This window comes from Catharus ustulatus, chromosome 1, assembly GCF_009819885.2.
Source record: "Catharus ustulatus isolate bCatUst1 chromosome 1, bCatUst1.pri.v2, whole genome shotgun sequence".
Lineage (NCBI taxonomy): Eukaryota > Metazoa > Chordata > Aves > Passeriformes > Turdidae > Catharus > Catharus ustulatus.
The window spans coordinates 73,652,022-73,940,379 of record NC_046221.1 but is presented as its reverse complement, the minus strand read 5'-3'; the positions used below and the strand labels follow the sequence as shown (position 1 = coordinate 73,940,379).

General features: G+C 42.2%; 3 protein-coding genes across 3 annotated transcripts; 2 read left to right on the top strand and 1 right to left on the bottom strand.

The window, feature by feature from the left end:
- The first annotated feature begins 10,031 nt into the window (after positions 1-10,031).
- Positions 10,032-54,881, top strand: ZCCHC2 (zinc finger CCHC-type containing 2). Its single transcript, XM_042779264.1, is given in 15 exon segments — positions 10,032-10,779; positions 10,782-11,021; positions 24,785-24,896; positions 28,999-29,075; positions 31,259-31,330; positions 35,478-35,590; positions 37,550-37,644; positions 41,559-41,642; positions 43,527-43,584; positions 45,607-45,745; positions 47,837-47,901; positions 48,760-48,854; positions 51,212-51,340; positions 52,009-53,517; positions 54,512-54,881. Coding segments are annotated over 15 exon segments (3,543 nt in total). The 5' UTR covers positions 10,032-10,092; the 3' UTR covers positions 54,580-54,881.
- Positions 54,882-94,189: 39,308 nt separating this feature from the next.
- Positions 94,190-235,785, top strand: PHLPP1 (PH domain and leucine rich repeat protein phosphatase 1). The gene is made up of 17 exons (XM_033061031.1): positions 94,190-95,537; positions 170,035-170,231; positions 172,199-172,324; positions 188,945-189,111; positions 198,698-198,844; positions 199,368-199,598; positions 201,594-201,796; positions 203,383-203,443; positions 205,259-205,354; positions 209,138-209,293; positions 219,000-219,200; positions 220,178-220,340; positions 224,592-224,722; positions 228,360-228,464; positions 229,366-229,560; positions 231,600-231,828; positions 233,712-235,785. The coding sequence occupies exons 1-17, from the start codon at positions 94,190-94,192 to the stop codon at positions 234,834-234,836; spliced, it is 4,881 nt and encodes a 1,626-aa protein (XP_032916922.1). The 3' UTR covers positions 234,837-235,785.
- Positions 235,786-248,715: 12,930 nt separating this feature from the next.
- Positions 248,716-267,684, bottom strand: LOC117003074 (MARVEL domain-containing protein 3-like). Its single transcript, XM_033072746.1, has 4 exons — positions 267,637-267,684; positions 266,354-266,509; positions 262,827-262,996; positions 248,716-249,592 (listed from the first exon to the last, which is right to left on the bottom strand). Exons 2-4 carry the CDS (start codon positions 266,467-266,469, stop codon positions 248,898-248,900), a joined length of 981 nt encoding a protein of 326 aa, XP_032928637.1. The 5' UTR covers positions 266,470-266,509; positions 267,637-267,684; the 3' UTR covers positions 248,716-248,897.
- Positions 267,685-288,358: the final 20,674 nt, after the last annotated feature.

Sequence of the window (288,358 nt, the reverse complement as noted above, 5' to 3'; positions counted from 1 at the left end):
TTCTCTGGGAAGTGATAAAGCAGGTTGTAAAGGCAGATAAGAGTGTGGCATTGTGGACTGTGTGCTCACAACATTTTCCAATTTGAGCTTTCTATCATCAGAGCTTTCTCATCTTCAGGCAAACTAAAAGCATTACAGATTGCAATTCTTTCAGTGTCTCAAAGTGCATCAGGCATATTAAAGATAGAGACAGCAATGTGTCCCAAAGAGAGGATTTCTTAATTACTATTTTATTATGTATCTTATTACTCTCGAGAGGCTTTGATCAATGGTTTGGCCACTGCACAAATACAGGGTAGACTCTGTCATGGCCAGGTGAGTTTATCACCAAAATTGAATGTGGAAGTATAGCATAGAAGAAAAGGAAGGTCTTGAATGGCTATTGGAGGCAGTCTGATTTCTATACATGATGTCTTCCCTTGGAACCTCTGCAGGAAAAACACCAGGCAACCTTGTTTGGTGAATGTTGCAAGAGCAGAAGGGATGGCTGGAACAGGAGGGACCAAGAGATTTGGAGCAAGTCACAGCAAAAAAGCATCATTTGGACCAAGAACAGGTTTATTAAGGGAATGGATTTCAAAGCCCATCAAAAGACTTTTGAAGCTCATTGATACCCTGTGGCAAGTATTTTAGAAAGAAGAGTAGTTGTGAATAAAATGGCCCAGAGAAAAGAAAACATGGGATAAATGGCAGAAAAATCTTGAAATTGCTCAAATGAGAAGAAAATGCTAAGAAGTTTTTTGACAGAAAAGTTTTTAAATTTATTACAGTAGTTTCACGAATACAAGCCGCACGGATTATAAGCCCGCACCCCCAGGTGCCTCGACAATGTTGCTGTCTTTGTCAATAGATAAGCCGCACCCCGAATATTAGCCGCACTTTCGTTCGTCGAGAATCCGTGCGCAGCTTTTCACAAATTGGCCAATTAGTAACAGGATCGCGGCATAGCGGGCTTTACTGGCTCGGGCGGGGCCAGGCAGGCTCGGCCCGCTCATGGTTGCCGACGGGGCCCGGGTGGCCCAGCTCAGCGCCACGGCTCGGCGGGGCTGGCCGGGTGGTGCTGCCGCCGCCGCCCGGGCTCAGCTGGCCCCCCTCTCCCCGTCAGCACCGCCCCGCTGCCGCGTTCGCTCGCCCGGCTGGCAGGGCTGCCGCCGCCGCTGCCAGGCTCGCCGGCCACCCCGCGCCGCGTTCACTCGCGCCGCTTTCGCTCGCCCTGCGCCGCGCCTCGCGAGCGCCGCTTTCGCGAGCGCCGCGCCTCGCTCGCCCTGCGCCGCGCCTCGCGAGCGCTGCTTTCGCGAGCGCCGCGCCTCGCTCGCCCCGCGCCGCTTTCGCAAGCGCCGCTTTCGCGAGCGCCGGCGTTCGCGAGCGCCGCGCCGCGTTTGCTCGCCCCGCCGGCAGGGCTGCCACCGCCGCCAGGCTCGCCGGCCCGCCCCCTCCCGTCTGCACCGCCGCCGCGTTTCCTCGCCCTGACCGGCACTGCAGGCCCCCGCACCGCCGGGCTCCCCCACGCTGCTGGCCCCGATTCTGCTGGGCTTCCCCCGCTGCCAGGCAGCCCCACCCGCCGGCCTTCCTGCTTCTGCCATGCTCCCCTGCACTGCTAGCCCCAGTTCTCCCGGGCTCCCCCGCCCTGCTGGCCCAGGCTCTGCCGCCCCCCTGCCCTGCCCTGCTGGCTCAGGCTCTGCCGCCCGCCCCCCACACTGCTGGCCCCGCCTCTGCCAGGCTTTCCCACCTCTGCGGGGCCGGCCGGGCTCCAGCTTGGCTTGGGGCTGCCGCGGGCTCTCACTTCCGTGTTGGCAGCTTTTAGAATTTTGTTAATGTATTAGCCGCCCCGGAATATTGGCCGCACTTGCGGGTTTCCACCAAAATTTTGGTCAAATTGGTGCGGCTTGTATTCGTGAAATTACTGTAATTAAATTCAGCCTATTGCAAATGATTCCTCAAGTAGGACTTTTGTTCTTCAGAGCCTGCAATACTTCACAGATTTCTGGGAAAGAAAGGATATTCCTCTTTTAAACTCTGATTGCTCTTTCAATACATGCTAGAGAAAGTTAGGCATGACTAAATAATTATTTTGAGAATTAGTAGATTATTGTGGATGATAATTATATCCTGTTGGAAACAGCCCTTGAGGTAGGAATGGAATAAGGTAATTTGTGACCCTTCCCTTGTCTTCAGTTACTAATGACAGCCAGAACTGATGGAGGGAAAAAAAAAAAAAAAGAGTAAGGCTTTGGGTTTCAGCCACGAGAAAAACACCTCTCTTTGCTAAACAAATCACAAGCATCACCACTTTTACATTCAAGTTCCAGCTAAGCATGTGCTGGAGTGCCCTTGCTGAACCAGAGTGGGAATGAGGCGAGCACCCACTCACCCCATGAGCACAGAAGATATCCTGTATTCTCCACTTAGAATTTACTCTTCTTCCTTATGGAAAAGAAACACAGCTGCTCCTGAGCCTGAGCACCACCGCCGAAACAGCCAAACCACCCAAACCACCAAGTCAGGGGAGGGCCTTGTGGTGGGAGTCTGTGATGTCCCTGGGGGTGAGGCTGAAGCCTGGCTGAGCTGAGGGCAATGCACTGGTAACTCCGGGCACTCAAGCTGCTGTTCAGTGCCCAGACATGCTTCAGATATTTTATGTACCACAGTCCCCTACTTCATCTTTACTCAGGATTTGAGATGTTGACACTAAGCAGCAAACCTGATGCCTTGGACTGTTAAAAACCACTGAAGCAGGGCTATTAATTTCAGTAGGAACCAGAGCTTCTGTAGGAGGTATCCACTCAGCTATTAATTGAATTATTTCTTTTTTCCAGAGTAAATTTTATGATGCTTTTCTGCATAGACCCCAGATTGTAAGACATCCTGCTTATATGCTATAGCCCTAATAAATACAGACTTAAAGAGCTTCTGTAAATGTCATTATTTTGAGGCAACCTACTCATTCTTCAGAAGTGGAAAGCCAGAAACACCTCCAGAATGAAACACCTACACATGGAGAGATTTCCAATTCCTTCTTTTATTCCCAAGATGTTGCCAAATGGAGAACTCCTGTTTTACAAGCAGGGATTCACAGCCAAACTGAATAGTGGACATCCCCAAAGAGCAAACAGGAAAATTCTTAAGTACAATTGAACTATGTGCACATCAAAATAAATACATGTATTGTGGGAGAGAGCATGACGAAAGTGAAATTGCTTCTTCGTTTTTTCTTATTTTCACAACCTACTTTACCATAACTGAATGTCAGTGTGTAACACCTCCTCTGGTGAGCACTCCTGCACTGTTTTCTGGTTAATGCATGCTGTAGGTACAATCAAACAGCAGCAGCATACCGAGGTGTGCTGAGGCTTGAGGATTTTTTAACAGTGATGTTGTGTTCCCTGAGAAAAAAAAAAGTGGTGAAGAGCTGGAGACAAACAAGAATCAGCAGAACAACCACCTCACACCTCCACAAGCACTTCACTGTGCAGCTGAGGTGGTCATTTTTCCACCAGACCCACTCTCATCCATAGGCTCATGACAGCACCTCCTACCCCATAGGAAGATCTCTCCTTTGCCCTTGAGCTAGGTTGCCTGTCAAAGACCTACAGGGTCCCAGGTCTGTCTCTGGCAGTTGCAGCTACAATTCCTCTTTCGAGGGCTTCAGTGGGACATAAGCCGTTCCTGGTATGAGGGGGTTCCCTATCTGCAGGTGAGATGCTAAGCAAGGTTTGAGCTACGTAGAGCACCACACTCTGAACGCTGTCAGTGATGGCTTTGCACAGCTCCGGCGAGAGCTGCGTGTCTAATTTGGGCAGCAGCAGATGGATCGTTTAAGACAGAAAGAGACTGGCACTACCAGCAGAGCAAAGGGATAACGTGTTCCTTCTGCAGCACAAATCTCACAAGTGACTCATGACTCTTCTACAGCTCACGCTGGCATCCCTTGGTCTTTGTGACTGTAACTGCACACTTTAAAGGTCAGGATATAGTGCTTTCTCCCCAGTACCTTGGAATCCGTACAGGTGAGGGTTTTGCTCTGAAGAACCTCCAGTGCACATAGTGGTTTCCATATGGTTTGATCAGCAGGTTGCTCTTCTCCTCCTTCTGGCCCAAATGTAGAGATTATGAAATAATCTAGCCAATAAACCTCTCAGTTTGATTCCCTGGTGCTCGTTGCATACATAATTATCATGTACATGACTAATATCAGGCAGGCCCAGTGCCTGAGCCACACCCACATTCCTTCTGTGAGCCCTCATTTCAGAACAGATTTCAATTAACTTTCATCAGATGTTTAAGGTGGCCTAAGTCTTTTCTTCTTTGTGTAGGTGTTCATATTTCAGTGCTTTATACTTAAGGACGTACTTCACTGATAACTGGAACAGACTGGTTTGGGCATGCGCTTAAATGGTCTTCTGTCTACTGGTCTTATTCAGGTGGTATTTCCTCTGTCAGCAAAGCCCTGGCATTAACTGAGCTGTGTGTGCGGGCTGCTCACGTTCATGAGTTAGTGTGCTGTACTTTGTGAAAGCAGACACTGATGGTTCACCTGTAACAACCTGGAATCACAGGCATTTCACCACTGTCCCTGCTGAAACATTAGAAAGCCTGAAGCTGAACGGTGTTGAAAAGCCCATTGCTTTCTTACCTGAAATGGAATTGTCATCTAGATTGGGTAGTAGCTTTCTGTGCAAATTTCAGTTCTGGGAATAAGGTACCCTGGTAGCGCACAACTTATACCAGCCTTTAATCACAGGGGCCTGGATCAGTGCAGCCTGTGCCCAGTGATAGTAAAATCCCATAGAGAATTTCAGTCAGTGCAAGGAAACCACTGGCCAGAAAGAAGATCCAAAGGATATGAATATACCAGTGCTTCCGCACATTTAACTTTCCTCAAGTTCTCTTGATAACTTTACAAGGAGGAAAACAAACCAATTCAGATGGCCATGTGTTTCACAGGCTGGAACGCTGCACTGAAGTTTAACTAGGCCCCCCTGTTTTAGCAGCTTGGTAATGTTTCCATCTTTCACAGGTTTCTGAGCTGGATCCAGCTGAAAATAGTAATAACTCACCTTTGACAGTTATATAAAAGATAGACTGCAGCCTCAGTTCAGCTTCCCTTGAACAGGGAGCTGAAATTTGCAACCCTGTTTCATAACAGTACCTTTATTGGCAAGCTTGCCAAAGAGGCCTGGGATAGGTGACCTTTGCAAATGAATAACCAACAACTTTGACTTTAGAAATAGTCTTTCATAATGAAGCTGATCCTTGGAACACACCCTTTGCCTACACTGAACTGTTTTCAGTAACTTTAAATTCAAAATTATGTTTAAACCATTTAAACTGTGCTTAAAATTGTATGTTTATTCCTACACTGGATGCTAACATAATTAGGGCTATGGGTCATCTTCTGCATTTAACTACTCATATTGAATATTAAGATGTCTCTAATATGCACATCTTCATTGCAGACATGCATATTTTAAAAAGTGTGTTTTAACACATATTTTCAGTTTTCAAATATAAGCTTGCTCAACTCCTTCTGAAAAAGAGTTTCAAAGTATAAAATATTCAAAATCCACCACAGCAATAAGAATTAAAAAACAAGTAATAACAACCTATCAACTTGACAGGTTTTATTTTTAGTGAATTTTGAATTGTCACATTCTCAAGGTTTTTCCTTCCAGATCCCAGGGCTAAAAGGTAACTACCTCCTATTTAACAAAAGGTAAGTTACACAAAACATGCCAACTGTCATGAGATAAAGGACAAATCATGAGTTAGCAAATCATTCCAGAGCTTTATCAAGGAACTTATCTTTTCTTCCAGGTTGTTTTCTTTTGTGTGACATTTGTCTGACATTGCCTGAAATGATTTCCTTACACCTTGGGAGTTTGGCTGGGAGATCTGACAATATTACTGACAGTGGATTAAACATATTTGCAAACTTTGTATAAAGAAGCAATTGATCATTCTACAGTCTGGGAAAGGAGAAGAAAGGGAATAAGTGGGGGAAAAGGAAGAAAGGGCATAAAGCAAGAAAGCAGGATAAGATTTGTTTCCTTGTTTATGTATCTTCTACCCTGTAGTATGGGCATCCATGCAAAGATCCTCACTGAGGATTTGTTACAGCCTTTGTTAAAAGTGAAAATACTTAGTAGCAGAGACAGCACCTGGGGAACAGTATCAACATAAAAAAATATCCTGATATATATGAAATATATACTACTCTACATGAAATGTATATCTACATATCCCACAATGTCCTTATCTGAATTTTAAATGGACCACAGATCAACTTTATTCCTGTTCTTACAAAACAATTTTATCAGATCCTTAGTAGCAGTAAAAGAATAAACAAACAGAGACTGTGAAACTGATTTTATATGTTGCTGAAAGAGAAGTCAATATTAAAAAAGAAAAGGATTTAAAACAAAAAAACAAAAAACAAAAAGAAGTGTATATTGGTAGAGCTGAAGGTTGCTTTGTTGGTTCCTCCCTTGGCTTCAGCACTCCGTCCAGTGTCCCAGTGTTGTAGTTTTTATTTTCCTTAATGGTTCTCCCCCTCCTCCCCATCTAAAAGCATTGCTGGGGAAGTTTTAGGCCTGCTGAACAAAATACTGCAACCTGCAACGTCGATGAACTCTGGAAGAATTTAGTGAGGGAGGAGGTGTCACTCAAAAGACACATTGTGGCTGCCTCTACTCGGTGTGGTGGCACACAAAGTATGGGAAACCACGTCTCCAGGGCTTGTGTGTCTCCTGGTGCATCCAAGCAGTGATGGTCACAACCAGGTGGAAAAACTGAGCCAGAAGGCTCACAGAAGAACCTGTCTGTAAGGACATTTCTAGACTGGCAATGTAGCCTCTGTGCACTCAGGAAGCTCCAGGACTTTGGTAAACAGGGGTCATGATGTACAAGAGAGCAGGTGGGGAAGACCCAGAAAAGTCACTATTCCTTTTGCTGCAAATCCAGTAGTGGCAACCATGGCTCGCTTGGACACGGCTTCTTGCCCTTTGTCCTGGGATGTCAGACCAGATGCCTTCTGTCCTCTAAAGAAAGCCACTTCCCACAGAAGTGGCTGCTCCTGAATCAGCAGCACTGTCCTGCTGTTCCTCTGCCTGTTCTGTGTTGCATCAGAGTTCATCTGGCTTTCAGCTCAGACAGATTACACACATACTTTTCCCTCTAAGGCTCTGTACAGTTGCTTACCCTAAGTCAGCATGACCGTGGGCCCAAGTCATTAAGGACCTATGCAAGCTATACACTTTTTTTAAAGAAAACCAGGTTAGAAAATCTCCAGGACACTTGCCCTAGACAAGATCATTTTATAGTAGCTTTTCCCATTGTACTAGCTTGTCAGCGTTTGAGCACTTCCCCTCTGTGTCCTCATTCCATTCACAGTCTGGAGTTTCACTTTCATTTCTCTTGGGCACTTAAGTTTCAGTTCTCTTTCAGCACTACCCTCTCTTGCTGACACCTCCCTCAGCTACTGAATTACTTGTAAGCCCCCTTGGAATAGCTCTGTGTTCTTTTTACTTTCATGTATCATTCCTTTTTTCTTTCTTTCCTGACTTCAGATCTTTCTCGTCTGTTTTCCTCAAGTATCATAGTTCAAGCCATTTAGAAGGGGAAATTAAGAAGAGCTGAGTTAATCAGGTTCTTAAGCCTATTTGTGAAACTAAGAATCAACTTGGGAACTGCTACAAATAGGGATGGGCTTCAAGTGTTTTCTGGATGAGGAGAGTGTACGTTTAACCACTACCCTCATGAATTTGTGATTTACCTTATATTTGTGGATTTTTGAATGGACCACCATACCTTCTCTTTCTGCTATCCCTTTCTGCTCATTCCCACAAAAATAAATTCCTCTTTCACTCTCTGTGGTGTTATCTGTTAAAATTATTAAGCAGAAACCTCAAGTCTTATTCCTGTGCTTCCACAATTCCAGCTTGGCGCATCCCCCAAGACAGTCACAGTAATTTTTCTTCGGGAAAAAAATATAACAATAATACAACAAGAATTGCTGTAATTCTAGAATTACCGCTTCATAATGACAGCATAAGAAAATATTCTACTGTGGCATTATGATAGCTATTTTGACTAATGACTGCAGGGATCTGGAGTGATTCACAGGTCCAGCCCAGCCATAACCAGCAAACAGAATAAAATAATAACAAGTTTATGAGACTTCATAACATTTTTCTTCGCCTCCCTAGTCCTCCCAGCAAAGAATTGTTGGCAGTCTGGGATGGAAGGGTAAAGTCTGACCACTTCCCACTCCCCACTCCCATCCTGAAGATTGAGGACAGTGACAGTGCTCCTGTGATGCCAATGAATGAGGAGAGATGCACTGAGTGAGAGTCAAGTCCATTTGTGTCACTAGAAGCAGATTGAGCAGCCACCAGGAACTTTTAAACCCAACATGAGCTACCTTCAGGTTAGTAATTTAATTTTTGGAAATAAAATACTGTACATACATAAAAATGCAGGAAATGGTATAGTCTGTAACCACCTCTCAAGACTGCTCTGTGGCAAATCCAAATAATGCATACACGACTATTATAATCTGCAAGGCAGTTTTTTAGTTGTTTGATAAAGCTCTTCATCGTAACACCATCTGCTTCTGGACAAAGAGATAAGGGGCAGTCAGCTCTGGCAGTTTATACTTTGTGGCTGTAAGCAGTTCAGGGATGCTGCTCTGCCTAATTGTAATTAAAATTAATTTTATTCTTCACTGTGCTGTTAAACAAGCCACAGGCTTGGTTCTCCTTTTAAATACATTTCCTTTACGTAACTGTGGGGGAATCAAAGTGAGGAGAACTGTAACTTTCTGACTACTCAAGAGCACTGCTTAATCTTGTAATTGTGGGCTCTTCATCGTGGAACACAACAGTTGGGAACACAACTGGGGGAATGAGAGTGCAGTAAACCTGCTATTTCCTAACAGAATATCCCTAAGCCATTTTGCTGTGCTATATTTTTTTCTGCAATTTTTCCTTTATTTATCTATTGTAAAAAAAGAAACTGGGTGGAAAGCCATGATACTGTAACAATAGTAATTTTAGAAAAGGAAACATTTTACAATAGCATAAGTTTCAACTGCATTAGAATTTAGAAAACAAAAATTACAAAGGCCTGTAGCAGCCATGTTCCCACACTCGGCATTGTTCCACCACCGGCTCGACACGGCACGGCACAGCTCCGGGCCCGCTCCCACCGGCTCCGGGCAAACCCACGTGGCTCTGCACACCAGAGCCACCAGCCAGTGCACGACCTCATCGCAGGGAAATCTTTTATCCGGGAGATAGGGAGGCTCGGACTGGCCCCAGGCAGGCGAACTACTGGCCGGTTCCCATCGGCGTGACCAATGGAAGCCACCGGGCGCCCGCGGGCCCCGGCCCGTTCCCAAAGCGGGCGCCGGTCCCTGCGCCGCGCGCCGGGCGGGCCGCGGTCGGGGGGGGCCGGGCCGGCCGCGCGTGCCCGGGGCGCGCCGCGCGCGCAGCCCCGCGCACACCGCGCCGCCCCGCCTCGCGCCCCCGCGCGGCCCCCGGCGGGCGCGCGCGCCTGACGCGGGCGGCGCCCATAGGCGGAGGGCGCGCGCGCGCGCCGCCCCCCCGCCCCGCCTCGCGCCCCCCCCCCCGGCGGCGCGCGCGCTCGCGGCGGCGCCCCCGCGCGCGCGCTCCGCCCGCCACCCCCCCCCTTCTCCTCCCCCCCTCCCCGCCGCTCCCCTGCCGGGAGCTCGGGGCCTCAGCCGGTCCCGCCGCCGAGCCGGGCCAGGGCCGCGAGCGCTCCACCGCCCGCGCCTACCGGCTCTGCGCGGGCGCCGGGCACAGGCGGGGACAGGGGGAACCGCCGCGGGAACGCGCCGGGGAGGGGCGGAGACGGGGAACGGCCGCCGCGCGAGCGAGCCCCGCCCCGCCCGCCCACTCCCCGCTCCCCGCCCGCCGGGACCGTTTCGGCCGCCTTTCGCCCCGCTCCGCGTGCGCCGCTCCCGCGCCGGCCGGGCCGCATGAGCGGCATGAGCGGCTCCGCCTGAGCGCCGCCACATCCCCGCTGCCGCCGGGTCCCGGCGGGCGTCGCGTCCCCCCCGCGCCGCCGCCGAGGATGCTGAAGATGAAGCTGCCCCTGAAGCAGACGAGCCATAAGGCAGCGGCGGCGGAAGATGCGACGACGGCGGGGTTGAAGGAACCCGGCGGTGCTCTGGACTGTCACCTCCCGCTGCAGCAGCAGGTGCCCCGGGCCCGCGGGGGCGCCGCGGCGGCGGCGGGGAGGGGGTGTGGGCTGGAGAGGCCGAGCCGGCTGCACGGGCTGGGGCCGGGGCCTGGGCCCGGCCCGCCGCCCCCCCCCGCCTCGCTGGGCGCTCCGGGCGGCGGCGGTCCCGGCTCGGCGGCCGCCCGCACCGACAAGGAGACGGTGTACGAGTGGTTCGGGCTGGTGCTGGGCTCGGCGCAGCGCCTGGAGTTCATGGTGGGGCTGCTGGACCTGTGCAATCCGCTGGAGCTGCGATTCCTGGGCTCCTGCCTGGAGGACCTGGCCCGCAAGGACTACCACTGTCTCCGCGACTCGGAGGCCAAGGCCAACGGGCTCAGCGACCCCGGGCAGCTCGGCGACTTCCGCGACCCCGCCGTGCGCTCCAAGCTCATCGTCTACCTGGCCCTGCTGGGCTCCGAGAACCGCGAGGCCGCCGGCCGCCTGCACCGCCTCCTGCCCCAGGTGGACTCCATCCTGCAGAGCTGTCCGGCGGCGCGGCGGGCCCCGGCCGAGGAGGAGGAAGAGGAGGAGGAGGAGGAGGGGACGTGGTGGTGGTGATGGACGGGGCCGCGGAGAACGGGCAGGCCGGGCTCCCCGCCGCCCAGGGCCTGGGCTGCGGCGCGCAGGAGGAGCTGCTCCTGCTCTTCACCATGGCCTCGCTGCACCCGGCCTTCTCCTTCCACCAGCGGGTCACCCTGCGGGAGCACCTGGAGCGGCTGCGGAGGGCCCTGTGCGGGGACCAGGAGGAGGAGGAGGAGGGCTTCGGCCGCCACCCAGCCCAGGTAACGCCGCGTCCTGCGCTCTTCCTGCTGCGCCATCTCAGCGGGTGCTTTCGTCCTTCTTCCATCGCTCCCTCCCGTTTTCTTCGGAGTGGATGCTTGCTTTCCCCGAATCCCCCCCATTGGGATGTGGTCCCTTCCTGTCCTCCCCTGCCACGGCAGTGTCAGCCCCGGCCGCCCCCACAGCCTGCTGCGGAGTGTCTACTACGAATTTCTTGGTGGGGGGAAGGGCTGATTTTCCTAGCCTGCCATGCTTTCTGGAACGCTAGGTTTTTTTTTGGAACTCTGCCGTGCTGGAGTGCAGGGTGCACAGTACTGAACTGGCTGCCTCGTACGCTGTAGGCCACTGTACGAAGCAGGAGTACAAGCAACAGCTTGACTAAACTTGTAAAAATAGAAATAATAATAATAATAATGCTAGATGGAGACCAGATTGCCTAAGAGAGCATTCTCTAGGGGCTTCAAACCAATAGAACACATTGAATTTTTTTTTTTAATATGGAGCCTGCCTCCTTTCCCCTTCCCAAAATGATACACAGGCTTGAACTTGGCAAGAATCAGGGCAGCAGTTGGGTCACCAGCTCTAAAGCTGGTTCTCTAAAACACCAGGTTCAGTGAGATCTTTGGGGAAGGGGTGGTAATGATTTCACTAAAAAAAAACAACAATGAAAATGTCACAACTGGAGCTTCTGTGCAGAGAAAAACTGATTTTTTGGGTGGCTGTCAGGAAACGGCAAAGCTCATCCTGAAAGCAGATGTGCCACTTGTTGCTAGGATGTGGCTGTCACCAGGGATGAGGACTTGCAGTGAGTGACAACAGAAGCATTCTCCTGTGCAGTAGCTCTGTTTAAGCAGAGGTTTTTCCCCCAGTGCCATTCACTGCTGCCCTCTGGATGAGTGTTGGCTTTAAAAATTGCCCCATATTTATGCAACCAAGCCATCCTCATGGAGCTCTACAGTTTTTGGTCTATAGATGGCCTCTTGTGCAAAGGGGAAGGAAGGGCTGGAAGATGGGTGTTTATAGTACTGTTCCACTGAAGCCATCAGGTTTTTATGAGTTACTTGACAGAAAAGGGTACAAGGCAGTAAGGGTTGGGGTTGTTTCTAAGTTTGCTTGCAGTGCAATCCATTTCAGCCACTTGTAGAAAACTTCTACATTGCCTGTCATATGAAAGGAATGGCTCCTTCTGTTTGCTAAAGATGGGATATGCTCTTGAGGAGTACTCAGAGGAGACGGGGATCAATTTCTAAGCCTTCAGTTACATTAACTAAATGCTTGTATCATTTAAAGGGCAAAACACATTTGGCATGCCATAAACTAATGGGCAGATTTTCCAGGACTGAAATCACAATGAATTCGGAGCATCGCTCCAAAAAGAGTTTATTTTGGTTCACTGGCATGCATCAAGTCTAGTTCTACCCCAGAATTAATTCAGAAAATCCATCTTTCCGGGGAAAAGATTGAATTGCAGGAAGTGGTAAGAGTGGACACTGTCCCTTCTGGGTTTAAAGTGCTAGTAACCGGAAACATACTTCCTGCCTGGAACTGGCACAGCAGTTGCAGCTGCTCAGTGTGTCCCACCAAGTGCAGTTGGGAGAGCAGCTCCCGTGAACTACTTGAAACGGAATTGAAATCCGTTTTGTGCAGTGTTCTGGCTTCTGCAAAAAAGCAGCTGTCCAAGTTGTGGTGGTTTTGTTAACTCGGGGAACACTGAGCGACCCGAGTCAGCTTGGCTGAACATGCACATCACATACTCCGTAGTCGACACAGCAGTGAAACGGCACCGCTTCCGTAGGCTTTCCTCCCCATCCCCCCTTTCTTAATGGATAATTGTAAATACAGCACAGCCTTTCTGGGAAGTAATGGCTGACAGCGAACCCAGGGATCAGTGGGTTTCTGCTGAGTATTTTCAGTCATCGTTCCACGGGGACGGCAGGACCCCCGCAGATAAAACACTGGAGGAGATGGAGCCAGTAGCAGGGTTAAAGACTTCCCTGGCAAAATGCTGCCGTAGCATTACACTGAACTTGATTTAAAATCCTGTCGGGTGTCCACAGGGCTTTCCTTCTCCTTTAATCTCTGCAGTTTGAGTGCCTTCAGGGCTCTGCGTCTGTGAACTAGATCGGTTCATAAAGACCTCTCTGAAATTTTACTCGGCTGGGCTCGTGTCGGAAGGGCTGGGCTCCATCTCCGGGAAAAACCCGCTCCGTGCCGGGCAGCCCAAGCAGCTCCACTCGGGAGCGGTGCTCCCCGTGCAGCCCTCGGCCGCACGGGAAGTGCTCGGGCAGGCGGTGCCGGCAGGGGGACGGGGACAGCCGGGCGCGGCGAGGGCAGAAGGACCGGCGGGAGAGGGAGCGGGGGTGGACACGGTGCCCCAACCACCGAGCACCGTCATGGCCGGGGAAGGGGGATGCCCCCTCTCTTTGTTTGCGGGGAGGGCGGGTGGGTCACGGATCGCCCGCGCCGTGAGCGCACAGCCCCGCTGCCCCTCCGGGGGCGGAGAGCCCCTCGGCCAGCTCCTGCGCGGGCAGGGACGCGCTGACTGACGGCGACCGCCGCTTCCCGCCGCGTCCAACATGGCGGTGCTGGCTCCCGGTCACGTGGCCTTGGGGCGGTGCCGCCGTTGCATAACGGGGCGGGCTCGGCCCCGCGCCCGTGGGAGCGCCCGGAGCCCCGCGCCCAGGGCGGGCACCGCGCGTGCGGGCACCGCGGCGTGCCCTTCGCGCGGGGGCTGCGAGCTCGGCTCTGGGGCTCCGGCTGCTGACCCTCGGAAGGTGGTCACTGAGCTGTTGTTCACGTGGGCCCCGAAACACCAATGTATTCCTGCGGCTGGCAACAGCGATGCGAAGTCAGCCTGCAAACGTGAGGGAGTTCAGGGCTGGAGCCGGATCAGGTGGTTTGTCGGAATTCTTCAGGGCAAAGGACTGTGCTATTGCACGTGGTGTCTAAGAAAATGGCTCGGCTTGAGGTTTCAAGGAGCCGTAACACCTAGCTTTGGTGAAACCAAGGCTTGAGAGGCTCGCCTGCAAAGAATTTGTGGGTGATTTACTAGAACATAGGGCAGTTTACTTTTTCCCATGCTTGGGTTATGTTTTCTACGTTGGCTGATGAAATTGAGCTCACTATAAAGTTGCTTCTTGACAACGGGTTAATAAGATTGTGCTACTTATAGTGTCTTATTTTATGAGCTTGAAAAATGTAACATTTCTTAGTGATACGTTTTAACAAATTCAACTCAAAATGGAGCATTCAAAAGTTGTGGGAGGTAGGACTGTTGGAGTGGGATGGGCAGAGCTAGGATTGCCTTACAGTTGACAAATTTTGGTTTTTTATGGAGTGTTCTGAAATAAGGTTTGGGAGGTTTTATACTTAAAGTAGAAAGACTTGATACTATTTTCAAATTCTTAATGTAAGGTGAGGTTTATGACATCTTTTGGAAAAAAGTCATTGTTGCATTAAGCTGCAGAATATTAACTTTGAATCTAAAGTGGCTGGATAAGAATAAATCAGCACCACTCACTGCTGAATGTAAGAAGCGCTAATGTGCAAAGATCCTGTTGATACCACTGTATATTGGTTTAAGTAACAGGACGCATTAACTCTTGCATTGATTATTTTTGTTTAATAAGTGCATAATTATCAAAGCAGTTTGACTTTATTGTTTATCTTTTTCCATCCCATTGCACGTCTGGGATCAAAATGCTGAAATATCAAAATGCTCTGAATATCAACGAGCACAATAAATGTGGCTTGCATTAGGCGCTGAAACATTTAATCAGGCATACTTGACAGGAATAGAACCAAGGTTCTGTTGAAATAAGCAATCTCCTGGACATAATGGTTTGTTGAATAGTATTATAATTAGCTGGCTGCAGGATTCTTCACAGAAAAAAAGTCTCTACTTATAAACAAAGGGGAAGTTTCTATTTACAGAGTATTTTTCTTAGTACACTTCTATTTATAGAATACTTTGTGTGCAAATCAGAAGAGTGCTTTTATAATTGATCTTCAGTCACTTGCAGCAGAATAAGGTAGTAGAATTTAATTTTAGAATTTAGGAGCTCTGTCTGCAGTGCACTGTTTTTAGTATCATAGAGTTAAGTACAAGGAAAAGCCTGTGTTCAGAGTCCGGTTTAAATAAGAGAGATAAAGATAAAAAATGTCATTTTATTCTTGGCAAAGATCTTTTAAATGGTGGTACACTCCAGAGAAATACAAATGTTTTACAAGTTTTACATACTGAGATGAAAAGTATTCCAGCTGCCTTGGAGAACCTAACAGCCTTGTCTCTGAATAGGAATTTCTCTGCCTTCAAACAGGAGTTAAGAATTTCCAGAAACATTACTGGAAGTCTTCTGGAAAGGAAGTCATAACTAGATAAAAGACAATGCCTAAAATGAATGAGTTCTATCTAAATATGCATGCTGGTGCTCTAGGAAATAGCAGAGTAAAAACTTTTGCTACTTTGAGCTATTTTAGCTGTTTAATTCTAAATATGACGTGTTAGTACAAGTTTGTAGCCTCTGCTAGTCCCATTGTACCAGAGTTAATCAACCTCTCACTGTTGTCTCTGGCAGTTTGTTCTCCAGTATAGTAAATGAGTACTGAAGGTGTTGAAAATATACCCCTGACTTCCTAATGCTTGTGCTTAGATTGCTGAAGTTGAGCTGTGGTCCAGTTTTCACGGTTGTCCAATGCTGACTTATTTATGGGTAACTGGATCTCACTGGGCTTGGAGTGTAGAGGACTTTTGGCTTTTTCTAGAGAGCTGCTGAAAAGGGTGCAGACAGCAGGAGCGAGGTGTTTGTGTCTCTGAAACACTCTGAAGTCTGTAGCATTCTGCCTGCTTAAATCTGTAGTATTGTTTGCTTGCCATTATCATTCTCTAGCCATAGCTGTCCTAGAAGACACTACAGCAGATTCTTTGTTAGTGTAATTAAAACAAAATACCTACTTTTCCTTCAAGAGTTGGTGAATTTCTGTAGTATCTTCCATGTCTAAAGGTTTATACTCCTGGAGACCAAAACTGGCAGAGATCTGGCTAGAAACTGCATTCCTTTGTGAGTTTCTTGCCTTTCCTTAGCCTCTTAATCTTGTCTTTTTGGGAGAAGAAAGTAAAAATACTTTGGATAGCTAAAGAAAATTTAGTGTTTTGGGGAGTGTCTTAGGAACAAGATAACCAGAAGACAGAGATTTTCTGTTATTTGGACATGCTGTACATAAAAGAATACTTTCAAACTATGCTGGGGTTCAAGGATTGGACAAAATGACATATTGCCCTCTGATGGTAATTAAACATAGCAATGAAGGCATCGTCCCTTCTCAGTACTGACTGTACTTCAGTGGACTACTCTTCAGGCGCAAGCGTTTTTTAAATCTTCCTGTCACTCTGGACTGTTATGAGAATATTTTTTTTTATTAGTCAGAACTGCTTTTTATTCACTCGACTGACAATAGCAGGAGTACTGAAGTTGCACCATTGTTGGATGAACAACCACCTGGGGATACAGTAACACCTGAACTGGTGCTTGGGCTTGCTATAGCTTCAAGTTCTCTAGTTTGTCATGGGCTAGCTAGGTTGGACTGAAACTGTGGTTTAGGTCCTGTTAGAAGCTCAGGTTGAGGTGAGACTTAGAACACACTGTGTTTCTAGCAAACACAAGTTGCATTGTTCCCTCAGCACTGTGAATCAGAGGTGTAGCTGCCATGTCTGGTACTTCAAATGTAGTTGCCACAGGCTGAATTTGTTCATGTGATGTAAGAAGGTTGGTATGCCCTTTGTCTCAAAATTATTATGATTTGGCAGTGCTGTAAGTTAGTTGGTGATGTTTTGTCAGGTTTCTGTCTTCATCACGGTGTTTTGTTGTTGCCTCTTATGGATGGGCACTTAACATAGTTTCATTGAACAAATGTGGTTTAAAGTACTTTTAGGCACCTGTGCATACCCTCTATGTAGTCCAGCTTACTAGATATGAGTTAATAGGGCAGTTGCACGTAATCCATTTGAACCGTATGTTCAGGCAGTCAGGCTTTTATTGCACATATTATGGGGGTTTATGTCTGGTTGCAAAACCATGAAGGGACTGAGGTTGGCTGTGACCTGTGGAGGTCATCTTGCTTAAGCAGGGCCACCTACAGCTCCTTCCCTAGAAGCGTGTCCAGATGACTTTTGAGTGTCTTCAAGGCCATAGACTCCACGGCCTCTCTGGGCAGCCTGTGCTCTGTCACCCTGACAATGAAAAATGTTTCCAGATGTCCACAGGAAATCTCCTGTGTTTCGTTTTTTGCCTGTTGCTTTTGTCACTGGTCACTGTTAAAAAGAGCCTTGCTCCATCCTCTTTGCACTCTGCCTTCAGATGCGTGTACACGCACGCGCACACACACACACACACACACACATTTTTATATATATAGGTCTTTGTTTTCAAAGCTGCTCTATAGTCTGTTAGGTCCGAGAGTGTGTGGTGCCTGTAGTTATTCCTGACCAGGTGTAGGATTTTGCGCTTTCCTGTGGTGAATCTTCTGAGATTCCTGTCAGCCCATTTCTCCAGCTGTGGTTTTATGTGGAATAAGCATTATTGTTCTGGAGGTTGATTCTGCATGTTAAAAGATAAGTTATCATGGAAACATCTAAATTGTTAGCTGGTTTGGCCAAAATGGAGATAATTTGGTGGGTCTCTGTGGTCCTAGATCTTGAGGCTGATTCTTCTCTAGTCTCATAGCACAACCAGTTCCCTGCATCCTAGAACAATTGGATGGTGCCTTTGCATAGTTGAAAGCTTGGAGATTGGACCATGGCTTAGCAGCAGTGTTTGGGCATTTGTCTGCAGTCTTGATCTTGCATTTGCCTAGCAGCTTGTCTGAGACAGTAGTGGATTTTTTTGGTTGTATCTGTTGTATCAAAAGTGGTCAGCATTAAACAGGTTTTGAAGCATTGCTGCTCTATATGATTGCATTTGTGACTATTAAATGTGTATGCTGGATTTCCCTTTTAAAATGGCAAGAATGTTCACCCCTGTATCCAAGACATAGTGGTGGGCGCAGATACAGTTGCTCAGAGTGTTGAGTGTTGAGTAAGGCTGCTGCTGTTGTTGTCAGGAGAGGGTTCGGAAGCACGCAACAGGCAGTTTCACCCAGTCACTGTTGCTTCTGGAGAGGTGGTGCTGAACCTTTATGCTACCACAGCTATGTAGCGATGCATCTGCGTATCACAGCTGTGAAGCAATGAGGGCAGGGGCTTGCAAGGTTTGTTGTAAGCAAATCATGGCTTTGGTCATGTAATTGGGACCACATCTGTTAATGATTATTCTGACGTCACTCAATTTTCTTGAAGGTGCAGATGGTGTAGTTGATAACTCACAATCATGAGTTAGACCTTGATTTTTTTCAAAATGCCTTCTTTCATCTGGCTTTGTCAGTTTCCACTTGTAGATGAATGAAAGAGCTGTGCCAGTTTACATCTGCACAGCCTGCAAGGCTGAATAGTGCTGTCCCTCACAGCACATTGCTGTAGTCTTGCAGAAAAATAATATTTCATATTTGAGCATGTAGAACTAATCAAACTGTCCAGCTGCTGCAAGTGTTTCCCTTGTTAGTGCTCATCAGAGCTGATGAATGAATAGTTATTTTATGAAAGTGCAATGCAAGCATCAGAAGACTTATGTGCATCAATCGCTTGCTCGTGATGATTAGTAGGCTATCCAATAACAGATTTCACTACATATTGCCAAAGCAATGCCAGCATAACATTGTTTGATCAGTCATCTACATTGATAGAAGGCAGAGTTTGGACATCTGTCATGTGTCGGCTAGCTGAGATCTCTGCTCAGCTCACATGGCACTAGACAGAGCAACATCCTCCTCGACAGAATGGCTTGCCACTTCAGTTATTTGGTGTTCATGATACAGACAAGCACCCCTGGACCTTGGGACACAAACACTCCTGGACTCCTCTTCAAGAGGCTGATTGGTAGAGTAGCATGGAATAGGCCCCAGAGGGAAGAGGGGCCCCAGAAAACTGATTGATATTACAGAATCACCTCCTCTAAGCTCATTAGTGATGCATGCCAGCAAGGAGGAAGTCAGGCAAAAATACTTGGAGGCCTGTGTGGATAACTAAGTTGTTGAAAAGGAAGCCTACAGTAAATGGTGGAAGGCAGTGACAGATACCCTGTGAGGAATAGGGACAAGCTGTTAGAGCAGCTGGGTTAGGAAAGCTAAAGCCATGATAGAACTAAATCTAGCCAGGGATGTCAATGGCAGCAGCAAAATCTTCTGTAGGTACATTGGTGGTAAAAGGAAGACTCAAGAAATTGTGAGCCCTTTTCAAAAGCAAACAGCATATTTGGTCACTTTGGGATATGGAGAAGGCCGAGATACTCAATAACTTTTTTTACCTCGGTCTTCACCAAGTGTTTCAGCCCACACCATTGAAGTCACAGCAGCAAAGGTGGGATCTGGGACAATGAGGAGCCACCAACTGTAGGAGAACATGTTCAGGACCGTCTAAGGAATGTGAAGGTGCTCAAGACAATGGGACCTGATGAGATGCATCTGTGGGTCCTGGGGCAACTGACAGTTCAAGTCTCAGCCTCTATCTGTCATATTTCAGAAGTCGTGGCAGTCCAGTGATGTTTCCACTGACCAGAAAAGGGGAAACATAAGGCCCATTTTAAAAAAGAGAAATAAAGAAGGCCCAGGGAACTAGAAGTTGGTCAGTCTCACCTCTACCAGGCAAGATCATGAAACAGATCTTCCTGGAAACAATGCTAAGACACATGGAAAATAAGGAGGCATTTGGTGGCAAACATGGGTTTGCTAAGAGCAGATCATACCTGAAAAGTTTGGTGGTTTTCTGTGTTGGGGTGGTAGTGTTGCTAGATAAGGGAGGAGCAACTAATGGCATCTCCCTGGACTTGTGCAAAGCATGGCACTGTCGCACATGAGACTTATCTCTAAACTGGAGAGACATGGATCCACTACTCAGTGGATAAGGAAATTGGCTGGATGGTTATACTCAAGAAGTTGTTTTCAAGGGCTCTGGTCCAAGTAGAGGCCTGTGACAACCACAGTTCCTTGGGATTGGTGCTGGGACCTGTGCTGTTCAATGTCTGTCAGTGACACGGACAGTGGGATCAGGAGCCTCCTCAGCAAGTTTGCCAATGACAGCAAGCTGTGTTTTGCAGTTGTCACACTGGAGAGGAAGATCCATGGAGACCTTGACAGGCTGAAGAGAGGAATTTCAGGGAACCTCATGAAGTTGAACTAGCCAAGTACAGGATCCTGCTAGTGGCTTGGGACAATCCCAAGCACGAATACAGGCTTGGCAGAGAATGGATTGAGAGCAGCTCTGAGGAGAAGATCTTGAGAGTGTGGTTTGATTAGAATCTCAGTGTGACCTGGCAGTGTGTGCTTGCAGGCTAGAAATCCAACCACATCCTAGATATTAGGAAGAAATTCTTAACTGTGAGGGAGGTACGCCACTGGAACAGGTTGCCTGAAGAAATTGTGGATGCCTCATCTCAGATGTTCAAGACCAGGTTGGATGGGGCTCTGAGTAACTGTGTCTAGTGGAAGGTGTCCCTGCAGAGGGGTTGGAACTAGGTGATCATTAAGGTCACTTCCAACCTAAAACACTCTATGATTGTGTGATAAAGTCTTGGGAAACGTCTCAAGTGATAAGGTTTTTTAACATAGTACTTGCTTTCAACTATATGAGGACAGATCTGTTTCATACAAAACTCTGGTCTAGGTTGTAAAAGCAGATAATTTTAGGGTGCTCTCTTAGCTAGCTTCACTTTCAAGAAGAAATGTCATTAATCCTCTAGCCCATCATGAAGATCTGTGTGATTATCAAATAAACTATCTGGCAGCTGATTTGTTGCCACCCACATTTCCTGCTTCACTATATTTTAATCATTAGCAGCAGCACTGTGAGCTGCAGTGAAGTTTCACAGTGACAAAGGCTTATGTAAGAGTTAACCTTACTGTCATGTGTGTTGTGTGAACGTAGAATATGTTGTATTCATTGACAGGAAAGGATGAGCACAGCTAGTTCTGTACAGCATGACCTTCCTCAGCAGCGTACCGGGCTTTAAAGTGCTTGCGTTCCTGGTGTGACTGGCACCAGGTAGCAGCACATGATGCCACTCTTAATATTCTTTGGCCCTTCAAACTGCCTAGACTTCACAGTCACTTATGCCCTAGAGTTGTCTGCTTTGACAGTGAAACCTGTATTTCAGTTACTTGTGAGTTTGATGTAGAACTGTCACAGCAGGTAACACCAGAAGTGAAGAGTTGTAATGCAGCTTAAGACAGGATCTGGAGCTTTGCAGGCTGTAAGGTAAAGCTGTGACTGCTCTGGATTTCCCACTGTCTACCTCTTGCATTGTACTAGCTATTGTGAAAGCAGTCACAGAATACACATAGTGCTTATTACTGGTTAAATTTGGAGGTGAAGAATTCTTCAAGTGAATAAATTATGAATTTTTTATAGCTATAATTATTTTATAACCATCAAGATAATTATTTAAATAAGGTTTGAAGCATAATAAGGTTTGCAGTTTAGAGGGGGTCTTCAAATGCAGTTGTAGTTTGCCTGTCACAGACTGCTGCCATGGTTAGAAAAATAACCATTTTAGAATAATTCACTGCAAAAGTACTTGAATCCTGTTGCAAAGATGAGGTATGCCCTATGTAAAAAGCAATTTTCTAGTATTAGGAGGTGTAGCAGCAGAATTTAATGCTTCTTTGATGTGAGCTGAACAGAATACTTTTTTGAAGTGCATCCTATTTCTATACATCTCCTAAAAACTGCTCACAGTTTGACTTTTTAACTAGCAATTACTTTTTAGAATAGACTGTAAGTTGTTTTCCATTGATCAAAACAAATATCCTGAATTTGAATGCAAAAGGTCTGACTTCAAATTTGGTTTTTTTTAGATCAGGAGTTAACACTTAACCAAACCAAAATACTTCCACTTTCCTGGCCACAGTTGTTACGAAATGTCTGCTGAAACAGTACAAGTGCGTTTTTAAGAGTTTTGAAAGTGGTTCTCTCCAGAGTGTGCTTGTGTGTTGGCTTGTTGGTTTTTTTTTTTTTAAGGAACTAAATTTGAAAATGTGCTAAAGCTGTTAAAAATTGCAGCTGTTTTCCTTTCTTACTTCATATCTGACATTGCACTCAAAATTTATTAGATGTTCGCTGAGATTGTTTACTGGGTGACTGGGAACTGGTGTGAGTTTTATCTTGAAGAAACAAAGCAGGCTTTATATTTTAAATCTGATGGCTTTGGAACCTGAAATTACGACACTCGGTTCAGAGCTCAAACCATACACTGGTTTGATGAAACAGCTGAAATGTCCTGCAGTGCAGTCTAAAGGCACTTGCTAACTGTGCTGCTATTGTGTCACTGATCAAAATTAGGTTACCAGCATGCCCAGGGCAGGCTTGATGCCTGGACGCTTCCTGGGTCTGCGTATGTTGGATATGATGTATATGAAGTAAAGATGGTTTAATAAGATGAAGCCACTTTAGGTGATACATCTCTCACATCTGAAGAAGTTTGTTGAAGAATTGGCAGGGGATTCAGATGTCTTTTGCCACCTCTGTGCTTCCTCATTCTGGTCTTTCTGTTGTGACAGTCTTGGGGTCCTCTTCAACAAATACAGTAACTAATCTTGGCTGATGATTTGTCTGATCACATTGCACAAGTCCTTAAAAAACCCAACAAACCACATGTATTCTGGCACTTATTATTATACTTCCTGCATTTAAAAATAAAGAGTGCTCTCTGGAGATTTTTTTTTTTCCCTACCCACCTTTTATGAAGGTCTTTCAGTGTTCTTCATCCTGAATGAAAAAAATCTAGTTTTCATGCAGACCAGTTTCTAAATGTTTCTGGTGCATTCGGTTTTCCAAAACTTGCTATTTAATCAACTCATATTATACTACTTGTTACAGATAAACAAAGGTGCTTTACTTAAAACAGGTAACAGTAATTTTACAACCATAAGGCGCACGGGATTATAAGGCATACCTCCAGGAGTCAGCAAATTTCGCAACTTTGTACATTATATAAGGTGCACTGGACTATAAGGTGCACTTTTTTTTTCAGCGAAGATCTATGCTGTGCGCAACAAAGTAACGAATTAGTAACGGAATCCCACAATTGTGGAGTTTACTGGCAGGTGCTCAATTTGCAAACATTTTTCACAGATAGGTGTAGCCTTTAAACGCAGCCCCAAGCCTCCTTCCTGTGCGGGCCCCGGCACTCCTACCTGACCCGGCTGGCGAGGTGGGGCTCAGGGCAGCCGCGGTTCGGGGTGGCTCGCGGCTACCGCGGCTCGGGGCAGCCACGGCTCACACCTCAGGGTTGCTGCAGCTGGGCGGCGCGGGGCCACCCGTGGCCGCCCGCTCCCTCCTTCCCATGCGGCTCCTGCTGGCCGGGGGCTGCCCGGCCCCCCCCCTCCGCACACAGCTCCTGCTGGCGCGCCCTGCCCCCCCCCCCCTCGCGGCTCAGTGCTCCGTGGCGCTGCCCCCCTCGGGCTCGGCTCACGGCTTGCACTTCCGGGTTGGCAAATTTCGCAACTTTGTACATTATATAAGGCACATCGGACTATAAGGCGCACTTCCGGGTTTGGACCAAAATTTTAGTCAAAAGGGTGCACCTTATAGTGGTGAAATTACTGTAATCCAAAACTTACTAGTAACTTCCTGTATTTCCTAGTTTTTTGTGGATGTGCCTTTCTAAGGCAATGTGTAGTTTCCTTGAGCATGGAATTAAGCAGCTGCATTTAATGTCACTGGATGTTTAAAATATTTCTGAGTTTTAACTTGACTGGTCAGTTTGTTTGTTTGCTTGCTTTGTTTTAGCAAGATCTGGTCATTGGAGAATGTGTAAATTGATACATTAATGTTTCATCTTAATTTGGAAAAAAATATATAGACTCTTGTTACCCTAGGGAAACCACTTATGGTCTGTGCTCTTCTAATGCTTTTTTTTTTTTTCTTATTTATCACCATTAGCCTAGATTGTTCTTTCCTCTCTTACTTATCTGTCCATGTTATCTATCTTCTATGATTTCTTGCTGTGTCCCTTCTTGTGCCTTGCATTAAACCAGTAATACATATGGTATATAATTTTGAAGTCTGCATGTAAATGTGGGGAGAGATGAGCTATCAGTCTGCCCTTTTCTCTATGAAAGTGAGGGTGTTGGTGGCAACTGCTTGTTCTGAATGTTAAGTTGGTCAATGGTGCATGGATTTAGTTGGTTGGAGATGCATGGACCACATGTCCTCATAGGCTGTCCAAGCAGTTACTCACAATTCCCTGTATAGAAGAGGTGCCAGGCTGAAGGTACAGGGCATGAATATAATTGAGGAGAATATATTTAGAATGTAGTGAGGAGGTGGCTTGACATGTTATTACTTGAGAGAGTTCATACTAATAGTAAATTATCACTGAAGTTCTGAGCTTAATGGTCTTGAATTGTCCAGCTTGAGAGACACTTTCCTACCCTATTCTGTTTTTAAAATAAGGGCAGTGAAATATTGGAGGTTATAGGTGACATTTGAGAAACACATAAAGTAAGAACTGAAATAGCTCATGATCACCTTTTTGCCACTGTCAAGAGCTTCAGGTTTTTGTCCTGTGGAATAACAGATAAAGAGTTTGTGGGTTTTTTTGTAATACCTGCTGTTTAGAGCAAGCTTTGGTAACAGATCTTCTACTAAGACATTTATTTTTTGTCTTCCTCAATTTAGAATGACTTTTCCCATGGTGACTGCATGTCAAGTAATGAGACCAGTTTGCTAGAACGAGCCACAGCACCTCATGATGGACTCCCCATGGCTTCCCATAGACCTCAGCGAGAAGGTATGTTGTCTGAGCTTCCTTTTGAGGAAGGCTTTAAGGGTTTCCTTGAACATTAAACTCTGCTTGGAGTTGTAGACATCTTGTATCTCTCTTGCTGTTCATCTAAACAAGAAACTGCAGTGATTGGTAAGTAAATTAGCTTCTCTGCTGCCTACTTGGTCTTTTCTTTATTATAACAAGTTGTCATTTATAGTTGCTAACTACTAGTGAATGTATGCATGAAAATTAGCTGCAAATGGGCTTCCCCCGCTGAAAAAAGGGATAGGACTTGGAAGAAAACAAGAACATTTAATGCAATTGTATTAATGTATTCAGATTTTTAAAGCAAAACTAAATACAAAAATATTGGGGAGCAGTCAATAGGTTTTGCTGCTTGATTCAGTTGTATTTGATAAAATTAAAAAAAAAAAGAAAAACCACATATTAGCACGTTTTATGGAAATGGCAGTTTGGAGAAGTGAAAGGCTTCATAGGAGTCAGTGTTTTGGCTCTGTTGAGGAGAATAAGAACAAGGCCTCTCAGCACAAAAAAAACTCTGATCTGCAATTGCCAACACAATTTCTTCTCTTTGAAGAAATGAGCATTATTGAAAACAGATTTATTCTTGCCCTTTATTCTTCAAGAAGATTAGCAAGTCACTTGTCTACTCAAAATTAGTCAGCAGATAGTCTGCAGATAGCAAGGAGCCAACAATATAGAAAAAGGTATGCTATTCATTTTGTCCTCATAAATGTCCTTTGTCTCTAGTGTGGAGATTTAACTTCACTTTGAAGGCAGGCAATTTGAGAGTTTTTGATTCCTTGAAAAAAAAAAACACAGAGAAAGATTATGGCAGATTACAGACAAAAACCAGTTTCAAATCCTTTTATGGAGTTCAAAGTGTTTGTATTCATGAATTAGAAACCTAAAAGGGAGAATCTCTTTAGTAACACTCTCAAATTAAGTAAGAGAAGCATAGAAAAGTTAAATAATTTAATCTAGCAAAGAGCTTAAATATTTTTCTGCATTTTATTATCACAGTAAGAAACCACAGTGAGTGATCAGAATAACCTTGTGATATTTGCTGCACAGTTATGTGGTGCAGACTCCCTACTACAGAAGTCTCCTAACTGAGTTAGAAATACCACTGATAGAAGAACTTGGGCTTTATTCTCAGCTGTGATGAATATAAATATTTAAAATCTTGACTTAGAATGGAAGCAGTGTCATGTATACATGCTTTGCTTAATCATCCTGGATGCATGTGTTGTGTCCAGAACAGATGTAGAGATGTAATACGTCTCATTGGCTTGTATATTCAAACTTTTCTTCCAGTCTAACCATTTAGAATATTTAAAATGTCATACTGGAGACAGAATTATAAAGGAATCTGTTGAAACTGTAGAACTAAAACTGTGCAGCAAGAAAAATATAATTACCTGTTGTATCATGTATTAAGATGAAACATGCAGCATAAAGATGTTAAGGAAGTTGAAGGTACCCATTGTGAAATAAATTTTTTTTGTACCTGAAGACAAATTTTTAGCATTGAGATCACTCAATAGTTTAAAATAAACACAATCTCATTAGGGAAAAAAAAGCTTGTCTGTGAATGTTAATGGTCTTGGTATCCTAATTCTGTATGCTAAATATATGCATGTAGTGGAATGCAATTTAAACCACTATTCTCAGTTCTAGTCATGGGAATCAACTTTTTAATTAACTTATGAATATGAATTCCAGTATCAATTTGAATGTTAACCATAAGAAATTTTACTGCACCAAAACATTTGTTGTGCCATGGTCCTTCTTCTAACAGCACTTTAATCTATACCAAACAGGTAAAAATTAAGGTCACTAAACATTCATCTTTTCATAAAATACTGATATTGTCTGGCATCCTTAGCTCATCTCAGATTTCTTTGTAACAATAAATCTTCATTAACTGTAAAATGAAGTGCTTGTCTATCTTCCTAACTCCCAGCTAGAGGATTACAACCAGTGTACAACCAGCACAGTCAGTATTTGTCTCTCTACTAAGAATATTGGAAGTTGTAGTGCTATCACTAGACTTATTTGCTGGCTTATTGTTCCTTAATCGAAATCGCCATTACTTAATTATCTTAGAAATGGCATGTTTGATGGGGATGAGAATGAATTGTAACTGTAACAAAATTAATTTTAAAACCTTTATGTTACATTATATTGTAATTAGCTAATATCCGTTAATAAGTTTTGTAAGATACAATTGCAGGAGGTTTAATTTTTTTTAGGAAAAAAATACTGTTGTTATGAGTAGTTCCCAATATATCCCATGTGAAGATGCAGTTAAAAATTGAAAGGAAAACATTAACTGTTAACACCACCTACCTCTTTCCAAATAAAGAAGGAATTTCTAAAGCATTGAAAGGAAACATTGATGATGTAGGGTGGGTTGAGTTTGTTTTAAACAATTTTTTTTACATGTAAAGATGTGTTCAAGTTTGCTCTGGAATAAAATTCTGTTGAATTCTTAGACCATTGTAGCAGCAAAAGTGAAAGTCCTATCTTGACTACATAAGGGTTTTTATATGGAGTATTACCTGAACAGTGCTGTGTGTTCTTAAGAAAATCTCCAGTTCATGAAAGCCATATGGTGCTGCTGTTTTGCCTGATCACAGCCAGAACTCTCCTATTGCTGCACGCAGTAGGCTGTAGGGAAGAAATGTTGAAGTAACAAGTACAGTAGTTTCACGATTACAAGCCACACCGTTTTGACTGAAATTTTCCTCCCATACCGGAAATGCGGCTTACACTCAGGAGCGGCTAATATGTGAATAATTTTCTGACATTTTCAACCCTGGAAGTGAAAACCAAGGTGCCGAGTCGAGCAACCTGCCAGTAAAACCCAGCTTTACCCGATTGTTGCAAATTGATTACTCTGTTGCGCCGCGGGTGGAGCCTGACTCCCTGCAGGCAGCACGGGGGTGGGGAAGGCAGGGGACTCCCTCCTTCAGGCAGAGCAACCTGGGGGAGAGATGGGGGGGCCCCTCCTGCTGGCCCCCCGGCCCGGGGGGAGGCAGGGGCTCTCTCCTGCTGGTCCGCGGCTTGGGGGGAGGCGGGAGGCTCCTGTCCCCTCCTGCCGCCGTGGCCATGGGTGCCAGTGGGCTCCATCCCCGCCTCCCACCACCGCCGTGGGTGCTGGTGGGCTCCGTCCCCCCTGCCACCGCGGTGCAGCGCCTGGGCGGGGCGAGCGAGCCCAGCAGCGGCCGGCCCGAGCAGCCCCGCGGAGGGGCAGCGCTGAGCTGGGCCACCTGGCCCCATCAGCCAGCCCTCAAGGCCCGAGCTGAACCAGTAAACCCCGCCCTGCCGCGATTCTGTTACTATTTGGCAACTTTGTTGCACGCGGGTCCTCGCTGCGAACGACAGAGCGGCTTATAATTGGATGCGCTTGTGTATGGACAAAGAACGAAATGTTTGCCAACACCCAGAGATGCGGCTTATACTCAGTGCGGCTTGTATTCGTGAAATTACTGTACTTACAGGGCCTTTCTTCTTTCTCAGTTCAGTTCAATGACACTCTTTACAGTACAATTGTAATAGCTTTCTGCTGCCTCTCTTTGTTTTCTGTTTGCTGATACTCATTTCTGTCTCCTTCAGCCCTTCCCTAACTATTTTTTTTCACCTAAGTACGCTTCAGAAATGTGATTATTTGGTCTTAGTTTGCCCTCATTTACTACTTGATCTTTCTGACACATTGGTGTAGAAGGCGCTTGTCTTGTTATTATCAGCACTGGTCACTTCTTGGAGTAAAGATACAATTTGACTTCCTTTTATTGTCTTTTCAGTTATAGTGGTTATATTGTTGTAGTTATGTGACATTTGGTCTAAAAAAGCTCCTGGGTAATACACGGATTCCCATGATGTGCACTGAAGAGGTCATTGAATTTGGCCAGAGAAATACTTGGAGATAGCAAGGTCTTACCTGCTCCTGGCAGTTTGTTGTAATGAAACAGCTCCTAGGAAGAGTCGTTCTGCGTGCATCAGGATTTAGCCTACTGGCATGCTCAGAGAGCCTGGGAAATTAGGGAATGGTTTGCAAACTGTCAGTTTTGGAGTGCCCAATAAGGTGTTTTTCTTTCAGCTGTACACATTGAGAAGATAACCCTGAAAGACGTATCAAGAAAAAGGGCTGACAAACATTTGGAGTACACATTCAAAGTAAGCGAATAACCTCCAGAATGTTAAAATTATTGTCTATGTAATGCAGATACATACAGCTTGTTTCAAAAACCTGCACAGGAGGCAATTTTGAGATTCTTTGGATTATCCTGTAATTCTTTTGAATTATGTGTGCAAATCAGGTGTTTCACGTAATTGTGGGCATAAAGTGTGAAGGGTATAAGGTGGGAAGGTGTAAAGCATCAGCCACAGCTGGGTGTGTGACATTTCAGGAAAATTTGCTTTTGCTAATTCTTAAGAATTCTGAAACTGCTCAGTTGTTTGCTCAAGTGGCACAGGAGCACAGTTGTGTCTGCAGCTGTAGATTGCTAGGAGTCACATGGATATCTTGGATCTTGTTTCTCAGTGTTTACCATATAAGGGTGAATCCTGTGCTTTTTGAGAAAACTGAAGGTTGTTACTTTTGTTTTGGATTTTGTTTTTTAAGGCAAAACCAAGCAAGCTGGAAAATGGCCACAAACTGGAAGGCCTACCTAGTGAAGTGTTCATCCATTGTAGTAGCTAAAGGCAACTTGTATTAAATAATAGTTGCTAAGGCTGTTGGTGGTGATGTTCTAATTGAATCAAAGTAGTAATTTTCTTAGCAAGGGCTGCTAACACTATGAGTCATTGTGCCAATAGATGTGAATCTGGTAGTATACCAAGTTTGAAAATAAAGTTAAATGTTCCCCTTTTTCACCCAAAAAAGAATGGTTTGCATCAAGCATTCTAACTGGCCATTTGACATGGGTCACAGGAGGTCTTTGAAGAAGCAAACTTTAAAAAACCTATTTTGAGCTGAAAGTTCATGTGTTGATCCCAGAGTTTGGTATTGTATTTTGTGATACTGTATTTTCTAAATGGATTCACTCTTCTTTTGTTGAGGAGAATAATATGTGGAATGTACCTTCAAAGTCTTTAAGGTTAACCGGCTAATAATTTCAACCACGTCATCGATTTTTTTTTCCAAATAGTCTGTGAGGTGAGTACAAAGTAAAATGCAGCAGGAGATTGGGAAAGTTTGTACAGAATGCCTATATGGATTATCAATATTTAAAGTCAGAAAATCGTTCTAAAGATTCAGACAGCTTTGACCGTGGTTTTGAATTTCTTTGTTAAAGGAGGAATGCAGAGATATTCTGGCAAGCACTTCAGTAATCTTGAAACTCCACCTCAGTTCTTTTAGGAAAGAGTTTCCTTTCCTTATCTGTGCAGGTATATACTGTGCTCTTCACTGTGATAATTTTGTGCTTGCCCAGGCACTGCTTTATTAAGGTTGTAATAGCAATTGCAGTCATGGCTTCCCGGCTGAAGGCACCGAGGGTAGTTGGCATTTCTGGGGACTAGGTTGAAGGCAGTTGGTGGTCGACATTATCAACTCTTGAGAGTAAATGAATGTTTATAATTGTCAGGTCCACTCCAATTACCCTGAATTTTCCCAGGTAACTAATTATCATCTTTGGCCCAGAAGTAGGCTTAAAACTGGGCAGCACTCATCTAACCAAGCTTACTTATTTTTCACTCAAAACATGCATGTGAAGGTGGTGTTTTACTACTTGCATGTCGTGTCAGAACAACAAGTTACTGAAATTTTATACAGGTATATGCCAAAATGTTGTCTGATTCTTGAGTGCCTTCTTTAGAAACCTGCAGTACTTTTTATGACTTGTAACCTAAAACAGCTTCTATGTGACTGTGTAAGGTTTGAGTCTGAGGCAGATAAAATTATTTTATAGTTAATATAAACAGAGATGGATTTTTTGTTTTATTTTGATTCCTGGTAAGATAATGAGAGCTCAATCCAGTATATCTGACCAACGGTCCTTTTCTCTGGTACCTGCTTTTTGTGGATAATAATTTCAGTTTGATACAAATTCCATAATTACAGAGCCTTCTGCCTGGCTTCTTTCTGAGTCAGTAATCTTCAGGGACTTCATTGTATTTCCCTGAATATGCCCATGTTCCCTTTAGCCACAAATAACATTAAGGTGGTCCTAAAATACACACTCAAAGTTAGTATGTCTTTGAAAAAGTACAGACTTATCCCTGTTTTGCCTGGTGTTTGCCTAATTGTTGAGTGTTAACTCTGAGATTGCTGAATTTATGGAAACATTCCTGACAAGCTAATTGCTATGAAAATTTGGAAAAAGAAAAATTCCTCATTCTTTTTTCCTTCATTCTAGGTAACCTGGTCCGATTTTTCAGTAACATGTGTAACAAAAACACATCAGGAGCTTCAGGAATTCCTGCTAAAAGTATGTATTTCAGATATGAAAGTAGTGTTTTACACATCAGGTTTATAACTTCAGAAGTAGTCTAGGAGAGCTGTGATTTCTGGGATGTAATTATAGAAACAAAAGCATGCTAACAGATTTTTGTACTTCACAATTGTACTAACCATTTAATTATGGATATTGGAATGAAGGATCTTGACAGAAGAAGCAGCCCTGCAGAATGTTTGGGGAATTTCCCAGGAGGTGATTGTTTATCTCATCCAAATGGTGCTTAGAGTTTTAATTGAACTATCATACAACTACCAGATGAGTTTTTAATATTCCCCACAGAGCTCTGGTATAAGTACAACCACTGGTCGTTTGCTTGTGTTCCCATTAGAAAGACCTTAAAGAGTATCATTCTTTATGTTTAAATTAGTGAGACACAGCCATGATAGTTTTTAATTTAACTGTTGTATTCTTCAGTAGAACAAAGGCAGGCCTATTCATCATCACAAGGAGTTCAACTTGAGGAAAATCTAGCAACTATATATGCATGTGTGTCCGTGTCTAAAAAAACTAAAAGTTCTCTCAGTTTGTTTTCTCTCCCACTCCAAGCAGACAATACATTTCTGTGCATAGGTGATGTGCAGACCCCATCAGTGTGATGACCTTGAACTGTGTGTTCATTGCCAGTGTCTAATATTTGGGTTCCACCTATTCTGGGAAATTTTTCTATATTTAAACTCTTCAGGGCAGTAATGAGACTTACCGTTTTGGACTGTTTTGATGGCATCTGGTGTTCTTAACTGCAGTGTTAATTGCAAGCGGAAAGCCAGTCACTGTACAAAGGTCATTGTCTTGGTCACTGTTTAAATTATCGACATTGTTTTCCGGTATTCCAAAAATGAAACAGTGAATATTCACAGCTGCTTTAATCTAGCTGAATATCTGGTTCTAAGAGTTCTCAGAGCTTGGCTTGTGAGGATTTGAATTATGGATGGCATGTCTGGTTGCAGGTGGGTTATCCCACAGCATATGGTACATGCATCTGCACCTGAAGAGAACCCTAAACAGCATTTCATGCAGGGTCCTGGGCAGCTCTGGGATGAGCATTCAGATGCATGCCTCCTGTTCTCTCACTTGTGTAGGACAAACATCAACGTCTGTAATGGACCTCCTAGATCCTACTGGCTTCCTGGAGGAGCCTGGAAAACAGACAGGATCCAGAGTGTTGAAGGGTTGTGCTGTTTGACTGATGTAGGGTGTTCCAGAGGTGGCTGACTGCTCAAGCAGTCAAGCTTGACTGCCTAGGACATGACAGAACAAGAGGAAGACAAACTGCTATGAGCTTCCTGAGGTGTTCTGTGGAAAATGTGCACAGCTGAAAAATGTATTTGGTTTGTGTTGGTTTGGTAGCCGTAAGTATAGATATAAGAGAGAATTGTTAAATAAAACAGGGCAGAACTCATACCTTACTTTAAAAAACGTAAAGTATAAATGTTCACTTTACATGCCGTTGCATTTTGGCCTTTTGTTGTTCTTGTTTTAATCTACATGGCATTGTTAAATGCTCAGATTCCTTGGGACAGAAAAGAATGGGCAAAATACTTGATAGAAAATTTCCAATGCTGCATGTGATAGAAACAAGATAATGGTAAAAATTGTTTCAGAATCAAAGCATTGGTGGGAAAACTAAGGTAGTAAATGGCATAAATTGTATGCTTTGTATTAAAGACTGGCTTCTCTTAGGTGATAAGCATGAAAAATTCTTTGCAGATAGGCAATTACCCAGGTATGTGGAAAGACTAATAAGCTTGTAAGTAACAAGGCTATCCAATTACCTTAAGCTAAGCACCTAATCTTGGGTTTGTATAACTGAATCTTTAACTACAGAAGGAATTGCATTCCTTTTTGATGAAAGTTTTAAAGATGAGAAGTTGACTGTTTCCAGGGACGAATCTACATACAAAATACTAGGATAGACATTTTGCTCATTCCCACTCTTCTGCAGTAACTTTCTGGTACCTTTTGGCTAACACTGACTAATTCTTCAGTCAGAATTCCTCATATTAAGGCAAAAGGGTCTTTTAAGAACAGCTGCTTTCAGCCGTTTGTGGTTTTATACCTAAGACATTTCAGGTGCTACAGCACTGTGCTATCAATACTACCAGCACCCGTCTGTCTGGATTCCAGTAGTTTCTCTTATGTATGTTACGAAGCAATTATCTGCATAATGTGCAGTGTCCCTCTGTTAGTAGCACTTCATTCAGTGAAAGGATTACTATGTCCTAGGCTGTTGTTCCAGTAGCAGGATGCAATATCCAGCTGGCACTCTGGGTCAGGTGTATTCTAGATATACAAGAGGAAGATACTGCTCTAGTGTAAATTACTTAATGCTGTTGATCGTAACTGCAGGCAGATGTTAATCACATTAGCAATAGCTTTGACTTTAATTTTTAAAAAAAGTGTTTTTCAGTAGTAGTTTGCTCTTAATTACCCCATATTAAAATAGTTTTTTTAAATGTCGATGAAAAAATTTGATCTGGAAGTTGTGAAGGTGAAAAAAAGCTTTTGTTCTGGGGAATATTCTTTATTTAAAACAGGCATGCTCTTTAATAGCAAGAATTTTACTTTCTCAATTAGGGCATCAGAAGACCTCATTTCATGGTATTGATTATTGGAAAGTTATAATGAATTTTGATAAGAAGTTTCAGTGTTAATAGCAACTGGGGAGGCACTTGCTATTGATTGATCTCAGTGTTGCTCATTGAAGTCTAGTGTATTAAATAACTGAAATGGTTTCCTTTCTACTCCTGTTTATTTAAAATAGTTTAATCTTGCTAAGTGATGATAGTAAGTACAGAGCATTCAGTCATGTATGGTTATTTTTTTCATGTTGTTTTCAGAATTACAGTAATTTCACGATTATAAGCCGCACTGATTATAAGCCGCACTTCTGGGTTTCAGCAACTTTTTGGTTTTTGTCCATACATAAGCCGCACCTGATTATAAGCCGCATGTTACAATACAGAGTGTGATAAAAGGTATCTGTTCTATCACCATCTGTTGAGGGTGGGGACAGTGATCCTTATCTCAATGGCAGATAATTTGCTAATGGGCCATCCATTGAAACCAGGCAAGGCATTGTTCTTTATCTTTTCACACCCCATCCTTCCTCCAGCCAGTCATTGTCTGCTAATGGCCCATTGAGTCCCACTGCGTGACTGATAAAATTACCTGCATCCCATTGAAAGTTGCTCCAGCCAGGGGGAAGAGCCCAACATTTCTTACCAAGATAAAACAGAGGTTTTGGGACAATAGGTAGCCCCTTTCTCCACTGGACTCCAGAGGAAAACCGGATTTCTCCACATCACCACTGGACCTCCAGAGTGAAACTGCACCTTCTACAGGAGCACTGCTCCAACTGAGCCACATCTGTCACTGCAAGGGGACTGCAATCACCATTTAATGGGACTGCTACCAACACCCTGCCTGACAGGGTGTCAGGTTGTACTCTGACTGTGTCAGGGTTTGGAGTTTGTTTCTTTGTAGTACTGTATTTCTATTTTAATTTCCCTAGAAAAGAACTGTTATTCCTAATTCCCATATTTTTGCCTGAAAGCCCCTTGATTTCAAAATTATAATAATTTGGAGAGAGGGGGTTTGCATTCTCCATTTCAAAGAGAAACTCCTGCCTTTCTCAGCAGACACCTGTCCTCCAAACTAAAACAGCAACTTTTTGTTCTTTGTCCATATATAAGCCGCACCTGATTATAAGCCGCACTTTGGGTTCGGACCAAAATTTTAGTCAAAATGGTGCGGCTTATAATCGTGAAATTACTGTAATTTCTATGTGTGAAAGATTTAAAGAAGGAAATGTAAAAAAAAAAAAAGTCTGTAAGCTGTCCTGAAAAAGACCATAGTATTGGTAGAGTTCCAAAGGTAATTCTTTCAAATAGAGCTTTAAACAGTTTTATGCCTGGATTTGCTGTGAGGATTTACAACAAAGTGTTTCTCTTGCAAAACTAATGATGTTGATTTGTTGTACCTTTGGTCTGTAAAATACATCACTCAAACTGGTACAATTGAGTTTCTTGTTGATACCATTAAGTATAAAGACTCTTAATGAACAAATATAGTCTTTAAAATGTCAACTACTCATTTTTCACATTAACCTTTTTCTCAGCTCCCAAAGGAACTGTCTTCTGAAGCATTTGACAAGACTATTTTAAGAGCACTAAATCAGGGTTTTCAGAAGAGGGAAGAACGAAGGCATGCTGATCTTGAGCCCATAATCAGGTAAATGTTTTGGCAAATAGCCTGAAATGCATCACTGGAAAAGTGATTGAAGTCAAGCTAGATGACTCCTATGAACAGTGAAAATTCTGCTACCTAAACGCAGTCTGCAAAGAAAATGGGAAGGCAGTGATGAAATAGATACTCTAACTCTTATAGATTTTCTTTAAATTAGGACTGTGCTGGCGTCAGTCCAAATCTCCCAAATTTGCCCTAAACTGGGACAAATACTTTTACTAAACTTGGTAGAATTACTTCTTTGGAAGTAATTGTACAATTATGAAAATATGTCCTAAGTAGCATTATATAGTAATGATTGGCACTTGTGGAAGGATACTACAACTATCCTTAACACAAGGGTATATTTAGAAATACTAGAAACAGTAACTCAGAACACATATGTTCTACTTTTTATGACAGGATTGAGTGAGAGACAGAAGAGAATTTAAAAGCAATAAACAGTAATAGTGAAGCATATATATAAGATTAAAAGTAGCTCGTGTATTTTTAAGAAAATGGTCCATACCTCCTTACCTGCTATTTAGTGATGAGAGAGCTTGATGGTCAAATTCTGTAACTCAGAACAGTATGAATTTTGGTTTGCCTACTTGATTTTGGTTTTTTGTTTGGTACAGATACCTTGTTATGTTTGTCCTTTTCAGTCAGGATTGTTCTACCTTGTTGAAAGCAAATTATTCATCGTGTTAGGTAGTGTCTCTTGAGTTGGGTTGTTGAGGAATCAGGCACAGCTTTTCAACCTCCTACACATAACTATCTGTTGGTTCTGTCCGGATATTTTAGTTAAATAAGATGTGGAGCCACTCTGAGTCTCAACCACCTCCTTGCCAATTTTTTAATAAAGCTTGGTCTGTAATATTTGTCTTTAATGGCTTGATTTTTCAAGAAATTAAATCTGTGTGAATAATTTTGGCTAATAAGCATAGTGGTTTTAAATCAATAAACCTGTTAAACAGAGGTTGAGTGAAGGGAATGGATTATAATACAGAAAGGTTGTGAAGCATCACTGCACAGTAGTTACAAATCCAAGAGGCTCACTTTGAAGATAAGACTTTGAACATACCCAACTCTGTTAGAGAAAGCAACTGTAATTACAATTTGCAGGTTGTGTTGTGACTATAGAGGAATGCTACAAATGCTACATGAATAATCTCAAGAGAATTGCATTACTGTATTCAAATTCCTTTTTCTTTCAGTGTCAGTTTTAGCATAAATATATACTTATTTGGGTGTTTCAATATGTGCCCTGTTGCCAAAAATTGCTCTCCCCCACCCCTTCTCCAAAGAAATAGAACTGAGTAGTGCCTCCTGGCAAGTAATATCTGAAACCTTGGTGTGTAGGAAGTGAAAGCCATTCATTGTTGGCCTATTTTCTTATTTGAAGCTAATAGAATTTGTCACTGACCTCTTGGTAACCAAGACCAGAGCAGCGCAGAGGAATGTTGAGAATCCCACCCTTTGCTCTTGGAGATAGTTATAAAATTCAAATGCTGACCTTAGAGGTGAATTCAACTTTGTATTTAACCATACAAATTTATTTAAGATAGAGATGTGTTGTTTTGGGTAAATAAATGTGTACTCAGTTTAAAAAAAAGTTTCAATGTAGAGTCCAGTGCTTTTGGACTCAGTCCAAACTCATCTTTAATAAAATGTGGCAATTGGCTAAAATGTTTGAATTGGGATGCCTCAAAAGCACCTACCTTTTTAAATTAAAAAAAATCATTGTACCAATTCCTTAATATTGACTATGCTCTAACCTTATACTAGCACTTAACAGCAAAGCTCAAAAGTAGCTTTTAACATTGCTTATGCTGAATGCGCAATTTGAAGGGTTTGGACTTCTTAAGAATTGCCTATTTTGCTTTTAAATGGTACTGTAGTAAATTTTTGTGTTCTTCCTATGACTCTTTTACTTAGTTTAACAAACTCTCATTTAAATTTCAGGCAGCTATTTTCAAATACATCACAAGCTTTTCTGCAGAATCAGAGAGTATACAACTTCTTCCAATCGATTTCATCAGAATCTTTGCACACTCACAGTAAGAAATATCCTAATACTGTTTTATATAATGAGAAGTCTATAAGAAGTTATTCTTGCTGTGCCTAAGTACAGTTTTATAATTTTGTGTTTGTGTGAACTGGCGAATGAATAATTTCTTGAGCAGATACTCATGGTTTTGACAGTGGGAACTTCATATATAGCATTAGCCATCCTGGCTGCCTGCCTTCCTTCTTTCCTCTCTCTCTCCCTCCTTCTCTCCCTCCCTCTACCATCATGCTTTTCAAATAGGCTGTTATGAATTGAATATGTTCAACAGTTTGGCATTTCTTCTTTTCACAAAATCTTAAATTTTGGAACAAAAAGATTGAACCAACCCAAAAAATCACATCTGCTTTTTGTTTGTTTTGTAGATCAACCATCTGTCTTGATATTCAAACTAAGATTTGTTTTGAATACATAAATGATGGAATGTCCCTAATTTAAGAATGTACAGAATTGTGTTCCAGCATTTGGATTGCAGAGATTTCTTTGGTGGCCCCTTAACCTATTTGTGTAGTAAAGTTGTTTGTGTGACCAAAGCTTGGCTTCTCTGTATGGATGCCTTAGGATGTGATCTTTGTTTCCATTGAATCCTTTCTTCTTTCAGTGCGTGTTAAACACCATGACAGTTGAGGCACTGGCTGTGAGGCCACTACCTCGGAAGTTGTCAAAGATCTTAGTAAGGAATTGAATAGATTGGAGGTTCTAAACAGACTGCTCATTTTTGTTTGGAAAAAAAATAGGGGAATGACAGCTGACTTTAGTTTGAAATGATCTGTGTGATCTGTGACTGATGTATTTTTTCCATGATGAGATAGAAGTGCTGTGGTTAGGGTAGAAACTGTAGGTCACTTTGTGACATTTTTTAGTAGCACTTAGTATGTTCTTACATGGCAATTTTGTGAAAATGTTTAATTAAAAACAGTCAGGGTGATTGTGGAACTGACTGGAATTTACTGCTGTAAAAATTGACACCTCTGTTGTACTGAAAGGCTAACTGGAGAGGAAAGAGTTTCCAAAGTCCAGAAAGATTCATGTTAATGACTGGCACACTGGACAGGTTGTGCATATTTTAGACTGTAGACTACATCTGGTTGGGAAGAACTTGCAAATGCATTGTTGTAAATGGTGGTAATTTGAAAGGGTTTCAAAAAAGAACCAGTGCCAAGTTCTGTCAAGTTGGAGTTGACTGGGCAGAAGTGATCTACAGATCAGAGGGAGAATAGACAAATGCCAATTCTGTCAGAAGTCTTACAGATTACTAAGTGATCTTAAATGTGAGAACTCTTATTATAATAAATAATTGAGTACAGTAATTTCACGATTATAAGCTGCACCATTTTGACTAAAGTTTTGGTCCGTACTCGGAAGCGCGGCTTGTATTCTGGAGCGACTTATATATGAATGATGTTCAGAAATTTTCCAACCCGGAAGTGTGAGCCTGCAGCAGCCCTGAGCCGAGCTGGAGCCCGCGCGGCCCTGGCAGTGGGGCGGTGCCGCCGATCCGAGCCCATGATAGTTCTCTGTGTTTTTTCAGTGTTTTCTGTCTTGTGCAGCTGCGCAGCTCCCCACCCGCCCGCATGGCTGTGCAGCTGCCCAGCTGAGTGGCTATTTAAAGGCAACGCAGATTCGTTGGAAATGCTTGTAAAATGACCACACTGTTGTTCGAATCTTTTTCTGCTTGTTAATAAAACTTGCAGGGTAGGCTGCCGCAGCTATTGTCTGTATCTTTTTTTGCTTGGAAATAATGTTTCCAAGGTCAGCACCTGCCAGTAAACCCCGGGATCCTGCGATTCTGTTACTAATTGGCAACTTTGTGAAAGTTTACTGGGAACGAAAGTGTGGCTTATAATCGGGTGCGGCTTATATATTGACGAAGACCTAAATGTTGCTGACACCCGGACATGCGGCTTATAATCGTGAAATTACTGTACATGAAAGTTCATGAGGATTTGTCAGATGTAGAATGTATGACAGGATGAGGAGTTTAATTGTTTAGCAGAGAGGAGGAAAGACTGAAATGGAAGATGATTTAAGTCTTCAAATACCAAAGAGTCCAAATGTAAAGAGGATGATCTGTTCTCTCTGATGGATAAGACAGAAAGCACTAGGCTTAACTTCTTACGAGGAAAATGAAGACCAGGGGCAGGCAAGAACCTTGTGCTGACCAGACAAGTCCAGAGTAGTGAGGCAGATCTGAGGTCAAGGCAGAAAAACAAGTCAGTAGGTCAGGGTTAAGAACAGGATCAGCAAGATTCATGACCAGGCTCAGGTGTGCCAGCAGTGCTCAGGTAAGGGCCTGAGCTCAAATGCGGCTCCGTAGCCAAAGGATGAGGCCCTGGGCATCTGCCAGTTTTTTTTCCCTAGCAGTCACGCCCCGAATTGCAAAACTGCAGTGCACCAGTTTGGATCTTCACTGTGGGCAGGTGAAGCCCTTGCGAGAGCAGGGAAGAGTTGCAAAGCCCATTGGCATGATTCAGGCCCTGACATTGAGTTAGATATTAAGGAAACATTTGGTGAAGAGAATTAGTGTGATAAATTTAAGCATAGTTGTTTTTCTTTTGAGAAGGGGGACTGGATGACTTACAGCTCACAGTCACATTTCCTCTGGTGCAGACTAATAGAAGCTGTACTAAGACAAAAGTACTCACCTCACCTGTTGCCAAAATCACTCCATTTAAGTGGCTCATGAGGGGGTATTTTATTGTTGGCTTCTGTGTTTTTCTAGGTTTCCTGTTTGGGATTCCTGTAATCCTTCTACTTGTTACTGCAAGTTAGTCGTAGTGGCACTTTTTGCATGTGGTGACAGTGTTGGGAAAGGAAACATATTTTATAAAAATCATCTAGTTCTCACATAGAACATGCAGAATTAATTGACAGACAAAGCATTTGTGTCATAAATTGGTCTTCAGTTGCTATATAGAGTCAGGGATAAAAATGTATTTTCACAGAAATAGAAAGTTATTTAGCAAAACCCATGTGGAAGTAAATTCTATGTTTGGTGAAAGGTCTTTATGCCTTAAATAATAGTTGGGCTCTCACACTGGATATTCAATAAGCAAAATTATGCTGCTATGGTTCCATTAAGGGGGAAATCAATTAGCTCCCTCCTGGTTCATAAATTCGGTTGTTTAGACAATTTTTCAGGTTGGAGTTGACTTTTAATTCCAACATGAGAGCACAATTTCGGGGAAATTAGTATCTTCAATGCAGATGATATGCAGAAGGACCTTCTTATCAATGTTTCAAGCTCCTAAGCAACAGCTTTCAAATGCTTTTACCTGCACTAACTTGGAACTTTTTGACAGGGGAAGAGTAGACTCTTAGTTAGATTCTTTAAGAAACTAAGTCCTTTTTCAGAGCATGGAAGTGGTATTTTTGCAACAAAACTGCTAATATTATTCCTACTTTTTTTTTCATCCTGTCTGGCATAAAAAGGCAAAAATGGTGTGTGAAGACTGTGCTAAGGACACTAGAAGACTTTAGCCCAAATTAGGTCTCTTTTGGCAGATGAATGATTTGACAGTGGAGGAGTGTAATTTGTTGCAGAAGAATGCTAGTAACTATCATTACTCTCCTCCCATTTCCTGTTGTAACAAAATAATTGTAAAGAAAAGTCTGAAGTGCAACATAGTAGGAATATCTCTAATAATTATCACAATCAGAGCCTTTTGAAATTGTACCATAGCATTAAAATTATTTTTTACGCTATTTTCTTCAAAATAAAAGTATTAAGAACTTTTACTCTTGGAGATGGCCTGCTTTGAAGGAGGCAATGTTCCAATTGCTGCCACGTGCAAACCAGTAAGTTCAGTCTTCCATTTCCCTAGCTTCCAGTTTAGTGCAAACGTTCAGGAACTGTCTAGTTGTTCAAGATCTATAAAGTTACTACGTGAACTTTATTCTCTGCAGGTAACTTACAACCCTCTTTGAAGACGGTTAAGACAGCAGAACACTTCAAGGAGGACAGTTCAGAAGCTTCAAGTCAGGAGGAAGGTAGTTGTGTACTCAAAGGTGGTTCTTTGAGATATTTTACCACACTCAGTTCTGGAAATCATAACACTTATTTTTTCATTGGTATAAAGTGGTACAAAAATTGAATGAAATCTGCTATGCAAATGAAGAATTTTTGTGTACTTTCTGCAGTTTCCTTAAGAGGTTGTTTCTATAACTCAAGAAGTGGCAGTGTTTATAGACAGCTCAAAAGCAGGAGTTCGCAGCTGTGTTGAACAACCAGGAATATATACTTCAGAATTTACTTGAGCCAAGATTACTTATAGACTTTAATGTCTTTACCTATTTATTCTTCAGTTACTAGGGTTTGGAGTTAAGTGCAGTATTTCAAGGGCTGCAGATTGTTTTACATTAAATATGCAAAATTTGTTTAGCTTCTAGTTTTACACAGAAAGGATTTTCAAGTTTTCCTCTCTTATTCTTAACCTGTGCTGATGTGATACTCTGGACTGTTACTAAGTTTGGGACTGTAGTGAGTATTGATTACAATCTGAAATCTGTTTTTTAAATGCCTCAGAAACAGTTCACATGTGGAAGCAGCAGTGGCTGGTCAGTAGTTTCATTCTGAAAGGAACAGCAAGCCAGTTTTGTATTGTTTTTGGAAGGAAACAAATATAATCTGGTAGGTGGAAAGGATGGGAAAGGGGACTGATGGGTAAACAAGGACTGCTGGACGCTTATGCTGGCTTTGAAGTAATGACAGCACTCTTACCCTCTTTCACATTAGTAACTCGTAAGAAGTCTGCTGTTGAACTTCTGTGGATTCAGTAATCTACATACGCAGTTTGAACAGCTTTTTCTCATGAAAATAATCATTGCCATATTCTTAAGAGTTCAGAACACACCAAGTAAATTTGCAGTATGTTTGCTCAAATAGTGTTTTATATACTTTTTATATACTTTTTTAATATACTTTTTTATATACTTTGGTTAAAAATACATAAATCTCTTCACCTGGTGAAGCTACAAATGCATTTCAGAACACCTTCTGTGCCATTTTAGTTAAGTGTTTATCAGAAGTTTAAAAATAATGATTTTTTTTTTCTCAAATTTTTAAACCATAATTTGGACTTAGGTGTAGCATTGAAAGGAGTTCAGGCAAAATCATAAGTACCAAGAATACTAAGATCATGAATAGTTGGAATTAAGGAAAGTTGCTTTTCTTAAAATTTAACAGTTGTCTTAAGGAAAAGGGTAGGCTGTGTCTCTAAAGTTCATAGTTTTTCTTCATAGACTCTTAGAATGGTTTGGGCTGGAAGCTACCTTATAGTTCTAAACAATCTGCAGAAAACCTTCCACTATATGGGGTTACTTGGAGCGCCCCCCCCAGCCTGGCCTTGAGGCAGTATCTCTTTCTGTCAGATGTAATTTGTGAAGCTTTACTTGCATAATGAATTTTCAGGCTCAGAACACAGTACTTTAGTGGAGGACTTGTCTTTGTTGGCTAGTCAGAATGTGTGACATAGTTTTGAGATTAATTTCAGTAATTCAGAAGAAATTACCAAATGTTGCATTTTTTTCTGACTCATTCCTTTCTTCTCTCTCTGTTCTTTCATACTGGGTGATACTCAGTCATGCATTCAGTGCTTAGAATTAGATATAGAGGTGAGCAAACATTAACATTAACATTGTCGTAGTTCCTCTCTTTCTGTTTCATTCTTCTGTGAAATGGAAGGTGAAGAGTCTTGTTTATATCATCTGTACAAACTGATTTGTCTTCTATGCAACACTTGCTAATTTCAGCACTGTAAATTAAGCCTGACCTGTTTAATGAAGATGTGTTCTGCTATGAAAGATGAATTTGCTGGCTTGATTTAAAAGATAAAATGGAATTGCTGTTAAAATTATGCTTTGTTTTTTTTCCAGATGTAATGCAACACACAGCAGTTCACAAGAAACATAATGGAAAAACTCCTGTTGCCAAGTAGGTACTAGGATGTAATGTGGCCATGTTACATGTCTGAATTTCCACTTGTTAGTGCTTTGAGAGTATGTGTCCTTCTAGATGAAAGCTTTTTTTGTTTGTGAAGTTTTTGTTTGTTTGTGGTGGGGTGTTCTAGTCTTACTTTTATTGTTTGGGAGGTTGTTATTAACTTAATCTCTATTAGAAAGAAGTTCAGAAGACCCTGTTTCTAAATCTGTAGGTCTGGGTCATTTAGATAGCTCTACTTTCCCAAATTTTGTGAATCTTCACTATTTGAATTGATGTTTTGATTTGTGTTGAGTAGCATCAATCTGTATGGCATGTATTTTTCCTATGTGCACATACCCCCGTGCTTGTACTGAAAATTTCCAGTGCTATTGATTTAAAGCTTAAGTAACCTCCAAGAGGAGCTTACAGGAGAAGATAGTCTGTTCTTGCCCTTGCTTACTAGCAAATGTATGCACACCTTACTGGTTTGTGTCCATTGTAAGTGGAAGCAGTTCCTAAACATATTAAACTAGTTTATATATGCCTTCAGATCCCTGGAGTACCTAATGTAAATTCACTTAGTAATGTATTTTGATTAAAAACTTCAGATATGTTTGCACATAGTTCTGCAATAATTCAACTAAATTAAGGGAAATAAACAGATACAGAATTTATTGTGATTTACAATTTTGTTCAGTGTTGATTTATCTGTAAAACATTTATCTTGTGGTGAAAATTTACCTGGAATTCCATTAATTAGAACATAAACATAGCACAGAACTGTGTTGGTTAAGGTCCACAGATTCTTTAACAGACAAAATTCTTGTGAACTCAGCGAAGACAACTTAGTGGTTTGTGGCTATTTTGGTTTTTAACTGTCTTACTTTCAACTTACATTTCTTCAAAAAGAAAGTGTTAACTTGACAAAATCCATTATTATGTTAGTGGATATACAGTCTACTACAAAGTCATCAGAGCAGGATCCAAATTTAGTAGCTTATAGTTATTAACAAAGAAGTTGTCTTTTTTTATTCATTGTATAATGAATTACACTAAGGCTGACTGTAGTTTAGGGTCTATCTTTCAGGTAGGAAAGAGAGGGACAGATCTTTCTCAGAACTCTGTGGAAATAAATTCCTTTAACTATTATTTTCTGTTTATCTAAAAGGGGGAAATGTGTTTACTAGTGGTCTGTTAGTCCTCTCCTGTTTGGTTTATGTGTCTGTCTCCTTAAAGTCTGTGCCTGTTGTGTATGGGTTGTAAAGAAATGCCAGTGAATGAAACTTTTCTGTTTTGAATATGCATAAAGCTGTTTGGAGTCACAAGCAGTTCATCGCAAACAGCATTGGTACATTGTGCACCTATCTACCTCTTGTTTTCATTCAATATTGCAACCTTACTCTTGAAAAGTCTAAAAATGTACTGGTAGGAATGAGATCACACATACAAAACAAAAATTTGAGTAATATTACATTTCCATGAAATGACTGTAAATTTGGCAGTGAAATCATTTGCCTCCACTTGGCAGAAGTTTCTAAAGTGACCTTGCTTCTATCTTTGCAATCAGGGGCTTATGTCTGTCTTTTGGGACTTTCTTGGGTTCTTGCCATTTTCTTAATTTTTTTTTAATATTCTGTTGTGTATCTTTTAAATAGTTTGAGCCCTTACTCACAAAGGTACTTGGTAAGTAGCTACTAGAACTTCAGTGAGCTGGATTTTTGCCATCATGGGAGCTGAGTAGCATTTCATATTGCAGTAACCTTCATGAAGCAGCTTGCCAACAGCCCTGAATTAAAAGGCACTTTCTATTACCACCATAAGTAGATATGAGTGAAAAAGGAGCTCAGATTATGGTCAGATCATAACTTTAGAGCACAAGAACTGCTGTAATTTACATCTTTTACATCTCTTGAAAATTCCTAGGGTTTTCTGAAAGCAAAATTTCCCAACATGATGTGAAACATTTATGTTGGAAGAAAAGCCTGCAAGTTTGTTTATATCAGCATAACTTTTGGGCCTTTTTTTCCTTTTCAGCAGCACTAGCAGTACAAAATGTTCTTCACTGGATAGCCTTAACATACAGCACTCAGAGCAGAATGGGGTAATGGACTGGAGAAGGAAAAACTGTATTGTCCAGCAGCACCCAGAGCACTGTACTAACCTACTTGACCAGGTGTGTTGCTGTTTATTCTTTAAAGCCGTATATATTCCAAGAGACTTGAGAGGACTGTGCACTACACATGGTGAGGTTTAGCTTTAAAAGATGAAAAGTGCTTCTAAACCTGTACAAAATAAGTGTTGAAGTTGCTACACTTACCTTGATTAGAATACCCTTCATAATTCCTTATCACTCAGCTGAGAATATTTTGTTTATGAATTTGCAAATAAAATTTCCTAGTAGAGTGTGAGAAAATTGTAATGTTAGTTTCTAATCAGGCTCTTTCCTGTTACTGTAGCATTGTCATCAGAGAGGATTCCAGAATTCTTGGGCGATTTCTGTTATTGCAAGGAACAAACTAGAAAATGTTTTAGTAGCTAAACTATATGCTACAGGAGGTGCAACAGTTTAAACATTTTCTATCTTACTTTCATTATTTAAGTAATAATCTTTGAAAAAAGTTAAGAGATGGATGCATATGCATATACACTTCTGAGATTTGTCTCTTAAATGCTTCATCTCATTGTGAATATAGGTAAGCAGAATAATTACAGTAATTTCACGATTACAAGTGCACCTGATTATAAGCTGCACTGTCATTTGCAGCGAGAACCCGCGTGCAACAAAGTTGCCAATTAGTAACAGAATCGCGGGATCGCGGGGTTTACTGGCTCGGCCCGGGGCTGGGCAGGCTTGGCCTGCTCGGGGCTGCTGACGGGGCCGGGTGGCCCAGCTCGGCGCTACAGCTCGGCAGGGCTGCTTGGGGCTGGCCGCCACTGCCACCAGGCTCGCTCACCCCGGCCCAGCGGTGGCAGGTGGGGACAGAGCCCCCCCACCCGATCCCGCGGCACCAGTGGGAGGTGGGGACGGAGCCCCCCGCCTACCTCCCGGGCCACAGGGCCGGCAGGAGGGAGCCCCCCGCCTCCCCCCCTCGCACTGCCAGCACAGAGCCCGCCTCTACCCGCCACGCAACAGAGTAACCAATTTGTAACAATTGTGCAATCCTGGGTTTTACTGTCAGGTGCTCGGGTCAGCACCCTGGCTGGCACTTCTGGGGTTGGAAATTTCAGAACTTTTTTCATGTATTAGCCACTCCTGAGTGTAAGCCGCATTTCTGGGTAGGGATCAAACTTTTAGTCAAATTGGTGCGGCTTATAATCATGAAATTATTTATAAATAAATAAAATTATCTACTACTGAAATTGGGGGAAGGAAGCTTGCTAACTGCTTATGTATGAAAAACCCAGAATGTTAGATTTCTTAATACTATTTTTATTTATGTTTGGAATTTGGCTATTGATTGTTATGTGCATAATAGCAAACCAAACAAAAATAGTTTGCGTATTTCATAAAGCCGGGTAATGAATTGAGGTTGGCTTCTAAATATGAAATGGTAGGCTGCAGCAAAGCTTGAAATACTGCAAGCTTGAAGAAAGAAAAAGGTTAATTTACTAAAGCAGATGAAAAACTATTTAAAAGAAGTCCAGGCACAGTGATTTGGACAGAGATTATTTCAGAATTTTCATAAATTTTGCTTCCTTGCCAAATATGAGTTGCTAATAACAGTTAGCAATAGGTTACTTAAAAGATTGAATAGATCCTATGTTTTTCCTTATGTGTTTTTCCTTATGTGCTTGTATGTTGTATTTAGTTCAGCAGCTAAAACTTCCAGTTTAAGGCTAGGTACCTGCTTGCCACTATGTATAAATAATTTGTCACATGTATTTCCCACCCTCAACTCTCAAATAATTCGATTTTCTAGAAATTTTGTAGCTCCTTAATCTTGATAATCAGCCATTTTAGCAGGTATGTGATGAAACACATTTGTTTTTATCCTCTGGAGGAAGAGCAACATGCAAACAATAATTTGATTGATATCTCTGGCATATTTGCAAGTAGTAATTTGCTGAGTGTTTTGTTGATTCTCATGTAAACACAAGACATGATGCATTATTTTACAGGCTAAGGCGCACTGGTTGTTAGGGTGATTATAGCACCTGTGAGCACACTATTGGTCTTGTGGACCTGTTGGTCTAGAAGGGGTGTTTTCTTGACTTTCATAACCAATTCTGTTGTTTGAGTGGTGTCTTTATATTTTCTGTCTAGCACACAGTGGAAAAACGAAGTCTGTCTACAGTAAGCAAGAAGAAAGGAAAGCCACAGCTGGAAAAGTAGGTTTCCAATGTAACCAGTAATCGAGAAATTAAGTGTAAATGCATTCACTCTGATAAACAGAGTCTGCAGTCAATTAGGTGCTTTTATTTGCTGTGGTGGCACAAGAACTGGCATAGTGTGAGACTAGACTACATAAAAATTCTTATTTTGTAATCTGTAAAGAAGTAACTTGAAAAATAGAATTTTAAGTGAATGCATTCATTTCTCAAAATATTGCTTAGCATTTAATAAAAATATGAAGGAGTAGAAGTATGTTTTTAACCAATACTAAATTGCCTTTTTCCCTTTATATTTATTTGAAACTTAAAAGGTGTAAAGCTGTTCAGAATAGACTGCAAATCAAATGCGGGTTGATGGCAACCTTTAACGTTATGAAGTGGGTGGTAACTGGCTGAAACATCTTATTGAAGATAATTTGCACATCAGAGGGCTTCAGAACTTCCTGCAGGCTACGCAACTTTGCACTGTGAGAAGTGAAAGCACTTCCACCCTTACTTACTACTCTGCCTACTTCCAAGTTTCCAGATGCTGTTGTGCTAGACTGGTGTAGGGCTGCATCACACACATCAGCTTTCAAAAATTACTCTCTGCTGCACCATTTCCTTTTTGGTGCCTTTTCTTATATAGATCTTTATTCATAGTGTTTAGTGACTCTGCTTGCAGCTTAGTTCCTGGTATATTGCACCAGCATCCTCTATTTAATTGTTTATTATTTAAATTTGTTGTTATATCTGTTTAATACACATTTCTGGCCTGGAATCACTGCCTTTGTTGCCAGTGTCATTCCATGTTCATTCATGGTTGGTTATTTGTGCTCATGCATTTGCAAAAAAGCCATGAAATTATTTACACAGGGAGAAAACAAAGAAAACTGACTGCAGGTTGACTAACAGGAGCAATGGAGTTCGAGTTGCAGCATCACAGCACATCCGTACTGGGACAGCAAAAGGTAAGATGCTTTTTCCAAAGCTGTTAGTAAGAAACAGAACTTGCAGCTGATTTATATGAGGCCTTCTGTAAAGGGGAAGGCACAAGACTGAAAAATGTTCTGGTGTAAGTCAGTGTATTGGCAGTCTAATTCATGCTTTGACTTGCTGTATAGGAGACACCAGACTCAGTCCTCTATATGCAGTTGCTTGGGGTGTGTCTGTTTATGATAGGTGACAAAATACTAGTGAAGTGTGCATAAGCTAGCTTATGGGGTGGAGTAATTGCAGAAACAGCTGCTGTTGGGCTTCCATATGAAATTTAGCAGTCAGTGTGTGATCATGGACCACCTTGCCATTAGTGTGCTCTTTGCAGCCAACTAGAGTCTTCTGTTGTGTAATGGTCCGCAATAAACCTGTATAAAACCTGTGGTGTGAACCATTGATGAAATGTAGTGTTTAAACCAAGTGACCACTGATCTACACCACAGAACTGTGTATGCTGCCCTAGCAGGATTTTCATTTTAGGGTAATCATAAATTTAATGTCTAGGCCAAGACTTGTGTACATCAGTCAGTTGTAAGACAAAATTATATTTGTGTTCCTTTAGTAAACTGAGTCTTTAAGTTTTATTACAAATTTCTGAAGGTCTATGCTGCCCATTGACTTCGCCATCTTGATGTTTTCTAAATTCCTGATACCAGTGACAACCTCCTATGAGTAGTTTGAGATACTTATTGGAGACATAGTCTAAGGGAAAAGGTGACAGTCTGAATCTCTGCCTGGGTTACTATATCCCAGCTTGGTTTGAAATGCCCTATTTTGAGTCTGTAATTCTTAACAGCCTCATGTTTTCTTTCTTTTTTTTTCTCCCTATTTTGAGCTTGTCTGAAGCATTAATTAATAACAATGGTAACTTATAAGACTGGATACTTTGTGATTAGCACTTTAGGTTGGGGCTCTTAGTAACCCCAGTTTCACACTGAGGCTCCAGGTTATTATTAGATGTTCAAAGTACAGTAATTTCCCCCCGTGGAGGCGGGACGGCCCCTCCACAGGCACCCCCCGACCCCGTGCAGGGGGGACGGCCCCTCCAGAGGCACACCCCGGCCCCGTGGAGGGGGCACGGAGGGGCGGTGGCCATAGCCCAGCCCTAGAGAAGCGGCATGGAGGGGCGGCCGGCATGCCCCAGCCCTGGACAGGTGGCACGGAGCAGTGTCGGGCATGCCCCAGCCCCGCCGGGTGCAGGCGGGCCTGGGGCAGTGTCAGCACCACCCCTGTCGGGTACAGGCGGGTCCAGGGGCCCATGGCTGCCGGGTTGAGGTGGAGCCTTGGCCAGCAACTGCGCGGGGGAAGCTGGGGGCGGAACCTCGCTGCAAAAAATTGTGCGCCCTATAGTTCCGGTGCGCCTTATCTGATCTACAAAGTTGCGAATTTTGCCGACTCCCGGGGGATGCGCCTTATAGTCCGGTGTGCCTTATGGTCGTGAAATTACTGTACTTGTTAAAATAATTGAAACAATTATGGTTTAGTTCAGAGAATTATTTCAAGAATTGAAGCATTAAGGCAACTTCTGGACAAACCATCCCAGCCTGTTAAACTTACAGTAGCAATAAAAAATGGGGAAAAGTTATTTTATTTATAAGTTATTATTATTATTGGTGTTCTAATTTTTGTCCTTAAGTTTTGCTAACCAAGGTTTTGTGGACTGGGATTTCCAGCTGGTGTCTGTCATAGATTCTGAGAGAGGGTGAATTTGTCATTCTTCTTCCCCTCTGAAGCTGAACATGAAAGCCAAACAATAGTAGGTACCCATCCTGAAAGGTGGTTTCCAGCCAAAGGGTGTCCCGTGATTTATTCAGAATTTAGAAAATAATTCACCACTTTTTCAGTTCACCTTTTTCTTTTAACAGGATTTGTTGATAGAGTTTGGTTGAAGCCTGTTCGAGAAGAGTGAGTTGTGAAGTGGTGCATTGTTTTGCCTTGTCCTGCTGAGTTAGCTTTCTGCCTGTGCTGGTGTCACTGAGGACCGCTGCAGCTCTGCCAGCAGAAATTCTGGATCATTACTGTTCAGAGGAAATCAGTGTTATAGTGCAGTTTGGTATAAACATTACAGGAATCACTCAGGATCATCATTCTTTTCATTGTTTTGCATAAATATCAGTTTTCAATATCGCCTTCTTTAACACCAAGGGTTCTCTCATCACAAATTTAGGGACACCACCAGTGCTGGGAATGGAAGAGATAGGAATACAGGGGGACAGGTGCAATTAAGTAGGAACAGACAAAAATCTCAACTAGCATGAAATGTGAGAAAACCAAAATAACCTCACTTCCATACACTGAGATAAAAAATAAAACTAATAACTTTTATTTTTAGATCTGAATTTGGATGCTGGATCTGGTCATGATACGTGTGGAGAAACATCATCTGAAAGTTACAGCTCTCCCTCTAGTCCACAACATGATGGGCGGGAAAGCTTTGATAGTGAAGAAGAAAAAGACAGAGGTTGTATTTATGGAGAGTGTGCATGAATGCCTTTATTCCTAGACTAATCTCTTTCTTGTATTTATATTAGTTATTTTTTTCAGTTTGATTAGGTACTTTGTTTTCTGAACTAGCCACTGAATACATTTTTCTTAGTGGATTTCATGACTGGGTGGGTTGAAGGCTTCTAGCACAGTTTAAATACCCCTGAGTTTTAGTAACATATGTCATATTTTTTTTGCCTTAGTGATATAGCTCTCTTGAGAAATTTCCACAATACAATAATGTGGAAAACTTTGGCATGAAAGGGGCTGGGTTTATATGAAATTATGTGTGGCATGTCAGGGAGCTCCATCTTCTTGTACTGACAGTTTGCTGTGTTAATATCTTTCTAGAGACAGATGCAAATTCCTAATTCACTCTTTTTCCTACTCTTCACATCAACAGATATACACAAGTCAAAGACACAGTAGCTAGTTGGGCAGGTGGATATAGGCGGGTCATGAAGATGGACATAGCTTAATTTGGATGAATGAAAAGAATCTCAAAGTTGTCACAGTTTGGGAAGACATAACTATCATTCATGTCATCAAACTCAATAGGTTTTATATGAGTAAATGAGTCCAGGGCATGATTTTCTGTTGCTTGAGTTTCATTCTTCTGACTGATAAATGCTTTTGTCCCAACAGATACAGACAGCAATTCTGAAGACTCTGGGAATCAAAATACAACCAGGTTTTCAGGCTACAGTGCTGTCAGTTCGTCAAATATGAACAAATCATCTGCTCAGATCTCTTCAGTGAATAATGAAAATGGGAGCCTTTCAGAAGATCCTTTGAATGCAAAGTTTCAGCATATTTCCTTTATGCCTGCCTTACACTGTGTGATGCACAGCGCTGCCCAAAAGCCTGAAGCAGTTGTCCCACCACCCATATCTGCAGATGGTAAAACCATGGGAATGCTGGTTACCACACCTGTCGCTGTCTCGCCAGTGAGAGAGTCTGCGAATTCCCCTCCTGCGGGAATGGGCCCAGTGACCTCTGGTGAACCTGAGAAACGCCTTGAGCTCATGGCTTCCCCTTTGCCAGTCCCATCCTCTTTCCTTCCACATTCTGTCCAGCCTGGTAGCCCTGCTTTGCATTTGGCAATACATAGGTTGAAAATCCCCTCTCCGCAGGGATCATCAGAAAGTTGCACAGTTAATGGACCACAGCAGCCAACAGGAAACTTAAGTATTGGATCACCAAATACTGCCTTTATCCCAGTCCACAATCCAGGTAGTTTCCCAGGATCCCCAGTTCCTACTACAGATCCCATCACGAAACCTGCATCCCAGGTGGTAGGACTGAATCAAATGGTGCCTCACATTGAGGGAAACCCAGGAGCAATCCCTCAGCCTACCAATCTCAAGGTAGTTCTTCCAGCAGCTGGTCTCTCCACAGCAGCACCGCCACCTCCACCAGCTTCGTACGCTTTGCCAGGCAGCCCTCACGCTACCAGTGTGTTGCCCAACCAGAATACAAACGTGCTGAGCACTGGAGCAACTTCCTCACCACCTCAGTCCGCTGGCCTCGGTGTTGGTCAGGTCCAGTCCACTGTTCCTCCTGCAATCCCGACACACACGCCAGGCCCTGCCCCCAGCCCGAGTCCCGCTCTAACACACAGCACTGCACAGAGTGACAGCACATCCTACATAAATGCTGTTGGGAATAATAACACTAATGGGACAATGTTACCTCCGCAGCAGTTGGGAACTGGCCCTTGCGGTTCTTGTGGACGTAGGTGTAGCTGTGGGACCAATGGCAGCCTTCAGATTAATAGCTATTTTTATCATAACCCACTTCATGGACAAGTCTACAGAGTTCCATCTTTCTTCACTCTGCCATCACTTTGCAATGGCAGCTACCTCAATCAAGCACATCAAAGCAATGGAACACAACTTCCGTTCTTCCTGCCTCAGTCTCCGTATGCAAACGGGCTTATGCATGACCCAGTGATGGGAAGCCAAGCCAACTATGGTATGCAGCAGATGGCAGGATTTGGGAGGTTCTATCCTGTATATCCAGCACCTAACGTAGTTGCCAACACAAATGGGTCAGGACCCAAGAAGAATGGGAACGTTTCATGTTACAATTGTGGTGTAAGTGGACACTATGCGCAGGACTGTAAGCAGTCATCCATGGAGGCCAGTCAACAAGGTAATCATGATAACTCCCAGCGGACTTGCTTTTGAGTTTAGCAGTTTCTCTTTACCTTTCTGAATGTGCTGTTTCTGGTCTTGCAGAAAGGTGTGCGTGCGTGTGTATGTTTCGTGTAAATGGTTGTGCACTAGTGACCTGCTCTAAAACTGCAAAGTATCCTATCTCTGCCTGAAAGTCTTGTAGAACAGTGCGAGGGAACGGGGTGCACAGCATGAAGTTGAAAATGGGTTCAGAGCTGGAAAGTCAAATTATACCAGTCCTCAATTGTCATTCTTTTTTCACTGGTTTGGTTTTGGCATTATGTTGAGACTTGCATATTGTTTTAATTTTCCCATTCCCATTCAGTGGGGTGCTTTTTGAGAGAATTCATTGGCGAAAAGTGAAAGATAAAAATTATTGTCTATGATATGACCTTGGATTCCTAAAACTTCTAAGAATTTAAAGAAAAAACTATAGACTGGCCATTTGATATTTAACATTTTGTAGGCCTTACCTTTGCATAATCAGCCATCCTTCTGTACGCTGTCATTTAATGCATTTAACTTTTCAGACAAGTTGCAGCAAAAAGGCAGAAACCTATTGGAGCTAAATATAAAAGGAAGAGCTTGCATTTCTCTCTCTGTCCAGAAGAATGGGGAAAATGCAGGGTTTGCATCAAGCACAAGCTATTTTTGATTCCTGCCCTTGTTCCCATTCTGACTTGAGTAGTTTGATTGGACCGGAACAGGAAAGATGAACCTTGATGGGAACCATCTTTTCATTTTTCCGGTAAAGCTCAAATCCTATATCTACACTCTATATCTTTTTTAAAAACTTACAGTTCTAGCAAGAGGATGAAAGGAACATAGGATGAAGTCTGAGGACCTACTTTAAAAGGGCTGGAGGATGATAGTGCCTTTTTGAAGAGCATGTCCATTTTGATACCTTGTAGTGGTTTTGTAATCCATTTTAATTGTGAGCAGTGACTTAGTAGTTCTCTTTCCTGTTTTAGGCACTTACAGACTGAGATACGCACCTCCCCCTCCCCCTTCCAATGATACCTTGGATTCTGCAGACTGAAACAAGTAAACATTGCCTACTTAAACTGAAGCTTGGGAAGCTGGGGGAAGGTGTGTGTGGGAGGGGGAGGTTGGTCTTGTGTTTTGGGACATTCCCGGTTTTATATTCTTTTGGAATTTTCAATTGCTTTTGCACCTCTGTTCCGTACAAAAGAAGAAAGCTGAGTCCCTGGTCTCCTCCTGGTTCTACAAGAGGCTTGCGTAATGCATGTAATTCACACACACAGCCAAACAATCAGACAGAGCATTTGAACCATGCTTTTGCACTGAAGACTTGAGACATGTGCAATGTTTACTGCAGTTTAAAAAAAAAAATTCCTCTGACCTCTGACATCACTGGTGGAGCAGTCATATGGTGAAAGAAGAAACTTGGTCATGTTCCCCACCACAATCTTCTTCCCTCCCTCCCTGTTCTCCTTATGCTGCTGTTTTCTTTTCTTTCCCTGGTTGTCCACGTGGATTCGTTGGATTTGCATGAGTGTTTAGCAGTTCATACAGACCCTGCCCGTACTCTAAATTTAACGCTCATGAATTGAGGGGAGATGTTCAAACATCCTATTAGCAGAGTCCAAAGGAAAACACAATACTGTATGTGTACTATAACTGATAATAATACAGATACGCAGCTCTTGAGAGGCCCGAGCAAATGAAAATGCATAGAGCAGGAAGGGGCTGAAACTGTGTGGACTGGAACAGATTTAGAAAAATGAACGAGCTTAAATTGACAGATTTTTCTTCCCTTGTAGCTTCTTAGCCTGTATGTTCAGCAACAAAGGTGAAAAAAATGGTATGAATGTTGTACTCAGTGTGTTTGCATTTGTAATGAAAGTTGACAGCATTTTTTCCTTTTTTAAAGCTATTCTACATCGTGTCAACACAGAATGAACATTACTTGATTGAATATTTTTTCCTAAACTATTACAGTGTTGCATTGTACTTAGAATGTAAATGTTTTATTTCAAACTGAACAAAAGCTATGGTTTTCTACAAAATAGTCAGGTATTAGTATTAGAACCTGTCTACCAAATAGAAAAGTCACTATTTTATAACAATTTACCACTATGCGTAATTACGGTATAATGTGAAAGACTGAAATGAGTGTTAAGATGGTATTAAACATGTCAGTATCATGAGTAAGTAAGTTTAATGCTGCTGTATTTTTTATTTTATTTTTAAAAGCCAATATATGTACTAAATTGCTTCCAGGTAATATTTGATTTCCTAAAGTGCACTGAGGTTATCTGGAAGATGAGTGTGTTTTTTGACTGCTGCATTCAACACCGATAAACAACTACCACTGTATATCCATAGGGTTTGGCATTCCTCACAGTTCATGGCAGAAATGTTTTTTTTTCTTAAAATCAGACCCAGTGTCCGGTAGAGGGATGAAATAAAAATCAATCTTTGGTTCAGCCGTCTAATAAATTGCTAAACAAACAAAAAACTTGAAGAAAAAAAAAAAGCTTGATTACTACATTTCTTCATAGATAGCATTTATATTTATAGCACCAGTGTACATTTTGAAACTTTTTTCTTGGAGGGGGGGAAGGGGAGGGAGGTAGATGAAAGCTTTAATTTAAAAAAAAAAAAAAAAGTTAAAGTAGTAAATGAATTATTTTGATTAAAATTTTTATTTGATCTGGGTATTTTTGGACCACTTGAAATGACTGAACTGCGTTTGAGTTGAAGTGAGGGTGTTAAACCACCAATGGACTTGTATTGTGAATTACCTGCCAGTTGTACTTTATGGAACTTATTTTATGATTTAAAATACTGTACTGTAAATAGGAGGTATGTTACCTTCTCTTTATTTGTATGTTTACCATATACTTTGATATTTGAAATGTACTGGAAAGGTCACTTATATTTCTAGAAGAGATTGGATTTTATGCAACCTTTTTCCTTGAATTAACAGCAATAAAAAAAAAGAAAAAAAGTACCTGTGTGCATGTACTGTCCTTTATCACTGAGAATGATGAATCACTGCTGCTGGGTATAGGGATGGGATCATGAAGGGGTTTGGCAATCTACCATTTTGGTTGGAATTTGTCACTTTTGAGACCAAGCCAAGAGTATTTGACTTAAACTGAGGTCAGCCTTATGTCTGAAGTCAAGATACTGTATCTCAATTTAAACTTCTGTATGATATAGGAGATCTCTTGCTAGAAACAGGTTGTCCTTGTGTGATAGACTCAGGACTTGGACCTCAGCCCTTTCAGAACAGGTAAGCCTATCCTAACCTAATGGCTTCTGGATTTAAAATCCAGGTTAAACATGGTTTGTTTGTTTTTTATACTACCAGGCGAATAATGTGTCATGTAGTGATCAGAAAGTGAGATCTTCTATTTTTAAAATGGAAGGGCAACAGGAGTTGCTGGGAGTAGGAAAGAAGCTTAGAAAAATTTGCATGATTGTAGGGCAGTGAAGGGTCTGATAGGAATGCAGTGTCTGGATATGCTCGGGTTGTACTCAGGAAGGGAAGGGTAGTGAGAGAATCTCATCTCACTCTGCTGTAGAGAGTATTTCTAATTCCTACTACTTAGCTGCAGTTTTTCTGTGGAGCTAAGGGCCACAGACTATCTTGGATTTTTATCCCAGATAACTCCCCAGAACAGCCTACTTCTGGAGAAATCACTTCAGGTGATGAGGAGGCTGAAAGTTGCCCATTAACCCAACCTTCCTTTTTCAGGCAATTCCCATAATCGAGATGGGAATTGAACCTATGAGTCACACAGACACTGCCACACAGCGTCCATTGCTGCAAGTGCCCCATGTCTCTTCCCTGCACCCAAGGGAATGCAAACACCTGTCCGAGGAGTTTGTAAATTGTGATACGACTCTGAAAATGCCATCTACTACTTACAGTGCCATCTTGAGTTGCTGGTAAACTCGTTTGCCTCTGTGCTGCAATTCAGAAGTGTAAAATTCCATACCCTGTGGCACAGCAAACAGCAGAAACACCTCATGCTTCTGGTGCTTGATTTGCTGGAGAGCTGACAGCACTTGTACCTGTCTGTCCTCTCTGGCTGCACCACTGCTGTCTATGCAATCAGGTTTCACTCCAGCTGTAGTTCCAGATATTTTCTCTCCCACTGAGTGGCTTGGAAGCTGCTGAATGCCTGAAAGATAAATGAGAAAATCCCACTAGTTGGTTGGCCTGAGCAGCTATCCAGGCTGTCCAGGAGTGGCTCCTGTCCAGCAGTGGCTCCTGCACTACTCCTGGTTTGCAGTGCTGCACTGGATCAGAGCCATTTGTTCATAAAGCTGGAAGAAAAAAATGAATAATGAGGCAGGCATGGGGAGGATTGGAAGGAGGGAGCACAAGGGAATGTGATGATGCACACTGCTTTGCTGAGGCTGAACAAAGAGCCTCATCTGCCCAGCTAAGCGACCTTTAAGATGGCAGAGATGGCCTAATGCCTAGGTCCTGGCTTAGCTGGTACTATTGGAGAGGTGAAGGAACAGACCATCTCTGTGTTGCCATGGCAGAAGGGAAGTAAAAAGATGGGGAAAAGTACGTTGAGAACTGCAGAACTTGACCAGTGCCAAGCTACTTCAGTTTTGAAGAGATGGAAGTACTATCGTCATTTGTTTCAGCTTTGCTCATGGTGTGAGCTCTGGAGGTCTGCTGGCTTGGGCCTCCTGAGGCTGCTCTCCTGAAATGTTTGCTTAAATTCTCTGCACAGAAAAAAACAGCTTTGGGCAACAGAGCTTCCTCCTTGGGGCTGGCAACTGCAGCTGCTGGAGTTGGGCACATGGACTGTCCTTGTGCTTGGGGAGAAGAAGAGTTGTCCTAAAGGCACAGTCATGGGGTTTATACGATAGCTCAAGTGCTAGCTCAGTTTTGTGGAACTGACCTATAGTCCTGTGCTCCTCGCATGAGGGAGGAAGGAATAGCATATCTCAGAGCATTTTGCCAGGGAAGCACGTTGTCTCTCTACCAATGGCTGCATTCCTTGATCACTTATTGGAGTAGAGAAACATGGTTCTCATTTTGGACCAGCTTTTCAGCTGACAGCAGCAGATAGAGCCAAATTAAACTGTACATTGTGGTAAATTAGAGATCAGAATGTATGAACTCCTGTATTTGGTCTGGCTGAGAGGTCACCTGTGCCTGCAGGCTCTCACTGGCATTGAGCAGTAGCAGATTTTTCAGAACAAAGTACTTCTGATACAAAAAAAGAGGAAGACAAGTGGTAATTATTACAAACATTGCCTAGCAAAATAACAAGTGTCAGGTTCATCCTCACAGTAGGTGGCAGCATAACTCCACCAGTGGAATATATGGGAACTTCTGAGGAACCACTTAAGATCACAGAAATCACACAATTTTCTGAGCTGGAAGAATCATTGAGTCCAGCTCCTAAGTAATCAAACCCACGATCTTGGTGTTATTGGCACCATGCTTTAACAACTGAGGTAATCTCCGATGCTTCAGATTAATTTGGTTTTAGCATCTTCATGCCATCTAAGTAAGCTTTGATTTGTGATTTTGTAATGCTCATTTCTGCTGAGTTTTCTCATCTTTATACATATTCTCACATGATGAGCATACTACTTGTTACCTCTCAGAAAAATAAGCTTGGTAACTGTGTGGCCAGCAGATTGAGGGAGGCGATTCTCCCCCTCTTCTCCTCTATGGTGAGATCCCAGCTGGAGTACTGTGTCCAGCTCTGGGACAACTCCCTAACTTAAGAAGGATGTGGAGCTGCTAGAGTGAGTCCAGAGAAGCACCATGAAAGATGATCAGAGGGCTGGAGCACCCCTCCTGTGAGGAAAGGTTGGAAAAGCTGGGGATGTTCAGGAGAAAAGAAGGCTCTGGGGAGACCTTATTGTGACCTCTGATACTTAAAGGGTGCCTACCAAGAAGGTGGTTTTAAACTAAAAGAAGGATGATTTAAACTAGATATTAGGAAGAAATTCTTTACTCTGTGAGAGGTAAACACTGGCCTGCCCAGAGAGAAGGTAGGTGCCCCATCCCAGGAAACATTCAGAGTCAGGTTGGGTAGGGCTCTGAGCAATCTGATCTAGTGGAAGTGTTCCTGCTCATTGCAGGGAGATTGGACTATATGACCTTTAAATGTCCCTGCCAACCCAAACCAGAGCTAAAATAGCCCCAGTGTCATAACAAATATTGAAAACTCAAAGAATTGCAGCCAGATGTGAAAGCTGTGTTTAAAGAACTATTGAGGATTAGAATGGTTCTAGATACTTGCATTCATACAATGAGAATTGCTTTCTGAGCACTGTGAAGCTTTTTCTTTTCTTTTTTTTTTTTTTCCTGGGAGTAATTCCTGAGGCAGTCTGGTTATCTTTGAGGGTAATGTCTCTTACTTACCTCTCTCTACTTAGACTGAAGGTCCACAGATCAGACATTTATCTGGAATATCTCATGCTCGGGAACATTTTGCCCAAGAGACAGAACATAATAAAACTATTATTTTTAATATTGATATGTGTTCCCTGACTGGTGTACAGGGTCACTGTTATATGAATGAGTCAATAACACAAAGTACAAAAGCACAGGCTGAAAAAAAGTGCTGAACTTGCAAAAGGAAAGCTGTGTCTTAACCACTTGTGCATTCATCTTAGAACTTTCCTCTGATCTAAAATGTCCAGTTTTATTAACTTTTAAAGTGTGTTTTTTTCCTGAGGCAGAGGATGTTGAAGATGCATACAAAGATAAGAAATAACTCCTACCAATGCTGATTGGTGTGACTATGAAAAGATGGGAATTGTTGCATTAAAAACTTACTTGCCTCTTAGCTTTGGTATTAAAATACTGCTTAGGAACTTCTTAGGAAAAAATTACGCTATACATAATAAAATATAATTTTTGTAATATTACATTAAAATAGTCTTATTTTACATCATTTGTAGCTTGGTTCCATTTCAACATCTTTAGATTTTTTCTTGTTTTGACTAAAACTTAAGATTTGAAACTGAGTAAAATCTAGGCTGAGTAAATATCATGTATAAAAGTTATTGTGTTGCTATCAGAATGCTTCTTTCCTTTCTTTAAAATGTTTTTTAGAGGATAGGTACATGCCCCAGCAAAAGAGCAGACAGCTTAGCAGTTGCAAGACTTCTGGATGAAAACATCATGGGACTTTTTTAAATTGCTCCTTTAAGACCAGATTGGCTCTGAGGTACATCTTGACAAGGACTCGTGGGTATTTCAAACCAGACATATAAACCCTGGCCTCTGTCAGTGTAGAAAATAAAGATTACAGATGAAAAGAGCAGTAACATGAGGAGAGGAGGGCAGGGGAAGGCAACTGCAGCATCAGAAAAAAATAGGAGCAAGCATTGGGGTGAGACGATTTCCACACATCAATTGATTTCTTACCGCAGCTCAGATCAATTTCATAGCACAGAACTTAAAAGAGCAACTGCATCAATTTGGTATAAAACCAACTGAATTCTGCATGTCACCACAGTGCAGTTGTGGTGCAGAGAAGATTAGCCCTTCCAGCAATCTGCATAGGGCTGAGTTGTGTGGACATAGGACAGGCTAGAACAATATGTTCAAAACCTTACAGTGTTCATAATTATTATGGCTACACAGAGTCAGCTAAGACACTTTTCTGGGTGTTGTCTCCCTTTGATTTTTTTTTCCATTTCTCATTTATGTGTTTGCCAGGGTTTTTTCATCTCACTTTTGCCCTGGTTAGCTTTTCTAAGTCTCTTTCCCATGTGTGCTAAAACCATGCATATGATGAGGGTGACAGACTGTAATGTTATGGTTCATGGCTTAAACATCGTTATGAAGAATGTGGAGGGCCATTTGAAATACTTTAATCTGTGATATGGAAACTCCCAAATGATAGTACATCTTGCTAATTCAAAATAAAATGACCAGTGCAAGAGGGTAGCTATCAGAGTCTGAGCCTGAGCCTGTGCCAGTGCCTGCCATTACAAAGGAAGCTAAATGGGAGCTTGGACTTTGCACCACACATTGAAAACACATTTTCCTTCCTTTCTGAGGAAGGATATCTCATTTCTAGCGTGTTCTCAGTTGGAGGAGGCAAAGAACAGGATGTTAATTCAGAGTCAGACAGGAAAGCAAATGTGCTTGGATATTCTACAACTAAAGCTTGATTCCCAAAGGCTGTCATGCCTCCAGCACCACTGGGGAGAGCAGCTGCCCCGAGGTGACAAAGCTGTCACTTTATCCAAGCCAGAGATGTCTAGCCAAGTTACTGGAACTAACAACAGCACTTTCCTCAGTTTTGTTCTTGACTGTGGAAGGGAATATTATAATGCTTTTATTGCCATCTATTGCCAGCAGGTTCCTACAGCTGATGCCTGCATGGGACAACTGGTGGGAAAGTGCTGTGGTGCGCTGCTCAGTGCAGACCTGGCAGGAGCAGGGCACTCATGCCCTGATCAGCACTCTGCCTTCGGGCTCAGGATGCAGGAACTGCTGCCCAAGACTTGGCACAGGAGCTTGAAGAAAGAGAATGCTGATGTTCAGTTTCTGAAGCTTTTTCAGGCACCTGTGTGAGTCGTGTTTTCATTTGCACCATCAGCAAAGACAACAGGAGCAGGAGGTGTTTAGTTCACTTCAGCAGGGACCATCCTGTGGCTTGCAGGTTACATCTCAACCTGCATTTAGCTGGTGATCTGCCTTCACCTCCCTGCTCTTTTCAGAGCACCTGGGACCCCCTCGGGCAGGGGGATGCCACCTCCTGGCCAGTGGCAGGTGACATGCACAGCACTTCAGAGCAGGTTTTGATTTGGACATGGGTGGGGGTAAGCATCCTGCTTCTGCTGCTGGCAGAGGAGTGGGTGCTATGATCAGGAGTCATGGGAGGACCACAACTGCCTGCTGGTGGTCTGTGCTGCATAAGCTTCGTTTACAAACTTCAATTGTTTCTGCTTGTTGACCTATTTTAAAAGCACCTAGCCAGTGGTCTTCTTGCAAGCAAGCAGAACCTGGGTTGGGACACAGTAGGTCAAGCCAGCCTGACATTTCCAATGGTGTGTATAGCCAGCGTATGGGCTCCTAGAAAGTTTAACCATTTATTTGGACCCTTACTTTTTTAATTTCCAAAAATGCCTTCTTGATTAACACCCTAAAGTTTCATCTTTCAGTGCACATCTTTAACCAGTTTTAGACAACATCCATATTCAAAAGACTTTAGTGCTTCAGGCTTTCTCAGTCAGAGGGAAGGCAGTGGGAGCCCTCTCCCCTCCCCACTGGGCATTGTCACTCAGCCTGTATTTTTCAGCCTTTTTTTGTTTGGAAATGTATCTAGTTTCCTTCTGAACTCTTTAAAGCTCCTTACTTCAATGACAGACATGTGTAACACATTCCATATGCTCTCTTCCCTTTGGTCCGTGAGCTCTTCCCCTCTGTCTCTGATGGAGGGATACACCAGGCTCCTCCTGTTGCCACTTAAAAGCTGGGAAGCACCCTTTAATAAAATCAAACAAAATTAGTTTTGCTTCAAATGCTCTCTCTCTCGAGCAGCACACAGCCCTGCTTTGCTGTGCTTAGGTGTTTGCACATTGTGCCGTATCGTTCCATCCATGCCAGGATATTATTTTTACAGCTGGCCGTGCCTTTGATACAGGGAAACGTGAGAGTTTGAGGAGGGAGGGAGGGTGGATGGCGGGGGAGCTGCCTGGATCCCTGAGTGGGAGCTGCGCTGCACCGACCGCTGTGCAGAGCACGGCACCAGCGGGGCGGCTGCTCGGCAAAGCACGAGGGGAAAACAAGCCAAAGCTGATGCAGAATGAACAGCTGGACCTTGGGAGCACTGAAGGGTCTTAAGGGCCTGCCCAGACTCCTCTGGGCCCAGAAGCCCCAGTTTAACTCACCCAGGGGCTTTGGTGCTCTATCCATGTGCCTCATCCCAGCTAAGTGATGGCCATGTCTTCCCAGCTGGGTCCCAGGCCCATGTTTTGGGTGCTTCACTCTCCTGCTGCTCCTGCCTAGACCCCTGGGTGGTCCTTGGGCCTGCCCCTCTGCTGCTCTTGGTCTGGGGCTGATGATGGACCTGTGTCCAGCTGCTGGCTCTGCTGGGGGACTGTGGGGAAGCCAGGGTCCCTCTCCCTCATGGGGCAGCCTCACTGTCCTGCATCCCTCATCTCTTTGTCTAGAGGGCAGAACACATATGGGGAGAGGGAAGAAAATATAGAAAGACTAAAATGTAGCTGATAGAGTCACTCAATATTGTTTAAAGGTTAAGGTTCAAATTCAATCCCAGTACTCTGGAACTGATTTCTGTCAGACAACAAATGGAGAGCCAAAGGAGCCTGGTGCTGGTTGCGCCAGCTGGGGCCCTCCAGTGAAGCAAGCAGAGTTCTGCAGCCACACTTCCACAGGAGTGTTTGTGCAGCAGTGCGGAAGCCATCAAACTGTGTGGTTATGGATTTCACTGCTCACTGGAGACCTATTAAAATAAGGTATTACATCGTGTGCCTGAGGCAGCAGGGACAGGTGAAAGAGGGCAGATTTGGCATCAGACTGCAGTTGCCTTATCAAAGAAAGCAAAATGGATTTCTCTAATTTACAGATACTGTAGTCTCAGCTAAAAAACTCACTTGTCTGTGCTTGTCAGCATTCAGTGTCTAAAATGCTACTTTTCCCTCCTTGAGAAAAGGAGCAGCAATAATCCTGTGCTGCTGCCTCACAAATGTGAATGCAAATGCTTTGCATGGTGGTTTGTTTATTTCCAGAGACATGCCAATCCTTGTTGCCAGTCTAGGGCTTTGCCTGCCCTTTGTTTTATCTGTGGAGAGCAGAGTGGTTCTGGCTGGGCTCTCACCAGTGGGGTGTGCAATAGCACCTGTGAGAGGCAACCTGGGCTCAGCTGGGCGCACTTACCCAAACAAAAAAAAGGTCATGTCCCCCTTCATCTGCATTTCCATTGTGTGCTGCCTCTGTTTGGTCTCATCTAATTTTTGGCCACAAACCATACTGCGCTACCACTTCCCATATTCTTGCCTCACTTCTGTCACAGTGAACCAATGGGATCAGCCACAAAATCCCTGCTTCCAGGTCTGCTGCTGGGTGAATTGGAAATACTTTCTCTTCTGTGGTTATGCCATTTTCCTGTGGTTTCCCTCCATTTCATCTTCTTGTGAGTCTCATATGCTGCTGTTTTTCTGCCACAGTGTGTCCACAATGACCTTGCTCCATCCTTTTCTTTTGGGTTTTACTGGCTGTAAGTAATTTCACTTTTAATTAGTGTATGTATTTTCATTCTGTGTTGTTTATTATAGCATCATATTCTGTTTGGATAATGTCGTGTTTTGGCTCAAAGGACTTTAAAAGTTCAGAAAATGTAGCTGGAGACAAACTCTCTCTCCAGATCCAATTTCTTCTGAGCATCAAGCAGATTGCCCTTGTCTTCACATCAGTGGGGAGCATCAGGTGCAGTGGGGAGACAAGGCCTGCCTGTGTCCAGGACATGGGGATTTGGACAGGAGCATCGCTGTGGTTTCGGTCCCTTGTGGAATTTAAGAGGAAGCTCGGGCATAGGCAAGGTGGTCACTCCAGTGGTCACTGGAGCTAAGTGGGTGGCAGGAGGGTGGCTGAGCTCTACACTGGTGTGGCACATAGTGGAAGTGCATGAGTGTTCTGGATCCTTCTGCTGCCCAAGGGCCAGAGCAGGCCTAAGCTTGGCTGTGCTACAGCCCAGGAGAACCATGAGGCTTGGACATGAGCACTGGTGGAAATCTCACCCAGCATAACAGGCAGACCTCAGTGGCTCAGCAGTCCTCTTGTCCTGCTTCCTCTGCCTGGAAACTGCCTTCTTGTCCTTCCTGAGGTACTTGGGGCATCTGCTTGGGCTAAAGGACTTCTGAAACCACTACCTACACTGGGGGTTGAGCCTGTCCTTCCCTGCCAGGCTTACCTCTTTTTTCCATTTTAAACAAAACTACAACATGTGGTTTGAAGATAGGCTGAGAGTGCTTCTCCTTTCCTCTAAAATTTCACATCTTCATGCTGAAGTGACAGCTGAAAAGAGAACAGCAGCAAAAAGCTTCCAGATTAATGTACACAGACAAATCACATGCCACATTCATTCCTTCCCTGTCCCTACCTTCAAGGCTTTTGCTTGTGTGTCTCAATGACTTTTGTGGGTTCCTTCCAACTCAGAATATTCTGTGATTCTGTGTCTCCAGCAGCTCCCAGTGAATGCTGGTGAGGTGGGAATATGTCTCCACCTCCTGCCCTGAGCCAGCCAGTGCCACCAGGTCTTAGAGGCCCCACAGGACTGCGCTTCATTTCCGCCACTGATACAAATGTCCTCTTTAAGCAGGCAAAACAAGAACTATAAGACACCCACCTTTAAGATTCATAATTGCAATTCCTTGATAAGCTGCTATCTCCTCCTGTCCCATTTAATGCTCTTTTATTGTTGTAGACAGGGGGCTGGATTAAAGTAATCCAGGTATAGATAACTCGCATCATTTGAGGAACCTTGGTTCATCCCAGCAGGCCTTTACCTGCCTCTCCAGGCATGTGGATGTCTCCTATGTGTCTTGAAATCTTATTTTCTATCTCTGCATTGCTGCCACAAATAGCTGTGAATGGCTCTGGTGGCAGTGAGAGACCCAGGGGCAGGCAGCAGAAGGAGGCCCCTGCTGCACACCCTTTACAGGCGGACCAATGGGCAAAATGATCAACTATCCACTGATTACTGATTTTATCTATTTTCATCAATTTTTCCCTCAGTTGTACTACCTATAAATGGAATTGCATCCAAATGGAGGCACACCTGCTGGAATCTGATAGCTGAGCTTGACACCACTGCTGCTGATGGAGCTCCTCTCCGCCTCTAACGCTGTGCACTCCCAGTCTCTTTCTAGTGCTCTTGCCTTGCCTTGCCTTGCCTCGCCTCCTTTGTTCTTTTCCTGGAGAAAGGGTGATTGCAGCCATGCGCATCATTCCCTGTCCTGCTCAGAGGGAATGCTGTTATGTTGTCCCAGTATCCAGGTGTGGGGATGTTTGTGGCATGGGGTTTTTTTCCTTTTCTTTCTGAGTTTACAGACCATGACTCAAGGAGGTAACTACACTAAGTAGACAGGTCCTAAGATTCAAGTTATCTGAGCACTTAAGAATTCTCTTTATAATTACTTCCATGGCTTCATGAGACACAGAGATGCTTTTGTCCCCCATCGCACTGATTGTAAACAGCAGTGTGAAGCTGAAAGCATAAATCCTCTCATCTGCAGCAGGCATTTGCTCTGGGTGAAATGTGTCCAGCTGGTGTCAGGAACCTGGGGTTACATCCATGCTCCTGAATCCAGCCTGTTTGATGGCTGTGGGGTGAGGCTCACAACAGATCTCGGCCGCATGCAGCTGACCTCTCTGCCCCAAGGTGCATGAGAAAGACTCATGGGGAATGTGATGGTGGGCCACAGACATCATGAAATGCTTGACTTTGTTTCTCAGCGTAATGAGAAAAAAGGAGAGCAGAGTTGCTACCCCGGACTTCAGGAGAGCTAACTTTAAGCTATCTGGGAGCTATTTAGCAGGGTACTCTGGGAATCTGCTTCTGAGGGCCTCAGAGTTCACAAACACAGGTCAGTTTTTAAGAATCACTGTTCAAATGCACGGGATCAGGGAATTCCACTGTACATCACCACTGCAGAGAGTGGAGGGTGTAAGTGGGGATGGAGGCCCACCTGTGCTGAAACTTGCAGGTATTTTACCACTGTGACCTGTTCTTGCTCATCTTGGTGAGGCTTCTGCTTGTGTAACAAATCAGGTGCCCTTGTCCCTTAAGCTTAGTCTTGCCCTCTCTGAAACCTGGATAAATAAAAGCTCCTTTAAGGGTCAAAATAAAAATAGCTGTTTTGTAGGTAAAACTGATGGCTCTCTCTTATCATAAATTGGTGGTGGCTTCTGCAAAGTCTTCCAAAGTCTTTTCCTAAGAGGTGCTGGGTTGTGCCTATAGGACTTACAGGCAGCTTTGCCACATGCCTTGTCTGAGGCGTAGCGGTGCCTGTGCAGGCTCAGCTGGCCAGAAACAGAGGGCAGAGTTAGCCCTGACTTCCTGGACAGGGAAATGAGTACAACAGCAATTGGCTTTATTCCCTACTGCCTCTAGCCTGCCTTGCAGAGAGGTTTTAATGCTCTTACTCATGGCAATTGCTCCTGCAAACCCTGGGTTGGTGATTTTGTGAGTGGGAGCCTCAGCATTCATTGCTTCCCACTCAGGGTCCCTTTGCCAGTGTAACCCTCCACTGCCAGTGCTGCTTCCTTGGCTGTGTGTGGTCCTTTTGCTGAGTCCTGACATTTTTTATTTTTGGTTAACATCAGAATGGAGCTGCAGAATAATTGCTCTTTCACTCTGCTTTTAAATAGGCCATGCTGCTCGTCTGCATAAATGTTCTTTCTCTTCGTGCATGCTGTCCTCTGCCTCACAGGATTCTTGGAGGGGAAAAAAACCCAAACCACTTTATTTTTCACAAAAGATGCCTTTTCTTCTTCATGCATTACCCCTGCTCTGTATGACAGCCAGTGACTGGCCCTGAAGGATGAATACTAATCTGCTTTGCCAAGGTGCAATTCAGCCATAAGGCATCCCATATATCCGGGGCTGTCCTGTGAGACCTTTCAGGCAGGGGATTGAAGCCAGGCCACCTCGGCAGATCCACCCCGCTCAAGCGCTCGACCTTAAAGCCAAAGCCAGGTTTTAGCCCAGTGAGACGGGCGGACGAGCCCCAGATGCAAGTCAGTCCTCTCCAGGATGAAAGCTTCTGCTGTCAAGCTGTTCAAAGGGAAACATCCTGAGGCTGAAAACTGCTGGTGTGCACTGGCTCCTGCTCCAGAGGCTGGCCACGTGCCTTGGCTTGCCCTGGACCCGCAGGGAGTGAGGGATGGATGGGCGGATGGATGGAGGCACAGTCCCGGGGGAAGGGTACAGTGGAACAAGGCTGGCTTTGCAAAGCTGTCTGCAGAGCCCCAGCCCTGCTCGCCCCTGCCTCCCTGCCCAGAGGCCAGTAAATGTGTTTCCCTCAAATGCCATAGGGCTTGGCCAAGGAATGCACAAAGCTCTGGCTCTGCCGTGAAGCAGAGCACTGAAGGGTTTGCCCTCCTTGCTGAGGAACTTGCCGGCAGAGATCACGCAACTGATCACATCTAATGGCGTTTATGCAACCTGATTCCTTATCAGAATAAAAGCCAGCTCAGCATTCAATCCTGGTCAGCTTTTACTGCGATGTTTTCCCAGCGTACAGAGGCCACCCTGAGGGAAACGTGTGGGGAAAACTGCACCACACGCCTGGCTGGGCCTGTGTCGCTCCCGCAGAGCCAAGGTGGAGTGTGCTACAAAAGGCAAAAAAGGAGCTGTAAGTCAGGCCGCGGGGGAAAGGAACCGTGTGGGAGAGAGAGGATGCATGTGGGAGCGGCGCCTGTGCCTGGAGGGGCGAGGGAAGTGGGATGCGAGGAGCTGCCTGGCTGGCCTGGCGTGACTCCGCGTGTTTGGAGGAAAGGAGCGGCACCAAAGGAGAGGCCTCGGATCGCTGCCGCAGGCCGGGCCTCGCTGTGCAGGCACGGAGGGAAGAGCAAGCACAGGTTTTGCATTTCCAAAGAGGAATGTAGGGGCTCAAGAGGTACCATGAGACTCCTGTGAAACCTTTTCCATCACCCACAGCTCACTGTAGACCTCTGTTCCACACTGCCCGAGCTCTGCTGCAGTGGTAATTAGGCTGGGTTTTGTCCTACTTCTCTCAATAAAAGGTTGTTCGGGAGCCTCCCTGTTCTGACAATTAGAAACCTGCTAAGAAGGGAGCAGCTACGTGGGGTCAGCTGGAGGATCCTTCTGAGTATCATATGCCCAACATTAGTCAGTAGCATATTTTAGCAGAAAAAACAAGACCTCCTAAATTTAGAGAACCTAGATTATAACCAAACCAAACAAATCTTCACCCTGTCTGGAAGAAAACATTTGTGAGGCCACATCTAAATGTGTCATGTCCAGGGTCCTTGGTACCAGAGCAGGTCCAACATAAGGATGTGGCATACAAGGAGAGGACAAGAGAGCTAGGTTTGTCCAGCCTGAAGAAGAGAAGGCTGAAAGGAGACCTCAGTGCTGCCTGACACTACCTTGCAGGAAATACAGAGCCAGACTCACCTTGGAAGTGAAAGGATGAGAGGCGCCAAACAGAAGTTATGTACAAGGTAATCCCAGTTAAACATTAGCAAACATCTTTCACAGTGTTGGTGGTCAAACTGTCTCCTGCAGGGATGCACAAAGCTCTCCCAAAAAGGCTTACTCTGACTTTAAAGCTGGCTGTGCTTTGTGTAGGGATTGGGCCAGATGGTCCCTTCTGACCTTATTTATTGTGTGATTCTATATATTGTTTATAGGTATACCTGATTATTTTTTTGTTTCATTTATATGTATGCCTGTAGCCCAGGCAACTGTAAGTGTAATCACCCTTGTCCAACATCTCTTGTAATAAAACCCCATTTTGACTTCCTTGCAGTACTACCAGATACCACCTATTAATGCTGAAATTGCCAGTGAAGCTCTTTGTGCAGCATCTTTTCTTTCAGTATGTTAATCTCTCTCCCTTTGCTGTCCCAGTTTCTGTGCTGTATTTCCAAGAATGAGATTTCTGATAAAACCATGACCAAAAGCCAGGTGGTGGCTTGGAAGCCAGACAGCACCTCCAGCAGATGTGGCTGACAGGCTTATCAGGGTTGATGCTCCAGCTGTGCAGATGATCAAGATTCACTCTTGAGCTCAGCTCCTGGGTCTCCTTTCTGTGGTGGTCCTTTTTCCCAGACAGTGACACAGCCACATGTGGGTGTTTCTGAGTATAGCTAGTGTTGGTGGGAGCCCTGCTCTCACATCTGCAAAGCATGGCCCTGGCCCCAGCAGTTTGGTGCCCACAGGGTGCCTCTGGCTTGTGCAGTGGCTCTGTATCCACACGTTGGGTGACAGTGCGTCCTCTTGGTGTCAAGGCCAATCAGGCAATTACAAACCAAGGCAGGACAGCAAGTCCAAAAGGAAGTAGGTCCTTCCCCTCTGCCACCCACAGAAGGCCAATTGCTCTGGATTCGTCGTTCTCTGAAGCCAATAGCATCATGCTTGGTTAAAGTGTCTGCAACCTCCACACCATCCTCTGTGATGCTTTAACTATATCAAGTGAAAAGCATATCTCAATCGAACGAAGCTGGGGCTCTGGGCCATAAGCAAGCCCTTCAGCATTACTATCCACATTGCCCTTTTTGCAGCATGTCCTTTAATGCACAAAGTGGCACTTAAAATGGACAGTCATACTCGAAGGACCAACACTTTCATTCGTGAACCCTACATGAACCCAGGAAAAAAATCTATAAGGGGTTTAAAAATACCAGCAAAATAGCATTTAATCTCCTCTGTGTCAGCAGATCTGCAGAGCAGGTTTAGAGTTGTTTTGCATCTGGGACTGAAATAAAAAAATGCCATGTAGGATTGTCTTCAGGTGATTAGGTTTTGTTTTAAAACTTTAAACAAACATGAAAATCTTAGTGTAAGCTTCTCAAAGATTAAGCACTCCTGAACTTGGGAGGAAAGAGCACAGGGCTGGGATTCAGGAGATTTAGGATTGTTGTCTTCTCTACCACTGTGCTACTTGGGGTGTGACTATGTCCTGCTTCATTCAAGCCATATCTTCCACTGAAATCAAAAGGCATAAGTTAGCCTGGGAGCTGAGGACTTAAACACTGTCAGGAGACATTTTCTAGGGTTTCTGTCCTTTGCTGCTGCCTGTGAGGTGTTGCAAGAGCTCTTGGATGAGGACTGGTCCCTACATGTTAGTAAAATTATGAGCTCTGATATTAATTGCTCTTCTCTGAGGGTCCTTATAAGGAGTTGTGTTGCCACATGCTGGTGTCCACACTTTGTCTGTGTCTGGAGATACTGATCACAGCTTGAGGTCTGTGGCTGTAAAGAGAGACAGTAATGTCAGTGACCTGGGGTGGACCCTGGTGACGTGCAGCCAAGGGCTCCAATGAAGCTGAAATGCCATGTCAGGTTCTGTGACTGGTGCCAGAATCCCGAGCTGCTGGGAGCCGCTGGCAGCAGGATACACACAGCCCCACTCTATGCACAGCTCTTCATCCTTGTGTGCACATCCACAGCCTATGTGGAAGAAGGTGCATCAATTAGGTGTCACCTCCTTATTTTTTTGTTTTTTGGGGTTTGTTTTGTTTTGTTTTTTGTTTTGGTTTAGGGTTTTTTGGGGTTTGTTTTGTTTTGTTTTGTTTTGTTTTTTGTTTGTTTGGGGTTTTCGTTTTTTGTTTTTTTTGTTTTTGTTTTCCAAAGAAGAAAAAGTATTGACTTGATGAGAGTAAAAACTCTTCATATTATCAGACTGAACATTCCCACCCCCAGTGACGGTTGCAGCAGAGCTGGCACTCTCCCTGTCCCTCAGCCCCGGGCAGCACCAGTGACCCCACGTGCTCAGGACAGTGGCACCTGACTCGCTTCCTTCTCTGGGTGGAGCAAATCCTTGCACGGTGACACCTCTGCTCACTCCGGGTACAAAGGTTGGCCAGTGCTTACGTGTGGCCAGCAGGAGCAGGTTTTCTCCTCCTCTTTTCATGTGACATAAATGGGAATGACCCAGGGTTTGTGAATCCCAGATGGAAAATGTCAGGAGTGGAAAGCAAAGCTGGTCCAGAAGCCATGTTTCCATTTGCACAACTCATTTTGGGCAGGACACGTGTGGCCATTTGGTACTTTGGCGCAAGGGCTGGTAGTTTTTCCTGTGAGTAAAACAGCGTCCACCCATGCAGTTCAAATCAAAATCATCATTGTCACGAACCTGCTTCATCTTCTGACCTCAATTCCCTCACAGTCTGCGGGAAAAAGAGTATTGTTCCCTGTTTGCCCAAACAAGCAAGCAGTGTTTGATGTGTGTCTCTGCACACAGCCGGGCAGGAAGAGGGATGTGCGGCGCACAAACACAGCTTTGATTGCACAGTTGTATCATAGATAGGGTGATACCAACAATGTTGTGTAACAACAGAAGGTTTTTCCAGAGTTACACAACAGCTGGATCCCCTACTGTAGATCAAGAAACTGTAACTAATTTATTCCAGGTAACAGAGCACATCCTATACAGTGGAAGCTTGGTGCATTACACAGACACCCCTTGCCCTGCAAACGTCCCAGTATAGATGACAACATTTTAATTTGTTTTGCCTCAAGATTAATGTACTTGGCATAAGTGAGGGAACAAAGATAACCCTTCCGAAATAATATGTGGTGTCTGCTCCAGAGGAAGATGCAAGGTGCCTAATAGCTTTCCATGGAGATCCCATTTGTGAGCACAGGAAAAGAAGTCAAAGTGGCAGCAAAATTCAAGCGCATTGGATGATGATGACAACTCCAAAATGCACACTTCTACATGTGGTCACAGTAAAACCTAAATTTCCCACTTTGAAAGGGGAAAGGAATCTTTATCAAACCCGACTTCCTCAAGATACACCATACACCGGGCCACTCACGCTGCCACAGGAGCACATCCTAGAAAAAAACCAAACAACAAACAAGCTGTTAGCTGTTTCTGTTAATCTAATTTAGAGAGAGAGAAAGATGATCTAGAAAAGCCCTGGTGAGCTCTTTCTTAGAATCCTTTTCCAGTTGCTTCTAGAAAAATCCTGCTGTAAATCCCTTGCAGTTGCAGTACCTCAGGTCGCTCTGGGAGACAGATGGAGTTGCCATCTTCTGCCATGTCCCAAAGGACTCTTTTAGAGGACAACCACCTCCAGGCAGAGATACCTAAGTTCAGCTAGGAACCTCACAAGACCTGACTAGGAGAGCTGAAGACTTATCCCTGCGTTATACACATTGCAAGGCTCTTGACACAGTTGGTGTCGGCAGCCTCTCCCCTTGCTCCAGAAACCCCCTGCAAGGCAGCCTTGGCCACAAATACAGATCTGGTGGTGGCTCCAGGGAAAACAGAAATTTATTTCTGCTGTACATGGGAAGCCAGAAAGAACCTGGTACTGGAGTAGGTTGGGAAAAATGACCAAGAAAGAGGCCACACTCACGAATGAAGCATTCAGCCACTAAATGCCCTGCTAAGGAGTTGATGTAATGAGGATGGGGAAATCCACTGCTGTGATATGACATTTACTTCACTCTGGAGGTGTGGCATGAGACTTGTGCAGATGCTATGAATTAAAAGTGTTTGTCAGGACTTACACATTACTGCAGTGTAAACCAAAGTCAGGAGCTGTCCTCCATCACAAGAGTGGGTTCACACAAAGTCGTGAGATTTCATCTCTTGCTTTCAGTGTCTGCATTTTACATCAGCTCCCTGTGATTAAATGAAGAATACAGCATGATTTTATAGCACAGCCTGTGCTTCTCATAAAATCTCTTGGCAAGAAAGAATTTTTCTCAAGATACACAGTGAAAACAGCAAGGCTTTCTCTCTAACCACAAAATAATTGTTCTAGATCTACTACTGAACCAAGCAGAACCTCTTCTCTTTATATCTTTTATTTCTTGGCAAACAGTGATCACTGCAATGAAAAATGTTTGAAAGGGAAAATCTTGTGATAAAGTTTATCCAAGATATTTTTTGTTCATGGGGCACATTGCTGACAATTGCTTTGTGCTTCATGACAAGTTTAGAGAATAGGAAACTACTAGGAAAAATGTTTCCATTCCAAAAATGAGCATTTATGCCTCTCAGTCAGAACCTGGCTGTACTTACTAAATTTGGTCCAAAGAAATAGTTTTCTGTATATTTTGAAATAGCTTTGAATCCTTTTTATTTCCCTGCAGATTTTTAACTCTTCTTAAGAGAAAGTAAGTGTAAAGTTCCTTTCAAAATTCTGAGATCTTCTGGGGATTTTTTTGGGTTTTTTGTTTGTTTGTTTGTTTGTTTGTTCCCCAGAAGAAGCACCAAGTGCCAGAGGAGAACATTACCAAGATTCACAGCATCCCAGTCAAAATCTGCACCCTGTGTCAGCCAAGCCAAATTCCCATTAACACCTGAGGTTCAGCCAGCAATACAATTCCTGTTCCCCCTTTTTTTTGAGCTGATTCATCACCTTTGTCACCCCCGCACATTGGGTCAGCCTAAGCACTGTGGCCAAAGGAAAGCAGTAACCTCTGAGCTGGTACCCACAGGCATGGCTTGGGATCTTCTGCCGGGAGCAGAAGGCATTACTCCGACTGCAAAATAAGTTCTACAATTGCATGTGTTACAACTGGGATAGAGAAGTTAGAGAACCACCCTCACGTTATAATTCCTTGGCTTCCTCATTAGCTTATTTTCAAACCCTAAATGACCCAGGTGGAAAGAACACTGCTTGAGCTTTGCTCACCCGCAATAGGAAGGAAGCAAGTTTAAACTGTGTGTGTTCTGTCTGTTGCAAAGGGAAGACTCGTGCTCCCCAATCTGCCCCCGAAATTACTCCTAATAAGACTAAATAGTGTTTTGCAACCGGGCTCTGGGCAAGCAAAGAGCTGCCGTCGGGAGGCTCTGCTGCATGCTACCACCAAAACGCCAGCATGCTTTCGCATGTATCATGCTATTGTTATTATAATGGCAATTAACGAGCTGTAAACAAATTATATGTCTCGATACAGCCCTTTAAATGAGCTGAGGTGCATACCTAGTGGTAGGTGAAAGGTAAAACAACAGCGCTAGACAAGTCGTTTCTGGAGCCATTACAAGTAATTTGCAAGTGCAGGCATCTCAGTTTTGCAATCTCACTCATCTTCATTTCCTTCGAACCCTGCATCTTGCCAGCGACAGCAGGCTCTGGCTTTTCTTTTGGAAAGATTTGCCTTTACTCAGCGCTCTTGCTCTGGCTGTGCTTGTGCAAGTGCCGACAAATGTTTAACTCCATTGATATTTTTAGCCTGGAGTAAAAGAGAAAAGTCTTCTGTGGACAGGGATTAATATTTTCTCCTAAATTTTCCCTTTTAATTATTATGTGAAGAAATTAGGGTTATATTTGCCTAAGGGTGCTACTTTTGTTACATGCTTTGCAAGTGCCTGAAGTTGCTGCTGTAAGCTTCATTAGGTAATTTTAGCAAATCGGAGCACGTTCCTGAGCCCTTCCTGCTTATCCCGCAGCCTCATGTTTTTGTGATCTGCTCTACGCACAGGGAGCTGCCTGGCAGAGAGCTGCACTATAGAGGGACCCTGAGAAATAAAAACGAAAGCAAAGGGATACACCTGGCAGCTGCCTGCTAAGCAGGACACCTCGAGTCTGGGCTGTGGCAGGCAAAAATGTGTGTGGGGGTCCTGGCAGGCAGCTCAGTGAGGGGGGATAGGGACACACAAACTGCAGGAGCTGTTGGGAGCCCCAGCCTCGCTGCAAAGAAAGAGAAATCCACGTGCCAGCAAAGAGCTGCTGAGTAAAGCAGCACACCTGCACTAGGATGCTGGGGGAAAAGAGCCTGGCAGTGGAAAGGCACACTGTGGGATTTAAGGCATGAGGCAAGGCAGTTTGTCCCAGAGTCTACGGGCTCTGAACAAGCCCAGTTCCCTGCATTGTAATGCAGCCCAGTGTAAGGAGCAACCTGGCCCCACAAGTCGTGGGCACTGTGTGGAGCCAGAGGCACAACAGCTCCAGCACACTGGGGGTGGCAGGACAAACCCTGCTGTGGCACAGAGCTTGCTGGCTTCATCTCCCTAGGAATCTTAAAGCCCTTTTGAATTGATAAACCATTCCCATGACTTTATAGGATAAGAGCTTTTATCCTTAGTGTTTTTTGGGGGAAAAAATCCCCAGCACAAGACAAACCCAACCTTCCAGTGCTGTGGCTTAGAGAAATTATGTGAGCTCAGCTGATCTTACCAGGGGGAAATTCTGGCTTCTCCCACAACAGTGTCTGCTATAAGAAGAAAAAAGGCAGGATGAAAAAAAGGGTTGAATAAGAAAAGGGAAACACAGAGACCATTTTACAGCACGGGCTTAGGAATGTTTACCTACAACAGCAGCTCATGTCATGGCCAGGGTGAGCAGGGAACAGATGCTAGGTTTCTGCTTGTGCACGGCTGAAGGTGCCTTGAAATGGGAGCAAAACCCTCTTCCAAACCGGGCTTTGCCATTTGGGGAAAGATGGGAACACATGCTGTGCAAAATGTAGGTCAGGGCCACGGGAAGTGCCAGGGTGCTCTGCAGGGACCTGTGTGATGGACTAACCAAGTTGTACAAAGAGAAAACATATCAAGATCCCCTACAGCTGGCCTCAGCTTGTATCACTCACTAAATATTTGATGAATGCTAACTGCCTAACCTACTTTACTCCTCTCATCTACTGCCGCGTTGACTGGCTCCTCCATTTTTTCTGTATTATTGATGCATTTTAGAGGGAGACCCCGTCTCGTGACAAAACAGTGATCTTAGATGTGAGACAAAAAAAGAAACACAAAAAGGGAAGGTAAAACAGACAGCCCCAGGAAGAGGAAAGCAATATGCGGGCAAAGGAGAATATAGATTGAGTGGCAGGGCACTATCACCATTTTAGAGTAGAATGGAAACCAGCAAAGTCTGGTGATGAAAATGTGTGGAGAATCACATTAATCTTCTATCTCTTCCAAAAAAAAAAAAAAAAAGAAAAAGAAAATTTATTTCACCCTGGGAATTGCACAGGCATGAATGTTACTGATACAACTATATGGAAGAATTGCCAAGGAACGTCATTCTATATGAAATTGCTCATTGCATAATTTTGAAGTTCCATGCTAATTCATGCAATAGCTGATTTTGCCACCATAAATATTCATGAAGGAGAGAGAAAAGTGGGTGCAGGCAGGACTCCAGGTGACAGAAGGATTTTTACGTGACAGATACTTCAGTAAGGTCACTCAGTGCATGATTCTCCCCCTGCTGAGAGCAGAGATTGCTGAGCCAAGGTGCTCTCTGGCCTTATCAAAATCAGAGAAAACAGATGAGGAGCAATAAAAATAAAACATAGTTATATTGGATAAAGTCCTACAACAGCTCTTGCTCCAGTATTTTGGAAGCCAGGATTCAGTTTAATCAAGCATAGCTTTTTCTGAGCAGAGCTGCTCATGGAACTTCTGGGGATGCGTAGTGGCAGCTCCATCAACAAAGAGCCATTTTTCTTCATTATTAACAAAACATGGTTGGCTTGTGCTTTTTAGTCAGCCAAAGAGGAGAAATAAACAGTGAGTAGAGTGGCAGAGAGCAGCCACTGGCTTTTTTCACAGATTATGTCAAACACCTGCACCCTGGCATTCCTGTTACCCTCTCCTTGTCTCCCTGTGCTGCCTTGGGGATGTCCCTGCTCCCCAGTTCGAAACAGCACAATAGCTCTGGCATTAATGGTATGACTGAGCACTGAGTTTCTGTAGGGCTGATTTATGCTGCAGAAAAGTGGTTTTCACTCTGAACTGACTCCTTTTAATGAAACACCACTGTGAGAAATTGGCCTCCTCAATCCTGCCAGCTGGGGTGGGACACAGTGCACTAGGGATGGCCACGTATGTGTGGATCTGCGAATGCAAAAATCTCTTGTGCTGGCTCCACAAGCAAAGCCTGGACCATGCTGTTTCCATGAAATCTGATTTACTGTTTTATTTTGCTTACAGTGACACATACCAGGGCATGACTCACTTATTTGCTCTCTAAAATCTTTTATTCTTTAATTGTTGCAGTCTTCCATCCTCAGCACAGGAGGGAACTGCCTAGGAAGAGGACACCTGGCAAGCCAAGCATGTACAAAGCATTGCCCCAACGTGCAGGGGCAAGCAAGGGCCAAGGCGTAAGCGGGGAGGTGATTATCAAGGGACACCAGGAACCACATTTTAATGTGAATCACATCAGGAATCCCATTCTATGATTCTATGGTCTCTAATTCCTGAAATGGGAATGCTTTCCTCATGCTCCTTTCTGTAGAAGAAGTGTTTAGTGCCTTTAGTTTCTACTTCTCTTCCCCAAAACACCAGTTGCATGTGGGTGGGTAGGTAAAACAAACACAGGTAGCACCAGTGGGAAAGATGGGTGACTCCAACAGGAAAGAGTTCATGCAGAAGTTAATTATTTGCAAATTGGCAGTGATACTTTGACCTCAGATACTTGAAGACCTAGCTAATGGCACCTCTGGGCCATGAGAGTAAGACTTGATGGAGGATGAGTCAAACTGTGACTGGGTACAGAGATAGACAAATAGGGTGGCTGCCTTTAAAACTGAGGGCAAAGGAGAAAACTGGCCAACTTCATGTCAATGCCCTGGAAGTACTGGAGCAAACAATCAAATATGGACTAATTCACACTTGGTGATAAAAGGAATGAGCACTAAATGAGCTAAAGCACATTTATTTCCTTTTATGGGAATCATCAGTCTTACGGAAAGGAGAGGCAGTAGATGTCATGTATCCTGTCTTCCAAGTGCTTTTGACAGTGTCTCTGATGCCATTCTCATCATGAATAAGCTGAAAAGAGAGATTTACAAAAGGCTGACACAAGGCTTGTCAAATTGTAGCAGGAGGGTGAGTGACAGCAGGCAGTGACTGTACCAGGAACAGCAGGGCAGGCTTGTGCCAGGGCTGGCATTGTCACTGGTGTCATAGAGGGGCTGCTGTGCTGGAGTTGGGGGAAACACAGGATGCACTTCAGAACGCGGACAAGCTCATATGAGATGGTGCTATCAGGCAAGAGCAATGGACAGATCCAGTCAGGCAATAGCCTGGCTGGAAGATTGCTGAGCAGGAACTGGGCTTGTGAGCTAAAACCTGGGAGCGCTGTGTTTCTGAGGCAAAGGCTAACGCCACACTGGGATGTACCAAGGGCATGGCTCGTCAGGGGCAGGCACAAGCCCTTTTCCTCTACCCTGCTGCAAGTCAGGCTGGTTTTGGGGAATGGCTGTCCCAGAATAAGAGCACCCAGCTGGGCACAGTGGTAACCATGTGGCTGACAGGAGGCCTGGAGAACATCACCTATGAGGGAAATCCAAAGACACTGTCCTTGTTCTGCCTGAAGAAGGGAAGAAGGGTATTTCAACACATGGGGCTGCAAAGCGGAAGGCAATTATTCTGCTCCCTGACTGTGGGGCAGCAAGGCAGTTTCGGGTTAGTCATTGGGAAATAATTACAGCTGGTCAGGGCAGTGGGGCAGAGGACAGACAGAAACCAGACATGGAGGCGATGGAGCCTCCATCACTGCATATCTAAAAGACAACCTGTTGGAACAACATGGGTATGGTTTATATATTATTGTTGACATTATACTGCAAGTAATGTTTTTGTACAGCATCTATAACACTCTAAGCCAGTAAGAGACAGTAAATATCCCACTGGGATCCCTTCCAGCCTTCATTCTTCATTGAGCACAGCTCAGACTGAAATTCTACATGTTATACATCACTTGTAGGAGAAAAATCACCCATGCAGAGCTCAGCATGAATGCCAAGCAGGAAATGTCCCCCAACACGGTGCACTAGTCCATGTTCTTCAGGTCATAGGACACATCCAGCTTTGGGGTGTGTGCCAGAGGCTCCAGAGAGTCAAGATCTGTAGAGAGTTAACAGCACCAGGGAAAAATCTGAACCATCCCTACGTACTAAAACATCACAGACCAGGGACCGTGAAGAAAGATTTGCCTACAGATCAGGGAAGTAGCAAAACCAGTATCGTTTTGGGTTGGGGTCTCTTAGGGTAAGCTTTGCACATGCTTTCAACTTTCTGAACAAGCCAACACAGATTATAAATCCTTACCTTTAAGTGAAACAAAGTCATTTGTGACTTATGCCCTAGGACGTCTGTGGCTGTCTCTTCTCTTGGCCTTGTGCCTGAGTCTGACCAAATCTGAAACTTGATATGGAGGGGAGTGTCAGATGTTCCGGTTTGCTCCATAGGGACTGATGGTAAGAAGAAATACATTGAAGGTCTTTTTAGGTGTGGGTGCATAGCTGGCCTGTGCAGCACTGACTTGTATGTCCCCACAAACAGCAAACCACACTCTAGGAATTATTCTTTGAGCCTTAACATTTTCACCAGCTATTGGAAGGCATTTTGATAATTACGTCAAACATAAGGAAAACATCTCTATAGTTACTCAGTAACTAAGATACTTTGTCAACACAGAAGTGTCAGGGCTCTTATTGCCTTGTTAGTTACTTGAAAAAAAAATGGAATTATTTACTACAGAGGCATTCAACATACTGTACTTGCTAATGCTGCATCTCAGTGCTATGGCCATGGAAGTCAAGATGATTTCATAGCCTAGAGCTTGTCATGTTTGCATCATGGAGGAGCTTCTTTAGAAAAAAAAAAAAAAAATGCTTTCAGGGAATACTTTATATACATAAAGTGTATTTTATTCGATGGCAAATTAAATTGACACTCAATCAGAAGATACCAATACTGTAAAGTTACTTGTTACCATTTCCCAATTAATTTCCAAAGACATGCATCACTGTGCAGGAACTTGCATTACCAGGGGCATTTGAAGCCCCTTGAGTTTATTCAAGTCAGGTTAAAAAAGAAAATTCTGGTAAATATGGCAGAAGGAAAAATAAAGGGTATTCACAAAGGCTGCCTTCTGTCTGTGGGTCAGTGAAGTCGCCTCCTCCTAAGCATCAAGAAAACGAAAGCTGTGCTGTGAGAAAACAGCTGTTTAGGAAGATCCTTTTAAACATAGATGCCGGCATACTGCTGGGAGCTTGGCTCTTTTTAATGTTTTGCTACTGCCTTTTGATTTATTATGTGTTCCGTTCTCCCCTGGCCCCCTGCCCACCATTTCAAGATGAATGAAATAGGTTAGCTGTGACAACGGCATGGGGAATGTGTGCACCAAAGAGGTGAGCCTAGAAGAATGAAACAAACCGCAGTATTCAATACTCTGCAGTTGGTTTATTTAGGGTAATTAATTGTTGCTCTTTCACAAGTGGAATGAAGCGCGCAAAGCCAAAGATGAGGGGCAAGGAAAGCTGCTGTCCCTTCGGGGAACAGCATTAGGCTCCCTCGCTGCCTTTGCACACCTTGCCACAACCACACATTCCCAGGGCCAACCTGCAGCCCCAGGGCTCACCCACACCTCCCTCCACCCCACGGAGTCTCCAGGTGCCCACTCTGCCTCAGTGCCAGGAGCAGCTCAGCCTTTTGGAGGGGCATTCATGAAAACTCCCTTTAACTTCATGGAGCATTATGCAAACAAATTTCACTGAAAACCAGGAAAAGAGGAAGCCATAGGAAAAGAAATTACAAGATCCCCTGCTGCTCAGAAGCAACTCCCTTGCTTTCTAAAGTAGGCTGCATAAATATTGATCTAGCCGGGATATGCCCTACATTCATTTGCACAGACATTATAAATGTGCTTGAGAATGAGAAATCAATCTTGTTTTCCTGAGCAGTAACCATGTACAGGCAAGAATGTGTACAGATAATGCAAATCACAGTTCTCAGGCTTGCCATTTAAACATGGAGTTGGAAAAGGTGCTTTTGGGGAATGGAGGAGGAAAACATCTTCTTCCCCATTTGCTTATTTTCAGGTATTTCCATTAATCCCTATAAAGACCACTTAAAACACATGCCCACTCCAATTCTAACTATAATCTATCATCTAACTAGTTTTCTGTATTTTGCCTGCTGACTTTGTTTAGGTTGCTGTTTCATAACCTTCTCCAAGCAAGGTGAGGTACAACCTTAGGCATCCCTGTAACTTTACGTCTCCCTCTGTCATTAGCCTTCCATCTGGGTGAGCACTGCAACACCGCAGTTGGGAAAATCATATCATTAGGCTGCAAAAGCAGTAGAGTTCCTGCATTAGAGAGCCACGGGGTGGCTTCTGAAGCACTGGGTGATTAATAATTAATATGTAATTGTTGGATAATCTGTTCAGACAGTTCAAGCGCAGGAAATATATGAGTATTTTGTCTGGAGACTGCTGCTACTAAAACAATAAAATTTTAACAAGCCGCCTCTAGTTACACTACTTAATAACAGAAATAGTATGAAACTGCCACATCTTGCTATACATTGTAGTGAAAGATTCTGCCTTTTTAGTAAGCAAAGTGTATGTATTCATAAAGTAGAAGATGTGGCAAATGTTAGGTGACAGGGATAAGGAATTGCATATCTAGCTGGATTTTTAAAAGAAAATGATTCAACTGTTTTGAATATGTGATCTGCCTTCTTTGAGCTACCATTTGGCTGATTCCTCTTGCCAGCATTATTGGCTTGACTCATTATTTTCAGTTATTTTCATCTGAATTTACGCATTCTAAATAACATCACCTTTACAGAAAGCATTTTAAATGGTTTTATTGCTTCAAAGAGAAAAAACTTCAAATTAAAAGCGTAGAGTTTCTTTTCATCAACATAACTCCAGAACAATATGATGCAGTAAATAAATGGAATAGGTTTTAGATGGTGAAAATGGCATCTTTAAAGACCTGGCAAAGGCAGGAAGAAAAGATGAGTCAAGTGATCCCTATTTCTTCTAATTACTTGCCATGCTGACAGAGCTTATCACCATTGGCCTCAAAATGAAGTAATTGTCATGCTGCATTTCAAGCCTGTGATTCAGGAGCTGCGGGATGTGTCTTTCTGTTTCACAACATTGTTATAAATGGAGATACTCAACTATACTGTGAGGATGCTGAACTTAAGAATATTCCTACATTACACAAGTAGGGTTTTTTTGAACTCTGAAATATGCAGAACTTGATAACCTATCAATTTACTCTTGGTGACTAATGATCCTGTGTTAAAATGCTGGATATTCTTATAATGGGCAGATGCTCCACATTATAAAATGTGTTTTGTTCAGCAGTACATTCAATGTGATTTGTAGCTACAGTGCAGAAGCAATCCAAAATGATAAATTTGCTTACTGAAGGTAGCTGTCAGGCTATACTAAGTGGAGGAGCAGAAGCACTAGCTTTCAGAAAGCAGTGTCTTCCAACAAAACAATTTCAGCCAAAGATACGGAGCTTAGAGAATAATGCAATGTTACAGCTGAAGTACCAGGATAATTGAGCCTATAACATCTGCTCTAAACGTAGTGACACCAAAAATAAGCCCTTCTGTCTGTGTTGTTGTTCCTTGTTAAAGCAGAGTGCAAATATGCAACATGACCCCAGCACATCAGGGAATTTGGGAACAGAAGCAGCTTTCTATCACAATTACCCTTCCCCTGCCAAAGAAGGAACTTTCTCAGCAAAAACCTAACAAAGACATTGCTTGAGTTGTTTCCCAATAACCTTTACAAGAAAGAAAAAGGGATCATACTTAGTTAGCCCCTTTAATAGGGGATGTTCTAGTGATTGTTTTACAACTGGAGGTAAGCATTAGGGTTAAGGTGTTTGATTGATTTTGCCTTGATTTTTAGTCATAGAAGCACAGAATAGATTGGGTTGAAAGGGACCTTAAAGATCATCTATTTCCAATCTCCCTGCCATGAGCAGGGATACCTTCAACTAGCTTGCTCAGTTAGAAATTGGTAAATTTCTTGTGAAATATTGTATTGAATCATTCCTGAAAGAAAAAGGGGGAAAGGAGGCAGAGAAAAAATATAGGTGTGTTATAAGGACTAACTCCCCTAAGACTTTCTCTTTGTTCCAAATTACTGTTGAGTTTGATAACCAGAACCCTCAATTTGCGTATTCTGCTCTGTTGTGATTTCCCTTGGTTTGAAGCAGTGGGAAACCAATCCCAGCCCCTGTCCAGCAAATCCACTCACAAATTCATGCTTCCACAGTACAAACACAAAGGAATATTCAATTAAATTGAAAAAGGACACATTTAAAACTAACAAAAAGGAAATAAATTTTTTGCACAGCATGCAATTACTTGGCCAAATCCCTTCCCACCTAGTATCATCACAACCAAAATCTTAGCAGGAGTCAAAAGAAGACTGCTAATACATGCATAAAAATAAACAAGAGCTTTGGAAGGGATTTATACTCATGCTTCTGTGGTAAAGCCAGCTTCCAGTCACCGCCGTTTTGGGAATAGATTTTCTGAGACTAGCTATCCCACACCATCTACCATCACTGTCCTTTCATCTTTCCTTGAAGTGTGTGGTAACAACCCCTTTGCAACAGGATGCTATCTAGAAGGACCAGTAGTCTAATCCACTTATGCTGCTGAAAAGATGTAGGTAGGAAATCCTGCAAATGATTTACAAACCATTTCAGTATCTCAACTCTTGCCAAAAACTGTCCTTGTTTAGATATTTGACAACCTGTCGCTACACTTGTTCAACAGCGACCACATTGACAACTGATTCCTGGCTGAGTGACTCAGCCTGCTAATTCCAGCCTGCCAGAACTTCACTGAGGTTTTATGCACTGCGAGGCCCTGGCTGATGTGATCTCAGTTTGACATTCACCCTGTTCCTGGAAGCATGACCTGAGGAGGCCCAGGGGTCATCTACCGTAATACACATTTACTTACCAATACCTCCTGTCTGTAGTGAGATGTGTTCATTCATGTGTTCTGAAACAGAGGCATTCCAAATTCCTTGGCTTTCTTCAGCCAGCGCATCCCTTCAGGGATTGTCATGGAGCGGCCTGCATTTGTGCCTGCCTGACCTCTGTCACTCCATGGCAACTCCAGAGCAGTGTGACCACTCCTCTGACAGCTGGTCTCTACCACTGATGACAGAAGGAGAGTCAGTAGACCCTTTCCAGTAGCTGCTTTCTGCATGTTCCTACACGGCTTCCCTGAGAGCTCCTGCGTAGGGTTGCTGGTCTTGGAGACCTCCATGGTCCATCTGATCTGGAAGAGCATTCATTCTCCGAGTAAGTGAAGAGAAGCAGGCATGCCTGGCAGTAAATGCTCCTTTGAGACAGCAGAGATCTGGCTAAAGCACCTGAGAACATCACACACTGGGAATCAGGAGATAATTTTTGCAAGCAATGCCACCATGTGGGGGAATGATGTGATAAATGGGTTTCCAGCAGCCACCTAAAAATCCGCTGCAAGTTCCTTGTATACTGGGATCTGATATGAAGAATATATAAAAGGGCAGCCAAGAATGGTAGGACACAAAATACTTGGCTACCACCCAGAAACGCCTGCAGCCCAGCTGTGCTAAGCCGTGGCGGATGTGAACCCTGGCCAGCAGCCCGACTGCAATCACTGTGGAGAAAAGCTCTCTGGCTGGCTCTTGTGTGCTGGACTGTGGACCAACCTCATGGAAAACCCCATGGAAAATGCTGGGCTTCTTTCAAAAGTCTGACTGCTCACAGACACAGGTACCAAGGCAGCTCCATCTCTCTGCCTCTTCAATGCTGCAGGAGAACTCATCATGTGCACCACCACCTTTTTTTTTGTCAGAAAGTGGATATTGGAAAGCATTGGTTCCTGGCAGTATGGCATTCCAGATCCACTACGGGTGCAGGACATATCTGTTTGGTGTGGCAAAGAAGGGTGTCAGGTTGCTGGAAGGTGAAGTTTGTGCCATTATTATGAAAGCAGGTTATCAGTACCTGTTGGCAGAAACAATGTTCCTAAAAATCCGGCTGACTTTCAAACACAGCATTTGCCAACTGCGTGAGGGCCACCAATGGGTTTTCACAATGGGTTCGCTGCCTGTCTTATGAAGAGGCTGATGAAAATTTAACCCCAAGGCATGTCTTGATGTGCAGAGTGCTAAGGTCACAGGCACTGAGTATCTTGGAGAGCATGCTACCAGTGACAGTGCCTGGGCATGTATGCGTTTGGGAAAACTAAGAGCTTATTCTACTCTAGCAATGAGAATTCACATCAGTTTGGATAACCTGGTTTTTACCCTTGCTCTGGCCAGAACAGGTGGAGTCTCATAGAGCATTTAAATCTGTTCTTGGCACTTAGAAAGCAATGAAGGATACCTTTAGAAAGCCAAAAGCAGGATGATGCTGCCTCTGAAAGGGTTTGGTTGCCAATTATATACACAAAACTGTAGTTCAGTGTATCCTGTTAGATACATCTGCAAAGCTAAAATGTGTGCTTTCACCTCAAACCTGGATCCTAAAATATTAGTTGCTCTCCCATTCCTATGGTTTCCCTTCCTGACTGTCCCAGGTCAGCTTCTGCACATATTGACAGAGAGCAGGGAGCAGGGCATCACAGTGATCCCCATTGTGGGTTACTGTATGGGGAGCCACATCTGTCGGTGAAATGACAGACTCATTTTGCTGGAAGTTTTGTTTAGCCTCACCCATGAATACCGAGACCATTCCCATCGTTCCAGTCTATTGCAAAGAGCTCTCTTAATCTCATGCAACAGCATGTCACAGCCCTGTGACTACACAGTCATAGCTGGAATGGCTGAGTGAGTGTGCAAGGGAGGGGTGGAGCTCTGAAGCCAGGGCACCTTCGGTAGCCACATTCAGCAATTCTGCACACAAGTTCATGACTGCCAGCCTAGAAGTCAATGGGCATTTTGTCACTAGAAAAGCTAAGGAAGAAAAAGCCTCCTCCTAGATTTTACTCCTTATGGCCATTTTAATCAAGGATTAGATATGTTCCCTATAGATTTCCTCAAAGCCCCTCTGAAAGGGGTGCCTCGGGAGCCACAAAGTGACAGTGAGCTTTTTCAGTATTAACTGCTAAGTTGTTCCTGCCAATATTTTAATTGTATTAGGCTTTATTATGTTAATTTCCTTGGAGGATTTCTATGTTTACTCTTAACAAGAAGACACCTTTGGTGTTGAAGACACGAATTTAAAAAATCTCCTTCAAAGGGCATAATGTGCATCTTTGTTTATACTTCAAGTAAAGTACTCTAGATGCAGCTGTTGATAGCACTCTGTACTAGGATAAATCATCACTAACACATATTTTGAGGGTTTAGCTTCCCCTGTGCCAGTCTCACTTCAGTGCTTATGACATTCACAAATAAATAACTCGCATTTATGTGATAGTGTGTTAAAGGGATACCTGAGATTCTTCAGGCACAATCTGTTTTAATGTAGAACATTCCCATTACCCTGCTGGCAGTGCTGCTCTGGTCATCCTGGCCCACTGGAGTGGCAACACAGGGTGCAGAAGAGGCAAATACAAGTGAGTAGGGGCATGACCTTTCTACACCAACTTCGTTGCCAAACCTGCTGTACGGCAGAAACATATCCTCAGTCTCACATGAAAGGCCTTTATGTACAGCCTTTAAACAACAGACAGTATCCTTCCTCCAAGATATTTACAAGGGAATTAATGGGAGATGACTAACCTCGTGAAAAGCTGATACCAAAAATGCTGGAATCTCCTGGGTCACTTCAAATGCGCCAGTCATGCTATTTAGGGCATTATGTAAAACCATCACATTCAAGTCACTGTGTTGGCTGCAGCTTAATGAAGCCACGTTAATCCATCTCTATCAATAGTGATGAATACTGTACCTTGAGGAGTTGTAGAGCTCTGAAACAAAAAAGGCTTAAGACGCCATATGAAGAAGAAAGATAAAAAGAAATAATTATAAGGAAGGATTTATAAAGTTCTGGAAGAGAATATTTCAGTGAATTAATATCTAACAGGCAGCAAAGCTCTTTTTCTTTAAAAAAGCACCAAACAAAACAAATAGCTTAAAATGGAAGAGTCGAAGACACAGTAAGAGGATTAGTGTATGGGGTTGCTGCGTCTACTAGCAATTACAAAGTCTGGCTTTGCAAATAGCATCAACACAAATTAAAAGCCAAATCTGTAAAATACTTGTTTAATTTTAACACAGTATCTAATATAACACTAGAATGTATAACACAGACCTGTAATCGATCCAGGTATAACAAAGCTGAGCTCCTTTTCCTCAAGTTTGTTTCCTCTGCACGTGGCTTTCAGCCACACAGTTAACTCAGGATCAGCTGCTCATTGCCTTGAACTGCATTGGAGGTGCTACTGTTTCCTTTCTTTCTTCATGTGACAGGAACAAGAAGTATGTGCTGGAGAAGAAATTCCAAAATTTGCTAAGGAAGCTGCACCTTCCAACTGTTTAACTGCACTGCTAACAGAGCCCAGCCTGTGCATGTCACAACGGGAAACATTTTGTGTAATCAAAGGATCTTCACACCACGCCGCTGCTGATGGCTTAAGAAAACCCCACCTTGCTGAAAGCAATACTGGTTAGCTCTACAAGAAACTGAAATTCAAGTGGCCAAGTACTGCAAGTGAGAATCACTGTCACTTGAACAACCTCACAGCTGGATTCTGCACCCAGGTCCAGCCCCCTGCCCAGAGGGAGCTGGGACAGGACTCTAGCTTATCAAGAAGGAAGCTTCACAGCCTGAATTTTCAGAACACAGGGACCTGACTTGTGCCTATCACCTTGAGAGGGGTCTAATGTGCAACCAAGGAGGTACTTGCCTCTTTTCTCCTCTCTCTGTATTATGAAAATAGTTATACTTATTCTTGTTTGTAACGTGCTTTGAAGTGCACTGTTGAAGAACATGTAATAGTGTTGATATTACTTTTGTGGAAGCGGTTTTAGAATCAGAAATACAGATCAAACCTTGCTGAAAATTATGTAGGGAGCTGTAGGTACAAATAACCTCCCAGATCATAAGAATCCAGTATTACTGAATATATAAACAAAAGGGCAACTGTAAGATCACTTACAGCCTTTAAATTATATTTCAGCATTGAGTAATGGAAACGTCCCTGTTCAAGAATAGTTCTTAATCATATCCTCAATATAAGAACACTTTTAAAAGTAAACATTTGTCTGAATAAACACCATCCAAAATACCTTACGACACTGAAGGCCTTACACACCAAGATGAGTACAACTGCCACGGAACATACACACACTATCGTGCTCAAGTTCACAGCTGGAGCAGCAATCAGCATAAAATTTCAATTCCTTGTTATCTGTATATCCAATTTGTTCCTACAGCTATGGCAACTGCAAATATGAATGAGGGGCACAGGTGCATATCCAGCATTTTGAAAAATGAAGTTAATCCCTACTGATCAAATATTATTTTGAGAACAGTTTCCATATGACAACATTCAATTTCTCTTCAGAAAGAAGGTTATTCTTACTATATTGTTTAATTGGAAATGGTCCCTTTGCTCATCCATCTCCTGGTCTCTGAATTACACATCCAGTGGCAAATGTCTTTTGTTTCAGCATTTGACACTGAAATAAGTCTCTTGCTTTGTCATTGGTAGAAAAATTTTCTCTTACTACAAAAACAGGCTACTAAAGAAGAGAGCTGAGTAAGCTGCCTAACACTCTGCAGGGTTGAAGGACATTAAATTTTTTCTTTCTAAGCTCCCTTTCCACCTTCACATGTTAACTGGAATCACTTAAGTGATTCATACCTACTTGAAACACAGATGAACATTTAGCAGCATCATTGAAGATGACTTACAGCAGAGAAAGTATAAATATAATCTTTCCCACACTAGCGTTTCTCAGTACTCAGCTTTTGATCCAGAACTGACTTGTCAGTCAATTTTTCTGTAGTCAAGGACTGAGGATTAAGCAATTCCTGTTCAATGATGGCATATTGTTTTGCAACGATATCTTTGAAAACAAAACTGAAACTGGGTATTCACTGCATATTTGATATAACTAAAAAAAAAATCCCTTTGAGTATAGCTCATGGTAAAACTGGGTCTACAAAAGCTGTTTACTATCCCACTGCAGCAGACATTTCTGAAAAATTAGACAGAACAAATAAACCATCATTGAATTGTCTGGAAAAATATTAACTGTAGCTAAACCAAGATGTTACCAGAAATGAAGGGGTAGAAAGCTAACAAAGAACAGAAAAGAACAGCAGCAATATGAATCAAAGCTGGACCTGGTCCTCTCTTCTACATTCATAATGAAAGAGTAAGCAAAACCACAGACATCAGCTGATGACCATCATCTGTCCCTTCCCTTGTAGAAACATCTAATAACAGCACAGTGTATCCCTGAGGGCTTTAAAGGAATCTGTGAGAATTGGGGGAGGCAGATTTCAGAAGAGGCTGAGCAGGAATTAACACACTCTAAGCACCACTGCAGTCAGTCAGCTCCATGGATGTGTATGGAGCCTGATGCCTCCTGCTGTAGCCGTAATAGCTGCCAGCAGAAACATAGACACTGAAGATCACAACAGCTCCAGCCTCTGTGAGGGTTTCAGCAAAGGTCTGGTAACTCTGGATGTAACACTGTCCTCAAAAGTCTTCTTGTGGTTTCTTCTGGCATTTTCCTGCACCTGTGTGTGAGAGTGTATAATTTGTTCATTCAGTATCAAGAGTAATTTATAGTAATCTCCAATAAATTACTTTTTATTCCCTCCTTTTTCATTGCCAACTCCTGTAATCAGAACACTCCTCCTCAAGATTGCCTGAGTCTGGTTGGAAAACTGCAGATTGCAAACGACCGTTTCATTTTACCTGTCTCCCAAACAGCTGTCATCAATCCAATTTTAGTAAAGGGAAATGTGTATTTCACCCTTCCACCTCCTCCTGTCAAACATCAATTTCATAAACTCCACTCCCATGTCTGACAACACCAGCTAATCCTTATCAAAATTCACAACTTCAGGAGAGTTTTAGAGTATATACGAGATACTGGGAAAAGGTAAATAGCAGAGCTTCCTCATAAGCTGGGGAGTTCAATTTAAATATGTAGATACTTAGAGATTTCAAGCACATTTCCCTGCACAATGCAAAAATAACCAGGCTGGGTACTGCTAACATTTGGAGGTGCTAGGTCACTACAGAAACTGCTGCCTTCACATTCAGCAAAGTATGAAAATCGATCGCACACTCCTTTTTCTTCTCACAGCTCAACTCAGGGCTCCCAGGATGCCGGCAGCCTCACTGCAGCCTTCTGTTCCTGAACAAATTTCACGGGGCAGAGATAAATACAACTACCCCCACCTCAGGACTTTAGTACAGCTACTTTGTTTTTTAATTGCATAAAGCTGCTCATGAGGAGGGCTGCTGGCAGTGGTGAGTTAGCCTGGCAAGAGGGAGAGCGAGGTCAGCTCAGTCCCATGTCACTTCTCCGAGTTGTATCGCAAATGGCAGCTGCTCCGTGTGGACTTATGGAGAAAATCCAGAGCCATGGCTCTACCAGTCCACCCCATGGAGGATCTGGCCCAAGGCTGTCCAAATGACCTTAACTGCGTGTTCCTACACTATGGAAGCTATCTCCTCAGAAGACATAACAACAGTGTGTTTAAGTTTACCCAAGAGGGAAAACAAAGCCTGCCAGGGAATACTGTTGCTGCTTCTAAGCACCTTGGGGTAAAGGCTCTGGAGTTAAACAAAAAAACATGCCCACAGCTATTTGAGTTAAAGGGCATTGCAATGCTGGCATGTGAGCAAATGTGCATAGAGTACCCACGTGTAAAATTCAGGGCTGAGAATTGGAAGGAATTTCCCAACAGGGAGGACAGGGTGGCCCTGAGAAAGTTTTCCAGTTAGGGCAGAGGATAGATCAGCTGAGTTCAGTTCAAACTGATGTTCAGCTTTTTTATATGCTGTGTTAGGGGGACCTCAGTAAGATGTAGGATATGGTATCTCCAGCCACAAGGGAGAAAACTGGAAGCCCCTGTAGATGTCTCTTTAGTTCAACGGTCTGGACTTTTTCTGTGTGTAGATGAACATTCAGGTATTGGAACAGTTTGAGAAAGGTAGATCATCTCTCTTGCCACTTCCACCAAAGAAAAGAACGGCTGGAAACTGTTTACTAGAAACATTTCAAGCATCATCATTAACAATAATGTCCCTGGAACTTGCTGTCTCCTTCTGAGTGTGTGTGTCTTTGTGTGTGTTTGCACGTAGAAGAACATCTCTCACACATTTCAATCAGGGCACCTGGTGTAACCTCTGTGAAGTAGGCAGTGCAAGGGTGGTGCAAAGCAGTAGAAATAAATCAGAACGTATCAAACAGCCAGAACTGGAGCTCATCTACTCAGTTCTGGCTTCTGCTGTGTGTTGCTACTGTCAGTAGAGGTTTTGGGTGCCTGTTGAAGTCTTTAGTGGACAAGCGCTGTCATCATCTTCTGTGACTTTGTGCTCTTGAATTCCAAAGAAGTTCCTGCTGGTGATTGCAGCTCTAAATACGGCTGAGCATGAACTCCACAATCAGACCAGTTAATTTTCAGATTGTTCTGCTCAGAAAGTGGGTGGCTTTCACACACAGTAAACATCAGCTTTGTCATTACAGAAAAACTTTTAAAAGGCAGCTACATGATTCCATCGTCAGTGCTTTGGGGAATACCTGTTTTCTGTGCCCTGTTTCATCTGCTTCTACATGGTACGAACACAGTAATGCGAAAGTGTGGAGAAATGTTTTATTAGGAGAAGTAAACCTTAATTTTATTACAGCTCTGGCTTATTTCGGGGTTCATATATTACACAGATGCACTAAAAAGACCAACCAGCTAAAAATAATGTTTCGCTAGGAGTTTATCTCAGGGCTCTTAGCGATGATTTATCTCCCCTAATATTGACGTAACTGGTCAATTGCCCAGAACTCCAAATTTATTGCAGTCTACTGCATTCTTCATGAATCTCTGGCAAGATGCTTCGCTGTGATTTTACAAAATGCATTAAAAAGGAGAGATCTCAGGCAGTTACAGCCCCATCCGGCCAGCATTACTCAGCTAACATATCTCCAGGAACATAAAATATTTCTCTGAATTCCATAATATGGTGTCCTTGAAGTGTAAAGATTCACATGTTTACACTGCTAATTGAATGTATCTGATTTTCCTTTTTAGTAATTTATTTTAAATCACTCGACATGTTTTTTTTTTAAATGTTTCTATTAAATGGCTGCTTCTCAGCAATTTTCTTCAAGTAGGCATCTTAGGTAAGTTTAGTCCCAGAAATACAATAACAGACTAATGGCACTGAAACCTTCTGTGTCTACTCACAAAGCAGCTCTTCTTACATTATGTGCGCCTATATACACATATACGTTTCCACCCACATTTCCACGTCTCTCTCCATCTTGGATCTGGAGAAATCATCTCCCTCTTCAGGGAGGAAGACCGCCGGTGCTCAGCGCTCCCATTCTGCGCCGAGGCAGCCCACGGGGTCAGGCTGGGCAGAGCGCGGTGGGTGCTCACTGGACCTGCCAAACCCTCTGGCCACACCTGAGGAACACAGACATGGGGCGCGGGACAAAGTCCTGGAATCATTCTAACGCGGATTCAGCCCCGCGCCGTGAGGGGCAGCAGAGGCACGCTGCACCTCCCGGGGCAGCGCGGGGGCGTGCCGGTACAGCCGGCGTGCCCCGGCCTCCCTCCCTCCCACCCGCATTCCCGCCCCGGAGCCTGCGCGGCCCCCGAGAAACCGCGGCACCGCCGGCACTTGCTACGATCGCGGGACTACAGCTCCCAGCGGCCCCCGCGCGCCGCCCGGGCCGGCTGGGAGTCACGCTGTGTTTATGGGCGAGGCCCCGCCCCGCCGCGCGAGCGGTGGCGTCACCCTCGCGAGCCTCCCTCGCTCCCCGTGGGCTGGTTAATATTCATGAGCCGCGCGCGCGCGGGGAGCGGCGGACGGCGGCGGGATCGCTCGCTCCTCGCCTGCCTCCCTCCCTCCCTAATGGCGGTGGCGACAGCCGGGCAGCGGGACTGAGCCGGGCACCGGCGGAATGCTTCCCGCGGCTGCTACGTAATCCCCTCCACCCCCGGGACGCGGCGCCGCGCTCTGCTCGGCCCCCCCGCGCCGCGCCGAGCGGCGCTCCCAGCAGGGCGGCGGCGGCGGCATCCCCGGCCCCGCGGGCGATGGAGCCCGCGCAGCAGCGAGCGGCAGAAGCCCCGGCGGCGGGAAGCGGGCGGGGGGAGCCGGAGAGCGGCTCCCCGGGCAGGAGGAGTCAGGCGGAGAGCGGCGCGGAGCCGTCGGGCGGCGGCGGGCAGCTGGACGGCAAAGCAGCCGGCGGCCCGCGGCGGAGGCGAGGGGGAGCCGGCGGCTTCGCTCCTTCCGCGGCGCTGGCGGCCAGCGGGACTCCGGCGGCCCCCGGCGGGGCCGGCAGCGCTAACTCCCTGCTCCTGCGGCGGGGGAGGTTGAAGAGGAACCTCTCCGCCGCCTCCACCTCTGCCGGCGGCGCCCCGGCCCCCTCGCTGGGCACCCGCAGCTTGGACAGGAAGGCGCTGCTGTTGCTGAAGCCGCCCCGGCAGCTGCAGCCCCTGCAGCCCCCGGAGCGGGACTGGGTGCGGCGGGACCTGCAGCGGGGCTGCGTCCACGTCTATGAGCGGCACATGAACTGCTACCTGCGCCCGGTACTCTGCACCCTGGAGACCACGGCGGCCGAGGTGGCCGCCCGGCTGCAGCAGCTCGGCCACCGGGGCGGCAGCAGCGTGGTGCGAGTGCTGGGCAAGGCGGGCGCGCCGCCGCAACCCCCGCCCGAGCCGCCGGCGGGCCCCACCGAGGCGCCGCCCGAGCCCGCGGCCGAGGGGCTGCGGCCGCAGCCGGATGAGAAGCCGAGGAACCGGCGAGGGACGCGGAGCGGGCTGTCCGGAGGAGGTTGCGGGGAAGCGGCTCGGCCCGACCGCCTGCCGCTGTGCAGCGGCGCCGAAGAGAGCGACTTGGCTGGCGGCCGGCCGAGCCCGGCGCCCTCCGACTTCAGTCCCGGGGCACCGCCGGCCGAACTGTACCTTGCGGGGCCGCCGCTCTCGTGCCCCTCCCTGCTGGGGGAGCTGGGGCCGACCGGCTCCGACACCGAGAGCTTCAGCCCCAGCGCCGAGAGTGTCTCCGACCGGCTGGACCCTTACAGCAGCGGCGGCGGCGGTGGCTCGTCCTCTTCGGACGAGCTGGAGGTGGAGCCGGCGCCCCCCGACGGGGTGGAAGAAGCAGGTGCTGGGCCGGGCCGGGGCCCCCCCTGCCCGGGGGAGCTGCCCCCGGGGCGGGCAGTGGGGGTGCCGGCGGGCGCGGCCGGCGGGCGGGAGCAGCCAGCGGGGCCGCCAGCCCTGTATGTACAGCTGCACGGGGAGACCAGCCGGCGGCTGGAGGCCCACGAGAAGCCGCTGCAGATCCAGAACGACTACCTCTCCCAGCTGGGCTTCCGGGACCTGTGGCGGGTTCAGGAGGAGGGCATGGACTCGGAGACCGGCTGCCTCATCCGCTTCTACGCCGGTGAGCAGGGCTGGGGGGCGACCGTGGGGAAGGGGCGGGAGCCGCGCCCACCGCTCCGGCTGTTGGCGCGGCGGGCGCCGGGGTGTGCGGAGGGCGTGCGGGCGGCTGGGCGCTGCTCCTCCGCCGGGGCTGTCCCCTGGCGCGGGGAAGGTGGCCCGGGGCTGTCCCCTGGCGCGGGGAAGGTGGCCCGGGGCTGTCCCGTCACGGGGAAGGCGGCCCGCGGGTGTCTCCGCGCCGCGCCGGGGAGGGGCCGTGCCGGGAGGTCCCCGGCGGCGGCGGGAAGCGGTGTTCCGAGCCGGCTGCCGGAGAAAGAGCGGTGTCAGCGGCGCTCAGGCTGCTCCCGCGCTGTCCCTGGGGCAGCCTCCCCTTCTTTCACCGCCTGGTAATGGAGGTCGCACTTGTGTTGTTTTCCCGTTCCCAGCCGCGGCACTGGGCGTTCGAGGTTAAATCAGCCTTAATCTACTACTGCTTTCCCTAGTGACGAGGAATTGCATCGGTGCTGCTGCCGGGCACGGGAAGTCGAAGGCTGTTTGTTCCAAACGTTTGCGGGATGCCGGCAGCTCGCTCACGGTTTAGTGGAGCTGCGAGCTCGCCCCATCGCGGAGCCTCCCTGGGAGGGCACGGCCGGCTCTCTCCCACGGGGGAAGCCCCGCGCAGTTCTTGCTCCTGAAATGGGTGACAGCAGTTCAGGGCGCGCCTGATGCCTGGGCTGAGAGCAGTGCATTCCTGCAAACAAAACCCTGCGCTTGGCTTTCTGAGGTGTTGGCATCAGTTTTTCCCTTTAGAGTGGTGGGACTTCTCTGAGAGACTGAGGGCAGTACGCGAGGGAAGTAGGGAAGCACAGGTCGTGATCTTTGGAGGCAGGGTGGTCAAAACCTTTATAATGAAAGGGAGAAGCTTTGTAATACAGCTTTACTGCTACAACGTGCAGTACAGAATTTGGAGAGTGTTGGGTGGAAAAGTTAGCTCCCACGTTGTAATTATGCAACCTTCTGCAGTTTTAGGGAGGTTTAAAAATACCTTGTGTGTCAGTTGAGTTGGTTTGTGTAAAAGACTTACTGAGATCTTGTAACTTCTTGGCTTTTAACTATCCTGTACATCTCTTCAAAAAGAAGACATTGTTTAATGTCCAAGTATGCATTCAAATACCTTGTAAGTTTTCCTGTGAGACAGGTAAATGTGATATCCCGAGATGAGGTCATGCTAACAAAGTAGCACATGCTATCCATCCCCTTGCTGGGTTGGCTGAGCAGAATGGTCCTTCAATGAACCGTGAGAATTCAGCGCTTTAGCTTTGAAAAATACAGAGATTCCTTTCTCGAGTGAATTCCGCTGAATGTCAAATGGAGTCGTCGGTAATGGTGGGGTGGGAAGGAGAAGAATACGCTGGATAAGTGCCCTTCTTTATTCAGAAGAGAATGTGGGAGTGGTGGCAAGTGGTCAATTCAGCTTTTCTTCAGATTTTTCTGATTGTACAATGACCCTGGCATAACGAGTGCAAAAGTAGTATTTGTTAAAGGAATTGACATAAATAGGTTAGATGGATTGTGGTTATTAGAAAGTAGCTTTAAAGTACTTTTTTTTTCCCGGATGGTGATTGTGGTCTCTTGTGTTTCTCTGCCTGCTCTTGAGGATGGAAGTCAGCAGGTGATGCTAGGGGCGTTGTTGCTTCCTTTATTTCCAGTCCCACCCCACCACTAAATGGGGATGCACACACGTGTTTTAAATTGGGACAGCTGTGTGCCTCCTTTTCTAACAGGATGCGTTCTAAAGAAAACACAATCAGGAAACAGCGAAGTCTTACACACAGTTAAGCCTGTTTGCATGTTGTTTTAATGCATTAAATGATTAATTATACATGCTAAATGAGGATGTTCCAACTCTGTTTCATTTCAGTGTCTCAACTTGACTGCTAACGTAGCTTGTACATTTTAGACTTCCTTGTACAAAACTACTGGATAGAAGAAAGGGTATTTCTGTGAGCATACATAGGATTAAATTAATGCAAATTTCTTACGCAAGCTCATATGCTAACAAGTGTGCCTCTGTACTTCAAAAGTGCAGCGTTTTTTGAAATCCTTATCTCTTTGAGAGGATCTGTGATCAACATCTAAAACACCTGTGATCAGGTGCTTGTAACAGAAAGGTTGCAGCATCTGAGGTACCAGACCAGCCAAAAACAGCTAAGAAAATATTACTGACATGTAATCATACTGATTTTATGTAACTGTGTTGGCAAGTTATCTCTGCTTCCTTATTTTATACATACACAACCAGAAGATGAAAGGGAGGGAAGGAGAGACACTTAAAAAGAGTACACACCAAATTACACTGGAAAGGGGAGCAATTTTTTTTGGCCCCAAAGTTAAGTGTTTTGCTTAGGAGAAATACCTTCTTAATAATTGATCCTCCAGGATTATACCCTAAGGAAAGCTTTAAAACAGTGATTTCCTGTTTGCCTAGGACTTCGTTGATTTAAGTGGCCTTCCTTGTCCCAATGGATAGAGAACCACTAGCAGCTCTATCCCTGTAATTTCCTGCAAGCTGTCTCAGTAGGATTTGGTGATACTGGTCTTGTACTGATGTGAAATGGCATAAACCTAGGTTGGATTTATTGCATTGCTTCTAAAAAGAAATTCTTTCACCTAATCCCGTTGGAGTGAGGAGAGAAGAGAGCAAAGTGATGACTTTGGATTTTTTTTTTTTTTTTTATTTCTGGGGAAAGACAGTTTTAAGACTTGAAGATGACTGTACTGAAACGTACCATTACAAATTCCACATAAGACAATACAGCAAATAGTTTTAGTGATTGCTGTAGGCTGGTAATTTCTCCTGTTGTGGAATCTGGAAAACAGAGACAAAAAAAGTTAATGCTAGGACAACAGCGGAGAATCAGATTTTTCTACTGTGACAAAACAGTTTTCTTAATAAATGGCAGTCCAAAAATATTCTGTAAATGAAATATCTGGTCTTTTAAAAACCTTCACAACCAAGACTGGACACTAAGAAGGTGAAAGTGTGTCCTGTACATTGCCTTGGTTTGTTTCAGAATGTGGTTAGTGCATGTTTATTCTGGTGTCTCCTCTCATTTTCTTCCTTAAAAGTGTGAGTGTGGTTGATTCTGTCAGTGTCTTGACTCTTTAAGCATTAAATGGAAACACTGCTGCTAAAATAAAATCCCTTACAGCTTTAAGGAGGTGGTCCTGCTTCCTGTAACATCAATTTTGAGCAAGACTGGACATTAATGATTGGTCAGGGATGTTAATTTTTCTGTTGAAATCTGTCTTAAAAAATATAATGTCCTCAAAGTTTGAAATACTTGATTGCTATTTAAAAGGACATGGTTAAATAGCGTTCTGCTGAGATACTGTGTGACTGAGTTATGGAAGTAAGAATCCATAGTGCAGTTACAGTCATGATATTGTCGCTGGGAGACCGATTAGGTCAGACTTCCTAAACTGTTCCTAAAACCTCAAGAGTGGCTGTGATCCAGAAGACTTCTTACAAACAAGTTATAGTATTCCTTATTGATTCATAAAAATAATTGTTGTCCCAGTGACCTTGACGTCCTGATAATTTGCATGCAGAAGGAAAAACAGACTAATACAACAATCTCATTAAAAGCTGCAAAACTGCTTCTTTGTTTTAGATCAAAAATAAGAATGGCATTAGATGCAGTGCTGTGTTGTGGAGCTTCTGCATGGCAAGGAGTGTGAGTAATATGATCCTGGTCTTGAAGACTGGTTTAGTACAATGGATGTTTGAGGCTTTTTTGTTTTAGTGCTGAAAGGTAGGTGATGTTTTTGGTTCTGGCACTTGGCCACCATTAAATTCTCTGCCCCCTGATGTGACATAGGGCTTCTGCACCTGCCAGTGTCATCAAATATATCACTTTTTCAGTAGGTGAGTGCCTATAGGCAGAATACTAAGAAATGCCAGATGTAATTAAGGGTGTTAATTTTGCATCTGGCTGTCAGATGGTATTTAGGAAGAGATCCTTTTGGCTCGTGTGGCCTTTTAGAAAGCTGTGAAGAAAAATGAATGTATCTTGGTCTTGACGTACATTAAAGGGATGTTTTTCTGTCCAGTAAAGAAAAGCAGGGGAAGATCTTGTGTCAGGATCAGTTGCAGTGCTCTGAGCGATTGTGTTTGCTTGTCTTCTTTAACAAAAGTACGCCGTGTAGTTGGGGTCATACTAAGACTTCCACCTAGATGGATGGAAACACGGTTTTAGATAGTTTAGAAGGTGCCAGAGGGCTGGCAGTGCAGAGCTATGTGGAATGTATTGAATTGCTGGCTGCTTGTTGTGCTACTTGGTGAATAACTCAGTTCAGCTATTTAATGCATTGATAAACTCGATTTAAGGTGACTAAGTGCCGTTATGGAAAGGAAGCATTCTAGAGACACTCTTTTTATTACTGAGTGTGGGAGAACATCTGTGCCCTAAAGAGCTGCTTTTGGAGCACTTGACATAGTTCTGCCATCTCATATCTTTAACATGAAAGGAATTAATTCACATTCATGTGAATGGATGTCTTTTTGCAGGTGTGATTGGACAGGAGAGGTCTTCATGAACTTGTCTGAAACCGAAAGGAAAAACAGCCTCTGCCTAGGGCTGCTATGATCCCGATTTTTTTTTTTCTTCCTAACGTGACTCAGATGAACATTCTTTTACCTTGTAATCACTTATGTGTTGGCATCTCCTGCAGAGAGAAGTAATACCTAAAATTTTCCCCTTTGGGAAACACTCACATTTCAGCTACATAGCACTTTAAGTCTGGGCTTGGTCCATGTCGGTCCCAAGGTAATGACATTTCTAGTCCTGTTCTGCAGGAAAGTTTAAAATGGTTGCATTGCCTTTGGCTGGCTCCACCTATTCACGTGCATAGCCATTCGCTTATCTCCTGTTGGAATGGGGTCTTTCTGAGGTGGGCAGCTTTCAGGGGGGCTCTGGGGCTCCTGCACAGGAGGAGCCCTGCAGATAATGCTGGAATGCTGGTGCAGCCAGCAGCTGAGCTTTGGTATGTGACAGCTGTTAAGTACAATGGTCTTTGCAACTTTTAAATTCTGTTGTACTCCTGGCTAGCATCCATAACTTAAGTACGTGTTAAATACCAACACGGGAGATTTTAGTGTGATGTACATAGCAGTTACTATATATACTGAATATGTAGTACCTAATTTGGTACATCCAGGAGCTGAATTTCTTCTCTGCTGTACAGCACAGAACATGGCATTCTTTTTACTTTCTTTTCTCTTAATGTATTTTGATACTGTCCCTCTTGCAATTTTTAGCAATTATTCCCCCCTTTTTTTTAAACTGTACAAACATCCTCTTGATGTTGGAATTTCTGATACACATAAGAGCCCTTCTCTAATAAAAGCATTAATCTGTTCTATTAGGACACTGACAGACTGCTATGCATCTAAAGCCCTACATAATTCTTGGGAAGGTACTGCTTAATAGTACAAAATAAAAGGATTGATTCAATCCAGTGTTAGCAACTGGTGTGTACTTAACTATCAAAACCTGCTTTGATAGTTAAAAAAATCTCTTTACTAAACAATATAAAGAGATAGTTGTTATTTAAGTGGTCCTGTAAAAAAGAGGCATGTATAAGGTAACGTGCCTGAGCAGGTCAATTTGAAAAATATATGCATACAGAATTCCATAGAATAGAAGTTTAGAGATGGAAATCCTGTTACTTCTTATACTCAGCTTTCTAATTTGGAAGGAATCTGTGCCTCACATGCTTACACCTTCATTTCCCTCCGTGTTTAAAGGGAGATAATTTTGAACAACTATTTAAGCTATTAGTATATTAATTTAAGGGGGAAAAAAAGAAAAAGAAACTAAAGACTGACCTTCTGTTTGCCTTGGACAGAAGCAAAGATAATTTGACTTAGTCTTCAGTGTTTATTTCACTGCTTGTGGAATGGGGCACAGTGGCATTTTAGTTCAGATCAAAGTGCTCTTGTACTTGTTTTCAGCTTCCCTTGAGTCAGTTTCGTTGCTCTAGTTTAGAACTTTTGCTCAAATGAGGATTGGCACTCTAGGAAGCCGTTTGTCTGGAGTAGTTCTGTAATAGCTATATTCTTTAACCCAGAGAACTAGATGCTGTAGTTGCCTTTGAGGGTATTTTGGTAAAATATTTTGTGTGTGTGTATTCAAATGGAGTAGATTTGGATGCTTCAAGTCAGTTGCAGCTTGAACGGGGAAACTTTAACCAAGTTAAAAGGGTGGGGTGGGATGTACCAAAATATCTTCAGGTTTGTAAACTTTGCTGTCTTGGCCATTCCAGCTTAGTTTTTACTTCTCTGAGGTGTTTAAGATAAATGCAACGGACCTTCATAAACAACTAAAAAGTTTTAAACTTATAGAAAAATGAATGTGTCTTTTTCTATATTTGGCTCTAAGACAGGAATTCTGAAACACTAAGCCCTTCACAGGATATTTAAGAAACATCACAGGAGGACAATGGTCCTCATTTAAAAAAAAAAAAAAACAATATTTTTCTTATGAAAATAATTTGAGAGATTGGAGTTGTTAAAATTATAACTGCATGGTAGTGTCAGAGTTGAGTATAGATTTGAGGTAGTTAAAGTCTATACATTTTATGACAGAAAGTTTCTGAAAATTCGAGGTTTTTCAGTTTGTTCTTCATTCCAAAGTGCTATGTTTTATTCTTTGTGTAAGTTTTGTCCTTAAATAGCTTTTCTGGACAGTTGAATTACCTGTAGTGTTACCTTTTTTTGTGAGAATAATCTGTACGTTTTTCTCTAGAAAATAACCTCTATTCATTGTAGATTAGTTACTTTTTTCAATTAGTCTGGCATTTATCCACCGTGGTATCTTAACATAGATACCACTTTCTAAAAATAACTCGTGGCAAATTTGAATTGAACATTTTCCCACTGATTCCTGGTACATACTGAAGTCACCTTAGGTATATGAGAATTTTAAATTTAAGTATTGTTATTTATGATATGTTTTATTTAACTCTTAATTTGCTTTTTATCTTATGTGTTCTATATGATAAACTGTTAACATTAAGAAAAAACATTACTTGCTGTTTGGAATGCAGCAGCTGTTGTACCATCATGTAGGGATGTACGTGGGTTTTAAATGAATAACAATACTGTGTTTTGCTGAAGTTCCGTTCAGGATTTCAGGTTGGCGAAATGAATGGTAGAACTGGTTTTCTGTGGTGTCTGTGCTGGCTGGCACAAGCACTGTGGTGTTTGTTGATTTTTTTTTTTTAAAGAAGGCACTGCCAGTAATCACCCTTTGGGGTCTTGTCTGTTATTCACCATGGATGTGGTCACCAGGGTCCTCTGTACTCCCTGCCACTGTCACATAAAATCATGTAGCTATGTAAGTGGATAGTCCAAATTCTTTATGCCAGTTGCCCCAACCAGGATTCCTTTTGCTTCCCTGGTTAGCTAGCTAGTCAGTCCCGACTATCTGCTCCCCAGGATATGGTTAAATATGTGAAAGAATGGGAATAGTACATAATCTTTTGGGGATTTTGTACCCCCCTTCTTGCTCCATCCCCCAATTATTTAGGGGGCAAAAATTGTTCTTTGGAGGACATTGCATTTAAAAATGACAAATCAGGAAGAAAGACCTCCTGAAGTGAAGTCTTTTAATTTCACAACGTAGCATACTCTTATTTGAAGCTTTTTCTGTCAATAGGGAAGTAAAATTTCTTCCAGCTGGCTTTGACTTATTTGGAGGGATGCTGAAAATACTCATTGCTCAACTAACTGTGTGTTCCTCGATTTGACAGCTAAGAATAACTATTTACATATTGATGCAAAATACTGAGTTTCAGGGAATTTTTCTCTCCAGTTTTATCTAGTTTAGTTCTTGGTAGAAGGAAAATGAAAATTGTGTAAGTGGGCAAGATTTTTAGAGTTTAGCTCAATGTGGTTTTGTGGGCCAGAGGTAAAGTTAGTCCTCTGCAGGATATTAATTGTTCTTGGTCTTGTGCAGTGTCAATGGGAATCTTCAACTTTACTAGGCTCTGGATTGTAGTCATAATTCTCAAAACTCCATAATAGCCACTTGAACCAGTTCTTCTCATCTTTGATCACTCCAAATGTCATGCCAACTTTATTTAAATAAAGACAAAACAATGGGCCTTGGTCTGGGGGTAATGAGGAGCTGGAATGTCTTTGAAGTTCAGGACCCTGGGCTGTAGGTGCAATTTACATAAATCTCATTATGTAATCTGAATGCAATTTCTCTTCCTGTTTGTTTGATTTATGAAGCTTTGTGTCCAAAGAGAAATAGATAGTAAGACCTGTAATTACGATAAGTAGCAGGCCACTCCTTTTCTGAATGTGTGCTCTAGGGAGGAGAGAATGTAGATGCTGCATTAAGGGTAGAACAAAACCTGTGATTCAGGCATCTTCAGTTGATGCGAATAATTCTAACTCTTTCCCTTTGAAAAAGCTGCATGCTTCTTTAAACAATAACTATGCCTAGTTCAAACTATTATTGGCTCTAATATAAATGGTACAGAAAAGCTTGGAAGTCCTTACTAGCAACAATTTTGCTTTTATATACACCGTGGAGGAGCTCTAAGGAGCTCTCATCAGTTTGAAAGCTGCCTTGAAGGTTGCAAATATCTAAGTGGACAGTGAGTTTTCTGATCAGAATGGTGTGCAGTAATGTTTTGTTCTCATTAAGAGAATGCCAGATCCTCTTCTAACCTTTTTCTTACAACAGATTGCAAGTAGGAGCACTGTGTTTGTGCTTGTAGAGTCCTACCAGCAGCAAAGCTAACAATGTGCAATCTACTTGCTTATTAGATGATTGGTCAGCTGAACCAGTGAGTCCTTATCATGAGTTTTTATGATTATTGACTAAAATTCATAGAATTGTTGAGATTGTAAAAGACCTCCAAGGTCATTGAATCCAACCTTTGATTGAACACCTCCATGCCAGCTAAACACTAAGTGCCATGTCCTGTTGTTTCTTGAACGCTTCCACGGATGCTGACTTCACCACTTTCCTGGGCAGGCTGTACCAATGCCTGACCACCCTTTCAGTGAAGAAATTCTTCCTGATGTCCAACTTGAGTCTTACCTGGTGCTGCTTGAGGCCATTTCCTCTTGTCTTGTCACTTGTCTGGAAGAAGAGACCACCCCCCACCTGGCTACACCCTCCTTTCAGGCAGTTGTAGAATGATAAGAACCCCTGGAACCTTCTTCCAGCCTAAACAACCTGAGCTCTCTCAGCTGCTCCTCATCAGACTTATGCTGCAGACCCTTCCCCAGCTCCATTGCCTTTCTCTGGACTTGCTCCAGCACCTCAATGTCCTTCTTGTAGTGGGGGGCCCAGAACTGGACACAGGATTCAAGGTGCAGCCTCAGCAGTGCTGAGTACAGGGGAGCAATCACTGCCCTGCTGCTGCTGGCCACACTCTTGCTGATACAGGTCAGGATGCCATTGGCCTTTCTGGCCACCTGGGCATGCACTGGTTCATGTTCAGCTGCTGTCAGCCAGCACCCACAGGTCCTTTTCCACCTAGCAGCTTTCCAGCCTGTGCCCACAACCTGTAGCTCCGCATGGGTTTGTTGTGACTGAAGCGCAGCACTAAGTAAGTGCTGGAGGAAGGTATTTTTCCTTGTTCTGTGTGTTACTTAGTGGGACAGACCTCTAGGGGACATCAGTGAGCAATCATTTTATTTATGAAACTTATTAGATTGTCTCAGGCATAATTACTGTGTGTCACTCTTGACTTTCTGCATCTACATCTGTTTGCTTTCATGCTATGAAGCTTGTCTGTTGAAATAAAGTAGTTAATGACGAAGTGTTAAGAATGAAGCGGTGGAACACCTGGAAGATGGCTAGCATGTCTAATGAACTGAAGTTAACAGTCTAGGAGCTCTTGTTTTCTTCTGGTAGCAGTATTTTGTGGCCACAAGCACTAAAGTATGATAGTTTGGAGGTTGCAAACAGGATGTGTCTCAAAGAGAAGTTAATCATATATGTGTGGGAGATGCAATTTAACATTTCAGAAATACCGACAGGAGTTTGTTGAAAGCTGTGCAGTATGTAATTATACAAAATTATTCCTGAGTTGAGGACTTCTAATGTACTGTCTTGGTAGAAGCATGGTTGTGTGGATTAAAAGTTGATTATTTAGAAGTAGACCTGAATTTAAATCCTTTCTGAGCAAGCAGTTAACATTTTTGGGTGTCCTTGGGTGTCCTAATAAAAGAAAGGACTGACTGAAAATATTTGAAATGTCCAAGCACTGGGAAGTTGCTGGGGATGTATCTTTTTCTGTTTTTGTTTTTTGGGGGGTGTGGATGGGTTTGTTTGAATGGTATGAAAAACATGTCCCTTCTCTGTATCAATTAATTTAGAACCTATAGTCTGTATATTCCCTGTCAATAAACAGAAGATTTATGTGATATGTTTCAAACTATCAAATACAGAAAATGTTTCCATTTAATGACTTCCAGAACAATGGTATCATCTGTATAAGCATATTAATCCCTGCTAAGATTAGACTGTAGTATTGAGAACTGCTTGGTGTGTGTCTCTTTAATCTCCTTAATCAAATGACAACTTTGATTCCTGATAATACGAGAAGAGTATATTAAATTATTTTACTTATTTTGCTTTACAGGTTACATATTAAATGTGTCTCTTTATATTTGTGATAAAAGATCCTAGTTTATTTTGCAACTTGCAGCTGCTTGTAATTGAAACCTAGATTGAAAATATATTGATCAGTATCACTAGATACTGCAGTATACAGAGATTAAGACAACTTGTAGACTGTAGTAGTGGACTAGGCCGTATTCTTCTGTGAGTGTCTGAGAAAATATTTCTCTGGATAAAACAGTCTGTTAGAGCCCGAGGTATATTTGGTGTTTAATTTGCAACACGGGGTGGGATGTGATCCTTTGTACAGTGCTCCACTGGAGTGTGAGCAGTTTCAGCACCTCTTGCTGCTTCAGTTCTGTGTTAATAGGAGATGTATTTTGAGTTCCTGGCAAATAACTGATACTACTTACTTACACTGTGGAAATAGGGAATGCAGATTTGTCACCTTAGTTGTGAACAGCACTGTCTTGAGTGTGTCAGCAGATTGCAAAGCAGAGATCAACTGTAGATCCTTTTGGCCCAGAACAGGCGGATAGATACTTCTCACCCCTTTTGCCTTATTTTTTTCTTTCTTTCTTTTTTCCTACTTTTCTTTCTTTTGGTAGTGCTTTTATTTTTTTTTTTTCCCTTTTAGTCTATTTTCCCCTCCCCTCCTTTTTTTCCTTTTTCTCCCTCCTTTCCTCCTCCTTTTTCTGCTGGAAGTTTTTGGACATTTTTTGACTGCATTTACTGACTCGGCCATTTTGTACATTTTGAGTCTTCTCAGTGAAGATTTTGCATGGTTTCTTTTCAATATGCATGTATCAGCAGGCCTCTTTGTGTGTTCCTCATTCTTCTGCGCCTGTATCTGTAAAGCTGTGTATCAAACAGTACCACTGCATTACTTCTGGAGAAGTGCATTTGTTCTAGCATGGCTAACACAGGGCTGCAAAAATAAATAAGTAAAGTTCTCTCTAGAGAGTCACAGCATATGGCTGTAACAAATTCAACAAATTTCTGTCTGTATATGTCAACAATGTAGGGTCAGACAACAGTATAGTCGAGATAAAAAGAGAAGAGCCTTAAAGCAGTTTAAGGTGTACTGTACCTTTATATTACAGAAATAAGCATTTGAAAATTTTATAGGGTTTTTTTGTTAAATAAAAAAATCCTGTGTCACATGTATGTTCTTCATCCAGCAGAGCATCTCTAGCAAGTCTAGGATTTTAAAAGGCAAGGGTTGTGGCTTGGCTTGTCAGAAGAATTTGTAAACTGACTATGAAATAAAGGAAAAAAAGGCTGATTTTGCATAGTAAGAATTATGACTGATGGTAGAAGAGTTCATGCTGTTATAGCCTTTGAACCTAGAATTGGATGCGCTGATTCTTTAACATTAGACTACTTGTAAACAGTGATATTACATGCAGCACATCCTTAAAGCTTCTGCTTTTAAGGAATGTGTACAGCAGACATGGAGGAGATTTGGCATTTGGCACTGCTCTCATATTTGCTGTCACCAGCTGAACTAGGCATGATTGACTAGACAAGTTAAATAAAACATGCAGTTAACAATCATTGTCCTTTCTGAATTGTGAAGGAAAGTGCTACTAGAGAGTTATCGTACAGGTAAAGTCTAGTCTCCTCTTGCAGCCCCAAAAAAGGTAGGATTCCCGGTGGGCAGGTCCCAGGAAGTCAGTATTCAGATTTCTGTCCGGAAGAGGATTGCATACCAACCATATGAAGTTCAGTGGGGCAAATGCCAGATTGTGCAGCTGGAAGGTGGGAACCCTGGATACTCACACAATCTGGGGAATGACAGGTTGGAGAGAAGCCTCACAGAAAGAGATCTGGGGATCCTGGTCAATGGCAAGTAGAATATGAGTCAGCAGTGTGCCTTTGCAGCCAAAAGGGCTTAACAACATCCTGAGGTGCATCAGGTACAGCACCACCAGCCAGTTGAGTTGAGTGCTCTGCTCTGCACTGGTGCAGCCTCACCTTGAATACTGCCAGCAGTCTGGGCACTACGGTATAAGAAAGATTGGGAAGAGCCCAAAGGAGGGCTACAAAGATGGTGAAGGATCTAAAGGGGAAACCTTATGAGGGGCAGCTGAGGTCAGCTTGGTTTATTCAGCCTGGAGAAGGGGAGACCTCATTGCAGCCTACAACTTCCTCCCAAGGAGAAGTTGAGGGGCAGGCACTGATCTCTCTGGTGACAGGCAGAGCGGGAGAATGGCATGAAGCTATGTCAGGGGAGGTTTAGGCTGAATGTTAGGAAACCACCAGAATGTGGCTGGAGACTGAAACAGGCTCCTTAGGGAAGTGGTTATGGCACCAGGCCTGCTGGAGTTCAGGAAGTGTTTCAACAATGTTTTCAGACAGATGGTGTGATTCTTGGGACTGGCATGTGCCAGGTCGGGAGCTGGACTTAAGTGATCTTTGTGGGTCCCTTCCAGGTCAGAATGTTCTGTGATTCTATGTGTCGTTGTCTCTGGTGAACACAAGAACAGCTACAATTTTTGTAGAGGTGGACTGTTTTTGCATCTAGAGATGACTATTCAGTGAGACTCTTAACCATGTTGCACTTGGAGTTGGGGAATTGCCTTTCCAGATGTGGTATTAGTTCAAGTTTGTTCTGTTGTTGTCTGCATTGACTCTCCTTAATTAGAGAGGGTGTTTAACATGCTCTTCAGTAGGTTCTTTGGCCATTGTGCCTTGGCACTATGGATTTCTGGTTGCACTGGCATTTTTCTTCACATTTCCTTCACATTTTTCACATTCAGGTTTTGCTTTAGCTCATCCACTAATTTTCATGTACAGCATGTTCTCAGTTGAAAATCCTTTGGTCTATTCTCTGTAGACATGACCATACTGCTTTGCAATAAAATACGTAGTTGTCCACAGATGGTTGGAGTCTAATGTCTAACTTTGATACCTAATGTACATGCTGTCCATACCAAAATGAATGTTGTGCCCTGAAGTCTTTTATGCCCACTTTTTATTTTTATAAACCCACCAACCTTTTTGTAGCAGAAATGTCTGAATAAAACGATGTCTTCATCCGTAGCAGGGAAATAGTGCAATACCCTTATTTTCCTAGAAATGTTAGACAAACTTTGTCTTACCATTCATGCATAAACGTCCTGTTTTGTCTTTTTGGATTCTCTTGTGCATTTGCTTCTCCACACTGGAGTTACAGTTGTCCTTTCAGCAGCTGATGCTGAGGAACTGTGAAACTGTCTGCAGGCAGGTGCACCTGGCAGTTTTGCTCTGGATGGAATATTTGCTTCCCTTCTTGGTAGTGCAAATCGTGATGGTGGCTGGTTGCAGGTTTCATGAGGCCATGCCATTGTGGCCACTACCCTGAGTAAATCATAGATTTGATGAGAAGTAGGGCTGTCAGCTTTCTGGCAGGGCACAAGGGTGGGGTGCTACTGTCTCATGTGTACCAGTCTGGGTTCCCAAATTGCAGGTGTGGCCAGCTGAACTGTAAAAAGGAGTGCATGGTACTCTGGGTCATTTTGATCTTCCCCTCTGTGTGCTGTTCTTGCCCTCTTCATTTTCTCGTGTGTATGTGAGGCCGTTGAGAGATTTGATGATCAACAGAGTCCTCGGTTAGCGGAAGCTGTTCTGACTTTGTTTCCTAATGACACGTAAGGCAAATTGCTGAGTGCATTTGTTCCTTGGTAGTAATAAAGGGGAGGAAGGCGCATGACTGGGGAAGAAAAGAGTTTTGGCATCTTGCTGGTTACTGGTAGTTGTTACTCTTAATAATGTGTGTGCTTTGGTTTTTACTGAAGGCACTTGAAGTGAAAAGAGCGATTGAATGCTGACGTGTGAGTTCATCCAGTTAGGGGTTTAAGGTGCAGAGATAAATACAGTTGTAGCTCGCTCACAAGTGTCACGAGTCTCGTGGTGAATGAAGAGCAAAGGTAAAAACCCCATGTGGTGTAGAGAAGCACGGCTTGTCTCAGACTAGCTGGTGAGGACTCTTGCCTGCAGGTAGAGCAGTGCTCTGCCACCATCGGCAGCTCTGCTGGGTCTGGCAGCAGAGTGGTGGTGACATCACCCTGAGGAGAGGGAGAAGGTTAGGCAGAGTCACTGGGGCTGCTTGTTCTGCGCAGGCACTCGGGAAGGGGTTTCTTTCGTATGCTGTCTAATAGATTCAGCCTTTTATTTTATAATATAATTAAATAACCAAGCTTTTGTGAGGCTCCTGAATTCCTTTAATTTAGCGGCAGCACAGAAGCTGAATTCAGAGTATTCATGGGCCTGTACTATCTCCCTGACTACTTGCCAGGTCTATTCATGCTGTTCTGAGTGCAGGAAGTTCTCACATTCATTCAGGGTTGGGGGGTTGGGGATGGAAGGCGTTGTGTGGTTGGCTTTTTTTTTTTGTAAGCAAGAGAAATGGTTATAAGGAAAATCCTTCAGCAATTCCCTGGGACCAATTTACCAACTGTTAATCTGTGAGTAAATAATGGGAACAGTTTATACACTTGGCAGCTCTTGAGAAAGAGCAAAGAATCATGAGAAGTTCACAGTCCACAGCCCCAAGATAGCTGAATCCTTTGGTATGTTTGGATTTGTCTGAACAGGGACAGATTAGCACTTTTTTGCTAGCACATGTAATCTTGGATATTCTGAAGTGCTGAGTTTGATGAGGAAAGCTTTATGCTGGCATGTGGTAGCTGGCTGCTTACATTTTACTTGCTCAAATTAAATAATTATTTTTCTATTTGAGTTTTAAGGCTCTAACCAATACGTTTTTCATCCATAGACTCTTACTAATGTTCTCTCAGGGAGGGGATGAGGAAGTGTATTTATTGCCTGGTGAGAAGAAAGCTGGTAACAGTGGCTTTCCTTTGGTTTGGAGAGGGGGGAGACAGAGGGGACAAGAAGGTGAGAGAAAACTGAGATAACAATGACTAAATCAAAGCTAGTAGTCAAAACTACAAAATGCTCTGCAAACTTAAGCATTCATTTCACTTCTCAGGAGCTGTCTCACATCTCCGATCTGTGGTATCTAATCTTTATCGCTAGATACCACAGTGATAGACATTACTGACTCGTGTTAAGGACATTGGAAAAGGGAAAGTGACATATTGGTGTGGGTTTTCTGCTGCTACAGCTGAGGCATTGAGGAAAGCACACAGCTATCTGGGATGAATATAGCAGGATTTGGGCAAGTTGCCATTTTCACTGAAACAAACAGAATTGGGGCGGTATAGACTCCACTGCATTTGCTTTTTAACATTTCTCTGGAATGTTAAACATTGTCTATTGCAAAATGGAGAGAGAAGTGCTTGACGGAACAGTGGATATACACGATTTGGTACCTAAATGGCAAGAAAGTCCATAGATAAAACCTTTTTATGTAGGCAAGTTGGGCTACATGTCTCGTGTTTCATCTGGAAACTGAGTTGGAGATGGGCAACCCAAAGTTTGTGTGTCTGTCTCATAGCATGTGGTGAAGTATGAATTTTTATGCTGGGGTATAAAACCTGCAAGCCAATGTACCCTTAAAAAATAGTATTTTAAACTTGGATTGCCTTAAAGCTAAGTAAACTGAGAAAGTAATGCCAGGTGTCTGGATTGTTCTAGGAAAAACAAGGAAGCAAGGAGTGAAAAATTGTTGCTGGTACATAGCCTCTTCATATGGCTTTTTTTTTTACCCAACTTTCAAACTATGAGTTTTGAATTCTCTTTTCTATTATAAATACTGATGTTAAATATCCATGGCAGCTTTGCTTTTAAGCTCTAAAAGTTTTAACCTCTAAAAGTACTGTGGCAGTTTTACTTTTTACAGATTGATATTAAAAACCTTCTGCTTGCCTGTATGTATAAAATTTCATATTATGTATAAGGTTTTAATCTCTTCAAAGTTAGAAGGTTACTACTTAAAATTACAGTAATTTCACAATTATAAGTCGCACTGACTATAAGCCGCATCTCTGGGTGTCGGCAACTTTTCGTTCTTTGTCCGTATATAAGCCGCACCTGATTATAAACCGCACGTTACAATACAGAGTGTGATAAAAGGTATCTATTCTATCACCATCTGTTGAGGGTGGGGGCAGTGATCCTTATCTCCATGGGAGATATTCTGCTAATGGGCCATCCATTGAAACCAGGCGGGGCCTTGTTCTTTATCTTTTCACAACTCATGCTTCCTCCAGCGAGTCATTTTCTGCTAATGGCCCATTGAGTCCCACTGTGTGACTGATAAAATTACTTCATCCCATTGCAAGTTGCTCCAGCCAGGGGAAAGAGCCCAACATTTCTTACCAAGACAAAAACAGAGTTTTTGGGACACTAAGGTAGCCCCTTTCTCCACTGGACTCCAGAGGAAATCCAGATTTCTCCACATCACCACTGGACCTCTGGAGGGAAACTGCACCTTCTACAGGAGCACTGCTCCAACTGAATCACATCTGTCACTGCAAGAGGACTGCAACCATCATTTAATGGGACTGCTACCAACACCCTGCCTGACGGGAAGGTTGTACTCTGACTTTGTCAGGGTTTGGAGTTTGTTTCTTTGTAGTACTGTATTTCTATTTTAATTTCCCTAGAAAAGAACTGTTATTCCTAATTCCCGTATTTTTGCCTGAAAGCCCCTTGATTTCAAAATTATAATAATTTGGAGTGAGGGGGTTTACATTCTCCATTTCAAAGAGAAGCTCCTGCCTTTCTCAGCAGACACCTGTCCTCCAAACTAAAACAGCAACTTTTTGTTCTTTGTCCATATATAAGCCGCACCTGATTATAAGCCGCACTTTGGGTTCAGACCAAAATTTTAGTCAAAATAGTGCGGCTTATAATCATGAAATTACTATATACTTTGTGAACCCAATTTTATAACAAGGCTAAAAAGTGCATGCAAGCACAGATTTGCCTCAAGGTTGGTTTTCTGGTGTTTTTCAACACCTTGTGAAAGTCTTCAGCAAAATGAAGATAAATAGCTTCAGCTATTCCACACATTCTTGAGTACTGGAGGAGGGGGAGTGTGTCAGCTGGGGGGAGGTTAACAAGTAAAACTCCTGTTGCCAGGCAGCCTGAGAAGTGCGTTGGCATCACTTGGAAATTAGTGCAAATTATGGGTTGCTGTTGGAGCAGAGTGGACAATGGAGGTAAAAAGAGTGTGAAGAGAAACTTGACTGTTTTGAAATTAGCTTGTTTCACCATCCAGAATACAGGATATTAGAGTTAAGGTAACTATCTTTGAAAGTCTGACTAGTGTAAGAGGAGAGCTGGGCTATGTCACAGAAGATGTAATTCCTATCTTTTTAACATTATTATAACATGTTCTGGTGAGTTAATGATTGCTGTTACAAAATGGGCTGTTGGAATGTGCTATTGCTCCTCCTAGCTGGTAGTGTTGTGAGTAGATGAATGCTCAAGAGCTGCCTGTTCTGTTCTAGTGCCAAGTCTTTTTGTTTAGCTTCTGGCTTATGTAAGCAAATCGAGTACTTGTCACAAGATGCTTTGTGCAAGATACTATCACCTGAAAGTACCAGTTTCCAAAGGATTGTGTTGTTCCCTCTGCCTTTATAATCTAGTATTGGGGACCTATCACGCAGGTAAATTAGGAGTCAAAGGCTCATTACTGTGTGGGTGCGCTTTAAGTATGAAAACCGTCTTGGTTTTCATTGAAAACCAGTTCTTGTGTGTCTCCTTTCCCCCTGTTAGTGGTGTAGGATTTACTCTGTTGAAACATATGCCTTTGTGAGATTAAATTTGTCAGTGTGTGTGTTTAGCAGAGTGTTGTAAGATAGTAATTAATGCTGTAGCCATCATGTGAATGGAAAATATTTCTGCAAACATGTCTATATATCTAGATATTTAAGAGGATAAAATTAGGCTTTGGAATTTCCCTCTGGTCCTATTTAACTTAGCCAGCTTTTAGACATTTTATTATGGTGATAATAGTTATCTGTCATTGTTTCACTTTTAATGTCAACATTGCACTGTCTTTTGCAAGAGCATAACATGCAAACTAGTAGCAAACCTGGGGCAAATCAGGACAGTCAGGTGGAGGCTATGTTGTTACGTTCTGACACCTGGCAAGCTTCTGTCCTTTTTTTCAGTTTCTTTGTGAGTTTAAAAACTATTGTAGTCACTGTGTGGCTTTCTTGAAAATATTTTAATATTTCTGCTTTAAATCCTATAAGTTGGGAAGTGCAGGCATGTATTAATTCACAGGTCTTCAGTGTTTGAATTTTATGATGACTGTAAAAGACACTGATTTAGCTGAGACTCATAATTCCTCTAGGATTCTTATGTCCATATAAGATAAAATGGTATACAGTACTATGTTCTTCTTTTGGCTCACATATTTTTGTGAGAAAAAGAAACAACTTTGAAGGCAACTCTAGTAGATACACCATGTTATCTGCTTCTATTTTTAAAAAAATTATGTTTAACTTTTTCTTAAGTATTTTGAAATGAAAAAATTGTTTAGGAGGGCTTTGGGCAAGATGGCAAAATCTTTGTGGCACCTGGTCCTTTTCCCTCTGTGTTTCTGATAATGGTGAGAAACATTTTAGCATACACATTTCTTCCATAGTTGTGATCTTAAAACTACAGGGGGAAATGGTGAATTACTTTTTTCTTCTTCCCTTTCATTTTCGTGGCACACCCAGAAACCCCTGGATTTTTGTCCTTGTTTTGGGAGTTCTCTCTTAAAATCTGGATGCTTGCAAGGTAGAGATCTTTCTTCTGTGATATGACTCTAACACTGTGGAAGGTCACAAAGCAGCCTTTTGGTTTCTGCAGTGTGTGGTCAGGCACTTTCTTTTGAGGAAACCTTCCAACAAATTGGCTGGACAGGATGTTGCACTATCATACTGTTATCTGAAGTAGTCAAGCACTCTTCCATTTTAAGTGACTGGACATTCCTGGAGCTCCATTTGGGTTGTGAGTACCAAGACACATGTTTCATGTGGCTTATATTGGAACATATAATAGCTTGCATTAGCAAATTGCTGGGCTAAATAATCTAAAATTCAGTAACCACAAATCCCTTGTTTTCCTGTTAACTTGTAATCCAGTTGCAAGAAATTGTTGGACTGCTTTTCCAGACCTAATTTGTCTCCACTTTTCCATGAGGAAGAAAAAATGGCAGAATTTGAAGATTCTAAACATAAATTCTAGAAGAAAAAATAAGAGGGACTGGAAGGGGTTTGAAAGGCAGGAATTATTTTTTGTCTTTAATAAAACATAAAGAAAACAAGTTGTCTTTTAACATCTTTAGCTTTTAAACTTTTATTTCTGCCTGGCTTCATAACAGGGTAGGTAAACACTACCAATCAAGTGTGTTGCTCTATTTTTTTGTACGCTTTAAACCTTAATCAGACTTCATAATGTGGCTTTCAAGCTCAGATGCAGTTATCTAGATGACTGACATTAAATTTTTGTGATTTTTGGAGGTTTACCTCAGGTTTTTTTTTTTTTTGGCTGTATATACTTTCTACTGCAGGAAAAAAAAATGCAGTCATAGGCAAGAGTGTTGTTGTTGTCGTGGTTTTAGGGGCAGGCAGTGGGGCATGCAGAGAGCAAATACAGAATTTCCCGAGGGGGGAGGCAGTACAGAGTGCTCTGCCAACTCCATTGCCCTATTGCCTGTTAAAATGGCAAGCATTTGTGGAATTAAAAATTCCACATAATTATTAGTTAGTGTGGAAGTACGGATAATCCTTTTTTTAAATAAAGCTGATTGGTTTGCAGCAAGGGAAGGATTCTCGATTGGTGGCTTATAATGTGCTGTCCTGAGCCGCTGTTCTTGGAGGCTCTGGGGAGTTAGTCGCTGCTTTCACAGCTTCAAGCAGCTCTGACCCTTGAGTGCCAAAGGACTGGTCTGGGCTGAAAGAAAATGAAATCTGTTTCCTTTCAAGGGATTTCTGTATTGAAGAGAACACTCTATTACATTTCTTCTAAAAAACTTCCTGAAGCAGCCACTGTCAGAAGTTCTGGGTTTAGGTGGGGCTTTGTGCTCAGCTCTTCTGAATCTGCATTAAAAGAACACCCTGTCTTGTTCTTACTAGGCTGCTGGGCATGGTTATGTTGTCTGTGTAGTCTGTGCCTTGAAAGGATAGTTACTGTTTGCAGTATCTTCCAACCCATTGAAATGAGTGGGGATGGGATAAAACTTTTGACAGGGGAAACCTTGCTTTGGCTGAATGGGTGGGTGTATTTGTCCATGCTGGCTTGGTTTTTACGGTGGTGTGTTTAACCCTTCTGTGCTCTTTTAACATAGTCTCTTTCCTCCTCCCTGTGGAGTAATATGCAGTACTTTTTTTCAAGACTGACTAATTACTGTAATGGATTAATTTTGTTTTAATGAATCTTTTTTTGTTTATTTGTTTTTTCTTACCTTCAGTTGCAGTAACAAGGCCTTGCTTTGACATCACCCAGAAGCAGTGCTTTTTGAGCTTGGTACAGTTTGCATGGGCCTGATGCTGCTCACCAGGACATACCACTTTCAGGGTTGCCTTCCATAGGCAATTTCTTCCATCCTAAGGTCTGTAAGACACTGAAAAGCATGGTTTTGGGGGTCAGATCTATAGCTTTCAGGAGGCAGTGCTTCTTACCATCTCTTTTTTTGCCTTATTGGCACAGATACCATTTACCTGTGTCTCTGGGCGTCTTTTGTACATCTGATCAAGGAGTAGTGCTGTCTAACTGTGCACTCTTGTGTGTGGCATTTTGTTCTTAAAAACGTTTGATGTAATGGTCAGTGCAAAATCAGAAGGTACTGATGTGACATTGTTTTAATAACATCTTAAAAACCTAATTTTTGAAGTATCTAAAATAAGAAGTTTGCCTGTATCTCTAACATTTGTGGAATTCTCACAGACTTCTAACTTAAGCCTTCTTAAAAATAAATGTGCAAATATTTACATGATACCTTTTTCAGTGAGTGTCCTCCCACGACACTGGCTGCATACCATCCAATCCACCTATTACAGGAATATGTTGAACCTCTGTTGTTATTCTATGTTGAGTATGATAATAATGTAATTTTAGTACTAATAAGTCAAAAACTTGAAACTCTTGTCTCTTTCACCTTTGATCATTTTTGTGTCTGGATGAAGTTAAAGACAAGTTTTGTGCAGTTCAGTGACGGACTTTTGTAGGGATACAAAGTGGCAGAGTTAGAACACAAAATCTGCAGTGTCTTGTTATTTGAAGTTTGAGACCTTTCTGTCAATTAGACTTTTTTATATAGGAATCATAAAATGTGTATCAAGGCTGCACATCTTAAACTTCCAAAACAAAGGGAACTGCATCAGTGTGATAGGTAAAAGAAGCTTGTCTTCCTATTTTTAGGAAACTTAGGAGGGGAAAGTTGATCATCTCTTTCGTTTTCCCTATCCGGTGCTGGGCTGTCAGGTTGCAGAGGTTTGCTAATTGTGTAATTGGTGTTTTGAATTATGTTTAACTCTGCAGAAAGCTTTCTTGCTATTGGATATTCTGTGATGCATTACAGCTAAAGAAAACATTTTCAAAACTTAAAAATGGCTAGTAAAAATTGTCCACCAGTCATGTGGAAAAATTTGAAATCAAGAAGACTGCACTTCTGAACACAAAAATTGAAGGTTAAGCCTGGATGCCCTAACTTGCATAACTTTTAAAGACTTAAGCTCCAGGCATAAACAAAACAATCCGTCCAAAGTAGCACTTGGTGCAGATTAGAGAATTGCTTGAGGGCAACTTGCACAGTAGTGGTAGTATCATGTTGACATGTCACTGGCATCCCCTGAATCCAGAGGTCAGTAGGAAGGATTCAAAAGTAGGAGAAATTAGTGGCACAACACCATGAAAATGGTGTGATATTAGGAGGTTGATTAAAACTAGGTGTTTTGCAGTTTCTCCATTATGCAGGTGGCCAAAACGTTTGGAGGGAAATCCTTTTGCTTTGTGGAGCGTGTTCATTTTTCCTGGGACACCCTTAGAGAAAAAAGGTTCTTGTGGCCTGCCTGGCTGACAAAGCAAACAGAGCACCAGACAGAAAAACTGCAGTGGGAAGAAGTAAGATCTTTTGGAGTTTCGTATTTCTTCTAGGTGTCTGGATGGTATTTGTGGCATGAGGACTTTTTGGGGAGGGATTAAAAGGAGCCTTATTTTGGGCAGTACTGTCATGCTGAGGTTTGTCTAAACTTGATCAGATTGTGTAAACTGACTGGTTACTGAGTAAGCTGTCCAGTTACTAACTAGTGTTGCTGTATGAAATAGCTGTGTAACCTCTTTTGCAGCAGTTCTGTTGACACGCATGTGAAATGCTCACACAGAGTTGACTTCCAGAGTAGAACATGTTGACTGTAAAATATGGATTTTAAAACACAAATTAAAAATGGGTGGTTGTTATAGTAATCAGATGTGCTTGCTTATATTTAAGAGAGATGTATTATGAGAGATTCAAGAAGGTCTTTTCTCCATCTGCATTGTAGTGGTGCTTACACAAGCAGTGCTGGGTGTGTTCTCCCAGAATCATGGCTAGAGAACAGCCTACTTGGCTAACAGGGTAGCTTGGGCAGCTGTTTTTAAATAGGAGGATTGTGTGTTCAGACACTGTTTTGGAAGAAACTGTGTTTGTTTGTTTGAATTTCTGGAACAGTGCTTTATTGCCTTCCTTGAAATTCACCTTCATACTACAACCACAATGAATTGGTGGCTGTTACCTGTTCTTAGGCTGAGATTCTAACGCTAAGAGAGAAACATGTTTAAGCATAAAGATGAATTAGGGGAGGGGGAAAGAAAAAGGGGTGTATGTGTTTGTTACCCTGTCCCTTTTTCCTCACTGGTCTCCATGATGAGCTCTATTTCTAGAAGGAAGTGCTCTCCTAAGGTTATATTAAGGTATTCATGTATAATGGGAAAAGAAACGTGTTGTACTGATGCCCTCAAAAGTACGGCATATACTGGAGTTCCATGTTCTTCTCCTTGAATGTAGGTGCCTATCCTAGAAAAGGACTGCTTTAAGTAATTGAGAATAGAATTTACAGAGTTGGTGTTGAGGTGACTTTAGATGCTAGCAAAATGAAGTTTGGGAGGATTTGATCTACGCCTACATGCTTAGGGTTGAACACAGTCCAAAACTCAGTGCTTTCATCCTATCTAACACAAGATTGTTTCAACCATCTCTGAACTGAGAACTGAAATGTAAGGAAAATAAATGTGATTTGACTCTGAGATAGACATATCCCTAAAAAATGCTAATTTGCAAAGTTTCTCAACTACTTCTTGTAATGGGTTTTTCAGAATTTGCCTTGGAGTCAAATGAGCTGTGCAGGGAGAAAAGGAGACATTAGTTTGTGCATATTATACTCTTTCCTAGATGCTTAGCATTGCTCCTCAGTGCTGTACCACTTCTTAGCAGTTAAGATCTTTCTTATTTAAAACCATGGTTTTGAAGTTTTTTCTCCTAGAGAAGAAATGAATGTGACGTTTTTCTGCTGTCAGTGGGATGAGTTCTACCCCATTAAATATAGCTTCAGAGGTGTCTGCCAGGGTGTTCCTCCTACAGCCTTCTTGAATAAGCCAGAGTCTGCTTTCATGTATTTGAGTACCTACCCTGCTGCTCTGCTTCCTCACTCCTATCAGTATCTTGAGCTCGTGTCTCATGGTCACCACAAGCACAGTTGCTTTTGACTGCTGTAAGCCCAGACAGCTGCTTTTACAGATCAAGCTGTAAAGTACAGGAAAATGTGTATTAAAACTTCTCTGAAGTGACTGAACCTGGAAAGTCAGATTTTATATCTGAGTTTTGTGGGTGTTTCTGATATCCCTGCTTGAAGAAACAGCTCTGAAAGAATTTAAATATCAGATTGGCTTGCAGATTTTTCTCTTTAACATATAGCTACTGTCATAGATCTACCACCTCCATCTAAACAGCACTTCTGCTGTTTCTTTTTGCCATAATTACAGGAAGTAATTGGTGACTAATTTAATGTTTTACTTACTCTTCTCTCCCTTGTCCCTCAGTGTAGTTTTGGTTTCTTGTACAGTATCTAAGGCCATTGAAGTGTACTAGAACAGTGCTGGGAGGGAAGATTGTGTGACTTCCTGAAATGTGGTAATGGAGGGTGAAAATGTGTAGCCACTGTATCTAAGAATGGGTAAAATAATGCGTGTGTATATCTGTATCTATGGAGGAGCAAAAATACAGGTGTAAAACTGCAATGTTAAAATCAGGTAACTTTGGTTGCCTTACTAAAGCTTAGGTCTCTGACCTTTTTAAATCACCCAGGAATACGTAATTCTTCTATTGCTGCAGAGACAGCCTTTTATGATGTGAGTTATGTAGATAATGGGGAGCTTGAAATACTTGGGATGTTAGACTTCAGGGAGGGTATCTAGAGTCCTCTTCTGTAGGAAAAGAGGGAAAAGGTTCAGTTTCATAAATACTGCTATAGGTATTAATGAGACTTTATGTGGTTTCTGGATTTTGTTTTATTCCATGGTTTGTCTAATTTGGTTTATCTTTTTTAGCTAGGTGTCTTCTGTCTGTGGAGGAGAATGGCAGGTATCTCACAGTAAACCTGTCTCTAATGAGACTCTTGAACTTTTGTTCAAAGGTCCAATAAAGTGAAATATATTTTACTGTCTTTTTTCTGCTGGACTCTCTTGGAGCTTAAAATGGTATCCTTTGTTACCCATATGTGGAGTATGTCTTTGAGGTTATGGGCTCAGGAGGAGACTCATAAATGTTTCCAACTGGGTTCTAAATTTCTGTTATGTTCATGAAACATTGTTTTAAGTGGGATGAAACTAATTTGTGGGTGAGTGATGACTTTGGCCAGCTAAAGGGATGAGTCCACTCATGAGACTGCATGAAAAACTCAAGAGTTGAAAAGAAGTAAATTGTTCTAATCAAAGGTGGCATAGGAGGTGAAGGCACTCAAGCAAAAGTCAATGAGTATGGTACTTGGGTTTTTGAAGATAGACTTATTTCTCACAGGTGAGCTGTGTCTGTATGGAAGTTGGCTGAATATAGTGCAGGAAGAATTGGAGGCAGAATTAGACCAGAGTGTTGAGGCTTTTCCAAGCGTAGAAAGAATAGAATTTGCATGAGCTGGGAGAAAATGGGGTGCTGGATTAAACAGATCTAGCTCAGAGGTGTTGTTAGAGTTCTAAGAACTTGTCAGTAGTGGGTCTTTTACTCAGATTTGTATATGTAAAGGCTATCTAATAAGAAATAGTAAGCTCCTAACTTAGATTGTGAAAACTGCATGTTAGTGAGAAAAATATCTTTCCAGGTTTCTAATGTTTGTATTGCTGAACTGGAAATTAGGTCTCTTGTGAATTAGAAGTTAAGATTCATTAGCAACTCTGCATGGAAAGAGTTTTCCATATATTCTGTTGTCCAAGTTAGTACATTTGTGTGCAAAATTGCTTTCAAGCTGTTTTAAGCAAAACTTTCTATGTCAGTGGATTAATTTCTCGATATTTTTAGAATATGGTATTTTGCCTTTAAAAGATATTAACTGTTTCAGAGTTGAAGAATGAGGATCCCAAGGAGATTTGAAGTAACTTTGTGCAACATTGGCAAACCTTGTAAAAGCTGCTTTTGCAGCAATAAGTTGATCTGCAAGGCTCATTCTCTAGCTCATGACTGTTGTAGGTCTTCTCCTATTCTGCAGCTGTTTTATTGAAGTAAGGGAGTTGAGAGGTGTGTGCTGTGAGTCATTTGTATTAAAGTCCACTACACCTTATCCGTCGCAGCTTCTCCTGTAGACTTCTTTTTCTTCATTTTTACTGCTTAAAAATATAAAAATGGGAGATGGCATTTAATAGCAGAATCTTCAGCTGTATGAACTAGAAAAGTAACTTTGCATTCTTACAGAAAGCACTACATATTATATGATTTCTCTAGATGACCCTGTCCATGTAACTTTTAATACATAAGGTGAGTAGGGAAGTGCCTTTTATTTTGGTTTTCAATTATGTAAATAATATCCTTGCCAGAAATGGAGGCTAAATCCATGTGGTAGTTACTCCTTGTTTTATCTTAAAAATGTTGTGCATATTCTTTAAAACAGCTTACCCAACTTCTATTAAGAGGTTCTGTAATCTTTATAAGGAGATGTTTAAGATTTATTAGCATGAGTAAGCACACTGTCTTCTGTAAGTTTCGGTAAATGCATCTTAGATAAACCAGTTGTATTTTTTATTAGTTTGCAGAATTGAGTATGCAGAACTGTGATAGAAATGACACCGGCTTTATTTGATAGTTTTGATAGTAATTATATTTGATCTTATTACAGGTGAATTCAGTCTTTATGAAAAAACTCAAAACGTATCCAACAGTTTAATATGCATAGGCTGAAGTTCTTTTGTGCCTACTTTTTCTAGCTAAAAAGTTGTCAAAAAATATGCCTATCTGTATCCATTTGCACTATATGAAGCTTAATTCATATCTGTGGTATGGTGTCAGAAAACATTCTAAGATTGATGCTCACTGACTTCTGTGACTAAACAAAAGCCAATTTTGTGATGTATAACTGAGTGCAGAACTCTGTCTTTGGTAAGGCATTTTATTTTCTGAGTAAGGCAACCTGTGTATTCTGTTTGAAGAAGTACAGAAGGATTGTATCAATGCCCTATTGCAGTGGTTTTGTTCAATTTGTATCTGTATTCCAAAGCAATGAGCCAATATTACAGCAAACCTCTAAAATACTATAAATCCATTGACCATACAGAATTAATACTTTTCCTTATATATGTGATTGAAATCTTCCTTTTCAATGTGACTCTAATATCTGAGATGATGTTTGTTCCCTGCTAATTTCCTTAACGCCTTAGCAAAAGCTTAGATGGACAAGTTTATCTGATGCTACCCTTAACATATATTACTCCATTAGGAACTTAGTGTAAACATAAAAATAGGGAGTCTCAACTGCCAGGCCCTACTGGATTAAAACCTGAGTGCATTTCATGGGCTTGTAAGCTGAGGAGTTTTCAGGAGGAGCAGAAATTGGTGTTATTTATTTAAACAAGAAGAATAAACAGTATTTTGAAGGTGCCATTGCACAATTTTTTAAGTTCTTGAGAGAATGCTTAAGCTTTTGCGTTTAGTGGTGAACATAATTGATTCACCTTCTCATTGCACAAAACATAACTCAATTAGATAGGAGCAAACATTGTCTCCAGAGATGCAAGCTTGAGTGGATATGTGAGATCCTGGCCTCCATCCAGCAAATGATGCCATTACTTCTCTTTCTTCTGGTGCTTAAAATCTCATACCAGAGTCCCTTTGTAGGAATTAATGCAAACAGAGCAGAGGGTGAAGTTACCCATTCAGTTTTAGATACCTCAGTAAGGCATTGCTGTCCGTTTAAAATGCAAGATGGAAATTTGTTTTTATTTGTGCTCTTTCAGGATGCTTGCTTACTTCTGTTGGTTAAGCAGAGAGTTAAGGGTATTTTTTTTTTTGGTAGTGGCTTTTTCGTGTTTGTTTTGGTTTTTTGTTGGTTTTTTTTTTTTTTTTTTTTTCTGTATGAACTCTGTTTTGGGACCTTTTTTCCTAAATTATTCATGGTCTAAATGTATTTGACATATTTACCAGAATGGGTTTGTTGCAAGAAGGTAATGCAGTAATGAACGTGATATTCTCTCATCTTAGCACTTCAGCTGCAGCTCTGTGAGGGTTTTGTTTGGGTGTTTCATTGTTAAAGGGTTTTGTTTGGGTGTTTCGTTGTTAATTCCTAAAAGGAACCAGGTTTGAGATTCTTGACTTGAGAATACAGGTGTTGAAGCTTACTTCAGAAAGACTTCGAATCTTTTAAGCAGAGCACTTATGGTCCTTTTCCACAGTACTTCTGTTGTGGTCTTAGTCCATTTTATCTGCTGAAGCTAGCAGGGTGACAGAAGCATGACATGAATCAAACACAGGCTGCAACAGACATTTGGGGTTTTCTTTAATTAAAAACCCAAAGCAGAGATCATGGCATAACTTAGGTCAGAAGGGATCTCTGGGTCTCAGCTGATGTCACTTCCAACTCAGAGCATGTCAATGGTTAGATTAGCTTATTCAAGGTTTTAACTTGGTGAAGTTTGGAACTGTTTCCATGGAAATGGGGCAGCCTGCAGTTGAACTTCATTACAACTGATTACAAGCCTTGAACCTGGTGTTACTGTCCTCTTAGCTCATATCACTAAATGAGGATGCTACAGGAAACCAAGCAAAAGATGTTGCAAAAATGGCAGTGAGAAATATTCACTGTTTTTTCTTTGCTTGTACATGTGCCTTCTTGTGTTCCTTTGATACAGTCAGGTTGGTTGAGTGCAGTTCAAACTCATCCCAGTCACATCCTTGTTTTTCAGGTGCCCAGAAATGGCATCCAGGACTGGCTCTGTTGTGACTTTGCACTGACAGACCCCAGATCTTATTTCTTACAGAGGAACATGCTGTGTGCCACCCAAAGAGGATGGTGGGGCTAAAGGCCTCCAGACCTCTGCTGCAGCCGCTGTCTGTGATCTTAATCCAGTGTGATTGCAAGTGAACCTGGGACTGGCTATTGCAGTTTATGCTGCTGGCACCTGGAACTTCTGTACTTTCTAGCCTACGGATCTGAACATTATTTTGCATGTGTGGTTCCTTACTCAAACATTTTCTAGGCTCGGGTTTGGTTTTTTTCTGAGAAATTACTTCAGAGCAGCAGCAGTCTTGTCTTGAACATCTTGTTTTAATGTTGTTGTGGTTCACTGAGGAGATAAACCTTGTATGGATTTAGTAGGGAGCCACAGTTTTCTGGTGAAACTTCATGAGCCGAATTTTATTGTTAAGTGCAGAAGTAGTTTATGTTTTATTGCAGGTCCAAAACAGAGTGCACTTGATTAAAGATCTTATGTATCTATATACTGCTGCAAATGCTAGCTTCTATTAGAAATACAAAATGGAAATTGTACCTGTTTTTAGGAGGTTTTAGTAAGAGCTGTAGCTGCAGATCATTTAACTCTAAGTGTGGTTCTTCGTAGGGAGAGCCAAAATACAGACAATTGTCTCCTGAAGCTATGAGTGTTCTCTGGCAGGAAGTTGCTAAGCAAGAGAGTTCTTAGATCTTGGAATTTTTGGTTGAAGGAAAAGTTTGGGAAAGTCTGACTTCTACTTAAAAATATGTTTTTGGTGTTAAAAGTAAATAATCAACTGTTATTGGTGCAATTGTTATGGCCATCGATTGTAAAGTGTAAGCCCTGGAAAGGGAAATAGAATTTCTATTTCTGTGCCTGAGCTGAAACTTTTGAGATGAAGAAATTAGCCTTGACTAAGGGGGTACTGTGATTATTCAGGATTTGTAAGCTTGCTTAAACTTGTGTTTGTATTTCTGGCAGTTTGGAAAAATTAGTTTGCCTTTGTGAATGTACTTCTGGCTTCAGGGGTCAAACTTTCGAAACTGAGCATGAGTAACTTGAACAGTGCTTGTTTAGTCTATTTGTGCTGCTATGGTTGAGATTGTAATTACATGTTCAATCCAGTGTGCCCTTCTGGAAAAGTATGTGTTGCTGTTCTGCACGAGTCCAAACAAGTGTTTGTATTCAGCTAATTACATTCCTTCAGCCTATGTGCAGTCTTTAAAAATTAGATACTTAAATATACTTACCACAGTAAATTAAGTAGCACAGTTAGTCTCGTTTGGAACAGAATATATTTAGAAATAATGTTTATAAATGTTATACGCATGTTTCTGTAATAGAGGAAAGTGTGAAGTATGTACTGATGTTATTTGAATTTCTTTCTTTCACTTGGTGGGAGGTTACTCAGGGATGTACTAGAGTAGCTTTGGAAATCCTGTTATTTCTGTTATCCTCTGAAGATGGGACAGAAATCTTCCAAGTGTGGGTTAAATGCTGCTTTTATTTCCCATATATCAGTGTTGTCCTACTCTCCTCTGCAGAAGTTAAGGGCATACAAGGAAGGAACTGGGAGCTTACACCAGTCTAACTATGGCTTTTCAGTCTTTTTCTTAATGTAAACAAGGTACCTCTTAAAATGCTACATGTTGTTTTAGAAGATGGAGTCTGATTTTTGTAAAACCTGCCAGGCAGTGTGACAGTTTTCTCTGTCCTTATGTGGGTAAATTTGGTAGTGGTTATAAAATAAAGTGGACGTTGAGGCAGGATTTGTTGGAGTGTGTTAAAGTTTCTGGTTTACTAAAGTCTAAATCAACACTGCTGTGGCATATATGGGGAGGAAAGGAATCTGGACTTCTCACCTAGGTAAGATGTGGAAAATTAATAGCTTGTGCTTCTTAAAATTTTAGGTTGAGCTTCTATGTGGAGAAACCTGTGAGACCCTCCCCCCAACCAGAAAAAATATAAATGCAGGCATAAACACGTGAATTCTGTTGGTTGTGGACTTTGTGAGTTCATAACATTGTTTCTGATATTAAACACATATGGGTGGTCTTCCTCTTCACAAAACCTGTGCCGCTGCTGTGTAAGGTGCAACTTTCCTTTTACTGGCAGTAGACTATAATGATTTAAGTATTTTACTGCTTTTTATTTTCTGACCAGCTACACCAAATGCTTCTTAGATGAAACTTGGATAAATGTATGCTCAATTAATAGATTACTGGGTGGGTAAGTTATGGGCTGTGGGCCAAGTATTTGTCTGGGTGCTTGCTTGGATTTTCACCTGTGATTTCTTACAGTTAGTACTTTCGAGTTCTCTCAAGCATTTTTTGTACTGTCTGTTCTGTGTGTGATAGGCTTAGATAAATGCTAAATTGTAGTGCTGATGGTAACAAACAGCTATTGTACTCTTCTCTCCAGAATGAATGTCTGCTGTGTTCTGTAATTACTCTGGGGTAAAAGAGGACACTTGAGTTCTTAAAGTAAGCTATTTTCTGCTGCTTTCCTGGGTAGCAGTCATCTAGGCTGTAGAGAGTGCTTGTGCTGTCACTTCATGCAGAAGACTGTGATACTGGTTTATTCCAGTCTTCCCTTCCCACTTTGTCTAGCAGAGTCCTTCAGATAATGGGAGCTCATGCAAGTTTGTTTTATTATTGGTTTTGAGAAGGTGTATGAGGTGAAAAATGGTGTGTAACATGGCCAATAAGAAAGCTATATTTTAACTCCTTCTGTGGCTGGGACTGACTGAATATGTATTTGCCTGAATGATTCTGTCCTTATGTCCCTGATGTGTGGTTTCATGTGGAAAAGTGCTATATTGGGACAGTCAAGCATCCAGACTTCAGGCTCCCAATCATCAGTGGATATTGATAGTCACTTTTTTGCTCAGTAACTGGGCAACATCATGATGGATCTGTCTTCCCAGAAACAGTTGGAATGTTCAGTCCATACATTCCTTTGGTACCTTAAATCTTGGCCGTTCATTTATGTAGTACTTGGAGCTGCAAGATAGTGTGTGGTGTGGGGAAAGGGGAGAACGGTTCTTGATGGCATTTGCAACAGCAATATAAGAGGTGGGAATTTGGGTTTCTCTGCTTTGCTCCTGTAGTTTTCTTCCCGAGTTGTTACTCTGTGCAAGAGTTAATGGGCATCCATATGGTATGATGGATGTCCTACACAGACCAAAATGAATATTTTGTCACACCTCCCAAAAGATAATGTGTTGTCTACTAAGCAGGTTTTTACAGCAAGCAGCTCAGCTTCCTGAAAATATCACAGCTTCCAAGTATCTGTCTCTTTGAAGGAGAGAGGGCTCGGGCTTCAGATTGAAGCAGAGGAAGTGGTGTAGTCTAGTTCTTGCTCACCAATCTGGGTGGTCAAGGAGAAACTGTAGATCTGATTCTGTAATGATGTTTAGTTACTGGGGTCATCTAATTCTACTTTTTAGGATTTTGATGGTAGTTATTTGCAGGCTTTGGCAACCTAGCAGCTAACTTAGAGGTAAAGGAGATGCCTTGTGATGGAGTGCTGAATGGGAATTTTTATTAGTTTGCTTGGTTGTTAGGAGGTGTGGGTTTTTTGGTTTTGTTTGGTTTTTTCTCCCCATCCTGGAGTGTTCCTGGAGGTAGCATCTTCCCTGTCAGACTGCTTTGTGACAGGGTGAGATTACTGGGAGTGCACTCCCTGGCTGTGGTCCCTAATTGCAGTAGCACTGAAATGCTGATTAGTTATCCTGAGAAGCTACTGACCATTGTGTTGGAAATCCTGGTCCTTGAGAAATGGATGTGGTTTTAGCAAAGAAGGATTAAAAAGAACTTTTGATGTTCATTGGTGTATTTTCTTCTGCCCTCATTCTCCAAGAGACATGAGGTTTGACAGGAGCAGTGGCTGATTTTTCATACATGGGTCCCTGCTTTTTCCAGACATCCAAGTGCAGGGAAGCATCATTACTCTCATGAGGGTGTTGACAGGAACAGACAGGGTAGAATGTTCTCCATGCCACTGAGCCCTGTGAAAGAGCTGTGGTGGAGGTGTTGGTGACAGTGCTGGACAAGGTCTATTCCCTTTCCACGGGCTGGCACTGTGGAGTGGTTTGAAGTCCCTCCTGAGAGGAGGCTCGGGTATTATATTAGGGCAGTTCTGATGCCTCCTGTAGAGACTGTGCTACACAGCTTTTTGTGATCAGTGTTAGAGGCGGCTGAGGTGTCATAGTGGTGTATAAGAGCTGCAGTTGTTGTTTCTGAAGATGCTTCTACTTTTGTTTTAAGTAGTCAAAGGCTGACTCTCTCTTTTAAGGTGTATGATTCATACCTAGTTTTTTCTGGTTTGATTGATTTTGTCCTCTGAGTTAAAAAATGAAATGGAGAAGGCTTTGTAATAAAACACAGACCGTGATGTCTGGATTTACATCCTCTGCAGCAAATAGCTAAGGTGGCAAAGAAAAGAAGGTGGGGATCTTCAAAGCAATTAAAGGACTAAAATTTTTCCATTTTATGGCTTTTACAGTGCAGTCGAAACTGGTAGTGATCCTGCACTTGTTTGCTTTGTCAGACAGCTTTCCTCTTTAAGAGATAGCAATGCCATTTGCTGGTAAGATGGCCAAACTGTATGGACTTATATTTTCCATACAGAGTATCTGCTTTATTCTGGATAATTTTTAGAAAACCTCAAGAAAAATATTTGAACTACTTTCAGGAAAGATTAAAGCAAGTAAATTGTCTTCCTGTGGAAGAGGTAGGACTGTATGAGTTTTTAGTGAGGGGAGGAGTGTTAACAGCTTTAGCACTTTGGTATTCTGGTGAAATAAAAATCTGTGAGACAGTATGTATTTTACTCTTCAAGTGAAAATATCAAACTTCTGTATCACTTTTCAAGCAACTGAAAATCTTATTGTGTATGTAATTGGTGGAAATGTAGTTTGGAAACTGTATTCTTGGAAGGTAGCAACTGTGTCAAACATTGAGCTCCTGGGCCCCCTGAGATGCAATGGGGACTTAAACTGCATATAGGATACAAACCATGCTGTTTTTATATAGGATGCCAGTGAAAACAAGGATATACTTTTCCTTTATTATTTTTTTAGCTTTTTGAAGGCAATATTGGAGGTTGCAAGTCTGACTTGATGGCAGAAGAGAATGAGAAACTATCTTGGTATTGCCCCTAAATTTGACACTTTTTAGATATTTAGATATGTGACTGTGTTCCATTGTTGGGCTGTTTGGTAGGTTATAGGTCTTCATTTCTCAAATGTGTATGTCCTATTCGTATATTTCCATCTTCTCTTGAATGTTCAGTTAAGGCTTTGAGATGTAACCAGCTTCTTTGGATGACATGTCTCCAGTGCTGTGTTTTGCCCATACTGGAGTCTCATTAACTTTCATGCATGTTTTAGTTTTAGAAAATGACTTATGCTTCATGAAGACTTCAGGTGCCAGTGATGAACTCTTTTACATGCTCCAGCTGTTGGACTTTGTGTAGACTAAGGGATATTTCATCCTAAAACAAGAGGAGGAATTACTGCATGATTTCTGGCTGAATGTTTAATGCAGTCTTACAAAATGAGTGAGGTTGACGCGTGTTTATTGTGGAAGAGGATCTCTTGGTATATATATTAAAGACAGGAATTGAAGTCTAGTTTTCTTTAGTGCAGAAAAAGAAAGTCACTTGCAGGCTTCACATGAATGATTTTTTTAATGAGATTTTTTTTTCTAAGCTAGGCTGTTTCAGGCAATTCTTGGATTTTTATTGCTTTTGGTGTTTCAAATTGCAACCTTTCATTGGTAGCTAAAGAATCTGTTGTATAGATTTTTAGACTGTGAAAGGGTTTGAGATTTGGAAGAAGAGGAATTGTCTTGCTGTCTCAAAGCTTTCAGGTAAATTGAGGAATTCAGGCATAGAACAGTTGATTCCAGCCCTCTATAAGACAGGAGTGCCATACATACATTGTGAGCTTTTTTGTGTTGTGTATAGTGTAGTACTCAGCAGAACTTCTAGAAGTAATTTTCTTTGTACACAAACCTGGAAAAATACTAATGTTTTAACCAGGGTGAGAGTGGATTACACTTCAGAATGTAACTGTATTCTCTCTGAGACACAAAATGAATAGATTGTATGGTTCTGGCCTTGTTAAATAATTGTGTGATTTCTCTCCACATATAGCTACTTAAATTAAAAAATAGAATAGGATTGCTTTGAGAAATTAAGTAATGAAATAATGAAAAAGAAGGAATGCAGGGAAAAATCGCTCCTTTCAGCTTCTCTGCAACTCTTCAGTGAGAAAGAATGGTATTCCATGTCCCTGGGAATTCTTACTGGTGTGTGCTCTTGCTAAGTTAGCAGTCAAAGAATAATGGGGAATTCTTGTAATTGGTACCTTTTCTATTTAGGCTTACAAAGACTGGTGACAGGTTTTTAAATTTAATTGCAAACCCACGTCTGAATGTTCTTAAAGAACTCGTTAGTACTACGAGCTGCTGGAATACTGGTTTCTCTTGTAAAGATGAAGTTTTGCCAACAATGACGTCTTGACTGCTATGCAGAGTCCTTAAGATTGTGTTTTATGAGGAGGGTGAGAGTAACTTGGATGGGCCTCAGTAAAATCTTTAGCAGGGAGGGGAGAAAGTCTGAGAGAATGCCTCCTAATTTGCTCCCTGTTGTTAGATTTAAGATCAGTTTTCCTTCCATACCAAATAGTTAGTTCAGCTTTTATTATGACACAATATAAAGAGTAGCTTTTGCTGAATTTGCCAGTATTGGTTAAATTCTTAAGCTGCTTCTTAGTTCATTTTCTGTTGCTTACTGGGGAGACTGCTGATACTGAGAAGCAAAAAACTTCAGTGAGCTGACCAGGATCGGAAAGTTGAAAGAAGTTTTTTCAGGTCTGAAAATGTTGCAACTCAGGAATATCAATTATATATCTTTTTCTTTCACTTCGCAATTATGTTTCACTTACAGAAGAGATGATGAAAATATGTTGGAACTTGCTTGTTGCTCTAGTCAAGCTATGCTTTTTCCAAAAAAATACATTAATATGTTTTAATTTCTGAAACTTTGAACTACTTTAGTAAGGCAGAGAAGCATTGTGAAACTAGAAGATTATGGTCGCTAGTCCTCTTTCAGTTGTACGTGGAATTTTTCAGACATGTCTAAAGATGATTCTTCTCATTCAAACCATAGAATTCATACATAAGCTTTGTGCAGGTGAGATTCTCTTTCCTCATTTCATTGGGTTTTGTTTTTCTGACGTGCCTCTTCATTCTGTGTTCAGCTCAGCCACCTTTTGCTGGAGCTGATTGTTACGTGTTGCCAAAGAATAGCTCAAAACAGATGACAAGAGGCAAGAGAGACCTTTTCTGGCTTTGAATTATTCAGTAGTGGGCCTCTAGTTGACATTTCTAATATTAAGCTTTAATAGAGGCTTCTGTCCCATGGTAATCTGTCTGGATTGCTTGATTAATAGTATTTTTTTTTCTTTCATGGATGTAATGAAATCAGTAGGAAACCTTGTGCATCCTTCTGCGAAAGGATGAATATCACCTACTTGCTCTGAAAGGTAAGATAGCACATAGATTTTTGTCAAACTGACCACTAATATGTGGCAGGTGCACTTTGAATGGTCACCAGCCCTTTAAAGGGACAGTATGAAATAACTGCTTTTGGTATTGACTGACCAGAGAGCCTTCTCTTCATTGACCCAACCCCTCCTAGGGCAGTTTTCATCTGGGATCCTGGAGTAGCAAAGCTTCAATTACTTGTACAGAAATCCCTCTTAGTAATCAACCTGCTGCTCACTATTACCCCCCTGGCTTTCTCTTCAGGGCTTGGCTGGCTTTTTGGGAAATAGGAGGAGACGTGTTTCTGTGTATGGGTTTCTTTGTATGTGTCTTTTAACTCTTGAGTTGAGAGGTGTATCATCATGGGCAGTGCTGAGGGGAAGAAACAAGCTCTTCCTTTATAATGCCATCAGCCCTCTGGGAGATTGTTACTGGTAAGTCCATTGTGTCTTTTAATGAAGGAAAAGCTTAATATAATGTATATAAAGGCAAGTCAGTATTGGAGCACTACAGCTGACTGTGTGGCTAACTTGCTTTTTAATACATACAGCTTGATTTTATCTGTTGTAAATAACAAACTGTGTTAGAGAAGTGGCAGGAGTCTTGAGTCTTGTTCTATAAGATGGTTAGTGTTTAGTGCAAGGGCACTGTACTGGTAGTAGATGGGAAAAACAAAGGTTGACAGTCATAGCTGGAAGACAAGGATAACTTTTGGTGTTTCTCTCATAGCAGCTGGGACTTTAGAAAGCAGGAACACTGGAGTGAAGGATATGGAATGGAACAGACAGAAAAGATGAAAGGGAAAATATGCCTAAGCATACAAATTGTTAAGAGTTGCCGCCTTTTTTTCCTGTTTCTTTTTTTTCCTTTTCCTCTACTCGGACTAAATGTACACAATTTCCATAGCACAGGAGCCACAGGGCCTGTGAAAGCAACTGTCACTATTTCAAGGCAGTATTTATTGAAACTGTTTTAATTTATCTTGTTATTTGTCTAATCTAAGTTGCAGCATGTTACTTGATGAGTAAAACAGATAAAGGCTTTCTTTTCTTGTTCTGGAGACAATGAAAGTAAATGTTACTTATTTTCAATTGTGTCATCTCTCGAGGGAAGTAGTCCAGTGTTCAGCACTTTAAACACTGTGTATGATACCCCTCTAAGCACTCCTTCAATAACTGCTAGCAGAACAGTCTGATGCAGATGAGGAAATTCTACCATGGAGACTGCAGTTTAAAACGGACCAGCAAGTCTGCCTCTGAAGGAACTCTTGCTATTTCTGTCTGCAGAGACTTTGCACTGTCAGGGTATCTTACAAAGCCTGAACCACATCAAAGCTTTAAATCAGTTGGTAAAAGCTCTAGTGCAACATCAGTACTGCAGAGCCTTGTCAACTCAGTCATATGCAAAGCAATTGCCATTTTAATGTGTGTTGGAGTGTCATCTTCAAAGACTTGAAAGCAGTTTTTTCAATAACAGCATATTTTACATTTTTAAAAAGAAAATTTTATTTTAAATGTGCAGTGTTGCCCAGAAGTATACTTTGCTGCTTTGTTTTCCAGTTTCCTGTTTCTCTGCTGCTAATGAATTATAGAGGTGCAAGAGCTGCAGAAACAGCCTTGCATGTAAATTGTTACCAGAAAGAAACCATGGCCGTCACTGAGTCCTGAAATGCCCAAGTTTCATCCAATTATTACATAACTTGTACTAAAAATACCACTGTTGTAGTCACCACTTGGAAACCTGAAAGGGAAGGATTTTTTTTTTGAGACATGCATTGATTGTCCACCTTTTGCAGGCAGCGTAGAAGACTCTTTGCACAACTCAGGCTTGTATTAACAAGGAAATAGTTTATAGAGTTTATATTTTATTTGTGATAAAAGTTAGAGATAGTGACTGCAGGCAAGACACTGTCTTTGTAATTAGCTTCACAGAAACATAGTGGTTTGTATCCTTATTTTTTATCAAGGCACTTACTGAGTTACTTAAACAGCAGGTTTTTAGCAGTTATTTGTATCTTGGTTTCTAGATCTTTCTTTTTAATTGTACTTGGGCAAATCAAGATACCATTTCTTAAGGCAGTGTGAGTAGTAAAGCTCTTTCCAAGGAAGGAGCAGAGCAATGAGAGATGAGATCCTGCTTCTACCACTGACTCACTGGCCTGGGGCAAGGCTGTCTCCCTTAACTGTCTGCAGAGTGATGATGATACTTGTCTTGTGGTGGTAATTGGTAGCATGTGAGACAGTTTAACTTATGTGATACTGGAGAGATGAAGTGTTCTCTACATCTAAGGAGTAAGTAAGACAGAGGCTGCCAACTAGAAGATAAAATACTTTTTTCTCATTTTCAGAGAATCACCCCCTGTGTTCTGAGGTTAGTGCTTTACCCACGTAAACTCCCTTCTTCAGACGTATGAATGTTCTTTTACAGAGTGGAAGATTCTTCCATCCTTTCTTATCTACTCTCTCCCTTGTTGTACTCACGTTAAGTTTTAGCTGATAATTTAAAAAACTTTGAAGGCCTAGCTGATGTAGCTTCAACATCTTAACTACCACTCAATGCAGCATGAGATTTTTTTGATGACAGTAATATTTGCAAGTCCAGTAACTTCTGTTGATGCTTAGCAGAGCTTGTGAACAAGCTGGAGCTCATGAGCTCTCATTGAGTACAGTAAGGTGAAAGGAAGGAACCTTATGCCATTTGTGAGTCCTGGTGAGAAGACCTTTATGGTTTCTTCATGTCCTCTTGACATCTGGGAAGTAGGAAACTCTTTCCTTGTTGTTACTCTTAATATTGACAGAGTTGATCTAGAATATCTTTTGAGCGGGTGCAGCTTTGACAATTTTCATTATGGTTCTCTGACTGGAAATGAAAATTAATGTTTTCATAATCTTTTTTCAGGGGAGCAAGTAACTGATGACAGACAGTTGTCCACACCAGCTTCATAACATATTCCTAACATGAGTTCAACTTCCAGATCCTAAAAAAAAATTAATTTCATTGTTGCTAAGGTCTCCTCCTTAGCAAATTGAGAAAGTTGTAGTCGTTAGGTAAAAATCCCGTTTTCTGAGAAGAGTACATTTAGAGTGTGACTGTAAAAAACAGTAACTACAAAGTAGAATCACTTTGTCTGACAACTAATTTTTTAGTTGTGTTATATATGAAGATTCAAGTTGTTCTTCACAGGGGCACGGAGGCATTCAGAGCAATGATGTCCTTGAAAAAAGTAATCTGTTTGGGACAAGCATGGTTTTTTTGTTTGTTTGTTTGGTTGGTTTTTTTTTTTTTGGCGGGTGTACGTTTTCTGCTTGTATTTAGATATCAACTGGTGTGGTGGTGGATTCTTGTGCTATGATGAGGATTCCTAGGTGTTTCAAAGTGAAGTAAATACTCAGAAAGCAGATAGCTTAGATGAGAGCTGTTGAGAACAAAGGAGATATCAACAATGTGGTTGACAGCATGGTGGAGAAGAGCAGTGAAATATCTTTAATCATACCTGGCTGGCACATGGATTTTTCCTTTTTTTTTTCCGCTTCTCTAAAGAGATCAGAAGGATTCTGAACTGGTCTGCAATGACTCATTTGAAGTCACTTAATTCTTTGGGATTCTGCATGTAGAAAGTCCATCCTAAAAGCTGTTGACCTTCTTTCAGAGCTACAGCAGTTTTCAGGAATGGCCTATTCATGTGAAGATCAATGAAGTTTATTCCCTGTGGCAAAGAGGGTTGTTTGGTAGGTTCGCAAAATGCAGTGTGAAGGTGTGAGACTACCCTTGAACTGTTTTGTGGTTTTTTTTATGTTCCTGGCATTCTTGCATGCTCTTAACTTGCAAAGTACTTCATGTAATAAGGGAAGACTGAACATAAGTGATGGTAAGTGAAGGCAATACATTAATTTTGAATTAATGTTAGCGGTATGTTCTGTGATGGATGAAGGCATCTTCAGCACTAAATGTGCATTGTCTGAGTTTCCTGGCTCTGCTACTGTGTTTTCCTCTGCTAAGGCTGGTTTGTTTATTTTCTAATTCAGATTCTTGTATCTGGAACTGGGTTGGATTTGTTCTTGCAAAAGTCCAGTCTGTGAGAGCAGAGAGGATACTGCTGTTTTTTGCTTCCTGAAGCAAGAAACAGGAAGGGCACTGTATATTGCATAGAGAATAACATTGGTAAGAAGGATGAGTCTTCTACTTCTAACAACAGATCTATATGTGCTATATTGTCAAATAAGGTTTTAAATTTTTTTAATAAAAAGGAAAAGATGGGAAACATTAAGATTGGGTATCAGCTTTTTCTTTAGGTGAAATAATTAATTTTAAATCTGAGTTTAAGGAGAAAAAATCTTGAAGTGAAAAATCAAAATCTACCATGCAGATGGGATAGATACCACAAATTTCCAAATTTCAGAATGATCTCCTGGATAGGTTCCTTTCAGTAGCTCCAAGTGTTACCTGTCTACTGTTTCCATTAATGGTATGAATTCCTGAAAGGAAATGTTTATTAGCAAAGCACATCTGATTTCTTGTTCTGAAGTTTTTAAAAGAACTGGAAGCTTTGGTGGTGAGACATTACACGGTTGGGTGGATGCACTCCTCTGTAAGTGAGTCTTTTTAGCATCTGTGGAGGAAATAATTTAAACAACTTAAAACTGTTGCTTTGGTTGATAATGGCTTAGGTTGAGATTTTTTTTTTGAGACCCCAGCCTTTGAAGATCTGCAGAGTGCTTGGACTTGACATCAGATTTGGTGTAGCAAACATATTTTCACCTCTCTGTTGATCAGCAAGGTTCTCTGCCATGAGCTTGCAAGAACAATCAATGAATTTCATGGTGGAAGGAACTTCCTATGTGATAGTCCAGCTTCTTGCTTAACAAGTCTTGCTTTAACTTGCTTTACAAGTCTTTTATATGAAGTTTTGTTTGGAAAGATATTGTGTTTTATAAAAGTTTCTATCACCCAATCAAAACTGCAGTGTGTGTGTAAAATGTACTCCTCTTCCTGCAGGATTCTTGGGGGGACTTTTAATCTATTTAACCATTAAGAAAGCACTTATTTTGCTTTGTCTTGTAGTTTAACATGTTTAATTTTGGCTTTCATCACTGTCTGTTACATATTTCTCAGACTGGAATTTTGAATTTTTCATCTAGGAGAGAGGAGACTTGAATACTGAGTTACCCCTTTTAATCGACTAAATAGATCACTGTTCATAGATTTCACTTAAAGGCTGATCTTCAATCTTTTTGGTGTTTTTTTTTCCTTTTATCAGATCTCATGTTAGTTTTAGACTGGATTTCAGAGCTGGCTATAGTATTTCACTAGGAGTTGTGCAGTACTACTAGTCTATATTCTCAAGGATTAAGTCAGCCCTTTTGACCTAGCAGCCTGGAGCTTTTCTGATTCAGATGGGAAAACAGACTTGACTCATATGTTTAAATTTACTATACAGGGATGTCAAATCTGACCTCTTGTCAAGACCACCATGTGTGTCTTGGTTTAACCACTGCAGGTACATGCTGAATATATTTTTTGTTGTTGTTATTGTGGGGAGTCATTCGTTAGTTTGCTTTCCCCAGCTGCATAGAAGTAAAAAGAGGTCTTTCTAAATTACAGTAAATTCACGAATACAAGCCGCACTGAGTATAAGCCACATCTCTGGGTGTTGGCAAATATTTCGGTTTTTGTCCATAAATAAGCTGCACCCAAATATAAGCCGCTCTGTCGTTCGCAGCAAGGACCCGCGTGCAATTAGTAACAGAACCGCGGGAGGGCGGGGTTTACTGGCTGAGCTAAGGCTGTGCAGGCTCGGCCCGCTAGGGGCTGCTGACGGGGCCAGGTGGCCCAGCCCGGCGCTGCCGCTCGGGGCCACCCGCCGCTGCCACTGGGCTCGGTCACCCCGGGTCGGCGCTGCCCCGCGGCGGCGGGCGGGGACGGAGCTTTCCCGCACCCGTGGCGCTGGTGGCGGGCGCGGACAAAGCACCCCACCTCCTCCCCGAGCCGCGGCAATGGCTGTGCGGGGCTCCCGTCGGCTCCCCGAGACGCGGCAATGGCGGCGTGCACTTCCCCCCCACTCCCCGGGCTGCGGCAATGGTGGCGCGGGGCTCCCGTTGGCTCCCGGAGCTGCGGCAATGGCGGCGCGCCCCCCCCCCCCCCCCCCCCCCCGCTCCTCCCCTGGGCTGTGGCAGAGGAGGGAAGAAGAGACCTCTCCCGCCTCTCTCCCCGCCCCCCGTGCTGCCTGCAGGGAGCCAGGGCAACACAGTAACACTGTAACAATCGCGGAATGCCGGCTTTTACTGGCAGGTGCTTGGCTCGGCACTCTGACTGGCACGTCTGGGGTTGTAAATGTCAGAAATTTATTCACATATTAGCCGCCCCCGACTATTAGCCGCACTTCCGGGTTTCCACCAAAATTTTTGTCAAATTACTGCGGCTTGTATTCGTGAAATTACTGTAAATGGCTTCTGAATATTTCATGTACTGGTTGGTGGCTAGCCATTCCAACTTAGCCAAAGAGATCTGAATTTCATCCAGACCTGTTAATAGGTTTTTGGAAGCCAGGGTCTGTAACTTTTGCAGAATTGTCTTTTTCAACTACTTGTAAACTTACCCTGTGAGAAACAATTTTAAGTTTTTTTTCCTCCCCTCCGTTCATAGTTGCCACTGGATTAGATATTCCATTGGCACCACATGATTTTCTTTGGCTGAACTCTCTTCAAGAGGAGTCTTTATGGGATCACTTTCTTTATACTTTGTGAATTTACAGTGGTGTTCCACTTAAAACACCACTCATAAAGCTCGCAGTCACCAATCAAGGTAGTGGCAGTAGTTGCTGGGAAGGAAATCAAATATAAGTTAATAAGATGCAGTTATGGCTGTCCTTGGTATGCTGACCTGTCAGGGGTGTCAGCTGGTTTGCTACCTGATGATCATTCATGGCTTCTTTACGCATTGCCTGGTGTATGGTTTCATCTCTGCAGCTCAGCTCGTTGACTGTGTATTGATGACCAGGCCTTCAGTTATTTGCTGCTCCCTCTGACTTCTGTTATGCTTGTCACTGAAAAGCATCCCTGCTGGAACCTTGTCTCACCTTGAACCTTTTGCATCTTTATGGCCTGCTGACCAGTTGATTTCATAATATTTTAGTATGAAGAAACTATCAAAAACTTGCTAGAAGTGTTTACAGAATTACCTTTTTTAACTGCTTGCAAAAGATCTGTTTCTGATTAAAAACAAGTTGATTTGGTAAGAATGGACTAAATTTACCATCTCATAAAACAGTATGTTCAAAGGCTGTTCAGCCTAGAAGACCTTAAGTACCTAGTACGCTTAAGAAAAAGGTGTGGCTTTCCTCCAGTGCTGATTTTTCATTTTCTTTTTTTTTTTTTAATCTAATTCGATAGAATGAATAGGTGTAGGATGGGAGTGAGATGGAAGAACCTTCAGAGCAAAGATTTTTTTTTTTTTTTTTGGAGTCGAGCTGGTGGTGATGGGTTTTTTTTGTTTGGTTTTTTTGTTTGTTGGTTTTGTTTTGTTTGGTTGTTTTTTCAAGCTTTGAAGTGTAAGCTGCCTTTTTCAATAACCAGAGTTAGGAATGTAGCTTCTGCCTAACTGTTAAAAACAATAAAATTCATACATAGGCAAGCTGACATTTAATAACATATTGTGCAGAAGTGCTTGTGAATAATTGGATTGGGTTCCTGCAATGCTAGGCTTCATATGAAATACTAATTCCTGCCCTTGAGATCTGTGTATAGGCAAGACAAAACCAAGGCAGTACAAGCACGTGTAAACAAGCAGAGTGACAAGCGTAGTGGGCAGGTGTGTTTGTTAGGCAGTTGTGTTGCTTTCTGATCTTGATTAACTGTGGATTAACTTAATGGAAGGAAGTGAAGGCAAGTTTCAGGGGAGCAGGAGGGAGAGGTGGGAGTAGTGTTGCAGTCAGCTATGGAGAAGCTGGATTTAGAAGTAGTGGGGGAGAAATCATGTCTGGCATTAAGAACTAAGCCATTGCCTCTCAGTCTATTAGAGGAGGGCTGGAGGAGGAAGAGGGGTGAGGATGAAGGTGGCTCAGAAGACCAGCAGCTTCCTTGCAGTCTGAAATGACTGCACCATGAGATACGTTCCTTCTGTCCTTTGGGCTGTGAGAGCTACTTCCCCAGCTTTGTTTACTCCTCAGTGTCAGCTGTGGCAATAAAAATATTTACAGTAATTAGAAAAACTAATCCTTTATGTGAAGCAGAGGCAGTGATTATACCAATTACAGGTTACCTTTATGCACTTCCTGGTGTGATGAAAAGCAATTGTTTATCTGTGTGGTTCTCCCTCATCCGTTCTTCATTCCCTCATTCTTTGGTATTTGAAAAACAAATATTTTCTCCCCTGCCTCTTTTACAAATGACTGCTTAGTAACAAGGATGTTTCTGAAATCTTGCTTTAACTGAGAGAAGTTGATCAATATGCAGTGTGGAAGGCTGCATATTTTCCATCACTCCTGGCTTGACATCTATCTCCCACATTGCCAGCGGTGGACCCGGAAGTACCAGTGCTCTGTAGGACATGGAGAGTTCCCTGAGGTCTCTCCTCTTTTAAGGTGCCTAAAGCTGAATCACAGTTGTCCCTCTTGTGGTGTCTGTGAATCATTATAGCTTTCCTAATGATGGAACACTGGTCTCCTGTGGTGTGCTATAATAAGATGAGTCACTGAAATGTTGTCTAATCGCTGTTGAAATGTCTTAAGGTAATTCTCTTATTTAAGTTAGTTATTCTAAAAACGATGTTCATATTCACTATCTGTTACTTACAATATATATAGTTCTGTAGATGCAGGTAGTGTGAACTTCAGAGGGCAGATTTCCCTGATGTTCAAGGGCAAAGGTGATTATCTTGTCTCTAAAGAGGAGCTTTCTTTGAAGGTCTCACATTGATTTTAGAGTAGATAATTACAGTGAGGTAATTTCAATGTTTCCATCTATGAAGTGACAGAGGAACTGGTCCATGCTTTATTGTTTCAGAGAGGAATACCTTTTCTTGTTTAGTGTAGTGTATGGAGCAGGCTGTGTGTGTAATCTCACAGTCCTGTGATTCCTGTATCTTGAATGCTGTTTTTGTTGCCTTGTCTCTCTTTGATCAGTGGTGGAAGGCTCTTTTAAACACTCTATAGTTGTCAAAATATGCTACAAATACTATAGGTAGCAGCTTAGCTCTGAGGGGAAGAAGGGGTCTTAGCTATCCAAGCTGTGAATCTCAGAGCCATGGTAGTTTTGGGGGTTTCTTTTAGTTCACATGCTCATACTTCAGTTTGGGAGGGCAGGAGATATGAACAGTGAACAAATATATCATCACATGGAAGGATTTTGTGGATGGATAGTGTCTTTGGAGAAAGTACTGAATTGGGTTCACCTCCATCTTGCAGCAGAGAAGTGAAGTTGTGGCTCTGCTGAAGCGGTATTGCTGCAGGGTAGAAAGGGTGTTGCAGTCAATGCTCTAGGACTCCAGTGCATGGAGAATACCTGAGCCTCCAGCAGGGAAAACACTGCTAAGCCTGGTAACTGTTTTTGCTTTTCTTCACTCTTTTTCTGTAGACAAGTCTATGCCCCTTGGAAGAAGTTACTGAGAGTGTAATTGACCCAAGACTAACTGCAACCATAAAGCAATCTCTGGTGTGTTGTGCTGTTGGCACTAAACTAAATATTAAAAAGGGAGCTTAACCAAGAATGTGTTATTCCACCAGGGAGCTGTAGCTGTTCCATCTGACTCCTTGAATTAACTCTAGAGCTTAGATATGAAGTTTGAGAGCAAGCAGCCTGGAGGCTCAAACAATAAATAGCAAATTGAGAAGTGATATTTTAAGAATTTTGTGAATGTAGGGGGTGAGGGATTAATGTGCTTAAGGCACATGCTAGTATGGATGAAAGTCTATTTTTTTGGTAGATAGTAGTTTTAATGTGGTGGTGTTGGTTTTGTTTAAAACTTTGTGATATCATGTCACTTGATTTTGAGACAATCTAAAATTTTTATCTGAATTCAATGAATTTTCTGCATAATCCCAGGCATTTGTTAAAGTAGCTATTTAAGTGAAAGAGCAAACTTCCATGATAAGTTTGCGGATACCTTGTTAGAGTTCATGGATTTTGTACCCTTTGTGGAACAGAAGGAGCACTTACTCCAGATGCTGTAATATTTGCAAGAAATAGTAACAAAAAAGGCAGTAAACATGATGAAATGGAATAATGCTTGCATTCACTTACTTGTATATAACTTTGGAAACTTATCTTGCATCTCTTATAAGATTCTATAAACTGATTGATTTAAAAATAGGTAATAAATGTTGTCACGGAAATTAAGTACCAATGAAGCCTTGAGGAATTCCTGTCTTGGTATACTCACTTTGTGTTCACTATTCTGTGTCAATCAGTTTATAGAATCTTTTAAGAGATGTAAGATAAGTTTCCAATGTTTTTGGCATTCAGAAAGTTTATGCAAATAAGTGAATGCAAGCATTATTCCAGTTCATCATGGTTACTGTCTTTTCTATTACTATTTCTTGCAAATACTACAGCTACTCTGATGAGAAATAGAAAACTATTTTGGGGTTACAGGAAAAATAAGAAATTTAGTATTTTTTTCTACTCTTTGTCTTTTTCCCTTGTGAGAGGATTGTACAATATCACAGACACCTCACATAGTAAATCTCCAGAATGTGAAAACTGAAAACACTAGCAAACTTGTCATTGTTCCTTTTTCTTCTCTTGCACCTGGACTAAAACCAATGTTAGTTAGCTGAACAGAATTGCAGACTGTTTAGCTTGCAAGCTATCTATTGTTTTGGTGGCTGCTACCCAGTAAAATCCAGCTACTGCTTTTTTCCTTGCTTCTAAAAAGCTTAAAACTCTCTGCAAGTTGTTTAAAACAAAAGCCAACCTGGAGCAAATTTATGAAAAACAAATGGATGAGAGAGCTCTGAGGTGCTGCTGACCTTACAGGTGGAATGGAATGTGTCTGTTTACAGCAGCATAAAAATAACCCCACCAGGATGTGTTGTCTAGGCAGGAATAGCCATGCGAGATTCTCCTCTTAGTTTATATCATTCTTACGTGAACAGTACCAACTCAATCGGTTAATCTATGCATTTAATAATCCAGTAAAAACTGTAGTTGAAATACATGATACTTACCTGGAGGAGCCAAATGGTGTCAGACTTCTGTGAGAAGTGTCAGACTGGTGATGCTAAACTGTAACATGCAGTTTCCATGACCTTGCTTTTTATTGACATTCCTGGCTGTTGCTGTTTTTCCTGCTAGTTAGTTAATACAATAGCCCACTTTTCTGGCATGGCATTTTCAAGGCACTAAACCTATGGCCAGTGAGCCTGTAGAGCATTCAAAAAGCAGGACACGAGCTCCTTTTAGCACATTCATGTAATGTAACTTTCTACATTGCTGTTCATTTCATCACAGTGGCCTCTCAGCTTAGCAGCCTTTCTACTTTAGAGAAAGGTTTGACACATATTTAAATCAGCATGCTCTGCTGCGGTGTATCAGCTGGGAGGCTTGCTTGTTTGAAAGAAATAATACAGAGACTTTTGTTGCCAAGGAATAAGAGACCTGCATTGACATCAAGGTCTGGAATTTGCTAGCTTTAATGCTGCAACATTTGGTGATGCCTTGTTTCACAGGCAAGAAACTTGTTCAACAAGTTTTCCCAAATAAATACAGCCTATAAGACAATGAAGACTTGTGGTCACTTTCTTCCTTTTTGGAACACTATCTGAAGTAGATTTTGTGCTCCTCTTTTATAGGTAAGACATTTTAATCTAAACTGGTTTTGTGGAAGTGCTTGAGGGTTTCCCTAGCTGTAGTTTGGAGACCGGTATGCACTTTGTACATGCCCTAAGTTGTGTTTTGGCATGGGAAAGGTTCAGATTTAGCCCACATGGTTTGTGGGCTATTATACCTGTTGGTCTCTGATTTGGATGTTGACATGAAAATGAACACGACTATTCACATGTAGCTGTAGACCTTCTTGCCTGAGTGTTGTCCTGCTACATGTCCAGTTAATGGAAACTTCCCCTTTGTCTTCTGTGTTTCCACTGAAAACCACACATTGCCATCACTTCTGCAGACTGATTGAAGTGGTATAATTTTATATAGTGGGAAGGATGGAATGAAACTTAGTGATTATGGTTAGTGAGGGAGTTTAGATCAAAAGTACTTGGTTCATGAGCTTGCTGCCTGACCTGTTGTTATCTCTCTGAATTGTAACATGTGACGGAAGTCACCTGCACTTAGCAAGGTGAGAAGGAGATGAGCAAGGTTTTGGATTCTGAGAAGATTCAATGAGCAACAGTAGCTTAGAAAAACTAAAAAGAGAAAACTGTTTTGTAGCAGGGTAATTTCATGGTCTGACAAACTATGTGTTCCCACAAACAAGTGTACTGTCATGGCTGTGGGTGGTAAGGGAAAGGAACAGTGGATTAACTGCATAAGTGGGGGTAGAAGGGATGAGAATACCTTTGGAGTGGTACTGCTGCTGAACTGGTGACATGGTTTTAAGAAACCTTGGTCTGAGGAAGAACCCTAAGGGAAGTGCACACTCTTGTCTTCTGAATGCAGAGGCAGTATGCAAGGTGGCTGTATATGGAGTGAATTGACAGATTTTTTTTTTTTATGTTATTTTATTTTGTTGAGGGACAATGTTCTGTTTCAGTATTGCTAAAGTTAGATTGTCGAGGAACAATGCAGTGCAGCTGATGGCTGGAGATTAATGGAGATTTCAGTCAGCAAAGGGAAGCAACTCAGGGAGCAATCCTTTGGGTTGTGAGAGAGGGAGGGGGAAATTTTTGCAGAGGTGAGTTGAGGAGATAGCAACCTTGTGGTGAAATAATTTGAACTGCTCGTATGGAAGAAAAAGAGCCAGGAATAAGTCACCTCTCTGCAGAGCCCACATGACTCTGCTTGCCTGTATATACAGACAAGTGACTGCAGCAATTTGCAAAACTCTTGTTAACACTGTTGATGCTATTCTACTGAGACTTATCTTACATGCTTTACTGTTGAAATACTATTAAAAGATTAATATAGTGCTTCATCATTGCTGACAAAACAGCCCCATAGCAGCAGAGCAACCTAGACTGCCTAATGCAGCAACAGCATAAACATTTCTTCCTACAATATGAGAAGTGTATTGTTCTGAGTAACTAACATTCTTGCTGTTCTGTCTGCTCTAGCTGATGCTGAATGTACCAAAATGCTTATCTGTGCTAGCTTTAAGAGTGGCTTCCCTGTGTATTGCTTTAATGTGAAACTACTCAAAGTGTTAGTTGATGGCTTCAAAAGTTGTCTTCAAAAGTGTTAAGAGCATTTCAGTTGTAAAATAACTTATTTCCTTCCTTACTTTAAAAGATGAATTAGGTTGACTGTACTGTAAAAACAAAAACCAGGCTGCTATATTGATTAGTCATTATCAGACAAGGGGTTTTCAGTCCTTCCTCCCCACTTCCTCCCCCACAGTGAAAGTGACTTTCAGTTCAAGGGAGATGGAATTGTGGTTTGTGCTGCAAGCTCTTGTATGGATGTGGAGAAATGCTGAAATAATCCTAAGCATACATGATCTATTCCAATTTTAATTAGAAAAATGAGACTTGGGAAAGTTGACAGCCCTTGGAAATTAAATTGGCAAATTCAGTAGGCAGAGTATAAAAAACAGTACATTTGTATTTTTTTGGAGAGGCTGAAAATGTTTATTTGTTGTAAGTGTCAAAGGAGGGATAGCTGTTAAACACTAGCTGTTGACCAGGTATTTTTATTATTTGGTAAGTGGTATAATAAAAGTAATTTTTATTTAACAAAATTTTAATTTCATTTTAGCATTTAATTCTAAAAGGTTATTTAACGTTTTAATTTATTGCACCACTGATTCCGGGTATGTTAATGTGGCTTCTGTAGGGTTAGTTCTGTCTGCGTTCCTCACTAATAACTGTGGAAGTTGAGTGAAGAAAGACATCTGTAATCTGTCACATGGTAGGTCTTTGGTAGGATGGCTGAGAGGAGGAGAGCAGACTTGTGTTTTAACCCCTACTTTAATTTTAGACTATGTAGTGAATTGCAGCTGAGAAGCACCTGTGGCTTTTTTTTCCCTCTCTGCTAGGTTGGTCCTGTTGTCCTGTATCCCTTGTATGATGTGGGTGTGAGCTGTAATGTCCTTTTGTTGCTTTAGTAACAAAGCCTGAGAAATCAAAAAGATTAAATGTCCTCCAACTGTACTCTTGATTGTGGAGTTTCACTGCTGGATTTAAGCTGTAAAAAGGGAATCAGAAGTTCCAGGACTTGAGTGGGATTTCATGTAGTTTAAAAACAGGACCTAAGTCTTTTCAGTCTATAGGAATAATAATCTCTTTGTCATGAAGACCAGTTTTAAAGTTAAGCTGAAGTTGTTGTGAAATGCCCAAGTTTCAGAGGAAGGATTTCAAAGGAAGGGTAAATGGACAGGAGCAACTTGAACCGACGCAATTTTAGTTGCATTTGCTTCAGTGTAGCCTATTTCCCATTCAGCTGTGACATAAATAGGGATTGTATGTATTTGAATTTGTGTAGTCTCTGGCTGGAATAGGTGTTAACTCAAGTGAGATATTTGAAGAGCAATATTGTCATTTCTGCTCAGCTGAGAGTTCTGCTTCCTCTGCTGTGAAGAGGATCAGCTATTTCTGTGTGGGCAGTGTTTGCTGATGCCACATCTGAGGTGGCTCTGAAAATACTGAACATCAGCAGCCTTCAGCTTTTGGGGTTTTTTTTCCTTTTAAGGTGGTGAAGTTGATCTACCGCTTTGAAGTTGCCAGTGTGGTTTTAGGAATCTTGTTTTAAGTTATGGCTGTGACTCATTACTCTTTTTCTGGCTTAAGAATGCACAGGGATTTGGGAACAAAATGATGGTTTATGAATGTTACAGAAGAACGTTGTCTCCAGGAAACCATAGACAGAGATTTTTATTTGGAACACTTCAAATTTTCAGGTGGTTCATTTTTCTTGTGCCTTGCTGAGTAAGTCTGGTTTTATGTTGAAATGAAAATAGCTTTATCTAGTTCTTAATAAAATAGTGTACTCCAAAGTTTGACTCTGCTCTTGCATAATCCATAAACTTGTGGATGAGTTGGACCAATCCCCCCTTTTCATCAAAACTGAGCATTACACATAGGCTATTTTTTGCTTAGGAAATGTGATTTGTTTCTATTTTGTATACAGATGCTTTGAAATTCTGCTGTAAGCATACTTCATCCTAAACTTTGAGGTAGCTTAGCTCAGTAAAAGAAATTTTATCTGAGCTGGATTTTTCACTGCAGAAGTTTGTCAGCATCGAGGCCCTTCAGAAGATGGGCTTATCTGTCTCCAAGTGACAGATTTGCTTTCTGTTCCTGAAAACCACAACATGTGCTGTGGAATCTCGTCTGTGTTTGAAGTAAAGATATCTTTCATCAGAGCATGGAGCTGTTTTGTTTAATGCTTCTGTTTGCCACTGACATTTCTGGAGCAAGTAGAAAAGTACATGTGCAAGTCTGACTTAGGAGCTGTTTTCTGGTTGAGAAACAAACATGGGCAAACTGACTTCAAGCTTTCTAGTTTTGTGTGATTTTCTTTTCCTGTAGGCTTTGGAAGAGATGATGATAAACCAGTCTCAAAGAGAACTTTACGTTGAAACAGGTGACTTCTCCTACGCTTGAAGATTGGAGAAGCACACCATATAGAGCAGAGAGGTCTTCCATGTATGTGCTTTTCTGATAGCTGACACCAGGTGGGTGTCATTACTTGTTGTCTCTGTGCCACTTCTCATTGTGATGTGCATCCCCATGGTGGAGGCTTGCTGGCTCCTTTGCTCCTGAGAAAGGGCTATGTGCCCTCCTGGTGATCTCTGCAGGATAATCTTAGATGGCAAAATTTGTGCTCTACAACAGATGGGGTAAGAAGCAAAAAACACTACTTTCAAATTTGAAGCAATATTCTTAAATTAGATCTGCATTGAGTGTTTTAAAACCCTAACAGCCCTCTGGTGATTTACACAGAGGTGACTGACCTTGAAAATTCAGGTTAGTGGTGGGAAGATAAAGGGTGGGATACCATAGCAAGCAAGGGGTCTGTGACACTATTAATTTTGGTGTAATTATACTTTCTTTCCCCCTTGCTGTCACATGACTTGGCATAGCACTGGTATTTCAGGTGCTGGGATCTGTACTGCAGCATGTGGAAAATAGTTTCATGTGGCTGTGGGTGAGAATAGAACAAAAAGACTGATCCAGAAATAGCCAGTCTGGTCAGGGAATTGGTATTCAAGATGCCTGTCTGGTGTATGTCAGTCCCTTTTAGAAATGATTTTTCTAGAAGTGGGGAGTGTTCTGGGATTTTATTTGGTTTTGGGCTTGGAGTGGGAGTTTTTGAGTTTGTTTTTGCTGTGTACAGCAACCTGGCTGAAGTTGCTGTATTAATCAGGGTTTGTATATGGGAGTACTTAAACTGGGGAATCTTGCGTTTTAATGGAAGGATGGAAAATTTATGCAAGCTGTGAAATTAAATAGTACTCACCTCTGTAGTGCTGAATAGTCCAGCAAAATCTGTTGCTACCTCTTCTCTCCCCAAATTCTTAAACCTAAAAGAAAAGAAAAAGCACCAAATATGGAGTCTCATTTCTGGTTTTTAATACCACAGGTAGGGAATTCCTGAAACTGCATGGCTTGCTTTTTATGGATTTGGTCCTTTTTAGAAGATGAACTCAGGGATGTGGAGACACAGAATTTTAGGTAGAACCTTTTTTCCACGTCTTTTTGAGGACCAGTGACTTGCACATTTAAACACCTCTAATCCTCTTGTGTGTATAGATGATGGTGGAAACAGCACTTGTTGCTTCAAGGGATGGGCACCTTCTAGAAGAACATTGTTTTCTTCAAAAATACCATTTACAATTTGCTATTCACTAACCTTGTCTCTTGAACAGCATTTCCTTTCTTCAGTAGAAACTGAAGTGCAGAGAACTATTTTCTTGAACACTGAAGAAGAGCGGAACTAACTCCTCCACTGCCATCAAGGATTCTTTGGGGAAAGCATGTCTTTATTCACAGTGTAGACTTTTGTCTGTTTCTACATCTACTAAAAAAGCATCATGGTCTTGCTAGAGGGACTTGGTAGGGATAATTCCTGTGCAGCTGATGCTTGAGAATTTGAGGTAAGCAGTACATATTCCTGCTGATATGGTAACTTCTGTGTGGATCTACCAACCCTGTGTTTGAACTTAAATATGCACAAACATATGTGAGAGAGTATTAAATCTTGTTTAAGAAGGCCTTTGGGCAGGTAAGTAGGCTTGGGACAGGTTTGGGGCTCTGGTAGTCTTTGGGAATCTCTTGGTGGAAGAGATGAGTTGAGCTGCTGTGTGGAGCATGTGGAGCAGCAGGGGCAGACATTGAAGCTCTGCTGCTGTCAGGTGGCTCAGAATCAGAAGTTTCAGTAACCTTGAAATTACAACTTGCTTCATAAATGGGCAAGGAGGGGTGGTCATGTGGTTGTCAGTGTTGTCTGGCCTAGAGCCATGAATTTTCTTAACCGGTTAAAGGAAAGTATTTTTCTCTTTACAGTATCAGGCAGTGAAACAACCACAAAGTTTTCCATTTACTTACTGTGAGAGATACACACATCTTCCTCACAGTACTGCTCCTCACCAAGTAGTGAGCTATGGGAACCAGGTTTAGGGTGCCAGATATTATACTATCACCATATAAACAATAATGCATCTTTTTTCCCAGTAATTTCTGTTCAGCCTACATATTGCACCTTGTTGCAACCTATGTGGTTTCTCACAGCAAACAAATCCAAAGGCTAACTTGGTTGATTGTTTTCTGAGGGAAACTTTGCATCTTAAATAGATAAATTGAAAATGACTCGAGGAGAGCTCTGAAAATGTACCCACCAGTTCAGGGAAGCTGCTTGCTTTCTTCAAATCCAAACAAAGAGCAGACAGTGTATATTTGAAAGCCTTTTTTGTCATGATTCAGATCACTTGTCCTAGTTTCCAAAGCCAACTCGATAATGTCAGCTTGAGACTTACAATGGGATATGTCAGTATTTATTCTACCTCTTCTCCACTTCATAACATCCTAGTCCCATTATTTCATCCCTGCTCTCCTCCCATTGTTAAATAGCTTGATTCTGTCAAGTTGAATAAATATCTAAATTCTGTCCATTGGAGAATGGCTCAGTTTCATCAGCAGATATAAATGTGCACAAATTCTCGAAAATGCAGCAGCACATTGCTGCTGCCTTTGTCTGTGGGCTACCCCTCTGCACAAACCCACTAAAACTGAGATGAAGTGACAAGAGCTACAGCTCCTGCTCTCCGTGGGCTATACCTTTTGTGCTCTAAGTGAGCAGGCAGTTGTGAGAGCCCAGCACCTGTGGGCTATACTTTGGCTACCCATGTGTTCATGTATCATGGGTGATGGTAAAAGAAAGTGTTTTAACTGCTGATTGCCACAGACATGCTGAAGTAGCATGCTGCATTTTGTAAATATGATTTAGAGCTAATGAAGCAGATCAGAGAGAAGCAGTCTTTTACATAATGCCATTGCTTCAGCACTAATATGACTAATCTGTTTGGACAAGTAACGATGAACTTCTGAATGGCTTATTGCAGGATGCTTGAGTAACTTGGTTAGAAACAACAACCTTTGTACTGGTATGATAATCTTTTTATAAGAACAAGTGGCTCGGTTCTCTTCAGAAGTGTACTATTTTTGTTTCAGAGCAGTGGGATGACAAGTCTTGGGGTAATGCATTAATAAAAAGACAGAGAAAAAAATTAGCCAAACTGCATTATAATAGCAGACTGCAAAATGTTATTTGGATAATTTTCTGTGGATGCAGAGGAGAGAGGAGAATGGGACTAGGGATACATAGTGATGTAGGATGTCTGTTGAGGGATAGCTAAAATTGCTAGTGGCTGCCCATAGAAAGTTTGCACCTTTTGCTTGAATGTAGAGTATTTTGTAATTTACTTCTAAACTAAGGAATTTATAACAAAAAAAGCCCTAAGATTCAATGTACTTGGATTTTCATAGAATCTAGACAAATCTGCATTAGTTCTGGGTCAAGGGATCTGGTCAGAGTATTTTTGTGTTTGGTAGATTCATTCTGACTGTATTTATATGTCATGTGCTGTACTAGAGGAACAGTACCAGAAGATTAAATCTCTAATGATAAAGACTGAATGTACTTTTTTCTGCAGATGGGTGTAATGCTGTTGCTTGTCCTCTTTATAATATTACTTCTGGTCTGCTACCCTGTGTTGCTGGCTAACTCTCAAGGAGGGGAGACAGCAATTCAACTTGCACGTTGTATGTACATGAATTGGTCATAGCTATGTAATTGTAATAAATTGAAGTTGTCTTTTGTCGATTAGTAGTATTGTGTATTTATGCTTCTCCTGTAGAAGCTGGTAGGTTTTTTAAACCTCTCAACAAGACAATATACCAGAGACAGATGTTCTGGTTAGGTGAAAAGTGTGCAACAACCTTGGAACTTGCAGCATTCCCTGTTTTCCAGCCTGGTATAGTCTTTGTTTTTGTCAAAGGTACGTATGCAGGAAAAAACTATGCCATGCTGGATAAGTCTTCTGCTTGATAACATCTTTTGTTTTTCAGTAATATACCTCAGAGAAATGTGTCCTAAATGTGTCCTGTTCCTCTTTTGTTTTCATTAAGTAACAAATTTAGCATTGCCTTGGAGCATTGCTGTCCTTTAGCTTAAGGAGAAATTTAGAAGAGTAGACCAAATAATGGCCTTATTCAACCAGAATCTTATCTGGGTTGTGTAGATAAAGCTGAAGGTGACTTGATAAAGAGTCCTGTGCTTTGAGAGGACAGATTTCTTGAATGCGCTTTTTTCATTATTGCAGTCTTTCTAGCCAGGTACCCCTCTAAAACTGCTACTGGTACATTTTTACCTTTCAGCAGATTTCCTTTACAGAAGAGTTATGAGCCTGTCTGATGCATGTCTGGGAAGATTATATTTAGTCACAGGGAAACTCACTGTTGCAGCTATTTCCAAGAAATGTAAATGTTGTGCTGAGCTGTTGTACCAAGGCTATCATTGTGACAGTACTTAGTTAGGACTGTGAAGTTTGCAAACAAATTTTGAAGTCTGACTTGGAGTATTGAATTGGATTTACTTTGTTCCAAAGCAAATTTTGCCCCCCTAAGGAGTGTTGGATGAACACAACTGCTCTGCTCGCAGCTTCTATAGAAAGATTTAGAGGTAATTTTGTGCTTGTTCTTTCTTTCCTTTTTCTCTTTTTTTTTTTCCCCTGAAATGGTAAACAATGCATAAAATTTAGAATTCAAGAAAAGCAAGGGATACAAGTTTAGGTTTCAATCCCATATCCTGAGGCCTAACACAGTGCTCTCAGATAATTTCCGCATTCTCCACAAGCGAACTTTATTGAAGGAACATGAGAATTTTCTTTCCATGCATTGGATTCTATATGAAAACTTAATACCAAATGTGAATTCAGAATGTCTTTTTTACATTAGCTTTAAATGTCTTGGAAAAGATTGTCTTAATGTTTATTATGAATGACAGTAATTTCACGATTATAAGCTGTACCTGATTATAAATGCACGTCTGGGTGTCGGTAACTGTCTTGGGTTACAATACAGAGTGTGATAAAAGGTATCTATTGCCATCTGTTGACGGTGGGGGCAATGATCCTTATCCCTGTGGGAGATACTGCTAATGGGTCATCCATTGAAACCAGGTGGGGCATTGTTCTTTATCTTTTCACAACCCATCCTTCCTCCAGCGAGTCATTTTCTGCATTAATGGCCCATTGAGTCCCACTGTGTGACTGATAAAATTACTGCATCCCATTGAAAGTTGCTCCAGCCAGGGGAAAGGGCCCGACATTTCTAACCAAGATAAAAACAGAGGTTTTGGGACACTAAGGTAGCCCCTTTCTCCACTGGACTCCAGTGGAAAACCAGATTTCTCCACATCACCACTGGACCTTTAGAGGGAAACTGCACCTTCTACAGGAGCACTGCTCCAACTGAATCACATCTGTCACTGCAGGAGGATGCAGCCACCATTTAATGGGACTGCTACCAACACCCTGCCTGACAGGGTATCAGGTTGTACTCTGACTTTGTCAGGGTTTCGGTTTTGTTTCTTTGTAGTACTGTATTTCTATTTTAATTTCCCTAGAAAAGAACTGTTATTCCTAATTCCCATATCTTTGCCTGAAAGCCCCTTGATTTCCAAATTATGATAATTTGGAGGGAGGGGGTTTACATTCTCCATTTCAAAGAGAAGTTCCTGCCTTTCTCAGCAGACACCTGTCCTCCAAACTAAAACAGCAGCTTTTCATTCTTTGTCCATATATAAGCCGCACCTGATTATAAGCCACACTTTGGTTCGGACCAAAATTTTAGTCAAAATGGTGCGGCTTATAACCATGAAATTACTGTAACTGCTTCTAGTACCAAAAAAAAAAAGAAAAATTTCCAGTATAGCAGTACAGTCTTCTGAGATGATCTATGTTCTTAGTTTAAAATTACTAAGTTTTATATATTTGACTATTTCAAATTAAGCTCTTATGACCAATATCTCTTTCAGATTGGACTTTGAATAAAATAGTTTCTCAGTTAAAAAGCTAAATTGTTAAAAAGTTATGTTTCCTAAAGTGATTAGGTTCTCTGGATTTATGAATTTCTTTTGCAAAGATACTTGAAAGTTCCAAAGGATTTTGAAACTGCATGAAGTTCTCAGACTGTGTTTCATGGTTCACTAAGACAAGACCTCTGTGACAACTGCTAAGTCATTTCATCCATGGACCTGAAATCTCCAAGTCTCCAAGTTTAAATTCAAGCAAAGCTATTTTTTTGAATAAGAGTGACCACTTTGGTTCTGTAGCAAGTTCTGGTTGTTGTGTATATTGTTGAATGTTAGAATATACTGGCCAGCATTCCTCAGTGATGTCCCACACATTTGAGGGTCTTTTCCCTACAGTTTATTAGGACAACCTTTCCTTAGTTTATTTCAAATGTAGAAATTTGTCAAGCCTCAGTGACTGATGTGGCACTCTTGGTTCCAGCTTGGGCGTTGGTCTAGTAATGTGCTCTGCATAATTTTTACCATGAATTTAAGGTAGCTTCATAGAAGTGATCTCTGCCATGTTAAGTAACTGTGGTCTTGATTTATGGGATAAGCCTTCCTAACAGGACTTTGGTCTGTTCATGTCATTGCTGGGAAACAAACAAACCAATGCTGAAGCCAGCTTATGGAGACAGTGGAGAGTTCTGCCCTGGAATCAGCAAAACTTAAAGCAAAGGATTAGCGAAAGCATTTTCAAGAGATGGAAGGAAAGTGGTTATAGGGTAAGACAACTGGCCAAGAATTGCTGAAAGGCCAAGTTGTATAAATGTTTGGGTACAGTTGCTATGCTTGCTCTGTGAGCAGTCTGAACAACTGTACGCTTTTGTAGGAAAAAGACAATTAAAGTACAGTAATTTCATGATTACAAGCCACACCATTTTGACTAAAATTTTGCTCCCACACCGGAAATGCGGCTTACCCTCAGGGGCGGCTAATATGTGAATAATTTTCTGACATTTCCAACCCCAGAAGAGCAAACCGAGGTGCTGAGCTGAGCACCGGCCAGTAAAACCCGGGTTTACGCGGTTGTTACAAATAGGTTAGTCTGTTATGCTGCGAGTGGAGCCGGGATGCTTGCTGGCAGCGCAGGACGGGAGGAAGGCAGGGGAGCTCCCTCCTTCCCTCCTCTCCCGCAGCCCGGGGGAGGCAGGGGCTCCGTGCTGCCATCCCCGCGGCTCGGGAGGGAGGCAGGGGCTCCGTGCTGCCATCCCCGTGGCTCGGGAGGGAGGCAGGGGGCTCCCTCCTGCCTGCCGCTGCGGGAGCGGGGGCGTTCCTTCCCCTCCTGCCGCCACCACCATGGGTGCCAGTGGGCTCCGTGCCCCCCTGCCACCACGGGGCAGCGCCAGGCCAGGGTGAGTGAGCCCAGAGGCGGCGGCCGACCCCGAGCGGCAGCGCCGAGCTGGGCCACCCCAAGTGGGCCAAGCCCTCATGGCCCGAGCCGAGCCAGTAAACCCCCGATCCCGCGGCTTATAATTGGGTGCGGCTTGTGTATGGACAAAGAACGAAATGTTTGCCAACACCCAGCGATGCGGCTTATAGTCAGTGCGGCTTGTATTCGTGAATTTACTGTATATGTGAATCAGTGTTTTTCAACTCACTTAGTGAGTTCTCACATTATTTTAACTATTCTAATAGCAAATAGTTCAGTAGAGCAGCGAGAGAAAGTATGGCTAAACGCGTTTTCATACAATGAGCTGGTATGCAAAATGCAAATTGGATGAGGTAAACTATACAGTTCCTTTCTCTTAATTACATTCTGGGTCACTGGCTTATTTGCCTCAAAAACCAGCAGGAGGTCACTACAAAAACTCAGATTAGAGTAGAATGTTGAGCAAGACAAACTGGGGCAATAAGGGGAAATGTTTTCCTGCATTGGAGGAGTAATTCTCCTTCTTCTTCCTACTTCCCGTTATAGCTCTGCAGGTGTTCCCATGGTGCAAGACTGTTTTCAAGCCTTCTTTTTCTCATCTAGGTTTGATAGCAAAACCAAAATACAGATGCCAGTGTTCCTTGAAGCTGAAAGCAGATCCTGATGCCTGTCTGCCTTTTTGTTTTGTTGCTAAGCAGTTGATTTCTCTAGCTTTGTGGAGGTGCTTCTTCTGGTGCTGGTGGAGGGTTGGGGCACTGGAACAGGCTTCCCAGGGAAATGGCCACAGCTCCAAGCCTGGCAGAGTTCAAGAAGTGTTTGCACAGTGCTCTCAGGCACATGGTGTGACTCTTGGGGATGGTCCTGTACAAGGCCAGGAGCTGGACTCGATGATCCTGATGGGTCCTTTCCAATTCAGCATATTTTGTGATTCTGTGATTGATTATTTTTCATTAAACATGTTACATTGAATAATTTTACAGTGTTTCAGTTTAGTCTCATTGTCCTTATGTAGCCAAATGTGATCTGTGTAGCTATCTAGAAATCATCTATTAATTAAAATGCCTAGAAATTAGAATATCTCATTAAATCTGTTAATGCAACAATACTGTATGTGAAACTTCCATTAAAAAAAATCAAAATATGTGAGTTCTACAGATCTGACATATAATAGAATGATGTTCTTTCAGAGGTTGGCAATGCTTGGCATTTTGTACCCAATATGCTTCCCATGGGCAAAGTAAATAGCTTGTAATTAAAATTAATTATTGTTTTGCTCCTAATAATAGGAGCAAAACACTGAATAGGTTTGTGTTCCTGTGATATTATAAATTAAAGTGCTGCAAGTGTAATATATCCTTGACTTCCTCCTTTCCTTTCTTGTTGAGATGGAGATAAAGATATCTGGAACATAAATAGAGAGTGTTAAAAAAAATAATCTTCAGGAGTCTCAGTTCTCCCTCAAAGGAGGGTGAGTGGGCTGAGGAATCAAAATGATAGTATTTTGGGAAAGATTCTTTTCAAAATCTGTCCAAATGCTTTTCAGATTTAATCCTGCAAATATTTGTGAATGAGAGAGGATCACGGACCTTTCCTGTGGCTTTTCTGACAGAGAAGCTTCATGTGTGTTTTAGGGACAAGAGCTTTAATATTTATCCTTGTTGTGGATGTGTGGCTGTGTCTACTCACACAACAGATCTAGGAATGGGGAGGTGTAAATGAGGGGATTTTGATCCACTGTCTCTTGTTTCCTCCTCTCTATTCAGGCGAGATAGCACCAGAGAGGATTTCTGCCATTAGGATATGTGATCATAAATGTCCTGGCCATTTGCATTCCTCTGCATGGAGGTGGCCTGTGAGATGGCTTTCAGAAAGACAAATACAACGTGATCCCTTCCTCTGTAAGGGGCTAGGCACTTAAGACAAGACAATTGGTCAGCGAGGGTGGGTGGGTCAAAATGGAGAGCCTGCTTAAATGAGATCTTGCATATTTTAAGTTTTTCCCCTGATTACAGCGTAGAGGGTTCACTACAGTTTTAATAAGATTAAGATGTGCTGAACTTTCAAAGGATGTGCTTTAGAGGGTAATGGTTTTGGTTTTGTTGGGGGCTTTTTGTTTGTTTTTAGATGCTAGCATTGGGCAAGGATGAAGGGTAGAATAGTTTCAGTTGATCAGCTTTTTTCGAAGTAAACAGTTCAACTACTGTGTCTCTGTGTAGCTGCAATATTTTTTCCAGTGCTAGAGAAAGCATTCATTTCTAGGGCAGAAAAATGAAGTACTATTGTGGTCTGACCACAATCAATATACTTAAATGGACTCACTTGTACTGTGAATTATACTGAAAACTGTTCAGCTGGACTGCTTTTGTGGTCTTGAGAGGTCTTGGATTCAAATGCCAGTAGAGATGATGCTCAACTTTCAGGATAGGGTCCTCCCATATGTAGATGGGTTTTTCAGACTCATCTGGGTATTTTCACTGAGAGGAGAAAACTTTGACAAGTAGCCCCAGCTTCAAGTTGATCCTACTAGTGTTGTACAAAGTATTCGTGGTGGGTATTTCTGGATCCCTTTCTAAAATTATCATGAACCAGAGGTAAAGTGGTGCTCTGATGAATTCAAGTTCCTGAGGCTGTTTTTAGCACACTCACTTTCCTGTCAAAACTGAAATTTATGAACTTGTTTTGATCACTCCTTGATAACTTCCTGAGGCTTCAGGAGCTCTAAATCAGACTGTGTACTTGTAAAACTGGACCTTTGTACAGGGTTTTTCCTACCCTTGCTATGGGTGTGAGAATTTTCAACATTTTTCTTATAGGGATGTATAGCATCAAAGAGACTTCAGAGTGTAGTCAGGCTTATGAGCTAGTACTTGTGATTATCCTTTCACAGACCCATGGAGTGTTTTGGACAGAAAACTGATGGGTTTGGAGATGACTCAGATGTGTGACAGTTGATTTAATTTAAAAAGGGAATGGAAAAAGCCAATCTCTTCTGTTTTTTTCCTTTCCTTTGTAATAAAACCGTATGATGTGCACTCTTAGACAATTCCCATATGCTATCCAGTTACTTCTAGTCTCTGAGGTAGGAAAGAGAAGAAACTGTGTCAAACCTGATATCTGTGGGCATGTGATAAATCTTCTCTGCCTGTTTCTAAGGGTAGAAAAGCATTGAGAAAATGTTCCCTTTCATGTTTCTTCATGATGCATATCTCTCCCCACTGTTTCCTTCTTCACACTTTATAAAATCAGCTTCTGATTCCTTCTGTCTTGTTTTTTTCCTTGGGAATGTGGTCTGAGGTACAGAATTTTGCTGCTGACACGCATGGTTAATGTATATCAGCATAATCCAACCTTTGTCATGTAAATTTGAAAAAAGAAAACACTTGAATGATTGAAGTCAAGTTAGTGTGAATCAAAGGGTCTGTGTTCTTTAGCAAGGAAACGAGATGGATGGCTATAAGCAGGCAGAAATCCAGGTAGTGAAGCTTTCCAAGGGTATCTGTAAATCCTGTCTCTCCTTTTTCATCATCCAAGCTTCTGTGTGATTCTTTGAAGGTGCTCTTGCTGATAAGAGAAGTGAAAAAGGAGGACTGTTAAGAGTGGTGTTAGGAACAGTCTCTACAGTGTCGTAGGAGAGGGAGAAAGAGGCGACCGAGAGTGTCCCTGTGGTTTGTTGCAGCTCTCACTTTTAGTTGAATATGTACTCCATGCCTACTTATTGAAGTCAGAACCAAAACCATTATTATTCTGACTAGCTCCTTAAAAAAAAAAAGTTTGTATGAACATACTATGTAAAATCACAGGCATGTATAAATATTGATGACTGGTACATGGGAAAAGCAGCCAAGGTATAGACCTAATGTATGTGAACTAAGCTTACCTAGCAAGTTGTGAACACATTGGCTGATATGATGGAGTAAGATTGGATTAAAAGGTCAGCCAGAATTCCTTCTAGCAATTGCTTGGAAATTCTCATGTTAATGAAGCTGAATTTTAAATGACAGATAAGTCTCTGGCTAATTGCTTGTGCTATTTCTTCTGGCTTTTGTATTTCTCTGTCTTTGTGCAATTTAAAGCAGTCACTCAGCCTTTACCTACTAGTTCCTCTCTTTGTATTTATTAGGTGTTGTGGCTTTTGATTGTAGATGTTGCCAATTCCAGATCTAGCATTCTGGCCTTGTCCTTGCAGGGCTAGACTTTGGAGGGACTCGACTGGACAAATTATACATTTTTCAGTATTGTTTCATATCACAGTTATTTGTGATTCTTAAACTAGACGTAGTTGAGATGTGCTGGTAATAGCCTTGCAATACTCTGCAGAATTGTTTTGACATAAGCTGCTTATCATTTGGGTCCTGTGATAAATCTTGAGTCTAGATTTTGATCTGTGCGACAATGCTGGTACAGTAGTAGGAAGTGTCATATTTAAATTGTTTTACTGTAACAAGGATTTAGATTACTACATGCTTTTAGATATGTAGGATGCCTGACTATTTTTCTTCTGATGAAAGAACAAGGAGAAGATCACTGTACTTAGAAGTTGAATACATTTAACACACAAAACAGCTTAATCATCTTGCAGTTGATGGAATTTTAGTCTAGAATACATTGGAAGATGACATTTGTTTTATGTAAGAAGTTCATACAGAACAATTCTTGACTTAGCACGCACATGTGTTCCTCTGTAGCTTTTAAAAAATGTTTGACTACCCACATCTTCCATCCTTGGGGCAAGGTACGTGCAAGGGCGTGTGGGGATTTGCTCAACTTTTGCTGGTTAGAAGCATGGATTCCTATCTTTCTGTTGTAATACTAAGACATACAGATGAACTTCTGCCAGGGGCTGTCTCTTCCTTCTCAGAGGAGTGTGCACTCAAGTGGTTGTTTTGAGCTTACATTGCCATGCCTCATGTTGAGCATCTAACACTGATAAAACCTGAAAGCTGCTGTTAACTTCAGTGTAATTTTGCTCTTCAATTCCATCAAGACTCCAACTTTGCCTAAAACAGTTGGTTAGCTCAGAGCTTTTGCCAGGATAAGTGTTTAGACAGGATAAGTGTCCTTTGGGATTTTACTGTGCTTGTGGCTTTATTGTGCTTTGGGAGTATAACAAGTAGAATTCAATTTTTGCATTACTTCATAAAAAAATATATGCATTTACAGCATTTTGGTCAGCTGTGCTTTATGGGGGCTGAACTGGGAAGACAGGGGAAAGATCAGTTGTGCATTCATTGTGTCCCATCCTACAGAAGCTGTTCATGCTGTCATAAAAGTCATGGCAAGTACTGGTGAGTTTGTAATTATTTTTTTTCTTTTGACCCCACCTATTACATTTTCACCTCTTTAATATCAGTGCATAAAACTGTAAAACTTGAAAGTGGAATTTTTTGAGGCCATCTTTTTGAGGGATAACTTGAAATGTATTGCTTAAGTATTCTTTTAAAGAAATACTTGTAACAAATTTCACCAGATTTTATCACAAGTCTTCCCAGTGTAAGACTAGTTATGTTTTAAATTTACTTTGAGAAAAAATACTTGGTAGATCATGTCACTGAAGAACTTAGTAGCTTCCTTATATGAATCCTAAGTTCAAGATGGGAAAGTTGTTTTAGCTAAAACTTCCTGGAAGCCTCTAGACCAATATTGCAACTTTTGCAACTTTGTTAAAGCACAGGAGGAAGATGACATTTTTTTCTTGATCGTACATTTTCAGGGTATTTCAGTTATTTTTCCTTGGAGAGGTGACATATGGTTCTTTCCCAAAGGAGCTGGTATTGAGTTTTACTACTGGAAAGCAAGTGACTTTTTTCCCTTTTATAAGCTTTCTTCAAAATGTGATATTGGAACAAAGCAACAGAATTCAGCCTGCATCTCCATTGTGTTTTTAATGCTAGTAGAAGTTTCGACATCAAGTGTGCCTTTGTTCTGCTAAAGAAAACAACCCTGACTGCATGTAACTTGCTTGGATTTCCTGCAGACAAGTGAAGTGAATGGGGATGCATAGGTCTCAGAGTTTGAATTTGAAGGACCTGTGTTTCAGCTGCAGAAGTAGTCTGTAGGGATAGGTGGGGTGAAGAATTTAAGAACGGTTTGGGAGTGAGTCTGTCTTTATGGATGTTTGCTTATGCAAACTGAACTTTAAAATCTGTCAAAATAACATTGGAGCAGCTAGATCTGGAGTTCACTTGTTACAATCAGAATAATTGCATTCCAAGGCTTTGTGTTTGCTGTCTCTATGTAGTAATCCAGATGAATTTCCACTGTGCTTGCTTTCTTTTAATTTATTTTAATTTTAATTTCCTGTCCACTATTACATATCCTGCTTTAACCTGTTGCCTTTATTAGTTTACCCTAGTGTAGGAGTTGTGCTGGTTAACAGTGACTCTTCAATGAATTCTGCTGAATCACTCTTTGATTTTTCTTCAGAAGCTTTTGCTTTGTATGGTTATGTACTTTAATACTTAGTCTTTGATATTAGAGGTATTAGAGCCATCTTCCATGGATATACATGCCACTTGATAGAAAAGCTTTTCAGAGAAGTAATTTTTGTTTCATTTTGCCTGTGATATCTTTAGAAGTGTTGATACTATGGTTTTAGGGCTCCTGTGTCAAGATGGTGAGCCTTGTTGAGAACAAGATAAAGGGAATGATCAAGGGAACAGACTGAACTCTGTCTCAGTGGGGAAAGAGGGATATTTTCTGAATTATGAAATGCATACAAACCTTTCCTCCAGTGAGGATTTACTCTGAAATGGAAGGCATGATTTTGGCTATAAAACTATTAACTATGTTTTATTGTATCATAACATGTAGTGGTAATGCCTGCTTTTAAGGGTGGTCTTCCTGTAAAGTAGGAGGAACGTGTTTCACAAAGACTAAAGGCTTGTCTGTGTTCTACTTTGCCAGTTTTATCTCATAGTGAATGTTTCCTAAAAGAAATGGATGAGTTTAACACAATTCAGTAAAATCCATTATTTGGAGGCTAATTTTCTTTTTCAGGTGAAAAGATAACAGTAGTAGAACTTGAACTGCTAATTCCTAAAGGAAACCTAACTACTTCACAGCTTCCCCCAGCGCCCATGCAATACAGATTGCAGCAGAATGAGGAGTGTAATGAGTAAACTATGGAACTATGCTGATAGTTACATCCCCTAAGAACAGTATAATGGTGACCAAGTCTCTCCTTGACTGAGCAGTATAGGATCAATCTGTGGCCTTGTGTTAAATCTTGCAGGGATCTCTAAGTAGATTTGAGTGCAAACATTCAATTGCTGCTTTTGGAATGATTTGCCAGGTGAAACTTTGATATATATTCTTGGTCTGAGAATACAAAGACCTTTGCAAAGGTCTACCTTTGCAAAAGTAGCCTGCTGGTAGAGACTATGAGGTTAATCCTTGGTCTTAGTTAAATATAAAACCCGCTAGTTCTGTGCCTTTGTTCCTAAATTATGACAGTATGGACAAGAAAAAAATACTTCTAATAAGAATGTATCTGTATGTAGGTTTTCTTTGTAAGTTTCAAAGAAAAAAAAGAGAGCAGTACAATAGTTTGAAGTTTCACTTGTATTTTTTTTGCTTCCTTTGCCACCCTCCTTTTTTTAAAAATCCAACTTACTGCTTTATTTTTATTCATCTCCATTGCACTGGGGCTTGCCTGAAGTCATCATTGCTGTCCTTAGTTTGATGAGAATGAAAGGGGAAGCAGCCTTACATGACTGAAAAGCTTCAAAAACATTGCAGGCAGTAGCTTCATCTGTATTTAATGAAAGGGCTTGAGCAAAAGTAGAATTCTGCAGAATGATCTTGCAGTAAGGTTTTAGCAACAGCAATTGGGGCATAGTTTCCCAAAAAGTGGGCAAAGACACTCAAGGGCTTTCAGTGTTTTGAGCTAATTGAGGTTTCTTTGCACTTATATTTAGCAGGACTAGTGCTGGGCTTTGATTTGCAGGTTGGCAGGCAAGGTGGGATGAGGTGTTCTGGTTTTGGTTCAGTGGGGTGCTGGGGATGGTGCTCCAGGTGTGAACTCAGGGGCTGCCACCCACTCTGCTAGCTCCCCCGACCAGCTAGGAAATAGCCCAGCTTTCCCAAGTGGATTCAGATCAAACTCTTCAAAACTGAATGGTGGTTTTTGGGTGTTCTTTTTCTCCAGTGCATACAAGAATTGATATTCACAGATTATTCTTGTGTGAAGTATCTTATTTCTGAAATGACTTGCTGAAAGCCGTGGGTGGGTTTGATTACATATCTTCTCCAGCAGCAGCCGCTGTGTCACAGCTCTGGCCGCTACGTGCCATTCTTCTGCTCTTCATGCTGAACTACTCACCATGAGCTGTCCCTAAGGCCTCTCAGTCAAAAGGAAAAGCAAGAAATGGAAGCAACCTGTTTTGTCTGAAAGGGCTCAGGGACAACTTGTGAGGAACAGCTGATGTGGGAGGGCAGATGCAATGCTGCCTTTGGGGCTGGGGGCCCAACAGTGTCCAGAGGAGAATGATGATCTCTGTAGCTGCCCAGCTGTAGCAGAAAAAATGCATCCCTAAATTAGGCATTCGGAGTTAAATTCAGTCACTTCTGAAAAGTCTCAAACTTCGACACTATTCCTACTGAATAATAACTTAAACCTCTCTTACCACTGGCAAATACCCGAGATGGCTCAGGGCGGGCAGTCTCTCCAGCTGGCCGGGTTGCCTACACCATGCAGGTCACAAGGAATTTTTAGTTTTCATTCCATCAAACCAATATTAGTAATAAAAATAAGACCTGCTGCACAGAAGTGAACGTGTTTCTTATGTCAACACTCTTCCTTGCTCTTATTTTGGTAATGTCTTAAGTCGCTCTTTAGAGGCAGACTTTATTGGCTGTACTTTTCAAACGGGGGGAATACTAAGTACTTGCAACTTAATCAGCCGTGTAGCTGAAGAGAGGGATTTTTTCTTCCCAAGTACTTTTATGTCCCATAATGAGCTGGTATTTTATAACTTCTGATGGTAATGTATTCCATATGCCTTCCATTGCTAGGATAAAGAGCTTTACTGCAGAATCTAAAGCAAGTGGCTGTGGGTATTTATTTAATAAGGTTTGAAGTCTCTGTACACGGCAGGGTGTCAGTGTGTTGTGTACCCAGAGCTTCCTCAGGCTGCTTGTGGTGGGATCTTAGTTCTTTAACATCATGGAAAGATCACTCCTGTCCCATCCTGCTTCCTATGAAAAAAGGTAGGTTCTGTGGTTCCAGTGGCAGTCCTGCTGTTTCAGTAAAATTCCTTGCTTTTCTTTGTCCTTGTTGTGAATACCGCTAGTTTCCCTCCAGGACTCAGGAGGAGTTAAAACTGAGAGGAATTCAGCCATGAATATCAAGATAGCCAAATGAGTGGTCTGCTCATAATTCCTTGAGGCATCTCTTCTAATGCCTTGCACAGAACAAAAGTCCTGTTGTGGGGGTGCTTAGGAGTTGCTGTAGTCTTGGAGACGTGACAGAAATGAAAAATAATCTTTTTATGTTTTCTTGCTAAAATACTCAAACTGCTTTGGTTGGGCTTAGCATTTGAAAAACGTTTGCTGGTATGTTACTCTTCTGGATGTTCTGGCTTATTTGGCTTCACTCTGATTGGTGCAACAATAATTATATTTAAAGTTTTTAGCAGGATTCAAATTTATGTTTCAAGTCATAGAGGATCATCATTACTATTTTATCTGCACGACTGTTGGGTTTGGTATATTATCACTCCTGTGAAAACTCTTTTGCTTCCTTCAGGGTTACAGTAATTTCACGAATACAAGCCGCACCAATTTGACCAAAATTTTGGTGGAAACCCGGAAGTGCGGCCAATATTCCGGGGCGGCTAATACATTAACAAAATTCTAAAAGCTGCCAACACGGAAGTGAGAGCCCGCGGCAGCCCCAAGCCAAGCTGGAGCCTGGCCGACCCCGGCAGAGGTGGGAAAGCCTGGCAGAGGCGGGGCCAGCAGTGCGGGGGGCGGGCGGCAGAGCCTGAGCCAGCAGGGCGGGGCAGGGGGGCGGCAGAGCCCGGGAGAACTGGGGCTAGCAGTGCAGGGGAGCATGGCAGAAGCAGGAAGGCCTGCGGGTGGGGCTGCCTGGCAGCGGGGGAAGCCCAGCAGAATCGGGGCCAGCAGCGTGGGGGAGCCCGGCGGTGCGGGGGCCTGCAGTGCCGGCCAGGGTGAGGAAACGCGGCGGTGGTGCAGACGGGAGGGGGCGGCCGGCGAGCCCGGCGGCGGCGGCGGCAGCCCGGCGGCGGGGCTAGCGAACGCGGCGCGGCCGGCGAGCCCGGCGGCGGGGCTAGCGAACGCGGCGCGGCCGGCGAGCCCGGCGGCGGGGCTAGCGAACGCGGCGCGGCGCGGCCGGCGAGCCCGGCGGCGGGGCTAGGGAACGCGGCGCGGCCGGCGAGCCCGGCGGCGGGGCTAGGGAACGCGGCGCGGCCGGCGAGCCCGGCGGCGGGGCTAGGGAACGCGGCGCGGCCGGCGAGCCCGGCGGCGGGGCTAGGGAACGCGGCGCGGTCGGCGAGCCCGGCGGCGGGGCTAGGGAACGCGGCGCGGCCGGCGAGCCCGGCGGCGGAGCTAGGGAACGCGGCAGCGGGGCGGTGCTGACGGGAGAGGGGGGCCGGCGAGCCCGGCGGCGGAGCTAGGGAACGCGGCAGCGGGGCGGTGCTGACGGGAGAGGGGGGCCAGCGAGCCCGGCGGCGGCGGCAGCGCCACCCGGCCAGCCCCGCCGAGCCGTGGCGCTGAGCTGGGCCACCCGGCCCCGTCGGCAACCATGAGCGGGCCGAGCCTGCCTGGCCCCGCCCCGAGCCAGTAAAGCCCGCTATGCCGCGATCCTGTTACTAATTGGCCAATTTGTGAAAGCTGCGCACGGATTCTCGCGACGAACGAAAGTGCGGCTAATATTCGGGGTGCGGCTTATCTATTGACAAAGACAACAACATTGTCGAGGCACCGGGGGTGCGGCTTATAATCCATGTGGCTTGTATTCGTGAAACTACTGTAGTTAAAACTGAAGAATTATCTGTATGTGAATCTCATGCGGCCTTCTAAATCTTGAATGGGAGGTCTTTGAGGCAGATTGAGGAACATAATTTCAGAACTGCTGATGCTTTTACTGAAAACAGTGCTTTCCTCTGGCACTGTTTGAGGCAGGGTACCTCAAAACCAAGAGATTTTTGGTGGTGATGCTGTAGTTATGCTATAATTTGTGGTGTTTGATTCATAGCCTAAAGGCATTCTGGTGTAGTCCAAATTGCTCCCTATCTTTCTGTACACTTGGAAGAGAAAAGGTCTTTTGCCTTCTGATTTGATTATTTTCCAGGTCATAGAAAAGGCAGGTGCAGTTCTGAGCTTTTCCTTTGTCCTCCACTCCCCAGCCTGTCGGGGATGAGCCCTCTTGCAGGAGACTCTGCCACCTGCTGCTTTCCTCCCTGAAGTGAGGAACAGCCAGCCTTAGATCACTTCACACTCTTTTCAAACCCCATCCCACTTCTGCTGTGGCAGAGCTCACTGTCATTTAAACTTCTTCCTGCTTTTATGCTCTCTTGGCAGCTAATACTTGAGATTTTTAAAGCTCAGTCTGTCCAAGCTTATTTTTCAGTAGGCAAGGCTGCTACTTTTCAAACAGCTTTTGCTCACAGTTACCTGCAAAAAATATTGGATAGATTTAGGAATCTGGGAATTTAGTTCTACAACTACTTGGTATATCCTTGATTAACCTCCACTTAAAATCAAAATAAGCCAGTGGCTTTTGGCTAATTTCTTTTCCCACTTGCATGATAATAGTATCACAGTGTTTTATCAAATATCAATGATTACAGGCCTTAAGCAGGAAGAAAGCTGAGTATGTGAGCAGATTGCATCTCAGGCAACAACATGTGATCCAATATTAAACATGAGCTTTTCAAGTTACAGAATCATGGAAGAACCCAGGTTGGAAGGAGCCTTGAAAGATCATCTGGTCCAACCAGATGGTTGGTTATGTAGTGAAGTAGACAAGAATAGGAAGAGGGAAACCATTTGCTTTAATGAAATAGGTCTAGTGTTTATTTCTGTATGTTCTCATCAAGAACCTTCTGGCTTTCACTTAGCAAAGGATAGTACTTGCTGGGAAAAAGCACCTTGAATTCTTTGAAAGTTTTTTTTTCAGTTTAAAGGGGTTATTTAATTTTTTTTTTGTGTTTGTAGAAGTAACTGAAGGTTCTTATTCCAGTTTGTTTCCAGTAAAATATGAAGTTTGAGAGAAAATATAGTTAATACCTACAGGAGTACTTCTAGTGATACCTCTCTTCCAGTTTTTCTAGTAAACCTTTATTAATGATACTAATAGTTACTGTATCTTGTGACTTACAAACTGTGAATTTACATTAAATTTTAAGAACTACTTTTTAGAGAGTAGTTAGAACTACTTTTTTTCTGGGTAGTTTTACAGTTCCAGCTGTGCCTAACATCTTGTACTTAGTCCAAGAGAGTCTGGTCCTAAAAGCAGATTCCTCAGGCACCTGAATTTATTTTCCCCTGTAAATTTTTCCAAGACTAAATTTGCAGTTCCCTTTGTGAAGTGCGAATACCTAGTGTGGTAGTCTTTTTTACCACTGGACTAGGCAGGATAATGCGCTGCTTGATTGTTCCAGAATGCTGTTGTGTTTCCTACCACGCCTCTTGGCTGCAGCAGTGTAACCAGAGCTCGTACCCTTTGCTATCCATGATATTCCTGAAAAATTTCTGAGGTTTGGTGTTTTCCAGGACACAGATCTGCCCTTTGGTCCTGAATGTTCATGAAAGTTGCATTTGGTTGCGTTGAAATGCTAAATGAGCTTGTCTTCCCGAGGGATTGTGGTCTTAAGGGATGTCTATCAGCAGCGTGTTCTGCTTTTCCTGGGAAGTTAGAGAGCACACAGAAAACAGAACTGGGAAGATGATAAAACATGATTTTAGAGGTGCAACTGCACACATCCCTGACAGCTATTCCTTATGCAGCTGTGCTATTAGTATTTGCCAGGCATTTTTTACTCCATTACAGACATGTGGTTGTTTGTGTGTGTTAATTCTTTAATCAGTGCTCTGTGGCATGAAGCCCATCATTCTGCACAAGCCAGGTGAATTCTCAGTTACTCAAAGAACTAAATGTTTCATGTTCCAAATGTAACGTTTGATTCAGCTTTTGTGTTTGTTAAGGTTGAGTTGCTCTAATTTACTTACTTGTATTCTCTATCACTTGTCTTGTGGCTTTGCATGGAGCAGGTGTCCCATTTCCCTCTGTTAGGCAAGGAGTTAATCCACAGCTGTGGTTAGGTACGAATTTGCTTGGCAGCGTAACTATTGCTTTCTTGGAGCACCTATTTTTGAATTTGATGCCGATACCTTGTGGGCATTAAAGTTTCTGTGTTTCAGCTTCAAGCAACAGTGATGTTCTTGCAGATCCAAACTGGCAGACACCAACAGCCTAAATGCTAGTGTTTATTAGAGCAGAGCAAGGCTTGAGGGTAACTATGCCAAGTGTTGGCTCATTAAATTGGCAGGAAGATTCAAAAAGGCTGCTTTTAAAGATAAAGACAAGAATTGGTGCAGGCTAGGCAGGGGTGAGCAAGTGGCGGTGGGTAGGGCATGTGGTAGGTGTCTTCTATCTTTCCATAGATAATTTGAAGGCAAGAGCAGGCTCATTGAGACAAATGAGCTGTCATGCCATTAGGAATAATAGCAAGTTGAAGTAATAGTGTGCAGCACTTGTCACTGCTGGAGATCAGTAGGCATGGCTCTGCAATATTCATACTAGAATTAACTCTTTACTTTTCTGGAGTCCTAATAAGTTATTAATTCCTTGTATTTAAGAATTTTGGTAAACATTAGTGCAGGAAAATTAGTGATTTATCTTCTATCATGATTGGGAAACTACTTGGAATTAACATACTCTTTGGTTTGTTTATCCAGGAGAGCTCCCTCCCAAAGTTCACCAACACCAGTGTTCTTACATAAATTTGAACTGGTTTAACCTGAACATGATTAGCTCTTGTCTTTGTTTGCAAACTACTTAAATATATTTGGATGACTCACATCTGGGCTGGACTGCTTAGAGTTTGATAGGGTAACTTGGTGTAGATAATTTAGATTAGAACGAGTAAATTGTGCCTCCCATTTACATGAGAGATGCGTGTCTTTGTGTTGCCATCACTCATGATGTTTTCTGAGTGTTGTAGACTAGATGTTTTAGAGTAGGTTCTTTATTAATACATTAGATTAGTAGAATCGGAGACAATTAGTAATTTGACAGATTTGGTCTAATTGGTAGTTAGGCTAATAATTTGAATTACTAAAAATAGTAAATTCATTGTAATACAGACAAAAGAACTTCACTCTTTCCAAATCTCTACTCAGACTAAAGCAGGGTCTTTGGGGGGTTTAATCTAGGTTGCACCTGCTAATGTAATGGCTAAGTGGGCTGCCTCTGCTGTGGAGTTTGGATGGAGCAGTGTGGGTTGGGGAAGGTAGGACCTGTGTTCTTTGGGAAACCTTTGAAGCTGTTTGAAACATGACCTGAAGGATAGCCACAAGAGACATGGAAATGCATAGATATGGGTCATCATGCACTACATCATCCCCTTCTGCTGTTACCACATGCTCTGTGAACTCAACAGGAACCAGTTACTTGTTGTTGCAGATGAATATTTGATTTCCAGGTTCCATAGAGTTGGCCATTAATTGGTGCTTCTATGATTACTGCAGATTATTTAATGTGACCTGCTCCTCATGATACCACCCTGTCATATCTTTCTACCTATTGAAGAAGACTGTACTGTAGCTAATATTAAATTACCTGCCTGTGGGGTTTTGAAGCTCTATTTCATTTGTCATGCTGCAGTTTGTAGCTTGAAAATTTGCTGATCAAGTCTCAGGATGACTTGAGTGAAAGAGGCAAAGATTTTCTGTGATTAAGTGGATGCTTTTGTTTCTATTTCAGGCAAGCCCCACAGCACTGGCAGCTCCGAACGGATTCAGCTCTCAGGAATGTACAATGTTCGAAAAGGGAAAATACATTTGCCAGTCAACAGATGGACAAGACGCCAAGCTATCCTTTGTGGAACATGCCTAATTGTCTCATCAGTAAAAGAAAGCCAGACTGGAAAGATGCATGTCCTCCCTTTAATTGGTGGAAAAGTAAGATATTTTATTGTATTTATTTGCTTGGTTAACCCATGTCTCTTTATGAAGAGAAGATTGCATTCAATTAGGATGATTCTGACCCTCCAAAAGCTTGTTTCTCTAAATGGGATTTTCAGAGTATATAAATGACTTTTGGTTATGGTCAGTCATATTTAACAATTTAGAATGTTCAAATTAAAACGACAAAGAAAAGGATTCACAATCAGTGTCTTTTTCTTGTGGGCAGTGTTAAGTGGTTTATATATGCAATAACATACAACCAGAGGATCCATGCAGGTGTATTGTTTATGATCTGTGCCATTCTTCTTCATCCATGTTTTATCCATGCTGGATTTACTCTGAAGTTCTGAAAATTAACAAATAAGGGCGTGGGCTTTTTCTGAACATTGGAGGAGTTTCGAGTATTCAGCATTATATGAATTTGTTGTAAACTAAGAGCAGCAAATGTTTTTCCTTGTAAGAAGTTGAAAATGAACTTTTTTCTGATAGATTACATCTAAAACCCAGGAGTTCCAGACTGAACACAAGGAGGTTTTTTTTTTCCACTGTGATGATGACTGAGCACTGGCTTAGGTTCTGGACATGGCCCTGGGCAACTGGCTTTAGGTGGACCTGCTTGAGCAGGGAGTTGAACCAGATGACTCTAGAGGTCCCTTCCAACCTTAACTCTTCGATGAAACTGTAGTGAAGACAGTAAGATTACAGCATCACTGTTTTAACCTAAGTAGTGTTTCAGAAAACTGTTATTGGCTTGTTTCGCTGAGGTAATGGAAGAGAATCATCATCTTGAGGATGAATTTACACCTTAAGTAATCCTCCTTTACCTTATATAGGGGTAAGTTGAATTCTAAACAGTTATTAGGAGAGAAACAAGCTTTACAATATTATGTATGCAGATGAGATTATTATTGATTCATTAATACTCTATACTAGCAGTGTGAAAAGTAGTGCTGCCTTCTACAAGCTGTTTTTCCTGCCTGTTTTATGATTTTTCACATGATTCTCCAACTCTTCCTGAGAGATACTGAAGTAGAAACATTGTCCTCCTTTGGCAACAGTGTGTGAACTCTTGAGAGTGAATTGTATTCCTGGCTGTAGGTTGCTGGAAAGGGCAGGGTTAAGGTTCCCATCAGCCTTCTCTTTGAGATGAATATTCTTTTCATCTCAATATATTTATTTAAAAAGGGAAAAGATTACGTACCATTTTAATTGCTTAATGTGGAATTTCTAAGTAGCTTTTGCACTGAAATGCCTTATGTGATGTAAAACATGCAGACTGTGTTAAGCAGAAAGTTGACAACAAATTTTAAAAGAAAAAGATAACTAAGCTCTGAAAAATGTACTGAGAGCTTCTGCTGACAAAGCTTGGGAGGAGGGTGTTTGGCACAGAACTAAGTGTTTTTTAAATTATTGCTCAAAAAATATTCTTCCTCATCCCCATAAATACTCTTCACTTCCTGGTCTGCAAAGGCTTTCCAGAATGCTGTACTGAGACATTGAGACCATAAGTTGTGTGGGACTTCTCGTGTATGGTAGCAGAATGATGTACTCTGGGTGTTTTTTAGCAAGTTGAGAAATGCCAAAGAATTTAATTGGGCTGTAAGAGAAGCATTTTGTTAAGCCTGTTTTTAATAACCAGGGAGTATAAATTGTATTTTTTTAGGTTGCATAAAAACAGGCTTTAATGCGTTTCACTGGCAAACCTTTTATGGTATTCAGTTTCTATTAAAATGTTTATGTTCTTGGTGGTTTTCTCCGTTAGTTCTGTCCTCCTTCTGTTCTCATTCCTGCTTGTGTAGATTTCATGAATATTTGACATCCAAGATCCAGCTTGGGTGTTTGAGATCATTAGTCTAGCTGTACTTGATGCTCTCTTCTTGAGCACACTAACTTTGCCTTGGGAAGTTCTGCAAAGAGAGTTTTGATTTTTGTTCACTCACGGTTTTGTGTTTCTGCTGTAGGTGGAAGAAGTGAAAAAGCACCAGCACTGTTTAGCATTTAGCTCCTCTGGACCTCAAAGCCAGACCTACTACATTTGTTTTGATAACTTCACTGAATATCTGCGATGGCTGCGACAAGCATCAAAGGTGAGAATGCTGCTAACTCTGGTGTGAATGGGATGTTTGAAGAGTTTGCCCCAGTTCTGTCTTCTCCACGTACCAATGCTGTCCCTCTTCTGGGTCGATTATCAAGACCTGCTGTTGCTGCTGTTAGTGTTATGTGGAAATACTCAGTTTGAGAGCTCTTGGTAACAGGCAATAGGGAGGTGAATTTCTCTGCATTTACACCAAGTCATCTTTCTACTCAGGTTGTGTAAGCTAAGTGCTGTACTGAATTTCTTCCATTTTCTTATCAGCTGGATGGATCTACTGAGGGTGTTATAATAACAAGGATGACAAATATAACTGTAAACGCTTAAGTTAAAAAGCTTTTTTTAGTGTTATTAAAACCTAAAATAATGTCTTTTTTTAATTAATTCCTTACACAGAACCTAAATATTAAATTGCTCGAATAAAGGATTTTTTTTCCTGCTTTAAAGTGTTGCTGAACCTCTCTCTCATTTAATAACTATTTGATTTTTGGGTTATTTGTAATAAGTAAACCATTTTCTGCCAGTGAAAAAAGGTTACTAACTAAAACCTTTGTAAAGCAAATTTGATACTGGGCTTAGAACACTATTAATTATAGGAATTTAGGGCCTGCATTATTTCATTTAACTCTTTAGTTCCACTTTGTTTTGTTGAAAGATGTTCTTGCAGTTGTCTGTTTTATCTCTTAATCCCTGCCACTTTTTTGCTAAATCCTTATATATCTTGAACCATTGGTTTTTTTCATACTTTCTACAATAGAGGTTTTTTTGCTGTGCTGTCAGCATGCTCTATTTGGTTTTGTGGTTGGGCCTAAACTGTTCATTAGTGTTGTAATTGATAGGACTCTCCATGCTCTTTACTGTAAAAGCAACTTCGTTTTTTGTAGCAGCACTTAGAGACACTCATGTAAGCTCTAGATCTGTTTTGCCTTTAGATTGCAACACCATGTTATCCAGCCCATTGCCAATGATCAAGCCTAGGTTAGGGGCTTTTTAAAGAGGTTTGATTATATGTCAAACTTTCTTCAGACAGTAACTAATGCACCTTCTAGTATATGCATCATTTAAAATGTCTTTTAGGGCTTTTTTTTCGAGTAAGTTTTAAAGTTCTTTTTAAAGAAGCCATTCTGGCATATCTACTTAGGTCTCTTAAGCCTCAAGGTAAAAATCCCCAAGGCATGTTTTATGAGACGGTGAGGCACAGTCTGTCAGGTTTTTGAGTTCTTGCTACTTTGGGGCTGTCTCTAGGACAGTAGTGTCTTTTCATCTCCAGAGGGTTTGACATCAGATAAATGAAAGGCAAATCTAATGAGTGGGGAAAACAGTGGAAAACAATGAACTTCAGAGCTAGAGATAAATGGCCAGAATGCCCCTCTGAATTACTGGCAGCATAAGCTTGTTCTGTGCCATGCTGTGCTTCTCTCTTTCTCTCTGGTTCACCCAAATGACTAACAGCATCGGGATGATAGCCAGCATGAGAACAAATCCTCATGCACTCACGATAACCTCCCATTTTTATCTAAGTGTAGAAAGAAAATGCATAGTTTCAAGTGTCTTATCAGACTGTCAGAAGTGAAGAAGCTCTCTATGCTATTCTTTTAGTTGGTAAAACATACTTTGAAGAAAAAATAAAGGTGTTTTCCCCAACTCCCCGGCCCCCAAGCTTGAAACTTGGCATTCTGTATTCATGGATTTTCAGTTTGCCACTTCAAGTTGTGTTTTTTTGGATGTTTGGGGTTCCTGTCCTGAGACTGAAAAACAAAGACAAGCATGGTTGTATGCAAGGCAGTCCTGTGGGAAGGCTGCACAGTAACACTGTTTCTGAAGAACAGAAACAGGGAAACTAGTAATGCTGCAAAGGTAACTAAAATTTCCTCCAGCTGGTGCTGTTTGTGTCAAAGTGCTTAATTGTAAGGTGCACCACACCTGATTTACATGTATAAAGAAATGAGAAAAGTTGAATCTTCAGCTCTGTACTTCAGGCAAACTAACATTCTTACGCTGGGAAAAACCCCCAACATTTATGAGGTATTCTGCCTCAGGTGTTTGAAAACTAATCAAGTTCAGAGCTGCTGAAATATTCATGTTATCCAAGAAAATACTGTGTGAAGCACTGTGTTTCTAAAAGCAGGCAAATTTAGGAAGGGAGTTGTTATGGCTCTGAAACTTAGCTTATAGTTGCTTGCTATGGGCTAGGTCACATGGTGCTTACAAATTCTTCCCTAATACTGGTGTTGTGTATAGTACTTGCACTCTTGTGAGTTGTTATGAATAATATTTAAGACTGTATTTTAAATATAGATGTTATTTAATGGCATTTGTTTTGAAAGTGACGTTTGTGTTAACTTACATTCAATGGTAGCTCTTTAGAGTAGTTCTTTTACTTTGTGTTCCTGATACATGCTGCTGAAGACTGAGGCTTCTGATTCTTGCTTAGTGTAATGAAAGCTTCAATTATAAATTTTGATGCAGAAGGAAATCTCTGGTAAAATATTTCTTTAAAATTGCTCAGTTCAGTTTTTGACTGTGAAAAAATCATGTCTGTCTTCTGTATACTTCAGAAGAGCTAGATAATGATGTTATTTTAACTTTTAAATAGCAAGCTCTATCTTGAAAGGAGACTTGCAAAGAATGCTTGCTCTGCAGTCTTTCTCCCCACAGAATATTGGCAGTGTTGACTTTCTAGTGGTGTTTTAGAATGAGACAAATCCTAATGCATCACTCCTGCAATAAATGTGCTAGAAAATATTTCAATTCATGTTTGTGGAGACTAGGGTTTAATTTAATTAAAAACAAGCATCACTCTGTATAATCAGATTCATTCTAACAGTGGAATCTATCATAGCCAAGACAGCTCTCATGCTCTGCCTCCTTAAACTTTTGGAAGGTGAATAGGTATTAGGATTGCTTTGCCTAATTGTATGTGTCCTGAGGTGAACAGAACTTCTGTTTTCAGGACAGACTAGAATTACTGCACAAATACTGACCTAAATATTGAACTTGGTGACATACTTATTTCAAATAGGTCACTTTTAGATATGCTGATTTAGCCTCAAACAGAATATTTTTAAAAGCTGGAAATGTGTCTTGTTCGTTAATATTGATAATTCTATACCACAGTGCATTTCTTCCCTTCTACTTTCCAAAAACTTGAGGCCTAATTAAGGAAGCTTAAAAGCAAAACAACAGCAACAGATTTGGTCCTTTGTGATCTAATGCATTCCTTCTCTTGCCAAATGTTGGAAAATAAGCTTATGCAACTGGGAAGGGGGAGCAGAGGGGAAAGAAAGGAACATCTTCACAGCTTTAAAGAATTTTGTCTGCATAAAGTTGTCATGATGGTTCTGGAACTGGCACAATTACTTGCACAGCAAATGTGCCACTGTTTGCTACTTGAATGTCAAATGCAGAAGGACAGGGCAAAGAATGTTAGTGAGGAGGACATAAGGGCATTCCTCATTTGCCACTTCCAAAAGCTAAAAAGCTATACTCTTAATGTGAAAGAGAGAGAAATGTTATGTGTACGGTGTTAGGGAGTGCTGTTAGGGTCTTGCTATTGTGAGGCTTTTATTTGGGCTGTGGTCTGCTGTTGGATACTTCTAACAGCTAAACCTGACCATTTTTCAACATATGAAATTTCTGTTGTGAGTACTGTGTGTGACGCAATTCAGGACATGGGTGGTTTGGCTGGAGTATAAAAGGATTAGCAGTCCTCTCTTTTCCAAGGCATGCGGTTAAAATGAGATGTGACGGTCTGCCTTGGAAATTCAGTATTGCAGAGCTTATGCTGGGATGCATTATGGAATTTTATCTTCTTGGAAACAGTGTGCCCCACTGGGCATGCTGGGATGAGTTGTCTGATCCCACAGAACTTCTCCCCTCCTGGCTGCAGGAGAGCAGGAAGTGTGTTAACAGCTTCATGGGATAATAATTTCCTGCTTTAGTGCTTGGTTCGATGGGGCAGAGAAGAGGGTTGATGAGGGACAAGGGCTGTAAATAGTGCATGTCTGTGTAGGTAAGGAGAGATGTGCAGGTACAGAGCCTCATTGACCAGAGTCTGACAGCTGTGTTCGAACTGTTGCTGTATGGGGCTTAGGTGCCTACACACACAAGAGTCCTGCTGTTGAAAATACAAGGAATGTCCAAAAATAGGATTTAAAAACTATGACATTTAAGAGTTTTCTCTTGTGTGCTTTTGTATTTTCCTTTCCCTGTTTCAGTCAACTCTGTGTTAAAGTCTGTAGTGGAAGTGTGTGGAGTTTCAAACTAGCCTGTGAAAAAGGAGAGACTAAATGATGATGTCAGTGTACATTATGTTTAAAACATGGTAAAAATAGCAAGAATAGCAAATTCAACTGATAAGGATGTGCTGCCATGTTGGCCTTATTCCTTTCATGTCAGTGCAGAATCCTCTCTTCATACATTTGTTTGCATTGTGAAGCTAGCAGAAAATAAGAGCAGATTAGAATTTAGCTTATACTATATAAGTAATGCAGGAGCCTCTACAGCTGTAGTCTCTGTCTTTCCTCGACTTGTGTAGAGATGTACTGAAGAAGCAGTATAAAATAACTGGTTTTGCTTTTTGCTTTCTGTTCTCTGAAGTTATGTAGTTCTGACCATCTGCCTCAGTCGTCTAATTATTTTTCAGTACAAGTTTGACAACTGAGCACAGAAACTGTTGTAAAAGGAAGTATGAACCCTGTAAAGAGGACAAAGCTGATCTGTAAATCCAGTGATATGACATGATATTTATTTCTGATGAGGAGAAAAGGTTTGAGTTCTGACCAGATACTTGGTGCTACAGACCATGTTTATATATATAAATTCTACAGAATCTAGAAATTAATTCCTGACCTTGACTGCAGTTCTGCAAAAATATTTCCAAAACAGGAGACCAAGATGATTAGCTTTTGGATGTGTTTTACAGAAACTGTGCTGAGGAAATGCAGTGAGGAACAATTGAATGTTAGTGTTAAAGATGTACCTGCTTTTCATCTGTGCTTCATTCACCTTTGAGACAGGAATAGACCATCAACCATGGGACTACTTTTTCCTTCAGCACATAAGATTCTGCTCATTAATTAAAGTGGTGGGAAATAAAGCATATCCACTTGTGCAGGTAGCTTCGTCTTTATTTCAGGTACTCTCAGATGTTAGTGTTTGGCTTTCTCCTGTGTGCCATGGTCAGCCAGGAAGAGTTTTGTGAGAAACTTCCTCACCGGCTTCATTGTGGAACACAGGCTTTGCAGAGCTTTTTGATATAAAATACAGCTCCCAGTCTGTAAAGAAGGCTTGCAGTCACTAGTATAATGGTTAAGTTAGCCCTACATTGTATTTGCCTTGGCTTACCCTCCAGGTGATTGACCTATTTCATATGTATTTCTGGATACTGTAATGAGCTGTCTTCACAGAGTTCATCACTGCAGTCGTTTTTATTAACAAGTCTCAGTTGTTTCTGGAGGCATTAGGAACAGGCTTTTCTAATGCTTACTGGACAAAATGGCCTCAGAATACCTTTCTGCCAAGCTTTGATCACAGAGCAGCACAGAGTGTAGGGAAAAATCACATGCAAGGATAACGGTTTAGGTTATTTGGGGTGTTACTTATTACACTGCTGAGAATTCATACTTTTATGTCACTGGATGCACTGTCTCCTCTCCAAGTGTCTTTTAAGCCCCCTAAGCAATGGATAACCTTCTTCTGGAGGAATACGGTGGATAACTTTACTCTCGATGCAATTTGAATTTCTGGATTAGTATTTTTGCTTTTACATTTTGCTGTTGGTTATCACCTGTGGTCATTCTACAGGGAATGATTGTGTGCAACAAACAGACTATTTGTGTTGAAGTTAGGAATTACTGACATTTCGTTTTAGCTTTATGTTCTTAGTCTGTGTGTTCGAATGTACCATTGTGATTCTGAGCTGCCTGGTTTTGTGTGTGTTGGGGTCAGGTTGGAGGTCAGGAATGTGCTGGCTGGTCACTGAGGACGTGTCCATGAAGTACTTGGTTTGTTTCTTACGTCAGTTGAGCTTTGAGGCTGGAAAATGAGTCTTTATTCTAATAAGAACTAAAATTTAGTTTAGTGTACTGCCAGCATCAGTGGGTGTCTTTTGATAGTAGCCTTTAACCAAAGCTTGTTTTCTTTGGAAGCAGCAATTTGGGTTTCTTCACACTTGAGACTAAGCCTGTTGGAAAAGTTAGTTCAACATCTAGTCAAGAAAAGAGAACCCAGAGAGGATTTTCTCATGTTTTAAGAGTGGGTCTTTGTGGGTCTTTTTACTTACAGGAAATATGATGAGACTAAGTTTAGTACAAGGAAACCATTTTTTCCCCTAATACCATAAAATGACAATGTTGAGATAATGCTTTTGCTAAAAATAGATCCCTAGAAATAAACCCACTGCTTCCTTTTGGTGGTGATTACAAGTACTCAAACATAAACAAACCTCTGGTTTCCATGTGGAGCTTGACTTCCTTTTCTCTGTCTGCGCGAACTCTTGGGTATTTGGGACCTTTGCTCTGAAGTCATATCTGGTCATTCTTGCTGTCGGTGGCTTCTTATCTCAAGTGTGAAAGCAGAAGATTGGGCAAAACAAACTTGAAGCCAGTTTTGTTGCTCTTTTGATGAAAGCACTTGAAAGTGTTCCTCCTCCTCTTTCCCCGCAAAGCCTATTCTTTTGTGCCTTTTGTTATTAGAGGTTAGTTGACATTTTGGAAATGAACTTCTGGGTGTGTTTCAGAATAGTCAATCTCTCTTAATGGTTCAGGAGGGAAGCCTCGTATTTTGCCTCAGCTGATTAATTTTGCATGTCTAAGTAGTTCAGCTGGTTTTAAAGTGTAATGGTTTCTTCAAGCTCTTAATTTGTGTTTTAGACAAATTATACTTTCACTGTTTTTTTTGTTTGTTTGTTTTTTTCTTTTGCTGGAATTTAGAGAGTCTGTGGTTCTTGTTTTGGGCTTTCTGCCTTCAGTTAATAGTGGTTATTGAACTATTGCAGCCAAGAGTGAGAACAGAAAACTAGGTATCACCCACACATTTCGAATAGCATTCAATACTGTCTTTTGAAGCCTCTTAATCAGGTTCTGATATTACTGAAGCTGAATTTGTGCAATTCTACCATGAATATGGGAAAGCATCACCTGGAAGCTCAGTGAGGTGTTCCATATATTACCTTTTAAGGTGTGTTCAATCCAGAAGGACCCCAAAGTGTTTTCAGTAATCTCTGAAAGTAGAAGGTAGAAACAAGAGGGAGAATGAATGCAAAGTTGCTCTGAATGGAGCTCAGGAGAACCAAGTGTCAGCAGTGAGCATATCCTGTAAGGTGGGAGGGGATTGCAGGGACTGACATATTGCATAGTATTTTGGTACGTGTAAGGTGATAATGGAGCTGGACTTGAAACTGATGGCTGTAACACTGAAAGCCTTTCCAAGCAAAGTCTAGCAACAAGGAAAAAAGGAGGGGAATTACTAGTAAAACCCAACTTTAGGGACATTTACTCTTTTTAGGCCTCTTCTGTAGTCACTGGAGAAGGATTAAACTCTCCAAGGAGAAGAGGGAGTGAGTGCTGGAGACCAGTTTTAGGCCACAGGCCAGTAGAGATTATATCCATGATTATTTGTGTTACAAAACACTTGGGCCAGAAGACCTTTCTGAGTTACAATGGTATAATGGCATGAAAAGAGTTCATCTCATTGTAGAATTAATCCATGTGATACCGCTGTGTCAAAGAACCCAGATCAGAAATTGAGGACCTAGCATAATCTCTCGGTTAACACAAACAAAAAACCCTACCACCATCTCCATGTGGGAATGGGGAGACTCAGACAAGTGAACTTCCAGTGTAAATCTTGCTGGCAAGAGTCTGAAATCTATAGTATATCATAGCGTGGTTTGAGTTAGAAGAGACCTTAGATTTTCTACTTCCAAAATCCCCACCATGGGCAGGGACACTTTCCAGTAGACCAGATTGCTCAAAGCCCCGTGCAATCTGGCTTTGAACGCTTCCAGGGACAGGGCATTCGCAGCATCTCTGAGCAACCTTGGATTATTTTCGTGATCTTTCTCTGGACATGCTTTAAAAAGTTCATGTCTTTATTGTGTTAGATACCTTAGACCTAGATGCAGCACTCCAGGTGGGGTCTCAAAAGGGGAGAATCATCTCCCTTGCCCTCCTGGCCACATCTCTTTTCATGCAACCTAGCCTGTGGTTGGCCTTCCTGGCTGTGAGTGCACATTGTTGGCATGTCTGGCTTTTCATCCACCAGAGCCCCCAAGCCCCCTCCACTGCTCTCAGTGATGACTTCTACCAGTCCGTACTTACATCAGGGGTTGCCTCCTGACCCAGGTGCAGCTCCTGCAACTTGAACTTCTTAAACTTTGTGAGCTCTTGTGGGTCCACTTTTCAAGTTTGTCCAGGTCCCTCTGGATGCCATCTCTTCTTTCTGTTATGTTGTCTGTAAGCTTGCGGAGAGGGTGCACTTGATCTCACTGTGTCATTGATAAAGCTATTAAAGAGCATCAGTCACAAGACCGATGATCCTGAGGGACACTACCCTCCACCAACCTCCACCTAACAGGGAGCTGTTAACCACAACTTTGGCTGCATCCATCCAGCAGTTCCTTATCTGCTGAAGAGTCTACCCTTCAAATCTGTGTCTTTGTGTTTGGAGATAAGGATGTTGTGTGGGACTGTGTTGACGGCCTTAGAGAAGTCCAGGTGGATGACATCAGGTGGACTTCCCTTGCTGGCTGCTGCAATCACTCTGTTATAAAAAGGCCACCATATTGGGCAGGCATGATTTGCGCTTAGTGTCTTGTATGTGCCTTAGCACTGCTTCCATGAGGATCTGCTGCATGATTTTCCCATGCTGAAATGAAAAAATGCTGAAAGTAAGTCCTTGCTGGAGGGCTGCTCATTGCTAAATCTGCATGCTTCACAGTACAGCAGCTTGTCTTAGTAAAACAATTAATGTAGCAGGAATAGTACAAAGAAAAAGGGGTTTTTCTTAATTTTTTGAGACTGTCACCTCTTTGGCAGTATTTACTCATGAATTAGTTTCAGTCAAGCTGTTTTAAGGATGTTAATATTCTCTGCTTCACCAAATGGAGATTCACATGTCTGAATTATAAGTAGCTTAATGCTACAGCTAATTACTATCACTTAAGTCTAAGTTGCATCTTAAGCCTTGTCCTTGCAGGGATCTTAGTAGGAGCATATCAGTGTGACTACCTCCAAGGTGGAGAGTTGATATCATACTCTGGGTAATATCAATACCAGTACATGATCTCTGAAAGAGGAGTACTCTTCCTCCAGGAGGAACAAAAGTACTCGTGTTCTTGTAATGACTTCAGATACTACCCAGCATTTCCAAATGACAGATGGATGTTACCTTTTTTTGTCAAATTCTTGATGTCAAGATCTTTATTAAACTTGAGATACTGGCTTTCACATCTATTAATTTTTTTCTGGTATCCTGTCACGAAGAGTAACGGAGCCCAACTTCTGGTTAAGCCCCTTCACATTTCCCCTTCCCCACATGTTTGCTAATGCTGTTTTCAGTTGTTAGAGGTTTGCACAAGGACCAAAAGTAGAAGTGACCTGTTTGTTTATAGAACTTTGTACAGCAATAAGGAGAACAGAGAAGGAGCAAGTTTAAATTATTTTTGTGTCCCTGAGTCTTGCGGGCATGAGGTATTTGTACCAGACACTTTTGACTGCTTCACCTGTAGAGGAGAGATGGGGCAAGAGTGCCTTGTGAGTGCTGCCACACTGGCATGCACTTCTGCCCTGTATCTTAATAAGGAATTACTACTCTGACCTGTGGCAGTGCCTGTTGGGTTTGTGGAGCTGAGTGAAGGCTTTGAAAAAAAACCCTTTACTGGGTTTTAAATTTTCTGTGCAAAGCCCTTAGCTTGAGTTGGCGTATATCTAATTTAATATTTGAAAGAAAACAAAAAGGAGATGGTACCTTTTTACCCTTGGGCTGCACCCATTTTAACAGTTGTCATTTAAAACTGAAAATATATGGCTTTAAAGCAAAAGCAAATGTTTTATTCCCCCTCCCCTTCATTAAGCTTTTAGGCATTAATTTGTTTACCAGGCTAAACAGTTCCTCAGCTCTTGGCTGTGGCTCAGGGCTCCAGTGTGCTTCCTGGCTGTGGACTTCAGCTCACTGGAGGGAAACCTCTCTGCTGAGCAGGGTTTTGATGTTTGAATGGAAAGGAGGATTAGGATTTGAAGCAAGGTTAGTTCTGAGGTGAAGAGAACCTGTTTGCTCGAAGTTAGTTTAGGTGTTTCAAGGCAATGCATCACTGTTTAGTTAAGGCTTACACAGGAGTTGGTGGGATGCAATGATTATGAAACTGTTTAAAAACAAATCCTAAAGGAGAAAAATTAAACTGCCTTTGTATTGCATGTCTACAGCGGGTATAATTTAACATTGTCAACTCAGTTCAAACAGACTGGGAATTTGGCTGGCTGTACAGTGTGGGCTGTTTTGCTCTTTTGTCTTCTGTTGAAGTCCTAAGCAGTAATTTCTTACCTGAATAGAGCTATGGGGAATGGGATGAGGGTAAACAGGAAAAAGACATAATTACATTGGTTTAAATTCACACCACAGGTCACACCAAAAGATGTCCTTGTGTAAACAAGACTTGTGTTTGTCCATACAGCTGGGTTCAGCTGTGCCCATTGCTGACATCCATTGTCAGCAACAGATCATTTTTGTAGTATAGCCAAGACTTTAAAACAAAGACGATAATCAGTCTTGTTGCATATCTTGGTGACAGAGGTGTCATTATACTGATGGACAAAGCAAAGTGGTTTTTCAGCCCTGCGTAGCAAGAAGCAGCAGGAATATGGGTTGATGCAAGTATTTTTCTGTATTTTTTTTGCCAGCTTATAAAGATTTACAGTGAACTCATACTGTATTTTCACAAGTCTTGGAATACTGTTTCCTTTTTAAAAATAATAAGTACAGTAATTTAACGACCATAAGGCGCACTGGACTATAAGGTGCACCCCCCGGGGAGTCGGCAAAATTCGCAACTTTGTAGATCAGATAAGGCGCACCGGACTATAAGGCGCACTTTTATTTTGCAGCGAGGCTCCGCCCCCAGCTCCCCCCGTGCGGTTGCCTCAACCCGGCAGCCATTGGCCCCGGGCCTACCTGTACCCGGCAGGGGCGGTGCCGCGGGCCCCCAGGCCCGCCTGTACCCGGCAGGGCCGGGCTATGCCGGCCACCCCTCCATGCCGCCTCTCTGGGGCTGGGCTATAGCCGCCGCCCCTCCGTGCCCCATCCACGGGGCCAGGGCATGCCTCTGGAGGGGCCATCCCGCCTGCACGGGGCTGGGGCGTTCCTCTGGAGGGGCGACTCCGCCTCCACGGGGGTGGGGGGTACCCGCTGCACTCCGCCCTGCCTCCACCTGGCAGCCATGGCCCTGCCGGCTCCCCCTGCGGCTCGCAGCTCTCACTTCTGGGTAGGCAAATTTCTGAACTTCATGCATCAGATAAGGCGCAACGCACTATGGGGCACACTTCCGGGTTCGGGGGAAAATTTTAGTCAAAAGGGTGCGCCTTATAGTCATGAAATTACTGTATTTGGCAAATCTTTTGCCAAATCTTTTTTATTTGAAGTGTTACCTGGAATCTAGGCATATGAGGTACTGCTGGCTTTTTTGAATAGTTGTTTTTATTTGTAGGTGTACAGTGGCACAAGTAACACATGTATAAAAGTGAGTTTTCATATTAGGGAGACTCCTATTTCTTTGATATGTGTGCAGCTCTTAGGTGGGAAGGAGCAGAAGGCATACTGCCCAAGTGAGGGAGAGCACTCTGCAGCAGCATTATTTATGGTAGTATTTGCAGGATAAATTGTATTTTGTTGCTGCTGTGGGAAAATTAAAAGCACCATGACAGGTTTTTGGTGTTTGCAGTGGGTAGACCCAGGGCTTTTTGTAGTATATGTGCTATATTGTGTATCACATCATCAAAGCTACAGTTAGTTTGCCATATTCATCTGAAGACTGAAAAAAAAATACAACAGTGTGGGCCTAGTATGCATAACTGAGGTTGCAACAGGAATTGGGGAAAAAAAAATCTTCCATTGGAATTTACGGTTTGATGTACAAAATTCAGTGTGGCCTTATCCCATTCCTACTCCTCTGCTATTACAGTGGGGGACATTGCAACACAATGACAGATTGTACAGTATTTAAAAATCATATCCAGGGAATGGAGAAAGCAGCGTATTTCATATTGTTTATTTGTATTTTTTGGTTATTAAATATCCCAACTGAAAAACAGGCTTCAAAAAGTGAGATCTTGCTTTGTGTTTGAGCTGTATGGCTGTCAAATGTTGCATGTCTTGCAGAGACAAGCATTGACTCAACAGCTCCTGCTGTAGCTCCTGTCACTGAGAGCTTGTGACGTACCACCTTCTGAGAAGGTCATTGCCCCAGCCATTTCCTCAGTGTTATTGGTGCTGAAATTGCAGCAGTGGTTTCATGTGACACAAGTGGGAAGGGTCTGTGCAGTTTGGGATATGATGAGAAGACATTTGAGAGGGGTTGGTTCGGGCCATGGCAGCTTCTGCCTGTGGAGTTTTGAATTGTACTGCTTGTGGTTTTATTTTTATATATGTACATATAGCATATCAAACAGCTATACTTAAGAGTTGTCCGCAAGAAAACACCAAACAAACCATAACAAGCACTTAATGCAGGTTCTCTATGAATCCAGAAAGCCTTTCTCTCTAGCAGGGCTACCACACCAGCTCTCTTCACGATTTTTGTAGGAGCACGGGTATGTTGATCACAGCACAGAGAGTTTCTTGGGATATTTATTTATAGTGGAATGTTTTGGTTTTGTTTTCTTCAAGTGGAAGCATGACTTTCTGCAGATAATGTCCTTTTCTCCAGATGCATTTTATTCTTTGAGTGTATAGGATGTTCTACTCAGCTTTTTCCTACCCTTTATCAGCTTATCTCTGCAGTGATTCTCCACAGTGAGTCAGGGAAATCCAGTGCTTTATTAAAGAACTGTATCATCTTCTAGAAAAAAAGTCTTTGCTTTTAATAAACCATGGCAGGCTCAAGCATGCACAGTCTTGCTACATTCAAGTCAATTGTAGACAATAGCAAGGTTGATTTCAGAGCAATGATTTCAGAAGTTTGATATTCAACTTCAAAATAACTGGTGAAAATTTCTGGTGAATGAGAGTATTAAGATGATGTTCTCCTTTGTTACTCCTCTTTGGTTTTCATCTTGTTGCTCTATTCTATAGGAATTTGTTACAGAACAGTATTGAGCACTGAAAAAAGTCTTATCCCTGCCTATGAGAATAACTGTGTGTTTATATGAACCTTCCTTATAATTTTGGAGTTAATTCTTAGAGTACGGTTTAGTAGCAGAAACACTGATAAAATTACAGTTGATTCCAGAACTGACACATTTTAAAATAATGGTTTTAACTTTTACAGTTATCGCTCTGGTAGAAACATCATTCAATATTTGTCAATAACATGAAAATATTAATTAAATACTTTGTATAATAAAGTGATCCTTTAAAAATATCAAACAAAAAATAACCAGTACATACAATCTGTAAAAACAAAATTATTTTTAACTAGATTTTATTTCTCAGGGTTTGACAGCTTTAAGAAAAGATTTGCATTCTTTTTTGAGGCAACAGTATAGTTTGTATATTTGATTTTATTTGGCTGTGTTATCATGATTCCCACTCAGAGTTCCCATTTCTGGTTCTTGAGATATTTTTAGAGTAATCAGTCTTGCTAAGCACTGTTGGGTTGCTTATTGCTGTTCCTATCACATTCCAAACAAGTAGTTGGAGCAACAGTGTATGTAAGCGTACACCTGAAATTAAACATTCCTCCTTTTTAATTTAACGGGTGTCAGCAGTTTTTCATCTCTGTGTTTGCAGTGTGATCAGAACCATACAGTACTGGGCATAAACAGACTGAATACCCAGCATTCAAAGATGACTGCTCAGTATAGCCTATGAATAATTCTTGTCTCATACTACAAGGGGAAGAAAAATAGTAGCTACAGTAACAAAGGAACTGAACTAATTGAGTAACAAAAATTCAAGCGTTTTAATGATTGTGGGAGGACTGTATGGTTACATTAGAGAAAAACACTACACTGTCTGTTCCCCTTGAAGCTTATGGCTGTGTGTTTATAATAGCAACCACTTATCTTAAGGCCTCTGTAGTTGCTTATTGGAGAGGAAAAAAAAAATCTGTGGCCTTCTCTTCAGTGGCAAGCTACTTCGCTTACCTTCTCAAAACCTGATGCCTCTAGTTTCAGAGTACTTTGTGGCAGAGACTTTATCTTTGCCCAGAAGGTTGAGAGGTGTGTCCTGTCCTTCATCAGAGTTGCGAAGCTCTTACGTCGCTGGGCATTGATGAGGAGTTGTTGGGTCTTTTCCTCTTTTTTTGTTCCTTGGATGTGGTGTTTTTTTACCTCCAGAATTCCAGCATAAAAGGTCAGTGAAACGATAGCTGCTTTTGGTGTAAGCAGCTGACAGAACACCATAACCATTTGAGCACTGTTGGTGTGGTTCCAGAAGTCTAAAATGGTGGTGTAATTGTTTACTTCTTTTCCTTTGGTTCAGCCATGCCTGCTCCAAAGATGCCTCTTCTCCTTCTAACATTTGGCTCATCTTCTTTGCCCACCATCCCCACTGCCTTGCACTTCCTTGTACCACTTGTGTGGTGGTGCTTTGCCATGTAGCATGTCTGTGACAGTACTTTGTGAAAGAACATTTTTAGTAGGGTTGGACAGAAAATATAAGAATTCTACATTGCAGCCTTGGGTTTGTTTTTGATTTTGCTGGTGATATTTTGTTTACTTTTAGTAAAGTCTTGTAAGTAAAACAAAAAGATGTAGTTCACCAAAGTGTATCCTAGAGATATAGAAAGGGGCAGTATTGCCATTACTGAAAAAGTTGCCTATAGGTCTCCGTGGAATGATGCTAGTTTTATATACAGTAATTTCATGATTATAAGCTGCACCATTTTGACTAAAATTTTGGTCTGAACCCAAAGTGCGGCTTATAATCAGGTGCGGCTTATATATGGACAAAGAACGAAAAACTACTGTTTTATTTTGGAGGGCAGGTGTCCGCTGAGAAAGGCAGGAGCTTCTCTTTGAAATGGAGAATGTAAACCCCCTCACTCCAAATTATTATAATTTGGAAATCAAGGGGCTTTCAGGCAAAGATATGGGAATTAGGAATAACAGTTCTTTTCTAGGGAAATTAAAATAGAAATACAGTACTACAAAGGAACAAACCCCAAACCCTGACAAAGTCAGGGTACAACTTGACACCCCGTCAGGCAGGGTGTTGGTAGCAGTCCCATTAAATGGTGAATGCAGTTCTCCTGCAGTGACAGATGTGATTCAGTTGAAGCAGTGCTCCTGTAGAAGGTGCAGTTTCCCTCCGGAGGTCCAGTGGTGATGTGGAGAAATCCGGTTTTCCTCTGTAGTCCAGTGGAGAAAGGGGCTCCCTTAGTGTCCCAAAACCTCTGTTTTTATCTTGGTAAGAAATGTTGGGCTCTTCCCCCTGGTTGGAGCAACTTCCAATGGGATGCAGTAATTTTATCAGTCACACAGTGGGACTCAATGGGCCATTAGCAGAAAATGACTCGCTGGAGGAAGGATGGGTTGTGAAAAGATAAAGAACAGTGCCCCGCCTGGTTTCCATGGATGGCCCATTAGCAGAATATCTGCCGTTGAGATAAGGATCATTGCCCCCACCTTCAACAGATGGTGATAGAACAGATACCTTTTATCACACTCTGTATTGTAACGTGCGACTTATAATCAGGTGCAGCTTATATATGGACAGAGAAAAGTTACCGACACCCGGAAGTGCGGCTTATAGTCAGTGCGGCTTATAATCGTGAAATTACTGTGTGTGTGTATATATATATATATATATAGTGCTGGGTGCTATGATTTTTTTAGCCTCAATAAGTTGTGTTTGTTTTACCTTCCTCTTCCTAGGAAACAGCGTTAAGCCTCCAAATATCAGTTTTGTTTTAGTCATATTTTTTATCACTTTTGGACAGTCTTCCGATTCATTGGGAAGAAAAGAGTGCCTGGTGCTTTGCTGCTGGGTTATTTTTTCTCTCCAGTAAGGTGTAAATGGGTTAACTGTTCTTCTGTCATTTAATACCCATCTTGGATGTATGAAACCAAGACAGTGCTGATGACTGCTAACCCCTCACTTCCACTCACTTGGAGGAGGCAATGCTACCCAAACAAAGGACTAAACTAAAGCTCATGTCAAATATTTTTTGGGGGGTTGTAAAGCTTTGCATAGCTTCATAAATGAAAATGGATTTATTTCATGTATTAATCTGACAAACCTTTGCTATTTTCTCCCTCCTAGCTGTCTGTGGACCTGGTTTAAGCACTGAGGCCAAGAAAGAGATTATGGCATAACTTGCAGCAGTTGTTAGATCAGCTATATATGCCAACACTGTTTTCTGCTGTGCTTAAAAACCATTTTATCTTGTGCTGCTAGGGGGGAAGGAAATGCTCTTTTTTTATTACTGTATTAATATATTGGTGTTGTACTTGATTTCCAGGTTGCATCACAGCGCATCAGCTCAGTGGATCTTTCGTGCTGTAGCCTGGAGCACCTGCCTGCCAACCTGTTTTATAGCCAAGACCTCACTCATCTCAATTTAAAGCAGAACTTCCTGAGGCTAAACCCCAGCCCATCCACAAGTAGAGCGCTTAGTGAATTACAAAGGTAAGGTGGTATGCATCTACTATTCTTCCTCTGTCCTTGGAGCCATGATCTGCAGGAACTTTCCTAAATTTACTAGCTCCTCTTGTGGAACATTGGTCTGACTGTAATGCTTCAGAAATTGGTTAACTTTGTGTGTTAGAAACAGACTGGCTTTCATAAGAAACTTCATGTTTTTCTTGTAAATAGAAGGATATTTTCAGCCCAAAATGCAATTTTCATAATGTGTTTTTATCTACCTACTGAGGCCAGACTGTAGTTCTTCAGCCTTTGACTCATGTGAGTATGAGTTGGCAAGCTGCCCATCAAAGGCGGCCGTTGTAGGTGGGAGCGGTACTGCGTGTGACCGAGTGAAGAAGTGTTTTGTTACCCCTCCTCCCCAAGCAAAGCAAGCTCTGATTTCATAAATTCAGTCTGGTTCCTGTCCTTTTTCTTCTCTGCTCAATCCTAATTCTTCTTTCTTAGTATCTGTGACCTTCCAGTTCTTTCCACTGCAGCTCATCCGAGAATGTAACAAATGGGTAGACAGCAGCATGATTGGTGCTCTGAATGATTTAATGTATGTGTTCTGTGGAATCAGCAGGCTTTCTGTGTTCACAAAGATGAATGTTCCCATACTGAATATAAAGCTGTGATTTTAATTTCAGTGGTAACTGAATTGCAGAGTACCTCAGGATTATATTTGTGGATGGTCCCGTTCAAATAAAATGTTTTAAACCACATTTCTAAATCCCTTCCTCTTTGAAAAACAACCAAAAAATACAAGATGGATTATGCAGGCTGTTGCATTTTTATATCATTCCAATTTCATTTTGGAAAAACAAAAAATTTGGCATAATGAAAGATGAATGAACCCAGCAAGTCTGCTTCACAAACAAAGCAGTCAGCTATTCCAAGACCTTATGAACACAGTCTGGAAAGGAATTCTGACTGGACCGTGAATGTCACCATAGGTCTCTGGATAGCAAGTGGAATTTTGGCATAAGCTAGTGATGAACGTGGACAAGTAGTCAATGTCTTATTTTAATGACTTCTTATAATTTTTCCTTTTTAAATGTCAGCAAGTGCAAAGGAGATACTTGATTATGCTTTGCCCATGTACTTACAGCTAATTTCTGTTTGGAATAGATTTGGATTTGTCCACATATCTGCAATTATTTCTACTTGGGATTTAAAAGCATTGATAATTAATGTGATGGGCAATGTTGATTCTCTGTTTAATGTTCTCTTGGTATTGCAGTTGTAGGAACAGCTGATGAGTCTTGCTGATAGTTAATAAACTGTTAAATTTTAACTTACTAATATGTGCCTGAATATAAAAGAGTGGAAGAGTTCAGGTGACAAAATATAATTCTCCTGTTTTCTGAGATTCTTCTGAGATGAGGAGAATCTGGAGAAGTGGCATATACCTGATGTGGTGCAAAACTGATTCTCTCATTCTTCTGTGAACTGGTCCTATTCTGTAAGCAAGTAATAGTCTGCTCTGCTTCCATTGCTTTGAGCTTGGCAAAAAGGCACGAGGCAGGTTTGGGAACTTCTGGAGGGATTAAAAAAATTAGGTTACACAGCACTGTTTTGGTGTATCTGAGTTGGTGCCTCAGAACCTCCTGCCCTTGATGTTTCCCTTTGTTTGCTTGATGTCCTCCAGCCTTATCTTCACCCAGCACAGGTGGCATTGCCCAGAGAGGAGTAGCTGGAAGAAGCTATTCCCGTGTTTCCGTTGCTGTGCCAGTGGGAAGGGCTCTGTGAAGTAGTGGTAGTTCATGCTGAGGATTAGGAAAAGTGAGACCCTGTTGGCTGTCTTTTGCCTCCCCACTGCAGCAAAAGCATGAGCCTGACCCTGGAGTGTATTCCCAAACCATTCTCCTTCCTGCCCTAAGAAACACAAAACTGGATTCTCCTTTGGGTGGGAAGACTTGAGTGGTACTTTCATTCCCAAATAGCTTTGAGCCACTTGACTGCTAGTAAATCTGCCTTTCTCCAGTGAGTAAATGCACAATTATCTAGAAAGAGGAGAGGCACAGTATGTTTTGAAATGATTAGTGAAATTCAGTATCAAAACGTGTAAAGTGAAGCTCCTTGTTCTTGTGAACACATGTTGTCTGGTTTATTTTTTCTTTTCAAACCAATTCCATAAGACCATTTTCAGATTTATAGGGGTTGCACAAGGTAAAACATCTCTGAATAAATCAAAAGTCTTTTTTTGGTCACCCATGTTCTTCAAATCACAGGAAAGCAAGTACAGAATCTCTGCTGTTTTGATTTGGTACTGTTGACTTTTCTACAAAATTCTCAGTTGCTAAATTGCAGCTGCACGCAAGGCACAGCACCACTGAATCAAACCTTACAGGTATTTTAAGGCTCCAAAATAGCCACGTGCTTGGATATTGTGAAAAAAACACATTGACATGTATATACCTACCCGTCCTGGTACAATTTTAAAGTAAAACCTGGTTAGCAAGGCAGTCTAGGAAAATTTGTCTTGCTATAAGCAGTTCTTGGTGCTGCATTTCCTCTTAATAAATCACTTTGGGTGATAATTTAATGAATGCTGCATTTCAGAACAAGTGTGTCAAAGACACAATAAAATACCGACTTTTCAGCCACTCGCTGAGTAGACTTGCAAGCAGCTGGGTCACAGTAATGACGTGCTGACTAGTGCACTGACATAGCAGGTACAGTTAGGAATGTATTGGGGAAAAAAGTAATTTCCATTTTTCTTTATGCGGTTGCTTCTTTCAGTTGTTAATATAATTTGTTGCATTATGAATAAAATGTTTAGTCCTGATCAGTACATGGCATCTGAAGGTGTACAGAGCTGTAGATGCACTTTTTTCCCAGCAGCTGCATTCTACTTGCTTTACTGTCCACTCAGCCCCTTTTGTTGCTGTAGATGCTCTGCAGCTGTGAACTTCCATAGCTGAATTCTCTAAATATTGCAAGGTAAATACAGCTGCCATGTGAGGTTAAAACCTCCGGTGCTCTTGACGCACCACTCCTTGCACTCTGATTTCTCTCTGAAGAATTCTGAATAGACCATATTTACTGTTGCTCTACTTCACTGGACTGAAAATACTTTGTATTTGTAAGTAATTTTTTCAGTTGATGTTGTTGGAAAAAGTGGCTGGCATCAAGAATATATTCTTGTTAAAGTTCAAAAGTAAGTTATCAGTATGTGGATTTTTAAAATAAGACTGTTACAGATTTAAAAGAAAAATAAGGAAAAGGCAGATGTAATAAGACAAAGTTATTTTAAAATAAATTTATGCTTGCCAGTTTTATCTAAAGAAGGAATTATTATTTTGATTCTGGTTGTTAATTGTTAACAGTGACTATATGGATTTTTATCTTAAGATGAGTTGGTATTATTTCTCTTTCAGAGCCCTTATAGAAATGAACTGCCTTCTCTGGCATCTCAGGTGAAACTCTTTGGGGCTAGTGGCAGAAATTTGAAATGCATCTCTAGTTCATGAGAAGGCTAGAGCACTCTGAATCCCTTGCAACTTCCAATTTTTGTCCAAAAACCCAGGATTTCAGGCAACCTCAAGCTAAACCTTCCTTACAAATTCATTATGCAATAAGGAAGGAGGTAATTTAAAATGTCATCTTTGTTCAGAGAACATTCGGAAGCGAGGGAGAACCAGTATTGCCAACCTAACTGGTATGAACCCAGCAGGCAACGTTGCTAGAAGTCAGTGTGAGATGCAGCTTCATCTTAGCTTGTACCTAGAGATTGAGGAGGGAGTAAGGTCTCCAACCTGCCACTTGGTTGGCCTCGAAGTGCATTGAGGTACTCCTTGTGAGTTGCTATTAGTGTGTGAAACTGAGGTTAGTGGAGAAGGTAAGATGGTTTAATGAAAGTCAATTATACACCTTCCCCCATTGTCAGGCCCCACAGGGGCACTGCCAGTAGATGCACTGGAAAAGATTTGAACTTTCTCCTTTTTTTGTTTTTCCCCGCTCTTTATTTTGGGGGGTGTATGTTTTGGTTTTGAGGGTTTTGTTTTCTTTGTTTTCTTGTTGTTTATGGAGTTTGGGTTTTGTTGTTTTTACTTAGGGTTTTTTGTGGTTTTTAATTTTTTTTTAATTTTTGGGTTAGTGGTTGGGATTTTCATTGGGGTTTTTTGATATTCAAGTGAATCCTAATACGTGGAGCATGCTAACTTTCCTTGCTCCATGGTATGTAAAGATGTGGGGAGCTTCCTGTCACAACTCTGTTGGTCTTGGAGAGGAGGAAACCTTACTTCTGTACAGTTTCTTCTCTTTCACTTGAAGTCACACACTGAAGTGCAGCCATCTGAGCAGCAGGGCAAGGGGAAAGGTTGGTGTGGTGTTGACAACCAGAGGTCTGCTAGTAACCGACTCCATCCAGTGCTTGCTATATTTTAAAACTGCACTTTTTTCCTCTTCTCTGTAACTTTGGACTTTTTAAAAAAATATTGGTAATGCTAAAGATGGCATTTGGAGTTTGTTGTTTATGTAACTTCACTGCTTTTGTTTTATCCAACTTGTAAAGATGCTGAAGAAAGAGTTTGCTTTTGTTAGTGCATCTTTCACACCTTTTAAGGAAAATAGACTGTGTTCTCCTTAACTCCTGTGTATCTTTGTGCTCTCTAAAAAGTGCCCTTGTGAACACCCAGCAAAAATAAGTGACATTTAATTAAAGAAAAATTAAATCATAAAATTAAATCTCTGCAAAGACTAAGTGGGGACAATTGCGAAATTTGTTTAATGCCTGAAACACTTTTTAATTTTATTTTTTAAATTGGGACAGTGAACTTAATAGTGGTATGAAAAAAACAAATGGCACTAGGATATATGCCATAAAAATAACGTTTTTAAAACAGTGTAATCTGAAAGTACAAATTACTCTTGGATTAATTGGATTCGCTTTAGTGAACTGTGAGGCTATGTACAACAGTATCTCTTCCAAGTAATGTTTCAACAAGTGAACATGTTTGTGGAATCCAGTTATTGTGTATCAGTCTCCAGTTTACTTGTCTACTTTTTTTGGGATATGGCTTCCAAAGTAAGGGTTTCCTTTTCATGTAGTTAAACATGTTTCAGTTGGGAAGTCCACCCCTAGTTAATACTTTCGTATTTCAGTTGTAAATTTCCAGTAGAGAAGAAGTGAATGTATGTTTACTGTTTTTTTCCTAAGAATTTTGTCCTTCCTCTGAGATTGGTCTTTCTCCCCATATGAAGCAGTGTGTGGTAGGTATGAGCAGAAATTGAGAACTGCATTGTGCAGTAGTGTAGGTTCAGGTTATTTCCACTAACAAAACATACCCTTGGTCCTCTTGTCTTTATGGTACTCTTACCAACTATGTGATACAAAATAAAAACTTTAATGTTGTTAAGTTTGGAGGTTGTCTGAATTTGATTTAACATCTGATTATTTGTTCATTTGAATTGTCGTACTAATTTTAAGACTTTTGCAATGACACCTTTCTGGAAAGGGAATGCTGTGAAAGTATTTCTGGCACTAGGCTAGCAGCTCCCTTAGGCAGGAAGGCCATGGAGGGTAATCTAACACAATTGCAGAAAAGGGAGTAAATTGGACCTTTTATTTCCATGGAGGAAATTGCCATGGCAGAATTTTAGGGAAATTCTCTTCATGATTAAGTAAGTGGCCAAAGTAGCAGGTGTTCAAGAAGGTGGCAAGTTTTAGTTCGGTTCTAAAACTTGTCACAGCACTGCAAGGCAAGCATCAGCGTTCTGCTCAGAAATCGTGCTGAAACTGAGCGACACTTATGTTGATGCTTGAAAATAATATTGAGCTGTAACCATAGCACAGTCATGATAGCCCAGGTTCTGGAGATAGGTTTGGAAAAGTGTTTATTTTTCTTCGGCTGAGTTCTCTATTAACCTGTGCCTTCCCTTCCAGGTGTAGTAAAATACTACCTTCTAATTGTTTCTGGTAAGAGTGGGGCAAGACTAGTTTTGTCAGATGAGGCTGTTATGGCTGGATTTCAGTAATGGTGTATGACCACCACTTGGAATACACTATTCCCCTTGCCCCAAACATAGTGGAACACAAATGCTGTACTGTATGATTGAAATTCCTCTGCTATTCACACAGGGTAGGTCTGAATTTGAAAATAGCACATCAGCCAGTTCATTGCTTTGCCGTGATACAAACTTCTCGTTAGTCCCTCTCCTGATTTTGCATGTGTCAAACTAAAGCCCTTCCTGAAGTGGCAGCTTCAGGATTAAATAAATGGGCAGGTTTTGGCTCAATTAGGGCAATTAGTGTTCAGTCATATTGCATGTTTAAGCCCAAGGGTTGACATGTCAAGATTTTGCTCTAGCTTAAAGTAGAGCTATTTTTGTTCAGCAAAGTGAGTGTTTACATATTGGCCGTTACAATGGAATGCTTAGTAAGCTAACTGAGCATAGTGTATTGAGAGATGCTGTTCTTCAGGTTGACTTCTGCTAAGTGATAATAAAGTCTGGAACCGTGGAAGAAGGGAGAAGAGGACAAAAAGCATATATATAGACTTGATATGAGGTTATTGCACTGTCATGCCTCAAACAAGCAATGTTGTGCCTTTTCTTCTTTCTAGCAATGCCATGTGAGCAGCATTGATGTTTGTGCCTGCCTCTGATAGGAGTAAAGATTTGGATGTGAGAAAACAGCAAAGATGTTACTCTGTAAAATCTATTGGAAGTATGATGCTTTGCAAACTCAGCCACAACAGAAATCTTGAGTCTGTAAAATACTACTCCCCTACCTTATTTATATTGATGTGATATACAAGTGATACTCATGTGACTGACTGTAAATCTGTCTAGTTATAAGAAGCGCTATAAACAATTCAGCATCTGAAATGTGCAGCGTGGCAGTGCTCCATAAGGGAAGTGCACCAGCATGTTTGTGATGTGGATAGTGGGAAGTGAGTGGTCAAAGATGAGAGGTAGACTTAGATCTTGACTTTGAGCAAATGTCTGCTAGTTTGGCTCAGTAATGTTCTACACTTGACAGCGCTCCATGAGGAGAAATATTACTTTTCTAAATGAACAAATGTTTGCATTGGGGGAAGAAAATACCTCTTTCCAGCCAGGTGTCTTAAATTCATCTTTTAACTTTAACTAAGACTATGGTGTTTGTCTTTCAGCATTTCTGTAAATATGATTTGACAATGAACTTTCATTTATGGATTTTTTTGATGTACACTTCTATGTGCATTATGTATGAGTTTATCCAATACTGGAATGTACTATTCATCCTCATTTATGCATTGCATAGACCACTTTGTGTCCTGAGAAGTTAGATTCCTCACCAAAGACCTTTAATAAGCACACATTACAACATAATTAGAGTAGTAGAAATGTAATGTTAGGTAGGGGGAGCCTTTTTTTCCCTCCTCCTTCTCTCTGACCTAGGGCAGTTATGCACAAGAATGTATACAGAAAACCTTGAAGCTGAACATGACACTGGAGTGACTGTATTTCTTAGCTTCCTTTGCCACCTGCTGCCCCAGTCCTCTTTCCTCTGTAAGTTTGATCTTCTGTAATTTTATCTCAAGATTGTGTTTGGGATCTTCTAGTGGATTGTTTAGTGGACAGAAGCCCCGAGACTATGCTTTTGAGACTACAGAATAGCACAGGTAAAGGCTGTAGCTTCCGTGTGGTTAAATTTTTTTTTCATGGTTGACTTGAAAATTGGGAAGGTTACATTTTTGTGTTTCTCCAGCAGCTTAGTTATTTTGACTTAATCTTCCCGATTTTACTATTTTTGTACTTGCCTAAATAGTGGGAAAAATATTCCAAAGGCTCAGAGTCCAGTGCTTGAAGTGCTCCTGTTTGTATTTGCAACTAACTTTGAGGATGATGTGGGACAGCTGTTCCACCACAGAAACACCCCAAATTTCAAAGCAGTATCTCTGTGCCCTAAATCTACAGTTATCTTCAAGATAAATGCAGGATTGTGTGTTTCAGTTCTAGGTTCAAGATTTTTAAGTCTTCTCTCTCAAAATTGAGGAATATGAAGATACAGTGTTTCAAATGTGCATATTTATTTTTCTGGCTAGCAGCCCTTATTAATGTATTGTTGCTTCCTTTTTAATTTACAGTTCTCCGTTTACAGATAGACTAGTCATTGTTTCTGCCCAGTAGCATTTTTTCCCCTGTAGCACTAATTTGATTGCAAGGTTTCCTTTAGTCTCCATCTAACTTTGTTCCAAACTTCTGCCTCCAGCATGGCACAGGGTGTTCAGAATCTGTGGTAACTCTGGCAATTATTTTTTCTGATTTTTTTTTTTTTCCACTTACCATCACTGCACCAAAATACCACAGTATTCCCTTGCTTGCTGCAAGCCTGTGTAAATGTTATGTGTGTTTACAGCCTGCCTTTGGGGCTCAGCAGCCCTCAGTGAAGTACCATACAAAGGTGCTGCTTATGTTTTCAGTTGAATTTTAGTCCATGACATGAGTTTGATTTAGGCAATACTAAAGGTGTGTGCCAGTTGATTGCAGTAGCTGCTAGGGATTTTTAAGTCTTGGTATTAAAACTCTTGAACCTTTTAATGTTTGATACATTTGCTCTCCGTATTTTCTCGTTGGAGGACAGGGTTCTCTGAGGTAGGAATGGGCTGATGCAGAGGCTGTGGATACACTGGCACATGCTGCTGGAGATTATTTTTATGTGGAATAGCAGCACTCATAGGTGCAGTTTTGTTTCCATTGCCAAGTTTATATAAAAGTCTGCTCACACAAATAAAGGACTTGATCCTTAATGAAGGGAAAATTAAGTCCAGATAAAATGTTCTGGTATGAGCTGTGCCAGAAAAGAAACTTCCTCCCATCTATCGGAATCTGACACAGATCTTTTCATTCATCCTTTTACTTGGCTTTAGGCACACCTCCCAGTGGTTGTCAGGCAACCGTAATAATGTTGCTGAACATGCAGGCTGGCTAATTGGATTGTCCCCTTCTTGGGTTTTTTGTTTAAATGGTTTTGGTCATTTTTAGTTGCTTTTTTGGCCAATATAATAAAACAAGGGGCCTTTAAGAGTTCACTGACACGTCAAGGACAAAATTTTGCCTCTGTCACTACAGAAGCTTTGCTAAATTCTGTTTTAATTCAGCACATTTCCTATTTGTATTCCAAACAGTCTATTCTAATGAGAATTGGAAGGTAAGCATGAATGGTTCTGAGCACACATATCAGCAGCACCACAAAAAATTCATATTCAAATAGTCTGAGAATTTCCTGCACCTTGTAACCTGTGTCAGAAGACTATTTTACTACCAAAAAATGGGTTCAGGAAAATAGCAATGCTTTCATATGCCACAGAAGTGAAATATATAATAAGGGTGGCAAGAGATTTGTTCTTTGTTACACTCTTTGGAAAATACATTTAATGTGTTGTTCAGGAGGGTCTTTTTATCAGCTTAACATAAGTGAATTCTTAAAAGTGGTGTTGAATTTGAGGGTCTGGTAGTTCCCTGGTTGTTCTGAGCATATAAACTAAAAACGCATGTGATTTGTATTTATATAATCAAACTTGCCTTATATGAATTATTGCAAGGCATCTTAGTGTGGATAACTTATTTGTTTCCTTTATTTTTTCTTATCTCATTTCAGATTCACCAAATTGAAGAGCCTTAACCTTTCGAATAATAATTTAGGAGACTTCCCACTGGCGGTCTGCAGTATCCCAACCCTGACTGAACTCAACGTGTCCTGCAATGCCCTCAGAAGCATTCCAGCAGTTGTAGGCGAAATGCACAAGCAAGTACTTTGTTAGAACTTTCACATACACAGCCTGACAATAGTAAAGGCAGCAAGCAGTTTCATGACTCTGCATTCTCCTGCTATGAGAAACAGTTCAAACTTACTGGGTTCTGTCAGAGCAGCCTGTCTTGTAGATACATATGGAAGCAATTGTGGATGGAGAGAAAGTATGCTTTGTGCCCCAGAGCTCTTCCAGTCTCCAGCATTTAACACAAGGGTCACCTTCATGGTGAAGAAAATCTTTTAACCCTTCTTACTTATGTTCTTCAGCTGTCATACAAATTTTAGTTCTGGAGATAGAACTGTCAGCCTACACTTCATAGTTGCCAAAGCTTTTAATTACTCAGTGGATATCTTCTATAGCAGATGTTACAGCATTATTCATTAACATTTTTCTTTCTGCTGCCCTTTTGGATATTGTATGTCACTGTAACTGCAGCAGATTTGTGTGTTTATAGGAAGGAAATGTGATTTAACAGGTCACTCATTTTCTTCACTCTCCCTTCCCCTCTTCTAATAGCTTGCAGACATTTTTGCTGGATGGCAACTTTCTCCAGTCCCTTCCTGATGAATTGGAGCATATGCATCAACTCAGCTATGTGAGTCTGTCCTTCAACGAGTTCACTGACATTCCTGGAGTGCTGGAGAAGCTGACTGCCATGGATAAGCTCTGTATGTCAGGAAACTGCATCGATACCCTGAACCTACAGGTGCTAAAAAGAATGCCTCATATTAAGCATGTGGATCTAAGGTAGGTATTCAGAAAAGGGGAAGAATAAGTGAGCCTAAATTATTTGTGTTGAAACGGCTTGTCCTTGGTTGTCAGAATTGCCTCTGGTTATAAATCTCTTTTGTTTGTCCACTGAACCATGTTTCTGGTGGTGTTATGTAACTCCCAGCACTTGCTGTGACTTAGCACTCTACTTTGACAAAGTTGGAGCATTTAGGGGGATCAATAAGTAGAAAAATTAGTTTTAGGAGAAATGAATGTTTGCACCAAAGGATCAAACAAAACAGAACCTGGGACGCTTGTGATTTCTGCGGTTCTTGTTGGTGCAGTGTTGATGCAATAGACATGATAGTCTCTGGCCCAAAAAGCTTCTATCTGAAATGCTACAGATTTGTGAGGTGAAGAAAGGGCATTGAAGGGGAAAGGGCAAAACCAGATATTTTAATGTTTCTTGGAGTGTTAAAAGGCCTTGTCCACCATGTGTAATGTTATTTTATTAATACACTCAGAAGAGTCCAAAGAGATCCTTGTTACAAATGACTTTGGTATAAGGTGGTTCTCTATTGTTATAGTCTTTGGGGAAGACAAATTCTGCAATCAGCTGGTTAAGGCTCAATTCAGAGCCTGGATCTGAGCTCCATACAACAGTGAATTTTGGAAAGCTAAAGTAAGATAAAACTTATTTCACTTGCTGTGTAGCTATCAGACTTTGCAGTCTAGGAAGGGCCAGCATAAGTTCAGCTGAATAGATAGGTGAATTCTGAAGTCTTTCTGGTAGGGTTAAAATATGTCTGTGTGTTTGTACATACATTAAAAGCATATAAATTGGCCTCGGAGAAGGGATCTTGTGGCTGACCTGGCCATGAGTTCCAGCTGTGCAATTCCAGCCCTTTCATTGTTTGCTGCATCTTTTCTGCACCTAGCAGTGAACAACAGTTCTTCATGGCACTACCTAAAATAGTAAATATTGTACTTGCTGTACAATGACATGCATTGCTTCAGTGAAATGAAAAAGAAGCACTGTTTGCAAACTGTAAATAGAAAAGTTGAGGTGGTGTTGGAGGGGACATATTGCCCTTATTCTTTTAACTGGAAGATGTAACTGCCCTAAAAACACAGCTGTTAAGAGAGAGGGCAGTGCTTGGAGAGCAGGAGCAACAGCTGAACTGCAAGTATTTGTCCTTATCTGCTGTAGAGAGGGCTCAGCTGACTTAGTGGACCAGCAGAAGTTACTATACTGATTTTAGTGTTCTGCTCAGAGCTGGGTTTGATCAAAGAGATCAAACTGATCTCTTTGGAGTGCTCAGCAGTCTTAAACAGTGCTGGGTTATAGATAATCTCACTCAGTTATAATTTCTGGGGCAGTTGCTTAGTATTTAACAGCATTAGTGCACCACAGTGAGGATGTGTAAAACCTGTCCTCTTTATCTGTCAGACCCAGTCGTCTTGGACTTTTGCTTTGTTTTCTTTCAACACTCATTTCAGGTCTCTGAATTTGCTTGCTGTGAAACATGGAGAAGTGAGAAGCAAAGACATGAGAATTCACAAATCTTAATTTGGCCTTTCGGGAAGGCAAGGATCTCCAATACATGCTGGTTACTTGTATGTGCTGGATTTTTCCAGCAGATGATAGACCAGCAAGAGCTGTAGAAGTTTTGTTCTTTTCCAAACTGTTGGACACAAATAACAGCCAGATGATCTTTTATTTTTATATGCACAGTAATACTTAGCTTCTTGCAGAGCTTTTCATCAGTAGTTTTCACAACAGTTTAGAAAGGAGCTTGGTGTCATCATTCCTTTGTCATGATGGATAAAGCTGCAGAGCATATCCATCCTGCTTTTCAAAGGATGAAAACAGTAACATAACAAAGGTAAAAATATTAAAAGCCAACACCTTGATCAGAACCTGGAAGTGTGCTAGTTCAATCCAGTGCAGCTGACTGATCATAGAGCAAGCAATGGTTTGTCAGCAGGAACCTGCCTTATAACTACACCTAATCTTTTTTTATCTGCAAGATTGAATTCAATTAGGACATTGGAGGGTGATGAAATAGATTTTCTGCATCATGTGACCCAACTGGATCTGCGAGACAACAAACTTGGGGAGCTGGATGCAACAGTTTTTAACAATGTGGAAGTGTTACACTGTGAACGGAATCAGCTGGCGACCCTCAAAGTCAGTGGGTATTTTCTCAAAGCGCTGTACGCTTCCTGCAATGGTAAGTGGATCTTCAGGGCAGCTGTGGTATTGTCATTGTACCTGGCTCTGTGTGAGGTGGTTGTGGAGTGTAGTGCACATAATCAGGAGGCTCTTGACACAGTCCTAGATAAAAGGGTTTCACTTGTGCTTTGTCATGCTACTGGCAGTTCTGAGCTTCAGAAGTGACTTTCAAATAATAACACAATTTGGAGGTCTAAGAACTGTGAAAATCATAGGAATTCTTCTCTGTGTTCCACTAAAACCAATAAGGAATTTACTGTTTTTCCCTGCACTGAGAAAGTTTGAACAAGTGGCCATTTGGGAGACAAACAAAAACTATAAATTTTTGCTCCTCCCTCCAGCTGCTTACCCTGTCCTGAAGGCTATGAAGATTCATAATGGTAACTTCATTTACTCGTGTTTGATAATAAAAGTAATGCAGCCTTCTTCAGTTGAATAGCTGCTGTGTTTCCTTAACAAGATCTGTTTGATCTGTCTCTGGAAACTGCAGTTACTTAAAATAGTCAGTTTGCACCACCATTTTTATCATTTGGAGTAGTTCAGTGTGGAATAAAGAAAATGCAAAGTTGAGAACTGTGAATTTGATGAGCAGTCTGAACTGCCTTTAAAAGGCTGTCATCTTAGCAATATCTAAGCCTGCACCTTCATTAAGTATTCATGCCAAGATCTTTGTAGCTGAGAAAAGTTAACATAATCTGAGAAAAGTTAACATAATCTGAACATGTGTTCAATGTGGGCTGAGAATCCAAGTCAACCCATGTCTTGCAATCCAACTGCCTATTTGGTCTTGCTGTTCCTCTTGGCTTTTCCTCTCCTTGCACCCTTGGCCACCTTGCTTTCATCTCATCTTCCAAAGAAACTGCTTGTTACAGTTGCACTTTAGTTGTTTTCTCTGGAGGGTTAAATAAATGTCTGTTTGGTTTTGTGGGTTTTTTTAAACTTAACACTGAGCACTAGCTAAAACCTTAGTATATGAGCTACATTTTGATTGCTTCAATAATAACATTACTAGCTGTAGGTGTGTTATGAAAGATCTGTGAGGCTGCCTGCAACTGGGAACTCCACAGGCATGCCAAGGCTTATGTAATGTGTTGACAAATACTCTGGATCTTGCTGTGTGACCTAAAGGACTCTGGTATTCTGTAACTTGCTGTTCCAGAGTGGGGAGGTTCCCGTCCCATGCTTATATCTCAAGTGACCAGTGAGAAAAAAGTAGAGCAGTTTTGTGACTGTCTCTTCTGGGCAGAAGGCAGTGGAGGTGAAATTCACAGTTCTTGTGACGAAAATGGAAAAAATGAGAATTTACCATGAAACTTTTAATATCCTCCAGTTTCTTGTCCCTGATCAGTTAAGCAGTGTCAATCATAGCAAGTATAATGTAACATAGCAAATGTACTAAGACATAATAAAGAAACAGAACTCACAAGGGGTTCACAAAGGTCCAGATCTTAAGAAATTTTTTTAGGTTATTGATGTGGTCTGAAATCTCTGGTTGTTAGCTCCTAAAATAGCTCTTACGGAACAGTCACTTAAGTGCAAATCTTTATCACCACTTTTCTTGTTATATATATTTTTTTCCCCTAGAACTTGTTCACCTTGATGTGTATCCAGTTCCTAATTGCCTGGCTTATATGGATATTTCTAGGTAAGAGTATATTCTTTCTTGACCTGTGAAATATAAATCAAAGAGATTTATGGATCAGTGACATTCATGTCAGTCATCTCTGAGTGGGAATGGGGGTAGGAATTGGACCTTGGGATAAGAAAAGACTAATTTTCAGAATTAGAGGATGCTTTTTTTTTCTGCTAGTCAGTTCTTTCCTGTTTCCTTTTTATAGATTTACTTTTTATTTTTAATTACTGCCCAAAGCAAACTTTGTATTCCTTTATAGTTAAAGAGTTTTCATTATCTAAAGATTTCCTGTCTTATGGAATTAGAATATGATGATTCAAACACACACCAATCTGAGACTTGTACAGAAGTTACTTTCTGGATATGTCTGCATCGTAAGCCCAGCGTAGGTGATGGTTTGATAGTTTACTCATCAGTTTGGCAGCTACTTGTAGTTCTCTGCAGCCCTCGCTGCTGCAGGGATGTCTGCAGTTGCCATTTGAATGCATACATAAATTTCACCTTAGTGAGGGAGGTGGGATAAGGAAAGAAATGGAAAAGGGGGTATTTTAGTTTGTTTTACAGCTGCAGGAATGAATCAGGAAAACATTTATACACGTGCTTAATGGCTGTCTTATTTAAGAAATTACTCATCTGCACTTAAAGTGATAATCTCTTCATTAAAAATCCTGCTTAAAGCACTCATGCTATTGAGAGTGATCATAACAATTAGTGAGCTAACCTGGGCTAGCAGCCATCAATTTGGAAGTTTCGTCAGCCCTGATTTATTCACATAGTCCTAAATGTAAAACACCAGTGTGACTAAATGAGTTTATTGAAAAGTGATCCTTATAAAGCGATGTTCTTCATTTGTTTGTTAATAAAATTGGTGCAAAGTGCATGATTTTGATCACAAAACTCTTTTTGTGCTTCATTGTAGTGATGGCATTGTAACTAAATGGGTAGAGTGTCCTTAGTTTTTTAGCTTGCTTAGAATTTGAGAAATCCATTTGAGATCAAATAGGAAACTGTAAGAGAAGAGAGGTTGGGTTGCCATTTCATACTTTGATTGAGGACTATTGCAGGAATAACTAGAGGATACAATGCATGATTGATTTATATTCATGCTTCATAAACACCCTATTCCTGAACTTCAGGTCTGCGAGCGCCTGACTATTATTTGATGCCCAGTTTGCATCTGTGCATTCTGACTGAAGTAGTCATTATGTGAGTGCATTTGCACACAATCTCCTCCATGTATCTTGTGCAGCTGATTCTTGTCTTTAGGGCAGGATGCAGGAGTGCCCCACAGTGCCCATTTGCATGGTTTTGGTGCAGTGTTTGAAAAACCTTGCCTCCAAGAAGTTAGTTTCCAGAAGGGTCAGTTTCTTGGAAGATAAATGCAAGAAGAGCTAAACAGTTGGCTTGAGTGATGCACACAAAAAAATTGTTCTGTTCAGTAAGACAGTGGAAGAATGGTAGAGTGAATTTCAGTGAATCTTAGGGATTGAAGAGGTATTTCAGCTGTGTGAGGTGTGACTATCTTCTGAGGAGCATCTCAGAAACTTTGTTCTCCGTGGAGGGATTTCAGCTGTGGTGCTCTGATACTCATAGTACTCTGCTGATAACTCGGAAGCACTGCTGTTAGCTTTCTTGCCCCCTCACTCAGGGCCTGACTGCACTGGCAATGCCCTTGCAGAAGGATCGATGATACCATCTCGCAGGCAACATGCTATGCAGCAGATTTGTTTCCTGCAGGTGTCTGTATCTCTCTTGAGGCTGTATTCTTAATAACTTTTACATCTCAATTATAATTTAGTTACACATCTTTGTGTTTTTTATTCATAGAAATCACCTGGAAAACCTGCCTGAGTGGGTGTGTGACAGCAGGAAACTGGAAGTGTTGGATGTTGGCCACAATCAGATACGTGAGCTGCCTGCCCGGTAAGTCTTGCAGACCAGTTGCACATTGGGGAACAGGATAAACAATTCAAAAATCATTGCTGACTCAGTGTTTAGCTTGTTCCAGTGACTGTCAGGGCTGCTGTTTTATCTTTTGTTTGATTTTATTTTTACCTTGTGGGGTGTCGTCATGCCTCAAGCTTCCACCCAGCCTTTCTTCTTTTACTTTCATGCAGAGAAAGTAGTGCCTTTGAACTTTGAAGCTATTCATGTGTCTGTTCAGGCAGGAAAACCCTTCATTTTTAATACTGAATATTAAATATTTGCAACCATAACTTTGCATGACAGTTTAGAGATCCAGCATTTGTAACTTAGTTTCAGTGATGCTTGGAAACTCCAGTTCATAGGCCTGTTTGAGTTAAAAAGAAGGGAAAGCCTCATCAAATAAGTAAACTCCTGCAAGAACAGCAGTTGCCTTCACTACCAAGATGACCTCTTTTCTAGAAATCTAAACTTAAATTTGATAAATATAAATGATATAAATAGGAGTTGAGTTTAAATAATAAATAAGTCTTACTATTATTTGTTCTAAAAAGAGCTGTCTGTTCAGTGAGTTTTACTGCTTAGGTGGTGATATTGGACATTTTTAAATTCCAGCCTTCATTGGAAGACAGCTGTCATTTTAGGTTGTTCTGTACACTTTGAAAGAAATGCGAAAGATGATGATGTATCATAAGCTACTAAATTACAGAATAAGCTGAGTTGGAAGGGACTCACAAGGATCATCAAGTACAAATATTTTCCTTAAGGAGCTCTACAGCACAGAAGATCATCAGAAACCAAGAATGATAGCTTTTTCTGGGTCAATGTGTATGTGTAAGATGGTGTAAACTTGTCTGTTTAAGTGTCAGAAATGGGAAGAGAATAGATTTCAGAAATATGGGCAGAAGAGAATATGAGGAGATTTACCAAGCAAACTAACAGGCTGATGTGCAGACTATTAATCCCTGTTTTTTCATATACACACAAAAAAGTGAAGTTGTACCTACTCAGAGGGTAGGGGTGGAAAAGTTCATTTTTCTTTCATTTGCACTTCATAACAACCAGGACTTTCAAGGCATACCGGATATCTCTGGGAGATTAATGATTAGCTGAAATTAGGTACAGTCAACATCCCACTTGTCTCTCCTGCCATCTTATCATTAACCCCAGGAAATAGCTTATCTTTGAAAGTTCTTCTTCGTAGTATATGTCTAGATAGCTTAGCTCCTAATAAGTCAGCTTGGTTTTAGGGTCCTGTTCTGTTCAAAAGGCAGGTTTTGAATATGTTAAACTTTAGGGGAAATTTGGATCTGGACTCAAATGCAAATGGCTCAACATGCCTAAGTATCAAGTAAATGTAAGTAAAAGCTCAATGAGTGTGTTCAGGTGCACTGATGTGTACTTTTCCTTTTACATAGGAATAGCATTCTAAAAACCTGTGAAGTGAGTCAGCAGGGCTCTCCTAGGAGATTGCTTGTGACACTTAAAAACAAATGTTCAAGTCTTGAGTGACCAGCATATTCCTGGTAGGGTGAAGATTGCATCTGATTCAAACAAACTACACTTGATGCTGTGTGTTTGCCTCTTGAAACAGAAAAACAATCCTTGAAGACAAAAAGGTTGAAGCAGTTGAGGTAGAGGTTTCTGTACTAGCATTTGTCTCAATTAAGGAAATGGGGAAAATGTCCCCTGGACTGTAATGCAACTGTTTTAGCTTTAAAAGTATTGAAAAATAACAAAAAGAGTAATCGGTCTTAGCTATGCAGGACAAATTCATAAAAATCATACTGCCAAAGAGAAAGCAAATGCTTCAATTAGGAGTTGCCAAAATGACGTTGTTACCATCAGTGAATAGATGTTTGTATGTGTTTCTGTTCCTTTGTGTCTTGTTTTTTTTAAAGATGTATTTGTGTTCAACATTGTGTTCTCTTGAAGAGTTGCTTAGCAAAGGAATTGGTAGAATGCTTACACCAAACCATGTTTTCTGAGAAGATGCTGATGATGAATGATGTGCTTGTCCTTAGAATTTATTGATTTCACCAAAACTTCCTGTGGGAATTGGGCAAGTGGGAAAGCTGCCCGTATGGAAGAGCAGTCCCAGCATCCTGGTTCCCCACCCAGCTTGAGAACTAGGCGTCCCAGGGTCATCAGGAGCTTGTTTAGTTAAATGCTCTTCAACCTCTTTTTCAGCCAGCCTAGGTCCTTCAGTGCTTGTGTTACTTGAGAAATAAGAGAAGGCAAATTTTAAAAAAAAAAATTAGAATTTTTTTTTCAAAACCAAAACTCCCCAGAGATTTACTCAGTTCTTCTGAATTATGGAAAGAGGAAATATCTGAGGATTTTCCCACAATTTGAGCTTTCTTTTAAATTTTAAAATGGTGCTGCCCCCACCCATCCCAAAAAAACTCTTTTTTTTTTTTTCTGTCATCCAGTTCTGCTTTCTACCCTGGTATTTGATGTTGACAGTATTAGCCAGTCTCCAAAAATAGAACACAAATGCAAATCCACAACTGAGAGATTTTCAAGTAAAAACAGAGTAAACTAAGAATGGTTAAAAAACGAATATGTAATAGAGAGGCTTATCACTTTGGTAAGTCTTTTCACCCCGTGTTGAGCCTTCTGGAATGATAGGACTGGCTGTTGACTTGTATCCATGGTCATAACTCAGACAATCCAACCAAGTGAGATAACTGTTAGCACTGGCATGCAGATGCTGAGAGTGACGGTATCTGTCAAGGGGAAAATACTCAGCGCACTTGATAGATGATTCTGGCACAATAATCCCATGACCTGGTGCATTGTAGGGAAGGGGCAGGGAGGCTCATTATGTGTATTTGGGTCATTGTGACAGAGGGAAAATGATTTTTGCTTTAATGCTGAATAATTCAAGAGTATTGCATTGAAGCAGGTCAGCATGTTGCATGGACTCGCCAGATTAAACAGTACAGTAGCAGGCATGTAAGACAGATGTAAGACATGTGGCAGATGAAGAATAATCTTTTTTTCTTAATTTGATGAAAGTGGTTTCTGTTCAAAATTCAGAGTTGCTCTGTTTTTGGTGTCTTTGGGTGCATGCCCTCGTTCCTCGTTATCCTGCAAAATTAAGCTATACTGTTTGATCAGAACAGCTATTTTTCTCTTTATGTTGCCGCCTTCTCCCCTCCCCTTTTCCCCAGCCCCACGAAAAATGGAGCAGGGGGACGGGACTCCAGGTCATCTATTGGTTGTAAAAACTCAAGAAAGTAAAGCCGATTAGATAAATTTCATTTGCTGTAGAACTGGAAAGGAGGCTTTATGTAAGTCTGGTATTAACAGAAAAGAAAAATTGTGGGGGTGGGGAATTGCATTGGATTATGAGTCAGCACATGATGAGTAGAGCACTATAAAGCTTGTGGGGTGACTGGTGATTTCACCTCCACTTCTGAAGTGCTCGCATTAGCTAGGGGGATCCCACATGTGCAGGTTTCTGCAGCCCTTGTTAGCAATTGCCTCCTTCACTGTCATGCTTCTATATTCATGTTTTATACAGTGACATAAAATAACCCTTTGTCACTACTTTCACTCCTGAATCATCTGTGAACCTCCTTCCCTGTCTCAGAAAACCTTTTGAAGAAGTTGGTGGAGAGTGGGAAGAGTTTTTGGATCTGTGCGTAATTAATACCATGTCTGCTAATCAGTTGGCTGAATCACTTTCTTGTAATCAACCATGATAACATGTCTAAATTATCAAAGAAACTCTTCAGTTTAAATTTTTCTCATTTTTGGCAATTTATTTCTCTTAAGGTTGTTTTACAATAGTAGCTTGCGGAAGCTACTGGCAGGACACAACCTGTTGGGAAGGCTCCCAGATCGGCTCGAGCGAACGCAGGTGGAGGTCCTGGACGTGCAGCACAACCAGCTCCTGGAACTGCCGTCTAACCTGCTTTTGAAAGCAGACAGGTAAAATTATAAAGAAATTGGATCCTTTTGACTTGCATCTGATGAATCTTGCTTGGCTTGTTACTTCCTGGTTCAAAGGGTAATCTGAGGTTCCCCTGATTTGAAAGTTACCACGCCTTGTGTGGTAAGAACAGATGTCTGCCCAACTCACCAAAACACATTTTTTTTATTCTGGTTTTGTTTCCTTATATGGTTGCTTCTTTTTTCCCACCGAACTCCTGCTGAACACCTACTTCTTGAAATCTAGCTGTAGAGTTAAGCACATGCTATTTTCTACTACACATTCTGAAATGGTTTAGTGGCAGTTTCTTTAAATACATATTTCTTAGGCTTGTTTGATGCAGTGTGAAAGCTTTCTTCCCCCCCTTCAGTCAGAGGCTAGAACTTATTTATACCTGTCAAACAAAACAAAATCTGTGCATAAGGCTGTCAGAATAATTCAGTTATTCCCCTGCCCCTGCTTTTTGAATTTTTTTCTATGCTTTTTAAATGTTTGTCACTAATTTAGCTGGTGTCACCACTTGATCTGCTTTCTGGATTCTTATTTTTATGCTGCTATTTCTTTAGTATCAGAGTCTTCAAGGTTTTGGTTTTTTTTTCTGAATATGAACATATCCTTCAAGTGACTGTGATTGAAATACAGGAGGTTGGTAGCATCATCAGGGAATGGTGGATGGGCTGGCCCCGCTTGATGTCAGCATTCCTTGCACTTCTTCACTTCCACATATAGTCATGGGATTTCTGAGTGCTCAAAGCATGCATAATTTAACAGGCAGTGAGATTGTGTGCTGTGGGGTTTTGTATCTGATTCTAGCTGTGACAAAAGGAATGCATAGCTCCTGGCTTTCTTGAGATGTGCAGAAGCAAAAGAGGTGTTCTCTATGGCAGAGCTCTTTTCCCAATTAAGAGTATTGCAAAACCCCTCCTTTTATACTGTTATTAATTCTATCATGACCCTCTAGTTAAATTTCCTGGAATTGACTTGGAGAATTAGGTTGGTGGTTGAAATGCTTTCTAAATAAACTCTTTAACTGTCCCAAGTTGAATCTGTTAACTTGGAAAGAAAAGAAACCTTTAATTTTCAGAGAGGTCCTGGTAATTTGAAAGCAGCTAGAGAAATCATTTTGCTAAATTTGTATGAAAAACAGGTTGTGGGTCTAGGATAGTAGTGTAGTGCAATTTTGGCAGAGAGAGAACCTGATTTTTTTTGTACTGCAGCTCATCTGTAGGCAGGGAGTTTTTGAGGGTTTTTTGTGGGGGTTGTTTTGGGAGTTTTTTGTTATTTGTTTGTTTGGTTTTTTATGATGCCAAAATGAACAACTACAAACTAAAACCGGGACTGGGGTAGATTCCCCAAAGTTTACTAGGAATATGCTGAGAAGAGGTACAATTAAAGAATATTTTGAATGACAGTGTTAAGTGGCTAATTCAGGGTTAAGCAGCATTTTCACCTCTGCAGCTTTTGAGCAGCACAGGGCTTGCGTTTTCAAAGTCTTGTACCAGTCTTAACAAAGTCATGCACCATCACAGGGAGATAAACAGAGCTTACCCATTCTGATATCTCATCACCAATGCACCCTCCCTTGCCTGTGATGCTAGTAGAAGCAGTTGGCCTGGGTAGTGTTCTCCCTGTTGATCCTACTCTTTAACTTGGTTTAAGATGGTATGGCTTGTCCATGCTCGTTCTTCTATGACTGCTGCAAAAATGAGAACTCTGAAGGAAAACAACACTACAGGCTAATATATTAGCGTACAATGTCAGAATATAAAATTTGGAATTTTCTACATAAAACTTCTTTCCTTTTGTTTTCAAATGTTTGCATCTATCAACAGCTAAGTGTGAACAGAAATGGGTCTGGAAAGACATTCAGGAGATTGTTTTGCTTTTAAAAAGGTAAAATGCTTCTCTTCTCCAAGCATTCCCTGGGAAGCACAATCTGTACTGCCAGACGTGCCAAGAGAACTGGTTCTCCAGAGTGTTGTGCCATAGTCTCTACCCAGCATGTAATATTGGACAAATCACTTTACCTCACAGAACCTTTATCTCTGCATAAAATGACTTGCCTTTTACAGCCTTGAAAAGATTTGGGTTTGTTTTGGTTTGGTTTTTTTGAAAGGTACTTGGGTCTGTGCAACTGACAGATGATATCTTGTATGGATATGAAGTCTCATGCTGTGAATTATAAACGCTTTCTCTTTTTCAGTCCTGAATATTTGACAGAGTGGGTGTGAAGTGCCTTGGGCAAACTTCTGCACAAGCACTGGTGGGCTTTAACTTCTAGAACATCTGAGGAAGGAAAGGAAATCGGTGCACTGGTACACAAAGACAGAATATCACTTTCACCAAAAAAAACAAACCAAACCCCAAATACTGAAAAACCTCAGTTCTCTTAATAAAAGAATCTATGAACATTTATTTTCTACCTTCAAAAAACAATGAAAAGGTGTCATTTTCTGCTGAAGAGTATAATTAGGGATATTTTGCTGTCTACTTTTTAATTAATTTTCTATTTTAAACTGGTAGTCAAGGAGAAATTGAGGACTAGCCTATGAAACATCTCTCTGACCGAGATAGAATTTGGTTCTGTTTATTACACTGAAAGAATGCACATCTTGATCATGTTAGCAAGGATTTCTCTTGTGGGGTGGGGATTTTCTTGGCAAGATCAGTGCTACAGAGGCAGCCAAATAATCTCTTCATTTCTCATTACCATATGCTGGAAAAACAGAATTCATGCAAGTGCTGCAGCTGATGGGGATAACTCCCAAACTGAGCCGTGAACCCTTTTTTGTGCACCTGCATTCCTGAAGCCTTTTTATATCCTTTGCTGCATCTGTTGTGATGCCTTTTCCACTGTCTGATTCTGGTACAGACTTCACTACCTTCCCTGAGCAGCTTGCAGGCAAACCATCATTTAATGGCATGAAAACTGTTGTACCAAACGTTCTCCAGATCAGATGAGTCTTAAAGATCTTTAGCTGGGCACAGTAGAAAAGCAGTGACAGTGGTTAGGGCAGAATTAAAAATGGGGAAGTACAGTGGTAAGATAGGCAAGAGTTTATTTCTTGCCTAAGCATCCTTTCCAGTTAGAATGAGTGTTTTCAGTGTCAATCCTTACAACAGCCATCGGACTTGTTAAAGCATTCGTGTGGTGAAGATGTGTAGCTGTGATGTGCACAGTTTAAACCTTGGGCTTTGTTTTGCAGTGTCTGGTAGTGGCCAGCTGTGGTGGTTAAGCCAATGTCAGCTATTCAGAGCTTGTCTAGACTCTGTCTGCATGATTTTTGTTTTCAGCTTTGTTCAGCTGTTCTTACCTCATTTGATTTTCTGTTTGTTTTGAATTTATTTTATTTGGTTTGGGTTTGGTTTTTGCTGCAGTTCTGGAAAGTGACCCAGTTAAATTTTCTCTCGTTTGGTGTTTGCCATTTCCACCCACTGTGGCTGATTCTTTGTGATGCAAGGATTCAGCCTTATCCTGGATGCAGGGGAAATGTGAGGGAGGAAACCAAGTCAAATGAATGCCAAGTGCTGTTTGAATGTTTGATGCACATGCTTGTGTTGCAGAAATGCTTAGCTGCCTTTGTCTCGTGGTTGCTAGGTTAAGGATTGCAAGCAGGTACTTTAGAAAGTGGGGAAATCCCAGTTAATAAAATAGCTAAAGATAGGTTAGAAAGTAAGAGCTGAGGAGAGAGCAGCAGTTAAGTGGTTTTTTTGGCAGTCCATCAACAGGAAGGGGATTCACTTGAATGTTTCCGTCTTTTAATTTATTTTATTTATTTTTAAAATAAGAAATACTCTCTTCTGCACAGGCTGGCAAAACAGCTTTGATTTATCCTCCCCCCTCTCTTTTTTCCCCCAGACATGCTTAGCTTACAGGATTCTTTCTCATACACCTGCTACCACATTCATAAATTATTTTGGACTTAGGCAATCAGAAATTGAGGGCATGTGTCTGCAAAAGGCACTGAAGAAGAAATTTTGTATTTTAATTGCTTTATACTGATGGAGATCTTGGGGCATAGGCTGAACCAGAGATCTTGATTTCTCTGCATATTTTCTTTTTGCAGTTGCAGTGTTCTTTCCAGCTCTTATCAGTACTTTCAAGCTAAACACAGTGGTTATGATTTGCTACTGCTTCACCAAAGAATGTTGTCTGTGTTCCTCTTCTTAATGCCAAACATTCCTAAGCTTTTGGGAGAACTTAAATTTTTTCAGTGATGGCTCTATCTTACTCAGCAAAGCAAGTTTTTCAAGCTGCCTCAGAAAATGGTGAGGAATTCAGAGGTGCTGTGTTCTCCCAATTGTGTATATTCAGCTTTTGTGTGTGCTAGAGGTAGGCATTGGTAGGTAAAGTTCAAACCTTTTGCAGTTTCATATAAAAAGTATTCTTCCTCTGCTTTTAGAAGTTCAAATTGAGATAGTCTTTTGGGTATGAATAAGGAATGGATATGACTGCATAATAGGTGTTTTTAGCTGAATTAACTCCATGTCCTTAATTCTAGCCTATTCTATGGGATAGTCTTTTTTCTTATTTTGACTTTTGGAGAAGTTGAGTCTGGAAAGGGACTTACTACCCTGAAAAAAATAAAGGTGACTTATTCCAGCCAGAGATCCTGACTATGTTATTATTCCAAAGGGGAAGATTCACCTTATCAAAGCTGAAGAATTCAGACATCTTCCTGCCATTACTTTTGTTTTTTCATTCACCTTCTGAGAGTGCCCGAGTGTGTCTGAGGGTGCCCGAGTGTGCGTGGGTGTGCCTGAATGTGTCTGAGTGTTCCTCAGTGTGCCCGAGCTTGACTGAGTGTGTGTGCGCCACAGTGTGCCGAGTGTGTTTGAGAGTGCCCAACTGTGTCTGAGTGTTCCCGATGTGTCCAAGTGTCCCTTGGTGTGCTGGAGTGTGTTTGAGCATGTGTGAGTGTGCTTGAGTGTGCCTGAGTTTGACTAAGAGTGTGTGTGTGCCCAGATGTGCCCAAGGTGTCTCAGTGTGCCTGAGTGTGCGCAAGTGTGTCGGAGGGTGCCTGATGTCCCCGGGTTTGTGCGAGTGTGAGTGTCTGAGTGTGCATGAGTGTGTTTGAGTGTGCCCAAGAGTCTCAGTGTGCCTGAATGTGCCCGGGTGTGTCCAAGTGTACCTGAGTGTGTCTGAGTGTGCGTGTGTTTTAGTGTGTCCAAGTGTGCTTGAGCGTGTCTCTGTGTGTCTGAACGTGCCTCAGTTTGACTAAGTGTTTGTGTGTGTGCCAGTGTGCCGGGTTGTGTCTGAGTGTCCCTGATGTGCCCGGGTGTGTCCAAGTGTGTCTGAGGGTGTCCAAGTGTTCCTGAGTGTGCCTGTGACTGAGAGTGCCTGCATGTGCCCAGTTGTACCCGAGTGTGTCTAAATGTGTCCACGTGTGTCCGAGTGTTTCTGAGTGTGCCCAAGCGTGTCTGACTGTTCCCGAGTGTGCTCTTTTAGTACTTGTTAATTCATGCTTTCCTGCTGTATTGTGCTCTGATATGTGAACAGGCTGCTGAATTCAGGTCTTTGTAGTGATGCTGTAGTTCTTTTCATGAGCTTGTGGTATAGTGTGTGGGAGGAATTGGAAAGGGAAACAATTAATTTTGGACTGAGCTTTAATACTTGACATTCTGCTTCCATCTGATAAGCAGTATGAGTGGGCTATCTTTAAGGAACATGAATCAGTTTAAGTCCATGCACAAGGGAGATGGGAACAGTTGTGCCCAAGTAAATTTCCACTCCTCTGGAGGGCATTTATAAGATGTGCCTTCTAAGGTAGCAGCTGGCACCTTACAGAAGGATGAAGAAATAAGGGAGTGGAAATAACCTGGAGGAGGACTTCTGTATTAAATCAGTGTGAGGGAAAATCTGACAGGCAACTACAGTTTTAGATTTTGCTGGGGTTTTTTGGTTGCTGGGTTTTTGTTTGGGAGTTTCTTCAGGTTGTTTTTGGTTTTGGGGAATTTTTTTTTGTTTTTAACGTAAGATTATGGCACAGAATTGATACATCTTTGGCACTAGCAATCGGATGGTTCATTCTGTTCTCTGCCCAAAGAATAGTGTCCCTATTTTATTCCATTTTTATTTTTAAATCTAGACATTATCTTGAAAAAAATATTATTTCAGAATGTTTTTTGTCATTTTAATGTAGCAGCTGGTCTAAAAACGTGTAAGCAAGCAACACACTCATTTCCAAAAGCTGATTTAATTCTAATTCTAGAGACAGAGATGAGCATGTGACTATTCTGACCCTGTCAGTTGTTTAAGGTGAGACACCCTGCTACCACAGGGTTCCCATTCTAAGCTGTTGGCAAGACTTTTACTAGTCACCTAAACTTTGTTCACGAGGCACTAACCTGTAGGTTAGATTGATGGGGCTTTATTTCCATTGTCATTGCATCACTCCGTGGAAGGTTTAGCAAAAGGTCAGGGTGGGAGAAATGGGGTGTGTGTGTGTGTGTGTGCAGACCATCAACTCTCCTCTCTCCCTTTCCCATTGGAAAATGAATGTATCAAAACTTACAGTAATTTCACGACTATAAGGCGCACCGGATTTTAAGGCACACCTCTGGGAGTCGGCAAATGTCGCAACTTTGTACATTATATAAGGCGCACCGGACTATAAGGCCCACTTTTTTTTTACCGCGAAGATCCGTACCACGTGCAGCAAAGTAATGAATTAGTAATGGAATCCCGCGATTGTGGAGTTTACTGGCAGGTGCTCAATTTGCAAACATTTTTCACAGAATGGTGTAGCCTTTAAACGCAGCCCCAAGCCTCCTTCCTGTGCATGGGCCCCGGCACTCCTGCCTGCCCCCAGCTGGCGGGGCTCGGGGCGGCCGTGGCTCACAGCTGCTGCTGCTTGGGGCGACCACAGCTCATACCTTGGGGTTGCTGTGGTTCAGGGTGGCTCAGGGCTGCCACGGCTGGGGGCGACTCGGCGCGGCTCAGGACTGCCCGCTGCTCGGGGCAGTGCGAGGCCACCCGCTCCCTCCCTCCCCGTGCGGCTCCTGCTGGCTGGGGGCTGCCTGCAGCCTCCCGGTTCTACCCACCCCGCGCGGCTCCTGCTGACCGCAGCCACCCGCTATCACCCCCCCTCGCGGCTCAGCTCACATCTTGCCCTTCCGTGTTGGCAAATTTCGCAACTTTGTGCATTATATAAGGCGCACCGGACTATAAGGCTCGCTTCCGGGTTTGAACCAAAATTTTAGTCAAAAGGGTGCACCTTATAGTCATGAAATTACTGTACTTCTGACAGGAACACACAGATTCTACTCACTTTTATTACCAGTGAGGGAACAAATTGAAATATCTTGTTATGTTTCACCAATTTTGAAAGTTTATTAAAAACAGAAGAATGATAATTTTTATTTTGAATTTAAAATTGCTGCTATATAGTACACTGTATTAATTTCAGTGGTACCAGAGTAATGTACCTTTTCTTAATTGAAGCTTTTAGGTGTACTTGGGCTAGCTGTTCTTGATCAGACTTTACAGCCATAGGCTACAAAGCTCTCTAGATTACCTCTTTGGCTGCTGGTACCTGTGAAACACTCCACGTTTTTCTCATGCAGTTTGTGGTAACAAAGCTAAGATACAGGTTCTTCTTCAGAAGAGCATGTCTTTTCTCAGGGTGTGTTTTACTGTCACCTCTTATCCCCACCTTTTCTGTGATAACTCACTTTTCCCAGCAGCCTTAAACCTAATTGTTTCTTAAGCCTTTTCAACTTGAGCTGAAGATGACCATTTTGTACTGTGAATGCTACAAAAAATACTGTAACTTTAATGTTAATCAAAGTGCCTTTATTTTGTGGAGACAGAAGACTACCATGCACATTAGATTGAAACTGCCAAAGTAGAAACTGTCTGTACTTCAGTAATAGCTGTACTTGCTGCTGTTTAATTAAGCACAGGATCTGTTGATGCGATATGCTTTGGTTTGATGATCCAGTCTTGAATGAGCTTAGTGTATTTTTAGTTTGTAGCTAAAGGGTGAAATTGAGCATCTTTTTAGAATAAATAAATAAACTAAAAACCCCTTTCAGCTGCTTATTTTCTTCTCTGTACTAATCCTTCCTCCCCTCCCTTCCTTCTCTGGATTTTTAGCACCCTTGTGAATAATGAATGAGGTTGAGGATTAAACTCCATTTCTCTGAAGTGGACTCCTCTGTTTGCGTAAAGCAGCTAACCTGGTTTCAGTTCTGAGCAATGCTGAGAGGCTTTTGCTTCTGATGGAAATAGTGGTTTTTTTAATCCTTTGGCATTCCACGTGACTCCTGTAGCATGTCTGACCCTTATTTAGTGCTGAGCAAGTTTGAACCAGCTGTTAGTCCTGCAAATCCACTTCATTCATTAATAGACCTTAAAGGTCAGTGTGGACTCCCATGTGCATGGGAGCAGCCGTCAATATTTGATCACTTTCTCTTAAGATTGATGACAGGAAGGCACCTACCTTTTGTGTCTTGATCAGTGGGCTTTATAGGCTTGAGACAGAACATTTATGAGTCTTTTTTCTCAAATGCAGCTTTGTCCACTGCAGCTGCCTGTTCCCATTAGTTGGTAGAAGCAGGACAACCTGGTCTGAATGCCGTCGCTGGCAAGCCCACACTTCTTCTGCATTGCTCCAAGACAACCTCTTCTGAAAACAGGACGGAAGAGGGGTGCCATATCTGTTGAAAAGGCATGGACATGCCAGAGCTTGTTACTAAAGGATAAATAGTCGAATTTTTCCATTTATTTGGAATTGCTGGTGTGAGTTCTAGCCATCAAGATACCTACAGTGCTGCTGTGATCACCATACTCCCCTAACAAACATGAATCCTCTGCCTACAGAACTTCACTGCCCAGAATGGGCAGTGCCTATACCTCAGCAGGTCTTGTTCCCATCCTGGAAAAGACCTTTGGGGGAGAAAGAATAGCTCCATTCCTGTGCTCCTTCAGTTGTTGTTCTTGTGGTGGGACTACAAAAACATGTCTTTCTGTTGTGTTGGGGAGCAGGGGAATGGCACTCAGAAAAGCTATACAGAGATAAGTCTCTCTTGCTGCACAGATCAGCAAGCAAGGATGTAACTTTTAAAATTTAATTTGCTACTAACACAGTCTCTCTTTAAAATCCAAAACACAAATTACTGCTGGTCTCAGGTTTTGGTTTTTGTTGTTATTGATGCATCTTTTTTAATCCAAATATTCAAAAAGTACTTTTCATATTTTGTAGCTGCTCTTAGGCCTGCAGGTTTAGACAAAATACTTATCTGCACCTTAGATCATATTTAAAATACTGAAAAATTGGCTGGCCTTTTTTACCATTGACTTGTTTAGTCACTTGGAAGGCAATTCTCATGGTTCATTGATGATGAATACAGAACTCATTTTTACATGTAATGAGCGTGGAAATGTTGAAGTTTGTTATTGCTCTTACCTGTATCTACAGCTGTAGTAATATTGGAGATACTGAGCTCTTGATAACAGGATAGAGGCACTTTGACGTATCCCTTTTGCTGATGTTTGGTTTGTACAAATATGGTCATTAAAAATATGATCAGAAATTTTGGTCATGTAATGCTAGAATTTTGGTCTGTCATGAAGTTGTTGCTTTTGACCTTTACCTTATGACTATCTTAAGTAACTCTCAAAAATAGACATTTTTATTTATACTTTTGGACAAAACTTTCAGGATGTTTGACTGAACTTCCTTATGTAACTTCTCTTTGCAGCCTGAGATTTCTTAATGCATCTGCCAACAAACTGGAAATGCTTCCTCCAGCCACCCTTTCTGAAGAAACCCATAGCATCTTGCAGGAGTTGTATTTGACCAATAACAACCTCACAGATAAATGTGTACCCTTGTTAACCGGCCACCCACATCTGAAAATCTTGCACATGGCTTACAATCGCCTACAGAGCTTCCCTGCAAGGTAAGGAACTCATTTCACTGCCTCTGGCCCACGGGCGGGTGGGCATCATGAAGTATTTTCACAACAAGAGCTGAACTGCACAGGAATGTGGTGGCAGAGGCTGCATTTTGGGTGTAGTGGTACTGCAGTGGGTGGATTCCCCCGCTTATGCCCTCTTGCACATTGCTACCCTCCCTTGCAGTACAGGCAAGTGAGGGATGCTTGTTACTTGGTGAGTTTTCGTGGTGCTTGAAGCTCTTTTCAACTGGACTAATTCAGCATGATCACTCTATGCTTTTGGAAGTCAAGCAAGGAGGTCTTCTGTTCTCCCTGGCTTGGTAACTTTGCTTACACCTGGTGAGATATATGACCACAGCCATATGGAAATGTCCTCTGGAAGTGGACTAAACTCCACTAGGGAAAAATCCTCTCAACTCCAGAAGGAGATTCTACCTTGGCAGCAATTTCTGTGCTTTCAGTTCACTCTTTTTTAATCAGAAATCTTTCAAGTGTAAGATGTGCTGTAAAACTGATGGGGTACAACCTTGAAGAAGAGATGCCAATAAATAATGGAAGAGACATCTCTGTCCTTGTGTGATATTCTGAGCAGCTTCAGCAGCAAGGAGAAGGGACAGAGATGAGTTTAGGGGGAAGGGCTGAGTGGGGTGGGGAAAATGTGAGGTGGAGAGATGTAGTGAAAACTAGGGTTGATAGAGAGGGGAAGAAAGAGTGAAAGTGAACTGGTAAGCAGGGGGGATGTAAGCAAAATGAGTGATTTGAAAGGTGGCATTAGCAAACACTGACAGAAGAAGTACACATTTTGTTCCACAGCTGTGTTAGCATCTGACATGAGGAGAGCTGACAGGCACTGCTGTGAACAAGAATCAAAGTCTTTGATTTTGTTCTCTTAAAGTAACAAAAACCATTACTCTTATCATCGCTTCAAAATGAAATATGCGTCTATTAGAAGAAAAATTCTCAAATTCTTGTTTTCATAGCAAAATGGCCAAGCTGGAAGAGTTGGAGGAAATTGATATTAGTGGGAACAAACTGAAAGCCATTCCAACAACCATCATGAACTGCAGACGTATGCATACTGTAATTGCTCACTCCAACTGCATTGAAGTCTTCCCAGAAGTCATGCAGCTTTCTGAAATAAAGGTATGGAATGAATGTGCTTTGGAAAAAGCAAGCGTAATGCAGTTTTACCAATTCTCTTCTGCCCTCTGGTCTCTCATTGCTATGGGATAGTATATTCTCAGAGAGTATGGGGATCTGACAGCTGCTTTCTCCTTTGAAGTCGTATGCAAAATATTTGCCCCTGCGCAGCCTCAGGGTGGAAGGAAGAGGAGCCTCAAAATCTGATTTTATGCTTACCTTGGTTACACTGCATCTTTTATGCCAGATAGGTGTTAATTGTCTTCCTGTTTTGATATGACTTAAACATTTGGCGAGAGCTGTGCATAGTTAATCTTTGCTGCCTTGGCAGTTGGTTGATTCTGTAGGAATGCTCTGTTTAGAGCACATCTTCAAAAGCACTGAAGCTGCAGGACAGGATAGGCCTCGGGGACAGGGATAAATTCAGGGAGCACAGGATTTGAGTATTTAGGCAATCTACTTTCATTTTCCTAATTGCAGTCATATTTTGCACAACAGGAAGAGTAGCTAATCTGTCTCCTGACTGTACTTCCAGAAGTAATTCTGTCTTTTTCTAGCACCTCTTTTTTGAGGTACCTGTTCTTCACTTGACCACACTATGAACACTACTCCTTGCCTTTTGTGAACTGAGTTCCTGCTTCTCGCCTGGCTCTAGTGCAGAATAGTTTGTGCTGTGTGCCCGTTCTGCTGGACAGAGCTGGGAGACTGTTGTTTCACAGCATACAAATCTTGTGATACAGCAGAAAAATCTGTCCTTCTCTGAGGCTGAGAACTGATTACCTATTCAGGGACTCAAAACAACTTAAGTGTCCTTCTGGCACTTTGTGAAGTCAAAAGGCTTAGTTCCCAGCCTGCTATGTGCGCCTCGGTGTCTGGGGTCATGGAAAGCAGCAGGAGCAATAACTCTGTTGGACAAGCGAGTATATGTAAAGATGAGCTTTATGGTTTCAGCCAGGAAATCTCAAACAAACTCGTGGGTATTTGAATACTCCTCCCTCTTTGGAACAATGGCCAGAGGAAACAGAGGGCTATTTAGAATCAATCAGAAGTAAAGCCTTTTTTCCTAGAGGAAGAATTGGGGTGGGGGAGTGAGACTCTTGCGTGGTAAACATTTCTTTAAAAATATGAGGGTGGTGTTAACAAAAAAAACCATATAATGTAAACATACTGATAGGGAATAGTCACCTTTTTCCTTTTGTTTGTGCATCTTGGGGAAAACGGAATGCTTTATAGAAGTGTCATATTTAAAATGCTGCTTGGCCGCATTGAGCAACAAATGCTCTTGGAAGAGCTGGCAGTTTCTTCCTGCTGGTTCCCTATGGTTTAGTTCTTTTCAGCAGAAGAAAGAGATGTGGATGTCACTAAGTGTTTTGGGAATGCAGGGATAATGTGTGGCTTAATCTAAGAGGGCAAAGTGTTCTTTGACTCCACCTTTGTGGAAGGAAAATGCCTTGTCAGTACTCAAGCCTAGTTCTGACTTACATGAGATTAGTTCATATAGTTGCCAGATGGGAAGGTGCTTTGTTGGACATAGGAGTTCTGGCCTTTGGGTGATTTCTCTAGGTCAGGGCTGGTGTTTATCAGTCTGGGGATTAAACATGTGCTCCCTGCCTATATCCATTTCTTGCCCTTACCCGAGTTCCTTCTTAGATATGGGGTAACATTCAAAACATGCCAAAAGTGCAGAATTTATTTCTTTAACTATGGATTTGGTCACTTGATGAAACAAGCTTGTTTGTAGCAAAGCACAAAGTCATTAGTCTAATGTCACCTCTGTGATTATATCATATTTGATGATTAATTTTAATTGAAGAGGCATTCACTAAACTCCTGGGGAAATTCTGTTACCTGGGGTAATGGCTGTTATGCTTCTGTATTTAATTAGCGTGAGAAGCGGACGTATTATGTTTTTGGTGTCAGTGTCACTGGCACAGTTAGTATGCTGTCTGAAATGATTTCAGAAGGAAGACTAGTGTAAATGATGATGCTTTTACAATTGCAATAACTCCCGGACTTCCAGACAGAAGGTCATTTCTCTAAGCCTTTTTTACAGGCTACAGTCAAGGCTACAGAAGTTGTGTGTTGTCCTCTCTTTTAAAGAGCCCAGTGGAGACCTTGGAAATACCTTGCACAATACATTTTTAGGGTTTTTATTGTCTTTCATGACAGGTATTTATACTGTCAGAGTTAGGTTTGCCCTGTGCACACTGAAATGTCCTCTGTGAAAGGCCGAGCAGCTGGAAGCACTCACACCTGAGTCAGTGCCCCAGCAGACTCTTCCCTGCAGCTGTTGTGTGACTTCAATTTCCTTGCTTTGCAAAAGAAAAAAGCCGAGTAGGACAATATTGGTATGACCACCTTCAGCTACGAGTGGAAATAACCCAAGTCCCTTCCAGCCTTGAACACAACAGCTACAAAGCTGTGAAAGCAGCAGCCTAAGCAGATGCTCCCTGTTAAACCCTGTCTTCCAGCTGGCCCAACCAGTGTAAATTCCTGTGTGCAATTGCAGTTGTTCTGGTGCTGCATGGGTGGGGCAAAACCAGCTTGCATTAAAATAACACAGGAGGAAATTGGGATAAGTTGGGAAATAAACTTTCCTGCTTGCTTGTGGAGTAGAACAAGGACTAAATTTAACACAGACCCACAGCAAGTCCCTCTTAGCCTATTCTTCAAAGAGTGCAAATAACGCGTAAGAAATTCCAACCTGATAAATAAACCATCTTAACTAGCCTTGGCCTAGGGTCCAAGGATCTGCTGTAGAGTATCGCTGTCTTTGGTACACCGGGCATTCAAGGAGAACAATGAAATTGGTGGTATTTTTACTTTTCATTCCAGTGTGCTCTTCCATCAAATATGTAATGGCATGGAGGTGTTGAACACAGCAAGGCCTGCTGGCAGCTTCCTTAATCTGCAAAGTAATTACTGGCTGTCTGGAAGCAGCAAGAAGTTGAGCAGAGGGAAAAAGCTCGCTGGAATCACTTCTGCTAAGCTGTCCACTGTTTTGTTTGCGTGACTGATTTAAACTTTGATTTCCTTATCAGGCTTAGATAACGTCAGCAGTTTGTTCTTCATAGATAATAATGACTCCATATTAGACAATCTCAGGATTCAAGATTTGGGTCAGAAATTTTTTATTTTCATTGCACTGATTTAATAAAGTGTTTGGAGACTGTTCTTTTCCAGGATTTACTAGGTTATCTTAGGTTTGCTTCCAGCTCAAGAGTCAATGTCTTTGAATATACCTACAAAAATGAAAGTGCCTTTCTTGTATTGATGGAAATTATATAATGGTCAAAATGTGCAGCTAAAAAAAGTCTCCCTCTGCCTCTTTTATTAAAGTTTCTGAAGTCTTACTTTTGCAACTTGAAAGTAGAAAACGGCCTTTCAGAAAGATGTGGATAGTTCTTCTGTCCTCTCAGAATTGCACCTTTTTTTTTTTTTTTCCCAGTTTTTTGGGGCATGCTACACCAGTCATCCTGTAGTAGTTTGGAGATTTGATTATGTTCTCATATGCCCTGTTTTTCCCTGTGTATTGACTTTCATTTGAATATGCAGCTTTAAACAATGTTTGGGGATTTTATCATTCTACTATACTTGTTCTAGCTAATTTGTGCTTAGCTGGTATATAGCCTGCAAGTTTTTTGCTGTTTTGTATTTTTGAAATATTTAAACTCTTTTTTCCCCTCTTTTTTCTATTGATTTTGTATTTAAATACAAATCTATCTGAGATGACCCAAAATTAAAACCATGTTTAAAACTGCTTCAGTATTTTCCCCCTCTACTCTTCCCTTCCACATACTTAATAACACCATTTATTTTAATATCTCTCAGTAAATACTGGGTTCCTGGGAGCCTGATGCCTGTGACTTAGAAGCCCCAGCCGTACTTATCTCCATTTTCTTTGTTTATTAAGAGACTGTGTTCATTAATAACAGTTTTTCTTAATTACTTTGAAAATCCACTGACTACCTCTGTGAAGAGCAGACCAAACTTACTGGTTTTGTAACAAGACGACACCTGTCTAGAGATGGAAATGGACAGAACATATTTTTAGGTGTCCCAGACATCTGGCAAGATGGCTAAATGCCATGTAAGAATTTCTTTTGTAAGAACCACTTCCTTAAATGAATGGTCTTAGGTCTTGATTGCAGCCTTTATTGTTCATGAAACATGCGTTACCACATTTAGTCAAAATTTGTATGATCTTGATGACAGCTGAATTCTCTTGTTTTTTTGGCTGCTTTCCTTTTGCAGTGTGTGGACCTAAGCTGCAATGAACTGAGTGAAGTCACATTGCCTGAAAACCTGCCTCCAAAACTGCAGGAGCTGGACCTGACTGGAAATCCCAGATTAGCCCTGGATCACAAAACCCTAGAGCTTCTGAAGTAAGTTACCTTACAGAGTGGGGAAGGAGCAGAATAATTTTAGATGTGTAAACCACAATATGCAGAAGTGGAATCTCTTTTGAGGAATATGGTTCCCTGTTGCCAGTGGATCAGAAAGTAACAGTTTGTGTGAATAGGTCAGAAATTGATGCTTCATTGAAGAGGATGGCTTTACCCATTTTGGGGCAATTGCTTTCAACGGTAGCTCCTGAAGGGGTCTGCTAGTCTGGTGTAACCATGGTTGGACCAGTTTGATTCCATTTTACTTCTGACATTAGATTCAAAAGACATATTTTATACCACTGAGAAGATGCCAGAAGCTACTTGCTGTATCTTTTTCTTGCATTCATCCTGCTTGGGTCTGTCTTTGCCATTGTGCCATTCCCATACTGTTTCTTGTTCCCCTTCATCTTTCTCTGATTCTGTGCTAGAAATGACGTGGGTTTTTTATATTTAAACTGCTAGACTTGCATCTCTCACTCTGTTTTCAAAAAAATTGATTCCTTTGCTTTAGGACCCTCAGTTTCCTTCCTGTCTGTTTATTTCCTGTCCTGGGATTTAAATGTCATCCATAACTGAAATTCTCCAAGTGCTTTGTCCCTTCTTCTGCAGTGTGATGAGGAGGTGTTGCAGTAAAGCAGATAATCTCTGGACTGTGGTGCTGCCTTGAACTTTTCTTATGTGCTGGAGGAAACTGCATCAGCTCCAAGTTTCCTTCTAAATCTCTTTTATTTTCAAACATCTAATGGTTCCAAAGAGGATTGATTTACATTTTAGGGGTTGAGCAGTTACTTCATGTTGTTTGCTTTTAAATTGTTAAGATCAGATACTGGAGTAGTAACCCTTATCTGTTGTGCAAGCAAGGGAAATTTACAGAGTGAGTTCACTTGTAGCTTGAATCAGCAGATTTTTCAAAATATTGGTGGAAATTTGAGTAATGATGGTTGCTCACAGATAAAAACAAGAGTCTGTGCTCTGCAGCAGACAGTGAAAAAAGGGGCATGCTTCTATTTTAAGAGTTGCTCTGTTGCATACAGGAAATCTTCCTGAAGAGGCAGTGTGTAATATTACCCTGGTTCATAGGGGAAAAGATATATATGTTTTATAGAGTTAATGAATGGTGTCAAAACTTAGTGAAAGATCAGCTTTTCTTGGGTATAACCCAGCAGACAAGGTGGGCACACATTTTCTTGCCATGTTACTAATCAGGCATCATGCATGGCAGCATTCTTGTGCAATGCTACAAGTAGTTGAAGAGTAGTGTGGCCCAGTTATATGCCATATTTTCACTGGCATATGTGTGGTCCTTAATTCACAGGAAATTTTTCCCTCTTGCATGTGCATTTTCCTTGCTATTTGTTTTGGCCTTGGCGGTATGGGTAGGGTTTTTTTGTTTGTTTGTTGGCTGCTTGCATTTTGGGGCTTTTTTGGGTGGTTTTTTTTGTTTGTTGTTTGGGAGAGTGTGTGTGTTTTGTTTGGAGCTTTTTTGCTTGGTTTTTTATTGTTGTTGTTGTGGCTTTTTTTTTTTTTTTTTTTTTTTTTTTATTTTTGGGGTTTTTTAAAAATCAGTTCTTAAAACTACAGGTTTGTTCTGTTCACTAGCGTTCATTTGGCACAATCAGGTATTTCAGGCCTCCTGAGGGGCATTTCTCAGCATCCCTTACTTTTATGGTGTACTACTATAATTGACTGTGAGGGAGGAGGTGCTTCTTTCACTTGATTTTTTTGTGGCAGGCACAAAAATACTTCTGCACTTGGTACTTTTTATATCCTCGTTCTGCATGTGAAAGGCAGCTCTCCATCTGTGCCCTGGCAGAATTCAAGCAGGTAGTAGGTTAATATGTATTCTCAGCACTGTCATGCATGCTTTCTTTTTTAGTATGTATGGAGATTTTAAAGGAAGCTTGCATACTTGGGAGGATGTTGCCAAGTGATTTATTGGATATAAGAATTTTCTTTAGCAATTAAAATGAAAAAGAAGAAGAAAAAAAAGATGCTCTTACTCTGATTCTTAAGAGAGCATCTAGTTCAATTTTAACAGTCATTTTAAATCAAGGGGGAAACGAACCAGGCTGTCCAGAAGCCTTAGCCTGTATTGCCTACATGGGATGTTCTGCTGGGTATCATTCCCTTCAGGACACATGGTCTGTTTGTGCTGGTGGCCCTAAGGAGGCTGGAAACCAGTGTGTTGAGGTAACTGGGAAGCCTTGAGACAACTCTGGGTCCTTGACCTGCCCAGGACCCAGTGGTCAGTCAAGCCAGTTAAAAAAGAAATGAGCAGAAACTTTTGTGACCCAGGTTCTTCTGTCCTGGAGATAAATGCCTTGTATGAGAAATCTGCAAAGAAGGTGTTTGCTCATGTATGTCCTGCTTTGCAGGTGCAACAGAATTAAAATCTCTGCTACTTTAGAAGAGATCCAGGTTTCCAGTTTGATTTGGGGTTAGTGAAACTTTTTTAATAGTCGTGGCAAGATGTTTGCCTCCTATTTGTCACACAGAGGGCTACACAACCACGAACTTAAAATGCAAGTGGTTCCAACATTATTTATGTAATTTTTTGGCTTTTAGTCTGCCCTCACTGATGTACATCCTGGCTGTTAATGTAAAAAGAAATCAAACTGGATGTGACATTACATTAGGTTATTTGAGGAAGGCTTTGCAATGCAGAAAAGACTTTCCTCTGTGTTCAGGTCAGGTGGGGATTTGGATAGAGGAAAAATGAATGCTTAGAGTGAACAGTTAGACCTTTCTGCTTGTGTCCTTTTATGTTTCATTTGGTTCATGAAAGGTTTGGGTGCCTTTGAAGTGTCTGCAGCGTGTGGGGAGCTCGCTTTTCCTGCCTTTGGAAGAGAGCAGTAGGGAGCAGGGGGTAGGTCATCTCTCCCCAGCAAAGCAGGGCTATAAAGAGAAGAGTATAAACAGAGAGGGCTGGGCCCTTTTTAAGTCTTTACTATGCTCCAGGAGATACTTGAAATTCAGGCTAAAGGCTATGTTGGTAGTAAATCGGAGGGTAGAGGATCAAGGGCCTGTGTGAAAATTGGACTGCACAATTGGGAATGCAGAAGGGCTATTCCTGCTGTCAGGACTACAGGCTGACTCTTGCAGGCTGGTGCAGGATCAGGATGGAGCTGATTTCTGTTTTGTTTTTCATGAAAGGCTGTTACTACCCATTGTTTTTTCTAAAGAAGTATTTTAAATACTTTTTTTTCCATTTAGGGTATTCTGCAGGTCATTCAGGAGATTTCATTTGAGTACAATGAAAAGAGCACAGAAACTTGTTAAAATGGCTGGGAGAGATGTAGAAGTCACTTTGTTGTGCTGGCTTTCCTCAAACTAGTGGCAAATTCGTTTTGTATTCCAGAGCCTGGTTTGACCCAAATAGCTCAGGGGTGAAGGCAGGGAAATACAGGCCAGCTAAGCAAAGTAGTGCATCTGACACCCTCATAGAGGCTCAGTTATTGTTGGTTGTATATAGGCACATAAAGGTAACCACTTTGGATGTCCTGCTTCGTTTTCTGCTATTAAATGTGTTACTAAGAACTGGGAGAGTAAAAAGGGTGTTCTTCTAACATTTGAAGTTGGATTATGTCAGCAAGTCCATCCATTGCATCCTCTCCCCTTTCCTTTCTCCTTGCAGCAATATCCGGTGCTTCAAGATTGACCAGCCCTCGGCCGGGGACGCGTCGGGAGCGCCGGCAGTGTGGAGTCACGGCTACACGGAGGCGTCCGGCGTGAAAAACAAGTACGGCCTGGCACTGGTTTGGTTGTGGGAGAGCCTCTGTGCCGAGACAGAGACATTCTTTCCTTGGTGCAAGTCTTGGGAACGTTTTAGGGCTCACAGAGGCCAAGCCACGTCTCTCCATTTGTGTACCGAGCTCTCCTGCCTGGCTCTCCCCTTGGGTCTTTGTTAGGGAAGTTGCTAAGATACGAGGGTAGCCGACACATTTCATCTATGCAAGACTCCGCTACTTGCAAAAGATCTGAGTGTTTAAAAGCATTTTCCTCTTTGCTCAGCTTCTTTATCTTCAACCAAAGGATGTTTACCAAGCAAATCAGAAATACTAAAGAAGAGACAGAATGGCAAAACTCTGAATATTCATAGTGTGTGGCACTTCTGTGACTAAGGCAGCACTTGACAAATAATGTACCAAGAGTCTGCTAGTCTCTGTGTTGCTGGCAATGTGATGAACCTTTCTTTGTTCCTCAAATACCTTTTTAGAAATCTTCTGCTACCTAGGTTTCCGTAGCAAGTGCCAAGCAAGCCTTTCCTAATTCTTAACTGATTTAACACACAACTTGGTCATCAGCATGCTAGATCCCAAGGATGGCCTTTGGAGCAGCAAGTGCAGTTTAAATTGGTGTTGTTTCAGAGATACTTCCCCTCCCATTTTTACAGATAAGGGACTTGCATGCTGAAAAGGAGGAAGAATCATTACAGCTTGGTTTAAACTTCCAGTGTAGTTCTCTCCATGTCGCAGCACTGTTGATGGGCCTGACTCGTCCCCACAGCTTAGAAACACCTGTGACCAGAGGTGGTTAAAGGTGGCACTCAGACCAGGCTGCATCTCTCTGGTCAATGACAAGTTGAAAAACTAGCAGTGGGATAGAACCCCTGATGTTTTTCTGCTTTGTTTTTTCCCTAGACTGTGTGTAGCAGCGCTTTCAGCCAACAACTTCTGCGAAAACCGGGAGGCCCTTTATGGTGTGTTCGATGGGGACCGCAATGTGGAAGTGCCCTATCTGCTGCAGTGCACCATGAGCGACATCCTGGCAGAAGAGCTGCAGAAAACAAAGAATGAGGAGGAGTACATGATCAACACTTTCATTGTTATGCAGAGGTGAGTCTTGGATCTGCAGTTTCTTTGATTTCTGGTCAGGCACCTGCTCTTGCTTCAAAAAATGTGGCGGGTGGGGGGGGGAAGCCTTGGTATCTGGCTACAATGTTTCTTTTTATTGCTTGTTTTGGGAATATTGCCTCAGTTCCTTTCAGGTGTGGAAAGAAAAACCCCAGCACCTCTCCAACCAAACAAAAAAATCCCAACCCACCTTCAAAATTACTTAAATGCTCATGACTAAGTGGTGGGTGGAGGTTTATTCCTTTTTGGTATCTTCTCCGAGTCTTAAGGTTTACAATTGGCTATAACCAAGTCAGTGGTATGAATGTCTTGATCATCTTTTTAAACTTTCTTGCTACAGCTGCCTGCAAAGCCTGAACTCATCCTTTTTGTTTCTGCCAATCTACCAATTCAGGTTATTTAAGGGTACACAAATATTTAAAACACATAGTCTGATTTCTTAGAAACCCCTTTGGCCTTTGAATATTATTTGAGCAGGACTCATCCAGGGAGCTTGTGATAAAAAAGCTGTGGTAATAGTTCTGTGTAGTGGTTTGGAAACCATGTGTGCTGTTCTGGGCAGAAGAAGAAGAAATTGTGCCTGGGGAGACACTGGGTGAAGGATGACTATGAAGGGAATTGAACAGAGGAGAGTGAAGAGGTCAGAGAAACAGAGGGGAAAGCAAATAAGTAGCTTAGAAACTGAATAAATGGATCAAATTAAAAGTAGCATTGCTTATTGCTGAATTTCTGCACCCTTGGAAAGGAAAAATTCTAAGGTTGTACTGGGAAAGATAGGGAAGCACTAGGGTGGTACTGAATCTTACAAACAAGGGAGAAAACATTTCCTTCCCATAATTGCTTATAACAGTGCTTCAGATGCTAACTGAGAAGGTGGTTGCCATGTACTGAAAATATTCAAAAATACTAACAAATTTGAGTACGGAAAGTACTTATTAAGTGGTTTTGTTTGCTGCTAATGCAGTTGATGAGGAATGTGGCATTCCTACAAAAAGCTCCCTTTTTTTTTTTTTCTCCCCCCTTTTGGTCTCAATTCAAAATCAGCTAACCACTTCTTTGGAGAACCAGAAATAGTATTAATTCCATTTGCGTTTGTCCATTCACTGTTGCTTACAGATGATATGCAGCACTCCAAGTGTGTATTTGTAAAAAATAAAATAGAAAACACATTGAGGCTTGGTTGCAAATTTAGTTGCCCATTCTGTCCTCAGGATTTTGAATCTAAAGTTCTTATTAGATATACCTAGCCTTAACATAAATATTAGTAATTAGCTTTCTAATTACTATAGGAGTAAGATTCTGATAAACAAGCTACTGGGAAGGATGGGTGTTTTTTCACAGTCTAATATTTAAATTAATATACATTTTAATGGCAAGTTTCTGAATACTTTGATTTTATTAATAGATTTTTTTTTTGCTGGCTTCTGCTGAGAAAGCAGGCTTAAATATTTCTAAAAACTTTTTTAACCTGTTAGTACCTGACAGCATAAATGAAAAACGTACCTTCTTACAGTGGAATTCACAACCATTGTGATTTTTTTGGTCATAATTTGATAACTTTTGAGAGCATTATCCTGAAGATATCACAAAACAGGAACCTCTGCCTTCTCCTTTTGCTCAAAAGTGGAGGTTTTTTACAGTCAGAATCATTATTTTTGTAAGATCCATAGCTTCAGAAGCCAAAGCTATCTGACCTTTAAAATTACTGTCTATTAGATGTAAAGGAAAAGACAGCTGTGAAACTCTTAGAAGTGCAAAGATTTTTTTTTTCTAAAATCTAGCATATTTGAGTATCTGCATATGTGAAAATAACTCCCTGCCTGAGAGTTGCACGTGGGATCCCTGCAGTGCTGCTGCTGTAGTGTCATAGTCTTCAGTGCAGACTTCTGTTTGTGTCCCAGTGATCCAATAGAGCCAGTGCCCTGAATGCTTCTGCTTGTGGAACAGCGGCTGTTTCTCCGTAGTGCCCCTAATACTTGTTTTCCAGTTAAAGAACAATCACTGTTTTGTTTAAATTCCAGGAAACTTGGAACAGCTGGACAGAAACTTGGAGGCTCTGCTGTCCTTTGCCATATAAAACATGATCCCATGGACCCTGGTGGATGCTTCACACTAACCTCAGCAAATGTGGGGAAGTGCCAAACTGTTCTCTGCCGGAATGGGAAACCTCTGCCTTTGTCCAGGTGTTACGTGATGAGCTGTGAAGAAGAGCTGAAAAGGATTAAGCAGCATAAGGCTATTATCACAGAGGTTAGAGAACAGCTGGGGACTGTTGCAGCTTGCAGCTTCTTTGAAGAGCATTTGCACAGCAGTACATGAAATTGCATGTTGATATCACTAACTTCTAGGAGGTGGTGTTCATGGTGTGGGTTCCTCAGTTGCACTTTTCCTTTCAAGGTGATTCATACCATGCAATCAAGTTGCTTTTCCATTCCATTGCCATGCTGGATTTTGATTAGCTTTCAAGAGTGAGCAGCTGTGAGCATGTTGCATTGAAACAGGAAAGCAGATACTCTCCTTTTAATGGGAGAGGAATTGCTGTATTGGAACTGTCATGGAGAGCTTTGCCAATTAAAAAGGATGAGAGGGCAGAGCACTTGGAGCAATGCCGTCCTTCCCTTAGGAGACTCCTTGCTCCTGGCAGACTGACTTTGCTGTCTGAGCTATGTTCCCAGAACTGCCCTTTGACAGGCTGCTCTTGAAGAGTGCACTTGCCCAAAAGGAAAACTCACCCTGTGCTCAGCTGAACCAAACTATTTGTTCCTTTCTTAGAAGCTTGAAGCCACTGCTGTCAGTTTTGCTTTGCCTTGTGTGACACATGCAGAGGAATAGATAAATATCGAATCGTCCTAATGGTGGGGGGAACCTCCCTGCTGTGTGCCTGAGAGCAGGGTGGGCATGTGTGTGTGGAGTAAGTCGTGCCTGTTGATCTTGCCTGGAAAAGGTGAGGGCTGGGATCTCAAACATGGCAAGTTGAAAGAGAATCATTCCAACATAGTGTGCATCATGAAGGCACGCTCGTTCTGTGGCTCCATAGAGGAAAAAGGAAATTTTTGGGCTGAATATTCAGATGACTCACTGATTTCATGCACGCTGATGGCTTATCACTGCTGTCAGTCTTCTAATGAGAAAGTTAACAAGCTGACATGGGTACTTTTTTTCTTCTGAGTGATTTTAAAGAAGCTTTTTAGTCTTGGTTCACTTTTCTGTGGTTATCTGCTTTATAATAACCCCTACACTTATTAGCGGGACCCAAAGAGTGTAAATCCTCACCTTTGCTGTTCTTCTTGAATACGCAATTAGCAGGGTGCAGCTATCCCCAGCAGGCTGACAGATAGCCAGACTTGCTGTTTCAGACACTTGCTCTGCTTATTCTGACAGCTTGGATTCTAACCAGGACAGGATTCTGGGATTTGGACGTACATGTGATTTTTTTCTCAAATGCGTCCGTTTTTACTGATGTTATCCCTTCAGATGCTACTCCTCCTCCCTTTGGAAATGTCATATCTAAGTGGAAATGTAGTAAGTAATTGGGGCGTGTAAAACATTTCACTACAACTCAGCTGACTGAGAAATGCAGACTTGCTGTCTGCTACATTTGACTTGCATGCTTAATTTAAAAGGTTTTTTAAATGAACCTTGGTTTGTAAAGTGATGAGCCAAGATTAAACCTACAATTGTTGCAGCTGCAAGAGAAGACTTGTAACTGAGTGACCTGCCCCTATATCAAATGTGTGTTGCTTTGCTCTGTGTAAAGCCAGATACCGTGGGTGGAGGAGGGATAAGTCTGACTCACTGGTAAAAGATGTGTCCAGTTGGCTCTTGCAGCTGCAGGAGCAGAATAGATAGCTCTTTGTTGCAGCCTTCTGCTTTGTTGGTCTGTGCTTAGGTGGTGCTGATGACAAATCAGTTGGGTGTAGGAGGTGAAGCACAGGATTGCAAACCAGCCCTTGCTGTGCTCTAATCCCAGCTCTGTCACCTCCTTGCAATTCACTTTGCTTGTCTGTCTCTTTGTCTGTGAATGGCAGTGTTGGTGGTCCTGCAAAAACAGCCATCAGTAGAATACAAGGAGAGGCAGGTACTGTATATCCTTGTCTGTCTTGTTGCCAATTTCCTGTCCTTTCTAATTACAGGATGGCAAAGTGAACGGTGTGACAGATTCAACAAGAATCTTGGGGTACACCTTCCTTCACCCAAGTGTTGTGCCGCGTCCTCACGTCCAGTCCATCACCTTAACTCCACAAGACGAGTTCTTCATTCTGGGGAGCAAGGGGCTGTGGGACAGCCTCTCAATGGATGAAGCAGTTGAGGCCGTCAGGAATGTGCCTGATGCGCTGGCGGCCGCCAAGAAGCTTTGCACTTTGGCCCAGAGTTATGGCTGCAACGACAGCATCAGCGCTGTCGTGGTTCAGCTCAACGTGACGGAGGACAGCTTCTGCTGCTGTGAGCTCAACGGGGTCCCGCCCCCCAGCCCAGGCATCTTCCCCCAGTCTGTCAATGTGGTCATCAAGGACAGGCCCACAGACGCACTTGGGATGCCGTCTTCCAGCAGCGGCATGGCTTCGGAAATCAGCAGTGAGATCTCCACTTCAGAAATGAGCAGCGAGGTGGGGTCCACAGCCTCGGACGAGCCTCCCCAGGTGGCCATGAACGAGAGCAGCCCAGCGTACCCAGGGGAGCAGCGCTGCATGCTGCACCCCGTCTGCCTGTCCAACTCCTTCCAGCGGCAGCTCTCCAGCGCCACCTTCTCCAGCGCCTTCTCTGACAATGGCCTGGACAGCGACGATGAGGAGCCCATCGAGGGGGTGTTCACCAACGGCAGCCGCGTGGAAGTGGAGGTGGACATCCACTGCAGCCGAGCCAAGGAGAAGCAGCTTCTCCAAGTGCCAGTGGAAGCCAGCGATGAAGGGATCGTCATCAGTGCCAATGAAGATGAGCCTGGCCTTCCCAGGAAAGCTGAATATTCTGCCATGGGCACAATAGGGCGGCGGCGCGGCAACGGCTCTGTGGCACCACACGAGAGGAGCCATAACTTAATTGAAGTTGCAACGGATGCGCCGCTCAGAAAAACTGGGGGCTACTTTGCTGCTCCAGCACAACCTGATCCTGATGACCAGTTCATCATCCCACCAGAGCTTGAAGAAGAAGTCAAGGAGATTATGAAGCAGCACCAGGAACAACAACAGCAGCAGCAGCAGCAACAGCAGAGGCAGTATCCGATGGACCACCTGGCAGACTATTACGACACACCACTATGACCCACTCTATTTACTGCTCAGAAATAAACTAACAAATAAGGAGACTTGACTGTGAGACCCAGTGGGCTTGCATTACAGCAGGGGTTTTCCTTATCCTTTTCCTTTATATACTTCCTTTTCCTTATCCTGCCACTACAGATAACTGCAGCTTTTCAGTTTGTTAGGTTTAATATTCATTGACTTTCTTCTAGAGACGCTTGACTGGTAAAGTTTAAAATAGTTAACCCTCCCTTAACATATCAAGTGTAAAAACAGGAATACAAACAAAAAAAAAAAAAGAATAAAAAGGTTTAATATATTGCTGAGAAACAGATGATGATGTAATATTTTTTAAAATGGCTTGTTTGTTTTGTTTGAAAAGCAGGGCAGTAGCCAGTGCTAAATGATTTAAGTAATATTGTAATACTGTATTTCTTTGAGAGAAAAGGCTTTTTTTGGTCTTGAAAATGATAGACATTTGTAGAATATGGAGACTAACTCCTAGGAGTTGCTTTACTCTTTCAGGTGACTTAAGTCACTGAGATTCACTAATTTTCTCTGAGAGAACAGTTGATTGGGAAATTCCTGTAAATAGCTCAGTGTTGTATAGTGATGCTTACTGTTTTGTAGCTTTGGCATTAAGGACACAACCTGAAAAACTGACTTTTTTTCTTAAGCGACTCTTTGGGCCATGGTCATTAAGCGTAATGGACTGTGTGGCTGTGTACAAGTTAGCTAGAGCCCAGGTGGTGTAGACTGTTCAAAGAAATCCACTTTTTCCTCCAGTCTCTTTCTTTCCTTACTTTTACAGACATGTTTTGTTTGTGTTCCTTACTGCTGCCACAACCAGCATGATTGTATAGAGCTCATTTGCTGTAGAACATTTACATACCAAGAGTTATATTAAAGCCGAATGCACAAATGAACATGTCATAATTTTTGTTATAATAAATATGAAATTTACACCTGATGTCTGCTTTTATGTCTGACCAGCTGAGCAGCAGCTCTCAAACAGCAGCTTGCTGTGGTTCCTCAGCGTGCTGCTCATTTAAACCAAGAAGCGTTGAAACTTTTTCATCTCGATCGCATTTTTACACTAACTGCAGAAGCTCACTTGTATTTTCAGAATTCAAAGGTTGTGCAAAGTGGCCTTTAAAAGATACAAACCAACTCTCTGAGGAATTGACCTCTTCTTTTTTTTCTTTCTCGGTACTAATTCAGCACTATTGATTTGCCCTTTGCCACAGTATTGACATGCCAGAAGACTGAAGAGGAGCGGTGTGCTCTGGCTCTATCCCACTGGGACTGAGTGACTGAAGGTAGAAATAATGAAGGGATAACAAAAGGTAGAAGGAAAACATTGGATACTGAGAGAAGAGAGAAAATATGAGAAGGCAGAAAAGTGCATTTAAAACTACCTATGTAAATTTGCTCCAATGTGCTGCATGAACATGATGGCAATCAGACTTTGGTAGCAAAGGGCCATCTTTTTGTGATTCCTATGGGAAAGGAGCAATGTTCTTTCTCAGTATTGCCCCCAGCCAACTGCTCCATTTTACTTCTCACTCTTTAAAAGCTGAATTAGTGTGGAGTCATGACAGTGTCTTGTTCCTTCCTGGCACTTGGCGTATTTGGGAAGAGGACTGTGGTGACAGGCTGTTGTCCTTACTCTGTTCTAGGGGGAAATAGCCAAGTTAGAACGGGATTGCTGTTAACAGAAGATTTTTAGCTACTTTATTAACAATAACACCAGAGGAGCAAACATTAAAATACCTGGTTTGATAAATGTTTATAGCACTGTCTACTGTAGATCTAGAATATTGTACTTCATTGTAATTTGAACTTCAAACTATCTCTTTCTTAAAGAAAACTCATTAAATAATGTATTTAAACAAAAAAGGTTTATGGTTTATTGTCAGTAACTCTTAGGTGTTCTTTGGTATACAGTTTGTATATTTCAGATTTTGCTGAATTGATTCATTGTTGTTGTTCCAATGCTGCTTGAGGCTGAAGGTGATAACTAGCAAGGATACTACTTTTATTTTCCTGCTGCTGGTTGAGGAATAACCTTGCTTCTGCTGTCTGTGGTCTGTCTGTGCTAAGGTGTCTCAGCTGTGCTGTACATGGGGTACCCCAGAGAGAGGAGCAAAGGGCAGAATAGGTGTGGAAGGGGAGAGAACCATTTCATGCCAGCTAAACTTTGGCTCAGTGCTGACAACTGATACTCCCTTTGTCTCATGAGAATATGAGGATATGCACTTCGGCTCTGTAAAGACTTTTCCTTCCCTCCATTTGACGGACTGACTCCCAAGAACTTTCCAGCCCCAGTGGCATTCACTGCTTACAGCCGACGCTGTAGTTTCCCTCCTTATGCCCTTCCTTTGAAGTGTAGATGGACAAAACTGACACAACAACTGAAGGCTGTCCCTTTCAGCCTGGTGCCTTCTGTAAAGTTAGCAGCAGCATCCTGTAGCTGGGGCTTCTGTGGCAGCAAAGTGACAGGATTTTGGTGGAGGAACTGTACTTTTGGAATTTAGCTCTGCCTTCAAGAAGATGGCTGTGATAGTGGCCTGTTTTAGCAAGTCATAATGTGAAGGATTAATGCATTCCTAGGGGTGGCTTCATCCCTCTGCTGGGCTTTGCATCACATGTTGGGCTAGATTGGTAGGTTGGATGGGTTGCTGCATGTTTGTAAATAGCATTTATTTTTAAATGAGGGCAAAAGGTATTTGGTCCTGGCTTTAAACTGGGACTTGAAAAACAAAGTACAGTGTTTACAACTCATGTTTTTTTCTGGACGTTGCCATCCTTCTTCACAAAAGGGCGTTGGTATGTTCTTACCTCGTGAGGGCTGAAGCTAACATCACTTATTGCATCTACGTGCACTAATACTGCATGTGATTTTTGGATTATATTCACGCTGTATTTTGCACAGCTTTAACTTACTGGGAACTATCTGACTCAAAGAGATGTGGATTTGTTTGCAGAACTTGACAGCTGTAGCAGGGACGATGGTTGGGAGCTAAAAAGAAGGCTTTCAGCCATGCAAAAAGTAGAACCCCATTTACATTTGTAATCAAACATTGCATGTCCTTTGAAACTTACTGATATTTGTATCTGAGACAAGCAGAAATGCATGAGTAGGGGGAGGTAGATGGCTGATGGCAGAGAAATGAACGTATTTACATTATTTCCTGGAAGATAATTTTAAACAGAAAGTCATGGTACTATTGAGAAGTAACTGAGTGGCTTCTGGCCTTGTAAATGCGAGCCTTTTATTAAAAGCCATAAAAGTTGTCTTCTTGCTTTCTGCCCATAGTGCTGTAATGTAACACATTTTGTTGTGCCAGAATGACCTGTTGCCATCCTGCCTGCGCATTCAGCATGTGGCACCACCATCTCCATGATGATGACCAGTGCCATGGTGGCATTGCCTTCCTCTGGCTTACTGGCCTCAGAGGGTGCCACTGAATCCATGTGGGTTGTCTCCCTCACAGCTACAGAATGTGCTGCTGCTGCAGTGCCCCATGTCTTGCTTTGAGTCATCTCATAGCAAGCTCAGCTTCATCACCAGCCCTCATACACATAATTTTCCAGCAATTTGTACATATTTATTTTTTAAGCATAACTTTGCTACTTTGGAAGCGCATCTGTGTGGGCCTGGGAGTTAATCAAATGTCACACTTGGCTCTGAAGATAATTTCTGCATCTCTGCACTAGTTATGGACAGTGCTTCTTGGGTGCAGCTTTGCAGGTCCGGGCTTGCTTGAGTGGGTTGGTTGGAATAACCCCGTGAAGGGTGTGCTGGTCTGGGAGGCAGGAGGGCTTGAATCAATTCAAGCAAAGCAGTAGGATCCAAAGGAGTGAACAGAACAGAACTTCAGCCTGATCCGCCTGATTTCCCTGGATACTGCCAGCCCTTAGTGGAAAGATGTGCTTTTTCTAAGAGGAGAAGGCACTCAAGCCAAACAGTTCTCAGCAGTGCTGAGAGTGTCATGTTGGGTCAGGTCCCTCAGAGCTTTGGCTGCAGGGGGGAGCTACATGGCCAGAAGGTGGTAAAAATACCTTTTGGGCTCAGCTGGAACCAGGACGGTCTCGGCGTCTGTTAAATGACTCTATATTTACTTTTCTCTGTTAATGTGCTTTACTGCCCTGCTTTGTTAGTTCAATTGACTTGTTTAGAGCTAGCATCTTCTATTGTTGCAGTAATTGCTTTGCCTTACAGAGTTGTTACCTGTGTGCTTGCACTGAGGGTCTCATGGGGTGCTGCATGAACCGGTTTGTTTCTTCTTGATTGCTTGCATTTTGCTGTGTCTTAACACTGATGCTGTAAGCGTTCAAATGCCCTGCCTAACAGGAGTGCTGCTTCTGAAAGCTGAAAGTTAAAATTTGTCTGCTGCCTGAGAGAAAGTAACTTCGCAGCCATTTCAATCAAAAGCGGGGGGGGAGGGGGTGGAAAACCCCCAAATGTTAAATAGATTAACCACAGCCCCAGGGCAGAATCAGTATACCATTTATCTAGGATATCAGTGCAGAAAAGGTTCCTTGTTTGCTCCAAGTCCCTGGTTTAAGTGATTGGTCCCTGCTTTTATCCAGACCGTTCTGTTTGTATTTCCATTCCTGTTGAGGTCAACAGTTCATCCTTTAGATCATCCTTTCTCAGGCTGACAAGTTTGGATTCACCTGCGGTTGGCTTGGATACCTCGTCCTACCTTTTATCTCATGCCATGAGCTAAGCTTGCCCTCTAGGTTGAGACTGAGGCAGGATCTGAACAAGGCAGACACTATCTCATCTTTTCCCATATTTTTTTAATATTGCAAGCTAAAGGGAGACACTTAAACTGCAAGAGCTCATCAGAAGCATGACGGCATGAGGAAGCTGGTGTATAATAGCTGCAGTGTGACAGAGACCTGGGACAGGCAGGACTGGTCTGCTCCCTCATAGGGAGACCCAGGAGCAGGTGGTCCCCTGAGGCTTCCTCCTCTAGGAGATTCAAGGCACCTGATTCGCAATTGGAGTGTGGATTCCTGCACGTCAGGCTTTGGAGGAGAGGATGAAGTATGTAAGTCCCAAGGCTGGGAAGTAGTTCCTGCTGGTGGATGAAGTTCAGCTCTTCTTGCCCTTTTGTCCATTAAGGTCTCAATTCCAATGTCCTGCTGCTCATCACAACATCGGGTGCATTTGGTGTTTTTGTTTGAGCTTGTTCTTCTGTGTCACTCATTAAAACTTACGGAAATAGACAGAAGAGGGATCTTTTACCAATGGTTCTGTAGAATTGTCTTTGGAGGTTTATTGTTTAGGTAGGTAACTTAGGGGCATCCCAGGGGCCATCAGTGGGCAGGAATGGGGCTCTGGAGGCCTTTAGGAGCTCCCAGTTACAGCAAGCCCTGTGGTGACAGCCTGGGCACCAGACACAATGCTCTGAGCAAGCACAGCAGGCTCTTCTCCCCTCGTCAGATTCAGCACAGCTGCACCAAGAGAAATAAATGTGTTTTAACCGTAAAGTTGTCAGTATCGACTCGTGGAACAGATGGGATTGTTTTGCTAATTAAATGTATGCTGTTGAATGCTTTAAAGGAAATTGGGATGCAGAACTATGAAGAGAGACTGGTGTAGCAGAAGTCTGTGACTTGTAAGATGCTTTTTCATTTTAATCCCTCTGAAGGAGAGAGACAGCAGCATTTTATGGAAAAAAAATCTTGCAGTAGGAGCACTTGAAGTTAGTACTTACCTTGATCCTGAAATTACAGAATGTATCATGACATAGTGCACAGAATACATAGTGAAGTACTCTGCTCAAATGTATTTGCAATTGGCTGGCAAGGAAGAGCAAAAACTGCTCTTTTTAATGTGGCCAAAGCTGTCCTGAAAGCAAGCTTTGCAAGTCACCTATGGTAGTTTAATTTAACAAGGGGTAAAGAGAGTTTTCTGTTCTCTCATTTCTGTTGGGCAAAATTTGACCACAAATTTTCAGAATTTGTTGTTTTGCTGTTCAGAATCAGCTCAGGTAACAGCTGAGTCATTCCCTGTCATTTTTTGAATGCTTTGGAGATAAGAACATGGGAAAGGATGTCTCCAGACCATCCTGCACCATCAGAAATAGGGATGTGTAGGAAGGGGGAATCCATAGGAAGTGACCTTCCCCACTCCCAGTGGTCTGTGGCTTGCACTTGTTTGAGCCAGGAGCAGTGTCCTTGTGAAGATGATCAGAGATGGCTTTCAGGCCTCCTGTGTTTTTTCTGATGGGGAACTGAGCGTTTATATTTGGGGTGGGGAAAGGCGTATTCCTGCGGTCCGTATTAATTGGGAGCTGCAAGGGCTCCCCCTCGTGTTACTGCGGGACAGGACCAGCATTGCTGCATCTTCCTCCTTGGCGGTGGAACGGCTGCATCCTGCACCCTTGTGCTCCCACCCCATCGTGAGAGCCATGCAGGGGCAGCAGAGGCCAGGAAAAGCCTTTCTTCAGGGCAAGGAAGGCAGCAACACTGACATAGCAGGAGTCTGCTTCGCACAGACTGAGGACTCTGAGAAACCTCCTTAGCGTTAGAAGTACAGTAGTTTCACGAATACAAGCCGCACGGATTATAAGCCGCACCCCCGGTGCCTCGACAATGTTGCTGTCTTTGTCAATAGATAAGCCGCACCCCGAATATTAGCCGCACTTTCGTTCGTCGCGAGAATCCGTGCGCAGCTTTCACAAATTGGCCAATTAGTAACAGGATCGCGGCATAGCGGGCTTTACTGGCTCGGGGCGGGGCCAGGCAGGCTCGGCCCGCTCATGGTTGCCGACGGGGCCGGGTGGCCCAGCTCAGCGCCACGGCTCGGCGGGGCTGGCCGGGTGGTGCTGCCGCCGCCGCCGGGCTCGCTGGCCCCCCTCTCCCGTCAGCACCGCCCCGCTGCCGCGTTCGCTCGCCCGGCTGGCAGGGCTGCCGCCGCCGCCGCCGCCGCCGGGCTCGCCGTCCGCCCCGCTGCCGCTTTCGCTTGCCCCGCGCCGCGCCTCACGAGCGCCGCGCCCGCCCCGCGCCGCGCCCGCCCCGCGGCGCTTTCGCGGCTCGCGGCTCGCGGCTCGCGGCTCGCGGCGGCGCTTTCGCGAGCGGCGCTTTCGCGGCTCGCGGTTCGCAGCGAGCGGCGGCGCTTTCGCGAGCGCCGCTTTCGCTCGCCCCGCCGGCAGGGCTGCCGCCGCCGCCACCACGCTCGCCGGCCGTCCCCTCCCGTCTGCACCGCCGCCGCGTTTCCTTGCCCTGGCCGGCACTGCAGGCCCCCGCACCGCCGGGCTCCCCCACGCTGCTGGCCCCGATTATGCTGGGCTTCCCCCGCTGCCAGGCAGCCCCACCCGCCGGCCTTCCTGCTTCTGCCATGCTCCCCTGCACTGCTAGCCCCAGTTCTCCCGGGCTCCCCCGCCCTGCTGGCTCAGGCTCTGCCGCCCGCCCCCGACACTGCTGGCCCCGCCTCTGCCAGGCTTTCCCACCTCTGCCGGGGCCGGCCGGGCTCCAGCTTGGCTTGGGGCTGCCGCGGGCTCTCACTTCCGTGTTGGCAGCTTTTAGAATTTTGTTAATAGATTAGCCGCCCCGGAATATTAGCCGCACTTCCGGGTTTCCACCAAAATTTTGGTCAAATTGATGCGGCTTGTATTCGTGAAATTACTGTATTTGCTGTGCATTTAGACAAGGATGTGAGGGCTGAAGGAGCCAGGAAAGCCATACCTGCTACTGCTCAGGAGAGCACCTGCAGTGCTGCCAGGCAAAACAGGGTCCTCTTAGCAAGATCTCACATAGTCTTAGCAAACTATGTGCAATGACATCTTGATCCCAGCATGTCTTACTTACTTGGACCAATAAACTCCCAAATCTTCAACATTAGAGCTGATTCACAACAGTCTAAAAATCCAAATCCCCTTCAAGTTTCACAAGTGCTGAAGCATGTCCAGAGAAGGACAGTGGAGCTGCTGAAGGTCTGGAGCACAAGTCTGATGAGAAGCAGCTGAGGGAGCTGGGGCTGTTTAGGTTGTTCCGGACAAAAGGAGGCTTGGGAGATGTTCTCACTCTCTACAACTGCATGAAAGGAGGGTGTAGCCAGGTAGGGGCAGCCTCTCCTCCTGAGTAACAAAATGAGAGGTAATGGCCTCAGGTTGGACCAAGGGAGGTTTAGAAGAATTTCTTCACTGTAAGGTTGTTCAGGCATTGAAAGAGGCTGCCCAGGGAAGTGGTGGCATCACCATCCCTGGAAACGTTCAAAAGATTCGGCTGTGGGTAGTTGAGGACATAGTTTAGAGGTGAACACAGCGTAGTGCTGGGTTAACAGCTGGACTTGATTACCTCAGAAGTCTTTTCCAACCTTAAGGACCCTCTGATGGGGCCGTATTGTTGAGGAATTATTTTTGCACTCTGAAGTAAGGAAAGCACCCTGTATGCACCAGTCTCGTGAACCTTTCTAAATCCTTCTGAAAAACTAATTACCTGTAAAACGCATGCAGGCATTTCCCAAGCTTGAGCCCTTCATCACAGCCTAAGAGTTTTGGGGAGCCCAGCAGCAGGTGCAGGTCTGTGTTCAAAAGGCATCTCTGGAAATCAATAGACCATTCGCAGTAATGAAGGGCATCCTGTGACTTGCCCGCTTTGCACTGTCACACGCCTGAACCAATTACATCAAACGCCTTTGACAACTGGTGGACCTTGTGAGGGGTCTCATCTTTTATTTATGACGGGTGATGCTGAGCATCTGTGACAGTTTTTATGCTGTGCTGGCATTAAGCTGCTGCAATACATTGAGCTCCACTGTTTCTGGGAGCTGGATGATTTGAAGGAGAAGAGTAACAATGAATGTCACAGCTGTGTGACATTCTCATAGTGCCCTTCAATAACTTACCTGAGTCTTGAAAAAGAAAAGGAGGAGTCCAAGTTTGGCAAATGTGGTAGAGGTATCTGAGTTACTGAAAGTTTGATGTATCTTTGCTTAACTTTATGGTGAATGCAATTGTGATGGAAAACTACCAGAAGAGTAACTTTAATGAAGGATGGTCTGCACTAGGAGTAAAATACATGGATTATAAAAGAAAAATTCCAATCAAACTGTTCTTTAGTGCTCTAATCCCTGTATGTATTCTCATCAGTTTAAAGCAGTTTCCCATGTAAACTGAGATCCTGACTTTTCTTAACACTAAGCCTTGAATTCAGTTTCTGCTGTTGCACAACTGGTTTGTGTCCCTTGTTGTTTCTGCACATTGGATACACTCAGACTCTTCTCTGGAGGACTCGTGGAGAGAGCTTAAATTGGGATAAAATGTATTATAGTCTGGGAACATTTTCTTTTAATTTTGTTTTTAGGAAAATAGGAGAGCTTCTTTTTTCTGCTCACCTGAAAATTTCCATTCTGTGGATGGGTACAAGGGCCCTTCCCCCTTACAGCTACTCTGTGGCAAGATGGCAATGCCCTAATACATGCAGATCTTCCAGCAGCACCAGATTTCCAGATACATGAACTATTTGGGAAATGTAAAGGTCTTATTTGGAAGAGTAAATACCCTCTCTTCTCTTTGTCCTCCACCCAGCCCCCATTCTGCTCTTTCACATTGAAACAAGAGACCTATGTCCTTGGATGTTGATTTGTTCTCTTTTAAACAAGATTTACCCCAGAGTGAACTATTTCATCAATTTATTTGAATAAAAGACACATCTAGGAAAAAGGGTGCTCAGAGGTGCACAGCCCAGCATGATGAAATTTTCATGGCAATTTACTCAGTGTTGGGATACAAGATCAGGGGGAGGATTCCCTCCCCTCCTTCCCTCCTTCCTCCTCTCTAATCTCTTTCTTTTTTTCTGTTTTTCTCAGCCTAAATATCTTATGCCCTTTGTTTTCTCCTCAAGGTTAGGGTATGGAGACAGATTTCAAAGACAGATTGTTTTCCTCCAAAAATTTTTTGGGTGGGGGGATTGTCCCTCTGTGGGTAGCTAATGCTGAGGGGCTCAGGTGGAGGCTTTTCTCTCTGACTGACTAAAGCTGTTTGCTCACACATTGAAGCAGATTGGTGCAAATTGATGGTTTAAATCCAAGGGGGCTGTCCAGGAGTCTCACTGGTAACTCTGAGATGAATGAGCTACTCAGTCCACCTCCTTTCACTAGTGACCTGTCTCTGCAGTGGTGCTTTTCTCCTGCCAGACAGCTCCAGTTCACCTGCATCCCTTTCCTTGCACCTCCAGGGCTAGTGGCCATTTTAATCCTCTTTGTGAAGGTTTGGAAAAGGCTTGGTGTGCCAGAAAGCTTCTTGCCCTACCCAAGGCTTTGAGGTTGAGAGATGCAGTGCTGTTTACCCACATGACAGCCTCTTGGAGAAGGGCAGGTTTGGCCTTTGCCATCCCTGTTTCCTTCACAGCAGGTGAGAAGCTGTGGTGGTCACAGAGGGGAAGCTGGATACACCCTGAGGATCCCCCTTACCAAAGAGGGACTGAGGATGATGGCTGTGTGCAGTCCTTTGGCTGCAGGTGAATTAGGCTGTCAGGGGCTGTGTCAGAGAAACAGCTGAGCTTGTTTTCAGTGCTGACCTTGAAGGCTGCACACATGCAATGCACACCCACACATGTATGCATGGGGCAAGCAGCAGGGAAAGGCTCAAAGAAATAGTAAGGCTGACAGGAGCCATTTGCCCTGCCTTTGTTTACTGGTCCAAGCATGGATTATTGTCCTGTACTAACTGGCAGTTGCTGCTCAGAGGTAATGGCCAGGCACAACCATCTCCAGCAGAAAGTGGGAAGGCTGATCTGCCCTGGATAAAGGACCACCTGCAATGGCAACTGGGGATGACAGCCTGTTGTGGCCTTAGTCACATGTGTCAGCTAGAAAATCTCTGCTCTTGTATTACACCTTCCCAGCTCACACAGTCAGGACTTCCATGTCTTCTAGAGGACATCAAGCATCGTGTTGCAGTTGGAAAGCAGGGTGGTTTGGGTTGTTCTGATGGTATTTGGCTTGTCCTTCACCCCAACAAGTAGCAAAGCTTCTTCTTTCCTGCCTTAGTTCCTCTGAGAAGTATTTCTGGGATCTTCCCCTCTCCTCTCCTCTTCTTCTCTCTGTGAAGGTGATGGAGGAAACAGCACTGTTTATTATCTCTTCACAATTATTTCCTAATAATCTTTTTTCAGGGAAGGAAACAAATTCAAGGCACAAAATTTTCAAGAAACTGTCAATCACTGGGCTGTGGCTTTCTTTGGGGTCCCTCTGCTTGCAGTGTTGCAGGACCTTGGCATGTTTGTTGATGACACCAAGCTAACAGCTGGAATGCTTGAGGGAAGGGATGCCACATCCCCAACCACCTGTCAGGGTCTCCAGGCCTAAGGAGTGGGTCAATGTGAACCTCACAAAGTTCTAACAAGGCCAAGTGCAAGGTCCTGCACCTGGGTTGGGACAGTTGCAATATCAGTAGAGAGTGGGTGGTGAAGGGATTGAGAGCAGCCCTGTGGAGAAGGGGGGATAAAAAGTAGTGCATTAAAAAGTGGATTTGAACTGTCAGTGTGCTCTTGGAGGCCGGAAAGCAAATCATATCCTGGGCTGCATCAAAAGCAGCATGGCCAGCAGGGTAAAATGGGGGGATTCTGCCCCTCTGCTCTGGTGAGACCCTGCCCAGAGTGCTGCATCCAGCTCGGGGGTCCCCAGCACAGAAGGGACATGGATCTGTTGTGGTGAGGCCATTGGAAGGCCAGGACAATGATCAGAGGGCTGGCTATGAAGATGGACTGCAAGAGTTGGGCTTGTTCTGCCTGAAGCAAAGAAGGCTCTAGGAAGGCCCTTTTGTCTTTCAATATATAAAAAAGGGCTGATAAATGTGGAGAGAGAGTTTTTACTAGAGTCTGTAGAGACAGGCCAAGAGGGAACCATTTAAATTAAAAGAGAGTAGGATTAGTTCTGGTACAAGGAATCAACTTGAGGCTGTAAAAGTTAGAAACATGAGGAGATGATGAGCGCAGGGAAGCCACTGGGTGACATGCTGAGAGAATGTGAGTGGGACTGACTTGTATTCAGCACCTACTTTTTGACTCTCCTCATAAAACACATAAAATTGCACCAGCTAACAGGAAAGGGACCCAAAATGGATGGACTGTGAGGGACCCAGGTGTCCAAGGGAAGAACACTACAGCAGTAGTCCACAGTGGAGCTCTGTGCACCATTTTCTAAACACTGAATTACCTTGCAGCAAATGAGGCCTTTACCACAGACACAAGGAAAAAAAGAGACAAGAAAAAAAAAAAGAGAAACTGATGCTCCCAAAATTTTGTTGCTTTTAGACAGTGATGGCAGGCAAGCATCCAAAAATAAATGGGACAGAGTAAGAAGCCCTGAGATTAAAATTCATATTGTGCATATATTGTAAGGATTGACTTAAATTTATTTATGTGCATTCTTACCTGCAACACTTTCTACTCTTTTGAATTTGTGCCTTCAAGGTGCTGCTTTTTGTTGTTTGTAGAAGTTAATAACAACGTGTCATTGTGTAACTAAGCCTGCTTTCAAATTGCGCGAGGGGTAGAGGTGGCACGGAACAGGAGCGCAAGCAGAGATGCCTGCAAGTGGTCAGCTGCAGCTTTAGCTGCATGCCAGACATCCCTTTGCAGACTTTGCAGCTGATTACAGCATACCAGAGAAGGTCTGGGCTTTGGCAAAGAGCTAGAAATCAAAGTCCTAATTTCCTGACTCTATGATGACTGTGAGTCATAGCAGGTTTGGAAAAACTCTATTCCTGTCTCTCCATAAGAATAGCAATGCTATGGAGCTTGTTGGTGTTGAAAGTGTTAAAGAGATGTTTAAGGAATTATATAAAGGATACTTATTGTAAAGGCTCATGTAATCAATTCTAATCAGAACCATAACGTTTTCTTGTTTGGCCTCAAACACAGTCCTTTGAGATCACTCTGTGTGTATGTATACATATGTGCATGTAAGAAGTATGCAGTAAATAAGCTCTACTACGGCTCAAAAAAAAGCCTCATCTGGGCAATGACTGTGAGCCAGACAAAACTGAAAAGAATTAAAATGGCCAGAGCTCTCCCTCCTTTCAAGCTGACAGATCTTATGCACTTGAAGAACAGCCTTTTCTTTTTTGCACTCCCTCATCTTTGAAGACCAGTGATCTATTTCATCTGCCTCAAACAAAGGACTCTTGAAAGATGTTCTCTTAAATTTATTTTCTCAACCCTGGGGCATACAATTACTGCTGTTCACTCATGCTTTGCCTATTTAGATATTGGAAGGGTACATGTACTTTCTGTCACTGCTGCAGCATTCCCAGTGCAGGCAGCATGATCCCAATTCAGGCTCTGCCCACCACTGGCTGTGGAGTGAGCAAGTCAAACCTTGTTTAGCTGCTTACAGAAATGAATGGTATCTTTACTAAGCTGATACCTGACCAGTGCAATGCCTCTGTTCTGATCTGTGCTCAGTGAGATGGGAAAATGTAGTAGGAAACTGGGTAAGGACCCTGAATGCTGCCTTTGACATGGCAGCTAGTTCCCCCCAGCGGCATTCCTCAGGGAGCACATGATCGGCATGTGTCAACCCCCGTGACTCAAAAGACGAAACGCTTCACTAGCCCAGGCAAAAAAGGTCACAAGTGTAACTTCGGATTCAGAGAAGCACTTGGGTGTCCTTTGCTTTGCAAGCACTGTAGGATGAAACAACAGGACACACATCAGGCACAGGATCTGTTGAAAGCTGCCTATCCTAGCTGTGTGTTCAATTCCCTGTGTCTCAGGAGAGGAAAGGAAGTGGTTGTTAGCGCAAGTTTGGCAGCAATGCAGTTGTAACCCGTTAAAAGCCCACTGCTGTTTGGATTTGCTCTGTGCAGGATGAAAACATTACAATCAAACACACTTTAAATGCAGGAGTCCAGCTTGAGAGACTGGTGCAAAAATCCTTGTTAAACAGTCACTCGATGTCAATTTTATTACATCACGTTGTAGCAGTATGGTTACAGTCGGTGATTCCATACACACTTCAGCACCTTGTAGGAAAATATACTGTGGGCTGGTTGCCTGTTTGCCAGTGTCTGTCCTTTGCTGAAGCCTCAATTCTCTGGCACAGTCCCAGAGCTGATTTCACACCAATGTAGCGAGAGCCTGGATGTTGTGGGAGCTTTCGGAGGTCCCATGCATGGTGTGGTGGCTTCTGATGCTTCTGTCTCTAATGCTGCTCTTGGGGCTGTGCTGAGCCTTGGCCATGCGGCTCTGGAAGGCCCGGACAGTGCGGATAGCAAGGATGCAGACCACAAAGCTGGCAAAGTACAGGCAGGAAGCGACGACTCCGAAGAGGCCGACAGCTGCGTCGCCCCCCTGGACATCGCAGTTCATGGAGGTGTAGCCACGGCTCGCGTAGAGCCGCTCGCGCCTCCTGCACACCTCGGTGGCATTCACCTGCCTGACAAAGTGCAGGTAGAGCCCCACGGCCACCAGGTACGCCAGGCCAGCCAGCAGGCTGAAGGCACATTCCCCCACCAGCAGCCCTGTCCGGAGCTGCTGGATGGGTTTTGCCCCCACAACGAGGAAGACGAGGGTGAGCGTGGCTGCGGTTAAGCTGAAGACCACTCCACCATACACGCAAGGGGTTCTCATCTGGGTGAACTGCATGTCCAGCTCCCTCACCTCCTGCAGCTCCGTGCCCTCGAAGGGGCTGTAGGCCCAGTTAAAGGATCCGAAGCCTCCAAGGGATGTGAAGCCTGAAACGGAGGCTTGGGAAGCACCCACGCAAATCAGCACCAGGAGGTTAACCGTGATTTCCACAAACTTCAAAATGCCTGGAAGGAGCAGAAAGATGGGAATAGGTGTCAAAAAACACATCTTGTGCAAACTGTGGGTGACAGAAGTACATCAAAACCATAGACAGAGAGTGCTAATACTGAGCTATTCCTATTGGCTAACTCTACAGAAAAGCACTTTGGAAAAAAAAAAAAAAAAGAGAAGCCTGAACTCTCGTGGGTACATTTTGGAGGTTGGGCAAATTGCTTTTTTTAATTTGTCAGTGTGCTTGATAGATGGATCTTCACACAGTGAAAAAAAATCCATAAAAATTTTACAGTGCTTGTGTTACTGCCAAGGCAAGCACACAATGATTATATTTTGGCCTGTAACTACTTGGCATAAACACACTGAGCAAGAAATATCCAGTATGAACAAAATGCTGAGGTTGAAGCTGACAAAAACCTAGAAGCTTCTAACAGCTTGAAAAATTGTGCAAGTTATTTAGGTCCTTCGAAACACGTTTACTGCTTTAACATTTTTTCTGTGAAGGTATTTGTTAATTTAAATTTACTATCTAACTAGATGCAACTTGAACTTTATCTTCTTCAGAGACAAAAAATCCCTCATAACTCTGAAGCAGTTTCTGATTGCACCAAAAAAAACAAAAAAGAAGGAGGGGAAGGACACAAAACCCACCTTATATGCAGAAATAAACTAAGTGAATTTGGTAGTAGGTCATGTGCGCTCTTTCACACCCGAAGGAAGCCTTACAACTTCTGAGTTGACTCTTCAGTTTTTCTTACGTTAGGCTACTAGTAATACTAACCAAGTATTTTTAAGGGAAAAAATTCAAACAAAACCCAGAACTGAAAAGGGGAGAAATTACTTATTTTTGTGGTAGCTGCCTCTCAGGAAGCTGCCTTATGTTTGATAAATCTGATTATTCTGTGACAGCTCACTAGGGGTCAGACTAAGATTAGTAAACATGACGGATGTTGAAGCGTGGCACGGCTAGAGTTGCCTGTTGGGGAAATGAAAACCCTTAGCGTGTCAGGCGTGTTGCTCCAAAGTTCTGAAGTTAATTACAGAATTGTAAATCTTATTATTCCATTGCTGTCTGACAGCCAAGAATGTAAGATGCTTGACACAGTGGTCCTATACTCGTCTTTAAAGTGGGGCAGGATCTGTAGCTTGCACACAGACTTTCATTCTATGCTGCTAGTGCTGATCCACATGGCATTTCCCTCTTGAGCAACAGCTCAGTTGTTGTCAAGGCTGTATGGACTTGAAAAGGAAGGGATGAAGGAGGAACTCAAGGGAATTAAACAAATTCCTCTCTTGTGTTGCCAGATGCTTCTAACCAAAGAAAGCCAGTGACAGCCACAATGAAGGATTACCAGATATCCTCATTCTGCCCCTTCTTACTCCTTCCACAGAGGGCTAAGGTAATGAATCCTTTCCTGCTGCCACTTGCTCTGCACAGGAAGGTAGTGTTAACGCAGACAAAATTGTTTCCCTTGTTCAAGAGGAACCATGTGAACAGTTTTGTGTATGTGTTCTTCACAGGCGATGCTGATTTCTGCAATGACAGCATTGCCTTTTCTTTGACCCTTCTGCATAACCATTTCTGTGAGGCAGGGCAATAACCATGCTGGTTACCAAGTCTCTTCAGGAGGCTTCAAATATTTCAAAGGAGATATTTGTGGAGCTAAATGTAAAGAGAAATTTAACTTTGGGCCCTGGGGTTTGGATTTGGAACTCCTTGTACCAAATTCAAATAATGCAGCCAAAAGACTCATCATTTTTAATAGGTAAAGAGTCATCACTTTACTAGGATTGTTCATAGTATTTTGAAAGAGTAGTAGCTGTGCAGAACATTATTTGAAACTCAATCAGGTGTTTGTTTGGGGTTTTTTTGTCTGCTCAGTTCATTGTACGTTATGTACACTCCATATACAGGGCATTGACTTAGATCGTCAGGGCCTTTAGACAGTGTGATAGTACTGGATGCAGAAGGGCACTTCCCTTTGTAAAGGCTGACTATTGATTTCACAGATGCTCCAGCAGGAAGTTCTTACAAGTATACATGGAGGAAAAACCATTTGATTAAGGGAAACATAAATTTTAAGTATGTTCAACTACTTGGTAGTTGGGAATTCATGATCAGTCAGCTGCTGACTTCAGAATTTCCTTTTCATCTATGTGTAATGAGGCCCTCTGACCTGCTGAGCATCAACTTTTCCTCTACATCACCTTGCTGAGCTTTGGAAGAGGCAGTTTTCTGTTCTCAAAGTAGTCACTACCTGCTACTAACCTTCCCACATTCATAACTGACCCCAATCCTCAATGATGCTGCTCCAAAACTTTCTACATGTTTACATACATTCTGTATGCCACCCATTAACTTTGCTGAGATGACTGATAATGGGATGACAAATGTGATCAGTGCAGGTCTACTGTATTTTTAACTGCAGTAGATGCTTTAAAGGCATGCCTGAAAAATTTCCTTAGACAGGGCATTCAAGTTGGACAGGTTTTATATGTACCTGCACAGTTGTAACACATGCCTGCTGTACAACTGATTAGAGTGACTAAACAATAGAGAGAGGTTTAGCAGCAGCTACGCTACCAGTCACTTGTATAATTTGGATTTTTTTTTTAAAGAAAGTGCAAGAACAAAGCCTCCATTATTAAAGACAATTCTAAAACAATAAGCAGTATGTAGAATAATTACAGGTCTATGATGACAGCCAGCTGGGTTTATGAATGTAGCAGACAATTAGTGGAAATGCCTGACACCTTGTATAATCATCAGGGCTTTGATGAAAATACTAAACCTTACCGTATGTTCCAACCCAGGAACCCCAAAAGCTTCGTGCAGCCTTAACCTGTCATAGTTACAAGCTGATACCAAATCCTACTAGTATAAACAGGATAGAGACAGATTCGAGAAGTAAGGAATAAAAGGACAGTGAAGTTTTTTATCTTAGCTCTGCCAAGGTATGGTGGAAAGGACTGAGTTACAAGCCATGCTTCCAAGTCTGTGCTGCCATTTCTGCTTTCACAGACCAGTTAGCCATGTCATCTTGGAGTTACACCTCAGAAACTGAAAGGTCTTCCTATGGGGAAGTTGCTTATCTCTACAGTAATTCCCTAATCCCATGCAACAATGAATGCATTGCAAGATTTAAGTGTAAAATGACCAGAGGTCTGAACAGCTCAAAGTTCTATTGGTTTATTTTTTTCCTTTCTCAGGTTCAACATCTTTGGATTTACCTAAAATGTTACCCATTTGTATTAAAATTAGCACTTTTTTATTTGGATTAAAATCAGCTAGCTTTAGGAACTAACCTTCTCCTTACTGAACAAGTTACAGGACTCCGGTCAGGGCTCCTGGATTGCTATTTCCTTTCCCATGCTTCTTTCCTGCACTGTTTTTCAGCACTGAAGGTGAGGAGAATGGCTGCAATCTAGAAGTGGGTGTTGCCAGAACTTTCCAGAGAATTGTTTAATTTATTCCATAAAATTCTAAATCTGCAGTGGATAGTAACTTCAATATATCATACTCATTAATTTTGCTTGAATGCAGTTGTTTTTTGGTGTGTTTCCTGCTGTAACCAACAATATAGCCTTCCAATTTATATTATTTATCTACTATTCACTTTTTCTTTCCCTTTATTTTCCTTGATGGGGTATTTGCATGGTATCAACGCACTGAACAATGGTTTTATCTTCTGTCAAATGGTGGGCTTGACCATCCAGCAAAGCTGACAGGCTTAAGGTTAAGGGCACAGATTCACAGGCAGCTGACTTTAACAGCTCCCACTCTTGGCTGGGCAGTCACTACTTTTCTCCCTTACCTCCACATTAGGTCCTTCTACGAGTTGTTTAAATAAATTGAAAATAGCAGGAAACTATTTAACTCTTTTGTGCTGCTGGTGTTATTCTGCAACATCAGCAACTTGAGGTGAGTCACAAGCATATCTGATGAGCAACCATGTTGGCCTGAGTTTAGCAAGGGCAGTAACAGCCAGGACCAGAGAAGGACCCTTCTCAGATGAGGTGAGCTGTTAAATCAGCATGTCTGCCTCATAAAACCACACTGTGTCTGAAAGTGTGGTAGCCAATAACTCAGCTGTGCACTCAAGTCTTGTGTCAGAAGCTGTAAAGAGGAATCTCCATCCAGGCACTGCGGCAGGACAGCTCTTATGTTCAGGTGTGGAGATCATGGTGTGTGTGCACATGTCTGCATAAAGTAAAATCATCAGTTCTTGCTTGTTCCTTTGTTTCTCCAGCTGCCATAAATAAATTTGCAGTTCTGGCTCTTTCTGTTGAACTCCCCTGATCCTATGAGGGCCATACAAATGCAAAAAGCCTTCAGAGTGTCTCCCTCCACTGTATCTGGGACATGAGTCACCTTCCTCTGTTGAATGCACATGGACTCCTCCTCCTGTCTCTTTTTGTATCATTCCTTCCTCTTCAGTGAACATCACTGTGTACCACCAGAATACTCTATGTCTACCATTCTTCATTTTGACTTGCCTTCTCCCTCTGCTTCCTTTGCAGACCACATCCCATTGGGACCAGCAGGACCCAGGGGCAGCCCTGGGGGTGTGTGGCTGCCACTCTTGGATACCTGGACCCCAGTGGCAGGGCTGGTGACACACAGGTCAGTGGTGCCCATGTCACATCCCATTAGGGGTCGCTCCAGGAGAAGGGAAGAGAGGAGTTAGAAGCTGCAACACACATGGAAAATCATTCTCCAAGTCTTTTTCACTGCAAGCTGTCATTTGGTTCTCCCCCCCGCCCCCCAGTTTGGACAACTTTCTGCTTTTCAGAGGTAATCTTTCTTTTTATTTATTTTTTTACCCCCCGAAAAGGAGCAGACAAGTATTTTGACCATATATAGTGACTTACAAAGGCAGCAGTCAGTCCTGAAAAGGATCTCAAATGGAGAACATCTCTTTCCAGTGCAGGTTTGGCACTCCCCAGAGACTGAAGGCACAGCTCAATGTAGCTTTGGTCACCTCTCTGCTAAACTGAGTTGGTGGCAGGAGGAAAAAGATAAGGAGAAGAGGAGAAAATGTCAAAGTAAAGCAGGGCTTTACTTTGGCTTTGCTTTTGGAAGGGAACAAAATGGGACAGAAGTGGGGAAAAACCAAAACAGAGGAGAACTGGACAAGGGAAAAGAAATTATGACAACAGTCTCAAGAGATCAAAAATATAAAATCTGGATGCAAAGATATTTTAATACCTTTCTAACAGTATTATTCCCTTTATGTAGAAAGCGAGACCTTACTGAAACCAATAACAAGAATTCAACCAGCTTCACTAAAGCAGAGTAAGGGCAATACATAGCTTTGTCATAAATGAAGAAATGCCCCCCAAGCCCATTATTTTTTGCAGGTCTCTGTGTTCTTCAGCCAGTGGTGGGATTTAGCTTTCACTTAGTCATGCTAAAATCAAAGGCACAAAAAGAAAAAAAACAACCCAACCCTAAAACAGAAGAATTGGGCAATGTAACACCAACAAAATCTTGGCTTTTCAGAGGACCCAAGGGATGCACATACTCAGAGCCAACTGCATTTAAATTGCACGGATGTGCCCAACACACTTATGCTTGTTTGAGATATCCGTCTTACTGGAAATCACTGAAAAAATAGTTTAAAACTGGGAAAATTAAATTATTTATGTGCTCTAGAAAAAAATCTTTATTATTACCTTTTAATAAGTTGTCTCTCTTTAGTCAAGATAATCACTCTCTTAGGAAATCTCAAAGGATGACCAGCCTTGGTTTTAATGACTCAGAGAAATCTTGTATTCACAGACTGCTCAGATCCAAATGTATTATCCTGTTTTTTCTGTGTATCCTCTTCCCTTAAAGAACAACTATCCCACCTGCTCTATTCTTTCTGCTTAGTACCCTCCCATCCTCTAAACAGTGCTGTCCAATTTTCACAGGAAAGGGTGGACTTAAATTGTAGAATTACTGCATCATCCTCTATCCCCATATTTTCCCACCACTGTAAGACACAGTTTCAGTACAACCCAGCCCTTGCCTGGGAACAACAGCTATGTTGTACCCAGTAGTTCTTTAAAGCATCACTTCTAGACTGTTCTTGATTTCTCTCCTGCTAATTGAGCATGAGTCATCTTTCCTAATTTTGGAGAGGGTGGGAAGCAAAAGATCTTGCAGTAGACTGTAGTATTTGACAGTACTGCTTAAATATAAGAACTGTAAAAGGCTGTATTCTATTTGTAGCACGAGTAGGTCTCTGTATGGCTACCTCACACTCTACATTTCAGGAAATGGCCTTTTTTATCCCTTTTTTCTTAATGTACCAGTAATTATTTCAAGTAGTAAACAAGTGTTTTGGTATTGAAACCAGCTTGCAGGAGTGGTTTTTTTTTTAAAAGAGCTCAGAAAACAATGAAAGGCTCTTGTTCCGTATGCCAGCTTTCCATGGCCACTCCCTCTGAACTGAAACTGAGCCACCTTTACAAAGTACAGAGATTGGGTGTTATTGCTCTTTTAGTAATCATAGTCTGGCTGAAGGTGGGTCAGGTTGGAGGCACCTGTGAACCCGAGCTTCTCATTCACTTTACTAATTGTGGGTTGTCACACTTGGTGAGCAACATTCCTTTTTGGGTGGATTTTTTTTTCCTTTAATAGAGCTAGGATCACCTGCTCAAGAAATAGAGCTACATTCAATAGATAGTCTGTCTGCTGTATCAATTGGCTTTGAGAGCCACTTTTTAAAGTGAAGTTTCCCTTTGTTCCCATAATTTGGATCAGATGTGGGGAAGACAAACCTCATTCTCTTACAGGAAAAATGGTGTAACTCTTCTTCTGTAATGGCAGTGAGCAAACCTAACTAAAATTTGCCAGTATGGGAAACATGGACTGGAGTCTAATACACACCTAACAGCTAACAGAAACTTTGCCAGTATCTTCCCCTGCCAACTTTAGGGAGTCTTCTCAGTTGAAGTTCTCCCTTCTCTAAAAACAATCGTGTACATGTTAGGACAATGCCAAAAGGTGGATGAAAATAATTTCATATGAAAATATAGGCTGAGTGAAGTCCTGTCTTTGGCAAGGCAACAGTTTACTAAAGGTAGGATTTGGCATCTGCAAGTAGTGTAGCTCCCCTGAGCGTTTTTATAGAGCCAACTGCTCAAGGCTGTTTGTATTTCACAGCAAAGAGGACTGAGCTCCAAATGAAATACTCTAACATCAGAACAGGAAGGAAAGTTACCTGCAGCTCTGCTGCTGTATCTTGTTACTCTGCTACTTTAATTAAACATTTTGAATAACTGGGATTATTTTAATCTGCACAGCTCCATCCAATTTGCACCATTAATATCGTCTGTCTTCACAATTACAAGATTAAAAAACTTGATGGCAATTTCAGCCTGTTAGTCACACTGTATTTAAAATATACTTTGTAACAGATAGAAGGGGAAGACATCTAATTACAATGAGACTGTAGGGGACCCTAGTGCTCCATTCCTGGGCAGAAATACATGGAAATTAACTGCCACAGGAACAGTGTACAGCACTTTAAAGTAACTAACTGTGGGGCAAAATGTGAAGATAGTGACTACAAAACGAAACAGTTTCTAATCCTGCTGGGTGCCCCCACAGGAATGTAGGTGCAACGTGCAGCTGAATGCACTTGTCAAATGCTAGTTTTCACACACAGAGTTACCTGCACTACGCACATTTAATGACCCTTCAGTGTTTTTTAATGTGCATACCTGAAGCTACAGGAGATTTTTTTACTTCAGTCCAATGCCTCTTGCAGACCACTATTCTCCCCCAACACCTCTGCAGCACTGAAAGGGATACGAGTGCTGCACAAAACGTTTTTCCCTTCCTGATCCCATGTCTGACTCTGAGAGGGACAGTGTCACAACATAACACGACAAAGAAACAACAGCACTATTATGCTGAGAATAATGGTATAACTCAAAGAGAGTCTCTATTAGTGTGAACCCTGTATCTTGGCTAACTTTTCATCTCAGTATTCTTTTCTCATCTATGAGTATTTCCCAGCATGCACAGCTATAGGGAAAAAAACTGACTGTGTTTTGTAAAAACAAAACCTTATAGATGTTTACATTTGAATTAATGCTGGCTTGTTAGTGCATGAATATATCCTGGAGAAAGTCATTGTTACTCCCTAATTCTATTTCCTCTTCCAAATAAATTCAGTTTGATATTTCCTCCTGGCTACGCTTGAAATTGGAGACTTTTCATGTTGTTACAAACCATAATGCTGTCTTTTTCTGAGAGGAAATTGGTCTGAAGGTTTTAACAATTGTAGATGTTAGAATGTAGGCTAAAGGCATGATTGTTTTGAAGTGCCTACAATATGCTTAAGAAATCTGACACTATTCAAGGCGCAAAGCTGCATTCATAGCAGCAAAGAACAGGGATTCAATTATACTTGCTCCCCCACAAACTGTTTTGTAACCTTTTCAGTGTTGTCTCCCTTAAATGCCAAATGGGTCGAAAAAATGAAAAAAAAAAATAAAAAAAAGGTTATTTGATCAGGAATCATGACCAGCAAGTACAATTCTATAGAAGAAGGCAAAAGCACAGGTAATTTTCTGAGTTACATACTGACCAAAGATGGGAGAAACTTAGTTTACCTTCACTGTTAAAGCAGAACTAGAGGACAAGAATTGCAAGAATCCAAGAATTTCATTTCTCCACCTCTTCACATCAATATACATAATAAAAAAAAAAACTATAAGTTTTTAGGGTCAAGTGACCAAATATCTGACACCAATTTATGATCAGCAATTCACTCTTGGGTTCAACTCAGATTTCCCTCTCACTCAGGTGAAGGATGGTAGCCAGCCTTGAACATTTTTTTCATTCTGTCTGCTAAGAAAAAGCACTGAATCTGGTTATATTTTCAAATATATCTAGGGGGGTTATTTAAAAGGCAAAATGATCACTAATTTAGGTTTTCTACACAGAAGACAGAACTACAGAAATTTTACCTGCGCTGTGAAAAGCAAATTGAATGGTTCCTTCTGACAGAACTTCAGCTCTAAGAATCCCCACATCAAAAAGCTCTTGTTGTTTTCAACATGTGCTGCTTTAAATGGCATGTGTATAAGCAGTAAGAAATGGCTGTTGCAAGCAGCAGTTCCTTGGTTTATGAAAATTTTGTATTTATCATAAACAGTCTATTCCAAGTTTCCATAAATCATATAGCGCATTTAGGCAGTTTGACACCAATCTATAGGCTGTTCCCTAAATCTCCTTCACTGCTGTAGAAACAGAAGGTGACAGACTTCTGTCACCTTCTGTTTCTACTGCCTTTTGATCTGTAATCTTCAGGCCTGCAAGTGTAGCTTTCCTACAGAAAATAACCCAACGTACAGAAACTAGACATAAAGACAGCATAGCAGGGAATAGTCAAGAGTTTGTTATAGGGAAGTCATTTAAAAGAGTCACCAGATATATGAAGGAAGGTAGTGCTCTTAAACGAAACAAGCTCCTGTGAGATAAACAATCCTCTCACTGGTTAGCAGTGGTTAAAGGATAATAAAAAGGAAACAGCAAAACGGCCATTTTTCAGGCAACTAGAGTTAAGGACTTGTGTTGCCTCCCACCAGTATCCCCATGTTGGCAGTGCAGTGGGAGAGGATTTGCAGAGTCCAACAGGTGGAGTTGAAGACACAGGAGCTACAGGACAAGCATTTTCTGGGGAGAGAGAAGTACTTCATTTTGGCTCTAGTTTGGTCCAAAGGGGAAAGTGCCTGCTAGTAGTTACAGCTCACCCTCTCATTTAGTTTTATCCAAAGAAAATACAGTTGGTGCACCCTGGGTCTGCTCAGCAATATGGCCCAAAGAACTGTAAGTGGAGGTACCAAACAGGTTTAGCTCAAAACTTCATACGCAAACACTATGGTAGATGCACAGACTACTGAATTGAAAAGATTGAAAACTGAGATGGTGAAGTCTGCTTTAATAATAATAATCATAAAAATTTCTTCATGCTTGCCAGCAGTAAAATTGGTAGGCTGTTAAGAGCTCAAGGTCTTTAATGAGAAAATAATGAAATCAGTGTTTAACAAGCAACCTCCACTTCATGCTTGTACAAAAGTACCCACAAACACTGATGCCCCTGTTAACAGAGCACACACCTTTCTTTGAAGACTCAGTGCTCACTTATAGTCAAACACCACGCGAAATCTAGGAAGCATTAGAGTAGGATTACAGAACCAGAGCCTTTAGGCAGATGTCTGATTCTTTCGGGAATTTATATGGAATTTTTACTGCATTTCTGGTCAGCCTATCTCAAAAAGGTGTGGTGGATCTGGAAAAGATATAAGACTGGAAAACTGACCAAAACTGGCTATTGTTCAATCTGCGAAGAAGCAACAGGGGCACAGGGAAAAAGGGAAGACTTCATTCTAAAACCATAAATCTCATGGAGAAGCTGAATATATGAGATTATCACTACATATTTAGAATACCATCAGAATCAGAAACACCTTTTTAAAAACATTTTAAGGAACAAAACAGTAGTACTTCAAGTGAAACTCTGGAATTCCTTATCTTAAGGTAATGTGAAGGTCAAACATTTAAAAAAGTGATTCAGAAGAGAATTAAACAAATTTCATAGGTCTGTAAAGAGGTATTAAACACAACAGATGTGAGTGCAGTCTTCCAATTCAGGAAATTCCACTAATCCAAAGTCTGGAGTGTATTCCAGAAGACAGTTTACTCTCTACTGGTGCAAACTTTGATGGTCCTCCTAAGTTTGTACTGTAGTCCACTGTTTGGGAGGAAGAGTGATGAGGTGCCTCCTGTAATCCAGCACTGCTATTCATGTGATCCCACCTGAAAGGCTTTGAATAGGTATCCCTCATATAATGTTTTAACAGATTTTTTTTCCTTTCTGTTTTCAAGATAAAACTATTAAAGAAGAGCAGAATGTTTTGAAGTTTCTTAGATGGTATCAAATGTTCCTACCAGCAAAAGGGGTCAGTATCAGTTGATTCTTCCAATATATTTGGGATGGGTTTATTGTCCTAATGGGAGGCAGGGGGGAAGGGGGCAGGGAATAGGGAGGGAAGGGGGGAATAACAAAGATTGGAGAACAAGGTCCTAAAGTGTCCTAAGCCCTAAGATGTTTAAAGGATTCCTAAAGAAACAGTTGCTTATTTCTCAAATTCATCTGTAGTTTTTTGGGATATGGCTGGTAAAAAACATGGATGAAGGGGGCACTATTTAGGTGAAGCAAATACTTTCCAGAGCTCTGGTTGTATAGAATTCCTCTCAAGTTTGCTGAACTGCTCAAAATGCCTAAAGAACATAACCTAGGTGTGCTAGGCAAAAGAAAAAAACCCACAAAGCTCAACTACTGAGTGGACTGTCAGAAACTAGGGTTCACATTTTAGTTGTTGGTTTGGAAAAGTTTGTGTTTCATCACTTGATTTCCCAGATTTGAGTCTAGTTTATTTTAAAATTATGGTGATTAGGAAGGGGGAATTTCACCAGAGTGCTGATAAATCATTGGCAAAAGAAAGAGATGGTTAAGAAGTATTTACAGGAACTTTTCATGCTCTAAAGCGTTGAAGCTCCCATGTACTGACTTCTTAGTAAACAATTCATGTAGTTCATTTACAGCATCTACCATGACTGAAGGGAATATAGAATTCTGCAAATCAGTTATAGTAAAGTCTGCTAAATCTTGGTACTTTCAAAAATGAACAGGGGAGTAACATTCTCATAATCCTATCAACTTCAATATATTTTCATGTTTTGCAATTAAGTTGCTAATTAAAGGGTTACTTCTCTTCATGATCTCTTTTCCCTCCTCTACTGCAAGCTCAGGCATTAAATTTTTGGAAAACACTGAGCAATACCTGGGGTAGGGATGGGAGTACAATCATCACTGTCAACTGATGCATCCAAAACTAGGACGTTTAAAAAATCTTAATGATGATTAATGCACCGAAATAATGAAAAGCAAATGCATGGGAAAAAACCCCAGAAATTCACACTGAGCTACCCGTTAGTCTAAACAACCAGTGGAACTGAAAACTAACTTATCACTTCATTTTTCTAAAGCTCTGATAAAACAGCACATGGAGTTTTCTGCAGTCTTTCAGACAAGTTAAAATAATTCAGTATAGTTGAAGAAGGAACTGATGATACAATTTTATCATGGATAAAATATCCGTATGGTTCCATATCATTAAACCTTTACTAATGGTTGCAGTAACATCTGAAGATTACAACCAAACTGCATACTAATTCACAGAACATATCTGTAAGACAAAATAGTTCATCTCACTCTTAAAATTGTTCTCATATTCACACACAGGAAATATTAAGAGCAAATTGATTGTGCTACTTAACTTTCCTACATGGAGTGAAGAAATAATCTAACATTATGTGCTGTAATTTACTTCCAACAGCTAATCTCTTCACTTTTCTCTCTACTGGAGGACACTGAAAGTCTATTTATAGACATCAGCCTAAGACTTTGCATCTAGCTGCAAGTTCAGCTCAGGCTGCAGTGGAGCTTTCCTACAGACAAGGTGAGAATGATCGTTGCTCTCGAAGAGGGAAAACTTTCAAGGTGTAATGAGTATTTTAATGACTTCTTTTTTCAGTTTACAGGAATGAGTTTACTAAGGCTGATTTCCTCCCACATTAAGGCTCATTTCTGTCCTTGTTACAGTTGCTTTCTACCTAAGAAAAACCCAAGCTATTTCTCCAAAACTGTTTTATTGGATTCATGTCCAGAAAAAAATTTTGTCTCCCACAATGATGCTCTATAAAGATGTATGAGTGACAATTGGAGTAAATCCAGAATTGATAAAAAGTGTGAGAATAATGATTTGGAAATAAACTAGCATCAAACCTTCAACAGCCACCTCTAAATTGCTCACCGATGCAAATATCTATTTTATTCCTAAATCCTAAAGGTTAACTCTTATTGCACAGACTGGCTGATTATACACAGGACCCACTCTGGTGCTCTGGATGCATATTCCAGAGATGTATTTTCAAGTATCTAAATATCTGTATAAATACTGCCTTTAGATGTCTAAAATGGCATAATCCTCAGTTAACTCTTTAACTCTCCCAGTCCTTGTGGGCCTTTTTTATGGTAGTGGGGTTTTTTTTCCATTTATTTTCTTTTGTTTTAATATTCCTCTAGCTTTACTTTGTTGTGCTGCTAAACATAGAAAACAAATCCAAGAGAAGTTCTTGGAAGGAGAGGGTGGATGGCAGGCAGTAAGAGTCTCACATACCTCTTGTTGTGCATACCTTTGAACACTTCATTGAGAAGCTTTCCTTGGGAGGATAAAACTCTGGTGGTGGGCCAAAATACTCCTGTGCTGCTCCTGAGGTTTCAGAGTAAGGGTCTGAGCAAACAGTAGAACTCCTCGAGTGCTGGCCACCTCGGATCTCTCCTGTTGCTCTACAACGGAATAAACAACTAATGGTTATTAATTAGGTTGTAGTCTCTCCTGAACAGTAGAACATGAGAAATTGTCAGATCCCCCTCTTAGTGGAAGAAACTAGCTTGCTTCACAGGCATCTGACCCTTTTTGCTCGCCTGTTTTGAAAGCAAATATCCCAAAAACTTTCATAAATCCATGTTCACAAGGATATTTGCATTCAATGGAAATATTTTGGAAAATAGTGTACTCACTGGTTAGGCTGGCTGAACTGTTTAGCTTACTGGCAAAAGGTAGAAAGAGGAAATAACATCTTTTTCATGAAAACTAAACAATTTAGCTAGTCCCTAGCAGGCCACAAAATAGAAATGAGAAAGATTTTGGCATAACAAATGTCCAAAGTAGCACTATTTCAAGGGTGTTTTATCAAGTTCATACTTCCAACTAGTGTCCCTCACAAAGATGTCTTTTAATAGAATAAAAGCTATTAAGATAAACAGATAAAGATTTTAAACTAGGAAAAAAATAGCCTATTCAAAATTTTGAGGTCCTTGAAGATATTTGAAGAAGAATCTAAAATGAACCCTCTTCCCAAAAATAAAAAATTTCTCCTGTCTCCAATTAGTCTCTTCATTGATACAATGGTCCAGTTTTCTGCAATGACATACAACTCCATATCTGAAGCCTGATGATTTTTAAAGTTGTTGAGATTTAGGTTATTTTAGGCAATTTTCCCTTTAAACTGAGCTAACATTCAAGTTAAAAGAAACATTGGCTCCAATTTTTTTTTGTGTTTGGTCTAATCAAAATTTTCTCCCTCATTTGAAGAGAATTGGAGCTTGCCTTTTTCAAGGTACAGCTGGATGAGTTTGTTATTAAAGCGTATTGTAAGTCTCAGTCAGCATGATTATTTTTAAAAGTCTTCTTTGTATTCCTTTTTTATCTTGAATTTCTTATCCACAGATCAGCATTTTCAACTGTAGTTTTGTTTCCTAGTATAACTGCACTTCACTAAGGTTTATCTTCGTCCAATTCCAGACTCAATATTATCTCGTTTATCCACATTAAATCATGTTCTTTGTAGTTTTTACATTTTAATTAAGACATTCAATAACAAGACCAATGCTAACATCTTCATGTTTAGCTGCCAACAGCTCTATTTGGCTGAAACATTTCTGATTTTTCTGACCTCTGTCCTGTGTCTTGTGCAACTACCAAAGCATCCTGTGCAGCTGTGTCACATAAATTAAATAAGCTGTGTGATTTATAAGACTTCCAGTAACTTGAAAGCAATCCCTTTGGTACTTCTGATGCAGCTGCTTCTCTCTATTGTTTCCTGTTACTTGCCAGAACACAAAACAAGACAAAAAAAATCATACCACCCCCCCCCTCCAAATGTTCAGCAACAGAGTACATTTAGGAGAAATAAATGCTTTTTTTAGAAGCCTATTTTTCTCACTATGGCCTGTTCTGGCCACCTTTGATGCTGTTTTCCTTGAGTATTTTACCATTCTAGGTAATTCTCCTCAGCAGTGGGAGGAAGGTTGCTGTAGGAGTTTCAGACAGGAATACATTTGGAAAGAGAAATACTCTGGCTAGAAAGTCTAGTTCATCACGGATGAAAGTACTAGGCACCCGAAGTGCAGCTTCCATGAAATTCTTCCCATGTATTTCATTACAGGATCTGGTGGTCTTCTGATCAATCAGCCAAAGCTTTCACTAAAATGCATGAGAACTCCATGAGAACCAAGCAGAGGAAGTGCTGTTCGGTTAAGCCAAACTCCTTCAAAACAACTGACAGAGAAGTTTTTCAATTACTTTTAGTGGGGTCTGATGGCCCCCAGATGCTTGACTTGACTCTAAGAATTATCTTCATGGCTGTTACACATTTGCAACTGCAGCTTCCCTTCCTCCAATCCCTGGTGGATACAGGGATGTCTGTGAACCTTTAAAGTCCATCAATTTTTGATCTGCGAGTCCAAACATACAAAACTAACAGCAAAACCAAGAAATCCAGAGAAGTGCTTTATTAAAAAGTGGTGGTTTAATTTATAGCTAGCCTTTCACACATTGCTTATATTATGCTATACATGAAAGAAAAAAACCCAAAAAGCCCACATCAAACCCCCAATCCTTTTGTTTTTTTTCTTTTTTGCTGCACTGTGCTATTAATGTGTTACTGGCATTAGCTGCTCTCACATCTAATATGTTCAAGATAATTTAACTACATTTCCTGCCAATCTCTGCTTTTGCTAAGGACAGGCATTCAGCCTCTGAGAATGATTCTTAGGCTAGTCTTTGTTCCCATGTCTCTTCAATTTCTCATAATTTAAGAGAGACAGAAGAAAAATTCATTAGCTATTTTCATGATGCGATAGTTTAACCACTATCCAAATGTTTTGTACTTAGCCATAAGTATTCCTTGTAGTCCACACAGTGCTCTTCTCTGATCCTTTTAGTCTCATCCTGTTTTCCTTACTAAAATGCATACTATCACTCAGTATTTCAGCTTTTCAATAATCTTCACTATACTTATCTCTTCTCCCTGTTTGTCTTTATTCTTAAATTCCCCTACAAACACATCCCTGGAGCCTAAATGGGAGAGATGAACACTTTAGTGCCATGGCCAATCTTCCAGGGGTGTTTATATCTATAGACCTCTCTCCTACAGTGCAGCCATGCACTGGCATGACCTAAAAGGAAACCAGCCCAAGCTCACATCTAGCATGCTGCAACCTGGCTAGGCTGGAAGGAGAACTGTAATATCCTAAGAGTTTATTTGGCACTGGAAACCCATTAGTAGATCTGCTCATTGTGGTGATAGAGGCTGACCCACTCTCAAGTGCTGCCAACAGCCTTAGTCACTTCAACAAGCACTCATCTATTGACAGCAACTACTGAAAGTAATTTTATTTCAGATTAATAGGAACATGCTCACAGCTGAACTAGAGCAACCTGAGAGCTCACAAAGTCTCTTTGCTGGTCTCAGTCGTGTTACATTCTTATTTAAGCAGTGAATATTTGGCAAGTCACAGCTTGCTGTCACTTGCTGACCGGTGTCTTCAGGAACTATACTATGACTCATGGCCACACTTCACCTACTTGCCACCCAACCTGATTCAGATCATCCCAGGAAATCCACATCTCTTCCTGTATTACACAGCCTATCTTTTTGTACTGTCTTAAGCTCAAAACAAAGAAAAAACGTTAAATTTCTAAGTGTAAAATAGTTCCCCTTCCAAATGCAGTATGTTCATGCTGTCAAGACTGAGTAAAAGCTTTCTTTACTACTGTAAATTAAGCCTATTGAAAAGCAGAGAGAAGGCAGACATTATAGACCTGCTGTGATCTATTTCTCTGAGGAGACAAAGACGTACCTTGCATTGTACGGGTATGGTTTTCTTGCTCTTCTGTCTTCCTTGTATCTGTCAGATCTATGGTTCTCATGGTGCCTGTACTGCTTATCTTGGTATTGACTCCCAGCATAAGACATCTTGTTTCTCAGATGTATTCTCTCCTTCTAAAATAACTTCCTGAGCCAGAGAAACAAAACCAGTTCATTTTATTGCTCCACTTAAAAGTTATTCATTGACCAGCACTTACTTCCATTTCATGCTGATTCAAAATTAGTACAGACTTCTTTAAGAAGTGAAGGAAGTAAAACCCATTAAACTACAAGGCAACTTCATTAAAGCAGGAAAATTTTCTTTACCTTTTCCTTTTTGTCAAGTAAATGCAATGTTTCTATACTTGACATTTATTGCACTTAGCTTATTTACTAGGTCTGCTCTGATTCTCCTGCCTTTGCTGCCAGGGCAAGGGATTGCATCCACCAAGAACTGAATCTTGTCTTCTGCAATGCTGTGTCTCAGGTAAAGCATTAAGCCCAGCAAGTGCCAATGCACTGCATGAGTGTGCACACAGGTGCCACTGGCACAGGGAAGTCTGGAAGAGCAGGCTGTGACCTTTGTCTCCTGGGAGGGACAAAGAGGAGGGCACCCGTGGGTGTAAACACAGTCAGTACCAAACTGCGATTTGCATAAACATTACGTACGGGCAAAGCTGTGCTGCGCTGAAAGTAAGCTGGCAATTCTGATAATTCTGTATTAAATACTAGCAGTTTGCTACCTGCTGAAAGCATCCCTACTTTTTCAAGTGCGATACGATTAAGCCCAAACCGGTAAAACAGGGAAACAGACTTCAAACACCTGAGCAATCTTTAGTCTCATTTGCCTTCATCACAGCCCTTCAACATCCCTGCGGAAGTGTCCGCAGTCGCTTTAATTTGGACTGAGCAAGGTCTGATAACCTTCCTCCATCTCTTTTGGGTGTTATAAAGTAAATACATATAAACAGATAAAAATATAGTATAAAGGAAGACATTAATCTTTCTTTGTTTACATCTAAGAGGGAAGGTGTGGCGCCTCCCGCGGAGGGCAGGAGCCATTCCGCAGGGAAAGGTTCCCGCTGTCGCTGCCACAGCGCCGCCACAGCGCCCGCAGACCCCCGCAGCGCCCCGGGGGTGGCCCTGGGACTGCCCAGGCCCCGGCGGTGGCCCTGCCGTGGGCGCTGCCCCAGCACAGCCCGGGCACGCCGGGCACCTTTGCTTCCCCCCGCCGCCAGCTCCCCCGGGGCAAGCCCTGCCGTCCCCAGCCCTTACCTGAGGGAGCGCCGAGCTCCGGCCCGCCCCGCAGCAGCTCCCGGCCCGGCCGCCGGCACCGCCCTCCGGCCCGGCCCGGCCCGGCCGCCTCCCCCCCGCCCTGCCCTGCCTCGGCACGGCGGAAAGGTGAGCACAGAGTCACAAGATCACAGAGTCGGTTTGGCTGGAAACAACCTGCAGATCTCAGAGACCATCAAGTCCAGTCTATGTTTCAACACTGCCATGTCAATTGGACCGTGGCGCTTTCCTTAAATACCGCCAGGGATGGTGAGTCCACCACATGGACTCATTCACGTGTCTAATCACTCTTTCAGTGAAGAAATTCCTCCTGATGTCCACAACCTGAACCTCACCTGGCACAGCCTGAGGCTGTGTTCTTTTGTCCTGTCGCTGGTTGCCTGGAGAAGAGGCTGTCCCCACCTGGCTACAAGATCCTTCCAGACACCTGTGGAGAGCAAGTAAGGTCACCCCTGAGCCTCCTCTTCTCCAGACTAAACACCCCCAGCTCTCTCAGCCACTCCTCATGGGAGGATGTGCCCTCCAGACCCTTCAAGCAGCTTCCTTGCCCTTTGCTGTTCAATGAAGAGGAACGAGCACCGTGGGAACAGGCTGGTGTCTGGGAGCGTAGGACAACCTGGGCTTTGTTTAGTTTAATAAAACAAGGTCCCCGTGCCTTACAGTGCTCAGGAAGAATCTGGTAACTGCAAGATATAAAACCTGAAGGTTAATAAAGTTAAAATTCAAGGTCCCCACAGGTTGCCTTATGGTTTTTCTGAAGCCACCTCCATTGACGGGCAGCGTTCAAGGCAGAAAGCCCTACAGAATGGGGAGGGGGTGAAGGGGAGGAGGTGAAAGATAATGGGCAAAACTTGTGCCCAGGAGCAGGTGTGTGGGAACAGCCTGTGTCACGCTAGACAGGTTGCACAGGGAGCAGATGCACTCCTCTGTGGAGCAGAGCCATGTTTTGGATAAACAGCCATTTGAATGTATGCAGTATCCTCTCTTGGTGCTCTGGTGAAAGCCCTCCCTGTGGTGTATCTGCAGGGGCTTTGTTGCCCTACTGCCAGCCTGTGATGTTTCTCTTTCAGAGGAACAATGTGCTGGTCTCTTCAGGATGCCCTCTATTGGTGTTTATAATCTCTTTTGGAGAGAGTCTGGACAGGCTCTTGAATCAGAATTGCAGCAAATGGCTTTTTGGTTGTGCAGTCCTGTACACAAAAGCAATCTGTGCCTGAGAAACAGGATGGTGGTGTTAACATGACACTGTGCCCAGCTAATCTTGAGTTTTGGAAAGCTTCCTTATGCTGTGCTGCTGCCCTGCACAAGAACTGGGAGTAGAAAATCCCTTTCCTTCCCAAGGCTTTCACAGCAGCATGCTTGGGGTACCAGTGCTTCATGAGTTTGGCCTTGACATGTAGCTGTTAGTGCAGTCCCATGGCAGAGGTAAATCCAATATCCCCTGTAAGTAACATGCAGGTAACAAAGCAGCTGCTGTCCCTGAAATGAGGAGATAACTACAGGAACTGAATGCTCAAAGCACATGTTTTGAAGTGTGGTAGGAGTGTGATCCCCTCTCTGGCTGAGCTGTGTTAACAGTTTCTTTTGCTGTTTACCATTCTCACCTTGCCTAGACCTCTTCTGCTTTTCCTGCCTTCAGCTGTATACTTCATCTTCTTCTCACTGTCTTGCACCAACCCTACTGCTTGCTTGATCACATAATAATCCAGTTCTGCTTGCTTTCCAGCCAAAACCAATTTACTTTCTGCTGTTTTAGTGAGTTGAATTGGCTTTGTGCTGCAATCAAATGTGCACTGGAGCAAGGACTTGGCAGAAGCACGTGTCCCACAGGGAAGGAACTGAGGGAGGGATGGGGGAAGAGGGGCTACCTCTCTTGGCAGCAGTGAGTAGTGACTGTAACTGAAGCCCTGATGAGAAGTTGCAGTTTGAGACACCACTGCCCATCAGTGTCTATGCCTTCTCAGTTTGGGGCTGTCATCTGGCTAGCAAAGGCAGCCTAACAGCAGGAGTGTTTTACTGTTTCGTAGCTTTGTTTCTAATTTCTACTGATTCTATGTAAAGGTTGCTTAAGCTAGTTTGGCAGATTTTACCCTGAAGACTAGGGTGCCTGCATGAACTCTGTTCTCCTGTCCAGACAACAAATATTTGGGAAATTGATTCATCATTTGCATTCAGCAGAGGATATCTGCTCTTGATGGAGGGCATAAGGAATTACATCTCCCTTCTGGTGGGCAGAAGATGTTTGTTTCATACAAACAGCTGAAAAATCACAAGGAATCATGGCTGGAAACAGATTTTTTTGGAGGGGCTGAAATATAAGCGTGTCCTTGACAACCACTGTTCGAAATATAACTACTAGTTTTGTTAAAGCATTTCTCTTTCTGGGCTGAAAGGATTCAGGTATGGCCATTTTGGTTTGGAAGACTGGGTGGAACTGAATGGATGCTATTATGGACTGGGTAAAATTCAGCGAAGCTGGTGGGTAAAGTGAGTATTTAAAAGAGTTTAAAGTCATTATGGAACCAGGTAGTTGAAACAACAGGGTCACAACCAATGCAGAACTGCAAGGTGAGATCTACATTAAAAAAACCCTTTCACTCTATGACATAAGGGTTTTTCCTTGGAAACTCATAAAGAAAATACAAGATAGCTAATAACTGCTGGAGTTTCCCATATACGACATAAGAACCAGTGAAACAAGCCACAGAAAATCATGCTGACTAGGGAGAAATATCCAAATGTAGGAGTAGGAGTGTGTTTCTAAGGAGAAAATCAAGAAGAGATTAGATATTGTAATGGATAAATTTAAATGACAACCACCAAGGAAAAAGATTTTTAGATTATTGCAGGTGAGAGGATGCTGTGTTTGTTGTATGCAAGCAGATGGGTTTGTAGCAAAGATACACCTGAGTCTGTCATCCATTTCTCTTTGTAATAGAAGTAACCTTTGGGACTGAATTTTGGCTAGCTGATGAAGTCCAGAGGGACTGATGTGCAGAAAATTAAGTGTGAACTGTTTTGATTTTTTTTTCCCTGGTAATCTACTTGAGTAGGTCATATCTATGTCTTGGATCAATGTAGTCCTGGATACATGCTCCCACCTAACAAAACAAAACAAAACAAAACAAAACAAAACAAAAAACCTAAAACCTAACCTAGGTACAGGGTACAAGGCGCTATAAATAGATCTCTAGGGACAGATTTCTCCAGCCAGGCAGGCAGGCAACCACTGGAGTCTGTTCAGTCTGACAGGAGCACTAAGCTCCTGAGATCAGCAGGACTAAAATTAGCTTTGGAACACTATTTTCTACTCTTGTGCTGCTCCTTTTATATGAAATGTGTTGTTTATTGTTATGAACAACAAGAAAATACTTTGGATTGAAAGGTTTTGGGTTTTTTTTCTTAAGGAGATTTTGAAATCCCTGGTTTTTGGAATGGGAGGTAAATTCAGTTTGGGAACTAAGTAATTGGCTATGTGTGATCAATATTTTTCTGTGCTAATGACTAAAAAAAAAAATCACAACACTAAAAATTTCTGCAGCAGAAGAAATGTAAACAATCATGACTGAGTTAATATTAATATTGTATCCTTGGTGTATGCTGTTACAAATACTTAATTTTAAAAGCAATGGGACCAGTCCTTGGGCTTTTTAAAATTTTTTGTCTTTGGAAATGTGTGAATTGTTTGCTTGGTAGTTGTTTCTCTTACAAAGCTGAGTCTTTCCCAGCATCTTCTGAGTAATTGTCTAGCTCTGATTTAGAGATCTTACAATGCAACTTTCTGAAGAGAGGAATTTTGTCTCAGTGAATCTAGACCCTGACTGGGGAACGGCCAGTTTCTGGAACACATCCAAAACAGGCTGAAGGTAGTGAGGATGTTTCTATTGAAGCCTTGAATCCTAAAAGGCTGTTATCTGTGGGCCCCTGCATATTTACATCAGCTTGAAGTACAGAGCTGTAACACCAGCCTCGGTAATGCTCTGCATCTCCACAGCTGTCACTTTTATGCTGGTTTTCCTCAAGTTCTTCTGTTGCTGGCCACCCAAGATGTATCTGAAGCCTTATCATTCATTTTCTTTTTCCCTGTTCCTAAATGGAGTTGTAGTAGGCTAAAGCCATTTTTTCCCTTCTAAAATGTTGAGCAAAACTGAAATGGCTTTTGAAATCTGAGAAACTGTTAGCATTAAAATTTCTCCCTTGTTTCTTAACAACCCATTCTCACAAATTCCATCTGTGTTGTGCTGAACTTGGGGGAACCCTTGTCTGTGTAGCTCTTGGAGACTGTCTGCAACCCCATACTTAGTTTTCTATAATAATTTACCACTTCAATGTGAAAATATGTCAGGACTGAAATTTGCTTTCAGAGGACTTTTAGACCCATGTAGATCTCAGCAGTCTTGTCTGCTCTAAAATTCACACTGGTGGACCTTTGGGCAGTGCTTTTGACTCAACCATCCCAGAGGGCACAGTAGTCCTGGGCTTCTGATTCTGTGTGCCAATTTGCAAGTTGCACAAAATTGCAGCAAGCACATCTATCTGGGACCTCAGGCCACTTCCCTGTCTCTTGGCATGAATACATTGCATTTCATTTTATATTAGTAAAATATTTATGAAATTTTATTAACATGGTAAGGGCTCTTGCTCTTTCACAAATAAGAGCAGCCTGCCTTCTCTCTGATTTAATCTACTCTCCCATCTAGTGTTTTTCTTTTCTCATCTGGATGCAGATAAAATCCAATAACAGGGTATTTATTTTGTGGACAAAACTGTCTGAGTTGGAGTCAACACTTGGGAAAATAGTTGGGAAGATTTCTCGTGCATAGAAAATTTATGAAGGTACAGAGGTGCTGGGTTCAGTAATCGAGCCTTAAAAGGTATTCAAACATTTTGTTTCTGAAGAAAACACATATTTCTGTGCAGCTTTGAGCAATTTACATCTGGATGGTCCGTCTGGAGCTCTAAACATCGGCAATTGTATGTATATGGTAAGAAGGAAAAGAGGTATTGCGTAAATTTAGGTGTCCTGTTCATGCAAACAATTTGTCGCTCTTTCTTTCGACCTCCTGTAAAAGAAATGCAACAGTGGCATCCTGTGGCTCAAGCTGTTCATGGCAGGTGGGTTTTGTTTAGGGCAGAATCTGCCATAAAGGTCTTCCTTCGCTGAGTGGGAAAGGGATTGAGTTGTTTCTAAGTTAGTTTACAGAAGAAGCCCACAATATTTCAACACAGTGCATGTTTAAAACCTGAAGTAAAAAGCTGCTGTATACTTTTCAACCAGGATTTTCCAGCATTCTATCTTATTCTGCTTATTTTTCTACCAAACACCTTGATGTTTGGGACAGAGAGGATTATTTGAGTTGCTCACCGAGGAGATAGGACTACTGCATTGCTGTCTTTGTGCCGATGAACATTTCCTCCAAAAATAGTAAGAGAGGAGAGACTCCTGTTTCTAATTAACCCACGTTTTAGTACAGCATACTGGGTCTAAAAATGAATGTTTCAGGGAAGCCCGATGAAAAGAAGACAAATAAGAGTTGTTTTCCCTTGCACATACATCATACCCAAGTGCTCACTCCCGCACACTGCATGTGGGTCACTTGAGTTTTTTGAAGTCCTGGCTTTAACTTGTTTAACTTGGACAGGCTGTGATTTGCTTACCTCCTCACCAGCAGATGTTGGCAGCCTTGACCACCAGGCTCTCTCCAAAAGCTTTCAGGCATGCCAGAAGGCACCTTAACAAGGAACATACAGACTCACCTGCAGTCATGTGGGCAATTGGCCAGCAAGCTGCTGATAGCCTCAGTTTTACTTCTTTTTCCCCTGGTTTTATGGTAGCTTCTCTTCTGTAAGAAAGGAGGTGTTAGAGTGGTTTCTTTTAAAGCCTCTTCCTTCCTACTTCTTACCTTTGCACATAGAGGTGTGAGTGCTGTTGAAAGCTCAGCATCAGGAAGGAGTGGGGGGAAAATGAAACAACTTTCTTTGGTTTAGTCTTTCTTGTATCCAGGAGGCTCTGCACGTTTTGAGTCATCTGTCTTGAGAACTGGAAAAGCAGAGTAGGGGCAGATGTCCATGCATCTGCCTGTGCGTGGGAAAACCTGTGGGCATTCAGTTTTCTGTGGTGCAGGAAAGTCACCATGGGATGGCTGAAGCAGGAGGCAAGGGAACAAAACCAGCAGCAGGCAGAGGCTCAATTGTTGCCTTTAATGACGAGTAAGTACTCTGAAGCTTTTTGTGGAATTGCCTAACTGAGCTTGCACCACAGTTTCTGGACGGTATTAATCCCCGGGCTGCCTCTGAAAACACGGACATGCATGAAAAACAAACAAATGTTGAGGCTGGCGGTGGCTCCAGAGATGTTAACCCTGCTCCTTTTTGTCAGTTAAACTGACAAGCCAGATAAGAGGAGCCGGTGCTGGTATCGTCTCTTGCATAACAAACCGCTCTCGACAAAAGAAGCAGCCTCCTGTCAAACGAATTTCCTTTACAACTGCCGAGGGGACTATTTTTAGTTTCATCTGCCATTCTTTACTCCTTAATCATCGGCTTCTCTTTTTCTCAGTTTTTCTCCCTTTCCCCGCTGCCAGCTCCGATGGCAGGTACTGCTGGCATTGGCAGAGGAGGAGGGCACGGGGCTCTCGCTGTTCCCTGTGCGTCTGTATGGGATGCTACCGACCTTGCCGTGTCGAGCTCAGCTCTGGCCTGTGTTTCCACCTTCAGAGAAAGGCTAACAGACCACTCTGAATCTAGATGAGCGATGTCAAAGAACAGCAAGTGAATGAGATCAATTCTGTCCGGGAAAGGGTTTTTTAGTTAAGGCTATGTTCAGAAAACATATTTTAAGTTGCTGGAGTAGATCTACAAATGTCCAGCGTTGAAGTGACATCACAGACGCACTGCATCAGGGAGCAAATTCTTCATATACCATTGGCAAAGCAAAGCAGAGCCTGGCTTTTCCACTGGAGATAAAATTAAAGTGCTTTGGGAATGATGGTGTTTATTTCATTGGTCTGTACTCTGTGGTACTGGCTGCTTTTCATTTTGGTCTGCTTGAGCCACTGCTTGTTTGTAGCTTTTTGAGCAGTAGAATAATTCTTGTCTTCTGGCTGAGATATAAAACAGCAGTCCTGCCTATCTGTAACCCATTAGAGATTTTTGCAGTGCTGTTTGCAAGCTTAAGAGTGTCTTAAGGCTTTAGTCATTCAGGAAGCAACACTGCTTTGCTCAGTTGAGCATAGCAATTCAGTCAGGTCCATCATCCTCTCAGCATCTTTCTAAAGCCTAATTCAAGTGGGTTTTTATGTATTCTATACCTCCTTCCTCCACAGTATGCAAAAGCTTCAAATAATGAGTAGTTTCATGCTCGTGCTGCTTCTGTAAAGTACAAATTTTATACCCATTTTATAGCTGGATTTGAGGAACACAAAAGCAAAGTGAATAGCCCAAAGTCAAGAGGGAAGTTTCTGGCAGCAGAGGGAAATTATATTTCTGTCACCTGAGGGAACTTAACAGTACTGAAGTTAGTGTACCAGCTAACATTTTCCAGGCAAGTGCCACGAGTCTCATAAACAAGGAATCCCTAGAAATGGTCAACAGTTTTGACCACTGCTATTTTCACAAATATGAGTTTCCAAATGATACAAGATGTCTGCAGAACATGTATTAAAAATGGGTTTGGTTTATAAGGTTTATAATGTAAACGTTTCAGTTGGTCTTCCCCACCCTGCCAAAAAAAAAAAAAAAAAAAAAGGCTGTGAAGAGAGCAAAAAAAAGAGATTTGTGACTTGGTTTCTCCAATGAAATGAGAATGCTAATGTATTGTTTATGGAAAAATAAAACTACATCTTTTTTCAGGCTTGCCTCTATCCATTCTTAGTCTTCTCTTTTTGTCTTTTTGTCTTTTAACTGACTAGTGCAAGTGTGACCAGTCTCCTTAACCCTAATAAACATGCAACAGCACTTTGAACAGCACTCATTAGCCAAGGAAAATGAGAGGGAGAGAGGTGTTATGGCTGATGACAGTGGCTCCTTGTGACTTTGGTTGCTTTACTGTCCAGTAGAACAGAAATCTTCTTAGCAATTTTTGCTGGCTCACCTCCTCTGTGGCCTGGGTTCTCATTGTGCAGTAGCCCCCAGATTCATGCACCTGTGCTGGGATCCACCTGGCTAATCCCAGTCTATTTATAGCAGTATTATCAGTGGGCTTCTCAAAGGCTGGTTACCCCTGGCTGTGGCATACACCACTGTGGAAAAAAAAAATTGTTCCTGCTTTTCTTTTCCCAATATACCATGGCTTTTGACAGAGTCACTCTTTACTTTCAGCTTTCTTTATCAGGCTATTTGTGAAAATCTATTTCTGATTCTGCTCTTTTCAAATCTCCAGATTCGATTTTGGTTTAGGAGCTGGAAGTAGGGAAAACATTAAAAGCAAGATTAGTTTTGTATTTTTGAAGATGCTTGAAAGACTGCCAGAGAGCTGTCAGGTTAGTGATGGCTTGTGACATATAAAAGCAGACAAGCAAAGGTTCATAATAATTCAAGATCTGTTGAAAACCATATTGAAATTTGGCTGGCAGTGAGGGGTTTTTTTAAGAGAAATTTTTCATTGTGCATATTCAGACTCAGAAGTGTATTTCAGACCTTGCTGAGGGAAAAAATCTCGTGACTTTAGCTTTATGGCATCCTTTGGATTTTGCCTCTCTTGCTCAGATTTTCAGTGTTTTCATCCCAGTTCATCTGTCACATCTCTTGCCTGGCTTCCTGGCAGGGATACTGCCCTTAGGTGTCTGCACACATGGAGTCCTTATTTCCCTGCTGCCTGGGTACCTGGAGCCTTTCTTTCATGCATTTATCCACTTGTTCAGTAGCTCACTTCCCTGCCTGCCTAGACTTTTGTTGCTCTACAAAAAGGAGCAATTGAAACTTTTCCTGGATCAGTGGTGGGAGAAGTAATGAGAAACTTCTTGATAAAGAGCATAGAAAAAAAATCATTTAGGTTCCACTGGGTGAAGAGGGCCTGACCTTCAAAATTTCCCATGGCATGTTAAGAGGATTTGGGCAGAGATCTCAGGAAAAAAAATGAAAACTCTTTCAGAATGCTCATGAAATGAAAAAGCCAAAGAAAAACCAAATTTTCCTCTCACACTGCGTAAAGGGCTCTCTGCTGAAGAATCACCATCTGAATGCATATAAGAAGCCGCCAGCAATCATTAAGCTCAATTAACCATATTCTTGTTCCCATTATAACATCTGTGGATTATTTAAATAAAGTGATGGTGGGCAAGGAGGAGAGAAAAACTGAAGAAAAGAGGTTCTGCTGTGAACACTCGTACCACCATCACCCAAGCGATGCTGTAATACAGAAACTGGGTCAGAGACACCCTTCCCCCTCCATGCTGCTGTCAAAGTTATTTGAGTGTCTATTGAAACCCTCACAATAGAAGAGTTTGGCTCCGGCATTTGCTAAGCAAAACTGATTTGTATTTCTTCGTTCAGAAAAACACTGCTGGGTAATTTTCTGAGCAAGTAAAATGCGGCAGTTCAGTGGATCCCTGAAAACTGATTTCTTTGTGGGGTTTTTTTGTTGTTGTTTTTTGGGGTTTTTTTGCTTTGGTTTTTTTTTGAGGTTTTTTTATTGTATTTTTTTATTATTTTGTTTAATAAAACACCAATGCTTTTATTTAGCATTTCGGAATTGACATGCTGAATCTGTGTTTAGGAGCCTTAAACCTCTCTCTTGCCTCTGTTAGTTTTAGGACCCCCACTTGTAGTCTTCCTTCAAAGTCCTAAACATTGTGGAAAGTCTCTTGAGAAGTTGTCTTATTGACAATTTAAAGCTAAATTAATTTCTTTATTTGCTTCTGGGATAATTGAAGTAAAATATATTAGTTTGGAAGTATGGCTTGGCTAGATTTAAACACAGTGCTCTTCTGGACTCTTCCCACTGCCCTTTTTAATCCTGAGTTTCAGTCTTTCATCCCTGTTTACAGCTGTCCCATTAGCAGTCTCAGCCTTCTGGCGTGCTCTGTCTGCTCTGCGATTTTTCTGTCTTGTTTTTCTGGCTTCTTTTAAGGAGTCCCAGTGGCTCTACCTTGTCCTGAAAAGAAAACCAAACTGCGTATCATGCTCATAATGACAGTGTGTACTGGTTGTCAGTAAGCACAGAACCTGGGTATTTGGCTATAAGGAGTGACATTATTTGGCAGTTGTTGCTGGCCCTTATTCTGAAGGAGACGAGTGAAGTGAAATAGCAGGGTCCAGATTTTGAACCTGTTTTCTAGGTTAATAAATTCTCTAATTACACTTCCCCTCCCTGCTGCCCTCAGCATGCAGGGAGGAATAATGAGCATATGCCCTCTCACACATTTTTCCCCTTATATAAAAATGTCATTTCTTTCCTGAAAATTGCCCAACTCAATGGACAGTCTGGAGCTGGCTGGAGGACTTGGTTGGCCATGGAACCCAAAAAGGTGTTTGGGCCATGACTACTGGGAGTTGCACAGCCTAAGTAGTTATATCATGTGTTAAGGAGGTATGTGTGGGAGTAACAAAGGAGGAGGGAGGAGATGGAACATAATTTAATTGTTTTCTCTGTACCTCAGTCTACTCTCTGAACAAGGTATTTAATTGTTACCAAGCAAAAGTTAAAACCTCTGTGCCCATTCATATCTAGCTTATTTCTGATTCTTTGTGTTATTGTATGTTTAAAAGGTAAAGGGGGAAAAAAAAGGAAACAATACTCAGGGTTGTGTATTAGTTTCATCAGTGAGCATCTCCTGAGCTACCTTTCTTAACAGGCACATAATTACCTATGTCAGCCTCCTTTCTTGCATCCTAAGTACCAAGAGGAAGAAATAGAAATTCGTGCCATTCCACCCGATTGCCCAAATTTTGGGAGAAGCTCAAGAAAAGAAGCTGTTTGCACCCTGAAGTCACATGGCAAAATGACTTCTCTTTTTATCAAGGCTAATCACTTTCCAGCCCTGTCTCTGGCATATCCTCTATCTGCAGTAATCAAGTCAGTACATATGACATAGTTTTTTGACAGAACAATATTTCTTAATAATTTATTAGCACTCTACACACACAAAAACAGAGTTATAATTAGCTCCCATCCCTAAAGTTGGAAGAGTTTTTCAGTTCATTGGAGGCTGCTGGCCAATTCTCTTATCTAATTGGATGAAGTTCCTACTTTCTCCCATTTGTATAATGTCTGCTTTTACACAAACTCATTAAGTGCAGCTGTACTCAAAGTTTCTAACAACAGCCTCAGTGAAGACGAGGCAGAAGTTAAATAGCCGTTCTGTTCTCTCTTTTTCATCTGATCTTAATCCATTTTGGTGGTTGATGTGAGCCCAAACATCTTTCCCTAGCACCTAATTCTACCCCCTCCGGCTTTTTATTATGAATTATATTAATAATTAGAAACCAGACAAATTGCATAAGATTGATCTGTCTGTTTTGAAACTGGAGAGTTTACAGCTCTCAAGGAAGATGGATTTAAAGCAATTATTTGTTTCTGTGAGGCATACAGAAGTGATTTTCCCCCTTCATTTTAAAACAAGCATTAAGACGAAATCACATCATCACTACACTATTCTTTAAATCTTCAGAGACATTAAACTGATTATACAGGTAGAATAACAGCATCATAGTTAACATATTAAAGTTTTTCATTTAGATCGATTTTTTGGCAAAATAACTACATTTTAAACCAAACAACACCTGCCTCACTTTTGTCAGTCTGGTTTTTTTCTCATGTTATTGTGTGTAATTTTGAATTTCTACTTAGCTGACTATACAGAATAATAGGAAGTCTTAATTTGCCAGAATTAAAATTTTTCTTACAGTACTGCCTACATACATTCAAATCACATTTACAAAGAAGTGTTTACCACACACTTGCAGCAATACAGATATATCATTTGTATATCATTAGTATTAGAATGATTTTATGAATCCTATGAATGTTTTTTTTCCACTGAAGAACTATTTCAGGTTTTACTGGGGAATTTCCAGCTGTATAATTTCCTTTGCTAATGGCATCTTCCAAACAAGAGAGGCTGTAGGAGAAAGGGGAACTCAGGGAAGGAGTTTTCTCACAGCATTGATTATTTCATGATACACATACCTGTGATGATAAATGCTCTTGCTCAGATAGCTGGTGATGGGGAGACATGGGTGACAATATGGATGACATTCTTTGGCACTGGGGTCTGAAATTACAGCTGTGTATATGCACATGTCTGCAGTGCAAAACAGGGGAGACAGCAAAGAAGCACAGTGAGACATCAGTGAAGGCACTCAAAGGGAAATTGAGTAAGAAGGGAAATTTCCCTCTGTTGGTGCTCCAGCTCCTAGCACTGATACTCCCTTCAGGTTGCAGTGCTCTCCTGGCTCTGAAAGTCACTAAGGGCTTGACTCTTACAAGGTTCACAACACCCTTAGCTCTGTCTAGCATTTAAAGATGCAAACATCTGGCAAAATCCAAAGGCCAGTATGAATAGGGAGGACCAACTGAACCTTTCTTTCTCTACCTTTGAGTCTTTCCTCAGTTCAAGTACTCATAAAGAGGTACCACAGTTGAACAGTTTGTTTCTATTTCTGTGAGTGTATGAAACCTGAGCAGTGTTGTAACCAAGTCCTAGTCAAATGACCTTTATGGCAAAGTTGGCAAAATTAAGGAGTGCAGGTTGAGTATCAGTCTTCTCAATAATGACACCCAAGAGGTAGTTTAATTCTTTGTTACATCATAAAACTTAATCTTAGCATGAGTCACAAGTAGTTTTGACTGATAAATGCCTCTAATCAAAAACTGAAATGTGTGAACATCTCTTGTTTTCAGATAATTGGTTCCATCATAGTCTCAATCCCTGTGTAGACAAATACAAAAGATGGGCATTCTTCTTGTTTAGAACCTCATTTGTTGTCTCCACTGGGTCTGCTGCCTCACACATACATAAGCTTCTCCATCATCCATAAGTAAGAACGTTTAGGTCTTTTCTACCCAATAAAGATAAAGTCTTCTAAGTGTGCAAGCTTATTTTTAGAGGAAATATTTATATATTGAAAGGGCTTTTATAATGCTGGAACATTTGTTTTGCCAGCTACAGTCATCATAGGTACATCATTAAATTTACAACAGTAGCTGCTGTCTGCTAATTTTGTAATGTTTTGACAGAACTTAGCACATGAATGTATGTTTGTGCTACTAGTCATCAGTGAATCATACCACTTAATTGGATAGGTCAAGAAGATAAATAGATGTGGTCTTTGAGAAATGAAAATGCCTTCTTTCATTTGTGACTGTTTGTACACTGCTTTTGTTGGAAGTAGCAATTTTTGACGGGGATTACGGAAAAAGCAGTGACTTATTTTCCTAACACTTGAGTGAGTAGTGATAGTTGTTGGAGGATGTGATGACAGAAGAAAAGCGGGTTTTAATTTTGATTTTTGAAGTGGGTGGGGGTGGGCAAGTGGATAGTCAAGATACATTAATGAAGTTATGTTGACAACTGTTAAGTGTGAAATCTGTCATGTATCTGATTGCAATGAATGTGTCTTTATGAGCAAACTGCATTGGAGACATCTGTGCAATTGTCAGCTGTAATTAAAGGATGATTCAGCAGTGGACATACAGTTGAAAATGAAGGACAGAATTATTTTTTTAATGTGGGTGTGTATACTTCTGTTTGCCAAAACTGACATATCTTTTTGACTAGCTAATTCTTTCCAAGTAGCTACTAAAACAAAAAATTATTTGACTTTTTTTTTCTTTTCTTTGTTCTTTTAATACAGTTTCCACAGTAGGATAGAACTTGAACATTTTAAGGAAAGCAAATGGGACTTTTTTTGTCATATCCTTGTTGGTGGCATTTTGGAGATGCATAAAGAAATTACTTCCAAAAAGACTTGAGAAAGCATGAGGTAAAACATCACTTGTCAAGCATGCAAAATAAGCAAAGCAAAGGATACTGCTTAGTCCAGGGCACATCTCTGCTTGCATGTGCTCTGCTCACTTGTAACACATGTTGCGGCTGTGTGTCATGGTCCATTTTCCTAATACCTTTCTGACTGTACTATAGATTTTGATGTTGCTTTCAAAGGGGCTTGCAAGGGGCAGCAGGGGTTTCTCCTCATAAGGGATGAGCAATATTCAGGAGGGCTGGCTGATTTTTTCCCCCAACACATAGTTTCCCACCGCAATCATCCTGAACTTAAGGAAAGTAAAGGTATTTGAGGAAGGATCCAGGCTTTTCTCAGGGAGTAGAATAGCCTTGTGCAGCAGTTCAAGCTGTTCTGCAGCTGTCAGTGACTCCATTTCTAGTGCAAGTACTAAAATATCTCTTCCTAGCTCCAGTTAATATTGATGGAAGTTTCCCAGTAGATTATGATTGCAGTAGTTCTCAAGAGGGTAGCACACTTTGAAAAGCGTGTGATATGAAGAAGTTAGGCCTATCTGAACCTTGGATGCTGTCTCATCTCTTGCTGGAGGTAGCTGTACAAATTTTTCTTTTTATACTTCTTGAATATATTTTATGACCTATGGACTGCCCTTCCTTTCCCGCTCCATCTTGGCAGAAAGCAAGGAAGCAGCTACAAAGCAACAGCACTGACATCTCATTCCAGAACAGGAAGCTGTTATTTGGATGTAACTGGAAGCAGTGCTATTTGTCCTTGGTTGAAGATTGATTTTGAGTCCCTAATGAAAACACAGTGATAAGGAATCATGCTGATTTTGGTGGTAGGCAGCCCGAGTGAAGGGCTTGTTAGGTACCTGGTCTATGAGGCGAAGGAGTGAGGAGGAGCTGAAAATGAGCATCTTTGTTTAAAATGCATCTGTTTCTTTTCCACAGCCACGTTTTTCAAGTGCAAAAGGTATCAGCTTCTTTTAGAGTTGTGAGTTGGAGGAAGCTGTGCCTGCTGCTAGCAGTAAATGACTTACTTAATGGGAAGAATGTTTGCAGAGCCTGGAAAGAACAGCTGCTTTTTTAAGTAAAAAAACCCCAAAACAACAAACCCAACAAAAAACCAAAAACCAAAACCCCCAACCCTATAATATTTCAAAACTGTAGCATGATTGGGATTTTTTTTTTAAGGCCTGGATGAAAGGAAATTAGTAATGTGTAGGGGGTGCTGAGTGGTCCAGGCACCTCACCTGTTTTATTCCTAGCTGTAGAGGGAATTCAAAGTTTGACACCAGATGTAAAGCAAACCCAGAGCTGCATGAACTACTAGCCAGCTTCCTTCAGCAACATTAATTTACAGTCTCATGAGAGAGCACTTTGGTTTGCTGCCAGTTTTGACTTCAAGCAGAAGTGTCGGAGGACAGAGCAGTGCAGGCAGTGGTCCCTTTCAGGCCACGGCATCTGGGCACTGGAGCAGACAGCCCAGGCTCCTGGCCGGGCTCCGATGCAAACATTACAGAGCACGTCTGTGCCCCAGCTCCCTGCTGAAAGCAGCATTAATTATCCTGCAGCTCCGGGGCTCTGCACCGCCTGCCTGGGCTCTTACAGGGTGCTGGCATCTTTACGCTGTGGAAGGGGGCTTGCCAAAACTCGTGTCTGAGGCTGGCTGACGTGTTCGGCATTGCTGGCCCTGCCGGTGGGTTCCTGGGTTGCTGGGAGCAGGGCAGTGGAGGTGGTGCAGGCCAGGAAGAGGAGCTGTTTAGCCAAAGTGTCTTTGGTTTGCCCTTGGGAAAACAAATGCAGTGCTGTGGGATGACATAGTAAGAGGTAGGAACGTGTGATGCCTCTCAGCTTTTCTCAGTGATACTGTCTTGCCTGTTAGGGTGTTTTATGTGCCTCATGGATTCACTTCCCAAACTTTTGCTGTTTTCCTTTCCTTTCTTTTCAAACTATGCAGTCATATGTGGATATCCCATCCCTGGAAGTGTTTGAGGCCAGAATCTATGTGGAATCTCATCTCGTGAAGGTGTCCCTGCCCATGGCAGCGGGGTGGACTAGGTGATCTTTGGAGGTCCCTCCCTACCCAAATCATTCTATGATTCTGTGCAAGACTGAGCAGTTTGAATGCTAAGCATTCATGCTCGGGCAACTGGAGGTGTATGTTGTCACTCTAGAGACTTGGAGGATTGAACCCAGAAGAAAGCAAGAGGCTTTTTGACAAATTACTTGTTTTCAGTGTTTGTTTTGAATAAACTTTTAGTAAATTAGGGGTGATTTCTTCCACTGCAGCAGTAATGTACAGTCTACTTTTTTTGTTTGTTTTTTTTCTGAACACAGCATTTTCTCTTTTCACACTTTCTAATGTAGTTGCCCCAACAAAGACAATGATTAAGAGTCTATAAAAGCTATTGCCACACTAGTAGGTAGAACTGCATGCATTGACTTTTTATGTGTTTGCATCAGATATGCTCATCAGTTCATAAAACTGATTATTATGGGTCAGTGGAACAATGAATCCAATTTGGGATTCATGATAATTGACTAGAAGAATGTTTTTTGAAAGATTATGAAGTAGTTCTATGGCATGCATTTATGTAATTTCATTATACAAAGTGCTTCTCCAGTGTAAGCTCTCCCCTGCTGGGTCAAGTTGACCAAATTTTTCCCCACTACTGTAAGTAAACTTCCTGCAACAGGGCTTTTTGGTGAATGGATATGGTGGATTGACCCTGGCTGGATGCCAGGTGCCTGCCAAAGCCACTCTATCACTCTCCTCAGCTAGGCAGCAGAGAGAAAATATCATTAAAGGTTCCTGGCTTGAGATTAAGGGCAGGTAGAGATCACTTACCAATTACCAGCATGCAAAACACACCTGACTTGGGGAAATTAGTTTAATTTATTGCCAATCAAATCAGGTTAGGATAATGAGTAATAAAACCAAACCTTAAAAACATTTTTCCCCCAACCCCTCCCTTCTTCCTGAGCTCAACTTCACTCCTGATTTTCTCTACTTTCTTCCCCCTGAGCAGTGTAGAGGAACTGCTGTTAGGAGTTGTAGTCATTTCATCACATGTTGTCTCTTTCACTTTTCCTCCTCATGTGGAGGACTCTTCCCCTGCTCCAGGATGGGGCCCCTCCCACAGGAGACAGTCCTCTCCAGTGTGGGTTCTTCCCAAGGGCTGCAGTTCTTCACAAACTGCTCCAGCGTGGATCCCTTTCACAGGGTGCAGTCCTTCAGGAACAGGCTACTCTAGCATGAGTTCCCCCAAGTGACAAGTGACAAGTCTTTCCAGCAAACCTCATGGGCTCCTCTCTCCATGGGTCTGCAGGTTCTGCCAGCACGGGCTTCCATGGGGTCACAGACTCCTTTGTGCATCCATCTCCCTGATGTTCTCCATGGTCTGCAGGTGAATCTCTGCTCCACCGTGGACCTCCATGAGCTGCAGGATCACAGCTGCTTCATCATGGTCTGCATCAGGGGCTGCAGGAGAATCTCTGCTCCAGTGTCTGGAGCACCTCCTTCCCTTTCCTTCCTTCTTCATAGACCTTGGTGTCTGCAAGGCTGTTTCTCTCACATATTCTTATTGCTCTCTCCAGCTGCAATTGTGTGGTTTTCCTCGATCCCTTTCTTAAATAAGTTATCTCAGAGCTGGTGCCCTCGTTGCTGCTGGGCTCAGCCTTGGTCAGCAGTGGGTCCATCCTGGTGCCAGTGGATACTGGCTGTAATGGACATGGGGGAAGCTTCTGGCAGCTCTCACATAAACAGCCTTGTAGCCCCACAGCTACCAAAACCTTGCCATATAAACATGATACAATGGGATAAAGCTGTGCTATTCTACCTAGATGGTGCAGAGATCAGGTGTCATTCATCCCTCTACAGCCTCTTAGCACGCTGTGTATCTGCTTTGGCAGAAATGTGTCTCTCCATCCTGGTGGTCTACCAATACAGAGACCTCCATGGTGCTCATGCTCACAGTAGCACAGCCTGAAACATGCACTTTGGACATTATTTTTAATAATCCATGAGCAGTGTTATCCACATATATTGCACCTTGTCTCCCAAAAGGGTCTTTTGTGTTACCAGAGGGGTAAGAAGAGTAATAATCTAGAAGTCACAGGTAGGAAAGGGAAAAGTTTACTTGCAGATTTTGAGGATCGGCAGATTTTTCGGAGTGGGAGTGTACAGGTGGGGAGAGATTTAAACAGATACACAACTCAAGGATATCATTAATTAGGGCATTGGACAGCATGTCTCACCACAGAGAGACAGAGGCAGAGAAGTGCCTGTAGCTTTTCAGGTGGACAAAGAAAGGGAAGGAGGCTCTTTTTCCATCTCATCTCCAAACAGATTGGCTGACTTTTGTCTCTGTCACCTGTGACTTTATAAAGGTTCACATCAGTACTGTCTGCTCCAAATGGACACTTGCAGCTGTATGACCAGGACCTCCTCTGAGTCCAAATTTTCACCACAATCAAGGCACTGCATTCCCACTATTGTGGTTGTGCTTGTAATAAGAGTTCTGGAGGACACATGCAGAAGAAGACAGGCTGATGTCTTTCTCTCAGTACATTTGAGTTGCATAGGTCAGTACCAGAATAGGTATTCCCACTGGACAGAGACATCTTCCAGGTGAACTAATCCAGAAGCACTCTTCAGTACATTGCAGGATAGCAAGGAGTGTGTCTGCACCTTTAGAAGTCTTACAAACAAAGATAAGATGCACATGTTTTTAACTGACATGTATTCATCCTCATGAGATTTCAGAGATCTAAATTTTCAGTACTCGTGGTCAATTGTAGTGGGGAGCAGTGAACTACAGCCTATGATGGGACACTTAGAGCTGCTTTGTTGTTTGTCCATCTGTGCAAATCAGTTTCTTGCAGTGCACAAATCTTGACTCCACTGTCTTTTGCCCAGAGTAACATGTCCTCAGAGGCAGTTCTGGACACCAAAAGTCAGTTCCAAGCAGAAGGCTAGCTCCTCCTAGGGTCACTTGTTACGGGAAACTTAAACGCCATGCAGCTGGTACCCAACCATTCATAGTGGAATGAACTTCACTTTCACTCCCATTAAATATTTACCTATTGAGGGGGACAAAAGCAGGAGCTACAGGTACTATGGGATGGAGAGTCTGCTGCTGCAGAGGGACAACTGCACGCTGCTGCTCATGCAGCTTCAGAGGAGACTTACAGTGTTTGAAACCACTCCGTAATGCTTTGAGAAGGGAGCTTTCTGGTTTTTGCCCAGCAAAACTTCTTTTTTTAGACAGCTAAAACCCACCTTAGTTATCAGGTCTAATGTTTATTTTGTCTTCATCCAGACCTCTTCCGTTCTCCCCATCTGCTGACTGTGCTTGGTCCTGGTGGTAAGGTAAGCATTTAATCCCAGGTGCTGATCTGTTAGCTTTTAAGAAAAATTAGAGTTACCTGACTGGGCAGAAAGAGAAGAATCCCTGAACTAATTTACCTGGTTTTGCTGAACTGACTGTGAAAACTTAATTCCATCTTCCTTTGTTAGGTTTTAGCTAGAAAAAAAATGCAGCTCTGGGGCTGCTCTCCTCCAAATCCTTGTCTTCTTTTTTCACAAAATAATGGCAGAGAGAAATGGGAGTACTTGCCCTACTGCAATGTGGTTTTCCTTCCACCTTGCAAAGGTTTAGTAATCTTGCTCTCTGCTGGACAGTTAAATCCCAGAGCCCAGAGGACAGAGTCCATGCATTGCATTCTGTTGCCCTTGCTGCTTCTTTCAGTTTCAGGCTACTTTCACCTTCTCTGTCTTCATGAATGCAGACAGAGGGGTAAATGTTTTGAACATGCGCCTGAATTGTGCTTGAAAATCATTAAACTGTGAACTTCAGGCACTCATAAAAAGTGCATCCATGACAGCTCAGTGCACATATGTGGCTGCAGAACCCATTCAAGAAGCTGGGTAAATTCTTAAAGTAGTTAAATACTCATTAGCTGAACACATTTATCTATGTTCTACCTGAGTTAAAGCCACAGAAGGTCAGAGGCAAACCCTGTGAATCAAGGGCCAGTTAACATGAGCTTGTAAGAAGCAAAATATCGAAACACTTTTTGGAAACCAGTCATAACCGTAGGAAAACTTCAGCAGCAACAAAAATACAGTAGTTTCACGACCATAAGGTGCACCGGACTATAAGGCGCACTTTTTTTTTGCAGCGAGGCTCCGCCCCCAGCTCCCCCCGCGTGGTTTCTGGCCGAGGCCCTGCCTCAACCCGGCAGCCATGGGCCCCGGGGCCTGCCTGTACCTGGCAGGGGCGGTGCTGTGGGCCCCCAGGCCCGCCTGTACCCAGTGGGGCCGGGGCATGCCCGCCGCTGCTCCGTGCCGCCTCTCCGGGGCCGGGCTATGGCCGCCGCCCCTCCGTGCCGCCTCTCCGGGGCCGGGCTATGGCCGCCGCCCCTCTGTGCCCCTTCCACGTGGCCAGGGCGTGCCTACAGAGGGGCCATCCCGCCTGCATGGGGCCAGGGCGCGCCTATAGAGGGGCCGTCCTGCCTCCACTGGGCCAGGGCGTGCCCACCGCTGCTCTGCCCTGCCTCCACCTGGCAGCCATGGCCCTGCTGGCTCCCACCGCGGCTCGCAGCTCTCACTTCCAGGTAGGCAAATTTCTGAACTTCATGCATCAGATAAGGCGCACTTCCGGACTATAAGGCGCACTTCCAGGTTTGGGGGAAAATTTTAGTCAAAAGGATGCGCCTTATAGTCGTGAAATTACTGTATTTCTTTTGCTCCTGTTGAAATTTGCTCATGTGCATTTCCAGCTCCTGTTTGCAAGAAA

What these genes read in the sequence shown, in the direction of transcription:
- LOC117003074 (XM_033072746.1), bottom strand. Translation starts at nt 266,469, where the DNA reads ATGTCTTATGCTGGGAGTCAATACCAAGATAAGCAGTACAGGCACCAT. An exon ending in CCATACCCGTACAATGCAAG is followed by an intron (nt 262,997 to 266,353) that starts GTACGTCTTTGT and finishes ATTCCGTTGTAG; the next exon opens with AGCAACAGGAGAGATCCGAG. An exon ending in AAAGGTATGCACAACAAGAG is followed by an intron (nt 249,593 to 262,826) that starts GTATGTGAGACT and finishes TGCTCCTTCCAG; the next exon opens with GCATTTTGAAGTTTGTGGAA.
- PHLPP1 (XM_033061031.1), top strand. Translation starts at nt 94,190, where the DNA reads ATGGAGCCCGCGCAGCAGCGAGCGGCAGAAGCCCCGGCGGCGGGAAGC. An exon ending in GTTGTAGGCGAAATGCACAA is followed by an intron (nt 198,845 to 199,367) that starts GCAAGTACTTTG and finishes CTCTTCTAATAG; the next exon opens with CTTGCAGACATTTTTGCTGG. An exon ending in GCGTCCGGCGTGAAAAACAA is followed by an intron (nt 228,465 to 229,365) that starts GTACGGCCTGGC and finishes TTTTTTCCCTAG; the next exon opens with ACTGTGTGTAGCAGCGCTTT.